At 50.2% G+C, this 283,148-nt stretch overlaps 4 protein-coding genes and 1 long non-coding RNA gene across 6 annotated transcripts; 3 read left to right on the top strand and 2 right to left on the bottom strand.

Annotated features, from left to right (window-relative positions):
* The first annotated feature begins 8,883 nt into the window (after window positions 1–8,883).
* On the top strand, window positions 8,884–93,318 carry MBOAT2 (membrane bound O-acyltransferase domain containing 2). Its single transcript, XM_068155352.1, has 13 exons — window positions 8,884–9,044; window positions 26,461–26,606; window positions 35,289–35,366; window positions 59,944–60,039; window positions 61,296–61,351; window positions 62,901–62,955; window positions 64,907–65,090; window positions 70,301–70,493; window positions 72,341–72,444; window positions 74,006–74,070; window positions 88,109–88,241; window positions 90,783–90,934; window positions 92,522–93,318. The coding sequence occupies exons 1-13, from the start codon at window positions 8,973–8,975 to the stop codon at window positions 92,742–92,744; spliced, it is 1,557 nt and encodes a 518-aa protein (XP_068011453.1). The 5' UTR covers window positions 8,884–8,972; the 3' UTR covers window positions 92,745–93,318.
* Window positions 93,319–103,964: 10,646 nt separating this feature from the next.
* KIDINS220 (kinase D interacting substrate 220) lies at window positions 103,965–179,296 on the top strand. Its single transcript, XM_068155369.1, is given in 16 exon segments — window positions 103,965–104,000; window positions 104,102–104,356; window positions 113,444–113,584; window positions 116,610–116,853; window positions 116,987–116,998; window positions 118,571–118,650; window positions 120,296–120,440; window positions 120,881–121,043; window positions 142,499–142,677; window positions 148,252–148,496; window positions 166,328–166,438; window positions 167,596–167,652; window positions 172,918–173,064; window positions 173,855–173,953; window positions 174,579–174,827; window positions 176,960–179,296. Coding segments are annotated over 16 exon segments (3,435 nt in total). The 3' UTR covers window positions 178,232–179,296.
* Window positions 179,297–198,386: 19,090 nt separating this feature from the next.
* On the bottom strand, window positions 198,387–200,641 carry ID2 (inhibitor of DNA binding 2). 2 transcript variants are annotated; one of them, XM_068155354.1, is made up of 3 exons: window positions 200,163–200,641; window positions 199,843–199,907; window positions 198,387–198,804 (listed from the first exon to the last, which is right to left on the bottom strand). In XM_068155354.1, the coding sequence occupies exons 1-2, from the start codon at window positions 200,508–200,510 to the stop codon at window positions 199,851–199,853; spliced, it is 405 nt and encodes a 134-aa protein (XP_068011455.1). In that variant the 5' UTR covers window positions 200,511–200,641; the 3' UTR covers window positions 198,387–198,804; window positions 199,843–199,850. The 2 variants fall into 2 exon arrangements, with proteins under 2 accessions (XP_068011455.1, XP_068011454.1); XM_068155353.1 differs by having other exon boundaries at window positions 198,387–199,034; window positions 200,163–200,639.
* Window positions 200,642–250,483: 49,842 nt separating this feature from the next.
* On the top strand, window positions 250,484–254,172 carry LOC137449637 (uncharacterized). The gene is made up of 2 exons (XR_010989438.1): window positions 250,484–252,049; window positions 253,901–254,172. It is a non-coding gene; the product is annotated as an uncharacterized lncRNA (long non-coding RNA).
* Window positions 254,173–263,020: 8,848 nt separating this feature from the next.
* On the bottom strand, window positions 263,021–266,408 carry LOC137449655 (E3 ubiquitin-protein ligase RNFT1-like). The gene is made up of 4 exons (XM_068155372.1): window positions 266,247–266,408; window positions 264,944–265,009; window positions 264,046–264,147; window positions 263,021–263,861 (listed from the first exon to the last, which is right to left on the bottom strand). The coding sequence occupies exons 1-4, from the start codon at window positions 266,391–266,393 to the stop codon at window positions 263,727–263,729; spliced, it is 450 nt and encodes a 149-aa protein (XP_068011473.1). The 5' UTR covers window positions 266,394–266,408; the 3' UTR covers window positions 263,021–263,726.
* Window positions 266,409–283,148: the final 16,740 nt, after the last annotated feature.

Genomic DNA, 283,148 nt, shown 5'->3' on the forward strand with positions numbered 1-283,148 from the left:
CACCCTCACATCTGGCATTTCACACAGAGATTGGCCTTGTGCTGAGGTGCTGGAGTCCCCATCCCTGCAGGTATTCAAGCAACACGTGGACATGGCACCTGGGGACATGGTTTGATAGCCATCTTGCAGCTTTCTCCCTGCTAAACTGACAAAGCTGTGTCAAGCCTCAGTGGCTGGACTGATCTCATGGCATTTCCCTCCTTCTGTTGGCCAGTCTTAGAGCCAGAACCAGGCCTGCTGATTTGTTTGTGTGGAACCCTCATGCTGGAGACCCTGCTAGTCCTCTTCCAGAGCACACAGTTTAAGGAAGAGATCCTCAAGGAAGCAGATGGTTGAGAAACACAAGCCCAGCCTTCATCTTCTTCCCCAAACACACAGGCACCCCTCTGTTCCTGGGGAGAACAGGGACAGCCTTTGCACTTGTGCTGGACACACTGCAGGGTGGCCACAAAGAGGCCACTGGAGCCTAGCCTGGAAGGAAGGAGAAGTGGTTGAGTTTCTACTGAGGCCCACACAGCTGATGGTACAGACCCAAGAGAGGTACCCGAGCTCCCGAAGATCAGCTGGAGAGTCTCTCAGCAAGGGAGAAGCTGAAGCTCAAGTGTGGGATGTCTCCAGGGACATGCTTTGCCCCACAAGGAGATGGGTGGGGAAGTAAAGGACACCAAAACAAGATTCCAAGATGTAATGGGTTGGGGCAAACCCCCTCTCCACCACACGCAGAAATAACGACTCAGACAAACAGATTGCAAAAGTGATGGAAAGTTTAAATAGAGAACAGTGAGTGCGTGCAGAGACCTAGAAACACAGTGACAAGAAGAAACCCCAAAACAGACCCAGAGAGATCCCATCCCCACCTGAGGGTGCATCCAAAACCCCCAGGGCTCCTCCTTCCCCCCCCCCCCCCACTGCTAGGCTAGTCTCAGCTGGCCAGATCTGAGACTGCCCATCCCCCCGTGGCCTTGGGCCTAGCCAGGCCCATGGCTGGGAGATCTCTCCCCCAGTTACCAGGTGGCGGAGAGGAAGGAAAGAGGAAGTGCCAGACCCCGCCATGAAACTTATAGTGGTGCAAGGGATCATGGTAGGAAACAACCTAATTTCCTGTGTTCACCCACTGGGCTGGACTTCTGGACACAGGAAACACCCCTGTAGCAGAGGGCACCCAGCCCAAACTACGACACAAGAGGGAAAAGACCCAAATCCAGAGCTGCTATAAAGCACAGCTAGGAATGAACTGCAGGAAAAGGAGTCATTCCCTGAGCCCCATGTCTGGCACTGTCCAAACCATGGGATCAGCCCAGACCACTCTAGAAGTCACAAAGTGCAAGTGAGCTACTAAACAAAGGCTCAGAAGAAGAGTGGGGAGAACTCAGTAAGGGGTCAAGAAAAGGGTGGGGAGAACCTCCTAAAGGTTCAGGAAAAGGGTGGAGAGAATCTGCTGAAGGCTGAGCAGGAGGGTGGGGAGAAGCAGCTTCATGCTGCTTACCCCTTGTCTGGTGGCACTGTGGCACAACCACAAGGTGGAGTCTCTGTGATCTGGCAGTTTAATGCAGCTCTTCAGGCAGACACCAGAACTCCACCTGTGCATGGCTGAACCCCAGGCCTTCCCAGCAGGATCATTGAGTTACCAGGTTTCAGCAGAAGCTGACAAGGCTTCTAATGACCTTTTCAGTCAGAGGTCTCTTTACACCTGGGGATTCCAGTCTGGAGGATGTCTGTTAGCAGCTTGGGATGGAGTGTGGAAAGGAAGTGCTGGAGTCTGCCCTGCAATCATTTCCCTGGGAGATGGATTTCCCTCCTGAGATGCACAGCTCCTGTATCCTTCAGTAACACAATGGGTTGGTTTGGGAGGGACCTCAAAGCTCAGCCAGTGCCACCCCCCTGCCACGGGCAGGGACACCTCCCACCAGCCCAGGCTGCTCAAGGCCTCATCCAGCCTGGCCTGGAACCCTTCCAGTGAGGGGGCATCCACAGCCTCCCTGGGCAGCCTGCTCCAGTGTCTCCCCAGCCTCATGGTGCAGAATTTCTTCCCTCCTTCATTCTGAAGCCATTACCTCTTCTGTCACTGCAGGCCTTGCTAACAAGTTCCTCTCCAGTTTGCCTGTAGGCCCCCTTTAAGAACTGGAAGGCTGCTCTAAGGTCTCCCTGAAGCCTTCAACTCCTGTCCAGCAATGCACTTCCATGCTTCAGCAAGTTCCTGATGATCTCATGCTCCATTTGTAAATCACAGAATGGTTTTGGTAGGCAAAGCCTTTGGAGCTCACCCACTCCAACCATTCTCTAACCCTGCCAAGGCTGGGGCTAAATCATGTTCCTCAGCACCACTTCTCTGCCTCCTTGAAAGACCTCTGGGGATGGGGATTCAGCCACCTCCCTGGGCAGCCTGTACCAGGCTCTGGGAACCCTTCCAGTCATAGAATCACAGAATGGTTTGGGTTGGAAGTGACCTCAAAAGGTCATCCAGCCCAACCCCTTCTACAGGCAGCAGGCACATCCTCCCCTAGATCAGGTTGCCCAGAGCCTTGTCTGGCCTCACTTTGAATATCTCCAGGGATGGGGCTCCAACCACCTCCCTGGGAAACCTGTTCTAGTGTTCCACTACCCTCATGGTAAAGAAATTGTCAGCAAGATTCTTCTCATGTCCAACCTGAACCCCCAGGCACATTCCAGGACATTTCCTCTCTTTCTGTCACCTGAGATTAGAGAGCAGAGCCAAACCCCAGCTCCCTGCAGCCTCCTCCCAGGGAGCTGCAGAGAGCAATGAGGTCTCCCTCAGCCTCCTCTTCTCCACACTCAACACCCCCAGGGTCCTCAGCTGCTCCTCCCCAACCCTCTTCTCAAGACCCTTCCCCAGCTTGGTTGCCCTTCCCTGGATGTGCTCCAGCCCCTCAAGGTCTGTACCTGTGTTGGAAGCAGCAGATGAACACAGGTTATGACTGAGGGCTGCCCCTGGAGCAACCTGCAGCTGAGCAGGATCTGCCTAAAGCTACTGCTCTGAGTGGGGGAACACAGAAAGGTAATAACAGATGAAAAACTGCTGGCAGTGGCTGAGGGCAACTTCCTGCAGAACCAGACTGGGATGTGGGCAACATCAATCCTGCCTAGGGAAAGAGAGAAGGATGACAAACCTGTCACAAAGCTGGGACAATACTGCAGCAGTCACACAAAAGGCAGACTCCTCCTGCTGAAGAGGAGGACAGCATCATTGCTGGGGGTTTGGTTTTCAAACACTCCCCATAACTAGTGGAGATGACTGAAGAATGGAAGCAATCATCTCTGTGCCTACCAGAGCTGAGCTGTGAGGTTTCTGATCAAATTCCTGTGATTGTATTGCTAAGGAAGTGGCCTTGCTCCCTGAGCTGCAGCCATACTGCAGGAGCTTCCTGTTGAAGGCAGCAGGGACTGCAGCCCCAGGAACAGCAATCACAGGGCTGAGGCTGTCAGCTCCACTGGAGCCCTGCAGGGACAGGGCTCCCCTCAGCCCCAGGGGTGCCCTGCAGGATCCTGAAGCTGGGGGTTCTGCAGTGGCACAACTCTCTACCAGAGCTGAGTGTGGTTAGCAGTGTCACAGTGCCAGGGAATTGGAGCAGTGGTCCTGCACCTGGGCCACACAAACCCTGGGAAGGCTGCAGGCTGGGGGCAGAGTGGCTGGAAACTGCCCAGCAGAGAAGGACCTGGGGGTGCTGGTGGACAGCAGCTGGAGATGAGCCAGGGAGTGCTCAGGTGGCCAAGAAGGGCAGCAACAGCAGCCTGGCCTGGAGCAGCAGTGGTGTGGGCAGCAGGAACAGGGCAGGGATTGTGCCCCTGGATTCACAGTATCACAGAATCACAAAGGTTGGAAGAGACCTCGAGGATCATCAAGTCCAACCTGTCACCACAGACCCATGACTAGACCATGGCACCAAGTGCCACGTCCAATCTCCTCTTGAACGCCTCCAGGGACCGTGACTCCACCACCTCCCTGGGCAGCACATTCCAATGACTAATGACTCTCTTGGTGAAGAACTTTCTCCTCACTTCCAGCCTAAACTTCCCCTGGCACAGCTTGAGACTGTGTCAGCACTGGGGAGGCCACAGCTTGAGTCTGGGTTCAGTTTTGGGCTCTCCACTCCAAGAACAACATTGAGGAGCTGGAGCAGGTCCAGGGAAAGACAACAAAGCTGGGGAAGAGTCTGGAGAAGAGGGCTGGGGAGGAGCAGCTGAGGGAGTTGGGGGTGTTCAGTGTGGGGAAGAGGAGGCTGAGGGAGACCTTGCTCTCTGCAGCTCCCTGAGAGGAGCAGTGACCACATGGCCTGAGAAGGCTGTTTAAGGTGAGCCAGTCCTGGGGGACAGAAGCAGAAAATTCCTGAGTCTTTACTTTCTCTCCCTTAACAGTGAACCTGAAGCAACCAAAAGGGAAAGTTATTTGGCAAGCTGGATTTGAAGCTGCTTTTTGGTTATTTACTTGTCAAACCCTCCTGTAGCTCAACCTTTGCTCTTAGAATGACCTCCCTTCACTCTGGGAGCTTATCTTGGCATTCAGAGCAGCTCTCCACCAGCCCTGGAATGAAGGCAGAGTATCCTTATTGCCGGAACCACCCAAACACAGGAGAGTCTGGGTCCTGGCTTGTTGCACTCACCTGGGGCAAGTGGGATGAGCTCTGGGAACAGAGCTGTGCATGGCAAGGGTCACTTTGAGAACCTGCATCATCAGACACCAGGCAAAGTCCCTTCCAAGCCAAAGCATCCTATGAATCACTCACAGCCTTCCTGCTCAGCACCCTTCACCCTGCAGGGCTCACTGCTCTGGGTGCTGCCCGTGGCCAGGCAGGGCCCAGCTGCCCACACAGAGCACAGGCAGGAAGGGCTCTGCAAACACATGGGATGGGATCTCCTCTCAGCCAGGAAAAGGAACAGCAGAAGACCTCATTCTGCTGCAGTGGCTGTGGAAGCCCTTCCCATAGGTTTTACAGCAGGCATCACAGACAAGCTGCTTGAGCCCTGGCAGAAGTTGCTTCTCCTGTCACTTTCCTTCTCAAGCAGCATTTGTACACTGATGAGAGCACAGTGTCAGCTCTGTGGGGCAGGATTCCCTCTCTTCTTTTGTGAGACCAATCAAGGAGTCACTGAGGTTGGAAAATACCTCTGAGATCATCCAGTCCAGAAATCAACTCAACCCCATCATGGCCTCCAAACCATGGCCCCAAGTGCCATGGCCACAGGGTTCTGGAACACCTCCAGGGATGGGGACTCCACCACCTCCCTAGGCAGCCTCTGCCAATCCCTGCAGCAAAGAAATTTTTCCCCATCTCCAACCTAACCCTCCCCTGGTGAAACTTGAGGCCATTTCCTGACACTATAATGGGGCTATTATTATGTAACTGTTTTCAAGATGTGTTTCTTCCTCAGCCCACTTCTTCCTAAAGAGGAGCATAAGCCCTAGTGAGAACCCCATCTGCAGGCACTGTGTCCAGCACTGGTGCCCCCAGCACAAAAAGGATGTGGAACTGCTGGAGCAGGTCCAGAGGAGGTCATAAAGATGATCAGAGGGCTGGAGAACCTCCCATATGAGGACAGGCCAAGAGAGTTGCAGTTGTTCAGCCTGAGGAAGGCAGCAGGAAGACCCTAGAGCAACCTTTCAGTACCTGAAGGGAACTACAGGAGAGCTGGGGAGGGACTTTTGACAAGGGCTGGGAGTGACAGGAAGAGGGACAATGGCTTTGAACTGGGGGAGGGGAGATTGAGACTGGAGATGAGAAAATTCTTGAGAGTGAGGGTGGGGAGACTCTGGCACAGGCTGCCCAGGGAGGCTGTGGATGTTCCTTCCCTGGGGAGGAGTTCAAGGCCAGGCTGGATGAGGCCTTGAGCAGCCTGGGCTGGTGGAAGGTGTCCCTGCCCATGGCAGGGAGTTGGAACTGGATGATCTTGAAGGTCCCTTCCAACCCATTCTGTGAATCTGTGAACATCTCCCCAAGCACACCTAGCTCCAGAGGAATCTCGTGGCAGGTGGAGCTGTGTAGGTTCCTGCTGCAGATGCAAAGGGTTTGCAATGCTCCTGTGACCTCCAGCGCAGACAAACGGCTCTGCCAAGGCTGACCTCCTGGCAGGCGGGCAGCAGTGTTGTGTGTTCTGAACACTCCAAGAACTCCCAGAAAGCCAGAGCTGTGTTTCCAACCCACCTGACAGTGCTGCTGTGGCGTCAGGAGCTGACGGTGTGCGCTCCGCGGCGAGGAGGGAGGTCGGCCGGGGGTCAGCTCTCTGCTGAGCAGAGCTGGGGGAAGTCTCAGCTCCACCACCTCCATGGACTGATATAGATGCAGCAGAAGCATTCCTTATGACTAGGCCATGATTCAGAACCTGCCAACAGCCTTTTCTAGCAGTGCTTCTCTGTGGCTCCACTGGGGAATGCTGAGGCTCAGCTTTCCCAAGCTGTGTGTGTGGGACCAGGGCTACTGGCTGGAAGCAAACAGACAAAACCCAACTCACTCTTTAAACACACACAGACAGCTGCGTGGTGTGCTGCAGGCTGCACTGAGCCTCCTGCACTGCACTGCCAGGCACTTACCCACAGGTGTATCACATGCCCTGTCCTGGTGCCCACGCAAACAAGGACGTGGAACTGCTGGAGAGGGCCCAGAGGAGGCCATGAAGATGGTCAGAGGGCTGGAGAACCTCTCCCATGGGCACAGGCTGGGAGAGTTAGGGCTGTTCAGCCTAGAGAAGAAAAGGCACCAGGGAGACCTCAGAGCAGCCTTCCAGTGCCTGAAGGGCTCCAGGAGAGCTGGGGAGGGACCAGTGACAAGGGCTGGGAGTGCCAGGGACAATGGCTTTGAGATGGGAGAGGGGAGATTGAGAGTGAAGATGAGGAAGAAATCCTTGGCAGTGAGGCTGGGGAGACTCTGGCACAGGTTGCCCAGGGAGGCTGTGGCTGCCTCCTGCCTGGAGGTGTTCAAGGCCAGGCTGGAGGAGGCCTTGAGCAGCCTGGGCTGGTGGGAGGTGTCCCTGGGCATGGCAGGGGGTTGGCACTGGATAATCTTTAAGGTCCTTTCCAGCCTAACCCACTCCATGAATCTATTCCCCTAACCTGCACATTTAGACTTAAGAGCCTGGTTCAGAATTCACTGGGGAAAATGTCTTCCTCTTTTTTTTCCCCCCAGCTCTCTTGGCTTCACTGCAAACCCCTTGCACACCACTGCTTCTGGAGCTGCAGATGCTCCCACTACTGTCACTGCCTGTCACACAGTGAAGAGATCTAAACAACCCCACTGATTTGTAGCTATTAACCAGGCTCTTTAAACACAGACAAAAGCCCGTACCACAAGCTAAACCTTAAGTACAGAGCAGAGGCTGTAGCTCAGGAAGAAAACCAGCAACGTTTTCAGATAATTACCCTCACCTCTGGGTTCCTACTCCTCCCAATTAGCATTAACCATGAACTTCAAAGGCTGTGTAAATCACTGCACCTAGCTCCTGCTCCTGATGTGGCTCAGCCTGCTGGCACAAGATGGGCCAAGGCATTTCATCTCCCACGCTCTCTTGAAGTGGTGGAATTTGTGTGTGGAGGGTGAAGGACTGAGTGCAGCATGGTTTAGAGGTGTAATAAACAACAAACAGGTAATGAAATGCAAGGGACAAGCTGCACTTTCCTCTCAGGAGACCCAGGATGCTTGAGCAGTCTTATAGACCAGAGCCCCACGTTACTTTGGAGCCTCCTCCATCACCTCCTTGAGAAGGGTTAAGGCTACAGTCACACAGAACCACAGAATGTTTGGGGGTGGAAGGCAGTGTGGTGCTGAGGGATGTAGTTAGCACAAGACCTAGCAGAGCTAGATAACCAAAGAAACCTTTTGGAAAAGAAGCCCTGGATTGGAAAAGCCCTTGGAGCTCCTCCAGTCTAACCCTTCTCTAACCCTGCCAAGGCTGGGGCTGAGCCATGGCCCTCAGCACCACAGCTCTGCCTCTGGGAAACCCCTCCAGGGATAGAGATTCAGCCACCTCCCTGGGCAGCCTGTGCCAGGCGTGAGAACCCTTCCAGTCAGGAAGTTTCTTCCAAGGTCCAAACTAAGCCTCCCTTGGTGCAACTTGAAGACATTTCTTCTTCTGTCACCCGAGACTAAGGAAAGGACACAAACCCCCACCAGCTGCAGCCTCCTCCCAGGGAGCTGCAGAGAGCAATGAGGTCTCCCTCAGCCTCCTCTTCTCCACACTCAACACCCCCAGGGCCCTCAGCTGCTCCTCCCCAGCCCTCTTCTCCAGACCCTTCCCCACCTCTGTTGCCCTTCTCTGGCCCCGCTCCAGCCCTCGCTGCCCTCCTCGCCGTGCGGCGATAGTTTGTCTCCATCATACGAAGGTCTTTATGACCCCACACGTTCGGTACCTCCATGCCCCCACACCCCGCGCAGGAAGGTGCCTCAGGCCCCCAGCTCCCGCGCTCGGGGCGAGGCGGTGCACAGCTCGCTGCGGATCCAAGCTCCGCAGGGCGCAGAGCCCAGACGAGGCGCGGCCGGGAGCCCGAGCGACGCCGCGGCGGGCCCAGCGCGGTACCTGCGCGCAGTCTCTGCCCGCCCTAAGCATATAGCGGTGGCTGCGGGGCCGGCTCCATCCCGTTCCATCAGGCCACCCCACGACGGCCCTAAACCTCTCCCGCCTGCCCCGACATCACCCTCACCCTGCCGCCCCCCACCCAGCACCGCAGCCGCTTGGCGGCTACCGGAGGGGAGACGCGCCTCATCCCGCCCTGCCGAGCGCGGGGCTGTGATTGGTCCAGCTGGCCTGTCAGTCCGCGGCAGCTCCGCGTGTGGATTGGCCGCCGGCGCTGTCAGTCAGTAGCGGGGCCTCGCCGGCCCCTTGTTGTCACGGCGCCGTGGGGGGCTGGGGCTTCTTCGCGCCGCTGCCGTTGTTGCCGCCACCGCGGGAGCCCAGGAGGGGAGCGGTTCCCTGGCCTCGTCGCCCGCTCTCCCGGTGCGGGATTGGGAGGAAGAAGCACTCTCACCATGGCCACCAGCACCACGGGCTCCACGCTGCTGCAGCCCCTTAGCAACGCCGTGCGGCTGCCTGTCGACCAGGTGAGGATGGGGATGCGCTTGCCCCGCCGCTGCCTCCCGGGGGCTCGCTGGGGAGGGGCAGCGCCGGGCGAGCTCCCCGGCTCCGCTGCGACCCGCCCGGCCCCATTCCCCCCCACCGCCTTTCCGTTCTCCTCTCCTCCGCCGGTCTGGGGAGAGGGAGAGGGTGGGCAGCGCCCGGTGGAGGGGCCTCGGTTCCCATCGCCCATCCGCGGGTGAGCGGAGCGGGCCTTGGGGTGGGGAGCAGCGGCTGCGTTCCGCACACAGGTGCGCGCCCCGCCCCGGCTGCTCTAGCTGCGGCCGCCCCATCCCGGCCACGGCCCGCGTTCGCTCGGCTCGGCTCGTCCCGCTGAGATGCGGCTGCGGGAGTGCCGAGCCGGGGGTCAGGCCGCGGCAGGTTGTGGTGGCTCCCGGTGATTCCGGGGCCAACTTGTTGGTGTCGCGCTTCGGGTAGAAGCGCGGCCCCACAGCTCGGCCGTGCGGGGCTCGGGGCGGCGCTGCGAGCCCGGAGTCTGGGTGCCGTTGCCAGCCCGTTTAAATGCGGGGCTCGCCGGTGCCACTCGGGGGGCGCAGCCCTTTCGGGGGGGTCCTTTGTCAGAGTGTTGTAGAAATTGCCGAGGGGTGTCAGCCGGCCCTGCTTCTGCACGGAGTATCCTGGGCTAGGACGCCGGGGGGTGGAGGTGTGTTGGCGACTGAAGTCGTAGGGGAACGCGTGGTTATGGGGGAGGTGGGCTAGCCCCCCGAAACGTACGAGGCATTGATGTGTCTGTGAGTGCAGGATGAACCTGAGAAGTGTGCTTGCCGAGCCGAGTGGCTGAGGTGGCACTGGAACGTGTGTTTATAGGGGAAGTGGCCTAGACCCCCGAATGTACACAATATTGATGTTTATGGATGTAAAACCAGATTAGGAAGTGTGTCTGCAGAGTTGAGCCACAGAGGCTGTGGCAGAATGTGTTTATGGGAGGAAGTGGTCCAGACCTCCTAAATCTACCCAGTATTTATGTCTTGATGAATACATAACTGAAGTCACCTCCAGTGATGGCTGCAATTTTCCTAGCACCAGGGAGCTTCATGGGAGGAATTCTTATTAAAACCCCCAAAGTCTCCAGGATGAATGAATGAGGCCAAAGGAAAACAGCCTGTGCTTGTGTAGAGGGAGATTGTGGTGGCTTGGTTGTGCAAAATACACATCATAAGTAAGAAAATGAGCTGGGAGTAAAATCCAGAGGAAGGAGCATAACTGGTAAGAGAGTTTTGGAAGAGACTGAACCATAGTGTGCCTGTCTTTGGTTATTCCCCTGCTCCTCCAGCCATTTGTGTGGATAGAAGCTTAGCTTCAGGATGCACAGGAAAAAATATCTTCCAGCAAAGTGACAGAAGCAAGGGGATTGAAACTTCACAGTGAGGCTGGGGAGACACTGGCACAGGTTGCCCAGGGAGGCTGTGGCTGCCTCCTTCCTGGAGGTGTTCAAGGCCAGGCTGGATGAGGCCTTGAGCAGCCTGGGCTGGTGGGAGGTGTCCCTGCCCATGGCAGGGGGTAGGAAATGGATGGTCTTGGAGGTCCCTTCCCACCCAAATCATTCTGTGATTCTCTGAACTGAGCTTGCTGTGGTGGGACAGATAGTGCCCATGACTTGCAGGGATACCTGTGACCAGGATCACTGGCACTGGGTGGCTCAGTGCCTGGCACCTGCAGGCTGGGAGCTGCTCCTGGCAGGTGCTGTGCATTTAGAGCAGGTAGCTTCTGCAGGGTGGTGTAAACCAAGCTGGCTGAGGTGAGAAGCAGCTCTCTCTGCTGGGCTGGGTGATCTGGAAGGTCTCTTCCAACCCAAACCATTCTGTGATTTGAAATAAGAGATGACCACCTCCTCATGGCATGGTGCTGCTGTGCTATAATTGTCTGTGCATAGTAGTGGTCTAAATGTGATTGCTTTGTGGTGCAGTGCAGCTCCTGCCAGGATTGTTTGAATGTTGTGGCTGTTCCATTTTGATGACACTACAAGGGGTTTTTACCAGAGCCTGGGAAACTTCTCTCTCTCAGCTGTCCTCCAACAGGTGCTCCTGTAGAGCCAAGAGCTTTTCATCTAACAATATTTGAGCTCTGGGGCAGGTTTTGGGGGTGGAGGGTGGCTACAAGATTTGTTAAAAGCAGCTGAAAGTCATCCTTGGGTTTGTGGGCAGCAGGGGACTGGACATAGGTGCAGCTGTGTGTGAAGAGCAGTGGTTATGGCTGGGATATGAGTTGGAGAGTTGGGGGATCATACTGTGCTGAGGGAAATGCATCTGCAGCTGGCTGAGGAGGCAAAGGTAGGGGTTTGGTAAGCGCTCAGTTTAAGAGTCTAGCTCAATGGGAAGCTTGTAGTACAGCAAGAATGTGACCTGTGTTCAGTGTGATCAAATCAAGGGGAGGGAAGGAGGGCAGAGGAGAAAAAGGAGAGGAAGGGCTGCTCCTCTGGTGTGTGTGCTCAGTGTGACATTGGGTAGGAAAAATGTAGCAGTGCCTTGGAAAAGTGAGAAGAATAAAGCAGGCTGTTGGACTGGGTGGTCTCAGAGGGCTTGTCCAACCTTCAAGATTCTTTGACAAGGACCTAGGATTACCTCTGTAGGCTTGGGAAGGGAAACCTGCCATAGCAGCTTGCTTTTGTGTTTTGTTGGAGGAAAACTTGATGACTGACTGTCAGTGGTACCAGAGTGCTCTTTCTGCCTTGTCAGAGGAGAGAGGGGGTGAGGGGAGTGGTGTCCTGCCCTCCCTTGACAGCTGAAGAGAAGCATGGGAAGGATAACCATAAAAACTTGGCTGCTGGAGAATCAGGAGTTGCATAATCAGAGAATCATAGAATTGCTTCAGTGGGAAGAGACCTCCAAGACTGAGTCCAACCGTTGACCCAGCACCACCATGGCCACTAAACCTTGTCCAAAACTGCCATGGCCACACAATGCTTGGACACCTCCAGGGATGGGGACTCCACCTCCTTGGGCAGCCTGTGCCAGTCCCTGACCCCTCTTGCAGCAAAGAACTATTTGCAAATCTCCAACCTAAGCCTCCCCTGGCACAGTTTCAGGCCAATTCCTCCCCTGTTGCCTGATCCTCTGGAGAAGAGACCAACCCCACCTTGCTGCAGCCTCCTTTTGGGGAGCTGTAGAGAGCAAATGATGCATCAGGGTTGGCACTTTAATTACTTCAGTTTTCTCTCTCACCCAGACTTTTCCTGTCCCTGCTTGTCTGCTCCTTTCCTTCTCTGAGGTGAAGTCCAACCAGCAGCACGTTGAACCTTGCTCCATTTCTCAATTCTGGCTCTATCTTGCTGTTTGTCTGACAGATGACATCTGGGTGACGTGCCTGTTGGTCATGAATGGGAGGTGATTGAACTCGCTAGGTGGTGAGGAGAGGGGGGCTCTAGGAGAGCAAAACTTCCTTCTTGGCTCTAGGGCTCTGTGGAGTTCAGAGACCAATCTTTGTCTTTGCTGCTTCCACCAGAGGGAGCAACGTTTTGAGTGAGGCAGGGCTGGGCAGGGGAGGCTGGAGGGGGAGGGAGGCAGGGCTGGGCAGGGGAGGCTGGAGGGGGAGGGAGGCAGGGCTGGGCAGGGGAGGCTGGAGGGGGAGGGAGGCAGGGCTGGGCAGGGGAGGCTGGAGGGGGAGGGAGGCAGGGCTGGGCAGGGGAGGCTGGAGGGGGCTCCCATAGTGTGAGTAGAGGCTTTTTGCAAGGTTGTTTAAGAGATTGCTCTTGAGATGCTGAATGTGGCCTGGCCAGCTGGATCAAGCTCAGTAATCATCTTGTAGATAAGGAAGGAGAAGTCAGGGCTCCAGCTGCTGTCTGTGGACCTGCTGACATGTCATGCTTGTGGTGAGGCACTGCTCTGAGCATGCAGGCTGGAGAGCTAAGCAGTGCTGTTTGAACAAAAGGGAAAGAGATTCTGTGCTGTTTCCCTACTCTGCTGGTTTGGGGGGGGGGTTTTCTCAGTCTAATTTGGGCTTTTATTAGAATAAATGTGCTCATTTGTGTAGAGTAAACACAATTCTCTACATGAGTGCCAGCAGCCTTCGAAGAATTCAGCCCAGCCCTTTCTTTGTGTTTAATGAAGAACAGACATAAGAAGTCCAAGTCCTCCTAAATGTGAACTGTATAAATCATATCAGTTTCCTTCACTAGGTGACCAGAGGCCAGGCTGCTGCACCTGCAGCTCTGCAGGGCTTCCTGCATATGCTTCCCTGGGCTTGCCACATGCCCTCAACATCCCCGCTTCTACAGAGCACAGTTGTCTTTACCCAGTGTGGAGCCTCCTTGGTTGAGAGACTCCTAGGATCATGGAGGTGACAATGGATCCACACTGGAGAGTAGGAAGAAATTGTGTACAGGGAGGGTGGGGAGACTCTGGCACAGGCTGCCCAGGGAGGCTGTGGCTGCCTCCTGCCTGGAGGTGTTGAAGGCCAGGCTGGATGAGGCCTTGAGCAGCCTGGGCTGGTGGGAGGTTGAAGATCACTGTTCCATGGCAGGGGGCTTGGAGCTCGATGATCTTCAAGATCCCTTCCAACCCATTCTGTGGATCTCTGAACCACCAAGCCTAGCTGTCAACTGTTTCACCTCCTTGCCACCAAGGATCTGTTTTTCCCCTGGGGCATAGGCATGAAACGGTCATTTCTTACACACTGGATCAGCAAGATGTGTCTGCAAATAGTTCTGCTTTAACATGAGCCAGCAGTGTGTCTGGGGCCTGCATCAGGAACAGTGTGGCCAGCAGGAGCAGGGAGGTCATTCTGCCCTGTGCTCAGCACTGGTTAGGCCACACCTTGAGTCCTGTGTCTAGTTCTGGGCTCCTCAGGTTAGGAAAGATGTTGAGATGCTGGAAGGTGTCCAGAGAAGGGCAACAAAGCTGGGGAGGGGTCTGGGGCACAGCCCTGTGAGGAGAGGCTGAGGGAGCTGGGGTTACTTAGCCTGGAGAAGAGGGGGCTCAGGGGAGACCTTCTTGCTCTCTCCAACTCCCTGAAGGGAGGTTGTAGCCAGGTGGGGGTTGGTCTCTTCTCCCAGGCAACCAGCCCCAGAACAAGAGGACACAGTCTCAGGCTGTGCCAGGGGAGGTTTGGGCTGGATGTTAGGAAGAAATTCTTCACACAGAGAGATTGGTCATTGGAATGTGCTGCCCAGGGAGGTGGTGGAGTTACCATCACTGGAGGTGTTCAGGAGGAGACTTGATAGGGTGCTTGGTGCCATGGTTTAGTTGATTAGGTGGTGTTGGATGATAGGTTGGACTCGATGATCTTGAAGGTCTCTTCCAACCTGGTTTATTCTATCACAGAGCCATAGAATTGTTTGGCTTGGAAAAGCCCTTCAAGATGATCCAGTCCAACACCAACCTGACACCACCCTGGCCCCAGCTGCCATGGCCACAGGGCTCTGGAACCCCTCCAGGGATGGGGATTCCACCACCTCCCTGGGCAGCCTCTGCCAGTCCCTGACCACACCTGCACCAAAGACATTTTTCCTCCTCTCCAACCCAGCCCTCCCCTGGCACTGGTGCACCTCCCTTGCAGCCTTGGTTGGGACTTGTCGTCTTCACATTTGTTGTTTTGGCTGACTCACGTTTTTTCCTGAGTAACATTTGCCCAGCTTTTCTCCTTATTTTTTTCCCCCAGTCCTTTGAAGAAGGGACTCTAGGCTGTGTTGTTTTTTTTTTCCCTCCTGGAAGGTGAGAACAGCTTCCCACAGGCAGGTGAAAGCCTGCTGGCAGAGCGTGTGGATCTTGTGCAGCCTGCCTTTCACAGAGGCCGGGGATGAAACCCCTCAACGTGGAGGGGAAATGTCCCTCCCTCCCTCCCTCCCCTTTGGGAAGCACTTTCAAGCCAGCATTGGTTATTAGTGCTTTAGCACTCCTTCAGTGAGCAGAGATGTTTGGCAGTCTCAGCTTGGCTGCAAATGGAGAGAGCTGCCTGTTTTAAGTGGTGCTTCCAGCACCTTTTGCGGGGGAGCAAAAGCTCTGCCTTTTATCCTGGAATAAAATAGCCAAAGGCTGGTTTGGCTTGGCTGGAATCATGGGGACCCCTGGGGCTCCAGAGCAGGACACAGCCCTGCAGGTGAGGTCTGAGCAGAGCAGAGGGGCAGGATCCCCTCTCTCCATCTCTGGCAATGGGCACTGGCAGCCCAGAAGGCTGCCAGTGCCCATTGCTGGCTCCTGCCCAGCTTCTCCCTCAGCAGCACCCCAGGGCTGCTCTGTGGTGCTCCCTGACATTGTGGGGGGTTGGTTTCATGCTGGGTGGAACAGAGGCTCATTGAGGGGAAAGTGTGGTCAAGGCCTTTCTCTGTCCTGTTTTTCCCCTTGAGAGCAGTGAGCAGCTGATTGTTTGCTGGATGGGGAAGCTTTGCTTTACTTGCAAGTTGTGGTGGGTTGGAAGGGTAAGGCCAAGAAGCCTCTTCCCTCCCCCCTGTAAAGTAAGGGGGAAAGAAAAATTGAAGGGAAAGGGGAAAAAAAACTCACAAGCTGAATTAGCAAAGCAGTGGAGCTTTATATTTACAAAGCAATGTAGGGTATGCAGGGGAATATATACAAATTTACAATATTTACAATATATACAAAGATATACAATAAAGTAACACAGAAATGAGAGTAACCCCCCTTGCCGAGGGGTTCCCCACCTCCGCTCTCCCCTCTCTCCCCCCCTTTCCCCAGAGTAGGTCAGAAAAGGGAGAAAGAAGAAAGAAAGAAGTTAAAAGCAGTTTTGTGTTAATTGGAAGCAGTTAATACAGGCCTGGTATCTTATCGGCTTCAAGGCCGAAGCCTTTGCAGAAAGCCCAGCACAGAGAGAGCTGCTGCCCAAAGAAGAGGCGGAAGCAAGACTGATAGAAAAGTGCTGGAATGCCCAGTTCACTCCCAGTTCAGAATGTGCTTCCTCCCACTTCACCAATGAAATTAGTTTAGATTATTCTTTCCATTTACCAACATCCGTCCACCATATTCCCTTTCTTAAAGGCACAGCCCCAACCGGTGACACAAGTGCAAAGGGCTTCAGCTTTCTCCTGGCTCTTTGGACAAGAAAGTGTTAGTCTGGGGGGGGTTGTTGCTGCTTTTGAGGTGGATTTCAGTTTCTCACACCTCAACAGATTCCACTAGTACTGAGGGAGACCTTAGCAGGGGAAGTGCCCTTGAGGAGGAGACCTCAGTAGCAGAGTTGGTTTTGCTTCCTTTTCAAATGCCTGGAAAGGTTTAACTATTTCAGGCACTGTGGTGGCTTTCTGAGCATGAACATGAGAACTGGTGTTTGAAACCCGCATTTGAATCCCCTGTATTGTGCTGAGCCCCCTGAGGCACAGCAGAGATCCTGGGGTTGATCCCAGTGTGAGTGTGCCACATGGAGCCAGGCTTCTGTGAGGGCAGGAGCTGAGCTGGGCTTTGTTTGGGGCTGTGTTGTGCCAACATCATGCCAGGCTCTTGTGTTTTGATGTTGCAAAGCCTTTTTTTGCCTGCTGGTCTGAGCTCTGCGACCCTTAACTGGCCAAACCAGTTTTTGCTTAGCAGCAGCAAAAGGTGTTGAAGTCCTTGCTGCTTTTGAGGAGAGAAGGAAACAAATCCAGCTCCCAAGGCAGCCTTCCTGGTGCAGTTTCACCTTTGAACCATGTTTGCTTATAACCAAATTGGCTTTTCTGTGTGCATAATGCTGGTTTCTTGAAGCCCAGCAGAGAGAACACCCTTCCCTGGCATCTCCCTACCCTTAATGCATGGGGTTTGGCTGTTCTCACTGGAAGATATGTAAATGCCTATTTCATGGCACATCTTTAGTCAGTTTTTCTTGGAGTAATCCTTAGCAGTGACTTAGTGAAGCCCTGTTTGAGGAAGCTGATGGGATTTGATGCTCATTTGTTGCACAATCCAGATTACCACTGCCTGCTTCTTGTCCTTAGACATCCATAGAATCACAGAATTGATTGGGTTGGAAGGGACCTCAAAGCTCATCCAGCTCCAATGATGAGAACGGAGACAGGGACGACAGCACTCAATATGAGTGATAGTAATCATCCACCTTTATTGTTCCACACTTCATTATTTATAGTCTTATCTTATGCATAGTTAATTCTATTCTAATTTAACACATACTATTGGTTTCTCTCTAAAAGGTTGCATCATTGTTTTCACAACTCTGTGGAATTTTTCTACTCGGTCTAATTGCTCTTTTTCCCAGATCTTGCCTCCTCCTTATCTTGCTTGCCTCCCTTCTCACGGGCAGCTGGACTTCAGCATACCAAGCTGGCTGTTTGGGTGGCAAAGGGAAATGGTTTTGACCTAAGTGGCAGGAAGCAGCAGCAAATACTGATGCTTGGGAGACAAGGCACAACTGAGGCTTCCTTAATTGTGACAAAGTTTGGCAGGTTTTTGACAAGTGTGTGTCAACAAATAGGCTGCTTGGAGGGGGCTATGTTCAAATGTTGCTGCTGGAGCATCCCTGTTGAGTTAGAAAACAATCCAAAAGCCTCAGCTCAGAACTTTTTGTGAGCACAATTGTGCCTTGCTCTGTCTTCCTCTCCTAGCCCTTGCCAGAGCTCTTTGCAGAGAGCCTTTGGAGCTCATGTCCTCTAATATGTTTTAAATTGCCTTTGTCTCTAAAAACTGCAGTTAGAAGGAAGGCTAAAGATGGAGGAAGAGGACTGCTGCTCTGTGCACCTTGTCTGGCAAAGCAGGGAGCTTGTTTGAGAGCTCTGTGGTAGAGCAGGGCACACAAGCTGGCTGTGGGCAGGGAGGTAAATAATGCTGGCACCACCTTGCAGCTCAGCAGAGCTGAGGTCCATGGAAGAGCATTCCCTGGTGTGGCAAAACAAGGGAAAGCCCCACATGGATGTGAAATCATCTCCACAAGTTCTTGACTGTTAGCTCTGAAACATCTTGCCTCTCAGAACCATTAGTTTAGGCTCTGTGCATGGCTTTGGTGCTTCTGCTGGGTTTGGCTCATCTTTTTTCCAAGGCCATAAGAACTAAACCACCTTGGAGGAAAAAAAACCCCAAACAAATCAAACCCAACTAACCAAAAGCCAAACAAAAAAAAACCCAAACAAACAACAAACCAACAAAAACCAGTGAAAATCAACACCCCCAAACATAAAGGCAAGAAACAAACCAACCCCCCTAAACCAGGCCTCTCAAGGCTGTTCAATTCTTTTATCAGTGCTACAGGCAGCAGGATCCAGGCACTATCAGCAGTGTGCAGGTGACACCAAGCTGAGTGGTGCTGTTGGTGTGCTAGAGGGACAGGATGGTGGTGTGGGTTTGGGAGGAAGGCTCAGCCTTCTCCCCCCCACAAAGAGAGGGAAAAAAAAAATTGACCACAGCTAACCACAGCCGGAGGAGCAAAGGAATGCTGTATTTACAAGCAGTTTTAGGGAAATGCAGGGTGTATATATACACAATTTACAGTATTTACAATATATACACAGAAATATACAGCAAAGTAATACAGGAAAGAAATTCTCCTCCCCCTGCTGGAGGAGGGTTCCCCCCCATACCCTCTTCTCTCCCCTTTTTCCCCAGAGGGTTAGAAAGAGAGGGAAGGAGCAGTTGTTAATTAAAAGCAGTTATAAATTAGAGCAAAATGTTAGTAGGTTTGCAGGCCTCACGCTTATCAGTCCAAGGTCAGTCTGGCAGAGAGCCTAGAAGCGGACAAGCTGCGAAAAGGGAGGAGGGAAAGTGAACTGAGGAAAGTCTCAGCTGGACTCAAAAATTAAAGCTTCACTCTACCAATCCACCAATGAAATCTGTTTAGACCTGTCCTTTGTTTACAAAACATTCAGCCTTTCTTAAAGGCACAGCCTCAAATGGTCACAGATGGCTTCCAGAGGGACCTGGATAGGCTGCAGAGGTGATGCCCAGGTGAACCTCATGAGGTTCAACAAGAGCAAGTGCAGGTCCTGCACCTGGACTGGAACAATCCTCACTATCAGTGCAGGCTGGGGGAGGAGGGGAGAGAAAGCAGCCCTGAGGAGAAGGACTTGGGGGTGCTGGTGGGGGAGAAGCTGGCCAGGAGCAGGCAGTGTGAGCTTGTACCACAGAAGGCCAAGGGCAGCCTGGGCTGCATCCAAAGCAGCATTGCCAGCAGAGCCAGAGAGGTGATTCTGCCACTTTGCTGTGCTGAGACCTCACCTGCAGTGCTGTGTGCAGCTCTGGAGCCCTCAGTATAGGAAGGACATGGACCTGATGGAGAGGGTCCAGAGGAGGGCTGAGAAAGTGCTCAGGGGGTTGGAGCAGCTCTGCTGTGAGCACAGACTGAGGGAGCTGGGGAAGAGAAGGCTACAGGGGAACCTTAGAGCTGCCTGCCAGGACCTGAAGGGGCTGCTAGAAGCATGGAGAGAGTGTTTGCAGGGGCAGGACCAGGGACAATGGCTTTAAGCTGGAGAAGAGAAGGTTTAGATTGGATGTTAGGAAGAAGTTCTTCACCATGAGGCTGCTGGAACACTGCAGCAGGTTGCCCAGGAAGGTGGCTGAGGCTCCATCCCTGGAGCTATTCCAGATGAGGCTGGACAGGGCTCTGAGCAGCCTGATCCAGCGGAGGATGTCCCTGCTGAGTGCTGGGAGGTCAGAGTGGATGAGCGTTGGAGGTCCCTTCCAACCCAAACCATTCTATAGGGCCTGGCTGGGGCCCCCATCAGGTCATCCCAGGCATGTTACTGAGGCTCCAGGCTGGCCTTGCCCTTCATAGGTTTCAATACTTCTTTTCCTTTCTGATCTGAGAAAATAAGCCCAAAGTGGGGGAAGCTCCCAAAGGGTTTGTGTGGGTGGCTGGTAGAAGAGAGCCCCCAGTGCCACATCCCTGAGCTGTATTTGCTGCTCCAGCTCTGTTCCTCTCTGGAGGTGCTCTGTGGCTGGTGGTCTCTGAGCATGCTCAGTGCATGGCCAGAGCTCAGCAGCAAAGCTTCCTGCCAGCAGCCCCTTCTCAGTGGACTGCAGGTGGTGTGGGCCAGGACTAATTAATTGGTGCCATCCAGTTGGGGATTCTCTGTGTGTGGCAGCTTCAGGCTCTGCCTTTAAACTCTTGTCACAGATCTTGAGCAGAAAGTAGTGAAAGATCAATGAATCACTATTGGGTGTAAAAAGGAAAGTAAAGATGACTCTAACCCACCCCACTGGAAGAGAGAAGGGACTGAAACTGGTTGTATCAAGCCAGTTTTTCTTCTCCTCTTGCTTCTTGGCTCTGGGGGAAGACTGACTTGCTTCTGCTTGACCTTGGCTGCATCGTTTTGGTATTGGCTTCCCTGCTGCTTTCTCTTTTCCCTTTTGCACAGGGGGTGATGGGGAGGCAAGGAGGGAGAGGCTGGTAGCTTGCCCTGCTCTCTGAGCAGGGGGAGTCCTTGTGCTGTTTACTAACTGGAGATAGCTGTGGGTATTGTGAATGGTGGATATTTTGTGTCTCCGTGTTGTGGGTTTGAGAGGAAGGCCCAGCCTTCTCCCCCCCACAAAGAGAAAAAGAAATAAAAACCACAGCTAGCCACAGCTGGAGAAGCAAAGGAATGCTATATTTACAAGCAGTTTTAGGGAATGCAGGGTGTGTATATATATATATATATATATATATATATACACAATTTACAATATTTACAATATATACACAGAAATATACAGCAAAGTCATACAGGAACGAAATTCCCCCCCCCTTTCTGGAGGAGGGTTCCCCCCCTGTACCCCCCTTCTCTCCCCTTTTTCCCCAAAGAGGGTTAGAAAGAGAGAAAAAGAGGAATTGTTAATTAAAGCAGAGTATGTTAGTAGAGGCCTTATCTGTCCAAGGTCAGTCTGGCAGAGAGCCTAGAAGCGGACCAGCTGGAAAGGAGGAGGGCAGAATCGAAACTGAGGAAAGTCTCAGTCGCACTCAAACTTAAAGTTGCACTCTACCAATCCACCAATGAAATCTGTTTAGACCTGTCTTTTGTTTACAAAACATTCAGCCACAGTGTCCCTTTCTTAAAGGCACAGCCTCAAACGGTCACACTCCATTTAGTTCTGCTTGTAAATACAGCTTTCATTTGCTCCCAGCTGAGCTGGGCTGGGGGGGAAATTGCAGCCCACCACACTCTACCAGTTCCCTCCCTGCTTTGGCTGCCTTTCTGCATGAGGCAAATGCCTTCTGTGCTGTGAAGCAGCAGGATTCTGGAGGGCTTGGCTGTGATGAGTGGCTTTTGATATTAAAATATGGCTGATAGGAAGAGGAAGCTGAGCCTGAAAGCTGAACTAGGGGAGAAAAATAGCACATATTAAACCCCACTTTCGCAAAGCAGAAATGATTTATCTTCTCTCCTTTCAGCATGGGCTGAAGTTTCTTTAATGGTTTGTTAAAGATGCTGCCTGTGTCAGAAGGGTGGAGGTCTGTCGTAGGGTTGGAAGGGTAAGGCCAAAAAGCCGCCTCCCTCCCCCCTGTAAAGGGAAGGAAAAATTGAAGGGAAAGGAAAAAAAACTCACAGCTGAATTAGCAAAGCAATGGGTGCTGTATATTTACAAAAGCAATACAAGATATGCAGGGGAATTTACATAATTTACAATATTTACAATATATACAAAGATATACAATAAAGTGGCACAGAAATAAGAGTTCCCCCCTCTGCTGAGGGGGTTCCCCACCTCCGCTCCCCCATCTCTCCCCCTTTCCCCAGAGCGGGTTAGAAAGAGAAAGAGAAAAAAGTTAGAAGCAGTTATGTGTTAATTGGAAAGCAGTTAATACAGGCCTTTCAGTTTATCAGTTTCAAGGTCAAGCCTTGGCCGAAAGCCCAGGAACAGCGAGCTGCTGCTACCGAAGGAGGGGGAAAGCAAGACTGACTAGAGAAGTGCAGGAATGCCCAAGATACCCTGCTGCACTCCCAGTTCAGAAGGTGCTTCCTCCCAATCTACCAATGAAATTAGTTTAGATCCTTCTTTTTGTTTACAAACATCCGACTACAATATTTCCTTTCTTAAGGGGACAGCCTCAAACGGTCACAAGGTCTCTAGCTGTCCAACCCAAAACTGCTTCTTGATGGTGAAAATCCCTCTAGCAGTCAGAGATTCATGGGATGGGTTGGAAGGGACCTCAAAGCTCATCCAGCTCCAACCCCCTGCCATGGGCAGGGACACCTCCCACCAGCACAGGCTGCTCAAGGCCTCATCCAGCCTGGCCTGGAACACCTCCAGGGAGGAGGCAGCCACAGCCTCCCTGGGCAACCTGTGCCAGAGTCTCCCCAGCCTCACTGGGAAGAATTTCTTCCTCCTCTCCAGTCTTAATCTGCTCTCCTCAAGCTTGGGTTGAGATGCTGCCTGTGGCAGTAGGTTGGACATTTTTAGCTGTCCAGGTCAATTGCTTTGCCAAAGCCTCCACTTGCTAGTAGAAATCCTTGTAGCAGTCAGTGACCTTTTCTCCTTTCCTTTTGCTTGATGTGAAGGATTGATCCCTCAAACACCCTGGGTTTTTTTTTCCCTAGGAACAACCCTTTTACACATGACTGGCAGGAATCACATTTGAATTTTTGAGACTAGAATAAATGCCTTTAAGAGCCTCATTACAGAGCTTCCCTTGCCTGCTGCACAGGCCATGCAGATGGAACATGTGTTATGTATGTGTGTTGCAAGAAGGGGCCGCTATACCTCCACCAGAGTTTCCTCTGGCTTCGCCCTGCCCAGGCATAGTTCACCATCTTTCGGGTCCTAGCACGGGCGCTCACGCTCCACCTCCCCGGCCGCCGGGGCGGCAACGGGCGAGACGGGCCGGTGGTGCGCCCGGGGCTTCTTGCGACCACGCGCCCCGGGATCCCACCTCAGCCGGCGCGCGCCGGCCCTCACCTTCATTGCGCCGCGGGCTTTCGGGATGGCCCCTGACTCGCGCACATGCTAGACTCCTTGGTCCGTGTTGCAGTGCAGGGAGCCGACGTAGAGCCGCATGGGGCCCTGTGGTGGGTTTGGAAGGGGTAAGGCCAAGAAGCCTCCTCCCTTCCCCCTTGTAAGGTAAAAGGGAAAAAAAAATTGAAGGGAAAGGAAAAAAAAACTCACAAGCTGAATTAGCAAAAGCAGTGGAGCTATATTTACAAAGCAATGTAGGGAATGCAGGGGAATATTTACAAATTTACAATATCTACAATATATACAAAGATATACAATAGAGTAACACAGAAATGAGAGTGACCCCCCTCAAGGCAGAGGGGGTTCCCCACCTCCGCTCTCCCCTCTCTCCCCCCCCTTTCCCCAGAATGGGATAGAAAGAGAAAGAAAAGAGAGGAAAAAAAAATGTTAGAAGCAGTTTGTGTTAATTGGAAAGGAGTTAATATACAGGCCTGGTATCTTGTTTTCAAGGCCGAGGCCTTGGCAGAAAGCCCAGCACAGAGACAGAGCTGCAGAGCTGCTGCACCGTGGAAAGGCAGAAGCAAGACTGACTGAAAAGTCGTGGAAATGTCCAGTTCACTCCCAGTTCAGAAGGTGCTTCCTCCCACTCTTCCAATGAAATTAGTTTAGCGAGGCGATGACGTCGGATGACTTCGACATCGTCATCGAGGCCATGCTGGAGGCTCCCTACAAGAAGGAGGAGGCCCAGCCAGGACCTTCCAAGGTGCAGCCGGAGCCAGCCCCGAGCCAGCCTGCAGAGGAGTCCAGCAAGGAGGCCAAGAAAGAGCCAGGGAGCAGCAGTGGGAGCAGCCGGAAGAAGAGGAGCCGGAGCCGCGACCACAGACACAGCCGCAGCAGGGAGCGGGAGCGGCGCCGCCGCAGCCGGAGCAGGGAACGCCGCAGCCGACACCGGAGCCGCAGCTGCGAGCGCCGGAGGGGAAGTCGCTCGAGGAGGCGCGACGACCGGGCCCGGCGCCGCTTCGCCCACAGCAAGAGCCCTCTCTACCGGGACAAGAGCCCTGCCAGGGAGCCGCTGGGCAGCCTGAGCCCCGAGGAGCGTGACGCCCGGATAGCGGCCCCTTCTTGCAACATATGTGAGACAATGCATTTGCATTTGGTGTAGCTACTCCAAAGCCTGAAGCTGTGAATTTATGCTCCTGTTTCACTCTTACACAGTGTGCCTGTAAGCTGCACCCTTTCTAGACTGCTTGTGGTGAAGGGATTCTATTCTGTTCTCCAGCACTCCCTGGTCCCCAGGCTGCTGCTCCTGGTGACTTGGGATGCTGCTGTCAGACACAGTTTTCTATGGAAGGCAAAAAACAATCAATCCAGGGATTGGGAACTGATTGGATTGGTTTCAAGCTTGAGCAGGGCAGATTTAAACTGGAGATGGGGAAGAAATTCTTGCCAGTGAGGCTGGGGAGACTCTGGCACAGGCTGCCCAGGGAGGCTGTGGCTGCTTCCTGCCTGGAAGTGTTCCAGGCCAGGCTGGATGAGGCCTTGAGCAGCCTGGGCTGGTGGGAGGTGTCCCTGCCTATGGCTGGGGGTTGGAGCTGGAGACTTGCTGGAACGAGTCCAGAGAAGAGCAACAAAGTTGGTGAGGGGTTTGGAACACAAGCCCTATGAGGAAAGACTGAGGGAGCTGGGGTTGCTCAGCCTGGAGAAGAGGAGACTCAGGGGTGACCTTATCGCTCTCTACAACTACCTGAAGGGAGGTTGTAGACAGGCGGATGATGGTCTCTTCTCCCAGGCAGCCAGCACCAGAACAAGAGGACACAGTCTCAGGCTGCGCCAGGGGAGGTTCAGGTTGGATGTTAGGAAGAAGTTCTATACAGAAAGAGTGATTGCGCTATGGAATGGGCTGCCCGGGGAGGTGGTGGAGTTGCCGTCATTGGAGGTGTTCAGGAGGAGACTTGATGTGGTACTTGGTGCCATGGGTTAGCTGTTTGGGTGGGTTGGATTGGTTGATGGGTTGGACACGATGATCTTGAAGGTCTCTTCCAACCTGGTTTGGTTTATTCTAATAAAGGTCCCTTCCAACCCATTCTGTGTTGAAGGTCAAAGACAAGCTATGGGAGCAAGGAGATTTTCCATGAGCCTCTTTCTTCTTGTGTTCCCTCAGGTCACCTTTCACAGACTGGAGCCCCTGTGGGTAGCAGTTGCTGTGCTGGAGGAAATTCTTTCCTCATCTTGCCCTCACTGCTAAGTTTTTTTTCAGTCAAAATAATTCCTTTTATTGACTGCTTTGGATTCTTTAATTCCACTTCTGCCTTCAGTGCCCTGATGTCTTGAGATATTTCATGTGGGAGAGATTTTCCTGTCTTCAAGAACAAAGGGCCTGAAGGGGCCACAGATTCACAGACTGTGTCAGGTCAGAAGGGACCCTCAAAGGTCACCAAGTTCCAACCTCCCTGCAGGCAGCAGGGACACCTCCACATAGATCGGGCTGCCTGTGCCCAGCTCCAGGGATGTGGCCTCAAGCACATCTCTGGGTAGCCTGCTCCAGCCTCTCCCCAGCCTCACTGCCAAGGATTTATTCCCCCTCTCCAGTCTCAATCTCCTCTCTCCCAGCAACAAGCCCTTGTCCCTCCTCCTGGCCCTCCCAGCCCTTGTCCCAAGTCCCTCCCCAGCTCTCCTGGAGCCCCTGCAGGCACTGTGGAAGGCTGCTCTGAGCAGCTTCTAACCCAACCCAGATCTTCACCCCCCCTATGGGGACAGCAGGGAAGATTCTGTGTTTGAATAGGGTGCTTAGCTATGAGGAGAGCTTACAGGAGAGGAATTGGGGGGCATTGGGGTGGCCTTTTTGGGCTGGCTGTGGGGTTTTTTGGCTGGTTGTGTTGGTGGTGTGTGTTTTGGCTGGTTGTACTGTTGCGGGGGCCTGATTTTGGTCTGCCATGGTGTTGGTGGGGGGGGTGGGGCTCTTTCTGGTCTGTTATGGCTTTGGGGTTGTTTTCTTTGCCTCTCCATGGCTGCTGCCTCTTTTCAGCTCAGCTGCTCAGGGGAACACTGTGCTTTGGGGAGAAGCTCTGACACACTGTGGTGAGGACCACAGCACATCTAAAACTTTGGAAGGTTGCTAATAGCTTGTGGACACTTTAGTTAGTTTTCAGTAGCCAAGGGGATAAGAACCCAGTTCAGGAGGGACAGGGATCTGCTGGGGGGAGTCCAAGGGAGGGCTACCAGGATGCTGAAGGGACTGCAGCACTGCCTGGGAAGGAGAGGCTGAGAGCCCTGGGGCTGTTCAGTCTGGAGAGGAGAAGACTGAGAGGGATCTGATCAATGTCTATCAATAGCTGAGGGCTGGGGGTCCAGAGGGAGGGGACAGGCTCTGTTCAGCTGCGCCCTGGGATAGGACAAGGGGCAATGGATATGAACTGCAGCACAGGAGGTTCCACCTCAGCATGAGGAGGAGCTTCTGCACTGTGAGGCTCACAGAGCCCTGGAGCAGGCTGCCCAGAGAGGTTGTGTCCTCTAGAGACTTTCCCACCCCATCTGGATGTGCTTCTATGTGACCTCTGCTGGATTCTGTGGTCCTGCTCTGGCAGGGGGGATCCTCAGAGATCCCTTCTAACCCCTGACACCCTGTGCTCTCTGCTGTTTTCTGCAGGTCAACTTTGTGGTGTGCCAACTGTTTGCCTTGCTGGCGGCTGCCTGGTTCCGGACGTACCTGCACGCCAGCAAAACCAGCCCCTTCATCAGGCACCTGGTGGCTACCTTCTTGGGTCTTTACCTTGCACTTTTCTGCTTTGGCTGGTAAGTTCCAATTGCATTCCCAGGCAAGTGCAGCTTTTCATCCCTTGTTTGCAGGGAAGCAAGGTTCTGTGATGCAGAACATGATTGCCTCCTTGTGTGGGGCTGAGCTGCTGCAGCTCTCAGAACTGGGCAGAACTGAGTGGTAACTCACTGCCTGCCTCTGGGCTTGAGAAGAAGGAGCAGCTGCAGTTTGTTTCACTTGTCCCAGCTTTTCTGTGTAGAATCATGGAATCATTTGGGTTGGAGAAGCCCTCTGAGATCCTCCAGTCCAGCATCAACCCAGCCCCACTGTGGCCACTCAACCATGGGCCCAAGTGCCATGGCCACAACCTTCTTGCACACCTCCAGGGCTGGGGACTACACCGCCTCCTGTGCCAATCCCTGACCACTCTTGCACCAAAGAAATGTTTCCTCATCTCCAACCTAACCCTCCCAGGCCATTCCCTCTCCTCCTATCACCTGATCCTAAGGAGAGCAGAGGTCTTCCCTTGAGGTACAGCCCAGGTGTGATGACTGAGATCATTTTGCTTAGCCATTCACTGTGCCCCTTCCTGAGTACTGAACAGAATCTGATGTGTAGGAAGAGTGCCTGGAACTGCCCCTGCCTGGAGGTGTTCCAGGCCAGGCTGGATGAGGCCTTGAGCAGCCTGTGCTGGTGGGAGGTGTCCCTGCCCATGGCTGGGGGTTGGAGCTGGATGAGCTTCAAGGTCCCTTCCAACCCAAAGCATTCTAAGCAGCCATGGATCTGAAGAAATTCAGCACCCCCCATTCTCTGCCCAGAAGACTTCATTCCCACAACAAGGAGAGGAAATACTGAGCAAGGCTCAAATCTAGCACCACAGCAATAGCACTGCAGCCAGCACTGTTCTCAGTGAGGATATGAAGTGTGGCCAGTGCAACACTGGCAGCAGTCCTCCATGAAGAGTTACTCCCAAAACCTCCATTAAACCTCCCCACAGCTGAGGTTGTTCACTCATGGAGTCACAGAAGGGCTTGGGGTGGAAGGGACCTCAAAGCTCAGCCAGCTCCAGCCTCCTGCCATGGGCAGGGACACCTCCCACCAGCCCAGGCTGCTCAAGGCCTCATCCAGCCTGGCCCTGAGCAGGACCAGATGTAAAGATGAGGTGGCAAAAGCCCTGCAAGTTGGATTCCATGGGAGATTTTGCTCCTCCTCCATGGTCTTGGGCTCTGCAGAGCTGCACCCACACGCTGGTTCCCATGAGACATGCCCTGAGCAGCACAGCAGGAACAAAGCAGGCAGCAAAGCATGGAGAAAGATGAAGGCTTCTCCCTCAGAGGCATTGCCAGGAGCCTTCATCTGCTGACAGGAGTCTTACTGTCTTCTCCTTTTCAGCAACTAGGAGATGACTGTGGGACAAGGTTTGATGAGGACAGATTGAGGCTGGAGATGAGGAAGAAATTCTTGCCAGTGAGGGTGGGGAGAGCCTGGCACAGGCTGCCCAGGGAGGCTGTGGCTGCCTGCAGGTCCCCTGCATGTCCCTTCCCTACAGCACCTCGAGAGCACAGGGACAGCAGCACTGCAAGAATTCTCACTGCCAAGAACAGGGAAGGAAGGAGAGCCACAGAGGTCTGCTCAGGGACCTGATCAAGTGCCTGGAGGTGTTCTAGGCCAGGCTGGATAAGGCCTTGAGCAGCCTGGGCTGGTGGGAAGTGTCCCTGCCCATGGCAGGGGGCTGGAACTGGATGAGTTTTGAGGTCCCTTCCAATCCAAACCATTCCATGAGCTGCTGAGGCTCCTAGCAGCATAAAACACCTGGAAAGAAGCTGGCCTGGATTTGAGAGTGTTGGGTTGGGACTCTTTTATGTTTAGGTGGGGTGAGGTGGTGGTGGTGTCTGGTTTTGATGGGGGGAAGGGATTTGGTTTTTTGCCTGTTTGTTATTTTTTGGGTGCTGGGGTTTGGGGTTGGCTTTTTTTGGGTGCCTGGGGTATGGTTTGTGTGGGTGCCCTGCCAAATGTGCCATCACTGCTGATGTTCTGTGACATGGGAAGTGGGCAGAGGATCCAGAGCCAGCCAGCCTGCCACAGCCTTCCTGGGTGCCTGCAGGTGCTGAGGGAGGACACAGCAATCACACTGCCTGCTGGTTGCCCCGAGGAAAACAAGGGAAGAAAATCCCAGCTGTGGGGATGCAGCTCAGAAGCAGCAGGCCATGGTCTCATAGCACAGGGAACACTGGGTCTCAGCAGGCCACTGCTGCTCTGGCCACAGCAGTACTCTAAACAGCTGCCCTCCAGCTCTGACCTGACTAGTAACTTCCCAAGGCAGACCCTGAACAACAGAAGTGCCTGCATCTGGTGGAGACCTAATGCAGAACACTCAAGGGAGTAAGCTCTTCATTGGCTCTGCTCAAGCACAAGAGGGTGAGGAAGGGCTGCATGAGCCAACACCTGCCTTACAGACTCACAGATGGGCTGGAAGAGACCATCAAAGGTCATCCTGCACAAAGCCCTTGCAGTGAACAGGGACAGCTCCAGCTGGAGCAGGCTGCCCAGGGCTACATCAAGTCTGAGCTTGGATGACTCCAGGGACAGAGCCTCAACCACCTCCCTGGGCAGCCTGTGCCAGTGTCTCCCCAGCCTCACTGTGCAGAACTTCCTCCTCAAGTCCAACCTAAATCAGCCCTGCTCCAGTTTCAAACCCTTGTCCCTCATCCTGTCACCACAGGCCCTCCCCAGCATTCCTCTAGGTTTCCTCCAGGTATTGAAATGCAGCTCTAAGGTCTCCCTGCAGCTCTCTCCCTTCTCCAGGCTGAACAACCAATTCTTCCAGCCTGTCTTCATAGGGGAGATCCACTCCAGCAGCTCCTATCACAGTCAGAGTTGGTTTGGTTGGAACACAGCTGTAAGATCAGAGCATCCAAGCATCCCTGTCCTTCCCCCCCTGCCCATTTGATCAGTCTGGAAAGCATCCCCTGCCTCCTGACCCAGCTGCTGAAAGATGTGGTGATTACTACTCCCAGCAGAAGGATCTCTCCTACCCTCACAAGTGGACAGGGACTGCACAGAGAGCTCTCTTCTAGAACAGCCTCTTAGTCTCCTCTGCAGTTCTTGGGTGGGGCTAAGTGAAAGAATAAGAAAAGCTTTTGCAGCAAGTCCAAATCAGCTCAGGACACAAAGCTGCAGCATGAAGTCACCTCAGATCAATGTGAAGCTGTAAGAGACAGAAGTGAGACACCAAAAGGAAATGGCTGGCATGCCTGTGACAGCTGGAGCCACCCAGGATCACCCCTGGATTAAGACAGACTTGGGTTTCACCAAGCAAGCTGCTCCAGCTGGATCCTGCTTTGAACAGGGGATGCTGGGTGTGGGAGATGATTCCCTCAGCTATTCTAAGGCCCTGTGATCTCAGCTGTGACTTCCAGTGAAGGCATCTGACCTGCACAACACAAAGGCTACTCCAGACTTGCTCCTGGGTGTAACTGAGACACTGGATTGGAAAGTGCTGACCTGCCAGTGCTTCCCATTTGCAGCCACCTTCCTTTAAGGGAAGGAAAAGCAGCTCCAAACACTAACTTGGAGAAGATGGAGGCACCCTCAGCAAGCCTGCAGGTGACACCAAGCTGAGTGGTGCAGTTGGTAAGGCTGAAGGATGGGAGCAGGGTAGGCTGCAGTGGCTGAGGAGAACCTCAGGAGGTTCAACAAGGCAAACTAACAAGGTCCTGCACCTGGGTCAGGGCAACCCCTGATACCAATCCAGGCTGGGGGGGATGAGATTGAGAGCAGCCCTGCAGAGAAGGCCTTGGGGGTGCTGGTGGGGGAGAAGCTGGACAGGAGCCAGCAATGGGCACTGGCAGCTTCTGGGCTGCCAGTGCACATTGCCAGAGCTGGAGAGAGGGGATCCTGCCCCTCTGCTCAGACCTCAACTGCAGGACTGTGTCCAGATATGGGACTCCCAACACAAGAGAGACATAGAGCTGCTGGAGCAGGTCCAGAGGAGGCCAGAAAGAAGAACCTCTGCTATGGGGAAAGGCTGAGAGAGTTGGGGGTGTTCAGCCTGGAGAAGAGAAGGCTCCAGGGAGACCTGAGAGAACATTTCAGGATCTGAAGGGAACCTCCAGGCAGGATGGGGGGGGGGACTGTTCAAAAGGGGCTGTGGGGACAGGATGAGAGGCGATGGCTTGGGACTGGAGCAGGGCAGGGTTAGGTTGGACACCAGGAGGAAGTTCTGCACAGGGAGGCTGGGGAGAGACTGGCACAGGTTGCCCTGGGAGGTGGTTAAGGCCCTGTCTCTGGGGACATTCAAGATCTGTGACCCACCAGTGGTTCAGTTCAGTCAGTGCCATGCAACCAGGATGTTTAATCAGCTCTTATTAGCAGCAGCCCTTGCCAGCAGCTGAAGACCACCCCAGCTCTCCCTGAACTCTTCTAGGTACAATTCATTCTGCCACTTCATTTTGCAGGGAGACTGATTTATTTGACATCAAGAGTTTGTTGAGGTAATAAAGCATGCAGCAATGATACCATGACTCAGAGCTCTTTTGCTGGCAGCACGACAGGCAGAGTAATGTGCCTTGGAGAAGCATCTCCAGAGATGCTGCACCTCTCAGAGCTCACCAGGGCCCGGAAAACAGGACTCTGGCTATCAATTTGCTCTTGCTTGACTGGGTTCAGCTTCACTGCCAGCACAAAGCTTAAGAAGATCTATGCAAGCCACAGAGCAAGAGCTGCTCAGTCCCCACAGGCTGCTAACACCCCCAGCCCCTCTGGCACTGCTGCTCCCTTCCAGGCATAGGGTGTCCTCCAGATGCTTGGAGAAGCAGGAGCTGCTGGAGAGAGTCCAAAGGAGGCTACAGGGATAATGAGGGGACTGGAACACATCTGCTGTGAAGAAAGGCTGAGAGCCCTGGGGCTGCTCAGAGAAGGCTGAGAGGGGATCTGATTAAGGTCTATAAATATCTGAGGGGTGGGTGGCAAGAAGGTGCCAGGCTCTATTTGGGGTGCTCTGAGATAGGACAAGGAAGCAGGGGTACAGGCTGGGACGCAGGAGGTTCCACCTCAACAGGAGGAGAAGCTTCTTTGGTGTGAGGCTGCTGGAGCCTGGAGCAGGCTGTGGAGTCTCCTGCTCTGGAGCCTTTCCAGCCCCCCCAGATGTGTTCTGTGTGTCCTGCCCTGGGTGCCCTGCTCTGGCAGGGGTTGGACTCAATCTCCAGAGATTCCCTTCCCAACTCTACAACTCTACGACAGCAGGCACACAGTGGGGAAAAACCAACACCACTACAGAGGCCACACCACCTTGGTCAGGCACTGGCACAGGCTGCCCAGGGAGGTGGTGGAGTCCCCATCCCTGGGGGGGTTCAGGACACGTGTGGCCATGGTGGTGTTGGGTTGCTGGTTGGAGTCAATGATCTTGGAGGCCTTTTCCAACCCAAACGGTTCTGTGACTCACAAAGCTGCAAAGTGCATGACACTGGCCTGCCCTTCCCCCCGTTACAGATGCAAGAAGGGGGAGAGGGGACCCCAAAGATCAAATGTGTTTAGCCTTCAGTTCAAACTAAGGCAAAAGTGACAGTCACTGAAGGTAGTGAATTGCAGTTCTCTTTTCACTCCCCTGCTCCAGTCACAGCACACAGCATCACCAGAGGCTGTCCCACCTGAACATTCCCCTTGCAAGAGGGTACTGCACCAAGGCACTTCCCAGCTTCCTCCTTTATTGCTTCAAGGAATGAGTGGAGCTGCACCCAAGCAGAGGCAGCAGAGCTACAGGAAGTTATCAAAGGGGATGAGCTTGGAACAGCTTTTCAAAACAAACACTGTCAAAAGACACTCAGGAGGGGCAGTAGGAAGCTCCTTCACAGCTGGTTACTTCCACAAGTGCTCCCTCCCCAGGTCCCTGCAGCCAGTCCCCCTCTGCAGGGCTGGTTGTGTCATGGTCAAAGCAGCAGCAGAGAGAACCACTGCCTGCTGCTGCCCTGTGGGCCCGAGGGTTACAAAAGAATTGACCTCTACGCGAGCAACAGCAGAAGTCATAACAAGTGAAGATGATGTTTCAGTCAGAGCATCCTCAAGAGGAAACCTCAAAGCCTCCAGCACAAGCTCCACAGAAGTAAACACGGAGGCAGGAGGAGCTGCTCCTGCTTTGGTGTTTACATTTGGTTTCGAAGTGAGAGGCTTTGCTGAGCAATTTGAGGCAGCAGCAATGCAAAGATCATCCAGTTTAGGCTGGAACTTAGCAAGAAGCTCTGCAGAACAAAGGAGGTGAGAGACTGCAGCAGGCTGCCCAAGGAGGCTGGGGATGCCTCCTCTCTGGAAATGCTGAAGGCCAGGCTGGATGAGCAGCCTGCTCTAGTTGAGAGGTGCCCCTGCCCAAGGGGGCTGGACTGGATGACCTTTGGAGGTCCCTTCTATGATCAAGTGGGAGGCTGCTATGAAACTTCAAAGAGGCACAGGATAAGCCCCATCCAAGTCCTGTCCCCTGTCCCTCCACCACCTCCCCGGGCAGCACATTCCAATGGGCAATCACTCTCTCTGTGTAGAACTTCTTCCTAACATCCAACCTGAACCTCCCCTGGTGCAGCCTGAGACTGTGTCCTCTTGTCCTGGTACTGGCTGCCTGGGAAAAGAGACCAACATCTGCCTGGCTACAACCTCCCTTCAGGTAGTTGTAGACAGCAATAAGGTCACCCCTGAGTCTCCTCTTCTCCAGGCTAAGCAATCCCAGCTCCCTCAGCCTCTCCTCACAGGGCTGTGCTCCAGACCCCTCACCAACTTCGTTGCCCTTCTCTGGACACGCTCCAGCAAGTCAACCTCCTTCCTAAACTGAGGGGCCCAGAACTGGACACAGGACTCGAGGTGTGGCCTAACCAGTGCAGCGTACAGGGGCAGAATGACCTCCCTGCTCCTGCTGGCCACACTGTTCCTGATGCAGGCCAGGATACCATTGGCCCTCTTGGCTGCCTGGGCACACTGCAGGCTCATGTTCAGCCTACCATCAACCAGCACCCCCAGGTCCCTCTCTGCCTGGCTGCTCTCCAGCCACTCTGACCCCAGCCTGTAGCTCTGCATGGGGTTGTTGTGGCCAATGTGCAGAACCCGGCCCTTGGATGTGTTCAATCTCATGCCCTTGGACTCTGCCCATCTGTCCAGCCTGTCGAGGTCCCTCTGCAGAGTCTCTCTACCCTCCAGCAGATCAACTCCTGCCCTCAGCAAATTTACTGATGATGGACTCAATGCCCTCATCCAGATCATCAATAAAGATGTTAAAGAGCACAGGGCCCAGCACTGATCCCTGGGGCACACCACTGGTGACTGGCTGCCAGCTGGATGTGGCACTACAGAGGAGAAGCTCTGCAGTTCAGGGCAAAACTAACAGCCATGAGAAATGGTACTGAAAGCAGGAAGCCTATTTCAGCTGTCAAGCTTCTGTTACCTTCTGTTTTAGTTCTAAGAGCTCTGTTTCCATTGCTGCTTTACCTTGTTACTGGCTGTGTACAAGATGAGCTACTACCTTGGACAACAAAAATTGGTGTTCGCCTCTGCAAAGAAACAGGAAATGTCTTTGCTATTATACACAGAAAGCCCCAAAGATGTTTCTGCCTAGGAAACTGCTGGCACAGGTTGCCCAGGGAGGTGGTGGAAGCCTCCTCCTCATGCCTGGAGGTGTTTGCAGCCAGACTGGATGCGGCTGTGAGCAACCTGCTGTAGTGTGAGGTGTCCCTGGCCATGGCAGGGGGGTTGGAGCTGGCTGAGCCTTGAGGTCCCTTCCAGCCCTGACAGTTCTGTGACTCTATAAACTCCCCTGGCAGGCAGACCACAGCTTCAGCTACCATGAAGAAAATTACTTCAAACATGCCCTAAGCAGCTGCACAAGAGAGGGGAAGCATCCTACTGCAAAGAGCCAGAGCAGCACCTCTGAAAGCAGAGTCTGTAGCCACAGGAAAGCAGTAATCCTGCTCTCCGCACCATCACTGCCCTTGGTGCAAGGCTCTGCCTGCTCACACAGCATCTCTGCCCTTGGCTTCAGAGGGAATCTGCACTGCCTGGGAGCTCCTTGAGAAGAACTCCATAAGGATCTTCACAATGCTCAGTGTCAGCTCCCCAAGTCATTGCTGAGGCTCTGAACATGGGAGTCAGCATTTCCAAATGTCTCCTTTATTGCTTCAAGGAATGAGTGGAGCTGCACCCAAGCAGAGGCAGCAGAGCTACAGGAAGTTATCAAAGGGGATGAGCTTGGAACAGCTTTTCAAAACAAACACTGTCAAAAGACACTCAGGAGGGGCAGTAGGAAGCTCCTTCACAGCTGGTTACTTCCACAAGTGCTCCCTCCCCAGGTCCCTGCAGCCAGCCCCCCTCTGCAGGGCTGGTTGTGTCATGGTCAAAGCAGCAGCAGAGAGAACCACTGCCTGCTGCTGCCCTGTGGGCCCGAGGGTTACAAAAGAATTGACCTCTACGCGAGCAACAGCAGAGCTGCCCCTTACCGAGCTGCTGAGGCTCCTAGCAGCATAAAACACCTGGAAAGAAGCTGGCCTGGATTTGAGAGTGTTGGGTTGGGACTCTTTTATGTTTAGGTGGGGTGAGGTGGTGGGTGCCTGGGGTATGGTTTGTGTGGGTGCTGGGGTTTTGTTGGGTGTTGAACCTCTTCAGATGATGGAATCCAGGCAGTTTCTTTTCCTTGATCGTTGTGCTGCGAGGGTTTCCATCTCTGTTCTGTGTTTTTTCTCCTCCAGGTATGCCTTACATTTTGTTATCCAAAGTGGCATTTCCTACTGTCTCATGGTCATCACAGGGGCGGAGAATATGCACAAGTAAGTTTTCCTTCCTGAGCACACTGGGTTCCTTTCAGTGCACTGCTGCTCCTCAGGGCTGCTCTGCAGCTGCACACCCAGAGCATCTTTCTGCTTCTCTCAGAATTTGCTCAGTGCCTCAGCTCTGCTCCCTGTGGGTTGATTTCCAGGAGAGCAAATGGCTTCTTTGGGTGGTTTTGCTGGGCTTTGGATGTAGCTGAAGCTCATTGCAGTTGGCAGTGTCCCACTGAGTCTTTTGTGCTCTCTGCACCCTGCTCTCTGTGGTTGCTGCTTAAATAATTGCAGGTGTCTCCCAAATGAGTCACATGCATAAATCTGTCTGGGATACCAGGCAGTGCTGGGAGAAGGGAGGGGTCTGAAGGGAGCAAGCTGTGGGAGGCTGAGCATTTCTGTAGTTGTTGTATGGTACTCTTGGTTATTGCCTCTCTTGTTTTGGGAGGGTAAGGCAGTGTGAGTGCTGCCTAGATTTACAGCCATCACCCAAGCCTATTCATAGGGCATTCTGCTGGCATTGACTGGATTCATGATTATCAGTGGCTGAATCCACTCTGGAGGGCACTGGTTTCCCTTTTCCAGCCCTTTGTGAAAGCAGCAGAGGCACTGATTCCTGGAGGCATCTGTTGTGTTATCCCATTCGTCTGGAGATCAGCACCAAATGAGGTTCCCACTGTGATTATTTCCTGCATAAATGCTGAGTAAAATAGCAAATAGGTTCTTGAAGTTTGAGAGGCGCTGAGGACAGAACCAGGAAGGAAGATTGGGTTTGCACAGAAGGTGCAGGGCCAGGGTGGCCTTGGTTGGTAACTCTGCTATGGGAACACTGCTGCTGTGGTACTGCCTGCTTCTAGGCTGTCCTTGCAGGTACCTCACATTATTAGGCTCTTATTCATGGCATCAGAGAATGGGTTGGGTTGGAAGGGACCTCCAAAGCTCCTCCAGTCCAACCCCCTGCAGGCAGCAGGGACATCCTCCACTGGATCAGGTTGCTCAGAGCCTTCTCCAGCCTCACCTTGAACAACTCCAGGAGTGGAGCCTCAGCCACCTCCTTGGGCAGCCTGCTGCAGTGTTCCAGCAGCCTCCTGGTGCAGAACTTGTTCCTCACATCCAATCTCAATCTGCTCTGCTCTCATTTCAAACCCTTGCCCCTGGTCCTGTCCCTGCAGGCCTTTGGGAACAGTCCTTCTGCACCCTTCTTGTATCTCCCTTCAGGTACTGGCAGGCTGCTCTAAGGTCCCCCTGAAGCTTTCTCTTCTCCGGGCTGAACACCCCCAGCTCCTTCAGCCTGGCCTCACAACAGAGGTTCTCCATCCCTCTGGTCATCTTTGGCCTCCTCTGGAGCTGCTCCACCAGGTCCATGTCCCTGTGCTGAGGGCTCCAGAGCTGGACACAGTGCTCCATGTGAGGTGAGCAGGGTGAAGTCTTTAGGCATTGAACAAGCAAAGGTTTAACTTCTGTAGCTTAGTGCTTTGAAAGAACTGATGGAGGTGGTTAAAAGCTGCAGCAGGAGGTGTCAGGGAGGAATCCTTTGGGGTCTGGGTCATAGCAGGAAAGGAGTTCCCTGAGACTGAACTAAAACTGCTCAGTTATTTTTGTGCCTGGTGGTACTTCAGCTGGTAGATGGAGTGGGGACAGTGGCTCTCCTCAGTGCTTCAGGAGCTCTTGGCTTTCAGTGTGTGACTAAAGCTGTCCTAATATTGATGCTTTCATGGCTCAGCCCACTGAGAATCTGAAAACTGTGTGTGGCGAAGTTCAAGTGCAGTGAGCCTGCATTTGGGAGCTGCTGTGTTGCTGATGGGAGGAGGCCATGCCATGTTGCTGATGCTCACAGCCGCATCCAGTCTGGCTGCAAACACCTCCAGGCATGAGGAGGAGGCTTCCACCACCTCCCTGGGCAACCTGTGCCAGCAGTTTCCTAGGCAGAAACATCTTTGGGGCTTTCTGTGTATAATAGCAAAGACATTTCCTGTTTCTTTGCAGAGGCGAACACCAATTTTTGTTGTCCAAGGTAGTAGCTCATCTTGTACACAGCCAGTAACAAGGTAAAGCAGCAATGGAAACAGAGCTCTTAGAACTAAAACAGAAGGTAACAGAAGCTTGACAGCTGAAATAGGCTTCCTGCTTTCAGTACCATTTCTCATGGCTGTTAGTTTTGCCCTGAACTGCAGAGCTTCTCCTCTGTAGTGCCACATCCAGCTGGCAGCCAGTCACCAGTGGTGTGCCCCAGGGATCAGTGCTGGGCCCTGTGCTCTTTAACATCTTTATTGATGATCTGGATGAGGGCATTGAGTCCATCATCAGTAAATTTGCTGAGGGCAGGAGTTGATCTGCTGGAGGGTAGAGAGACTCTGCAGAGGGACCTCGACAGGCTGGACAGATGGGCAGAGTCCAAGGGCATGAGATTGAACACATCCAAGGGCCGGGTTCTGCACATTGGCCACAACAACCCCATGCAGAGCTACAGGCTGGGGTCAGAGTGGCTGGAGAGCAGCCAGGCAGAGAGGGACCTGGGGGTGCTGGTTGATGGTAGGCTGAACATGAGCCTGCAGTGTGCCCAGGCAGCCAAGAGGGCCAATGGTATCCTGGCCTGCATCAGGAACAGTGTGGCCAGCAGGAGCAGGGAGGTCATTCTGCCCCTGTACGCTGCACTGGTTAGGCCACACCTCGAGTCCTGTGTCCAGTTCTGGGCCCCTCAGTTTAGGAAGGAGGTTGACTTGCTGGAGCGTGTCCAGAGAAGGGCAACGAAGTTGGTGAGGGGTCTGGAGCACAGCCCTGTGAGGAGAGGCTGAGGGAGCTGGGATTGCTTAGCCTGGAGAAGAGGAGACTCAGGGGTGACCTTATTGCTGTCTACAACTACCTGAAGGGAGGTTGTAGCCAGGCAGATGTTGGTCTCTTTTCCCAGGCAGCCAGTACCAGGACAAGAGGACACAGTCTCAGGCTGCACCAGGGGAGGTTCAGGTTGGATGTTAGGAAGAAGTTCTACACAGAGAGAGTGATTGCCCATTGGAATGTGCTGCCCGGGGAGGTGGTGGAGGGACAGGGGACAGGACTTGGATGGGGCTTATCCTGTGCCTCTTTGAAGTTTCATAGCAGCCTCCCACTTGATCATAGAAGGGACCTCCAAAGGTCATCCAGTCCAGCCCCCTTGGGCAGGGGCACCTCTCAACTAGAGCAGGCTGCTCATCCAGCCTGGCCTTCAGCATTTCCAGAGAGGAGGCATCCCCAGCCTCCTTGGGCAGCCTGCTGCAGTCTCTCACCTCCTTTGTTCTGCAGAGCTTCTTGCTAAGTTCCAGCCTAAACTGGATGATCTTTGCATTGCTGCTGCCTCAAATTGCTCAGCAAAGCCTCTCACTTCGAAACCAAATGTAAACACCAAAGCAGGAGCAGCTCCTCCTGCCTCCGTGTTTACTTCTGTGGAGCTTGTGCTGGAGGCTTTGAGGTTTCCTCTTGAGGATGCTCTGACTGAAACATCATCTTCACTTGTTATGACTTCTGCTGTTGCTCGCGTAGAGGTCAATTCTTTTGTAACCCTCGGGCCCACAGGGCAGCAGCAGGCAGTGGTTCTCTCTGCTGCTGCTTTGACCATGACACAACCAGCCCTGCAGAGGGGGACTGGCTGCAGGGACCTGGGGAGGGAGCACTTGTGGAAGTAACCAGCTGTGAAGGAGCTTCCTACTGCCCCTCCTGAGTGTCTTTTGACAGTGTTTGTTTTGAAAAGCTGTTCCAAGCTCATCCCCTTTGATAACTTCCTGTAGCTCTGCTGCCTCTGCTTGGGTGCAGCTCCACTCATTCCTTGAAGCAATAAAGGAGGAAGCTGGGAAGTGCCTTGGTGCAGTACCCTCTTGCAAGGGGAATGTTCAGGTGGGACAGCCTCTGGTGATGCTGTGTGCTGTGACTGGAGCAGGGGAGTGAAAAGAGAACTGCAATTCACTACCTTCAGTGACTGTCACTTTTGCCTTAGTTTGAACTGAAGGCTAAACACATTTGATCTTTGGGGTCCCCTCTCCCCCTTCTTGCATCTGTAACGGGGGGAAGGGCAGGCCAGTGTCATGCACTTTGCAGCTTTGTGAGTCACAGAACCGTTTGGGTTGGAAAAGGCCTCCAAGATCATTGACTCCAACCAGCAACCCAACACCACCATGGCCACACGTGTCCTGAACCCCCCCAGGGATGGGGACTCCACCACCTCCCTGGGCAGCCTGTGCCAGTGCCTGACCAAGGTGGTGTGGCCTCTGTAGTGGTGTTGGTTTTTCCCCACTGTGTGCCTGCTGTCGTAGAGTTGTAGAGTTGGGAAGGGAATCTCTGGAGATTGAGTCCAACCCCTGCCAGAGCAGGGCACCCAGGGCAGGACACACAGAACACATCTGGGGGGGCTGGAAAGGCTCCAGAGCAGGAGACTCCACAGCCTGCTCCAGGCTCCAGCAGCCTCACACCAAAGAAGCTTCTCCTCCTGTTGAGGTGGAACCTCCTGCGTCCCAGCCTGTACCCCTGCTTCCTTGTCCTATCTCAGAGCACCCCAAATAGAGCCTGGCACCTTCTTGCCACCCACCCCTCAGATATTTATAGACCTTAATCAGATCCCCTCTCAGCCTTCTCTGAGCAGCCCCAGGGCTCTCAGCCTTTCTTCACAGCAGATGTGTTCCAGTCCCCTCATTATCCCTGTAGCCTCCTTTGGACTCTCTCCAGCAGCTCCTGCTTCTCCAAGCATCTGGAGGACACCCTATGCCTGGAAGGGAGCAGCAGTGCCAGAGGGGCTGGGGGTGTTAGCAGCCTGTGGGGACTGAGCAGCTCTTGCTCTGTGGCTTGCATAGATCTTCTTAAGCTTTGTGCTGGCAGTGAAGCTGAACCCAGTCAAGCAAGAGCAAATTGATAGCCAGAGTCCTGTTTTCCGGGCCCTGGTGAGCTCTGAGAGGTGCAGCATCTCTGGAGATGCTTCTCCAAGGCACATTACTCTGCCTGTCGTGCTGCCAGCAAAAGAGCTCTGAGTCATGGTATCATTGCTGCATGCTTTATTACCTCAACAAACTCTTGATGTCAAATAAATCAGTCTCCCTGCAAAATGAAGTGGCAGAATGAATTGTACCTAGAAGAGTTCAGGGAGAGCTGGGGTGGTCTTCAGCTGCTGGCAAGGGCTGCTGCTAATAAGAGCTGATTAAACATCCTGGTTGCATGGCACTGACTGAACTGAACCACTGGTGGGTCACAGATCTTGAATGTCCCCAGAGACAGGGCCTTAACCACCTCCCAGGGCAACCTGTGCCAGTCTCTCCCCAGCCTCCCTGTGCAGAACTTCCTCCTGGTGTCCAACCTAACCCTGCCCTGCTCCAGTCCCAAGCCATCGCCTCTCATCCTGTCCCCACAGCCCCTTTTGAACAGTCCCCCCCCCATCCTGCCTGGAGGTTCCCTTCAGATCCTGAAATGTTCTCTCAGGTCTCCCTGGAGCCTTCTCTTCTCCAGGCTGAACACCCCCAACTCTCTCAGCCTTTCCCCATAGCAGAGGTTCTTCTTTCTGGCCTCCTCTGGACCTGCTCCAGCAGCTCTATGTCTCTCTTGTGTTGGGAGTCCCATATCTGGACACAGTCCTGCAGTTGAGGTCTGAGCAGAGGGGCAGGATCCCCTCTCTCCAGCTCTGGCAATGTGCACTGGCAGCCCAGAAGCTGCCAGTGCCCATTGCTGGCTCCTGTCCAGCTTCTCCCCCACCAGCACCCCCAAGGCCTTCTCTGCAGGGCTGCTCTCAATCTCATCCCCCCCAGCCTGGATTGGTATCAGGGGTTGCCCTGACCCAGGTGCAGGACCTTGTTAGTTTGCCTTGTTGAACCTCCTGAGGTTCTCCTCAGCCACTGCAGCCTACCCTGCTCCCATCCTTCAGCCTTACCAACTGCACCACTCAGCTTGGTGTCACCTGCAGGCTTGCTGAGGGTGCCTCCATCTTCTCCAAGTTAGTGTTTGGAGCTGCTTTTCCTTCCCTTAAAGGAAGGTGGCTGCAAATGGGAAGCACTGGCAGGTCAGCACTTTCCAATCCAGTGTCTCAGTTACACCCAGGAGCAAGTCTGGAGTAGCCTTTGTGTTGTGCAGGTCAGATGCCTTCACTGGAAGTCACAGCTGAGATCACAGGGCCTTAGAATAGCTGAGGGAATCATCTCCCACACCCAGCATCCCCTGTTCAAAGCAGGATCCAGCTGGAGCAGCTTGCTTGGTGAAACCCAAGTCTGTCTTAATCCAGGGGTGATCCTGGGTGGCTCCAGCTGTCACAGGCATGCCAGCCATTTCCTTTTGGTGTCTCACTTCTGTCTCTTACAGCTTCACATTGATCTGAGGTGACTTCATGCTGCAGCTTTGTGTCCTGAGCTGATTTGGACTTGCTGCAAAAGCTTTTCTTATTCTTTCACTTAGCCCCACCCAAGAACTGCAGAGGAGACTAAGAGGCTGTTCTAGAAGAGAGCTCTCTGTGCAGTCCCTGTCCACTTGTGAGGGTAGGAGAGATCCTTCTGCTGGGAGTAGTAATCACCACATCTTTCAGCAGCTGGGTCAGGAGGCAGGGGATGCTTTCCAGACTGATCAAATGGGCAGGGGGGGAAGGACAGGGATGCTTGGATGCTCTGATCTTACAGCTGTGTTCCAACCAAACCAACTCTGACTGTGATAGGAGCTGCTGGAGTGGATCTCCCCTATGAAGACAGGCTGGAAGAATTGGTTGTTCAGCCTGGAGAAGGGAGAGAGCTGCAGGGAGACCTTAGAGCTGCATTTCAATACCTGGAGGAAACCTAGAGGAATGCTGGGGAGGGCCTGTGGTGACAGGATGAGGGACAAGGGTTTGAAACTGGAGCAGGGCTGATTTAGGTTGGACTTGAGGAGGAAGTTCTGCACAGTGAGGCTGGGGAGACACTGGCACAGGCTGCCCAGGGAGGTGGTTGAGGCTCTGTCCCTGGAGTCATCCAAGCTCAGACTTGATGTAGCCCTGGGCAGCCTGCTCCAGCTGGAGCTGTCCCTGTTCACTGCAAGGGCTTTGTGCAGGATGACCTTTGATGGTCTCTTCCAGCCCATCTGTGAGTCTGTAAGGCAGGTGTTGGCTCATGCAGCCCTTCCTCACCCTCTTGTGCTTGAGCAGAGCCAATGAAGAGCTTACTCCCTTGAGTGTTCTGCATTAGGTCTCCACCAGATGCAGGCACTTCTGTTGTTCAGGGTCTGCCTTGGGAAGTTACTAGTCAGGTCAGAGCTGGAGGGCAGCTGTTTAGAGTACTGCTGTGGCCAGAGCAGCAGTGGCCTGCTGAGACCCAGTGTTCCCTGTGCTATGAGACCATGGCCTGCTGCTTCTGAGCTGCATCCCCACAGCTGGGATTTTCTTCCCTTGTTTTCCTCGGGGCAACCAGCAGGCAGTGTGATTGCTGTGTCCTCCCTCAGCACCTGCAGGCACCCAGGAAGGCTGTGGCAGGCTGGCTGGCTCTGGATCCTCTGCCCACTTCCCATGTCACAGAACATCAGCAGTGATGGCACATTTGGCAGGGCACCCACACAAACCATACCCCAGGCACCCAAAAAAAGCCAACCCCAAACCCCAGCACCCAAAAAATAACAAACAGGCAAAAAACCAAATCCCTTCCCCCCATCAAAACCAGACACCACCACCACCTCACCCCACCTAAACATAAAAGAGTCCCAACCCAACACTCTCAAATCCAGGCCAGCTTCTTTCCAGGTGTTTTATGCTGCTAGGAGCCTCAGCAGCTCATGGAATGGTTTGGATTGGAAGGGACCTCAAAACTCATCCAGTTCCAGCCCCCTGCCATGGGCAGGGACACTTCCCACCAGCCCAGGCTGCTCAAGGCCTTATCCAGCCTGGCCTAGAACACCTCCAGGCACTTGATCAGGTCCCTGAGCAGACCTCTGTGGCTCTCCTTCCTTCCCTGTTCTTGGCAGTGAGAATTCTTGCAGTGCTGCTGTCCCTGTGCTCTCGAGGTGCTGTAGGGAAGGGACATGCAGGGGACCTGCAGGCAGCCACAGCCTCCCTGGGCAGCCTGTGCCAGGCTCTCCCCACCCTCACTGGCAAGAATTTCTTCCTCATCTCCAGCCTCAATCTGTCCTCATCAAACCTTGTCCCACAGTCATCTCCTAGTTGCTGAAAAGGAGAAGACAGTAAGACTCCTGTCAGCAGATGAAGGCTCCTGGCAATGCCTCTGAGGGAGAAGCCTTCATCTTTCTCCATGCTTTGCTGCCTGCTTTGTTCCTGCTGTGCTGCTCAGGGCATGTCTCATGGGAACCAGCGTGTGGGTGCAGCTCTGCAGAGCCCAAGACCATGGAGGAGGAGCAAAATCTCCCATGGAATCCAACTTGCAGGGCTTTTGCCACCTCATCTTTACATCTGGTCCTGCTCAGGGCCAGGCTGGATGAGGCCTTGAGCAGCCTGGGCTGGTGGGAGGTGTCCCTGCCCATGGCAGGAGGCTGGAGCTGGCTGAGCTTTGAGGTCCCTTCCACCCCAAGCCCTTCTGTGACTCCATGAGTGAACAACCTCAGCTGTGGGGAGGTTTAATGGAGGTTTTGGGAGTAACTCTTCATGGAGGACTGCTGCCAGTGTTGCACTGGCCACACTTCATATCCTCACTGAGAACAGTGCTGGCTGCAGTGCTATTGCTGTGGTGCTAGATTTGAGCCTTGCTCAGTATTTCCTCTCCTTGTTGTGGGAATGAAGTCTTCTGGGCAGAGAATGGGGGGTGCTGAATTTCTTCAGATCCATGGCTGCTTAGAATGCTTTGGGTTGGAAGGGACCTTGAAGCTCATCCAGCTCCAACCCCCAGCCATGGGCAGGGACACCTCCCACCAGCACAGGCTGCTCAAGGCCTCATCCAGCCTGGCCTGGAACACCTCCAGGCAGGGGCAGTTCCAGGCACTCTTCCTACACATCAGATTCTGTTCAGTACTCAGGAAGGGGCACAGTGAATGGCTAAGCAAAATGATCTCAGTCATCACACCTGGGCTGTACCTCAAGGGAAGACCTCTGCTCTCCTTAGGATCAGGTGATAGGAGGAGAGGGAATGGCCTGGGAGGGTTAGGTTGGAGATGAGGAAACATTTCTTTGGTGCAAGAGTGGTCAGGGATTGGCACAGGAGGCGGTGTAGTCCCCAGCCCTGGAGGTGTGCAAGAAGGTTGTGGCCATGGCACTTGGGCCCATGGTTGAGTGGCCACAGTGGGGCTGGGTTGATGCTGGACTGGAGGATCTCAGAGGGCTTCTCCAACCCAAATGATTCCATGATTCTACACAGAAAAGCTGGGACAAGTGAAACAAACTGCAGCTGCTCCTTCTTCTCAAGCCCAGAGGCAGGCAGTGAGTTACCACTCAGTTCTGCCCAGTTCTGAGAGCTGCAGCAGCTCAGCCCCACACAAGGAGGCAATCATGTTCTGCATCACAGAACCTTGCTTCCCTGCAAACAAGGGATGAAAAGCTGCACTTGCCTGGGAATGCAATTGGAACTTACCAGCCAAAGCAGAAAAGTGCAAGGTAAAGACCCAAGAAGGTAGCCACCAGGTGCCTGATGAAGGGGCTGGTTTTGCTGGCGTGCAGGTACGTCCGGAACCAGGCAGCCGCCAGCAAGGCAAACAGTTGGCACACCACAAAGTTGACCTGCAGAAAACAGCAGAGAGCACAGGGTGTCAGGGGTTAGAAGGGATCTCTGAGGATCCCCCCTGCCAGAGCAGGACCACAGAATCCAGCAGAGGTCACATAGAAGCACATCCAGATGGGGTGGGAAAGTCTCTAGAGGACACAACCTCTCTGGGCAGCCTGCTCCAGGGCTCTGTGAGCCTCACAGTGCAGAAGCTCCTCCTCATGCTGAGGTGGAACCTCCTGTGCTGCAGTTCATATCCATTGCCCCTTGTCCTATCCCAGGGCGCAGCTGAACAGAGCCTGTCCCCTCCCTCTGGACCCCCAGCCCTCAGCTATTGATAGACATTGATCAGATCCCTCTCAGTCTTCTCCTCTCCAGACTGAACAGCCCCAGGGCTCTCAGCCTCTCCTTCCCAGGCAGTGCTGCAGTCCCTTCAGCATCCTGGTAGCCCTCCCTTGGACTCCCCCCAGCAGATCCCTGTCCCTCCTGAACTGGGTTCTTATCCCCTTGGCTACTGAAAACTAACTAAAGTGTCCACAAGCTATTAGCAACCTTCCAAAGTTTTAGATGTGCTGTGGTCCTCACCACAGTGTGTCAGAGCTTCTCCCCAAAGCACAGTGTTCCCCTGAGCAGCTGAGCTGAAAAGAGGCAGCAGCCATGGAGAGGCAAAGAAAACAACCCCAAAGCCATAACAGACCAGAAAGAGCCCCACCCCCCCCACCAACACCATGGCAGACCAAAATCAGGCCCCCGCAACAGTACAACCAGCCAAAACACACACCACCAACACAACCAGCCAAAAAACCCCACAGCCAGCCCAAAAAGGCCACCCCAATGCCCCCCAATTCCTCTCCTGTAAGCTCTCCTCATAGCTAAGCACCCTATTCAAACACAGAATCTTCCCTGCTGTCCCCATAGGGGGGGTGAAGATCTGGGTTGGGTTAGAAGCTGCTCAGAGCAGCCTTCCACAGTGCCTGCAGGGGCTCCAGGAGAGCTGGGGAGGGACTTGGGACAAGGGCTGGGAGGGCCAGGAGGAGGGACAAGGGCTTGTTGCTGGGAGAGAGGAGATTGAGACTGGAGAGGGGGAATAAATCCTTGGCAGTGAGGCTGGGGAGAGGCTGGAGCAGGCTACCCAGAGATGTGCTTGAGGCCACATCCCTGGAGCTGGGCACAGGCAGCCCGATCTATGTGGAGGTGTCCCTGCTGCCTGCAGGGAGGTTGGAACTTGGTGACCTTTGAGGGTCCCTTCTGACCTGACACAGTCTGTGAATCTGTGGCCCCTTCAGGCCCTTTGTTCTTGAAGACAGGAAAATCTCTCCCACATGAAATATCTCAAGACATCAGGGCACTGAAGGCAGAAGTGGAATTAAAGAATCCAAAGCAGTCAATAAAAGGAATTATTTTGACTGAAAAAAAACTTAGCAGTGAGGGCAAGATGAGGAAAGAATTTCCTCCAGCACAGCAACTGCTACCCACAGGGGCTCCAGTCTGTGAAAGGTGACCTGAGGGAACACAAGAAGAAAGAGGCTCATGGAAAATCTCCTTGCTCCCATAGCTTGTCTTTGACCTTCAACACAGAATGGGTTGGAAGGGACCTTTATTAGAATAAACCAAACCAGGTTGGAAGAGACCTTCAAGATCATCGTGTCCAACCCATCAACCAATCCAACCCACCCAAACAGCTAACCCATGGCACCAAGTACCACATCAAGTCTCCTCCTGAACACCTCCAATGACGGCAACTCCACCACCTCCCCGGGCAGCCCATTCCATAGCGCAATCACTCTTTCTGTATAGAACTTCTTCCTAACATCCAACCTGAACCTCCCCTGGCGCAGCCTGAGACTGTGTCCTCTTGTTCTGGTGCTGGCTGCCTGGGAGAAGAGACCATCATCCGCCTGTCTACAACCTCCCTTCAGGTAGTTGTAGAGAGCGATAAGGTCACCCCTGAGTCTCCTCTTCTCCAGGCTGAGCAACCCCAGCTCCCTCAGTCTTTCCTCATAGGGCTTGTGTTCCAAACCCCTCACCAACTTTGTTGCTCTTCTCTGGACTCGTTCCAGCAAGTCTCCAGCTCCAACCCCCAGCCATAGGCAGGGACACCTCCCACCAGCCCAGGCTGCTCAAGGCCTCATCCAGCCTGGCCTGGAACACTTCCAGGCAGGAAGCAGCCACAGCCTCCCTGGGCAGCCTGTGCCAGAGTCTCCCCAGCCTCACTGGCAAGAATTTCTTCCCCATCTCCAGTTTAAATCTGCCCTGCTCAAGCTTGAAACCAATCCAATCAGTTCCCAATCCCTGGATTGCTGAGTTCCTTAATCTCCATAGAAAGAGGAGAAAACACTGAGCAAGGCTTCAGGCTGAAGGAGTGTTCCACCTGGGTTTTGTAGGGGGGCAAGATGTAGAGTGCCAGAGACATCCATGTAGGAGGCTAAAATCCTGTGGGAGAGCTTCACCTCCCTCCAGCTTCCTCCCCTGCCTGTATTTCACTTTTGCATTCCCTACTGTGGCTTTGCGGCAAAGCCATTTGATACACAAAGTATTTGAACAATGTGTCAATGAGAAGAGAGGGGGAAAAAGGTTGTGGGCCACTTCCTCCTCCCCAAACAAATACCTCTGCAGTTGCTGCTGCTGCTGCTGGAGCCTCCTTCTCCCTGGAAACTATTTGTTTGTGTGGATCAGGAGATAGGAGAGGAGCAGGCTGCCAGCCCTCGCCTCGGGGCCGGGCTCCTTCCTCACCCATTGCTTGGTGTGTGTGCAATACCTGTTCCAAACCAGCTGCCTGGCTGGGGAGTGCCAAACGTGGAAGCTCTGCTGCAGCCCTAACCTGGTTTGGCAGAGCTGGAAGTGTTTCAGAGGGTTCTGAGCAGTGCTGAATGTTGTGACAGAAAACAACTCCTGTGGGTGTGCTTCTGCCATTCCTCTCCTGGAGGCTGGCTGGCCAGATCAGCAGCATCTTGACTGGCTCTACAGCTGCTTTGCCTCTCTGCTGCACCCCAGCTCCTGGCAGGCTTGAAATTGTCCAGACTTTAACTACGGATGTCTTCAAAAGTGTTCATTTGGGAAACGAAGCCTGATAAGAGTGCTGGGAAGCGGAGGGTGGAAGCCCTGGGAGAGTTGGTCAGGACCTCTAAGCAAAGACAGCTTCAGATCCTTTACAACAACTTGAAAAACAGAACCCCAGGCAGCAGAACCCCCAAAGCTCCACTCTGGTCAGGTTCTCCTGGAAATCAGCCTCACTTGAGCCTAAGTCTTCTGGGGGTTTGTGCTCCTCCTCCTGTGCAGGGAGCTGCATCCTGGTAGACTCCTTTCAGTCCACTAAAACTTAGAATCACAGAGCCCTGCAATGGCTCAGGGTGGAAGGGACCTCTGAGCTCCTCTGCTCCAAGCTCCCCACCATGCCCAGGGACACCTCTCAACTGTTCTCATCCAGCCTGGCCTGCACCACCCCCAGCAAGGAGGCAGCCACAGCCTCCCTGGGCAGCCTGTGCCAGAGGCTCAGCTCCCTGGGACTGAAGAACTTCTTCCTCAGCTCCAGTCTGACCCTGCTCTGCCTCAGCTCCAAACCATTGCCCCTTGGCCTGGCTCCAGACCCCCTCAGGAGAAGTCTCTCTGCAGCTTTCCTGCAGGATCCCTTCAGGTCCTGGCAGGCAGCTCTGAGGTGCCCCTGGAGCCTTCTCCTCTGCAGGCTGCACAGCCCCAGCTCCCTCAGCCTGTGCTCCCAGCAGAGCTGCTCCAGTCCTTGGAGCATCTTTGTGGCCTCCTCTGGCCTCTCTCCAGCAGCTCTGTGTCCTTCTCCTGCTGGGGACCCCAGACCTGGGGGCAGGATTGGAGGTGAGGTTTGGGCAGAGCCCAGGGTCAGAATCCCCTCTGCTGCCCTCTGCCCACCCTGCTCTGGCTGCAGCCCAGCACACAGCTGCCTGGGGGCTGCAGGAGGCACTGCTGGCTCCTGGGGAGCTGCTCAGCACCCAGCACCCCCAGGTTGACGAGAATGGAGACAGGGACGACAGCACTCAATATTATTGAGTGATAGAAATCATCCGACTTTATTGTTCCATGCTTCATTATTTATAGTCTTATGCATAGTTAATTCTATTCTAATTTAACACATACTATCTCTCTAAAAGGTTACATCATTGTTTTCACTACTCTCTGGATTTTTTTCTACTCAGTCTAATTGCTCTTTTTCCCAGATCTCGCCTCCTCCTTATCTTGTTTGCCTTTTCTCAGGGGCAGCTTGACCTCAGCATACCAAAGCAATCAGCACTTTTCCACAACTCCTACTCCATTGCTATATTAATAACAGAAAATCCTTCAAGGCCTGAATTGCACAGGTGTTCCTGGGACCCATGTCCCCTCTTGCTTAAACCAATCCCCAACACCAGGTGTCTGTCTTCAGAGCTGCTCTCAACAGGTCTGTTTCAATCCTGCCTCAGGTGGTGAGTTCAAGACCACTCTCCATGTTTGTGTCAATGCTTTTAAGTCTCCCTTCAGCTGCTCTGTCACTTGCAGATGTGCTTTCCAGAGCAGCTTGAGCTCATGTTGAGAGCTCATTCTGTTGGCTTTGCAGGGCTGTGACTTTCCACAGCTCCTTGTCCTGCTCCAGTGCTGCCTGATAGCTGGTTTGCACTGTAGCTTGCAGTGGTTGGTTGTTTACAGTCACACTCATGCTTTGCACACCTCTGCATGCAGCTTCACCTGGGGCTTTTAAGCCTTCTTCCCTCTCTCTCTTTTTTGTGTCTTCCTTCTGTTCCACTCTCCTTCCTTTTTCTCCCTCTGCCTTCTTAAGCAGCAACTTGGGCTAGTGGGAGGTGTCCCTGCCCGTGGCAGTGGACTAGAATAGGATAATCTTTAAGGTCCCTCCACCCCAACCCCCGCTGGGCTTCCCTGATGGTTTGCTAGAGGCAGAGGGCTGCTCTCCAGGCATCACTTAGTAACAGGAATTTAGTAGCAGTCCCAGTGTCAGCAAGCCACAACTCAATCTGATAGGCATGGAAAGGTTGGAAGGTGCCTCTGGAGGTCATCTGGTCCAACCCTCCTCACTCAAGCAGAGCTGCTGAGGGCCTGGGGGGAGCAGAATCTACCCTGGCCAGAAACAGTGGAGCTGGCTGGCGCAGCACCCCTCCTGCCCAGGACACACTGAGCAGGGGGCTGGAACTGCCTCCTGCTCCCTTTGCCCTCTTGCTCTCAGAGCCTTCTCTTGGCAACTCCAGTTTTCCATTCTTGTCCAGGTGGTGTGTGTGGGTGCTGCTTTGGTTCTGCTGGCTCTTGTGCCCCTCTCCCCAGGGAGAAGCCTTTGTAATGCTTCTGGAAGGCTCTCTGTGAGGGGTGGGGGAATCCACACACTCAAACTCAGGCTGCCCTCCTTTGGCCACCTGCACCTGTGGAGACCTGTTAAATGGAACTTGCCCACAGCAAACCCTAGTAACTGCTGGAGCACATGGTGGAAGCAAACCGTCCTATGGACTCCTTTGCTCTCCTTCCCCTTCTCCTTAACCAGGTCTTTTCCAACCTGGTTAATTCTATTCTATTCCTCTCCTCTCCTTCTCTCCCTCCCCAGCCCCTTCCTCTCCTCCCCAGCCCCTCTGCACCTCCTGGGCGTGTGTAAGAGCAATGTGCATTTGTTCCCTCCTGGCCCCCTCTCCCCGGGGTGGAGCTGATGTGTTCATTAGTGCTGATAGTTCCAGGCTTATGCAACTTGAAAACCTGTGCTTGGGAGTAAAGAGCTTTGTAGCTGGAGCAGAAAATGTGTTTGTGAGTAAACAGATTTGGAGGCAGAGCACCAGGAGCAGCCTGAGCTGTCCCTGTGGCTCCTGCAGCAGGAGGGAATCTCCTCATGAAATCCCCACTGTGGGGATGTCCCAGCTGGTGTGGGAGGAGCAGCTCTGTCTTGCTGCTGCCACATGCTGGCGCTGCTGAACCTTGGTGCCTCAAGGACAGTTCCATGGAAGCACAGATTCATAGAAGGGGTTGGGTTGGAAGGGACTTCAAAGCTCATCCAGCCATGGGCAGGGACACCTCCCACCAGCCCAGGCTGCTCAAGGCCTCATCCAGCCTGGCCTTCAACACCCCCAGGCAGGAGGCAGCCACAGCCTCCCTGGGCAGCCTGTGCCAGAGTCTCCCCAGCCTCACTGTTAAGAATTTCTTCCTCATCTCCAGTCTCTATCTCCCCTCTCCCAGCTCAAAGCCATTGTTCCTCGTCCTGGCACTCCCAGCCCTTGTCCAGAATCCCTCCCCAGCTCTCCTGCAGGCACTGGAGGGCAGCTGTGAGGTCTCCCTGGAGTCTTCTTTTCTCCAGGCTGAGCACTCCAGCATTCCATGTCCCTCTTATGCTCAGGAGCCCCAGCACTGGGCAGAGTACTGCAGGTGGGGTCTCAGCAGAGCAGAGGGGCAGAATCCTCTCAGCTGCTCACCCTCTTTTGCAAAGATTCTCTGCAGGGCTCCCTGCTTGCTAGAGAAGATGGGAGTGGTGTTAATTTGAGCAGCAATACCAAGGTGGAGCACTCCCACCTCAGGCTCTTGGTCTCAGCCCTGTGCTTGGCCTCATGCAGCAGTTTGTGGTGGCTTGTGTCAGTTCTCCTCCTTGCTTGTGCTTGGTGCTGAGCAGGGTTATGGTGAAGTACCTGATGTGCAGCAAGACCTTTGCCTCCCCAATAACATCATCTCTGTGTATCCCAAGTGTAGTTTTTCCTCTGAACAAAGCTATTTTGTGGGGATTACTTGGCTGTGACTGCTGGCTAAGCTTAGCAAACTTCTGCATAACAATCTTTGGCTTTGGAAAGTCTGACTGGAGAGATTTTCTCTGCATAATGGCTGAAGTTATGATTAAAAAGAAATGTTAACATATTTATCATCTCAGACTAGTACCAGTGTAGTGGTTTGAGCCTTAACTGAGAGTTAAAAGCTCAAATGGGGAAAAGGCTGAGAATCTCTTCCCCACTCCCCCCCCCCACCTCCTCCCTCCAAACAGGGAGAGGAGGGAAAAAAAAGGGTAAGGAGCAAATCCACTAAGCAACAATCTGGAGTCAGCTTGGAAGTAGAGAGGCAAATAATTTTTTTTCTTCAAATTATATATATAACAATAACAGGGAAAAAAAAAAAAAAAAGGTTCACAAGGGCAAGGAACAAGAAGGAGGGGGACAGAAAAAAAAATAATACAAAACCAGTCTTTCTCTGACGAGGTGCAGATGCAGCAGGGAAAAGGATCAGGTCCAGCCACGTGGCTGAGGAGCAGGAGGGCAGCTGCAGTAGCTCTCATCCAGCAGAGGCAGGAGCCAAAAAGGAGCTCCAACAGCTATGATGTCCTGCTTTTTTATACCCTAGCTGGGCAGGGAGGGGGGAGTGGAACAGACTCAGCTTTCCCAGGGGGGAAACGCCCTTCAGGGAGTATAAAGTACCCGCAAGCCCTCCACTCTGCTTTCTTCTTTTGTTTTCAGAAAAAGGCGTTAACCCACCACAATCCACCCCTCTGTTCCACTTCTTCTCTCCTGCCACAGCCCCTTCATGCGATTTTGACACATGGTATTTGAATCCTTGGTGCAAGTCTCTTGCTATCCCGGCTTGCTCTCTCCCAGGGCAGTCTCCCTCTCTCTCTGGTGATGGTCAGTGTAGGTGGTGCTTGAACTGGGCAGGCATGTGGAGAAGAATCAGGAATCAGTCTGTCTTTGAAAGGGAAAGGAAAAAAAATAATGAACAGTCCGTTGCTGTAGGGACATCGGGAACAGTCCGTTGCTGTAGGGACATCAGGAGCGGGTACAGGTGAGATGATGCTCTTTGGGTTGGTGTGCAGTGGGTACGTTGGGTCCTGGATGCTGGGCTGGTATTAAGCTAGGATGGAGAAACTTAGAACAACTTTTAACTATTCACATAATTACATTGATGAGGGTTGCCTCCTCTGAGTTCATCCTCTCTCAGCCAGAGTCACATTCTGCTGTGGGATACACTGAATGTCCCCACTTTCTAACATAACCCAGTACGTGTGACCAGGCCCCTCAGCCGAGACCACCCCTCGGGTTGGTTTGCCCCCACCAGCAGCAGGGAAAACCCACACTGACTTCCCCAGCAGGTTCTTCTCAGCAATCACAGGAACTCCATCTCCATCCACTGTTTGCAGCAGGTCGGACTGGGCAGGACCAGCTCGGTTCACAGATCCTCTGCTGTTCACTAACCAAGTGGCTTGAGCTAGGTGCTTTTCCCAGTTCCTGAAGGTTCCACCCCCCATGGCTTTTAGGGTGGTCTTTAGCAAGCCATTGTAGCGCTCGACCTTCCCTGCAGCTGGTGCATGGTATGGGATGTGGTAAATCCACTCAATCCCATGTTCCTTTGCCCAGTCCCTTATGAGATGGTTCCTGAAGTGGGTTCCATTGTCTGATTCAATCCTCCCAGGGGTGCCGTGTCTCCACAGGATATGTCTCTCTAGGCCCAGGATGCTGTTGCGAGCAGTGGCATGAGGAACTGGATAGGTCTCCAGCCACCCTGTACTTGCCTCCACCATGGTCAGTACATACTGCTTGCCACTGTGAGACCGAGGAAGGGTGATGTAGTCTATCTGCCAGGCCTCTCCATATTTATATTTCGACCATCTCCCCCCATACCACAGAGGCTTCATGCGCTTGGCCTGCTTGATGGCAGCACAGATGTCACACTCATGGATGACCTGTGAGATGGCCTCCATAGAGATGTCCACGGATCTGTCCCGAGCCCACCGGTATGTGGCATCTCTCCCTTGGTGGCCAGAAGTGTCATGGGCCCAGCGAGCTAAGAACAGCTCGCCCTTGTGTTCCCAGTCCAAGTCTATTTGGGAGATCTTAGCAGCCAGGTCTGCTTGGTGGTTGTGCTTGTGCTCCTCTGTGGCTCTGCTCTTGGGGATGTGTGCATCGATGTGCCGTACCTTGGTTGGCAGCCTGTCCAGGCGGGCGGCGATGTCTTGCCACAGGTCAGCGGCCCAAACAGGCTTCCCTTTTCTCTGCCACCCGTTCCTCCTCCATTCCTTCAGCCACCCCCACAAGGCGTTGGCTACCATCCAGGAGTCAGTGTAGAGGTACAGCACTGGCCAGTTCTCTCGTTCTGCTATATCCAGGGCCAGCTGGACAGCTTTTACCTCTGCGTACTGACTGGATTCGCCTTCTCCATCCCTTGCTTCTGCCACTTGCCTTGTTGGGCTCCAGACAGCTGCCTTCCATCTCCGCTTGCTTCCTACAAGCCGGCAGGACCCATCTGTAAATAGAGCATAGCCCTTCTCGTTGTCAGGGAGATCGTTATATGGGGGAGCCTCCTCAGCACGGGTCACTGTCTGCTCTGGTGGCATTCCAAAGTCAGCACCCTCTGGCCAGTTGGTGATCACTTCCACTATGCCAGGGTGTTCGAAGTTCCCCATCCGAGCTCGCTGAGTTATCAGGGCCATCCACTTACTCCAGGTAGCATCTGTGGCATGATGTGGGGTTGAGCCTCTCCCTTTGAACATCCAGGTCAGGACTGGAAGTCTCGGAGCTAGAAATAGAGGTGACTCAGTCCCAATTACCTCAGAGGCAGCCCAGACGCCCTCATAGGCAGCTAGGATTTCCTTCTCTGTCGCCGTGTAGTTGGCCTCAGAGCCTTTGTACCCCTTACTCCAGAAACCTAGGGGCCTGCCCCTGGTTTCACCAGGAGCCTTCTGCCACAAGCTCCATGTAGGACCATTCTCACCAGCCGCAGTGTACAGCACATTCTTGATCTCTGGCCCAGTTCGAACAGGTCCCAGAGCCATAGCATGGACCACCTCTCGTTTGATCTGGTCAAACGCCACCTGCTGCTCAGGTCCCCACACAAAATCATTTTTCTTCCTTGTTACATGGAAGAGAGGCTTCACAATTTGACTGTACCCAGGAATGTGCATTTTCCAGAAGCCCACAAGCCCCAAAAACGACTGTGTCTCTTTCTTGTTTGTGGGCTGCACCATAGTGGCTACCCTGTTCACCACCTCCTGAGGGATGTGGCGACGGCCATCCTGCCATTGAACACCCAGGAACTGGATCTCCCTGGCAGGCCCTTTCACCTTGCTTCTCTTGATGGCAAAGCCAGCCTCCAGCAGGATGTCCATTATCCTCTTACCCTTCTGGTAAACTTCCTCTGCTGTCTCACCCCATACAATGATGTCATCGATGAACTGCAGATGCTCAGGAGCTCCACCTTTCTCCAAGGCAGTCTGGATCACCTCATGGCAGATGGTTGAGCTATGGACCCAGCCCTGAGGCAACCGATTCCATTGATACTGTACTCCCCTCCAGGTGAAAGCAAACTGTGGCCGGCATTCTTCTGCAATGGGAATGGAGAAAAAGGCATTAGCAATGTCAATTGTGGCATACCACTTGGCCGCCTTCGATTCCAGCTCGTACTGGAGCTCCAGCATGTCCGGCACGGCAGCGCTGATCGGAGGAGTCATTTCATTCAGGCCACGGTAGTCCGCAGTCAGTCTCCATTCCCCATTTGCCTTCCGCACTGGCCATATCGGGCTGTTGAAGGGGGAGTGAGCCTTGCTGATCACGCTCTGGCTCTCCAGTCGTCGAATCAGTTGGTGTATGGGGTGCAGAGAGTCTCTGTTGGTCCTGTATTGCCTGCGATGTACTATGCGAGAGGCAATAGGTAACTTCAAATCCTGCACCTTATGGCTGCCCACTACGGAGGGGTCATCCGAAAGCTCGGGCATGGTGGACAGCTGTTCTTTGCCTGCAGTCTCCACGGCTGCCACCCCAAACGCCCACTTGTGCCCCCTAGGGTCCTTGAAGCATCCCTCCCACAGAAAGTCAATGCCAAGAATGCAAGGTGCATCTGGACCAGTCACTATGTCGTGCTTTCCCCATTCATTCCTGGTCAAGTTTATCTCAGCTTGCAGTACAGTCAAGTCTTGTGAGCCTCCTGTGACTCCTTGAATGCTTATGGACACAGCCCCTTTGTACCCCGATGGTATCAGGGTGCATTGGGCCCCTGAGGAGCGCCTGGGTGAGTTTCTTTACGAAGGGCCGTCTCATGGGCACCTCATCTGGGTCCAAAGGGAGCTGGCCATCCCCATAAATTATTTCCATCACGGCCATCTGCCTCAGATACCGAATGCCCTGTTCCATAGTTGTCCATCTAACTGGGGCCCAGGGCAGGTCATCTCTTGAGTGGTACCGGCTCTTGATGGCGTTCAGAATCCGGGCCCAGAGAGTGTGTATTCCATCAAGTTTGGCTAACTCTTTGTCCAGACCAGCATCACGAGTCAGGGAGACTTAAAAGCTTCGCCTCCCTCTTATCCAGGTCCACTGTGTCCACCCCCTCGTCCCAGCATCTCAGGGCCCAGCTTAGTATTGGCTCACCCTCTTTCCTTGCGTAGTCCAGATGAGTTTGCCTTAGTTCCTTTCTGGGCAGCGATGTAACAGTTATTTCCTGGTCTGAATCATCTTCATCCACTGTTGGGTTCTGTGAGGTGCTGGGGCCTGCTGAGGTTCCTTCCTCACCATCTGTGCTTGGCGATGATTTTTGATTTCTTTTCCTGCGTGTGGTGACCGGTGCTAGAGAGACTGCATTGGCAGGAGCATCAGGGGTCAACTGTGGGACTGCTGGTGGTGGGGCAAACCCTTGTGCCTGGGGCTCAGGCTGAGAGCTGGCACAGTCATTACAACCCGACCCCTCCCTCTTTGTGTCTACAGAGTGCTTACAATGCCCACAGCAGACACGCCCCCAGTCATTAAAGAGCACAAAGGAGTGTGTTATCACCCTCCAAACAGCTCTTAATGGGTTAGCTAGTCCTCCACCCAACACGGTCCCAGCAAATGCCACTATAAGGATTACATTTAGGCATATGGAGCATATTGCAACGTAGAGCAATTTTCCATCACAGGCACTTTTATCTACACCATTGGTTTCATAACTTGCTTCAGGAAAGTTTCCTATGTTAGAAAAGTTACCACTGACAGTGAAATTCAATGAATTCAAGAGATACCATGCCTAACTTAATTAGTAAAGTTTTTATCCACTTGATCAGCATCTCTATCATTAACCACACCACATGGGAAGTTATTAATTTGTAGATGTGGGTCCAAAAGATCCAGCCAAAAGCCCATGCAAAGGCTTGGACCATCAGGTTCTTTAAAATTGCCATTTCTACTTCTAGCTCCTTTTTCAGAAAAAAAGTATTGCTTTCCCAATACAAGATTAATTTCCAAGCCCCACATTGGAGGCGCCAAAATTTGTAGTGGTTTGAGCCTTAACTGAGAGTTAAAAGCTCAAATGGGGAAAAGGCTGAGAATCTCTTCCCCACTCCCCCCCCACCTCCTCCCTCCAAACAGGGAGAGGAGGGAAAAAAAAGGGTAAGGAGCAAATCCACTAAGCAACAATCTGGAGTCAGCTTGGAAGTAGAGAGGCAAATAATTTTTTTTTCTTCAAATTATATATATAACAATAACAGGGAAAAAAAAAAGGTTCACAAGGGCAAGGAACAAGAAGGAGGGGGACAGAAAAAAAAAATAATACAAAACCAGTCTTTCTCTGAGGAGGTGCAGAGGCAGCAGGGAAAAGGATCAGGTGCAGCCACGTGGCTGAGGAGCAGGAGGGCAGCTGCAGTAGCTCTCATCCAGCAGAGGCAGGAGCCAAAAAGGAGCTCCAACAGCTATGATGTCCTGCTTTTTATACCCTAGCTGGGCAGGGAGGGGGGAGTGGAACAGACTCAGCTTTCCCAGGGGGGAAACGCCCTTCAGGGAGTGTAAAGTACCCGCAAGCCCTCCACCCTGCTTTCTTCTTTTGTTTTCAGAAAAAGGCGTTAACCCACCACAACCAGTCACAGAACTGGGAATCAAGGCAGTCCCCTCAGTTCCATCTCCTTTCTATGTAGCTCAGGCTGCACATTTCTCAATGCCTCTTCAGAAGTCTCCTGTGGCTTTTGTGCTACCTGCAGATAAAGGCACTGCAGTCATGAAAAGGGCCAGAGAGGAAGCTTTCTGCTGGCAGAATGATTGCAGACACCTCCTTTGTGCACAACCTGCAGCCCTGCCAGTAGCAGATGATGTTGCTCATGGGTTGCAACAGAGCTGGGAGTGAGAAGTTAATTTGCCTAGGCACCCTGTGTGTGAGGAGCAAAGCAGCCCCCAGAATGAATGGCTGCTGGTTCTGAGCAGGTCCAAGCCTGTCCAACACAGCAAGCCAGCAGGGTGAGGACACTGCCAGCTCCTCAGCCAGTGTGGGAAGTGTTTGAATGCTGCGAGAAGGAAATGATGGAAGAGTCACCATGAGCTGGCAATGGCTGCTGGCAGCCCAGGAGGCAGCCAGGGGCTGGGCTGACTCTCTGGTGAGGCCCCAGCTGCAGCACTGCTTCCAGCTCTGCTGCCCCCAGCACAAGAAGGACCTGGAGCTGTTAGAGCAGGTCCAGAGGAGGCCATGAAGATGCTCAGAGGCCTGGAGAACCTCCCCTGTGGGGACAGGCTAAGAGAGTTGGGGCTGTTGAGCCTGGAGAAGAGAAGGCTCCAGGAAGACCTGAGCTGCCTGCCAGCAGCTGGAGGGGCTGAGGGGAGCTGCTGTCCTCTGGACCTTTTCCCTTGGTGGCTATCTCCCCCCTGGTGCTCTGCAGGCAAACAGTTGTAGCTTCTTGGTACTCAGGTCAGCATTTCTGTGCCAGCAGGGAAAGCTTCATGCTGTTCATTAGAATGAAACCATCAATGTAGCTGTGCTCTGAGAACAAGCTGATTTTTTGACTGGCTTTGTGTTGCCACAGGCAGTAGGGAAAACAACCAAACAAAAGCCAGTCAGCAGCTGGCGGTGCAGGGCTGGCAGGTCTCAGAGGCTGCTCTGTCACCTTGCCTGCAGATCAAAGCTGGAGCCCAGGGAATAATCAGACATTCACTTCCTGACACAGGGGAAGGAGAGAATCCTGCCTGCACATCAACCTTTTGCTCCCAGGCGGGACCCCATCCCTTGCCCAACAGCTGGTGGCAGTGCCCTGTGCTGCTTGGTGTGTTGAACCCTTTTGCATCACAGCAGCTCCTGGGGCTGGTGGCCTTCCAATGCACAGGGAGAGCCTCAAGTAGCAGAAGCTGTGATGGCAGCTGCAGAGTGTCCCTTTGCCAAGGTCACCATTCTGGTTGTGCTGTGGTTTCATAGAGCCACAGAATGGCTCAGGCTGGAAGGGACCTCAGAGCTCCTCTGCTCCAAGCTCCCCACCATGCCCAGGGACACCTCTCAGCTACACTCAGCTGCTCAAGGCCTCATCCAGCCTGGCCTGCAGCAACCCCAGCAAGGAGGCAGCCACAGCCTCCCTGGGCAGCCTGTGCCAGAGGCTCAGCAGCCTGGGACTGAAGAACTTCTTCCTCAGCTCCAGTCTGACTCTGCTCTGCCTCAGCTCCAAACCATTGCCCCTTGGCCTGGCTCCAGACCCCCTCAGGAGAAGTCTCTGCAGCCTTCCTGCAGGATCCCTTCAGGTCCTGGCAGGCAGCTCTGAGGTGCCCCTGGAGCCTTCTCCTCTGCAGGCTGCACAGCCCCAGCTCCCTCAGCCTGTGCTCCCAGCAGAGCTGCTCCAGCCCTTGCAGCATCTTTGTGGCCTCCTCTGGCCTCTCTCCAGCAGCTCTGTGTCCTTCTCCTGCTGGGGACCCCAGACCTGGGGGCAGGATTGGAGGTGAGGTTTGGGCAGAGCCCAGGGTCAGAATCCCCTCTGCTGCCCTCTGCCCACCCTGCTCTGGCTGCAGCCCAGCACACAGCTGCCTGGGGGCTGCAGGAGGCACTGCTGGCTCCTGGGGAGTGGTGTTTGGGATTCTGAGTCCTGGGCTTCAAATATTTCTGTTTGAATAAAGACTGAATGGCAACAGAATTTGTAAGTAGGCTTAGGATGTTCTTGAAATAAACCCTTTGTGCTTGCCTAACATTTGACCCAGCTGGCCAGCAGGCAGGTGTAGTTAGTGATGGATGTTAATTACAAATGATTGGTGAAACAGTGGGAGAAAGGGTGATGGGTTTCACTGTGGTTGTTGCCTTTTCCCTTGCAGGTATTGCTTTGTTTTTGCTCTGGGATACCTCACAGTGTGCCAAATTACCAGAGTCTACATCTTTGACTATGGACAGTACTCTGCTGACTTCTCAGGGTAAGAGCCAAGCAGCTCCCACAGGGGGCTGCTACTGCTGGGGGGCTTCCAAGTCAACCTGTCAGACTTTGGGGGGAGGCTGAGTCTGTGCATGGGGAGGGGCCCACACAAATCCATCACTCCCTCTGTTTCCTCCATGCACACTGAGAGCCTGGGGGCTCTTGTGTCTGGTGGAACCACAGCAGCACAGTTTACTGCCTCCTGTTCCTGGCTGGGGCACACAAAAGGTTTGGGGTCTGGGATTTGTTTCTCTTCAGCTGTTCCTTTCTTCTAGTGTCCTTGCCTGCTGGCACAGCCTGGTAGCACCTTGTAAGCAGAACAGGAACATGGGATGGAATTTCCCTTTCAGCTTCTTCCTTTTGATTTGATGTTAGATGTTCCAGAGGGAGAAAGCTAAGGGGAGAGGCACCTAGATGGTGGAGTGGTCTCAGAGCCCTTGGAGATAGGAAGTTGTGCCTTAAAGTGTTTTGTGTAATGGACTGAAGCCTGTATCTGACTGGAGCTGGAGAGGAGCAAGGTCTCTTCTGGCCTCACCAGTTCTGTGACTCTGAAAGAGAATTAAAAGGGCAAGGTCTAAAGAAACCCTGCTGGTGATTCTTCTTGGTGCTGCAGACCCAGCAGCCAGAGCTCAGTTTGCTCCTGTGTTTCTTGAGGCATCACAGAGTGCATTGGGTTGGAAGGGACCCTCCAAGGGCATCTTGTCCAACCCTCTGCAGGCAGCAGGGACACCTCCAACTAGATCAGGTTGCTCTGAGCTCCTCAAGTTTGCTTGAGGAGGGAAAGAATGCCAGGGTCTGTTGGGGTGGCAGTGAGAGGTCTGTCAGCCAGGGACTGGCTGAGCTCCTCCTGGTCTCCAGCCTGTGCCCAGGCACCATTGGTGCTGCTTGGGGTTCACCTCCAGCAGGCAAACCCCTGATGTTCAGAGTCAGCTGGGGATCTCTGCCAGCACCAGGCAGGTCTGCAGCTCAGATGCTGGAGGGAGGTACCAGGGATTTCCCAGCCTGTTCCTCCTTGCTGACCCTTGGAAGCCACTCAGGGCTTGAGCCCAGGGGTTTGGGCATTGAGGGTGTGGTAGAAAACAACCAAGTGATTGCATTTGGAGGTCTGCAACTGTTGTGAGATAAATGTAGCCTGAGTTGTGTTGATCCAGAATGACTCTGAACTTCCTCTGCTCTTCACATGGGACAGAAATTCCTGGGCTGGCTTCTGAATGATTCCTCCTTCTTATTTCTTCTTTTCCTTTTCTTTTGTCCCAGCCCAATGATGATCATTACCCAGAAGATCACCAGTCTGGCATTTGAGATTCATGATGGTAAGATTTGCTCTCCACTGTCTTCAGTGTTCCCTGTGGAAGCAGCTTAAGGAAAGGGAGGCAAGAGTCAGTGAGGCTGCTCCAGCCCAGCTGGTGTGTGGGGGCAAAATGTGGGCTGGGGCTCAGCTGATGCTCCTGAGGCTTGCTGATGGAAGTACCAAGAAATCATAGAGTCACAGAATGGGTTAGGTTGGAAGGGACCTCAAAGCTCATCCAGCTCCAACCCTCTGCCATGGGCAGGGACACCTCCCACCAGCCCAGGCTGCTCAAGGCCTCATCCAGCCTGGCCTGGAACACCTCCAGGCAGGAGGCAGCCACAGCCTCCCTGGGCAACCTGTGCCAGAGTCTCCTCACCCTCACTGCCAAGAATTTCTTCCTCCTCTGCAGTCTCAGTCTCTTCTCTCTCAGCTCAAAGCCCTTGCCTCTCCTCCTGTCACCCCAGCCCCTGTCACAAGTCCCTCCCCAGCTCTCCTGTAGCTCCCTTCAGGTACTGGAAGGCTGCTCTGAGGTCTCCCTGGAGCCTTCTCTTTTCCAGGCTGAACAGCCCCAGCTCTCCCAGCCTGTCCCCATAAGGGAGGTTCTTCAGCCCTCTGCTCATCTTCAGATGTTGCTCAGATGTTAAGGGGAGCTCAGAAAGTGCCTGCTTAGTGCAGCAGGACAGGGCCTCTTCTGCAGCCACTCCCCAAGACCACTCACAGCTGTTGCTTTTTGCTGGGCTGTTGATCCTGAATCAGCTTTGTAATGCCCAGCCTCAGAGCAGTGCTGCTGAGAGATTGGTAGCAAAGGCAGCTTCAGCTGCTCAGCACCCCTGGTTGTGAGGTGCTGGCCCTCTTGGCCTCCTTTGTGCCACACAAACTGATCCTTATGAAACCTTTGTCTGGGCTTCACTTTATTGTCATGGCTACCCCCAGTGCTGCTGCCCCCTCAGTGTGGCCAGGGAGATCATGCAGTTAGGTTTCTGCCTTTCCCTCACCAGAGAAGGGGGCCCTGGCTGTGGCAATGAGGAGTCCTGGTGCTGGCCTCTGGTGGGCAGGGTAGCTACATTGCTAGGCCCTTTCACAGTGAAAGGAGGAGGTTTGAAGTGTAAGGTTTGAAAGTGGATCTCAGAAGGGTTTGGGTTGGAATGCCCTTGAAGCTCATCCAGGCCAAGCACTAACTCTACCAAGGCTGGGGCTAGCCCACGGCCCTCAGCACCACATCTCTGTGTGGAACTGAGGATAGAAAAGTTTGTCTTTGTCAGCAGCAAGATCTGTTTGATCCAACTGCAGCAGAAATCATGGAGTCACAGAATGGGTTGGGTTGGAAGGGTCCTTAAAAGCCATCTAGTTCCACCCCCTGCCTGGGGCAGGCTCACCTTCCCCCAGCCCAGATTGCTCAAAGCCTCATCCAAAACAGAATGTGATGACAGAATACCTCTGAAGTGACTTGGGGACATCAGAAATGGCCTTGCAGCATGAGGCCTGCTCTGCTGAGTAAGGAAGTCACTACCTAGTGTGGGAGGGTTTCGCTTCTCTTGATTTTTTTTCCTTTTTCCTGTCCCCTCCCCTAGGAATGTGTCGGAAAAATGAAGATTTGACTCCTTCCCAGAGGTGCTTGGCTGTAAGGTAGGCTTTGGGATGTCTCTGAGGCTAAGTTTTGGGGGTGCAGAGAGGTTTTTGTTCCTCATTAGTGCTCTGTGGAGTTGGTAGAGTTGTCATTGAAGACAGGAAATTCAACTCCTGTAAAGCAGATCCATGCTTTTCCTAGCTGTAGCTGACTTCAGAACTCTCTTCTCCCACACAGCATCCCTAGAAGCAGGGTTTATGCTTATTAAGGAGAGCATTCCAAGTTCTAAGCAGCCCAGGCTAATGAATCAGGCAGGCTTGGGACCATTGAGTGCACACAGGAAGGTGCCAGGTGAATTCACCTGCCCTTTGCTGCTGCCTTTACTCAGGAGACAGGAGAACAGCAGCTTGTGCTGCCCAATCCAGTCCTGACCCACAGGAATAATCCCCATGTCCTTCATGGGAGTGTGGTGGGTTTGAGAGAGAAGGCTTAGCCTCCTCTCCCCCACAAAGAGGAAGAAATAAACCACAGCTAGCCAGCCGGAGGAGCAAAAGGGAAATGCTACATTTACAAGCAATTTTAGGGAATGCAGGATATATACACAATTTACAGTATTTACAATATATATACACAGAAATATACAGCAAGGTAAAAAAAAGAAACAATAATACAGGAACGAAATTCCCCCCCTCTGGAGGAGGGTTCCCCCCCTCTGGAGGAGGGTTCCCCCCCCGTACCACCTTCTCTCCCCTTTTTCCCCAAAGAGGATTAGAAAGAGAGAAAAAGAGCAGTTGTTAATTAAAGCAGAATATGTTAGTAGGCCTTATCTGTCCAAGGTCAGTCTGGCAGGGAGCCCAGAGGCAGACGAGCTGGAAAGGGAGAAGGGAAGAAGCGAAATGAGGAAAGTCCCAGCTGCCCCTAAGCTTAAAACTGCCTTTTTTACCAATCCACCAATGAAATTAGTTTAGAACATCTGGTTGTTTTTCGTTAACATTCCAAAACATTCAGCCATAGTGTCCCAGTACTGTCCTTTTCTTAAAGGCACAGCCTCAAACGGTCACAGGGAGTCATTGCCACTTAGCACAAACCTTTGGGGCCTGCTTCACTTTTTGAGGGGGGAAAAGAAAACACAAATGGCTGAACAAGCACTCAGGGCAACACTCTTCTTCCCCTTCCCCAGCTTGACCTCAGTCAAAAACCAGGACTGGGAAGGAAAGAGTCCCCAAGAAGAGGCCAGGCTCTGCTCGGTGCTGTCCTGTGACAGGACAAGGAGCAATGGACACAAACTGGGACCCAGGAGGTTCCACCTCAGCATGAGGAGAAGCTTCTCTGGTGTGAGGCTGCTGCAGGCCTGGAGCAGGCTGCCCAGAGAGGTTGTGGAGTCTCCTGCTCTGGAGGCTTTCAGGCCCCATCTGGATGTGTTCCTGGGTGCCCTGCCCTGGCTGCCCATGTTCTGGCAGGGGCATTGGGCTCAATCTTCAGAAGTCCTTTCCAGCCCCTACCATTCTGTGACCAGAGTTCAGGAGATCTGTCTGAAAATCCTAGAATCAAAGAATGGGTTGGGTTGGAAGGGACCTCAGAGCTCATCCAGTTCCACCCCCCTGCCATGGGCAGGGACACCTTTCACCAGCCCAGGCTGCTCAAGGCCTCACCCAGCCTGGCTTTGAGCACCTCCAGGCAGGGGGCAACCATAACTTCTCTGGGCAGCCTGTGCCACCCTCACTGTCAGGAATTTCTTCCTCCTCTCCTGTCTCAGTCTCCCCTCTTCCAGCTAAAAGCCGTTGCTCCTGGTGCTGCCACTCCCAACCCTTGTCAGAAGTCCCTCCCCAGCTCTCCTGGAGCCCCTCAGGTGCTATCAGGCTCAGCAGGGGTCAGAGGGAGCTGCCTGTTGTGGGGTGCGGTGATCCGGGGCTGCCCTGCTGGCGGTCAGCAGCGCGAGCGGGGAGCTGGAGGTGGAGCGTGGCTGCTGCGGGGGTTCTGTCTCACTGGTTACTTGTGTTTGACTTGCAGACGCATGCCAAGCCCTCTGGAGCATTTAAGTTACACCTGTAATTTCATGGGTATCCTGGCAGGCCCGTTATGCTCTTACAAAGACTATATTACTTTCATTGAAGGCAGATCATACCAACTGCTACAGCCGACTGCCAACGGGAAGGAGGACACAAAGCACCACCAAACAGAGCCCTCCCCCCACGTAAGCTGCACCCCCTGCCCCTGCTCCTCCTGCACCCCCTGCCCCTCTTCCCCCTCGCTCTGCCGCATGGACAGCTTGCTCTGCACCCTTCACTTGCAGGCCCAGCTGCAGAGCTCTGGCTGGAGGCTGTGCCCGGGGCCTGGCGGCTCCGTCACAGGCTGAACCTGCCCTGCCCAGGGCTGAGGCAGGCCTGGGTGGGCAGAATCCAACAGGACAAGGTTTGACAAGTCTGAGTGCTGGGTTCTACACCTCAGCCACAACAACCCCAGGAAGCACTACGGGCCTGGAGAGCAGGCAGAGACAGACCTGGGGGTACTGGTTGACAGAAGCTGAACATGAGCCTGCAGTGTGCCCAGGCAGCCAAGAAGGCCAATGGCATCCTGGCCTGCATCAGGACCAGTGTGGCCAGCAGGAGCAGGGAGGTCATTTTGCCCTGTGCTCAGCACTGGTTAGGCCACACCTTGAGTCCTGTGTCCAGTTCTGGGCCCCTCAGTTTAGGAAAGATGTTGAGTTGCTGGAGTGTGTCCAGAGAAGGGCAACAAAGCTGGGGAGGGGTCTGGAGCACAGCCCTGTGAGGAGAGGCTGAGGGAGCTGGGGTTGCTTAGCCTGGAGAAGAGGAGGCTCAGGGGAGACCTTCTTGCTGTCTCCAACTCCCTGAAGGGAGGTTGTAGCCAGGTGGGGGTTGGTCTCTTCTCCCAGGCACCCAGCACCAGAACAAGAGGACACAGTCTCAAGCTGTGCCAGGGGAGGTTTAGGCTGGGTGTTAGGAAGAAATTCTTCATAGAAAGAGAGATTGGCCATTGGGATGTGCTGCCCAGGGAAGTGGTGGGGTCAATGTCTCTGGAGGTGTTTCAGAAGAGCCTGGATGAGGCACTTAGTGCCATGGTCTAGTTGGGGTTGGGTGACCAGTTGGACTTGATGATCTTGGAGGTCTCTTCCAGCCTGGTTCATTCTGTGACATGCAGAGGATGCTCTGTGGGGGAGTGGTGATGGGACAAGGAGCAGCAGCTTTAAACTGAACCAGGGGAGACTTACATTAGGTATTAGGGAGAAATTCTTCACTGTGAGGGTGGTGAGACACTGGCACAGGTTGTCCAGAGGAGCTGTGGATGCCCCCTCCCTGGAAGTCTTTGGTGCTAGGTTGTGTGGGGCTCTGATCTTAGCAGACCAGACCCATTTCATAGAGCGGTCAGCTGCCTCCCTGGTGCCCAAGTAAAAGACATTGTAGATAGAATTCCCAGCCTCGTGAGTCCTTCAGACTACTATCCACTTCTGGTCTTTCAGGTGGGTAGTGACAATGTAACAATGAGAGGCTCACAATCTATTAAAAAAGACTTCAGAACCTTAGGGCAAATGCTAAAGGGATCAGGGGCTCAAGTTGTGTTCTCTACTATCCCTCTAACGGCAGCAATGGATGAGGAAACACTGAGGAAGGGCCGACAGGTCAATTCATGGCTCAGGGGCTGGTGCCATTGACAGGGCTTTGGGTTCCACAATCATGGATTGGTTTTCAAGGCACCTGAGCTGAAAAGAACTTATGGGACACACTTGTCCCAGAGGGGGATAAGAATCCTGGGGCAGGAATTGGCAGGGCTCATTGATAGGGCTTTAAACTAGATTTGAAGGGGGAAGGGGTTAATAGTCTCCTGCTGGCCGGTGACAAACAGAGGGGCAGCTCACCAGCAGTAGAGAGAAGGAGAGCTGGTAAGGGCTCTCAACTTGCTGCCCTGAGTCAAGCCACGAATGATCCACCAGGACATTCTGTGGAAACCGAGGGGAATTGGCACAAGAGGAGGACAGGGCCAGCCCAGCTGAAGTGCTTCTATGCGAATGCGTGCAGCTTGGGCAACAAACAGGATGAGTTAAGGGCCACTGTGCTGCTGGGATGCCACGACATAGTGGCTGTTACTGAAACTTGGTGGGATGAATCCCATGACTGGAATGTAGGGATAGATGGGTATAAGCTCTTTAGGAAGGATAGGCAGGAAAGGAGAGGAGGAGGTGTTGCCCTCTATGTCAATAACCAACTGGAATCAGTGGAGCTCCACCTGGGGAGGGATGATGAGCTGGTTGAGAGTGTATGGGTTAAAATTAAAGGCAGGACAGGGGAAGGAGATATTACTGTGGGGGTCTCCTACAGGCCACCTGACCAGCAGATCCAAGCAGATGAGGCCCTCCACAGGCAAATAGAAGCGGCTTCCAGGTCACAAGCCCTGGTCCTCATGGGTGATTTCAACCACCCGGACATCTGCTGCAGGGACAACACAGCAAGGCACCAGCAATCCAGGATGTTCCTGGACTGCATAGAAGACAACTTCCTCCTCCAAATGGTAGAGGAACCAACAAGAAATGGTGCTATGCTGGACCTTGTTCTCACCAACAGGGAAGGGCTGGTAAGCAATGTGAGGCTCAGAGACGGCCTTGGCTGCAGTGACCATGAAGCAGTTGAATTTAATATCCTCAGGGCAATCAGGAGGAAGTATTCCAAGCTCACGACCCTAGACTTTAGGCGTGCAGATTTTGATCGCTTCAGGGATCTGCTAGCCAAAGTGTCGTGGGACAAAGCCCTGGAGGGAAGAGGGACCCAGGACAGCTGGTCAGTATTCAAGGACCACCTCCTCTGTGTCCAGGAGCTCTGTGTACCAACAAAGAGAAAAGCAGGTAAGAATGCTAGGAGGCCTGCCTGGATGGGCAAGGAGCTACTGGACACACTATTACTTAAAAGGAAACTCTACAGGAAGTGGAGAGAAGGACAGGTAGAACAGGGGGAATATAAGGAAGCTGCCCGAGCAGCAAGAGTCCTGGTTAGGGAAGCCAAAGCAGAGTTTGAATTGAATCTAGCCAGGGAGATTAAAGGGAACACTAAGAACTTCTACAGGTATATTAATGGGAAGAAGACGACTAGGGAAGGTGTGGGCCCCCTCAGAAAGGAAACTGGTGACATGGTCACAAGTGATGAGGAAAAGGCTGAGGTACTTAATAACTTCTTTACCTCAGTCTTCACTGCAAGGGCCTCTAGCCACACTCCTGATGTTATGGAAGACAATGCCAGGGACGGGGAGGAAGAACTGCCCATTGTAAGTGCAGATCAGGTTCGTGATCACCTGAAGAACCTGAAAGTGTTCAAGTCCATGGGACCCGACAGGATACACCCACGGGTACTGAGAGAACTGGCAGATGAGGTTGCTAAACCCCTCTCTATTATATTTCAAAAGTCATGGCAGTCTGGGGAAGTCCCCACAGACTGGAAAAGGGGAAACATTGCCCCCGTCTTCAAAAAGGGTAAGAAGGAGGAACCAGGGAACTACAGGCCAGTCAGTCTCACCTCTGTGCCTGGAAAGATCATGGAGCAGATCCTCCTGGAGGCACTACTGGCTCAGAAGAATAGTGAAGAGGTGATTGGGAACAGTCAGCATGGCTTTGCCAAGGGCAAATTCTGCCTGACCAACCTGGTTGCCTTCTATGAGCAGGTGACAAAATTAATAGATGAGGGGCGAGCAACTGATGTCGTTTACCTGGACCTGAGCAAAGCCTTCGACACTGTCCCGCACCACATCCTGGTCTCCAAACTGGTGACACATGGGTTTGATGGGTGGACCACTAGATGGATAAGGAACTGGCTTGATGGCCGCACCCAAAGAGTGGCTGTCAATGGCTCCATGTCCCAGTGGAGGCCAGTGACAAGTGGAGTCCCTCAGGGATCAGTCCTGGGACCTGTCTTGTTCAACATCTTTGTGGGTGACATGGACAGTGGCATTGAGTGCACCCTCAGCAAGTTTGCTGATGACACCAAGCTGTGTGGTGCAGCAGACATGCTGGAGGGAAGGGAGGCCATCCAGAGGGACCTTGACAGGCTGGAGAGGTGGGCACAAGCCAACCTCATGAGGTTCAACAAGAGCAAGTGCAGGGTCCTGCATCTGGGTCGAGGCAATCCCAGGCACAAATACAGGCTGGGCAGTGACTGGCTGGAAAGCAGCCCTGAGGAGAGAGACTTGGGGGTGCTGGTGGACAAGAAGCTCAACATGAGCTCTCAGTGTGCACTTGCAGTCTGGAAAGCCAATCAGATCCTGGGCTGCATCAGGAGAAGTGTGGCCAGCAGGTCGAGGGAGGTGATCCTCCCCCTCTACTCAGCCCTGGTGAGACCCCACCTGGAGTACTGTGTCCAGTTCTGGAGCCCCTATTACAAGAGGGATGTGGAGGTGCTGGAACGTGTCCAGAGAAGGGCCACAAGGATGATCAGAGGGCTGGAGCACCTCTCCTATGAGGACAGACTGAAGGAGTTGGGGCTGTTCAGTCTGCAGAAGAGAAGGCTCCGAGGTGACCTAATTGTGGCCTTCCAGTATCTGAAGGGGGCCTACAGGAAGGCTGGGGAGGGACTTCTCAGGATATCAGGTAGTGATAGGACTAGGGGGAATGGAATGAAGCTGGAGGTGGGGAGATTCCGGCTGGATGTGAGGAGGAGGTTCTTCACCATGAGAGTGGTGAAGCCCTGGAATGGGTTGTCCAGGGAGGTGGTTGAGGCCCCATCCCTGGAGGTGTTTAAGCCCATGCTGGACGAGGCTCTGTCCAGCCTGATCTAGTGTGGGGTGTCCCTGCCCATGGCAGGGGGGTTGGAACTAGATGATCCTTGTGGTCCCTTCCAACCCTGACAATTCTATGGTTCTGTGATCAACCTGCTCTTGTTGAAGGTGTCCCTGCTCACTGCAGGGGTGTTGGACAAGATGGCCTCCAAGGGAGCACCTGCAGCATGCCACAGATCACCAAAAATGAGCTCAAGCTTTGCCCCTGCTTGAATGTCTGCAGTCATTGTGCTGCCCTTCTCCTAGGTGATCCTCTGTGTTACAGTGGCTTAGCAACTCAGCTGCCTTCACCAGCTTGACTCTGAAATGAGAGGGAAAAGGAGTTGCAGAACTTGATGGTCTGGCAGGCCTCTTCCAACCAAAAGGGTTCTGTGGTTCCAGCAGGTGCTCCTATTACTGAAGGGATTTTAGAGGCTCTCTGTATAGTTTGGGGTTGCTGTGTCTGCCACAACTTCAAGCCCAGGCTGTTCCCTGAGCCCCCATGCCCTGTTAGTAGCTGGTTTAGTGGAGCAGTGTGTGCTCCTGCCTCACATTTACACCTGTCCAGGGAAGGAAGGCTCTGACTTGCTTTGTTTTGAGCTGGCTGACACAACCTGAAGCTGACCAAGTCTCCCATCTGCAACTTTTCAGATAGCTGTGGCACAGAAGCTCTTAATCTGTGGCCTGTCCTTGCTCTTCCACATGACCGTTACCCAAGCTCTGCCCGTGGAGTACAATATTGATGAGCACTTCAGAGCTACAGCTTCATGGCCTGTGAGGTTTTTCTACCTGTACCTGTCTCTCATGGCTGCCAGACCCAAGTATTACTTTGCATGGACTTTAGGTAAGTGCCTCCATCAAAGCCAGGCTGGTGGGGGCTGCAGTCCAGAGGGACAGTGCCCTCTGGAAGCCTCCAAGTCAGTGCTGCTCTAAGGTGTGCTGAGGTGTTTGCAAAGCATGAGTGGTGTCTCTCTTCTTGAGAAACCAAACCTGCCAGCAAGCTCAGCACAGTGCTGTCAACAAGAGCCACAGAATGGGCTGGGTTGGAAGGGACCTTAGAGACCATCCAGTTCTAACCCCCTGCCATGGGCAGGGACACCTCCCACCAGCCCAGGCTGCTCAAGGCCTCATCCAGCCTGGTCTGGAACACCTCCAGGGAGGGGGCAGCCACAGCCTCCCTGGGCAGCCTGTGCCAGAGTCTCCCTGGATTTGCAGCAGCAGTTTCAGAATTTGATGCACTTCAGTTTGAGTCTTCATTTCCCAAAAGAGTGCTGAGGCACTGGCACAGGCTGCCCAGGGAGGTGGTTGAGGCTCCAGCCCTGGAAACATTGAAGATCAGACTGGATGTGGCCCTGGGCAGCCTGCTGCAGTTGGAGGGATCCCTTCCAGCCCAGTGCAATCTGTGGAGGTTCTGATGCCCAGCAGGTATCAGCCATGGTCTCTGATTTCAGCCATGGGATGCATGGTGCAGCTTAAGGAACATTTTGGATGTTGTTTGCTGCTCCATGTGGATTTTTTTTCCCTGAAGTGCTGGATTTATGGAAGCTGCCCTCTTGGAAGTGGCTCCCAAAGCAGAGGTCATCAGCTTCCTCCTCCTCTCCAGGTCTATTTGTTTGTCACAACTCATGGGGGAACAAAGGCCTGCAGAGGGCTGGAGTGTGGCAGGGCAGTGACTCACTCCCAGCTGCTGGCTCCCTTCCTGTCACATTCACTGAGGCCTTTCAGCTGGGCTGGGGAATGGCAACTCTGGGGCTTGTTGGGGAGAGAAAGGATGTGGAATATTGTGCTCTTGTGCACCAGCAGCAGCATCTGTGGAGAGCAGGAGACAGCTGGCAAAGGAATAATCTTCATGGGATGCTTTTTCCCTGGAGTGCTTCAGATGAGGCTCTCCTTGCAGACTTGCAGGGCAGAGCCAGCATCCCTTTGGTGAAGCACTGAAGGAGATAAATGACAGCAACTCTGCTTTTAGTTTGCTGAAAGCTTTATTTGTCTTCTGTCCTTCTCCTTTGCCTCATCTAAAGCTCAGATGGTATGAGTGGAACATGAGATCCCTCAGCAGCTTGTGTGGGTATGGTGCTTCTGTGCTGTGCATTGCTGCTCTTTCCACCCAAGGGAAGAGAGAGTTGTTCATGAATTCCTTCAGCTTAATGGTCACCAAAATGCTGATGAACAGAATGAGAACTTGCTCTGCTTGCTGGGACTGCAGATTAGGAAGAAATTCTTGCCAGTGAGGGTGGGGAGACACTGGAACAGGCTGCCCAGGGAGGCTGCCTCCTCCCTGAAGGTGTTCAGGGCCAGGCTGGATGAGGCCTTGAGCAGCCTGGACTGGTGGGAGGTGTCCCTGCCCATGGCAGGAGGTTGGAGCTGGAGGATCTTGAAGGTCCCTTCCAACCCAAGCCATTCTATGAACCTGTGAGCTGTTTTCTGTCAGATTGCTCCAGGGAGGTCTGAGTAGGTGTCAGGGAAGGAAGGACCTCTCTGGTGTGAGGTGGGTGCTGCTGCTTTTGCCCAGCTGTTTGGACTGAGCGCCGCCGTGCCCCGTGGGTGACTGGCTGTTGCTCCAGGTCCCATCCTCATCCTCAATGATTAAAGCAGATCAGTGTGCAGCCTTCAAAACCTGACACAAACCGTGAGGAGGCTGCAGTGTGCAGTGCAGCTGCCAGCTCCTGCCTGTGCTTTGTTTCCCTGCAGCAGATGCAATTAACAACGCCGCAGGGTTTGGCTTCAGAGGCTACGAGCCAAGTGGGGCCGCGCGCTGGGACCTGGTCTCCAACCTGCGGATCCAGCAGATCGAGGTTGGTTTGGCACTCCTGCTCAGCTTGCTGCTTCTCACTGCAAGGCTTGCTGCACATTCTGCCTGGTGGATGTGGTCTACCTGGACCTTAGCAAGGCCTTTGACACCATCCCCCACAGCAAACTCCTGGCCAAGCTGTCAGCCCGTGGATTGGACGGGAGCACACTGTGATGGGTTAGGAACTGGCTGGAGGGCCGAGCCCAGAGAGTGGTGGTGAATGGTGCCACATCCAGCTGGCGGCCAGTCAGTAGTGGAGTCCCCCAGGGATCAGTGCTGGGCCCTGTGCTCTTTAACATCTTTATTGATGATCTGGATGAGGGCATTGAGTCCATCATCAGTAAATTTGCTGATGACACCAAGCTGGGGGCAGGAGTTGATCTGCTGGAGAGTAGAGAGGCTCTGCAGAGGGACCTCGACAGGCTGGACAGATGGGCAGAGTCCAAGGGCATGAGATTGAACACATCCAAGTGCCGGGTTCTGCACATTGGCCACAACAACCCCATGCAGTGCTACAGGCTGGGGTCAGAGTGGCTGGAGAGCAGCCAGGCAGGGAGGGACCTGGGGGTGCTGGTTGATGGTAGGCTGAACATGAGCCTGCAGTGTGCCCAGGCAGCCAAGAGGGCCAATGGTATCCTGGCCTGCATTAAGAACAGTGTAGCCAGCAGGAGCAGGGAGGTCATTCTGCCCCTGTACACTGCACTGGTTAGGCCACACCTCGAGTACTGTGTCCAGTTCTGGGCCCCTCAGTTTAGGAAGGAGGTTGACTTGCTGGAGCGTGTCCAGAGAAGGGCAACAAAGTTGGTGGGGGGTCTGGAGCACAGCCCTGTGAGGAGAGGCTGAGGGAGCTGGGATTGCTTAGCCTGGAGAAGAGGAGACTCAGGGGTGACCTTATTGCTGTCTACAACTACCTGAAGGGAGGTTGTAGCCAGGTGGGGGTTGGTCTCTTCTCCCAGGCAACCAGCACCAGAACAAGTGGACACAGTCTCAGGCTGTGCCAGGGGAGGTTTAGGCTGGGGGTTAGGAAGAAGTTCTACACAGAGAGAGTGATTGCCCATTGGAATGGGCTGCCTGAGGAGGTGGTGGAGTCACCATCACTGGAGGTGTTCAGGAGGAGACTTGATAGGGTGCTTGGTGCCATGGTTTAGTTGTTTAGGTGGTGTTGGATGATAGGTTGGACATGATGATCTCAAAGGTCTCTTCCAACCTGGTTATTCTATTCTATTCCATTCTGCTCCTCAAGACTCCCTTCCAAATCAGAGAATGCTCACACCCTTGGAAAAGGAGAGGGGAAATAGATCCCTGGTTGAGCATCTTCTGCTTGCCAGCTGACATCCAGAGTGCTCTGTGGCTCAGAGCAGCTGAGCAATGCTTTGTGGTTAGGAGGAGCTGAGTATTTACCAATAACTACCTGGACTTAAATACCTTCCTGAAGTCATCTCTCAAAAGCTGTGGGGGTTCAGTAATTTCCATGTCTGAATGTTGAGCTCTTCTGTAACAGTTTGTAATTACAGAACTAATTAGTTTGTGGTGGATTTTTTGTGTTGTTTTTGTTTCCTTCACAGCTTTCCACAAGCTTCAAGATGTTCCTTGACAACTGGAATATCCAAACAGCTCTTTGGCTTAAAAGGTATGGATGTCCCCAAGGAGAGCTGCTCTTGCACTGTAGGTTTCTTAGATCACTGTTTCTTTGAAGAGAGTTTAACATTGAAAGCTCAACCCCACTGACCATCAGTTGTTAGCAGCTGCATGGGACATGCTCCTTCTGATACTTGAGTTAAAGCCTCTGGATTTTCATGCTGGTGACACCACAGGGGCAGTGGTTTCAACTGGAGCAGAGCAGAATTAGGTTGGACATCAGGAGGAAGCTCTGCACAATGAGGGTGATGGAACACTGGAGCAGGCTGTTCAGAGATGTGGTGGAGGCTCCATCCCTGGAGCCGTTCAAGGTCAGGCTTGATGGGGCTCTGAGCTACCTGATATAGTTGGGGATGTCCCTGCTGACTGCAGAGGGGTTGGACAAGACCTTGGAGAGTCCCTTCCAACCTGATGCATTCTGTGATTCTGTGAACTTAAGGCTTCACAGAGTCACCAAGGTTGGAAGAGACCTCAAAGATCATAAAGTCCAACCTGTCACCACAGACCTCATGACTAGACCATGGCTCCAAGTGCCACATCCAATCCCCTCTTGAACACCTCCAGGGATGGTGACTACACCACCTCCCTGGGCAGCACATTCCAATGGCCAATGACTCTCTCAGTGAAGAACTTTCTCCTCACCTCCAGCCTAAACCTGCCCTGGCACAGCTTGAGACTGTGTCCCCTTGTTCTGGTGCTGGTTGCCTGGGAGAAGAGACCAACCCCTTCCTGGCTACAACCACCCTTCAGGTAATTGTAGAGAGCAATAAGGTCTCCCCTGAGCCTCCTGAGCTTCTCTCTTAGTGGGCTTAATCCCCATCCCTGGGGATTAACTTATCCCTGATTCTGCCTCCAAAGAGGCAGAGGTGTGGTGCTGAGGCCCCAGCCTTGGCAGACTTAGAGGATGGTTGGAATCGATTCTAAAGGTCTTCTCCAACCCATTCTCTGTTTTATTGTAGTTGTATTGCAAGTTAAAGGTGGTTCAGTGGTTAGGTGCATGGCCCATGCCTGCTGCTACAGAAACTCTGTTCTCAGCCTTTGGCCAGCTGCAGCAGAGGATGAGCTGCTGCATCCCTTTGAAGATCCACCTGCCATACCTCACTTGCTTCCCTTCTGTACAAGTCCCTCAAATCTTGGACACTTGCCTCACCAGACATCAGCATTTCTTCTCTTCTGTACTCTAAACTGGACCCTCAGATCTAGAGGACCCTGAGAACCACCACCTTGTGGGACCACAGTGAGGGCATCTCTAGACCACAGAGAAGTTCAGTAAACATTTGGTGTGGATCACAAAGTGCAGCAGTACCCAGGAGCTGTTGATCCAAGCATGCAGCTTGGAGCAGACACTTAGCCAGTGGTGGATCTCAGCAGCATCCTGCCTGGGGAAGCTGTTGTGATTTTCCTCCCCCTGCTCATCTTTTTTTTCCCCACAGAAGACACAAACCAGCTCATTGCATTGTCTTTGGTGGTGTTTGCAGCACCTCTGTGGTTCTGCTGGCACCTCTCCAACCTTCCAGGCTCCTTGCAGTAGGTGTGGGACTCAGACCTCCAAGGCTTTTCCCTGGCTTGTTAGAAGCAGAGCTGAGTGACTTGAGTGGGTTCCTGACCTTGGTTCCCCTCAGGTGTCACTTTCTGCCTAGTTTTCCCTCCCCCACTAAGAAGGAAGAAAAAAAAACCACAGCTAACTCAGCCAGAGAAGCAAAGGGATGTAGCTATATTCACAAGCAATGGGAAAATGCAAGATATGTACACAATATATACAGTATTTACAATATATATACAGAAATATACAGGAACAAGACCCCCACCGCTGGACAGAGGAGGGTTCCCCCCTGGACCCCCTTCTCTCCCCCTACCTCCCTTTTTTCCCAAAGAGGGTTAGAGAGAGAAAAAGGCAGTTATTAAAAAAGAAGAATTTTAGTAGGCCTATTAGTACAGGATTAGTGCTTATCTTTATCCAAGGTCGCTCTGGCTAGGAGCCCAAGAGCAGGCAAGCTGGAAGGGAGAGGGAAAGGAGCAAACTGAGAAAAAAATTCCAGCTGCACTAAAACTTAAAACTGCATTCTACCAATCTACCAATGAACTTCAGCAAGGCCTTTGACACCGTCCCCCACAGTAAACTCCTGACCAAGCTGTCAGCCCATGGCTTGGACGGGAGCACACTGCGATGGGTTAGGAACTGGCTGGAGGGCCGAGCCCAGAGAGTGGTGGTGAATGGTGCCACATCCAGCTGGCGGCCAGTCAGTAGTGGAGTCCCCCAGGGATCAGTGCTGGGCCCTGTGCTCTTTAACATCTTTATTGATGATCTGGATGAGGGCATTGAGTCCATCATCGGTAAATTTGCTGATGACACCAAGCTGGGGGCAGGAGTTGATCTGCTGGAGAGTAGAGAGGCTCTGCAGAGGGACCTCGTGTCGAGGGTTGAGGAAGGAAGGCCAGGCCTTCTCCCCCCCCCTGTAGAGTGAAGGGAAAGAAAAATGAAAGAGGGAAAAAAAAACACAGCCGGATTAGCAAAGGGATTGTGTGCTGTATTTACAAAGCGGTTTAGGGAATGCACGTTTATACACAGAATTTACAATATTTACAATATATACACAGAAATATACAACAAAGTAACACAGAATGAGATTCCCTTCCTCCGTCTGGAGAAAGGGTCTCCCCCTGTACCCCTTTCTCTCCCCCTTTTCCCCAGAGAGGGTTAGAAAGAGAGAGAAAGAGCAGTTGTTAATTAGAAGCAGTTATATGTGTTAGTAGAGGCCTCATCTGTTCCAAGGTCAGTCTGGCCGAAAGCCCAGAAGCTGTGAGCTGCAGAAGGAGAAAGTGCAAGACTGAGACTAGTCTCACTGGGAATCAAAGTTGCTTTCTACCAATCCACCAATGAAATTAGTTTAGACCTGTCTTGTTTATAAAACATTCAGCCATGGTGTCCCTTTGTTAAAGGCACCACCTCAAACGGTCACACCTCGACAGGCTGGACAGAATCCAAGAGCATGAGATTGAACACATCTGTCGTAGGGTTGGAAGGGAAAGGCCGTGCCTTCTCCTTCCCCCAGAAAGGAAGAAAAAAAAACTCACAGCTGAATTAGCAAAGCAATGGGTGCTGTATATTTACAAAGCAATATAGGATATGCAGGGGAATATACAGAATTTACAATATATACAGAAATATACAACAAAGCACAGAAATGAGAGTTCCCCCCTCTACTGAGGGGGTTCCCCACCTCTGCTACCCCTTTCTCTCCCCCTTTCCCCAGAGAGGGTTAGAAAGAGAGAAAAGAGAAAAAGATTAGAAGCAGTTATGTGTTAATTAGAAAGCAGTTAATACAGGCCTTGCAGCTTATCAGTTTCAAGGTCAAGCATTGGCCGAAAGCCCAGAATGCTGTGAGCTGCAAAGGGGGAAAAGTAAGACTGACTAGAAAAGTGCAGGAATGCCCAGGATACTCTGCTGTACTCCCAGTTCTAAAGGTGCTTCCCCCCAATATACCAATGAAATTAGTTTAGATCCGTCTTTCGTTTACAAACATCTGACTACAATATTCCTTTTCTTAAGGGGACAGCCTCAAATGGTCACAACATCCAAGTGCCAGGTTCTGCACATCAGCCACAACAACCCTATGCAGTGCTACAGGCTGGGGTCAGAGTGGCTGGAGAGCGGCCAGGCAGAGAGGGACCTGGGGGTGCTGGTTGATGGTAGGCTGAACATGAGCCTGCAGTGTGCCCAGGCAGCCAGGAGGGCCAATGGCATCCTGGCCTGCATCAGGAACAGTGTGGCCAGCAGGAGCAGGGAGGTCATTCTGCCCCCTGTAGACTGCACTGGTTAGGCCACACCTCGAGTCCTGTGTCCAGTTCTGGGCGCCTCAGTTTAGGAAGGAGGTTGACTTGCTGGAGTGTGTCCAGAGAAGGGCAACAAAGTTGGTGAGGGGCTTGGAAAACAAGCCCTATGAGGAGAGGCTGAGGGAGTTGGGGTTGCTTAGCCTGGAGAAGAGGAGACTCAGGGGTGACCTTATTGCTGTCTACAACTACCTGAAGGGGGGGTGTAGACAGGCAGAGGTTGGTCTCTTCTCCCAGGCAGCCAGTACCAGAACAAGAGGACACAGTCTCAGGCTGCGCCAGGGGAGGTTCAGGCTGGAGGTCAGGGGACATTTTACACAGAGAGAGTGATTGCCCACTGGAATGGGCTGCCTGGGGAGGTGGTGGAGTCGCCATCACTGGAGGTGTTCAGGAGGAGACTTGATAAGGTGCTTGGTGCCATGGTTTAGTTGTTTAGGTGGTGTTGGATGATAGGTTGGACATGATGATCTCAAAGGTCTCTTCCAACCTGGTTTATTCTCTTCTATTCTACTCTCTTCTATGAAATTCATTTAGAATATCTGACTGTTTTTGTTCCAAAACATTCAGCCAGTGTCCCAGCACTGTCCATTTCTTAAAGGCACAGCCTCAAACGGTCACAGTCCACCCCTTCTAAACAATTTCATTGGCTGTTCATACTGTCCATCCAAACCAAGACAATATTTACAGTTCGTAAGTAAAGTCCATAGTCCATTCCGGCTATACTCAGATGTAGATGATTCAGAAGTCCAAGAAAATCAGGAAATGAGAAAAATGGAAAACAGTTTGTCTCTTCGCAGACAAAGCAAAGAAAAGGGAAACAGGGATTCTCAGGGTCTCTTAGTTGTCTCAGGGCTCTCAGGGTTCCCAGGGATCGTGCACCGTAGATACCTCGCAGATTCTTCCTTTGGACGCGATGTAGCTGTACAACAGTTTGAAATTAAACTCTTCCACAATTTCTTTGTGGAATACACTGAATTTCCCCATTCTCTTGCATTACCCAATAAGTGTGACCCGGACGTTCAGCTGAAACCACCCCTCGGACAGGTTTAACCTCTCCTGAGGGAGAAAATACCCAAACAGTTTTACCTAACAGATTCTTTTCTCTAACAACAGGAACTCTATTACTGCAAGAAGGGGGCCGCTTATTTGACCAATTTGATCAGCGGATTCCAACTTTATTGAGCATCAGACACATCTTATATACAGTTTGCTATAATTATGCCCACTTGGCAACATACTATTGGTTGCTCTCTAAAAGGTTACATCATTGTTTTCACAACTCTGTGGAATTCTTCTATCCGGCCTAATTGCTCTCTTTCCCAGATCTCGCCTCCTCCTTATCTTGCTTGCCTCCCATCTCAGGGGCAGCTGGACTTCAGCATACCAAGCAATCAGCACTTTCTCACATCTCCTACTCCGCCACTATATTGTCAACAGAGAATTCTTCAAGGCCTGAATTGCACAGGTGTTCCTGGGACCCATGTCCCCTCTTGCTCAAAACAAACCCCAACAACAATTCCCCCGTTTTTCTTTTGTGCAAGTAAGGCCTTGGGAGTTATTCTTTGAACACTTTGCATAATACAATTATAAACAAGTTTAACAATAATCAAAATGAGTACAATGATACCTAAGAACCTTAAAACTTACTACTATAATTAACAAACATATTTACATTAAGTCTGGGTGTCCCTATCAGACACATCTGAAAAAGTTCAATCAATTCATTATTACCTGTTATGTTGCACCTTTATTTTCTCTAGGATGGTCAAAAATCATAATTTGTTTAATGGTAGCAAGATTTCTTTAATCTGTAAAGGTAGATCTGGCCAGGCTCTAGCTTCACAGACAGAAAACTTGCAGGCAATCAGCAAGAGCAAAAGAGCTTCATTGCTTTGCCCAATATAAAATTACCCATAATAATGTGTTTTTGCTCATCCTAGTAATACTGATCTCTTATTGGTACCATTTGTTGATGTTTTCAATCGGAAATGAAAATGCATGTTGTGTTGTTATGAATTTTGATTTTCCCTCTAGGTGTGTAAGATTATAGCGAACTGGTGAGATAACATATAAATCCCTTCTCCCTACATTCAGTGTGGTAAGGGTCAAAGCATCCACTTTCACACATGCTCAATTGTGCAGGCTTCTTATCTGAAGAAAACAAATTCCCAGTTCTGAATGTTTATCTTTAAGACAGCTCCTTCTCAGCCGTGATGTCTCCAATTAACCAGACAGTGTCCTTGCAAGTCTGCAAGATAGGTTTCTTTCCCTTTACCCTCTAAACAGGCCTCACAAGATCCTGACCCTTAATCCCAGTGCACTCTAAGTCTTACAATTTTGACACAAATCACCAGTATATTCATCACAATTCCCCCCTTTTTTTTTTTTTTTGTCACCATTGATTTGTGTTAAAATTTCCAGATATTTCAGAACCTTCTTAATTAGATCATAATTAAGTTCATCTGTTCTGATCACATTCTGATCATAATTCTCTACTTGTAACTCGTTGACATGAGCAATCTTACTTAAAGGTCTTAGTATTTTGTAACAACAATTGCAGAGTATTATGCATAGTAATATTACAATTATTCCAACAATATTACAAACAAATGTTTAAGCCAATTTAGATTTGGTAACCAGAAAGTTAATTTATCCCATATTTCTTTAAATCCACAAGAAGTATCATCTAAAGAAATCTGATGTAATATCTGATTGTGGTTTACAATCGCCTGTAAATCTGTTTCCACTCGTTTATCTAGATTAACATAATTACAACAACTTACATTTATGACTACACATACACCCCCTTCCTTAACATATAAAAAATCCAAAGCTAATCTATTCTGAGTAGATATTTTCGAGAGACTATTGATTTCAATTTGCTGCACTTTTATTGCATCTATGCTTGCATTTACTATGATTTCAACTGTAGCAGAAAAATTCACCATTGCTTTTTCAAGTTCAAGTCTTTTCTCTCCGGTCTGATCAAGATTCCACACATGGGAACGTGGTTTTTGATTTCGATTGGACTCCTTATGTGCAAATAGGGTTAGGATCAAAATTAGGCTCCACCAGTATATGTGAACTCTGCCTCCTCGGCCTGCTGGGGTGCAACCAGCAGCCGGGTGCATTTTCTTCTCAGCAGCAGTTACATTCTTCAGGAGCCCTACAGATTTTTTAACTCCTTAACCCACTTCAAAATTCCATTTGGAGTCTCTTCTCTACTTCCTTGATTAGTTTGTTTACCATTTCCGATTGTGCTTTTGTTATTTCAATTCCTCTTCCTTCAAAATCTTATGTCTCTTACTTTTCCTTTTACTAATCCTTTTAATTATTCCTGATATTTCCCAACTAAAATTTCTCTAGTCTTTATTTCCCACTTATGCCAATCCCTTTCAATAATTTTCCATGGGGATTTAAATCCTTTTTCTCACCACAAAATAGGTTTTCTGTATTTACCAGCCCAAACTGCCTATTTTCAAATTCAGCATTCAGGACAAAATATTTTTTTGATTGATGCTTTTGACCCCAGATTATCATAACAGTTATTGTGATCGATGTTCGACTTCATGGGAAATGCTGTTTCCTCTCAGTCTTGGTTCTTCTGCACATTAGTGAAGGAATAGTTGTTAAAATTAATACCTATTTACTACAAACCTTAACTTATGCTAATACCAAAAAATCCTTAAGACCTTAAAAAACTATGTTAAAATTAATCCATCAAATCAGTGTCTAAAAAGAAATAAAATTGTTACATTAACTAAAAAACACTTTCCAAAATTAAAACCTGTTTATACATTCCTTAACTATATTACATGGAGCTCCTTTGAAATGCCTAGGCAGACAACTAAGAAGGTTCGAACCAAAAGAAAATCTTACAATTTGAACTCTTAACTAAGTGCATACACCTTACTGCAATTACTATGTACTAAGTACTTATAAATACCAAATGCTTACTTATTCATTATGCTTATTAGAAAAACTTAACAAAACTCTAAATAACAAATCTCTGAAAGACGTTACAACCAGAAATGACAAAATGAGTACTGTTGCTTTAAATCAAAACAGAGTAGTGCGGCTAAAGCCGCTGCGGGGGAAAGGGGTGGGGGCTGCTGCCGTAGCAGCTGCTCCGCTGCTACTGTCGGTGCTGTCGGTGTCGGTGGTGCGTCAGCCGGTACCGCCTTGGTCGGAGCCGTCGGTATCCGCGGGGGCCGGCAGGGCTCGCGGGAGGAGTGCGGTGGCAGGAACGCTGTAACCGCGAGCCTCCAAGCGCTCCATTTTTTCTAAGAGGGGCCGTAAAGCAAAGTCGGCGCTGTTTGAATTCCTCGCTGCCGGTATTGTCTTCCGAGTCCGAGCCGTCGCTGGCGATGTCAGAGGAAGGTTCCCCGCTGTGTGCAAACGGCAGTGGTGACGGCTGGTAAACGCGGTGTGGTCGCCGCAAGATGTATCGAGGGCGGCCCCGGTCGATCGGTCGACAGTTCTCAGACACATCTTTCAGCTGCAACTCAGATACACCTGGCGCTGCATCTCGTCCTGACAAAGTTGCTCTAACTGCAGCAGCCATTCGCTGTTTCAGTTCGTAGGTTTTAACACAGTTCATGCATTCTCACCACGACTTTTGCAGCTTTATAGCAGTTTTATCACCATCTATAACCAAGTCCCACAACTTGTTCCTGTATTCTCTCCAACAAGCTTCATCAAAATAACTATCTCCGCTAGGGAAATGCCCTAAAGCGGATCTATGGGCCAAAAGTCCAGGCATTACTTTAGACGATATCTCCGCCTTACGCTTTTCGATGACACTGTATTTCGTCTGATGACTGCTTATAGGGTCGGCCTTGCCCTTTTGAGTTTGTGCGCAAAGGTACTAAGGCTGCCATAACCTGTTGACTATGCTCAAGCTGTTTTGTCATTGTCATTGACAACACCTCAGCCTGTTTTTGTAATCCCTTATCAATCACCTCCATCAACATGGCCATCGGATTGCTTGGCAAGTCCTGAGCCCTCTGCAACAATTCGGCTACCGTCCATCTAGGATCTGCTGATGTAATAAGCTGCTGCGTCTGCTGGTTCCCATTCTGCATTAAACACTGCCTTAAAATTGCCTCTCGGATACCTTCTCCTACACTTGCTGCTCTAAGTGCGGCAAACAACTTATCTACAAATTCACCAAGAGGTTCCTGTCTACCTTGCTTAATTCCCATATAGTGAGGATTTGTATTTCCATCCTTCTGCTTTTCAAAAGCCCTCCTTACTATCTGGGCTGATGCTTGCAAAACAGGCGGCTGTAAAAGTGCCTGTAACTCTGGTCTCTCATACTGTCCCGTTCCACACAACTGATCTACTGTTACACCAAATAATGGATCGTTTTGCTGTCTTTGTACTCCAGCTGATTGTCTAGCTAGGTGTTCCCACTCATTCAAAAATGTCATAAATTGAGATGCTGTTAGGATCAGCTTCATAACATTATAAGAATCTCTAGGTAACATATTATAGTTCATGTAAATAAAATCAATCATCTGTCTAGCTGGTTCAGATTGAATCCCAAACTGACTCGCAGTCTGTCGTAATTGAGATAACAATTTCCATGGCAATTGGGTTACATCAGCCTGGACAACATTTTGCTCCCCAGGGACCTGTGTATACATCACTGGAAAAGCTTGATGTGAAGCAGCCAGTCGGCTAAGCCCTTCCTGATCTCCTTCGGCGTTTAAGTGCTCTGCAACCTTTTTCCAATACTCTGCGTGCTTTCTTGCATGATCTTTAACCCCACCTCCAGGATCTACCGCCCTGTTTGTCTCCTCTCCCTCACCTACTTTCTTCTCCTGTACAATTTGCTCAGCTAAAAGAGACGGGGAAGGCTCCTCAGCAGATTCCTGTGTTACAGATTGTAATTCAACTCTGCCACCTAGTCCTTTTACACACGCAGCCTTCTCCTTTCTTAAATAATCCTGAACCTCTTCTGACAAAGGCAACCCAGCATGTGTAACACTTGCTCCATTTGGGTCCGTATAATCTAATCGTACCCTGGCTTGATAAGCTGCCATTTGCTCAGCACGATGCTGATCCAATGCTGTCATAACCATCTTCCACCATTTTCCACACTCCTTTGCTCGTTTTTCATCATCTAAGCTATGCAGCCACAAGTCTTGTCCAGACTTTTTCCACTGCAATCTTTCAAACACCTCATTTGGGTCCTTAAAATATCCTAACTCTTCTGCATAGCTTAACAGCGGCACCAACTCCTTTTTAAAATTTAACTTACACTGTCGCTTTTCTAAAAAGCATATAAATAAATCATACGCTGCCTGCCTATCCATATCCGTATTTAAACGTTAATACCTGTGCGCACAGTCCTCGTTTAAGCAGTTCCCGGCTCTACAGCGTCTTCGGCTTCAAGGCTGTCTTCCCTTTTCTTGCAGCCTCCGGTACTGCTATCCCGGGCCGGCCTTCTTCTTGCCTCCCGGCTTACTGCGAATCTCCCACGTCCCGAAGAACTTCTTAAACCCTAACGTTTGTCTTCATTAGGGTCCCGTGTTCGAGCGCCACTTACTGCAAGAAGGGGGCCGCTTATTCGACCAATTTGATCAGCGGATTCCAACTTTATTGAGCATCAGACACATCTTATATACAGTTTGCTATAATTATGCCCACTTGGCAACATACTATTGGTTGCTCTCTAAAAGGTTACATCATTGTTTTCACAACTCTGTGGAATTCTTCTATCCGGCCTAATTGCTCTCTTTCCCAGATCTCGCCTCCTCCTTATCTTGCTTGCCTCCCATCTCAGGGGCAGCTGGACTTCAGCATACCACGCAATCAGCACTTTCTCACATCTCCTACTCCGCCACTATATTATCAACAGAGAATTCTTCAAGGCCTGAATTGCACAGGTGTTCCTGGGACCCATGTCCCCTCTTGCTCAAAACAAACCCCAACAACACTCTATCACCTTCTACTTTCCGTAGCAGATCTGAATGTGCAGGTCCAGCTCGGTTCACTGAACCTCTACTATTTACCAGCCAGGTTGCTTGTGCTAAATGTTTTTCCCAGTTTTTCAAAGATCCACCCCCCATGGCTTTAAGAGTGGTCTTCAACAAACCGTTGTAGCATTCAATCTTTCCTGCAACTGGTGCATAGTAAGGAATATGGAATATCCACTCAATGCCATGCTCTTTTGCCCAGTTCTTCACAAGGTTGTTCTTGAAATGAGTTCCGTTGTCTGACTCAATCCTCTCTGGAGTTCCGTGTCTCCACAGGATCTGTCTCTCCAGACCGAGAATGGTGTTGCATGCAGTTGCATGTGGAACTGGATAAGTTTCCAACCATCCAGTGTTTGCCTCTACCATAGTAACAACGTACTGCTTACCAGAACGAGAACGTGGTAGAGTTAAAACTGCGTTCTACCAGTCTACCAATGAAATTCGTTTAGAATATCTGATTGTTTTTGTTATTATTCCAAAACATTCAGCCAGAGTGTCCCAGCACTGTCCCTTTCTTAAAGGCACAGCCTCAAACGGTCACATGCAGCAGCCATCCCCTGTTGATTCATGCTCAGCTGATGCTCAGTGTTTCATGCTGTTGATTCATAGTCATGCTCAGCCTCAGGCTTTCAGCAGGGCTGCAGGAATGGTTTGCATCTTCCACTTCCCTTAGATGTTTTGTGTGTTGGACTTCATAGAACTGTTGAGGTTGGAAGAGGACTTTGAGATCATCACCTCCAACCACTGGCCCAGAGCTCTCAATCATGTCCTTAGTGGAGTCACTTTTAACATCTTTATTGATGATCTGGATGAGGGCATTGAGTCCATCATCAGTAAATTTGCTGACGACACCAAGCTGGGGGCAAGAGTTGATCTGCTGGAGGGTAGAGAGGCTCTGCAGAGGGACCTCGACAGGCTGGACAGATGGGCAGAGTCCAACGGCATGAGATTTAACACATCCAAATGCCGGGTTCTGCACATTGGCCACAACAACCCCATGCAGTGCTACAGGCTGGGGTCAGAGTGGCTAGAGAGCAGCCAGGCAGAGAGGGACCTGGGGGTGCTGGTTGATGGTAGGACACAGTCTCAGGCTGCGCCAGGGGAGGTTCAGGTTGGATGTTAGGAAGAAGTTCTATACAGAAAGAGTGATTGCGCTATGGAATGGGTTGCCCGGGGAGGTGGTGGAGTCGCCGTCATTGAAGGTGTTCAGAAGGAGACTTGATGGGGTGCTTGGTGCCATGGGTTAGCTGTTTGGGTGGGTTGGATTGGTTGATGGGTTGGACACGATGATCTTGAAGGTCTCTTCCAACCTGGTTTGGTTTATTCTAATAAAAAAGTTTATTCTAATAAAAAAAAAAAAGTCACCATCCCTGGAGGTGTTCAGGATATGTGTAGATGTGGCACTTTGGGACATGATTGAATGTTCATGGTGGTGTTAGGTCAGTGATTTGACTCAGTGATCTTAGAATCACAAAATGGCTCAGGCTGGAAGGGACCTCAGAGCTCCTCTGCTCCAAGCTCCCCACCATGCCCAGGGACACCTCTCAGCTACACTCAGCTGCTCAAGGCCTCATCCAGCCTGGCCTGCAGCACCCCCAGGCAGGAGGCAGCCACAGCCTCCCTGGGCAGCCTGTGCCAGAGGCTCAGCTCCCTCTTGCTTGCAGCTGAGCAGCTGTGTGACTGGAATTCAGTGAACTACTGATTGCACTTCCCTTGCTCAGATCCTTTCCACCTGCTGCTCCTCAGCACTGACTGTAGCCCTTGGCCCTGGCAGCCTTGCCTGGAGGCTGTGGTAAAGCAGTGGAGTGAGCAATGAGCGCTGCTGCCTTCTGTCCTCAGCTTGGTGTTGAGCTGCCCCCTCCCCTGGTCCTTGCTGTGTGTGTGCAGACCCTTCTCTCACACTGCTGCCAAGGGCCTGTTCCAGTCTCAGCTCATCCCTGTGTGCTGCCCTGAGCTCTGTTCACAGGTGCTCTTGCTGGGGGGTTTGGTTCATGGCAGTGTGGATCTGTTTCCATATTTCCTATTGCTTTTTGGTTTTCAGATCATTAAAGAGCCCTTGATGAAGCCCTGTCAGGACCTTCCCATGTTTCCTATCATTCTTCCACATCGTGATGGTTTGTCATTGTGCCATTTCATGTTGCCTTCTAGAAACTCCCTGGCCTGAATGCCTTTTTCCCTTCTTCCTTCTAGGCTCCCTTGCTGTAGGACCTTGTCTCCATTTCCAGACAGCAGAGTTCAGCATTCTGCTGTGTTTGACACCCTCACCTCCCTGCAGTCATTACTTCCCAGCTCCTTGTCCTGCTCACCTGATGGCCCCACACAGCCACAGGCAAAGCTGCAGGGAGTTGTTTGCTTTTTCCTCTCTCCTAGAAGCTGCTTTCTCTTTATGATCAATCTCTGAGCCACAGCAGGGGGCTCTGGGCTGCTCTGTGCCTTCCACTGTAGCTGCTCAAACACATTCATGGGTGGCTTGAGAAGCCTTTGTGTAGTCTGTGGAGTGGTAGAGGTTCCTGGACTGCTGGTCTCCCTGCAATAACTTCGTGGTTATGTTCATACTCATGAGGCTGTTGCTGCACTGAGGATTTAGTCCTGGAGACTGAACTAGAACTGAAGAACTGAGCCAGTTCAGGGTGTTTAGGTTTCTGCCATCAGAGGAGAATCAACCTGGAGCAGGAGGTCGAGGGTGGAAATTGGACAAACTTCAAGCATGCACAGAATGTTGCAGGAGAGCTGGAGAGGGCCTTTGGACAAAGGCATGGGGGGACAGGATGAGAGGTGATGGCTTCAGACTGGAAGAAGCCCAACTGAGATTAGACATTAGGAAGAAATTCTTCCCCAGGAGGGTGGTGTGAGGCACTGGAACAGGTTGCCCAGAGAAGTTGTGGAGTCACCAAGCCTGGAAGAGTTCAAAGCCAGGTTGCATAGGGCCTTGAGCAACCTGGTCTAGGAGGAGATGTCCCTGCCCATGGCAGGGGGTTGGAACTGGATGAGTTTTCAGGTCTCTTCCAACCCATTCTGTGTTCTGAGTGCCATGTGTGATGACACTGAGCCTGGGTTAGCACCGAGGGGTTGCTGTGGGAGCTGTGAGCAGCTGAAGTGTTCTGTCAGTCAGCAGGCTGGGGCAGCACTGCAGTGATGCACAGGGGGTGCTGGGGGTGAGACTGCCAGCAGTGGGGATGCTAACTGGGGCTGCTCTGCTGTTCTTTGTCTTGCTAGAGTGTGCTATGAGAGAGCCACCTTCAGCCCCACGATCCAGACCTTCATCCTCTCTGCCATCTGGCACGGGGTGTACCCAGGCTACTATTTAACCTTCCTCACAGGAGTGCTGATGACACTGGCAGCACGAGCTGTAAGTACCAACCACCTCTCTTCTTTCATCAGAATCATCAGCCTTGTCCAGGGCAATGGACCTGTTCTCTTGTCCAGAGCTGCAGCCGCTGCAGCCTGGCAGCAGGGTCTGCTTCCTGAGCGAGGAGAGCCAAGGGGTGACTGCTTGCAAGGAGGAGCTGCTGGGTGGGATCAAGCCAGGGTGCACCCAGCCTGGAGCATCTCTGCAGCATATCTGCTCTGGAAGCTCTCCCTCTGCTTCAGCTGCTGGTGTCTCTCTGTGCCACGCTGAGCAGGATGCTGTTATCTCAGATCATTTGGAAACAGCTTGCTGCTGCTGAGAGCATCACTGCTGATGAATAGCTTCAAACCTGCTAGGTATTTATAGAGCCTGCCCCCTCCCTCATCTCTGCCCAGTACTCTGGTGAAGATGGTGACTGAAGAATGTTCCTCCTCAACCAGCAGATAAAAAGCTCTCCTGCAGTTGCTGTTCCAAACTGGCCAGCCAGTGCAGCCACATGAGCAAGCTGCTGCTGCCGGTTCTTCAGAACCGGGTGGAACCAGTAAATCAGAGGTGGAACCAGCAAACCTGCTGAGAACCCTCTCGCAGCCCTGCTTGAGCAGGCTGCAGAAGAGCAGAGGCAGCTTTCTCAGTTACTCAATGGGAAGGAGGAACAATCAAATGAAATGTCAGCTCAGAGCAACTCTTCTCTCCTGGAAGAAGCAGAAGGAGAAGAGAAGCCAACAGCTCTTTGTTGGTATGATAGTTAGGGAAAGGTGGCACTCCAGCTTTGGAGTGCTGCTGCCAGCAATAAAGCAGATACTTCTCTTCCTTCACAAAACTGTGGGGACAGCCCTTGCCTGCCTCCTTTCTTTACAGCAGGGACACCTCCCTTCTTCCCAGGCTCTATCACAGTGAGCTGATCAGCCAGGGGCTGGTGCAAAAGCCAAGCTCAGGGGCAGTTTCCAGGCAGAAATTGTGGTGTTCCCTGAGCAGGGTGAGCCCAGACAGCTGTACTTCATCCTGGCTTTGCCCCACGAGCTGTGTTCACGTTTGTGTCAGTCCACAGGCTGCTAAATCCAAACACCCTGAGTGTCTGCATTAAGAGGTACCTCACAGCAGCTGATAAGGTACCTCAGAGGTACCTCACTCAGCATGGTGTAGAACTTAACTCTGCTAGACCTGAACTGCAAAGCTTGGCAGCTCTGATCCATGCTTTCCTTCTCCTGGCATGCCTGAGCTTGCATTCAACTCATTTTGCTCCCTTTGATCATGACACATTTCACACTCAGCTAATGACTAGGGGCCATTACAGATTGAAGTTGCCCTTCAAGTCCTAAACCAGGAGATTCTTCTATCAGAAATTCTGTGAATCTTCTAGGAGAGACCATTAGGAGCACAGGAGCAAACCCCAGGGGAGGTGGCCAGGTGAAGGCTATGTGGCTGGAATTGGTTTACTTAACTAAACAAGGCCAAGGGGAATGCAGGATCTGCAAAATGTAAGGACAGGAAGGGTAACAAAAGGATTTTAAAGAGAAGAATGAAGAATAAAGTCAGCAGGAGCTAGCCCTGGATGTGTTATCAAACACAGACAATTGGCTCCCTGGGGAGGTGGCTGAATGCCCAGCCCTGAAGGTGTTTCAGTGAGGCAGAGAGGTGGTACTGAAGGCCACGTTTAGTCCCAGCTTTGGCAGAGTTAGAGGAGAGTTGGGCTGGGTGATCTGGAAGGGCTTTCCCAACCCAAACCATTCTGTGAGTCTGTGTCCTTCAGAGCCAAGAGCTCCCACGAGACTGGAGGTAGAAGAAGCCAAACTGCTTTGGTGTGCAGCTTCCCCAGGGCTGCCTCCCTGCAGGTGTCTGGGGGGTGGCAATTGTGATACCAAACCACACAGAAGAATGGACTGAAGATTGAGGAGAGCAGATTTAAACTGGAGACAAGGAAGGAATGCTTTCTGATTACAGACATCCACAAAACTGAAGCCCAGCCTGGGCAGGTGTTGGATGTTTTCAGAGCCCTTTGGTGTTGCCTGGTTTGAGCAGAGCTGCCTGAGGAGATGAAGGCTCAGTGTAGAAAAGAGCCATTTTATAACAGTCCCACTTGAGAGAAGGTTTTGTTAAGGCTCCTGAAACAGGTCATTAAAGTTGCTGTATTCTAACTGATCCCCTGCTTGTTTAAACTGGGTTTTATTAGCAAGGATACCAAAATGGTTTGCCAGGGAGAAGCTTTCAGCAGAAGCATCCTGGCCTTCATGTACTCCAACACTCAGTCTCCAGAATGCCTGCCTCATGCAGACAAGCATGGAGCTGGAGCTGAGCTGCCTGTGGGGCAGATTCATTTATTGCAATTCTGCTTCAATTCCTGAATGCTTCCATTTCTGTGCACTGTTCTCAGAGGCAGGAACCTGAGCTGCCTCCCACGGGAGCTGCTGGGCGTTTCGAGAGGCTCTGAACCCAGCTACAGTGTTTCCACTCACCCTGGGAGCTTAGGGGAAGTGCAGCAAACTCTGTCCAGTGAGACAGCCCCCAGGGTTTAGTCCTGAGCTAACTTCTCTGCTTTTTCAGATCAGAAACAACATCAGGCACTACTTTGTGGAGTCTCCTGCAGTCAAGGCCTGTTATGATGTCGTCACGTGGGCCACAACTCAAGTAGCAATCAGCTACACAGTGGTGCCCTTTGTGCTGCTCTCTGTCAGGCCCTCTCTCACCTTTTACAGGTAAGCACAGCCCAGCACTTGGCTCGCCTCAGAAGTCTTGGCTGTGGCCTGAGATTGCTGCCATGATCTTAGTGCTCAACATGAGGCTGAGAAAGCTGCTTCTGTGCTTGTGTGGAGTTGAGGCTGTGCTGGGCATGGGAAACCAGGGAGGGCTTTTCTTGCTGTGGAATCACAGAGTGGCTTAGGGTGGAAAGGACCTCAGGGATCATCTACTCCAACCTAAGTCATAGAATTATGTATGCTGGGGCAACCAACCCAGAGGGTACCTCTGAGGGTACTGTACCTTCAGCTACTCTGTAGCAGGACTAGGCAGTGACTTCCCACAAGTAAGCTGTGACATAAGTTGAAAGCAGACAACACTTTGCATCCAGTGCTGAGGGAAGTCTTCACTTCTGGTTGTCCCAAGGATCAGTGCAGGCTGGGGGCTGAGCTGCTGGAGAGCAGCTCTGGATAAAAAGACCTGGCAGTCCCCATGGGCAACAGGATGCCCAGGAGCCAGCAATGTGTCCTCAAGGTCAAGGAAGCCAAGGGGCATCCTGGGGTGCAGCAAGCAGAGTGTGGCCAGCAGGGCAAGGGAGATTCTCCTTCCCCTTTACTCTGCCCTGCTGAGGCCACACCTGGAGTATTGTGTCCAGCTCTGGGCTCCCCAGTTCAAGAGGGACAGGGAACTGCTGGAGAGGGGACAGCAAAGGGCTGCAGCAGTGCTGAGGGGCCTGGAGCAGCTCTGTGAGGAGGAGAGGCTGAGAGCCCTGGGGCTGAGAGCCTGCAGAAGAGCAGCCCCGGGGGGCTCTGATCAATGCTGATCAATCCTCCAAGGGTGGGGGTCAGGAGGCTGGGACCAGGCTGTGTTCAGTGGTGGCCAGGGACAGCACAAGGGGTAAGGGGCACAGAGTGGAACAGCAGTTCTTCTGAACATGAGGAGGAACTTCTGTGACTGAAGGCTGGCAGAGCCCTGGAGCAGGCTGCCCAGAGAAGTGGTGGAGTCTCCATAGTATCACAGTATAAGTCAGGGTTGGAAGGGACCACAAGGATCATCTAGTTCCAACCCCCCTGCCATGGGCAGGGACACCCCACACTAGATCAGGCTGGCCAGAGCCTCATCCAGCCTGGGCTTAAACACCTCCAGGGATGGGGCCTCAACCACCTCCCTGGACAGCCCATTCCAGGGCTTCACCACTCTCATGGTGAAGAACCTCCTCCTCACATCCAGCCTGAATCTCCCCACCTCCAGCTTCATTCCATTTCTGGAGTCATTCCAGACCCTCCTGGATGTGTTCTGTGTGCCCTGCCCTGGATGCCCCTGCCTTGGAAGGCGGCTTGGATTGGCTGATCTCCAGAGGTCCCTTCCAGCCCCTCCCATTCTGTGTGATGCTGTGGTTATCACTTTCCTTGAAGCACACTTTGATGCCTTCCTGTCTTACCTGCCAAGCAGAATCAGAACTGTTGAGGTTGGAGGAGACCTTTGAGATCAAGTCCTAGAGCTCACAATGCTACCACTACTGCTAAGTACAATATGCAGGGAGGCTTAAACCTCCTGGCAGGGTGGTCAGAGTTTGAGTGAATTTGTGTTTGCTGTTTGTGTTTTAGCTCCTGCTATTTCTGCCTCCACGTTGGCAGCATCCTGGTCCTGTTGGTTTTTCCATTGAAAAGAACTCAGAAAAGCAGTAAAAAGCATGAAAGCCTCCAGGCAGTGTGGTCCAGGAAACTGGAAGAAGAAAGCCTCTTGCAAAAGAACAGTTATTCCACAACAAACAACAGCTGCAAGCAGAGCCAAGAGATCAGCTGCAGACAACAGGCCCTGAAGCAATGATGGGGGCAGGCTGCAGCCCCATCGATTTTGTATGTTTTCAGAACAAAACCCATTTTTAGCACCTTTTCAAGGGGTTTGTATTTGTTTGCAAAGATGTTTAGTAAGACAGGAATGCATTACCTAGGAAAATCACCTCCACTAGCAAGACTGGCAACAGAAGCAGATTAACCCCTCCCCTGCCATGCCTCTGTGGGTCACGCCTTACCTGAAGATGTTACTGCGAGCTCCACGGGCACTCGCAGTGGACCCCCGTGGGGCCAGCAGCCCCAGGGGATGCCTGTGGGTCACCTGTGTGCCCTCTGCTGAATGTACCTTGTGTCATCCCAAGGCACTGATGGGCTGGAGTCAAACGGTGTCCACCTAGGAGCAACCGATGGAAAGGGAACGACTTGCCTTAAACCCTCGAGCTACTGACACAGTGTTTCTTAGTGGGGTGTTGCCAAGTCTGGCTTCAAATAACAACACCGTGAGGAAGAAGATGGAAAGCAGGGAGAGCAAAGTCCTGAGGAGGCTGTGGAGTCTTGGAAAGGGAATTGCAATAAAGCACCTCAGTATTTGGAGGGTTTTCTTGAAAGGATCTCAGACTGTTGCAGAACTGCAAATGTTCCTGATGCCAAATTTATAGGTAGGGTTCTTTGAAGAGGTAATTGCAGCCCTCCTGAGTGGATTAAAGACCAAACACCTGAAGGTTCACCTTGTCCAGAGCTTCCTAGCTCCAGTCTAGGTTTGTTTCCTTTTTCAATGTCACGTACCTAAACCCAAAGCACTGCCAAGTGGGCTCTGCAGCTAGAGGAGGAAAGGCAGCCATGGGACACAGAAGTCAACGTGCAAGCAGCAGGACTTCAATCAGTGCCTGGTTTTAACCTTGAGTACCAGGAATGCTTGGTCTAGAATAGAACTGGTTTACAAACAAATAATTTTTTATTACCTGTTTGGAGTTTCCAGGCACCCAGTAGTTAGCTGCTGAAGCTTTCAGTACAAACCAGCAAAGCTGCCCTGTGCTGTGGCAGGCAGACCTTGCCCTGTGCCTGCTGATTGGTGGCCCTGTAGCCAAAGAAGTCACCGAGTTTGAGGAGAGACTTTTGTCTCTGTCAGAGATGTAGAGTTCACACAATAGCTGTGGGTAAGAGCATGTAAGCAAGCAATCCTGCAGAGTGTCTGACTTCTGCTGGGCTCTGGGAGTGTGTGCCAGGAGTGCTGCAGTGGCTCTGTCTGCTCCAGAGCAGCGGTGGTGCTGCTGGGCCCTGCCAGAGTGCTGCTGCTGAAGGGCTCATTGGGATGGTTTCAGATTCTGGGCTTTTGTACCTTTTTTTTTCAAAGTAAACACAAACTCTTGATCCACTTTAGGGTTTTTTTAGCTTTAAAGCTGACACAAAATACTTCTAGAGAAAAATCCTTCAGCTTGTTGATTGGTAACCTACAAATGAAGGAGGAAAATGCTGTCATGGTTTGGAACTTGGATTTTAATTCATATCCCTGGCACTGGTTGGGACCAGAAGTGCAAGGATGGGCCTCAGGTTTGGGGGTGCTACATAGTGGGGTCTAGAGACAGGCCAAGGGGGAATGGTTTGAAGCAGGGTCAGACTGGAGCTGAGGAAGAAGTTCTTCAGCAGGAGGGAGCTGAGCCTCTGGCACAGGCTGCCCAGGGAGGCTGTGGCTGCCTCCTGCCTGGGGGTGCTGCAGGCCAGGCTGGATGAGGCCTTGAGCAGCTGAGTGTAGCTGAGAGGTGTCCCTGGGCATGGTGGGGAGCTTGGAGCAGAGGAGCTCTGAGGTCTCTTCCAACCTGAGCCATTCTGTGGCTCTCTGAAGAACCAGATCCCAATCTAGGTCAGAGTTGTTTCCTTGCTGTGATAGTTCTGTCTGGCCTTTGTCTCCCTGCCCAAAGCTCCAGGAGATAAGAGATCTTTCCCAGGTTAGCACTGATGAACCTGCACAGGTAGAAAGGGGGGAGGGGAAGGCTTAATTGTTCATTGTTTCCCTGACAGCTCTATCAGCTTTAACATCATCTAACTTCTAAACCCTTCCTTTGGTCACCCAAGTGGACCTCTCCTTAGATGGGCTTGTGGTTGTCTCGTGGAGATGGCAGAGGCTTTCTGTTGTTCAGAAGTAAGGGCACAGTGGTTGCTTAGTCTTTGATTATTGCTGTGGAACACAGCAGCAGCAAAGACATTTCCACACTCTGTGTTGTGCAAGGGGCATTGACAGCAAGCACCAGATGAGAACTGCACTTTTCTGGGTGGAGGAGTTGAACCAGGGGGGACTCTTTCAGCAGTTTGTTGCTCTTGAGCTTAAATTCTTCTTGGTGCAGTCTACATATCTACCCAGACAGGCACTCTTGGGTGCCAGGCCAACATCTCATTAGTGCTGCTCAGCTTCTTGGCACTGCGGGCTTGCTTTGGCACAGGTGCCCGTGCTGTGGAGGTCTGATCATCCCCAGTGTGAAAGGTGAAAGCAGGAATCCAGCAGGTTTATGGTGGTGAAGACTCAGCTCAGTGGGAGTGAGCTGACAGGGACAGCTTTGCTCAGAACTTTCCTATGTGGGGGAGTTTAAAATGTATTCAGGTATCTCCATGATGTGGTTGGGCACAAGTGGCAGGAGATGGGAGTCAGAACTGGAGGTGGCTGCTGTCTGCCTGCAGCGCAGTTGTTTTGTCTTTCAGTATTTGAAGCTCTTCATTGCCACCCAAGGAAGTGAGGGCAGTCAGTTAGTTGTGTAGCATCCTGGAACTTCCCTTCTCAGTGTCACTGCTGAATAGGAGTACCCTGCAACAAAATCTGCTCTTCATGCAAACACATTTTGGGGGGGACTCTGCAAAGAGGGTTTTGTTCTCATGGCAGCACCCTGCTTTGAGTCCAGCTGGGGGTTTGTTGTTGCTTTACTGGTTGCATGGTCCTTGTCCTTCCTTCCAAGGCAAGAGCAGCCAGCCCTAATGGTTTAGGTGGGTTTTAGGTTTTCCACCCCTCACTTCTGATCCTGGCTTGGAAAGGAGGGCAGTGACTCACTGTTGCTCTGGCTGAGAAAGATGATGGTAGCTGAACTGCCTAGAAATGGTTTGGGCATGAAGGAAAGGTGGTTCTCAGTATTTTCCACTCATTAATTAATGTCTCTCCCCAAGGCAAAAGTGTTTTCTGTGCTGCTGCTGAGCACACCCCCAAGTGCACACAACTTACCATCCATGCTGTTATGCTGCTTTGCAGGCACTGCCTCTGGTGAACAATTCCTTCAGGCACTTCATGAATTAATGGCAGTAACTGTGGTCACCCCCAGAGCAACTCTTTGCTTGCTTCACCTCTTTTAACCTTCATGACTCTGTATTAATGAAAAGATCAATGTGAAATATTTACTGAATGCTTTCAGAGCTGCCTACTTCTGTTGTAATGGCCTGAAATGGTGCCAGGGGAGGGCTAGGTTGGAGAGGAGGAACAATTTCTTTGCTGCAGGAGTGGTCAGGGACTGGCACAGGCTGCCCAGGGAGGTGGTGGAGTCCCCATCCCTGGAGGCATTCCAGAACCCTGTGGCCATGGCACTTGGGGCCAGAGTTTAGTGGCCATGGTGGGGTTGGGTTGCTGGCTGGATGATCTTGGAGGCCTTATCCAACCCAAACCATTCTGTGATTCTAATTGGGAAGGCTTTGTTAATTTTGCAGTTACAGATCTGCCCTTCTTAGTCAGGAAACATTTTGTTCCTTGGCCTTTCCTTCAGTTGGGAAGTTCTGGGTGCCTGTAGTGGGTTGAGAGAGAAGGCCTAGCTTTCTCTCCCCCACAAAGAGGAAAAAAAAACACAGATAACTCAGCCAGAGAAGCAAAGGAAATGCTATATTTTACAAGCAATGTGGAAAGGCAGGTTAGATATACACAACATATACAGTATTTACAATATATGTACAGAAATATACAGCAAAGTAAAAAAAACAAGAATACAGGAATGAAATTCCCTCCTCCAGACAGAGGAGGGTTCCCCCCCTGTACCCCCCTCTCTCCCCCTACCTCCCTTTTTTCCCAAAGAGGGTTAGAGAGAGAGAAAAAAGGTAGTTATTAAGAAAGAAGAATTTTAGTATGCCTATTAGTAGGATTAGTGCTTATCTTTATCCAAGGTCAGAACTCCGGCTGCTCAGAAGCAGACAGGCTGGAAAAGCAGGACAGAGAGAAACTGAGAAAAATTCCAACTGAACTCAAAAGTTGCATTCTACCAATGAAATTAATTTAGAATATCTGATTGTTTTCATTACTATTCCAACACATTCAGCCAGAGTGTCCCAGCACTGTCCCTTTCTTAAAGGCACAGCCTCAAACGGTCACAGTGCCTCATCCCTGGCTGTGTTTAAGGCCAGGCTGGATGAGGCCTTGAGCAACCTGGGCTGGTGGGAGAGGTGTCCCTGCCCATAGCAGGGGAGGTGGAAGTGGCTATCTTTTCAGGTCAGAGGAGACCTTGATGATGACCTCCTGTCAAATTAACATCAGCAGTAATTGGAGCAGCCTGGGGTTTTCTCTCAGGAACTTTGCAGACAGATCCTTGGCAGTCTGTTTAAAGCCATGGTTGGAGGTGTCCTCACCTTCACCTGCAGATGTGTCTCTGTTGCTTACAAGTCACAGTTCCCATGCTCAGCTTTGGCAGTTGGCCTGCAGCAGTGAGGACATTGAGAGGCACAGGTTAGAAGAATTCAGGCTTTCATTTCCCTTGTCCTGAAGCAATTCCCTTCCCATATCCATTCTGTAATTCTCACTGAACTCTGAAGGCACTGCCCCCTCTCTGGAGGTGTTCAGGGCCACGCTGGATGGGGCCCTGGGCTGGTGGGAGGTGTCCCTGCCTATGGCAGGGGGTTGGAGCTGGATGGTCTTGAAGGTCCCTTCCAAGCCAACCCATTCCATTAAGTCATTTTTCAAAGCAGATGTGGAAGTGTTTCCATTTCTGCAGCAAAGTGACCAGCCTTGGGAAACCAGAAATGAAAGTGCCAACTGCAATCCAGTGTGAGCTCCACTTACCCAAACCCCCCAGCAGCCCTGTGCTGCCTCACCACAGCACTGCACTCTGATCAGCTCCGTGCAGCTCTGTAGGGCAGCACTTGGGAGTGTTGTTAAATTCCCTGCTGGATTTGGGATGTTTTCTGTCTTCATTTAGACTTTTTGCAGGCACCACCAAGTCCAGGCTGTCCACAAAGGGTACAGCTGCAAATACTGCAGCAGTTGCTGCTGAGCTAGGGGCAAAAAGCTAATTAATTCCCTTCAAAAGCTGTTTTGAGAGGAGCTTTTTGTATGTTTTTTACTAAACCTAACCATCAGCTGTGTCCATTTTCACCCTGTTAAGTGTTTAAAACATCCTTTTGCTTCCAACTTTCATCCTGTTCAGTGTTTAAAAGATCATTTTCCTGACTTTAGGTATACAAAGCCACACTCCTGATGTTATGGAAGTGAAGATCAGGTTCGTGATCACCTGAAGAACCTGAAAGTGTTCAAGTCCATGGGACCCGACGGGATACACCCACGGGTGCTGAGAGAACTGGCAGATGAGGTTGCTAAACCCCTCTCTATTATATTTCAAAAGTCATGGCAATCTGGTGAAGTCCCCACAGACTGGAAAAGGGGAAACATTGCCCCCATCTTCAAAAAGGGCAAGAAGGAGGAACCAGGGAACTACAGGCCAGTCAGTCTCACCTCTGTGCCTGGAAAGATCATGGAGCAGATCCTCCTGGAGTCACTACTCGCTCAAAAGAATAGTGAAGAGGTGATTGGGAACAGTCAGCATGGCTTTGCCAAGGGCAAATCCTGCCTGACCAACCTGGTGGCCTTCTATGAGCAGGTGACAACATTAATAGATGAGGGGCGAGCAACTGATGTTGTTTACCTGGACCTGAGCAAAGCCTTCGACACTGTCCCGCACCACATCCTGGTCTCCAAACTGGTGACACATGGGTTTGATGGGTGGACCACTAGATGGATAAGGAACTGGCTTGATGGCCGCACCCAAAGAGTGGCTGTCAATGGCTCCATGTCCCAGTGGAGGCCAGTGACAAGCGGAGTCCCTCAGGGATCAGTCCTGGGACCTGTCTTATTCAACATCTTTGTGGGGGACATGGACAGTGGCATTGAGTGCACCCTCAGCAAGTTTGCTGATGACACCAAGCTGTGTGGTGCAGCAGATACACTGGAGGGAAGGGAGGCCATCCAGAGGGACCTTGACAGGCTGGAGAGGTGGGCACAAGCCAACCTCATGAGGTTCAACAAGAGCAAGTGCAGGGTCCTGCATCTGGGTCGAGGCAATCCCAGGCACAAATCCAGGCTGGGCAGTGACTGGCTGGAAAGTAGCCCTGAAGAGAGAGACTTGGGGGTGCTGGTGGACAAAAAGCTCAACATGAGCTCTCAGTGTGCACTTGCAGCCCGCAAAGCCAATCAGATCCTGGGCTGCATCAGGAGAAGTGTGGCTAGCAGGTCGAGGGAGGTGATCCTCCCCCTCTACTCAGCCCTGGTGAGACCCCACCTGGAGTACTGTGTCCAGTTCTGGAGCCCCTATTACAAGAGGGATGTGGAGGTGCTGGAACGTGTCCAGAGAAGGGCCACGAGGATGATCAGAGGGCTGGAGCACCTCTCCTATGAGGACAGACTGAAGGAGTTGGGGCTGTTCAGTCTGCAGAAGAGAAGGCTCCGAGGAGACCTAATTGTGGCCTTCCAGTATCTGAAGGGGGCCTACAGGAAGGCTGGGGAAGGACTTCTCAGGATCTCAGGTAGTGATAGGACTAGGGGGAATGGAATGAAGCTGGAGGTGGGGAGATTCAGGCTAGATGTGAGGAGGAGGTTCTTCACCATGAGAGTGGTGAAACCCTGGAATGGGTTGTCCAGGGAGGTGGTCGAGGCCCCGTCCCTGGGGGTGTTTAAGAGCAGGCTGGATGAGGCTCTGTCCAGCCTGATCTAGTGTGGGGTGTCCCTGCCCATGGCAGGGGGGTTGGAACTAGATGATCCTTGTGGTCCCTTCCAACCCTGAATGAAACTATGAAACTATGAAACTATCCTGGGCTGCATCAGGAGAAGTGTGGCCAGCAGGTCGAGGGAGGTGATCCTCCCCCTCTACTCAGCCCTGGTGAGACCCCACCTGGAGTACTGTGTCCAGTTCTGGAGCCCCTATTACAAGAGGGGTGTGGAGGTGCTGGAACGTGTCCAGAGAAGGGCCACAAGGATGATCAGAGGGCTGGAGCACCTCTCCTATGAGGGCAGACTGAAGGAGTTGGGGCTGTTCAGTCTGCAGAAGAGAAGGCTCCGAGGTGACCTAATTGTGGCCTTCCAGTATCTGAAGGGGGCCTACAGGAAGGCTGGGGAAGGACTTCTCAGGATATCAGGTAGTGATAGGACTAGGGGGAATGGAATGAAGCTGGAGGTGGGGAGATTCAGGCTAGATGTGAGGAGGAGGTTCTTCACCATGAGTGGTGAAACCCTGGAATGTGTTGTCCAGGGAGGTGGTCGAGGCCCCGTCCCTGGGGGTGTTTAAGACCAGGCTGGATGAGGCTCTGTCCAGCCTGATCTAGTGTAGGGTGTCCCTGCCCATGGCAGGGGGGTTGGAACTAGATGATCCTTGTGGTCCCTTCCAACCCTGAATGAAACTATGAAACTATGAAACTATGAAAAAGCCATTAGTTCATTAGTTGTGTGTCCTGTGACTTAGGCCTGGTCTTAGTTTTAGGTGTGTTGGAGTTTTCTCAATCTGGGTTCATTCCCATCTGCAGCTTGTGGAACCTGCATGAGCTGACAGACTGCAGTTACACAGGGTGAACAGAAGTCTGCTTTGAAAAGGCCATACCAGTACTTGGGTGAGGCTGCTGCTGAGCTCTCCAGGTGTGCCCCACGTCTGCTGAAGGTGGTTGGGCTCTGTGCTGACAGTGCTGAGCTTTCTGCTTCTTGCAGGGAAATGGAGTCTGCTGCTTTCCCTGGCAGTGGAAAGGGAAGGGCTGCTTCCACTCTGCTCCAAACCCAGCCCTCAGAGGATGTGCTGCTGCAGGCTCTGAATACAAAATCTGGCTTCAGATTTATGCTGGGACCCTGGCACAGGCTGCCCAGTGAGGTGGTAGAGTCCCCAGCCCTGGAGGTGTTCCAGAAGTGTGTGGCTATGGCACTTGGGGCCATGGTGGTGTTGGGTTGCTGGTCAGACTGGATGCTCTCAGAGGCCTTCAGCTCTGTGATTCCTGTGGTTCCCTGGGGCAGAAGTGCCCCATCCATGGGTTAGTTGTTTAGGTGGGTTGGATTGGTTGATGGGTTGGACGCGATGATCTTGAAGGTCTCTTCCAACCTGGTCTATGCTATTCTATTCTAATAAGAGGACACAGTTTCAAGCTGTACCAGGGGAAGTTTGGGCTCGAAGTGAGGAGAAAGTTCTTCACTGAGAGAGTCATTAGCCATTGGAATGTGCTGCCCAGGGAGGTGGTGGAGTCACCATCCCTGGAGGTGTTGAAGAGGGGATTGAATGTGGCACTTGGTGCCATGGATTATTCATGAGGTCTGTGGTGACAGGTTGGACTTGATGATCTTTGAGGTCTCTTCCAACCTTGGTGATTCTGTGATTCTGTGTAGGTTCCACTATGAAATGTCCTGTGAGCAGGTGCCTGTGGTCTGTGCTGCAGGGGAGTTAGGCTTCCAGAGCAGAGTGGTGATACAAAGCCTGGAGAGGCAGGGTGCCTGGAGAGCAGTGACAGGGAGAGTGCAGCAGGACCTAGGCACAACAAGGTGCAACAGTCTCTTGTCCCTAAGTGAGGGAGGGTTTGCCTATGCATATTTTGCCTTTCTCTGTCTTTATCAGTTCCCTTCCCATCCTTTCTTTGTACCTTCTTTTCTCCAGTGGTGTTGACTATTGCTCTGAAGAACCTTCTGTGACTGAGGTAGGTGTTAGGCAGTTGTTCTGAGATCCCAGCCCTCAGCTGCCTCCTAGGCCAGCTAGAAGAGAACACTGCAGATGGCTTGGGCGCAGAGCAGTGCAGGATGGGCGCACGGAGCGTTGCTCAGAGGTGGTGTGAGGAGTTCTTCCATTCCAGCATTTAGCATATGGGATTTTGTTCTTTCCTGCCTTGGTTACCCCTTCAAGGGCCTGGTTTTACCTCACTGCAGAAGTAGTTAACCCCTCCAGCTCCCCACACTGAAGTGAGGAACCCCCCTGCTCCGAGTGGGTATCTTCAGCAGCCCTCAGTCTGCCTTTCCTGGCTGGGACTCTGAGGCATCCTGGGTGGATTTAGTTTTTATTATTCTGGAGATCTCTATTTTTTAAGAAGTGTTATTTTTCAACAGCTCCATAAAGTGTTGGTGTGAGCTACAACCACGATACCACTGTCAGTTACACTGTGATTGTGCTCTTTTAATAACGACTCCTTTCTAATTTGTCTGGGCAGGGCTGCAGAGGCAGTCTGGCCCTCGTGTTTTAAAGGTGTTTTTAACTTGCCTATCACTGTTTTGGGGGTTTGCTTTGGGTTGGGCTTGGGTTTTTTTTTTTTCTAATTTGTGTCTTTAAATCTGATTAAACTGTAGTTAAAAAAAAAAAAAAAAGAAAAAAGAATTGTTTTCTTCTGAATTCTCTGCTGTCTGTCTCTGATGAGTGCTGGTGGAGGAGAAGCTCAGCATGAGCTCTCAGTGTGCACTTGCAGCCCGCAAAGCCAATCAGATCCTGGGCTGCATCAGCAGAAGTGTGGCCAGCAGGTCAAGGGAGGTGATTCTCCCCCTCTACTCAGCCCTGGTGAGACCCCACCTGGAGTACTGCCTCCAGTTCTGGAGCCCCTATTACAAGAGGGATGTGGAGGTGCTGGAAGGTGTCCAGAGAAGGGCCACAAGGATGATCAGAGGGCTGGAGCACCTCTCCTATGAGGACAGACTGAAGGAGTTGGGGCTGTTCAGTCTGGAGAAGAGAAGGCTCCGAGGTGACCTAATTGTGGCCTTCCAGTATCTGAAGGGGGCCTACAGGAAGGCTGGGGAGGGACTTCTCAGGATCTCAGGTAGTGCTAGGACTAGGGGGAATGGAATGAAGCTGGAGGTGGGGAGATTCAGGCTAGATGTGAGGAGGAAGTTCTTCACCATGAGAGTGGTGAAGCCCTGGAATGGGTTGTCCAGGGAGGTGGTTGAGGCCCCATCCCTGGAGGTGTTTAAGCCCATGCTGGATGAGGCTCTGGCCAGCCTGACCTAGTGTGGGGTGTCCCTGCCCGTGGCAGGGGGGTTGGAATTAGATGATCCTTGTGGTCCCTTCCAACCCTGACTTATACTGTGATAAAGAATGGATATGAACTGCAGCACAGGAGGCTCCACCTCAGCATGAGGAGGAACTTCTGCACTGTGAAGCTCACAGAGCCCTGGAGCAGGCTGCCCAGAGAGGTTGTGGAGTCTCCTCCTCTGGATCCTTTCCAGCCCCATCTGGATGTGCTTCTGTGTGACCTGTGCTGGATTCCATGGCCCTGCTCTGGCAGGGGGCTTGGACTGGAAGATCCCCGGAGGTCCCTTCCAACCCCTGACATCCTGTGAGCGAAGTTTCATAGTTTCATAGTTTCATTCAGGGTTGGAAGGGTCCACAAGGATCATCTAGTTCCAACCCCCCTGCCACGGGCAGGGACACCCCCACTAGATCAGCCTGGCCAGAGCCTCATCCAGCCTGGGCTTAAACACCTCCAGGGATGGGGCCTCAACCACCTCCCTGGACAACCCATTCCAGGGCTTCACCACTCTCATGGTGAAGAACTTTAATGCCCTATTTCCTTGTGGGTTGCTCAGCTTTCCAGTGCATGCATTTACACTGGAGTGCTGCAAAGCTGGCTCTTTAATCTGTTTTCCAGAGCTTTATATAAAAGCTGAACCTCAAATCCTGGGTTCAGTTTTGGGGCCATCACTCCCACAGGGACATTGAAGAGCTGGAGCAGGGCCAGAGAAGGGCAACCAAGCCTGGGGAAGGGTCTGGAGAAGAGGGCTGGGGAGGAGCAGCTGAGGACCCTGGGGGTACTGAATGTGGAGAAGAGGAGGCTGAGGGAGACCTCATTGCTCTCTGCAGCTCCCTGAGACGAGGCTGGAGCCAGGTGGGGTTGGGCTCTTCCCCTCAGTAACAACTGACAGAAGAGGAAATGGCCTCAGGTTGCCCCAGGGGAGGTTCAGGCTGGACATGAGTAAAAACTTCTCCAAGTTCTCCAAGCCTGGCACAGGCTGCCCAGGGCGGTGGCTGAATGCCCTTCCCTGGAGGCGTTTCCAGAGGGCAGAGCTGTGGTGCTGAGGGCCATGGCTGGGCTGGGGCCTGGAGCAGGGCTGTGGCAGGTGAGGTTCGCTGCTGTTCGCCAGAGGCAGCGCTCGCCTGCAGCCTGAGCACCACGCTCCTGTTTGCTAACAAACCCTTCCCTTTCCCCGCCTGCTGTCAGCAAGCAGCCTGGGGCCGAACCCTGAGGCTGCTGCCGGCCGTCTCTGGGGGTGCCAGCTTGCGCCTCCCCCGCTCCGGGCAGGGCTTTTCGGTTCCCCGCTGGCAGCCGGGCATTAGCCGCCCGCCCTCAGGGCGGTGCCGCCGCCGCGGGAGGAGGGCGGTGTGGGGAGGAGGGCAGAGGGAGGTAACATGGCTGCGGCGAGCCGCTGAGCGCCCCCGCCAGCTGTCGCAGTGGCCCTGTCCCTCCGGCTGTGCGGTGAGTGGCGAGGGGAAGCAAGGAGCGGGGCCGGCCGCCGAAGGGCATGGGGGGGGGGGGAACGGAGCGGCGCTCTCGCTGCCAAACAAAGGGCGCTGGAGGGCCTGGCCCCACCGCCCGCTGCCGGCACCGCCAGGCGCTCGCTGGGGAGCAGAGTAACGGCGGCTGGGTGGCTGCTTCCCTCCCGCCACGGGGCCAGCCCCGGGGCTCAGGCGGCGCTCTGCGGCTGGGGCTCCGTGCTGCGGGTGGCAGGAAGATGGTACCGGGCACAGAAGCAGTCACGGAGAGCCGCGGGCACGGCCGGGCACCGCTGCCAGCTCCGCCTGCGGGCGTGGGGGAGCTGCTTGTGCCTTTCTGTTTGCTCGGAAAGGTTGAGGCAGGCTCGGCCCATAGGGGAGCTTTGGCGTCTGAGTGGCTGAGGGTGGGAGGAACCCCTGGAGGTCATCGGTCCAACCCCCCCTGTTTAAGCATGACCACCTAGAGCTGGTTGTCCAGGGTGGAGTTTTGGTGGCTTTTGAGTATCTCCGAGCACTGCGACTCCACAGCTTCCTGGGGAACCTGTGCCAGGGCAGGGCCACCCTCACTGGAGCAGTTTCCTGATGTGCAGACAGCACCTGCTGGGGGTTGGTGCCTTGTGCCTGGGCACTGGGCACCACTGAAGAAGCTGAGTGTCAGCAGCAGCATCCTTTGAGGTCAGGGCTTTGCTGCTTTCTTATGTAGGCTTCAAAATCCCCTGGGGAAAGCACTGTCCCAACTCTAATTATCACCAGGGATTGCTGCTGGAGAAATACAGGAGTGAGGTTTGTGAGTCTTTGCTGGGAGAGTGTTTGAATGCTGAGATTAATCTTCTCACCAAGCTGTGTGGTGCAGCAGACACGCTGGAGGGAAGGGAGGCCATCCAGAGGGACCTTGACAGGCTGGAGAGGTGGGCACAGGCCAACCTCATGAAGTTCAACAAGAGCAAGTGCAGGGTCCTGCATCTGGGTCGAGGCAATCCCAGGCACAAATACAGGCTGGGCAGTGACTGGCTGGAGGGTAGCCCTGAAGAGAGAGACTTGGGGGTGCTGGTGGACAAAAAGCTCAACATGAGCTCTCAGTGTGCACTTGCAGCCCGCAAAGCCAATCAGATCCTGGGCTGCATCAGGAGAAGTGTGGCCAGCAGGTCGAGGGAGGTGATCCTCCTTCTCTACTCAGCCCTGGTGAGACCCCACCTGGAGTACTGTGTCCAGTTCTGGAGCCCCTATTACAAGAGGGATGTGGAGGTGCTGGAACGTGTCCAGAGAAGGGCCACAAGGATGATCAGAGGGCTGGAGCACCTCTCCTATGAGGGCAGACTGAAGGAGTTGGGGCTGTTCAGTCTGCAGAAGAGAAGGCTCCGAGGTGACCTAATTGTGGCCTTCCAGTATCTGAAAGGGGCCTACAGGAAGGCTGGGGAAGGACTTCTCAGGATCTCAGGTAGTGATAGGACTAGGGGGAATGGAATGAAGCTGGAGGTGGGGAGATTCAGGCTAGATGTGAGGAGGAGGTTCTTCACCATGAGAGTGGTGAAACCCTGGAATGTGTTGTCCAGGGAGGTGGTCGAGGCCCCGTCCCTGGGGGTGTTTAAGAGCAGGCTGGATGAGGCTCTGTCCAGCCTGATCTAGTGTGGGGTGTCCCTGCCCATGGCAGGGGGGTTGGAACTAGATGATCCTTGTGGTCCCTTCCAACCCTGAATGAAACTATGAAACTATGAGACATGGTTTAGCACTGACCCTTCAGAGGCTCAGCTCCCTCCTGCTGAAGAACTTCTTCCTCAGCTCCAGTCTGACCCTGCTCTGCCTCAGATCCAAACCATTGCCCCTTGGCCTGGCTCCAGACCCCCTCAGGAGAAGTCTCTGCAGCCTTCCTGCAGGATCCCTTCAGGTCCTGGCAGGCAGCTCTGAGGTGCCCCTGGAGCCTTCTCCTCTGCAGGCTGCACAGCCCCAGCTCCCTCAGCCTGTGCTCCCAGCAGAGCTGCTCCAGCCCTTGCAGCATCTTTGTGGCCTCCTCTGGCCTCTCTCCATCAGCTCTGTGTCCTTCTCCTGCTGGGGACAGCAGAGCCTGGAGGTAGGAGTGGAGGTGAGGTCTGGGCAGAGCAGAGCCCAGGGTCAGAATCCCTTCTCCTGCCCTGCTGCCCACACTGCTCTGGCTGCAGTCCAGCACACAGCTGCCTGAGGGATGCAGGAAGCACTGCTGGCTCCTGGGGAGCTGCTCAGCAAACAACACTCCCAAGGCTCTTTCTCCAGAATGTGGCCGGTTGACGTTGCCCCCTTAAGAAAGGGAATATGGTGGACGGAAGTTGGTAAACGGAAGGAATAGTCTAAACTAATTTCATTGGTGAAGTGGGAGGAAGCACCTTCTGAGCTGGGACTATACTGGGTTTTTCCAGCACCTTATCTTCAGTCTTGCTTCCGCCTTTTCTTCGTGCAGCAGTTCTGTCTCTGTGCTGGGCTTTCTGCCAAGGCCTCGGCCTTGAAAACAAGATACCAGGCCTGTATATTAACTCCTTTCCAATTAACACAAACTGCTTCTAACATTTTTTTTTCCTCTCTTTTCTCTCTCTTTCTATCCCACTCTGGGAAAACGGGGGGGAGAGAGGGGAGAGCGGAGGTGGGGAACCCCCTCTCTGTCTGAGGGGGGTTACTCTCATTTCTGTGTTACTCTGTTATATATCTTTGTATATATTGTAGATATTGTAAATTTGTAAATATTCCCCTGCAAATCCTACATTGCTTTGTAAATATAGCTCCACTGCTTTGCTAATTCAGCTTGTGAGTTTTTTTTTTTTTTCTTTCCCTTCAAGTTTCTTTCCCTTTACCCTACAAGGGGGAAGGGAGGAGGCTTCTTGGCCTTACCCCTTCCAAACCCACCACATTTTTTTTTATTGGCGCCCAACATGGGGCAGATAATTAGTTTAATTTATTATTTGATTGATTTAGTGTTTTCTAGCTGAATTAGCAAACATGAAGGTATTGTGGTTTGTGGAGCGATTGTTCTTTTCAATTTTTGGGGCTCTGATTTACAGATATTGTTTGGGTTTGATTTTGGATTACCTGGGTAAATATTTGGTGCGGACAATTTATATGTGGGTTATGTATAGAGTTAAACTATGGTATGGAAAATGTATTAATATCTTATGGCCAGTGAGATACAGGAATGTTACCTCCACCACTCTCCCAATTGAGATAAAGGGTTTTAAGATTCCGCCTGAGGAGACAGTAACTTTAGGTGATGCCTGGGATCCAAAGGTGATTTATGTGATGTGTATAATTCTGCTGCTGGTGATAACTAATGTGTTTTCTCTGTATTCCTTGTGGCGAGAGAAAAAGGTGTCCAGGGCGTGTTTTATTATTAAAACTAGATCAAAAAGAAAACGCCGTGGCTCTAGATCAGTCCCAGAGTCATCTAGTGACGAGGACTGTGGAGAACCCATGTCAGTCAAAAAGAAGGCTAAAAAGTTAATTGGTAAAGCAGCTCTAAATGACTTTGCTGATTCTAGCAAGCAGCCAAGGGCATCGGCTGGTATCAACATGGCGCCTACTCCTTCTCCTACTCCTTCTCCTCCTTCTTCTTCTCCGTCGGCCATTAACAGAGCAACGTCACTTCCGCCCACTCCTTCGGTGGGACCGGGAGTCACTGCCCCAGCAGCTGATTTATCTCAGGACCTGTCAGCTTCTATTAAGGTGGCTGTAAATTCAAACACAGCTCCAGTTAAGGTGGCTCCTTTAAAGACTAGAGCTGGAAAGGGCAAAGATGGAGAAGAAGAGGTGGAGACTGATCCTGGTGAGGGGCCCTCTACTCTAAAAGATCCTGCTCAGGAGGAAGAGAAGGTTTGTTTTAAAGATCTAGCTAACCTGGTGAGATCAAAGCAGGATAGAGATGAAGTTAGGAAAGCAGCTGGCAAAGGTGGTTCTCAGCTTAAAGAGATCCTTAGGAGAATGACAGCAGGATTATATGGGCAAAGAATTCAGGGAGATGAGGAACAAGATGATATTTTGGAGTGTTCTTCACCACGGGAGGAATTGCGAAATGTCCGTAAAGATTTCACCAGGGCAGATAAGGAGCCAGTTCTAGCTTGGCTTAGTAGATGTTATGATACAGGTGCTTCAGCTCTAACAGTTGGAGACAAGTCAGCAGCTCAGTTAGGAACTCTCTCGAGGGACAATGGAATAGATAGACATCTAGGCGAAGCTCTTGGTAAGGTTAATCTGTGGATACGCCTTTTAATGGCGGTTGCCCTGAGATACCCTTCCCGAGATGACCTTCCATGGAATCCTAAACCCTGGACTACCATAGATGAGGGAATTAAGCGCTTGAGAGAATTTGCTGTTAGAGAGCTACTCTATGGTGAACATGAAACTCTGAATCCTGATGACATTCCTGTGGGTATTGGTCTTGCTAAAAAGATCATCAAACTTGCTCCTTCTAATTATGCAAACATTCTGGCAAGCAGAATTGTATCAAGAAGTTATGGTGGAGCTTCTCCTACGGTTGGCCAATTCAGTGATCAAATGAGACAATTGGAGGATAGCATGACACATGGTTCTTTGGTTTCGGCCATTAAAACTATGTCTGGTGATATACAAAATTGCATAAGAGAGTTAAAGGATGAATTTAGAAATTCCATATCCCAATTGGCACAGAAGGATAATTTCAATTCTTCCTCCAGGTGGATACAAGTTTCATCTGTGAGGAATACACGTCCTCCAAGGAGGTCATTCCAAAACAGGTCATTCCAAAACAGGTCATTCCAAAACAGACCACCAAGGCAATCACGTAGAACTATTTGGATAACTCTGCGTGATCAGTTTGGTGAGAACATGAACCGCTGGGATGGCCAACCAACTTCTAATCTTTTCAGGAGACTGAGGGAATTGCAAAGTGGCAGAACCCGAGGTAGCAATACCAGAAGGGTAGCTGTTACTTCCACAGTTCCCCAGAACGACTCTTATGGCTCCTACAGTGGCTCCAGTTATAACATGCAAAGTTTTAACCCTGCAAACTATGTGCAATGCACATGTGCGCATGTTCCCCATAACTAGGGGTGCCCTGCCTCCCGCCAGGGGGAGGAGAGGGATAACAGAGATAATAGAATCTATTGGGATGTGTACATCCAGTGGCCTGGCACTTCGCAATTTCGGAAGTACAGGGCCTTGGTTGACACAGGAGCTCAGTGCACCATAATACCATCAAATTATCAGGGATCAGAGTCTATAACTATTCTGGGAGTCACTGGTGGATCTCAAGAGTTAAGTAAGATAGAGGTTAACACAAGTTTAACAGGTAAACAATGGAGGAAGCATACAGTTGTGACCGGACCTGATGCACCTTGTATTTTGGGAATTGATTTTCTGAGAGAAGGGCGTTTCAAAGACCCTAGAGGTTACAAATGGGCTTTTGGAGTAGCTTCTATAGAAATTGATGGACAAAAATTGAAGCTATCTGCCAGACCTGAGCTTTCTGATGAATCTGCAGTTGTGGGACAACATAAGATACAGGACATTAAATTGCCGGTTGCTTCTCAGACTGTGCATCACAGACAATACAGAACCAACCGTGACTCTTTGTTGCCCATTCAGAATCTGATTCGTCAGTTGGAAAGTCAGAAAGTCGTCAGCAAAACTCATTCACCTTTCAACAGTCCAGTGTGGCCTGTGCGGAAGCAGAGTGGAGACTGGCGTGTGACGGTAGACTACCGAGCCCTGAATGAAGTGACACCACCTATGAGTGCAGCAGTACCAGACATGATGGAGCTACAGTATGAGCTGGAATCCAAAGAGGCCAAATGGTATGCTACCATAGACATTGCTAATGCATTTTTCTCTATTCCCCTAGCAGAGGAATGCAGGCCTCAGTTTGCTTTCACCTGGAGAGGAATCCAGTACACTTTCAACAGACTGCCAATGGGCTGGATCCACAGCTCAAGCATCTGTCATGCAGTGATCCACGATGCTCTGGAGAAAGGCGGTGCTCCAGAACACATCCAGTTCATCGATGATTTCATCGTCTGGGGTAAAACTGCTGAGGAAGTCTTCGAGAAAGGTAACAAAATCATTGACATTCTTCTGGATGCAGGTTTTGCCATCAAGCGAGACAAGGTGAAAGGACCTACCACAGAGATTCAATTTCTGGGAGTGCGGTGGCAGGATGGACGCCGACACATTCCAGTGGATGTGGTAAATAGAGTCTCTACCATGGCAAGTCCCACAAACAAGCAAGAGACCCTACGTTTCTTAGGGATAGTGGGATTTTGGAGACTGCACATTCCTGGATACAGTCAGATTGTGAAACCTCTGTATGATGTGACTCGAAAGAGAAACCATTTCCACTGGGGACCTGAACAACAAGCAGCCTTTGACCAGATAAAGCAAGAGGTAATTCAAGCAATGGGTCTGGGACCTGTCCGAGATGGTCCAGACATTAAGAACATCTTGTATACAGCTGCAAGTGACAATGGTCCAACCTGGTGCTTGTGGCAAAAAGCTCCAGGTGAGACACGTGGACGACCTCTTGGTTTCTGGAGTAGAGGTTACAGAGGTTCAGAGGCTAATTATACTCCAACAGAGAAAGAAATTTTAGCTGCCTATGAAGGAGTGAAAGCATCTTCTGAAGTGATTGGAACTGAATCACAACTTCTCTTAGCTCCCAGATTACCAGTTTTGAATTGGATGTTCAAAGGTAAAGGATCCACACCACATCATGCCACAGACTCAACCTGGTCTAAGTGGATGGCTCTGATAACACAGAGAGCTCAAATGGGAAATCTTGAAAGACCTGGTCTAGTGGAGGTGATCTCAAATTGGCCTGAAGGTATCAACTGTGCTAAACCTCCAGAGGAGAAAGTGACTCGTGCTGAGGAAGCTCCTCCTTACAATGACCTTTCTGATGATGAAAAGAAATATGCTTTGTTCACAGACGGTTCCTGTCGTCTTGTTGGAAACAAGCGAAGGTGGAAGTCTGCAGTGTGGAGTCCAACGCGCCGAGTTGCAGAGGCGAAAGATGGAGAAGGAGAATCCAGTCTGTTCGCAGAGGTAAAAGCTGTCCAGCTAGCTCTCGACGTGGCTGAACGTGAGAGATGGCCAAAGCTTTATCTCTACACCAACTCATGGATGGTAGCCAATGCTCTATGGGGTTGGCTAAAGAACTGGAAGAAGAGTGGTTGGCAGAGAAAAGGAAAACCCATTTGGGCAGCCAACCTATGGCAGGACATTGCTGATCGAATCGAGAGAATTCCAGTGAAAGTGAGACACATCGATGCTCACATTCCTAAAAGCAAAGCTACTGAGGAACAGCAACACAACCATCAGGCAGATCTAGCTGCAAGAGTTTCTCAAGTAGACATGGACTCTAATCTTGATCTCGACTGGAAACACCGAGGTGAGATATTCTTAGCTCGGTGGGCTCACGATTCGTCAGGACATCAAGGCAGAGATGCAACATACCAATGGGCTTGTGACAGATCCATAGACATTTCCATGGATGCTATCACACAAGTCATCCATGACTGTGACATTTGTGCTGCTATTAAGCAGGCAAAACGACTTAAGCCCTTGTGGTATGGTGACAGATGGTCCAAGTACAAGTATGGTGAAGCTTGGCAGATTGACTACATCACTCTACCACGTTCTCGTTCTGGTAAGCAATAGGTGCTTACTATGGTAGAGGCAAACACTGGATGGTTGGAAACTTATCCAGTTCCACATGCAACTGCACGCAACACCATTCTTGGTCTGGAGAGACAGATCCTGTGGAGACACGGAACTCCAGAGAGGATTGAGTCAGACAACGGAACTCATTTCAAGAACAACCTTGTAAAGAACTGGGCAAAAGAGCACGGTACTGAGTGGATATTCCACATTCCCTACTATGCACCAGCTTCAGGGAAGATTGAACGCTACGACGGTTTGTTGAAGACCACTCTCAAAGCCATGGGGGGTGGATCTTTGAAAAACTGGTAAAAACATTTAGCACAAGCAACCTGGCTGGTAAATAGTAGAGGTTCAGTGAACCGAGCTGGACCTGCACATTCAGATTTGCTACGGAAAGTAGAAGGTGTTAGAGTTCCTGTTGTTAGAGAAAAGAATCTGTTAGGTAAAACTGTTTGAGTATTTTCACCCTCAGGAGAGGCTAAACCTGTCCGAGGGGTGGTTTCAGCTGAAGGTCCAGGTCACACTTATTGAGTAATGCAAGAGAATGGTGAAATTCAGTGTATTCCACAAAGAAATTTAACTTTAGCTGAAAGAGGTTAACTTTGAACTGTTGTACAGCTACATCGCGTCCAAAGGAAGAGTCAACGAAGAATCTACGGTGCACGAACCCTGAGATCCCTGAGAGCCCTGAGTCAACTAAGAGACCCTGAGATTCCCTGTTTCCCTTTTCTTCGCTTCGTCGGCGAAGAAATGAACTGTTTTCCATTTTTCTCATTTTCTAATTTTCTTGGACTTTTGAATCATCTACATCTGAGCATAGCCGGAATGGACTATGAACTTTGCTCACGAACTGTAAATATCGTTTTGGATTGGATGGACAGTATGAACAGCCAACCCCCTCTGCACCCAGCCTGGATTTGTGCCTGGGATTAGCCCAACCCAGATGCAGGACCTTACACTTTGACTTACAGGACCTCATGTGGGCCTTCATGTTTAAAAGGCATCTTTGTGTTGAGACATCTTCAGGCTGCATCACCTGAGATGGAATTCTGTAGGAAGAAGAGCAGCATCTGCTTAGCTGGGAGGCAGAGAGGAGGTTTTGGTGACTATTTTATCCAAAGCAGCTCCTGGGGGGTAGCTGAAGGTTCAAATCTGCTTTTGTTTACTCTTGAAATGCTGATTTCTGGTGCAGAAATTCTTTGTAATGGAATTTAAGCACTTCTCTTGTGTGCAGTGTATAGTCCTGCTCTCCTCTCTCTGTGGGAGCAGGAGCTGAACCCCTTGCCAGTGACGTTGTAGCACTTCAGCTTTGGATGTTTCTAAATGGTTTTGCAGTCTTCCTGGGGCAGGCAGCCATCTGCAAGAGGAGTTCTGTGCCTTCCTGGTGAGGTTTAAGTACAGAGATGTCTTTTTCTTCTAGGTTCTGAAATGTGAAGTGGAGCTGATGGCCAAGATGGCAAAAACCATTGACAGCTTCACTCAGAACCAGACCAGGCTGGTGGTCATCATTGATGGACTGGATGCTTGTGAGCAGGACAAAGTTCTACAGATGCTTGACACAGTGAGTTGCGTCCCTTTGTGCAGCTGATCTCTGCCACACCTGCATGAGTTCTGCCAGCTCAGGCTCTCAGATTGTGTGTGCGTTGGAGTCCCTCAGGGTTTGTGTGCATCAGCATAGAGTCACGGAATGGTTTGGGTTGGGAGGGACCTCCAAAGCTCATCCAGCCCAACCCCGCTGCAGGCAGCAGGGACATCCTCCACTAGATCAGGTTGCTGGAGCCTTCTTCAGCCTCACCTTGAAGATCTTCAGGGCTCTGGCCTCAGCTACCTCCCTGGGTAACCTACTGCAGTGTTCCAGCAGCCTCCAAGCTGTAATGCTAAGGGCTGTGGTTTATAAAGTTGAGACTTAAATCCCAGCAGGACTGGACATGTCCCTGGGGAAAGGTCTGAAACAAACAGGGGCAAGTTCTGGAACAGTAATCATCCTTTAGAAACAAACTTCCAATGGCTGCAGAGGCTTCTGTGGACTTCTGGAGTACTTTAGTTGCAGAGTAATTAAAGACTAAATATTTGAGGGGCTAGGACATGACTGCATGACAGCTTCCTGGTGCTGCTGCTGTGCCACTTGTGCTTCCTCCTGAGTATGGGTGAGTTGCTAACCTCAGACTTGCAGAATGGTAGGGGTTGGGAGAGACCTCTGGAGATCATCCAGTCCAACCCCCTGGCCAGAGCTGGGTCACTCAGGGCAGGTCACACAGGAACACATCCAGATGGGGCTTGGAAGTCTCTGGAGGAGACTTCACAACCTCTCTGGGAAGCCTGCTGCAGGGCTCCAGCAGCCTCACACCAAGGAATTTTCTCCTTGTGTTGGGGTGGAACTTCCTGGGTTCCAGTTTGTGTCCACTGCTCCTTGTCCTGTCACAAAACACTGTAGAGCCTCCTTGTCCCCTACCCTTTAGATATTGATAGACATTGATCTATAGAATCTGGTGAATCATGGCAATCTGGTGAAGTCCCCACAGACTGGAAAAGGGGAAACATTGCCCCCATCTTCAAAAAGGGTAATAAGGAGGAACCAGGGAACTACAGGCCAGTCAGTCTCACCTCTGTGCCTGGAAAGATCATGGAGCAGATCCTCCTGGAGTCACTACTCGCTCAAAAGAATAGTGAAGAGGTGATTTGGAACAGTCAGCATGGCTTTGCCAAGGGCAAATCCTGCCTGACCAACCTGGTGGCCTTCTATGAGCAGGTGACAACATTAATAGATGAGGGGCGAGCAACTGATGTTGTTTACCTGGACCTGAGCAAAGCCTTCGACACTGTCCCGCACCACATCCTGGTCTCCAAACTGGTGACACATGGGTTTGATGGGTGGACCACTAGATGGATAAGGAACTGGCTTGATGGCCGCACCCAAAGAGTGGCTGTCAATGGCTCCATGTCCCAGTGGAGGCCAGTGACAAGCGGAGTCCCTCAGGGATCAGTCCTGGGACCTGTCTTATTCAACATCTTTGTGGGTGACATGGACAGTGGCATTGAGTGCACCCTCAGCAAGTTTGCTGATGACACCAAGCTGTGTGGTGCAGCAGACACGCTGGAGGGAAGGGAGGCCATCCAGAGGGACCTTGACAGGCTGGAGAGGTGGGCACAGGCCAACCTCATGAAGTTCAATAAGAGCAAGTGCAGGGTCCTGCATCTGGGTCGAGGCAATCCCAGGCACAAATACAGGCTGGGCAGTGACTGGCTGGAGGGTAGCCCTGAAGAGAGAGACTTGGGGGTGCTGGTGGACAAAAAGCTCAACATGAGCTCTCAGTGTGCACTTGCAGCCCGCAAAGCCAATCAGATCCTGGGCTGCATCAGGAGAAGTGTGGCCAGCAGGTCGAGGGAGGTGATCCTCCCCCTCTACTCAGCCCTGGTGAGACCCCACCTGGAGTACTGTGTCCAGTTCTGGAGCCCCTATTACAAGAGGGATGTGGAGGTGCTGGAACGTGTCCAGAGAAGGGCCACAAGGATGATCAGAGGGCTGGAGCACCTCTCCTATGAGGGCAGACTGAAGGAGTTGGGGCTGTTCAGTCTGCAGAAGAGAAGGCTCCGAGGTGACCTAATTGTGGCCTTCCAGTATCTGAAAGGGGCCTACAGGAAGGCTGGGGAAGGACTTCTCAGGATCTCAGGTAGTGATAGGACTAGGGGGAATGGAATGAAGCTGGAGGTGGGGAGATTCAGGCTAGATGTGAGGAGGAGGTTCTTCACCATGAGAGTGGTGAAACCCTGGAATGTGTTGTCCAGGGAGGTGGTCGAGGCCCCGTCCCTGGGGGTGTTTAAGAGCAGGCTGGATGAGGCTCTGTCCAGCCTGATCTAGTGTGGGGTGTCCCTGCCCATGGCAGGGGGGTTGGAACTAGATGATCCTTGTGGTCCCTTCCAACCCTGAATGAAACTATGAAACTAAGAATGTCTATTGATAGACATTGATCCCCTCTCAGCCTCTTCTCCAGGCTCAGCAGCCCCAGGGCTCTGCTACTGACCCCAGTGTGTATGAAGAGAAAATCCTTGCCCTGTGTTAGCAACCCCTGGTGAGGAGGCTGATGTCTCTGCCCACCTCTGGGCCTCTCAGGTTTAGAACTTGAACAGAGTGAGCACAATATGTTGAGTCAGACATTCAAGTGATCCACAGCCTTCCAGGCTGGAGGGCACCCCAGGGACCATCTGCTCCACCCTCTGTAGGTGCTGGTGGAGTTGAACTGAGCTGGCCCAGCACCCTGGCAGCCTGAGTCTGAAGGGTGTCCAATGGGGGGGACTCCACTGCTGCCTTTGGGAGATGATTCTGGGGTCCAGTTGTGCTCCTGGGAGTCATTTTCCTCTGGAGCCCCTCTGGAATCTCCCCAGCAGTGCCTTGTCCCCATCATTCCTTGCCTTGACCACAGGACTCCTGTATCAAGGGAGTCTCCATCCTCCTGGGGGCCACCCTTTAGGTTCTGCTCCATGGTGATGAGGCCTTCCCTGAGCCTTCACCTCTCATGCTGCCTCAGCCCTCCCCACCCTGGCAGGCCGTGTGCTGCTGACTGAGGGTGCTCTCTGCCTGCCCCCAGGTGCGGGTCCTGTTCTCCAAGGGCCCTTTCATCGCCATCTTCGTGAGTGACCCTCACATCATCATCAAGGCCATCAACCAGAACCTGAACAGTGTGCTGCATGACTCCAACATCAACGGGCATGACTACATGCGCAACATCGTGCACCTGCCTGTCTTCCTCAACAGCAGGGGCCTCAGTGGTGCCCGCAGGCTGGTGCTGGCCTCCGCCGCCAACGGCGACCTGCCGTACGCCGACGGCGCGGGTGAGGCGGCACAGGTGGGACAGCGCGGGAGGGACCGGAGCTTCTGGCTGCCAGTGAATGCTTGGGTCACTGGCAGGGTGTCGGGGGTAGGCTGTGAGCACTCAGGTATAGAGGGAGTCACAGGTGTGCCCAGGTGGCCAAGAAGGCCAATGGCATCCTGGCCTGCATTAGGAATAGTGTGGCCAGCAGGAGCAGGGAAGTCATTGTGCCCCTGTACTCTGCTTTGGTTAGGCCACACCTTGAGTCCTGTGTCCAGTTCTGGGCCCCTCAGTTTAAGAAGGACATTGAGACACTTGAACATGTCCTGAGAAGGGCAACAAGGCTGGGGAGAGGCCTTGAACACAAGCCCTATGAGGAGAGGCTGAGGGAGCTGGGATTGTTTAGCCTGGAGAAGAGGAGGCTCAGGGGTGACCTCATTGCCCTCTACAACTACCTGAAAGGTGGTTGTAGCCAGGAAGGGGGTTGGTCTCTTCTCCCAGGCAACCAGCACCAGAACAAGGGGACACAGTCTCAAGTTTAGGCTGGAGGTGAGGAGAAAGTTCTTCACCGAGCGAGTCATTCGTCATTGGAATGTGCTGCCCAGGGAGGTGGTGGAGTGACCATCCCTGGAGGTGTTCAAGAAGGGATTGGATGTGGCAGTTGGTGCCATGGTCTAGTCATGAGGTCTGTGGTGACAGGTTGGACTCAATGATCTTTGAGGTCTCTTCCAACCTTAGTGATACTGTGATACTGTGTGATAGAATGCACTGGCTTGGAAGGGGTTTCTACATGGTGTTTTGTCCAACCCACCTGCAGTCAGCAGGGACATTGCCAGCTAGGCCAGGTTGCTCAGAACCCCATCAAGACTGAGCTTGAACAGCTGCAGGGGTGGGACCTCCACAGCCTCCCTGGGCAGCCTGTTCCAGTGTCTCACCACACTCTCTGTGCAGAACTTCCTCCTGATGTCCAACCTAAATCTGCCCTGCTCCAGTTTCAAGCCCTTGTCCTATCACCATAGGCCTTTCTGAACAGTCCCTCCCCAGCTGTGGGCTTGCTTCAGCTACTGGGAGGTTTCTAAGGTCCCCTTGAAGACTTTAAGGTCTCCCTGGAGCCTTCTCTTCTCCAGGCTGAAGAACCCTACTGTAAATGAATGGAGAAAAACCCTGCCTCTTGTTCTCCTTTCCACAGGACTGCATGAAGATTGTTATAGATGACTCCAGGTAAAAGTTTTTGGTAACAGATTTATTGGCACTAAAAGATCGTAAAAAGGCAATAAAAGCAAGCAAAGCAACCGGTTGGGCATGTGAGGGTACAAAACTTCACCCAAAAAGCAACCTTACAATAGTTTTCTTCATCTTATATCGTTACATCATCTACATAGGCAATCTTATGCTAAATAGAAGGCAGGCATATGATAATTAGTCTTAGAATAGATGGTCAAATCCCTTCTCCCTACATTCAGTGTGGTAAGGGTCAAAGCATCCACTTTCACGCATGCCCAATTGTGCAGGCTTCTCATCTGAAGAAAACAAATTCCTAGTTCTGAATGTTTATCTTTAAGACAGCTCCTTCTCAGCCGTGATGTCTCCAATTAACCAGACAGTATCCTTGCAAGTCTGCAAGATAAGTTTCTTTCCCTTTACCCTCTAAACAGGCCTCACGAGATCCTGACCCTTAATCCCAGTGCACTCTAAGTCTTATAATTTTAACACAAATCACCAGTATATTCATAACAAAGATGTTGACAGGAGAGTGTCTCAGAACAGCCTGGGGGACATGGCCAAGCTTGGCAGCAGAACTGCCCTCAACAGGCCTTGGGCTGAATGCAGCTGCTGGGAATGGGTTCTTTGTTATCTTCTGTTTCTTTTTGAACTCTTAATGATGTCAGCTTGGAAGAATGATCAGAGCACTCTTAGGAAATGGATATCAGTGATCCAGGTAGGAAGAGTGCAGTCCTGAGTCAGCATGTGCTGATCCTCTGTCAAAGAGGAAGAAGTTGGCTTTCTCCAGAGTGTTCTTTTCCACCAGTACTCAAATTCCTCTCTCAGTGAACACTGACATGGCAGAGCACAGGGGTGGTAGCGATGATTTACCAATCCTGGAGGTCTTTTCCAGCCTTAATGATTCCAGGTCTGTGTAGTTTGGATTTTTGTCAGTCAGCCCAGCATCATAGAAGCATAGAATGGGTTGGGTTGGAAAAGGCCTGAAGAGTATCTAGTCCAACATCAACCCAACACCATCCTGGCCACTAAACCCTGGCCACACCTTTCTGGAACATCTCCAGGGATGGGGACTTCACCTTGATCACAGGGCACTGCAGCAAGGGGCAGTAATTGGGCAAATCAAAGAATTTAGAATAGAGTCACAGAATGGTTTGGGTTGGGAGGAGCCTCCAAAGCTCCTCCAGTCCAACCCCCTGCACTCAGCAGGGACATCCTCCACTGGATCAGGTTGCTCAGAGCCTTCTCCAGCCTCGCAGATCTCCAGGCATGGAGCCTCAACCACCTCCCAGAGCAACCTGCTGCAGTGTTCCAGCAGCCTCCTGGTGCAGAACTTGTTCCTCACATCCAATCTCAATCTGCTCTGCTCTCATTTCAAACCCTGGCCTCTGGTCCTGTCCCTGCAGGCCTTTGGGAACAGTCCCTCTGCAGCCTTCTTGTAGCTCCCTTCAGGTGCTGGAAGGCTGCTCTAAGGTGTCCCTGGAGCCTTCTCCAGGCTGAACAACCCTAGCTCCCTCAGCCTGGCCTCCTAGCAGAGGTAGTAGGATATCATAGCAGTAAGCCTTCTGTTGCAACATGTCCACTTTCTTTCCTGCTTTCTGCTCTTTTCCCACCTTGCTGTAGAATCAGCAGAAGGCTGAATAGGAGCTCTCTGGGGTGCAGTGAAAAGCAGGGCAGGGGCTGAGGCTTCTGAGGTGGCTGAGCTGCCATGTGTAGAGGTGTGAGGAGTTGTGGCAGAGGAACCTGATGTTCATTTTAGTTTCAAATGTCATTAGCAAATGGATGGCATTGATGTCACAGGCAGCAGGAAACAGATTCATAGAATGGGTTGGGTTGGAAGGGACCTCGAAGCTCATCCAGTTCCAAGATCCTGCCATGGGCAGGGACACCTCCCACCAGCCCAGGCTGCTCAAGGCCTGACCTTGAACACCTCAAGGCAGGGGGCATCCACAGCCTCCCTGAGAAACCTGACTGATGGCAGTGCTGAGATGAGAAAGCTTTTCAGCTGGCATCCCACTGTGTGTCTCTGTTTTGCCCTCTCCAGCATGGGCAAGGAAGGGAAACATGGAGCTCTTGCCAGTCCTTAGGTTAGGTGCAAATCATCTTCAGCTGCCACACAGCTAGAGCAGAGCTAAATACTGGTAAATACTTCAACTGACTCATATAACCAAGTGAAGCTGAGAGTGTTTCACACAGACCAAAGGGTTTTGTGCTAGTTCCTTGCTCTGCTGTGCCCCTCCCAGGACACTTACCGCCGGCGGTAGATGCAGCGCACCATCACCCGCCAGATGTCCTTTGACTTGACCAAGCTGCTGGTGACAGAGGATTGGTTCAATGATATCAGTCCCCAGACCATGAGAAGGCTGCTGAATATTGTTTCTGTGACAGGTGAGTGTGGGGTGTTTGGTTGTAGTTAGCCCACAAGCTGCTGAAGTCAGACTTCCTGGTGGGTGATTTCTGTGTAGCAAGTTAGCCCTGAGTTGAATTCCACAGCATCACAGAGTGGGGCAGGTGGGAAGGGACCTTAGAGATCATCTGCTTCAACCTCCCTGCCACGGGCAGGGATGCCTCTCAGCTAGAGGAACCCAGGAGGTTTCACTTGGAACTTAAGGAGAAACTTGTTTGGTGTGAGGGTGCTGGAGCCCTGGAGCAGGCTGCCCAGAGAGGTTGTGGGGTCTCCTGCTCTGCAGACCTGCAAACCCACCTGGACATTGTGGTGCTGTGCAGCCTGGTGACCCTGCTTCAGCAGGTGGATTGGCCTGGATGGTTTCCAGAGGTCTCTTCCAACCCTCACCTGCTGTGCTTTCTTTTCCCCCTTGCTCTGTTAGGTCGCTTGCTGAGAGCTAATCAGATCTCCTTCAACTGGGACAGACTGGCCAGCTGGATCAACCTGACAGAGCAGTGGCCCTACAGAACATCCTGGCTCATCCTGCACCTGGAGGAAACTGAAGGGGTCCCAGATCAGCTGACTTTAAAAGCCATCTATGAGAGGTGGGTGTGCACTTCACAGTGAGCAGTAGTGGTGGTGACAGGAACAGGATCACACAGAGTACTTTCACAGACAATTAGCTCTACTTCTGTCTGCTGATGGAATCAACCTTTACCTTGGCCAAACAAGAAGTTGGGTTACTACCCAGATTAGGAATCTGAACTTCACTGGTAAAGATCTCTGAAGGTTTGGTGCTCAGCAGGTGTGCTGCAGGCTCTGGCAATGCCTTTTGCTGCAGGTAAGGAACATGAAAGTGTAGCCTGAGTTCCCTCCTTGCTGGTACGAGCTGCTGTCCAGCAGAGCTGCCAAGGTGTTGCATCTGAGAGCAAATGGTCCCTGTGGTGACAGTGGCCAAGGCCTCTCCAGAACCCCTCTGGGACTCTTTGGACTCTTTTGGAGAGGAGAAGGCTCTGAGGAGACCTCATTGTGGCCTTCCAGTATCTGCAGGGGTCTCCAAGAAAGCTGGGGAGGGACTTTTGAGGGTGTCAGGGAGGGATAGGACTGGGGGGGATGGAGCAAAACTAGAAGTGGGGAGATTGAGATTGGATGTTAGGAAGAAGTTGTTGCCCATGAGGGTGGTGAGAGCCTGGCACAGGTTGCCCAGGGAGGTGGTGGAAGCCTCCTGCCTGGAGGTGTTTGCAGCCAGGCTGGATGTGGCTGTGAGCAACCTGCTGTAGTGTGAGGTGTCCCTGGCCATGGCAGGGGGGCTGGAGCTGCCTGAGCTTTGAGGTCCCTTCCAAGCCTGACAGCTCTGTGCTGCCATGATTCTCTGGGATTGTCTAATGCTCTCCCAAAGAATCCTCTCTCTGTCGTTATTCTGTTTTATCTGCAGCTGTCTGCAGTCATTTGGCTGCAGTATCAGTTTGTGGATCAGTTCACAGAGGATAATTTACTGCAGTTCCTCTTGTACAACTTCACCTTCTGTTTCCCAAGCTCTTCTTGCTTACAGACCAGCTCTTACCTTTGCAATCTCATGAACAGGTAACATGGTGCTTTCACAGAATGGTCTGGGTTGGAAGGGACCTCCAAAGCTCCTCCAGTCCAACCCCCTGCAGGCAGCAGGGACATCTTCCACTAGATCAGGTTGCTCAGAGCCTTCTCCAGCCTCACCTTGAACAACTCCAGGAGTGGAGCCTCAGCCACCTCCTTGGGCAGCCTGCTGCAGTGTTCCAGCAGCCTCCTGGTGCAGAACTTGTTCCTCACATCCAATATCAATCTCTGGTTCTCTCATTTCAAACCCTTGCCCCTGGGCCTGTCCCTGCAGGCCTTTGGGAACAGTCCCTCTGCAGCCTTCTTGTAGCTCCCTTCAGGTACTGGCAGGCTGCTCTGAGGTCTCCCTGGAGAGAGCTTCTGTTCCTGTATGGAGTTGCTGTTATTTCTTCCCTACCTTTTATTCTGCCAGGAGATTGAATTCATTGGTTTGTAGTAACTTATATTCAATGCAGAACAGGAGCAGGAATACAATTTTCCCACCCTTGACTAGTTTGTGCCCAGCTGCTTTTTGTTGTCAGAGCACAAATTCTTCCCTGCTTCTTGCTGTATCTCTGATCTCTGTTTGGGGAGAGCAGCCTGATTTAGACATCTTACTTGGGTGGAAGGAATCTTGTGGGTTCTGTGTGAAGTGTAGGAGTTCTGCAGTCCATGGTGTACTCCACAGAAGGAAGAACACTTTGATACTGTAGTTACTTTTCCAACTTTTGAAGTATCATGTTGAAAAGCTGTGAATCAGCAGGGTCTGTTCCAGAGAACTCTCTGGTGCCTTCCTCTCAGCTGCTGACTGCAGGCCACAGGGATGCTGCAGTGGGTTCACAGACTCGCAGAATGGGTTGGGTAGGAAGGGACCTTAAAGATCATCCAGCTCCAACCCCCACCTGTGGGCAGGGACACCTCCCACCAGCACAGGGTGTTCAAGGCCTCATCCAGCCTGGTCTGGAACACCTCCAGGCAGGAGGCAGCCACAGCCTCCCTGGGCAGCCTGTGCCAGAGTCTCCCCAGCCTCACTGCCAAGAATTTCTTCCTCATCTCCAGTCTCAGTCTGCCCTCTCCTAGCTCAAAGCCATTGTCCCTCATCCTGGCACTCCCAGCCCTTGTCCACAGTCCCTGCCCAGCTCTCCTGGAGCCCTTCAGGTACTGGAAGGCTGCTCTGAGGTCTCCCTGGAGCCTTCTCTTCTCCAGGCTGAACAGTCCCAGCTCTCCCAGCCTGTCCCCACAGGGGAGGTGTTAGAGGTTCCTTCACCTCTAGAGTTCCCCTCAGGTGCAGATGCAATGCCCTGCATGACAAGTGGCAGTAAAAGCTGTGCTGCTCTGCTGTGATTATGGTTCAGCCTGTGCCCAGCTCTGCCGTGGGTGCCAGCGGCAGTAGGCACCAGTAGATGGCAGCAGCAGAACGACTCTGTCAGTCCAGCAGGGTCCTGGCAGCTCTTTGCTGGCTGCCTCGGCAAGGTCCATGGCCCTGTCTCCCATCACTCATCCATTTCACTCCAAACTTCGGGGTTTGGGGTTTCAAAGAACAAAAGAGGCTCAGAGAATGGTTTCAGTTGGAACAGACCTCGAAGATCATTGAGTCCAACTGCTCCCTGACTCTGCCAAGTAATGCTCTCACCACATGCAGAAAGTGTAGTAAAACTGAGCAGAATCAAGGGGCTGAGCATGGAGGGATGAAAGAGTAAACCCAGGCTGTAGTGAATGTCCCTCTGGGTGTGCATCATTTGTGGCATCTCCATGGCTTCCCTCCAGAACACCACTGCCAGCAGCTGTACAGACAGGCTCTGCAGTGAGGATGCAACAGGTCTGGGGAGGAGCAGCTGAGGGAGATGGGGTTGTTCAGGCTGGAGAAGAGGAGGCTGAGAGGAGACCTCCTGGCTCTTTACAACTCCCTGAGCTGTGGCTGGGGCCAGGTGTGCCATCAGGGTACATCTCTAATACATGAATGGAGTCTACAAGAAATCTGGGGAGGGACTTTTGACAAGGCCTTGTAGTGACAGGATGAGCAGCAATGGCTTTCAAGAGGCTGGAAGCTGCTTTACCCTTCTCTGGACCTGCTCCAAGCCCCTCTCAATGCCCTTCTTGGAGTGAGAGGCTCAAAACTGATCCCAGGACTCAAGGTTTAGCCTTACCAGTGCTGAGTCCAGGGGGACCATCCCTGCCCTGGCCCTGCTGCCCACACCATTGCAGATCCAGGCCAGGCTGCTGAGCTGACTGCTGGCTCAGGCTGATCCCCACCAGCTCTGTTGCAGATACAACTCATAGTGGCTGTAGGTACCACAACATCCAGGTGGAAATGACCTGCTCCTGAATCCTGCTAGCATGGTAACAGGCTGGAAATCTGCACTCAGGAAAGAGATTCACTAAGCAGGGATGGTTTCTCTGGGAAAAAAACCCTCCTCACCAGTCAGAGAAGCCCAGGATGATTCTGTAGGAGTCTTGCAGAGTTGTTAGCACAGGCATGGGAGGGAGGGAGGGCCTGTGTTCCACAGATGGGTGAGGTAGCTACATTCTGAACACTGAGCTCTGCTCAGCACAGTGCACCAAGCTTGTAACAAAGTACAAAAGATACTGAGGAGGATGAGGAGAGCCCTGCTGTCCCTCCAGCCTTTGCTCTGAGTAGCACCACTGCCCAGTTTCCCATGCTCAGGAGTCTCAGTTCTGCTTCAGTACTTCCCCCTCTCTCTTTTTTGATTCTCAGGCCCTCCTGAGTCTAAGGCAGTGGAGAGTGTCAGTGTTTGCTCACTTCTAGATGGTGTCAGTTCCCTTCCAGCCCTGCTCTGTGCTGGTGTTTGCTGTTTATCACAGTCTTTTTGTGCTGTTACGCCTTTCTGGAAGCAGCCACAGAAACAGTTACTTGTCAAATGGGTACCAGGGAAATACTTAATCTGAGGTGATGGAATGGAATGGAATGGAATGGAATGGAATAGAATAGAATTAACCAGGTTGGAAAAGACCTCAGAGATCATCAAGTCCAACCTCTCACCCACCACCATCTGATCAACTCAACCATGGCACCAAGTGCCTCATCCAGGCTCTTCTTAAACATCTCCAGTGATGGTGACTCGAACCATTCTCTACCTCTGCCAAGGCTGGGGTGTGGTGGGTGGAAGGGTAAGGCCGAGAAGCCTCCTCCCTTCCCCCTTGTAAAGTAAAAGGGAAAAAAAAATTGAAGGGAAAGGAAAAAAAAACTCGCAAGCTGAATTAGCAAAGCAGTGGAGCTATATTTACAAAGCGATGTAGGGTTTGCAGGGGATTATTTACAAATTTACAATATCTACAATATATACAAAGATATACAACAGAGTAACACAGAAATGAGAGTAATCCCTCTCGGCAGAGAGGGGTCCCCCACCTCCGCTCTCCCCTCTCTCCCCCCCTTTCCCCAGAATGGGATAGAAAGAGAAAGAGAGGAAAAAAAAAGTTAGAAGCAGTTTGTGTTAATTGGAAGGGAGTTAGTATACAGGCCTGTTATCTGGTTTTCAAGGCCGAGGCCTTGGCAGAAAGCCCAGCACAGAAAGCTGCTGCACGGAGAAGAGGCGGAAGCAAGACTGACGGAGAAGTGCTGGAAATGTCCACTTCACTCCCACTCGTCCAATGAAATTAGTTTAGACTATTCCTTCCGTTTACCAACTTCCGTCCACCATATCCCCTTTCTTAAGGGGGCAACGTCAACCGGCCACAGTCCACCCCTTCTAAACAATTTCATTGGCTGTTCATACTGTCCATCCTATCCAAGACGATATTCACAGTTCGTGAGTAAAGTTCATAGTCCATTCCGGCTATGCTCAGATGTAGATGATTCAAAAGTCCAAGAAAATCAGAAAATGAGAAAAATGGAAAACAGTTCATTTCTTCACTGATGAAGCGAAGAAAAGGGAAACAGGGATTCTCAGGGTCTCTTAGTTGACTCAGGGCTCTCAGGGATCTCAGGGTTCGTGCACCGTAGATTCCTCATTGATTCTTCCTTTGGGCGCGATGTAGCTGTACAGCAGTTCAAAATTAACCTCTTTCAGCTAAAGTTAAATTTCTTTGTGGAATACACTGAATTTCACCATTCTCTTGCATTACCCAATAAGTGTGACCCGGACCTTCAGCTGAAACCACCCCTCGGACAGGTTTAGCCTCTCCTGAGGGTGAAAATACCCAAACAGTTTTACCTAACAGATTCTTTTCTCTAACAACAGGAACTCTATCACCTTCCACTTTCCGTAGCAAATCTGAATGTGCAGGTCCAGCTCGGTTCACTGAACCTCTACTATTTACCAGCCAGGTTGCTTGTGCTAAATGTTTTTCCCAGTTTTTCAAAGATCCACCTCCCATGGCTTTGAGAGTGGTCTTCAACAAACCGTTGTAGCGTTCAATCTTCCCTGAAGCTGGTGCATAGTAGGGAATGTGGAATATCCACTCAATACCGTGCTCTTTTGCCCAGTTCTTTACAAGGTTGTTCTTGAAATGAGTTCCGTTGTCTGACTCAATCCTCTCTGGAGTTCCGTGTCTCCACAGGATCTGTCTCTCCAGACCGAGAATGGTGTTGCGTGCAGTTGCATGTGGAACTGGATAAGTTTCCAACCATCCAGTGTTTGCCTCTACCATAGTAAGCACGTATTGCTTACCAGAACGAGAACGTGGTAGAGTGATGTAGTCAATTTGCCAAGCTTCACCATACTTGTACTTGGACCATCTGTCACCATACCACAAGGGCTTAAGTCGTTTTGCCTGCTTAATAGCAGCACAAATGTCACAGTCATGGATGACTTGTGTGATAGCATCCATGGAAATGTCTATGGATCTGTCACGAGCCCATTGGTATGTTGCATCTCTGCCTTGATGTCCTGACGAATCATGAGCCCACCGAGCTAAGAATATCTCACCTCGGTGTTTCCAGTCAAGATCAAGATTAGAGTCCATGTCTACTTGAGAAACTCTTGCAGCTAGATCTGCCTGATGGTTGTGTTGCTGTTCCTCAGTAGCTTTGCTCTTAGGAATGTGAGCATCGATGTGTCTCACTTTCACTGGAATTCTCTCGATTCGGTCAGCAATGTCCTGCCACAGGTTGGCTGCCCAAATGGGTTTTCCTTTTCTCTGCCAACCACTCTTCTTCCAGTTCTTTAGCCAACCCCATAGAGCATTGGCTACCATCCATGAGTCGGTGTAGAGATAAAGCTTTGGCCATCTCTCACGTTCAGCCACGTCGAGAGCTAGCTGGACAGCTTTTACCTCTGCGAACTGACTGGATTCTTCTTCTCCATCTTTCGCCTCTGCGACTCGGCGTGTTGGACTCCACACTGCAGACTTCCACCTTCGCTTGTTTCCAACAAGACAACAGGAACCGTCTGTGAACAAAGCATATTTCTTTTCATCATCAGAAAGGTCATTGTAAGGAGGAGCTTCCTCAGCACGAGTTACTTTCTCCTCTGGAGGTTTAGCACAGTTGATACCTTCAGGCCAACTTGAGATCACCTCCACTAGACCAGGTCTTTCAAGATTTCCCATTCGAGCTCTCTGTGTTATCAGAGCCATCCACTTAGACCAGGTTGAGTCTGTGGCATGATGTGGTGTGGATCCTTTGCCTTTGAACATCCAATTCAAAACTGGTAATCTGGGAGCTAGAAGAAGTTGTGATTCAGTTCCAATCACTTCAGAAGATGCTTTTACTCCTTCATAGGCAGCTAAAATTTCTTTCTCTGTTGGAGTATAATTAGCCTCTGAACCTCTGTAACCTCGACTCCAGAAACCAAGAGGTCGTCCACGTGTCTCACCTGGAGCTTTTTGCCACAAGCACCAGGTTGGACCATTGTCACTTGCAGCCGTGTACAAAATGTTCTTAATGTCTGGACCATCTCGGACAGGTCCCAGACCCATTGCTTGAACTACCTCTTGCTTTATCTGGTCAAAGGCTGCTTGTTGTTCAGGTCCCCAGTGGAAATGGTTTCTCTTTCGAGTCACATCATACAGAGGTTTCACAATCTGACTGTATCCAGGAATGTGCAGTCTCCAAAATCCCACTGTCCCCAAGAAACGTAGGGTCTCTTGCTTGTTTGTGGGACTTGCCATGGTAGAGACTCTATTTACCACATCCACTGGAATGTGTCGGTGTCCATCCTGCCATCGCACTCCCAGAAACTGAATCTCTGTGGTAGGTCCTTTCACCTTGTCTCGCTTGATGGCAAAACCTGCATTCAGAAGAATGTCAATGATTTTGTTACCTTTCTCAAAGACTTCCTCAGCAGTTTTACCCCAGACGATGATATCATCGATGAACTGGATGTGTTCTGGAGCACCTCCTTTCTCCAGAGCATCGTGGATCACTGCATGACAGATGCTTGAGCTGTGGATCCAGCCCATTGGCAGCCTGTTGAAAGTGTACTGGATTCCTCTCCAGGTGAAAGCAAACTGAGGCCTGCATTCCTCTGCTATGGGAATAGAGAAAAATGCATTAGCAATGTCTATGGTAGCATACCATTTGGCCTCTTTGGATTCCAGCTCATACTGTAGTTCCATCATGTCTGGTACTGCTGCACTCATAGGTGGTGTCACTTCATTTAGGGCTCGGTAGTCTACTGTCAGACGCCAGTCTCCATTCTGCTTCCGCACAGGCCACACTGGACTGTTGAAAGGTGAATGAGTTTTGCTGATGACTTTCTGACTTTCCAACTGACGAATCAGATTCTGAATGGGCAACAAAGAGTCACGGTTGGTTCTGTATTGTCTGTGATGCACAGTCTGAGAAGCAACCGGCAATTTAATGTCCTGTATCTTATGTTGTCCCACGACTGCAGATTCATCAGAAAGTTCGGGTCTGGCAGACAGCTTCAATTTTTGTCCATCAATTTCTATTGAAGCTACTCCAAAAGCCCATTTGTAACCTCTAGGGTCTTTGAAACGCCCTTCTCTCAGAAAATCAATTCCCAAAATACAAGGTGCGTCAGGTCCGGTCACAACTGTATGCTTCCTCCATTGTTTACCAGTTAAACTTATATTAACCTCTACCTTACTTAACTCTTGAGATCCACCAGTGACTCCCAGAATAGTTATAGACTCTGATCCCTGATAATTTGATGGTATTATGGTGCACTGAGCTCCTGTGTCAACCAAGGCCCTGTACTTCCGAAATTGTGAAGTGCCAGGCCACTGGATGTACACATCCCAATAGATTCTATTATCTCTGTTATCCCTCTCCTCCCCCTGGCGGGAGGCAGGGCACCCCTAGTTATGGGGAACATGCGCACATGTGCATTGCACATATTGTGCAGGGTTATAACTTTGCGTGTTATAACTGGAGCCACTGTTGGAGCCATAAGAGTCGTTCTGGGGAACTGTGGAAGTAACAGCTACCCTTCTGGTATTGCTACCTTGGGTTCTGCCACTTTGCAATTCCCTCAGTCTCCTGAAAAGATTAGAAGTTGGTTGGCCATCCCAGCGGTTCATGTTCTCACCAAACTGATCACGCAGAGTTATCCAAATAGTTCTACGTGATTGCCTTGGTGGTCTGTTTTGGAATGACCTGTTTTGGAATGTCCTGTTTTGGAATGACCTCCTTGGAGGACGTGTATTCCTCACAGATGAGACTTGTACCCACCTGGAGGAAGAATTGAAATTATCCTTCTGTGCCAATTGGTATATGGAATCTTTTAACTCTCTTATGCAATTCTGAATATCACCAGACATCGTTTTAATGGCCGAAACCAAAGAACCACGTGTCATGCTATCCTCCAATTGTCTCATTTGATCACTGAATTGGCCAACCGTAGGAGAAGCTCCACCATAACTTCTTGACACAATTCTGCTTGCCAGAATGTTTGCATAATTAGAAGGAGCAAGTTTGATGATCTTTTTAGCAAGACCAATACCCACAGGAACGTCATCAGGATTCAGAGTTTCATGTTCACCATAGAGTAGCTCTCTAACAGCAAATTCTCTCAAGCGCTTAATTCCCTCATCTATGGTAGTCCAGGGTTTAGGATTCCATGGAAGATCATCTCGGGAAGGGTATCTCAGGGCAACCGCTATTAAGAGGCGTATCCACAGATTAACCTTACCGAGAGCTTCGCCTAGATGTCTGTCTATTCCATTGTCCCTTGAGAGAGTTCCTAACTGAGCTGCTGACTTGTCTCCAACTGTTAGAGCTGGAGCACCTGTATCATAACACCTACTAAGCCAAGCTAGAACTGGCTCCTTATCTGCCCTGGTGAAATCTTTACGGACATTACGCAATTCCTCCCGTGGTGACGAACAGTCCGTAATATCATCTTCATCTTCATCTCCCTGAATTCTTTGCCCGTAAAATCCTGCTGTCATCCTCCTAAGGATCTCTTTAAGCTGAGAACCACCTTTGCCAGCTGCTTTCCTAGCTTCATCTCTATCCTGCTTTGATCTCACTAGGTTAGCTAGATCTTTAAAACAAACCTTCTCTTCCTCCTGAGCAGGATCTTTTAGAGTAGAGGGCCCCTCACCAGGATCAGTCTCCACCTCTTCTTCTCCATCTTGGGCCTTTCCACTTCTAGTCTTTAAAGGAGCCATCTTAACTGGAGCTGTGTTTGCATTTACAGCCACCTTAATGGAAGCTGATAGGTCCTGAGATAAATCAGCTGCTGGGGCAGTGACTTCCGGTCCCACTGAGGGAGTGGGTGGAAGTGACGTTGCTCCATTAATGGCCGACGGAGAAGAAGAAGAAGGAGAAGGAGTGGGAGAAGGAGTAGGTGCCATGTTGATACCAGCCGATGCCCTTGGCTGCTTGCTAGAATCAGCAAAGTCATTTAGAGCTGCTTTACCAATTAACTTTTTAGCCTTCTTTTTAACTGACATGGGTTCTCCACAGTCCTCGTCACTAGATGACTCTGGGATTGATCGAGAGCCACGGCGTTTTCTTTTTGATCTAGTTTTAATAACAAAACACGCCCTGGACACCTTTCTCTCTCGCCGCAAAGAAATCAGGAGATACACGATAATTATCACCAGCAGCAGAATTATAGACATGAGATAAATCACCTTTGGATCCCAGGCATCACCTAAAGTTACTGTCTCCTCAGGTGGAATCTTAAAACTCTTTATCTCAATTGGGAGAGTGGTGGAGGTAACATTCCTGTATCTCACTGGCCATAATAAATTAATACATTTTCCATACCATAATTTAACTCTATACATAACCCACATATAAATTGTCCGCACCAAATATTTACCCAGGTAATCCAAAATCAAACCCAAACAATACCTGTAAACCAGAGCCCCAAAAATTGAAAAGAATAATCGCTCCACAAACCAAAATACCTTCATGTTTGCTAATTCAGCTGGAAAACACTAAATCAATCAAATAATAAATTAAACTAATTATCTGCCCCACGTTGGGCGCCAATAAAAAAAAATGTGGTGGGTGGAAGGGTAAGGCCGAGAAGCCTCCTCCCTTCCCCCTTGTAAAGTAAAAGGGAAAAAAAAATTGAAGGGAAAGGAAAAAAAAACTCGCAAGCTGAATTAGCAAAGCAGTGGAGCTATATTTACAAAGCGATGTAGGGTTTGCAGGGGATTATTTACAAATTTACAATATCTACAGTATATACAAAGATATACAACAGAGTAACACAGAAATGAGAGTAATCCCTCTCGGCAGAGAGGGGTCCCCCACCTCCGCTCTCCCCTCTCTCCCCCCCTTTCCCCAGAATGGGATAGAAAGAGAAAGAGAGGAAAAAAAAAGTTAGAAGCAGTTTGTGTTAATTGGAAGGGAGTTAGTATACAGGCCTGTTATCTGGTTTTCAAGGCCGAGGCCTTGGCAGAAAGCCCAGCACAGAAAGCTGCTGCACGGAGAAGAGGCGGAAGCAAGACTGACTGAGAAGTGCTGGAAATGTCCACTTCACTCCCACTCGTCCAATGAAATTAGTTTAGACTATTCCTTCCGTTTACCAACTTCCGTCCACCATATCCCCTTTCTTAAGGGGGCAACGTCAACCGGCCACATGGGGCTAAGCCATGGCCCTCTCACCACATCTCTGCCTCTCTGAAACACCTCCAGAGATGGGGAGTCAGCCACCCCCCTGGGCAGCCTGTGCCAGGCTTGGAGAACCCTTTCAATGAGGGAGTTTCCTCTAATGAAAAAGAAACCTAAACCTACTCTGGTGCAAATTGAGGTCATTTCCCCTCCTATCACTTTTGGCTAGGGAGCAGAGCCCAAGCCACACCTGGCTCAATGCAGCCTCTTCTCAGGGAGCTGGACTTGATCTTTGAGGTCTCTTCCAACCTTGGTGATTCTGTGAGAGCAATGAGGTCTCCCTCAGCCTCCTCTTCTCCACACTCAACACCCCCAGCTCCCTCAGCTGCTCCTCCCCAGCCCTCTTCTCCAGACCCTTCCCCAGACCCTTCCCCAGCTTGGTTGCCCTTCTCTGACCCTGCTCCAGACCCTCAATGTCCTTGCAGTGAGGAGCCCAAACTGAACCCAGCACTCAAGCTGTGCCCTTGAGTGAGAGAAACTCCTCTCCTGTTTCTCTGTTCTGATTCCTCAGGCTAAGGTGGTAGCAAGGGATGCAGTTGGAAGTGAAGCAGCAGCTGGTTACTGTGGGCTGGGATTTTAGTGAGGGCTCCTTGGTGCTGCTGACCTCAGCTCTGGTGTGTGATGCAGGCAGGGAACCACTGAGGCAGCTTCAAGCCTTTTGCTGTTTCACAGCCACTTGCCTGTTTCTCCTTCACTGTTTACTACCTCATTTTAAGGAAGTGTATTTACAGCATCCCAGAGATGCCAGCCAAGCTCCACATGCTGGGAGAAGATTTTTTTATTAAACTGATTTCATATTAAGAAAAGAAGAACAAAAATTATATAAAATCAGCAAATAGTTTTGCTGTGGCACTGGCACTAAAATTGATTCTTTTCCTCTCCCCCTCCATCTAAAGGCTCATTTATTTTTATAGCAGTTTGATGACACATCTGCTTGCTTGCTTCAGCTGCAAGGAGGGGCAGGGAAGTGGTTGGTTCTTGGTGGCTTTGTCAGATTGCTTCGTTAAATTATTTTGCAAATGGCTCAACTTTTACCAGCTGACATTTGATACCAGCACTGGGAAGCAATTGCAGCTAATTAAGTAGCTCCTTCCCCAAACCACTGCAACATTAAGATGACAAACTGTTCATTCAGGATTATTTTAATTGGGACAATTATTGTCATTTTGTGGCAATTATGTGTTGCGTTAAAAGCTTTTGTCTCAGTCATGGCAGAGGGGTTTCCTCCCCTGTTGTTTTTTTTTTTTTTGTTAATATACATAAGTAAGGGGGAAAAAAAAGGAAGTAAAATAAAACCTGAAGATCAGCTTCACCTGGCTCCTCTCCCATGGCAGGGCCTCATACCAGCAGCTCCTCAATCATTTCTCTCTAAAAGCATCTTCCATGTCTTCAGCAAATCTCCAGCACTGTACAAAATACCCCAGGCACACATCCAGGCTGGGTGCAGAGGGGGTTGAGAGCAGCCCTGGGGAAAGAGCCATGGGGGTGCTGGGTGCTGAGCAGCTCCCCAGGAGCCAGCAGTGCCTCCTGCAGCCCTCAGGTAGCTGTGTGCTGGGCTGCAGCCAGAGCAGGGTGGGCAGAGGGCAGGAGAGGGGATTCTGACCCTGGGCTCTGCTCTGCCCAGACCATCCACACTGCAAACTTCCACCTTTGCTTGTTTCCAACAAGACGACAGGAACCATCTGTGAACAAAGCATATTTCTTTTCATCATCAGAAAGGTCATTGTAAGGAGGAGCTTCCTCAGCACGAGTTACTTTCTCCTCTGGAGGTTTAGCACAGTTGGTACCTTCAGGCCAACTTGAGATCACCTCCACTAGACCAGGTCTCTCAAGATTTCCCATTCGAGCCCTCTGTGTTATCAGAGCCGTCCACTTGGACCAGGTTGAGTCTGTGGCATGATGTGGTGTGGATCCTTTGCCTTTGAACATCCAATTCAAAACTGGTAATCTGGGAGCTAAGAGAAGTTGTAATTCAGTTCCAATTACTTCAGAAGATGCTTTTACTCCTTCATAGGCAGATAAAATTTCTTTCTCTGTTGGAGTATAATTAGCCTCTGAACCTCTGTAACCTCGACTCCAGAAACCAAGAGGTCGTCCACGTGTCTCACCTGGAGCTTTTTGCCACAAGCACCAGGTTGGACCATTGTCACTTGCAGCCGTGTACAAAATATTCTTAATGTCTGGACCATCTCGGACAGGTCCCAGACCCATTGCTTGAACTACCTCTTGCTTTATCTGGTCAAAGGCTGCTTGTTGTTCAGGTCCCCAGTGGAAATGGTTTCTCTTTCGAGTCACATCATACAGAGGTTTTACAATCTGACTGTATCCAGGAATGTGCAGTCTCCAAAATCCCACTATCCCCGAGAAACTTAGGGTTTCTTGCTTGTTTGTGGGATTTGCCATGGTAGAGACTCTATTTACCACATCCACTGGAATGTGTCGGCGTCCATCCTGCCACCGCACTCCCAGAAACTGAATCTCTGTGGTAGGTCCTTTCACCTTGTCTCACTTGATGGCAAAACCTGCATCCAGAAGAATGTCAATGATTTTGTTACCTTTCTCGAAGACTTCCTCAGCAGTTTTACCCCAGACGATGATATCATCGATGAACTGGATGTGTTCTGGAGCACCGCCTTTCTCCAGAGCATCGTGGATCACTGCATGACAGATGCTTGAGCTGTGGATCCAGCCCACTGGCAGTCTGTTGAAAGTGTACTGGATTCCTCTCCAGGTGAAAGCAAACTGAGGCCTGCATTCCTCTGCTATGGGAATAGAGAAAAATGCATTAGCAATGTCTATGGTAGCATACCATTTGGCCTCTTTGGATTCCAGCTCATACTGGAGTTCCATCATGTCTGGTACTGCTGCACTCATATGTGGAGTTACTTCATTCAGGGCTCGGTAGTCGACCGTCAGATGCCAGTCTCCATTATGCTTTTGCACAGGCCACACTGGATTGTTGAAAGGTGAATGAGTTTTGCTGATGACTTTCTGACTCTCCAACTGACGAATCAGATTCTGAATGGGCAACAAAGAGTCAGGGTTGGATCTGTATTGTCTGTGATGCACAGTCTGAGAAGCAACCGGCAATTTAATGTCCTGTATCTTATGTTGTCCTACAACTGCAGATTCATCAGAAAGCTCAGGTCTGACAGACAGCTTCAATTTTTGTCCATCAATTTCTACAGAATCTACTCCAAAAGCCCATTTGTAACCTCTAGGGTCTTTGAAACGCCCTTCTCTCAGGATGTGGTCTACCTGGACTTCAGCAAGGCCTTTGACACCGTCCCCCACAGCAAACTGCTGGCTAAGCTGTCAGCTCGTGGCTTGGACCACTACACTTTTTGCTGGGTTAGGAACTGGCTGGAGGGCCGAGCCCAGAGAGTGGTAGTGAATGGTGCCACATCCAGCTGGAGGCCAGTCACCAGTGGAGTCCCCCAGGGATCAGTGCTGGGCCCTGTGCTCTTTAACATCTTCATTGATGATCTGGATGAGGGGGTCGAGTCAGTCATCAGCAAGTTTGCAGATGACACCAAGTTAGGAGCAGATGTTAGTCAGAGGGTAGAAGGGCTCTGCAGAGGGACCTCGACCGACTGGACAGATGGGCAGAGTCCAATGGGATGGCATTTAACAAGTCCAAGTGCCGAGTGCTGCACTTTGGCTACGGCAATCCCATGCAGAGCTACAGGCTGGGGTCAGAGTGGCTGGAGAGCTCCCAAACAGAGAGGGACCTGGGGGTGCTGATCGACAGCCACCTGAATATGAGCCAGCAGTGTGCCCAGGTGGCCAGGAGGGCCAATGGCATCCTGGCCTGCATTAGGAATAGTGTAGCCAGCAGGAGCAGGGAGGTCATTGTGCCCCTGTACTCTGCTTTGGTTAGGCCGCACCTTGAGTACTGTGTCCAGTTCTGGGCCCCTCAGTTTAAGAAGGACATCGAGACACTTGAAGGTGTCCAGAGAAGGGCAACAAGGCTGGTGAGAGGCCTTGAACACAAGCGCTATGAGGAGAGGCTGAGGGAGCTGGGATTGTTTAGCCTGGAGAAGAGGAGGCTCAGGGGTGACCTCATTGCCCTCTACAACTACCTGAAAGGTGGTTGTGGCCGGGAAGGGGTTGGTCTCTTCTCCCAGGCAACCAGCACCAGAACAAGGGGACACAGTCTCAAGCTGCGCCAGGGGAGGTTTAGACTCGAGGTGAGGAGGAAGTTCTTCACCGAGTGAGTCATTCATCATTGGAATGGGCTGCTCAGGGAGGTGGTTGAGTCGTCGTCCCTGGAGGCGTTCAAGAGGAGATTGGACGTGGCACTTGGTGCCATGGTCTAGGCATGGAGTCTGTGTTGATAGGTTGGACTCGATGATCCTCGAGGTCCTTTCCAACCTAAGTTATACTGTGATACTGTGACACTGTGATGCCTCCCACCAGCCCAGGCTGCTCAGGGCCTCATCCAGCCTGGCCTGGAACACCTCCGGGGGGGAACATCCGCAGCTCCCCTGGGCAGCCTGTGCCAGTGTCTCCCCACCCTCACTATCAAGTATTTCTTCATTCTCTCCAGTCTCAATCTTCCCTGTTCCATCTCAAAGCCATTGTCCCTCATCCTGGCACTCCCAGCCCTTGTCAATAGTCCCTTCCTCCCCAGCTCTCCTGGAGCTCCTTTCATGTACTGGAAGGCTGCTCTAAGGTCTCCCCTCAACCTTCTCTTCTCCACACTGAACACCCCCAGCTCCCTCATCTGCTCCTCCCCAGCCCTCTTCTCCAGAACCTTCCCCGGCTTTGTTGCTCTTCTCTGGCCCTCCTGCAGCCCCTCGATGTTTTTCTTGTAGTGAGGAGCCCCAAACTGAACCCAGGACTCAAGGAATGACCTTTCTCTCATGACTGTGGTTTCTTGCCTCTGTATGAATTGCTGAGCAAGCAAGCTGTGGTTTGTTCTGCTTTTTCCCATGGAATCCTGCACAGTTGGGTTTTGGTCAAGGTCTAAGGTGCCTGAGTGTCCCTGTTCCGAGAAATGTTAGTTCAAGGCCAGGTTGGAGGAGGTCTTGAGCAACCTGGGCTGATGGGAAGTGTCCCTGCCCATGTGTAATGGGTTGGGGCAAGCCCCCTCCCCACCACGCGCAGAAATAACGACTCAGACGAACAGATTGCAAAAGTGATGGAAAGTTTAAATAGAACAGTGAGTGCGTGCAGAGAACTAGAAATACAGTGACAAGAGAAAAGAACCCAAAACAGACCCAGAGAAATCCCATCCCTACCTGAGAGTACACCCGAGACCCCCAGGGCTCCTTCTTCCCCCTCCCATTGCTAGGCTAGTCTCAGCTGGCCAGATCTGAGACTGCCCATCCCCCCGTGGCCTTGGGCCTAGCCAGGCCCAAAGCCAGGAGATCTCTCCCCCATGTTACCGACTGACGGAGGAGGAAGAAAAGAGAAAGTGCCAGACCCCGCCACGAAACTTATAGTGGTGCAAGGGATCATGGTAGGAAATAACCTAATTTCCTGTGTCCACCCACTGGGCTGGACTTCTGGACACAGGAAACACCCCTGTAGCAGAGGGCACCCAGCCCAAACTACGACACCATGGCAGGGGGTTGGAACTGGCTGATGTTGAAGGTCCCTTCCAACCCAACCCATTCTGTGAGTCTATGAAAAATGAGGGGTTTTGAGATGGAATTTCTGTTGGGTACCAGACTTTGGCTGCTTGAACTGCACCTTGGCAAACTTGGATTGGCCTCTGCTTTGGATTTGGTGTCCCTGATTTGTCAGTTCCTGCTCTGATCTTAGTCTTCCAGTATCTGAAGGGAGCCACAAGAGAGCTGGGGAAGGATTTTTGAGAGTGTCAGGGAGTGATAGGACTGGGGGGGATGGAGCAAAAGTAGAAGTGGGGAGATTGAGATTGGATGTTAGGAAGAAGTTGTTGCCCATGAGGGTGGTGAGAGGCTGGCACAGGTTGCCCAGGGAGGTGGTGGAAACCTGTGGTGGGTTTGAGAGAGAAGGGCCTAGCCTTCTCTCCCCTACAAAGAGGGAGGAAAAAAACCCACAGCTAGCCAGCCGGAGAAGCAAAGGAAAAAAATGCTATATTTTACAAGCAATTTTGGAAAATGCAGGATATGTACACAATTTACAGTATTTACAACATGTATACAGAAATATACAGCAAAGTAAAAAAAAAAAACAATAATACAGGAACGAAATTCCCTCCTCTGGAGGAGGGTTCCCCCCCTATACCACCTTCTCTCCCCTTTTTCCCCAAAGAGGGTTAGAAAGAGAGAGAAAAAGAGCAGTTATTATTTAAAGCAGAGTGTTAGTAGGCCACATGCTTATCTATCCAAGGTCAATCTGGCAGGGAGCTGTTGTGGTCTATAAAAGGATAAATTAATGATCAATAAACGGGGCGATTGATTAATTGTAAAAAATTAATAATTTTATTAACTTAAAAAAAGTCCCACCAAAAAAAAAAAAATCAAAACCTATTTACAGATTCGAGGGGTTGGGTCGTGGAACAGATACCTCACCAGCAGGAACAAGTAACAATTTAAACAATATGTACAAAAATCCAGAAACAACAAACAGCACTTTAAACTGTAAAAATTAGAGGACAGCCTAACAAATCTGACATCCTGATTGGAATCTGTTACAGACCACCCAACCAGGATGAGGAGGCTGATGAAGTCTTCTACAAGCAACTGGAGGCCGTCTCAAGATCATCAGATCTTGTCCTTGTTGGCGACTTCAACCTCCCAGATATCTGCTGGGAACTTAATTCAGCAGGGAGGAGGCAGTCCAGAAGATTCCTGGAGAGAATGGAGGACTGCTTCCTGACACAGCTGTTAAGCGAGCCTACCAGGGGACAGGCTCTGCTTGACCTGCTGTTCTCCAATAGGGAAGGGCTGGTGGGAGACGTGATCGTGGGAGGCAGCCTAGGGTGCAGTGACCACGAGATAGTGAAGTTTTCAATATGCAGGGAGATAGGGAGGAGCACCAACAGAACCTTCACCTTGGACTTCCGAAGGGCAAACTTCAGCCTATTTAAGAAACTTGTTTGCAAAGTCCCCTGGGTACCAGCCCTCATGAACCAAGGGGTTCAGGAGGGTTGGACCTACTTCAAACAGGAGCTCTTGAAGGCACAGGAACTGGCAGTTCCCACGTGCCGAAAGGCAAGCCGGCGGGGAAGGCGACGGGCCTGGATGAGCAAGCAGCTCCTGGAGGATTTAAGGGGGAAGAAGAGGCTGTATCACCTTTGGAAGGAGGGGAAGGCTTCTCGAGGTATGTTCAAGGAAGCTGTTAGATTATGTAGGAATAAAATTAGGGAGGCAAAGGCCCAGTTGGAACTGAAGCTGGCCACCTCTGTCAAAGACATTAAAAAGCATTTTTATAAATATATTAACAATAAGAAGAAGGGCAGGAAGAACTTGCACTGCTTATTGGACCTGGAGGGGAGCACGGTGACTGGAGACGAGGAAAAGGCTGAGGTCCTGAACACCTTCTTTGCCTCAATTTTTAACAGCAAGGCAGGAGGAGTTCAGGACGAGTGGCCTCCTGAGCTGGGCGATGGGGTCGGGGAGCAGTGTAATGCCCCGGAAATCCATGAGGAATTAGTTCGGGACCTGCTGAGCCACTTGGATATTCACAAGTCCATGGGACCGGATGGGATCCATCCTAGGGTGCTGAGAGAGCTGGCTGATGTGCTAGCTAGGCCACTCTCCATCATTTTCCTCCAGTCCTGGCTCACAGGTGAGGTCCCAGATGACTGGAAACTGGCCAATGTGGTCCCCATCCTCAAGAAGGGTCGGATGGAGGAACCTGGAAACTCCAGGCCAGTCAGCCTGACCTCGGTGCCAGGGAAGGTGATAGAGCAGATTATCCTGGCGGCAATAACTGTGCACCTGAAGGATGGCCAAGGGCTCAGGTCCAGCCAGCATGGATTTAGGAAGGGCAGGTCCTGCCTCTCCAACCTGATCTCCTTCTATGATCAGGTGACCCGCCTGGTAGATGTGGGGAGGCCTGTTGATGTAGTCTACCTGGACTTCAGCAAGGCCTTTGACACCGTCCCCCACAGCAAACTGATGGCTAAGCTGTCAGCCCGTGGATTGGACCATTACACTCTGTGCTGGGTTAGGAATTGGCTGGAGGGCCGGGCCCAGAGAGTGGTAGTGAATGGTGCCACAGCCAGCTGGCGGCCAGTCACCAGTGGTGTCCCCCAGGGATCAGTGCTGGGCCCTGTGCTCTTTAACATCTTCATTGATGATCTGGATGAGTGGATTGAGTCAGTCATCAGCAAGTTTGCAGATGACACCAAGTTAGGGGCAGATGTTAGAGGGTGGAAAGGCTCTGCAGAGGGACCTTGACTGACTGGACAGATGGGCAGAGTCCAAAGGGATGTCATTCAACAAGTCCAAGTGCCGTGTGCTGCACTTTGGCTACGGCAATCCCATGCAGAGCTACAGGCTGGGGTCGGAGTGGCTGGAGAGCTCCCAAACAGAGAGGGACCTGGGGGTGCTGATCGACAGCCACCTGAATATGAGCCAGCAGTGTGCCCAGGTGGCCAGGAGGGCCAATGGCATCCTGGCCTGCATTAGGAATAGTGTGGCCAGCAGGAGCAGGGAGATCATTGTGCCCCTGTACTCTGCTTTGGTTAGGCCGCACCTTGAGTACTGTGTCCAGTTCTGGGCCCCTCAGTTTAAGAAGGACATCGAAACACTTGAAGGTGTCCAGAGAAGGGCAACAAGGCTGGTGAGAGGCCTTGAACACAAGTGCTATGAGGAGAGGCTGAGGGAGCTGGGATTGTTTAGCCTGGAGAAGAGGAGGCTCAGGGGTGACCTCATTGCCCTCTACAACTACCTGAAAGGTGGTTGTAGCTAGGAAGGGGTTGGTCTCTTCTCCCAGGCAACCAGCACCAGAACAAGGGGACACAGTCTCAAGCTGCGCCAGGGGAGGTTTAGACTCGAGGTGAGGAGGAAGTTCTTCACCGAGCGAGTCATTCGTCATTGGAACGGGTTGCCCAGGGAGGTGGTTGAGTCGCCGTCCCTGGAGGCGTTCAAGAGGAGATTGGACGTGGCACTTGGTGCCATGGTCTAGGCATGGGGTCTGTGTTGATAGGTTGGACTTGATGATCCTCGAGGTCCTTTCCAACCTAAGTGATACTGTGATACTGTGACACTGTAAAGAAAAGCAACCTCGGCAATGAAGCCAGCGATTGCCCACAATGGGGTGGGGGAACTCTAGAATTCCCTAAGGCAACAGACCTCCAATAGATGCTTATAAAAATCAGATATTGTAATTACTCACTGATCCTGATACCTCGTGGCACACATTGAGATCTAGACAAACCAAAATGGCGCCGACCACGTGGAAGCTGCAGGAGCACCGTTTCACTTTCTGTTGTTGTCTGTAGCTTATTACTGAGGCAGGATTTGTTCCCAAAGGATTTGTATCTGAAAGCTTTGTAGAGAGGAGGTTTCTCAGCTGTAATCCATTTGTAGCAGCGCTCGCTCCTTTCTCCAGTCAAATGAAACTGTCCCGGGAACTCAGCTCCTCTGGGGTTTCGCCTCTCGGCCCAGCAAGACGTGTGTCTGTCCTCTGGGCTTTACAACGCTGAAAATAGCGAGGGGTCCTTGCTGTCTTGTCTGGGTAAACTCAAACACAGTTCAGCTTCCAAGCGAAACTTGTGGTTCCTTCCAGAGCATTGACAATTGCAAGACCAGGCTCTGGCTCTTTGGGCTGATACTTATAGATTTCCCGAGGCAATAATGGCCAGTAGCAACACAGATCTAGGGATAAATCCCTGGTATTGTAACCTATAGAAAGCCTTCTTTCCAAATGTTGCCAAAAGCATGCCAATCTGGCTCATTCTGGCTCTGAGACATGTTCAAGCAAGCCTAAAGAACCAGATCTACTAACTTCTGTCTCATTGTCTCATTCAGAGTAATTTTGAGGCTTTTTTGTCCATCCAGGACAGGAGCCCAGAAGCAGATGACCTGGAAAGGGACAAGGAAAGGAGCGAACTGAGGAAAGTTCCAGCTGCACCTAAACTTAGAACTGCATTCTACCAATCCACCAATGAAATTAGCTTAGAATATCTGATTGTTTTCGTTAATATTCCACAACATTCAGCCATAGTGTCCCAGCACTGTCTCTTTCTTAAAGGCACAGCCTCAAACGGTCACAAAACCTCATGCCTGGAGGTGTTTGCAGCCAGGCTGGATGTGGCTGTGAGCAACCTGCTGTAGTGTGAGGTGTCCCTGGCCATGGCAGGGGGGCTGGAGCTGCCTGAGCCTTGGGGTCCCTTCCAGCCCTGACAGCTCTGTGATCCTGCATGGCTTTGAGATTTTCCAGAGGCACATCAGGGCTGCTCCCTGGGGCCTCCTGGACAGGGCAGCTCTGCATGGACTCCCTGCTTTCCCTGCAGAACCAGGGGGATGGCTGCCAAGGCTTCACCCTAGAACACCACCCATGGAAGTCTGTACTGGCTGTGCTTTCTGAACTAACTCTTCTGCTCCTCCCCAGGATTTCCAAGCACATTCCCACCACGAAGGATGTGGAGCCCCTGCTGGAAATCGATGGGGATATCTGGAACTTCGAGGTGTTCCTGTCCTCACGCACCCCTGTGCTGGTGGCAAGGGATGTGAGGACCTTCCTGCTCTGCACTGTCAACCAGGACCCCAAGCTGCGGGAAATCATTGCAGGTAAGAGTGCTCTGCAGCTGGGCAACTCTGCACTTCAGCTGCATCTGCCTCACAGTATCACAGTTGAGAGAGGCCCCCAGAGATTATCCAGTCCAACCCTGCCAAATCAGCATCACCCAGGGTGCTCCACACAGGAATGCATCCAAGTGGGGTTGGAAATTCCCCAGGGCAGGAGACTCCACAACCTCTCTGGGCAGCCTGCTCCAGGCCTCCAGCAGCCTCACTGTAAAGAAGTTTCTCCTCATGTTGAGCTGAAATGTTCTATGCTCAAGCTTCTACCTCTTGTTCCTTGTCTTATTACTGTGCACCACCAAAAGGATCCTGGCCCCCTCTGCTTGCCTCCCAGCCCTCAGATATTGATAAACATTGATCAGATCCCCTCTCAGTCTTCTTTTCTCCAGACTAAACAGCCCCAGGGCTCTCGGCCTCCCTTCATAGTGGAGATGTTCAGGTCCCCTAAGCATCCTCATGGTTCCCATGTTCCACAGAATCAGGAGTGGGTCCTCGAGTCAGACCTTCAGAGTCATGGAATCCTGGAATGGCTCAGGTTGGAAGGGACCTCAGGGATCATCAGCCTGGGAATGTGAAGACTCCAGGGAGACCTAACAATGACCTTCCAGTAGCTGGAGGGGATCTGCACAAAGGATGGAGAGGGACTGTTACAAAGGCCTGCAGTGATAGGATGAGGAGCAATGGCTTCAAACTAGAGAAGAGGAGATGTAGATCAGGAACCAGCTCTTTACCATGAGGGTAGTGGAGCACTGCAGCAGGTTGCCCAGGGAGGTGGTTGAGGCCCCATCCCTGGCTATATTCAAGGTGAGGCTGGAGAAGGCACTAAGCAACCTGATCCAGTGGAGGATGTCCCTGCTGCCTGCTGGGGGGGTGGACTGGATGAGCTTTGGAGGTCCCTCCCAACCCAAACCATTCTGTGATTCTGTGATCTACTCCAAGCTCCCCACCATGGGCAGGGACAGCTCTCAACTAGACTCAGCTGCTCAGTGCCTCATCCACTCAGCCTGGCCTTGAGCTCCCCCAGGAAGGAGGCAGCCACAGAATCATAGTATCATAGTATCATTCAGGGTTGGAAGGGACCACAAGGATCATCTAGTTCCAACCCCCTGCCATGGGCAGGGACACCCCACACTAGATCAGGCTGGCCAGAGCCTCATCCAGCCTGGTCCTAAACATCTCCAGGGACGGGGCCTCGACCACCTCCCTGGACAATCCATTCCAGGGTTTCACCACTCTCATGGTGAAGAACCTCCTCCTCACATCCAGCCTGAATCTCCCCACCTCCAGCTTCATTCCATTCCCCCTAGTCCTAGCACTACCTGAGATCCTGAGAAGTCCTTCCCCAGCCTTCCTGTAGGCCCCCTTCAGATACTGGAAGGCTACAATTAGGTCACCTCGGAGCCTTCTCTTCTGCAGACTGAACAGCCCCAACTCCTTCAGTCTGTCCTCATAGGAGAGGTGCTCCAGCCCTCTGATCATCCTTGTGGCCCTTCTCTGGACACGTTCCAGCACCTCCACATCCCTCTTGTAATAGGGGCTCCAGAACTGGACACAGTACTCCAGGTGGGGTCTCACCAGGGCTGAGTAGAGGGGGAGGATCACCTCCCTCGACCTGCTAGCCACACTTCTCCTGATGCAGCCCAGGATCTGATTGGCTTTGCGGGCTGCAAGTGCACACTGAGAGCTCATGTTGAGCTTTTTGTCCACCAGAACCCCCAAGTCTCTCTCCTCAGGGCTGCTTTCCAGCCAGTCACTGCCCAGCCTGTATTTGTGCCTGGGATTGCCTCGACCCAGATGCAGGACCCTGCATTTGCTCTTGTTGAACTTCATGAGGTTGGCTTGTGCCCACCTCTCCAGCCTGTCCAGGTCCCTCTGGATGGCCTCCCTTCCCTCCAGCGTGTCTGCTGCACCACACAGCTTGGTGTCATCAGCAAACTTGCTGAGGGTGCACTCAATGCCACTGTCCATGTCACCCACAAAGATGTTGAACAAGACAGGTCCCAGGACTGATCCCTGAGGGACTCCACTTGTCACTGGCCTCCACTGGGACATGGACCCATTGACAGCCACTCTTTGGGTGCGGCCATCAAGCCAGTTCCTTATCCATCTAGTGGTCCACCCATCAAACCCATGTGTCACCAGTTTGGAGACCAGGATGTGGTGCGGGACAGTGTCGAAGGCTTTGCTCAGGTCCAGGTAAACAACATCAGTTGCTCGCCCCTCATCTATTAATTTTGTCATCTGCTCATAGAAGGCCACCAGGTTGGTCAGGCAGGATTTGCCCTTGGCAAAGCCATGCTGACTGTTCCCAATCACCTCTTCACTATTCTTTTGAGCGAGTAGTGACTCCAGGAGGATCTGCTCCATGATCTTTCCAGGCACAGAGGTGAGACTGACTGGCCTGTAGTTCCCTGGTTCCTCCTTCTTACCCTTTTTGAAGATGGGGGCAATGTTTCTCCTTTTCCAGTCTGTGGGGACTTCACCAGATTGCCATGGCTTTTGAAATATAATAGAGAGGGGTTTAGCAACCTCATCTGCCAGTTCTCTCAGTACCCGTGGGTGTATCCCGTCGGGTCCCATGGACTTGAACACTTTCAGGTTCTTCAGGTGATCACGAACCTGATCTTCACTTACAATGGGCAGTTCTTCCTCCCCATCCCTGGCATTGTCTTCCGTAACATCAGGAGTGTGGCTAGAGGCCCTTGCAGTGAAGACTGAGGTAAAGAAGTTATTAAGTACTTCAGCCTTTTCCTCATCACTTGTGACCATGTCACCAGTTTCCTTTCTGAGGGGGCCCACACCTTCCCTAGTCGTCTTCTTCCCATTAATATACCTGTAGAAGTTCTTAGTGTTCCCTTTAATCTCCCTGGCTAGATTCAATTCAAACTCTGCTTTGGCTTTCCTAACCAGGACTCTTGCTGCTCGGGCAGCTTCCTTATATACCCCCTGTTCTACCTGTCCTTCTCTCCACTTCCTGTAGAGTTTCCTTTTAAGTAATAGTGTGTCCAGTAGCTCCTTGCTCATCCAGGCAGGCCTCCTAGCATTCTTACCTGCTTTTCTCTTTGTTGGTATACAGAGCTCCTGGACACAGAGGAGGTGGTCCTTGAATACTGACCAGCTGTCCTGGGTCCCTCTTCCCTCCAGGGCTTTGTCCCACGACACTTTGGCTAGCAGATCCCTGAAGCGATCAAAATCTGCACGCCTAAAGTCTAGGGTCGTAAGCTTGGAATACTTCCTCCTGATTGCCCTGAGGATATTAAATTCAACTGCTTCATGGTCACTGCAGCCAAGGCCGTCTCTGAGCCTCACATTGCTTACCAGCCCTTCCCTGTTGGTGAGAACAAGGTCCAGCATAGCACCATTTCTTGTTGGTTCCTCTACCATTTGGAGGAGGAAGTTGTCTTCTATGCAGTCCAGGAACATCCTGGATTGCTGGTGCCTTGCTGTGTTGTCCCTGCAGCAGATGTCCAGGTGGTTGAAATCACCCATGAGGACCAGGGCTTGTGACCTGGAAGCCGCTTCTATTTGCCTGTGAAGGGCCTCATCTGCTTGGATCTGCTGGTCAGGTGGCCTGTAGGAGACCCCCACAGTAATATCTCCTTCCCCTGTCCTGCCTTTAATTTTAACCCATACACTCTCAACCAGCTCATCATCCCTCCCCAGGTGGAGCTCCACTGATTCCAACTGGCTATTGACATAGAGGGCAACACCTCCTCCTCTCCTTCCCTGCCTATCCTTCCTAAAGAGTTTATACCCATCTATCCCTACATTCCAGTCATGGGATTCATCCCACCAAGTTTCAGTAACAGCCACTATGTCGTGGCATCCCAGCAGCACAGTGGCCCTTAACTCATCCTGTTTGTTGCCCAAACTGCGCGCATTCGCATAGAAGCACTTCAGCTGGACTGGTCCTGTCCTCCTCTTGTGCCAAATCTCCTCGGTTTCCACAGAATGTCCTGGTGGATCATTCGTGGCTTGCCTCAGGGCAGCAAGTTGAGAGCCCTTACCAGCTCTCCTCTCTACTGCTGGTGAGCTGCCCCTCTGTTTGTCACCTGCCAGCAGGAGACTATTAACCCCTTCCCCCTTCAAATCTAGTTTAAAGCCCTATCAATGAGCCCTGCCAATTCCTGCCCCAGGATTCTTATCCCCCTCTGGGACAAGTGTGTCCCATAAGTTCTTTTCAGCTCTGGTGCCTTGAAAACCAATCCATGATTGTGGAACCCAAAGCCCTGTCGATGGCACCAGCCCCTGAGCCATGAATTGACCTGTCGGCCCTTCCTCAGTGTTTCCTCATCCATTGCTGACGTTAGAGGGATAGCAGAGAACACGACTTGAGCCCCTGATCCCTTTAGCATTTGCCCTAAGGTTCTGAAGTCTTTTTTAATAGATTGTGAGCCTCTCATTGTTACATTGTCACTGCCCACCTGAAAGACCAGAAGTGGGTAGTAGTCTGAAGGACTCGCGAGTTTGGGAATTCTATCTACAATGTCTTTTACTTGGGCACCAGGGAGGCAGCAGACCTCTCTATGAAATGCGTCTGGTCTGCATATTGGGCCCTCTGTTCCCCTCAGTAGGGAGTCTCTTATGACGATGACCCTACGAGGTTTCTTTACTGGGTAAGTTTTGATGGCTGGCCTGAGTCAACCTGTCATTGGTGCAGCTTCTGACCTTCTTGAGTCCTCGACCTTACCAATGACCTGTTCCTCCTGCAGAGCCTCATACCTGTTCTGTAACTGCACTGGAGGCAGCGTGCTGCTCAAAGTAGCAGACTTCCTTCGTTTGCATTTCTTTCGTCGGGCAGAGACCTGTTCCCATTGGCCCTGCTCATGTGGGTTACTACAGGGAGGTTGAGAATCTTGCTGCTGGGAAGGTATCAAACTCCCTGTTCCACTAAGTGTTACTCCCTGTTCTGGTTTAGAAGAGATTACATTATGGGAATAGTCAATTTTCCGTTCACCATCTCTTCTAGCTCTTAGCCTTTCCACCTCTTCTTTTAGTTTGACCACCATGCTCATCAGATCACTGACCTGCTCACACCTGACACAGGAGCTGCTCCCTCCATCCTCCATATCGAGTGCCAGGCTCCAGCACTCACTGCAGCCACCTACCTGAACATCTGCATGCTCCTCAAGCTGCCTCCTCTGTCTCCAGCCATGCGCTGGGTTCTGTTTGGTTTGCACGCGGTCTCCGCGGCAACCCCTCCCCCAGCTACGTCACTGCCCTCCGGCACATAGGCAATCCGAGCCCCCTGCCCCTCTTCCTCTCTTCGGGAAGTCCTGAGCCACCAGCCCCTTACCGCCTGAAAAGCAAGGGAAGCAAAGCCAAAAGCCAAACTCCCAGAGCTGCGCTCCTCAAGCTCCCTCCTCTCTCTTCAGCCACGCGCTGGGTTCCAGAATAACACTGGGTACTTGACTGGGCAGTAGCATGCAGAGTCTCAATGGTTGGTCTCCCTCTGATGGTTTCTGTGGTGCTGTGAATGAGCTGTGGTTGGAGTTGAGCAACAGGAGTGGACTGTAAGGAGCTGGCCAGAGAGGTCAGTTTCTGTCAGGTGTTTGAAGCCAGACCCTGTTGATCTTTCGGACGTTCGTGCTGTAAGAGACCAAATGAACATCGGAGGTCTTTCTTACCCCACCCTGCCTTTACATGAGGCACCTGCTAGAGCAACATCCCTGTTCAGCCAGCCTTCCTCAGCCTGCTCTTCTACAACCTCTTTCAATGGACCTTTCAACGATGGAGTGCTGTCCCCGCAGCCTCACAGCAGTTACTACAGTGGTATGACAGGACCCCAGCATCCCTTCTACAATCGGGTAAATAACCCAGAGCCAAGTCACAGCCTCCTGCCTTAGCCTGGGGGTGTTGCTCCTGTCACCTGCACAGGGCTGGAAGAGTCATGCAGGTTTTGTTTAGGGGTGGAGAAAAATCTGAAAGTGTCATTTAGAGATGGGGAGGAGGCCTTAAAGTTTTACTGAGAGATGGAGGAGAGGTCTGAAAGTTTTATTTAGTGGTGGAGCAAAATCTTCCTGTGTTTAGGGATGGAGAAAAGGGCTGAAAGCTGTCGAGGGTTGGAAGGGTAAGGCCCAAAAGCCTCCTCCCTCCCCCCTGTAAAGTAAAGGGAAAGAAAATTGAAGGGAAAGGGAAAAAAAACCTCACAGCTGAATTAGCAAAGCAGTGGAGCTGTATATTTACAAAGCAATGTAGGATATGCAGGGGAATATATACAAATTTACAATATATACAAAGATATACAACAGAGTAGCACAGAAATGAGAGTTCCCCCCCCTGCTGAGGGGGTTCCCCACCTCCGCTCTCCCCCTCTCTCCCCCTTTTCCCCAGAGTGGGTTAGAAAGAGAGAGAAAGAGAAAAAAGGTTAGAAGCAGTGTTAATTGGAAAGCAGTTAATACAGGCCTTATCAGGTTTGTCAGTTTGAAGGCCAAAGCCTTGGCCGAAAGCCCAGCACAGAAAGCTGCTGCCCTGCGGAGGAGCGGAAGCAAGACTGAAGATAAAGTGCTGGAATGCCCAGGATACCCTCCTGCACTCCCAGTTCAGAAGGTGCTTCCTCCCACTTTACCAATGAAATTAGTTTAGATTGTTCTTTTCATTTACCAACTTCCGTCCACCATATTCCCTTTCTTAAGGGGACAGCCCCAACCGGTGACAAAAGCTGATTTAGGGATGGAGAAAGGTCTCAAAGTTCTGTTTAGAGGTGCAAAAAAGGCTAAAAAAAAATTCAGTTAGGGATGCAAAAAAGGCTAAAAGTTTTGTTTAGGAATGGGAAAAAAGGCTAAAATTTCCTTTAGGGATAGAGAAAGGTCTCAAAGTTTCACTGAAGGATGCAAAAAAGGCTAACACTTTTATTTAGGGATGCAAAAAAGGCTGAAGGTTTTATCTGGGGATGGGGAAAGGTCTCAGAGTTTTACTTAGGGATGGGAAAAGGTCCAGAAGTTTTATTTAGGGATGGAAAAAAGGCTGAAAGGTGCTGAGTGTCCCAGCAGTGCTCAGTCACTGTGCCCTGGGGGAGAAATGTGTTGAGTTGCATCACAAAAACAAATTACACTGGGGGGAAAAGGGGGTAAATATTCTGAGCCCCTGCTCAGTGTTTAGGCTATTGCAGGGGTTTAATTTTTGTGCTGGAAGTGTGCCTGCTGGTTCCCCAAGCTGCTGCCAGGCAGCAGGAGGGATCCTGGCTTTCCCTGGGTGACTTCGGTTAAAAGCCACAGAAGCAACAGTGCTGAGCTTCCTCCCTAGAACACATCTGCCTGCCCTTTTATCTGTGGGCAGAATGATTCTGGGACCTCTTCCCTTAACCTGTGTGGCACTGGTTGAAAGAAATTCAGAGCAGCTGCAGTTCAAACACATTGGTTGTCCCCAAAACCCATCTGTCGAGGGTCGAGGGGAAGGCCAGGCCTTCTCCCCCCCCTGTGAAGTGAAGGGAAGAAAAATTGAAAGGAAAAAAAAAAAAAAAAAACCCCACAGCCGGATTAGCAAAGGATTGTGTGCTGTATTTACAAAGCAGTTTAGGGAAATGCAGGTTTATATACAGAATTTACAGTATTTACAATATATACACAGAAATATACAGCAAAGTAACACAGAATGAGATTCCCTTCCCCCGTCTGGAGGAAGGGTTTCCCCCTGTACCCCCTTCTCTCCCCTTTTTCCCCAAAGAGGGTTAGAAAGAGAGAAAAAAAGAGCAAATGTTAATTAAAAGCAGTTATGTGTTAGAAGAGGCCTTATCTGCTCCAAGGTCAGTCTGGCCGAAAGCCCAGAAGCTGTGAGCTGCGGGACGGAGGGGGGAAGAGTGCAAGACTGAGACTAGTCTCACTGAACTCAAAACTTAAGGCAGTGCTTCTGCTTCTCCACCAATGAAATTAGTTTAGACCTGTCTTGTCTGTCCACCCCTTCTAAACAATTTCATTGGCTGTTCATACTGTCCATCCAATCCAAGATGATATTTACAGTTTATGAGTAAAGTTCATAGTCCATTCTGGCTATACTCAGATGCAGATGATTCAAAAGTCCAAGAAAATTAGAAAATGAGAAAAATGGAAAACAGTTTATTTCTTCGCAGACAAAGCGAAGAAAAGGGAAACAGGGATTCTCAGGGTCTCTTAGTTGACTCAGGACTCTCAGGGTTCTCAGGGTTCGTGCACTGTAGGTTCCTCGTTGATTCTTCCTTTGGACATGATGTAGCTGTACAACAGTCTGAAATTAAACTCTTTCAGCTAAAGTCAAATTTCTTTGTGGAATACACTGAATTTCCCCATTCTCTTGCATTACCCAATAAGTGAGACCTGGTCCTTCAGCTGAAACCACCCCTCGGACAGGTTTAGCCTCTCCTGAGGGAGGAAATACCCAGTTTTACCTAACAGATTCTTTTCTCTAACAACAGGAACTCTATCACCTTCTACTTTCCGTAGCAGATCTGAATGTGCAGGTCCAGCTCGGTTCACTGAACCTCTACTATTTACCAGCCAGGTTGCTTGTGCTAAATGTTTTTCCCAGTTTTTCAAAGATCCACCCCCCATGGCTTTAAGAGTGGTCTTCAACAAACCGTTGTAGCGTTCAATCTTCCCTGCAGCTGGTGCGTAGTAGGGAATGTGGAATATCCACTCAATACCGTGCTCTTTTGCCCAGTTCTTTACAAGGTTGTTCTTGAAATGAGTTCCGTTGTCTGACTCAATCCTCTCTGGAGTTCCGTGTCTCCACAGGATCTGTCTCTCCAGATCAAGAATGGTGTTGCGTGCAGTTGCATGTGGAACTGGATAAGTTTCCAACCATCCAGTGTTTGCCTCTACCATAGTAAGCACGTATTGCTTACCAGAACGAGAACGCGGTAGTGATGTAGTCAATCTGCCAAGCTTCACCATACTTGTACTCGGACCATCTGTCACCATACCACAAGGGCTTAAGTCGTTTTGCCTGCTTAATAGCAGCACAAATGTCACAGTCATGGATGACTTGTGTGATAGCATCCATGGAAATGTCTATGGATCTGTCTCGAGCCCATTGGTATGTTGCATCTCTGCCTTGATGTCCTGACGAATCATGAGCCCACCGAGCTAAGAATATCTCACCTCGGTGTTTCCAGTAGAGATCAAAATTAGACTCCATGTCTACTTGAGAAACTCTTGCAGCTAGATCTGCCTGATGGTTGTGCTGCTGTTCCTCAGTAGCTTTGCTCTTAGGAATGTGAGCATCGATGTGTCTCACTTTCACTGGAATTCTCTCAATTCGATCAGCAATGTCCTGCCACAGGTTGGCTGCCCAAATGGGTTTTCCTTTCCTCTGCCAACCACTCTTCTTCCAGTTCTTTAGCCAACCCCATAGAGCATTGGCTACCATCCATGAGTCGGTGTAGAGATAAAGCTTTGGCCACCTCTCACGTTCAGCTACGTCAAGAGCTAGCTGGACAGCTTTTACCTCTGCAAACTGACTGCATTCTCCTTCTCCATCCTTTGCCTCTGCAACTCGGCGTGTTGGACTCCACACTGCAGACTTCAACCTTTGCAACAAGACGACAGGAACCGTCTGTGAACAAAGCACATTTCTTTTCATCATCAGAAAGGTCATTGTAAGGAGGAGCTTCCTCAGCACGAGTTACTTTCTCCTCTGGAGGTTTAGCACAGTTGGTACCTTCGGGCCAACTTGAGATCACCGCCATGAGTCCAGGCCTTTCAAGATTTCCCATTCGAGCTCTCTGTGTTATCAGAGCCATCCACTTAGACCAGGTTGAGTATGTGGCATGATGTGGTGTGGAGCCTTTGCCTTTGAACATCCAATTCAAAACTGGTAATCTGGGAGCTAAGAGAAGTTGTGATTCAGTTCCAATTACTTCAGAAGATGCTTTTACTCCTTCATAGGCAGATAAAATTTCTTTCTCTGTTGGAGTATAATTAGCCTCTGAACCTCTGTAACCTCGACTCCAGAAACCAAGAGGTCGTCCACATGTCTCACCTGGAGCTTTTTGCCACAAGCACCAGGCTGGACCATTGTCGCTTGCAGCCGTGTACAAAATGTTCTTAATGTCTGGACCATCTCGGACAGGTCCCAGACCCATTGCTTGAACTACCTCTTGCTTTATCTGGTCAAAGGCTGCTTGTTGTTCAGGTCCCCAGTGGAAATGGTTTCTCTTTCGAGTCCCATCATACAGAGGTTTCACAATCTGACTGTATCCAGGAATGTGCAGTCTCCAAAATCCCACTATCCCCAAGAAACTTAGGGTTTCTTGCTTGTTTGTGGGATTTGCCATGGTAGAGACTCTATTTACCACATCCACTGGAATGCGTCGGCGTCCATCCTGCCACCGCACTCCCAGAAACTGAATCTCTGTGGTAGGTCCTTTCACCTTGTCTTGCTTGATGGCAAAACCTGCATCCAGAAGAATGTCAATGATTTTGTTACCTTTCTCGAAGACTTCCTCAGCAGTTTTTCCCCAGACGATGATATCATCGATGAACTGGATGTGTTCTGGAGCACCGCCTTTCTCCAGAGCATCGTGGATCACTGCATGACAGATGCTTGAGCTGTGGATCCAGCCCACTGGCAGTCTGTTGAAAGTGTACTGGATTCCTCTCCAGGTGAAAGCAAACTGAGGCCTGCATTCCTCTGCTATGGGAATAGAGAAAAATGCATTAGCAATGTCTATGGTAGCATACCATTTGGCCTCTTTGGATTCCAGCTCATACTGGAGTTCCATCATGTCTGGTACTGCTGCACTCATATGTGGAGTTACTTCATTCAGGGCTCGGTAGTCGACCGTCAGACGCCAGTCTCCATTATGCTTTTGCACAGGCCACACTGGATTGTTGAAAGGTGAATGAGTTTTGCTGATGACTTTCTGACTCTCCAACTGACGAATCAGATTCTGAATGGGCAACAAAGAGTCACGGTTGGTTCTGAATTGTCTGCGATGCACAGTCTGAGAAGCAACTGGCAATTTAGTGTCCTGTATCTTGTGTTGTCCCACAACTGCAGTTTCATCAAAAAGCTCAGGTCTAACAGACAGCTTCAATTTTTGTCCATCAATTTCTACAGAAGCTACTCCAAAAGCCCATTTGTAACCTCTAGAGCCTTTGAGACGCTCTTCTCTCAGAAAATCAATTCCCAAAATAGAAGGTGCATCAGGTCCGGTCACAACTCTATGCTTCCTCCATTGTTTACCAGTTAAACTTATATTAACCTCCACCTTACTTAACTCTTGAGATCCACCAGTGACTCCCAGAATAGTTATAGACTCTGATCCCTGATAATTTGATGGTATTATGGTGCACTGAGCTCCTGTGTCAACCAAGGCCCTGTACTTCCAAAATTGTGAAGTGCCAGGCCACTGGATGTAAACATCCCAATAGATTCTGTTATCTCGGTTATCCCTCTCCTCCCCCTGGCGGGAGGCAGGGCACCCCTAGTTATGGGGAACATGCGCACATGTGCATTGTGCACAGTGTGCAGTGTTATAACTGGAGCCACTGTTGGAGCTACTAGAGTTTTTCTGGGGAACTGTGGAAGTAACAGCTACCCTTCTGGTATTGCTACCTCAGGTTCTGCCGCCTTGCAGTTCCCTTAGTCTCCTGAAAAGATTGGAAGTTGGTTGGCCATCCCACCGGTTCATGTTCTCACCAAACTCATCACGCAGAGTTATCCAAATAGTTCTATGTGACTGCCTTGGTGGTCTGTTTTGGTTTGATCTGTTTTGGAATGACCTCCTTGGAGTACGTGTATTCCTCACAGATTAAACTTGTATCCAGCTGGAGGAAGAATTGGAATTATCTCTTTGTGCCAATTGGTATATGGAATCTTTCAGCTCTCTCATGCAATTCTCAGTTTTTCCAGACAGAGTTTCAATGGCTGAAACCAAAGAAACACGTGTCATGCTATCCTCCAATTGTCTCATTTGATCACTGAATTGGCCAACCGTAGGAGAAGCTCCACCATAATTTCTTGACACAATTCTGCTTGCCAGAATGTTTGCATAATTAGAAGGAGCAAGTTTGATGATCTTTTTAGCAAGACCAGTTCCTACAGGAATGTCATCAGGATTGAGAGTTTCATGTTCACCATAGAGTAGCTCTCTAACAGCAAATTCTCTCAAGCGCTTAATTCCCTCATCTATGGTAGTCCAGGGTTTAGGATTCCAGGGAAGATCATCTCGGGAAGGGTATCTCAGGGCAACCGCCATTAAAAGGCGTATCCACAGATTAACCTTGCCGAGGACCCTGCCTGGATGTCTATCTATTCCATTATCCCTTGAGAGAGTTCCTAACTGAGCTGCTGACTTGTCTCCAACTGTTAGAGCTGGAGCACCTGTATCATAACACCTACTGAGCCAAGCTAGAACGGGCTCCTTATCTGCCCTGGTATAATCTTTACGGACATTTCTCAATTCCTCACGTGGTGAAGAACATTTGGAAATATCATCCTCCTCTTCCCCCACTTTTTGTCCTAATAATCCTGCCGCCATTTTCTCAAGGACCTCTTTAAGCTGAGAACCACCTCTGCCAGCTCCTGTCTTAGCTGCATCTCTATCCTGTTTTGCTCTCACTAAGGCAGCTAGATCTTTAAAACAAACCTTCTCTTCCTCCTTAGCAGGATCTTTTCTAGTAGCGGGCTCCTCACCGGGATCAATCTCCTGCTCCTCTCCTCCATTAGCTCCTGGATTATCTTTGGTCTTTCCACTTCTAGTCTTTAAAACAGCCACCTTTACTGGAGCTGTGTTTGAATTTACAGCCACCTTAACAGAATCTGACAGGTCCTGAGATAAATCAGCTGCTGGGGCAGTGGCTTCCGGTCCCACCGTGCAAGAAGACGGAAATGACCTCGCCCCATTAATGGCCGAAGGAGAAACAGGAGGAGGAGAAGGAGGAGACGCCATATTGATATCTGCCGCCACCCCTGGCAGCTTGCCAAAATCAGTGGGAAAGCCATTCAGGGTGGCTTTTCCAATTAACTTTTTTGCCTTCTTTTTGACTGACACAGATTCTCCACACTCCTCATCACTAGACGTCTCTGGGACTGACCCAGAGCCATGGCGTTTTCTCTTGGATCTATTTTTAATAATAAAACACCCTCTGGATATCTTCCTCTCCCAACGCAGAGAAAACAGTAAATATGCATTCACCATCACCAGCAGCAGATCTACACACATCACATAAATCACCTTTGGATCCCAGTCATCACTTAAAGTTACTCTCTCCTCCGCTGGGATCTTAAAGCCTTTTATCTCAATCGGGAGAGCGCTAGAGGTGATATTCCTGTATCTCGCTGGCCGCAAGAAATCAACACATTTTCCATACCATAGTCTAACTCTATACATAAACCACAAATACATTGTCCACACCAAATATTTACCCAAGTAATCCAGAATCAAACCCAACCAATATCTGTAAACCAGAGCCCCAAAAATTGAAAAAAATAAACGCTCTAATATCCACAACACCTTCATGTTTGCTAATCCGGCTATAAAACAATAAACCAATAAAACAATAAAGAAATAAATCAAGCTACATATCTGCCCCACGTTGGGCGCCAAGAAAAAAAAGGTCAAGGGTCGAGGGGAAGGCCAGGCCTTCTCCCCCCCCTGTGAAGTGAAGGGAAGAAAAATTGAAAGGAAAAAAAAAAACCAAACCCACAGCCGGATTAGCAAAGGATTGTGTGCTGTATTTACAAAGCAGTTTAGGGAAATGCAGGTTTATTTACAGTATTTACAATATATGCACAGAAATATACAGCAAAGTAACACAGAATGAGATTCCCTTCCCCCATCTGGAGGAAGGGTTTCCCCCTGTACCCCCTTCTCTCCCCTTTTTCCCCAAAGAGGGTTAGAAAGAGAGAAAAAAAGAGCAAATGTTAATTAAAAGCAGTTATGTGTTAGAAGAGGCCTTATCTGCTCCAAGGTCAGTCTGGCCGAAAGCCCAGAAGCTGTGAGCTGCGGGAAGGAGGGGGGAAGAGTGCAAGACTGAGACTAGTCTCACTGAACTCAAAACTTAAGGCAGTGCTTCTGCTTCTCCACCAATGAAATTAGTTTAGACCTGTCTTGTTTATAAAACATTCGGCCATGTTGTCCCTTTGTTAAAGGCACCGCCTCAAACGGTCACACCATCAGCCTTGAAAACTGAATGAAGTGCTGTAGGGTCAGACTGAGCCTCAATTGTTTTTGTGGGGTGGGTTTTCCAACTTGCTTTCCCCCTTGTTGTCCTGCAGTAGTAAGAGGAAAGCAAGTAGAAAGCTGTCAGTAGCCACAACTGACTTCTGTTTCTGCTTTGAAGTACATTTGGCCATAGGTAGATGTTTAACCTAATAAGCTGCAAAGAAAATTGAGTTCCTCCTAACCCAGTGTTTGTTAGCCAGAAAAAAAGCAGATGTGGCACAGAACTTTGTCAGTGGTCTGGTGCAAAATTATTCTGCTCTGTCCTCATCACAGTGCCAGTGAATTCTCTTAGCTAAAGCAGCTTCAAATCAGAGCCACTGTGAAGTGGTCCAGCACTGCTGCCTGCATTTTCACCCTGCTGCTAGCTCAGCTTTGGCAGAGCAGATGTTGAGCTGCAGCTCTGCTGCTGTGGCTGTGTTGCTGCACATGACAAGGTTTAAAGGCTGGGCTGCTACAGTTTACATTTGGCTGGGCTTTGGCTCTTGTAAGCCTTACCAAAGCAGTTTTGGATGAGTCAGGAGCTGTTCTTATTTCATTTGTCTCAAGTGCATTCCCAGGCTGTGCTTCTGGGGAAGTCTGAGCATTGCCTCTTCTGCTTGCTCACAGCAGCACAAACCTCACTCCCACATTTGGACAGTGGTTACACTGCACATTGTGGTGCCTGGGGAGGTGAAGCAGCAGAACTTCTGGGGCTGGTTGTGTGAAAGAGGCTACCAGAGCTGCCTCCAGCAGCTGAGGATGTGGAACCATTTCTGTTTTCCAGGAATTACTCAAAATTGGATCTTTTGCCATCAAAGCAGTTGAGGTATACAGGAATTCATAGATGCATAGAGCAGTTTGGGTTGGAAGGGACCTTGAAGGTCCTCTAGTTCCAACCCCTGCCTTGTGTAGGGCCTTCAGGACCTCAGGAGTGAAGCTTTTGCTTTCCAAGTCAATTTGCAGCAGCTTCTGAATGAGGTTTCTTCAGTCTTAGACAAATCCCAAGTGGAATGCTCCAGGGAATGTTGCTCCTCCATCCCATTAGCCATCAAGCCATAAAGTGATGCACTCTGTGCCCAGGTTGGTGCAGCAGCTACTCAGATTCTTGTCATGTGCAGAAACACAAAGCAAATAGGATGTTCTGTGCAGCTGGAGTAAGGCAGTGTTTCAGGTGAAGAAACATCAGAACTCTGGGCCCCAGCCATTGTTTGGCTGTTGTAAGAGCTGGGTAATGAACTGCAGGCAGCAAGAGCTTTAATTCTGCTCTCCTGAAGCCTCAAAGCTCTGCTGCTTTCTGTTCCAATGCCTTAAGAGAGAGCTGACAAGGAGAGGAAAAAACCTTTGTTTCAAAACCTAACTCAAATCCACAGCTAGGTCAGGACAAAGTGTGGGCAAGGCAGGCTGGGAGCTCTGAACTGCACCCTTGGGCACACACACACGGAGGTTTGGTTCATGCCAGTGGGCAGCAGGTGAAGTTCTGTGTGTTTCTGCAGCTCCTTCTGGCTTTGGAGCTCTGCTGGAGGTGTCCTTGGAATTATGAGTTCTCTCTGTCTTCTAGAAAGGACTTAATTAAAAGCCTGAGCTCTCATTTATTCCTAGCCTCATTTGTTGATAGGATCCATGAATACATTTGCACACCTTGACATTGAGAACCTTTGGAGACTTGCACAGTGCCTTTTTGGGGTTTAATTTGTTAGTCAAAAAGGTTAAAAAGGAGCCTGGGATTTGGCGCTCAGCTCTGCAGCCCTCACTCCAGAGCTTTGGGCTCAATTTTGATCCATGCAAAGAATGAAGAGAGCTTAGAGTCACGTTTCACTTGCTTAAACCCAGTCCAGAGAATGTGTTTTGTTGCAGTAAGTTTTCCTTTATGAAACAGGAACCTGGTTATCAAAAGTGTGCTTGGAGTTAACTGGGAGGGGTGGGGGGCAGAAAATCCAAAGGGTTTCTGTTTTTCAAAGCTGCTTCTGTTGTCCTCTGTGTGGTGGGTTTGGAAGGGTAAGGCCGAGAAGCCTCCTCCCTTCCCCCTTGTAAAGTAAAAGGGAAAAAAAAAATTGAAGGGAAAGGAAAAAAAACTCGCAAGCTGAATTAGCAAAGCAGTGGAGCTATATTTACAAAGCAATGTAGGGAATGCAGGGGGAATATTTACAAATTTACAATATCTACAATATATACAAAGATATACAACAGAGCAACACAGAAATGAGAGTAAGCCCCCTCGGCAGAGAGGTCCCCCACCTCCGCTCTCCCCTCTCTCCCCCCCTTTCCCCAGAATGGGATAGAAAGAGAAAGAAAAGAGAGGAAAAAAAAATGTTAGAAGCAGTTTGTGTTAATTGGAAAGGAGTTAATACCGGCTGTTATCTGGTCTTCAAGGCCGAGGCCTTGGCAGAAAGCCCAGCACAGAAAGCTGCTGCACGGAGAAGAGGCGGAAGCAAGACTGAAGATAAAGAGCTGGAAAAACCCAGTATAGTCCCAGCTCAGAAGGTGCTTCCTCCCACTTTACCAATGAAATAGTTCAGACTATTCCTTCCGTTTACCAACTTCCGTCCACCATATTCCCTTTCTTAAGGGGGCAACGTCAACCGGCCACAGTCCACCCCTTCTAAACAATTTCATTGGCTGTTCATACTGTCCATCTAATCCAAAACGATATTTACAGTTCGTGAGTAAAGTTCATAGTCCATTCCGGCTATGCTCAGATGTAGATGATTCAAAAGTCCAAGAAAATCAGAAAATGAGAAAAATGGAAAACAGTTCATTTCTTCACCGACGAAGCGAAGAAAAGGGAAACAGGGATTCTCAGGGTCTCTTAGTTGACTCAGGGCTCTCAGGGATCTCAGGGTTCATGCACCGTAGATTCCTCGTTGATTCTTCCTTTGGACGCGATGTAGCTGTACAACATTTTGAAATTAACCTCTTTCAGCTAAAGTTAAATTTCTTTGTGGAATACACTGAATTTCACCATTCTCTTGCATTACCCAATAAGTGTGACCCGGACCTTCAGCTGAAACCACCCCTCGGACAGGTTTAGCCTCTCCTGAGGGAGAAAATACCCAAACAGTTTTACCTAACAGATTCTTTTCTCTAACAACAGGAACTCTGTCACCTTCTACTTTCCGTAGCAAATCTGAATGTGCAGGTCCAGCTCTGTTCACTGAACCTCTACTATTTACCAGCCAGGTTGCTTGTGCTAAATGTTTTTCCCAGTTTTTCAAAGATCCACCTCCCATGGCTTTGAGAGTGGTCTTCAACAAACCGTTGTAGCGTTCAATCTTCCCTGAAGCTGGTGCATAGTAGGGAATGTAGAATATCCACTCAATACCGTGCTCTTTTGCCCAGTTCTTTACAAGGTTGTTCTTGAAATGAGTTCCGTTGTCTGACTCAATCCTCTCTGGAGTTCCGTGTCTCCACAAGATCTGTCTCTCCAGACTGAGAATGGTGTTGCGTGCAGTTGCATGTGGAACTGGATAAGTTTCCAACCATCCAGTGTTTGCCTCTACCATAGTAAGCACCTATTGCTTACCAGAACGAGAACGTGGTAGAGTGATGTAGTCAATCTGCCAAGCTTCACCATACTTGTACTTGGACCATCTGTCACCATACCACAAGGGCTTAAGTCGTTTTGCCTGCTTAATAGCAGCACAAATGTCACAGTCATGGATGACTTGTGTGATAGCATCCATGGAAATGTCTATGGATCTGTCACAAGCCCATTGGTAGGTTGCATCTCTGCCTTGATGTCCTGACGAATCGTGAGCCCACCGAGCTAAGAATATCTCACCTCGGTGTTTCCAGTCGAGATCAAGATTAGAGTCCATGTCTACTTGAGAAACTCTTGCAGCTAGATCTGCCTGATGGTTGTGTTGCTGTTCCTCAGTAGCTTTGCTCTTAGGAATGTGAGCATCGATGTGTCTCACTTTCACTGGAATTCTCTCGATTCGATCAGCAATGTCCTGCCACAGGTTGGCTGCCCAAATGGGTTTTCCTTTTCTCTGCCAACCACTCTTCTTCCAGTTCTTTAGCCAACCCCATAGAGCATTGGCTACCATCCATGAGTCGGTGTAGAGATAAAGCTTTGGCCATCTCTCACGTTCAGCCACGTCGAGAGCTAGCTGGAGAGCTTTTACCTCTGCGAACTGACTGGATTCTCCTTCTCCATCTCTCGCCTCTGCAACTCGGCGTGTTGGACTCCACACTGCAGACTTCCACCTTCGCTTGTTTCCAACAAGACGACAGGAACCGTCTGTGAACAAAGCATATTTCTTTTCATCATCAGAAAGGTCATTGTAAGGAGGAGCTTCCTCAGCACGAGTTACCTTCTCCTCTGGAGGTTTGGCACAGTTGATACCTTCAGGCCAACTTGAGATCACCTCCACTAGACCAGGTCTTTCAAGATTTCCCATTCGAGCTCTCTGTGTTATCAGAGCCATCCACTTAGACCAGGTTGAGTCTGTGGCATGATGTGGTGTGGAGCCTTTGCCTTTGAACATCCAATTCAAAACTGGTAATCTGGGAGCTAGGAAAAGTTGTGATTTAGTTCCAACCACTTCAGAAGATGCTTTTACTCCTTCATAGGCAGCTAAAATTTCTTTCTCTGTTGGAGTGTAATTAGCCTCTGAACCTCTGTAACCTCGACTCCAGAAACCAAGAGGTCGTCCACGTGTCTCACCTGGAGCTTTTTGCCACAAGCACCAGGTTGGACCATTGTCACTTGCAGCCGTGTACAAAATGTTCTTAATGTCTGGACCATCTCGGACAGGTCCCAGACCCATTGCTTGAATCACCTCTTGTTTTATTTGGTCAAAGGCTGCTTGTTGTTCAGGTCCCCAGTGGAAATGGTTTCTCTTTCGAGTCACATCATACAGAGGTTTCACAATCTGACTGTATCCAGGAATGTGCAGTCTCCAAAATCCCACTATCCCCAAGAAACGTAGGGTCTCTTGCTTGTTTGTGGGACTTGCCATGGTAGAGACTCTATTTACCACATCCACTGGAATGTGTCGGCGTCCATCCTGCCACCGCACTCCCAGAAACTGAATCTCTGTGGTAGGTCCTTTCACCTTGTCTCGCTTGATGGCAAAACCTGCATTCAGAAGAATGTCAATGATTTTGTTACCTTTCTCGAAGACTTCCTCAGCAGTTTTACCCCAGACGATGATATCATCGATGAACTGGATGTGTTCTGGAGCACCTCCTTTCTCCAGAGCATCATGGATCACTGCATGACAGATGCTTGAGCTGTGGATCCAGCCCATTGGCAGCCTGTTGAAAGTGTACTGGATTCCTCTCCAGGTGAAAGCAAACTGAGGCCTGCATTCCTCTGCTATGGGAATAGAGAAAAATGCATTAGCAATGTCTATGGTAGCATACCATTTGGCCTCTTTGGATTCCAGCTCATACTGTAGCTCCATCATGTCTGGTACTGCTGCACTCATAGGTGGTGTTACTTCGTTTAGGGCTCGGTAGTCTACCGTCAGACGCCAGTCTCCATTCTGCTTCCGCACAGGCCACACTGGACTGTTGAAAGGTGAATGAGTTTTGCTGACGACTTTCTGACTCTCCAACTGACGAATCAGATTCTGAATGGGCAACAAAGAGTCAGGGTTGGATCTGTATGGTCTGTGATGCACAGTGTGAGAAGCAACCGGCAATTTAATGTCCTGTATCTTATGTTGTCCCACAACTGCAGATTCATCAGAAAGTTCAGGTCTGGCAGACAGCTTCAATTTTTGTCCATCAATTTCTATTGAAGCTACTCCAAAAGCCCATTTGTAACCTCTAGGGTCTTTGAAACGCCCTTCTCTCAGAAAATCAATTCCCAAAATACAAGGTGCGTCAGGTCCGGTCACAACTGTATGCTTCCTCCATTGTTTACCAGTTAGACTTATATTAACCTCGACCTTACTTAACTCTTGAGATCCACCAGTGACTCCCAGAATAGTTATAGACTCTGATCCCTGATAATTTGATGGTATTATGGTGCACTGAGCTCCTGTGTCAACCAAGGCCCTGTACTTCCGAAATTGTGAAGTGCCAGGCCACTGGATGTACACATCCCAATAGATTCTATTATCTCTGTTATCCCTCTCCTCCCCCTGGCGGGAGGCAGGGCACCCCTAGTTATGGGGAACATGCGCACATGTGCATTGCACATAGTTTGCAGGGTTATAACTTTGCATGTTATAACTGGAGCCACTGTTGGAGCCATAAGAGTCGTTCTGGGGAACTGTGGAAGTAACAGCTACCCTTCTGGTATTGCTACCTCGGGTTCTGCCACTTTGCAATTCCCTCAGTCTCCTGAAAAGATTAGAAGTTGGTTGGCCATCCCACCGGTTCATGTTCTCACCAAACTGATCACGCAGAGTTATCCAAATAGTTCTACGTGATTGCCTTGGTGGTCTGTTTTGGAACGACCTGTTTTGGAATGTCCTGTTTTGGAATGACCTCCTTGGAGGACGTGTATTCCTCACAGATGAGACTTGTACCCACCTGGAGGAAGAATTGAAATTATCCTTCTGTGCCAATTGGTATATGGAATCTTTCAGATCCTTCATGCAATTCTCAATTTTTCCAGACAAAGTTTCAATGGCTGAAACCAAAGAACCACGTGTCATGCTATCCTCCAATTGTCTCATTTGATCACTGAATTGGCCAACCGTAGGAGAAGCTCCACCATAACTTCTTGACACAATTCTGCTTGCCAGAATGTTTGCATAATTAGAAGGAGCAAGTTTGATGATCTTTTTAGCAAGACCAATACCCACAGGAATGTCATCAGGATTCAGAGTTTCATGTTCACCATAGAGTAGCTCTCTAACAGCAAATTCTCTCAAGCGCTTAATTCCCTCATCTATGGTAGTCCAGGGTTTAGGATTCCAGGGAAGATCATCTCGGGAAGGGTATCTCAGGGCAACCGCTATTAAGAGGCGTATCCACAGATTAACCTTACCGAGAGCTTCGCCTAGATGTCTATCTATTCCATTGTCCCTTGAGAGAGTTCCCAACTGAGCTGCTGACTTGTCTCCAACTGTTAGAGCTGAAGCACCTGTATCATAACACCTACTAAGCCAAGCTAGAACTGGCTCCTTATCTGCCCTGGTGAAATCTTTACGGACATTTCGCAATTCCTCCCGTGGTGACGAACAGTCTGTAATATCATCTTCATCTTCATCTCCCTGAATTCTTTGCCCATATAATCCTGCTGTCATTCTCCTAAGGATCTCTTTAAGCTGAGAACCACCTTTGCCAGCTGCTTTCCTAGCTTCATCTCTATCCTGCTTTGATCTCACTAGGTTAGCTAGATCTTTAAAACAAACCTTCTCTTCCTCCTGAGCAGGATCTTTTAGAGCAGAGGGCCCCTCACCAGGATCAGTCTCCTCCTCTTCTTCTCCATCTTTGCCCTTTCCAGCTCTAGTCTTTAAAGGAGCAACCTTAACTGGAGCTGTGTTTGAATTTACAGCCACCTTAATGGAAGCTGACAGGTCCTGAGATAAATCAGCTGCTGGGGCAGTGACTTCTGGTCCCAACGAGTGATTGGGTGGAAGTGACGTTGCTCCGTTAATGGCCGACAGAGAAGAAGAAGGAGGAGAAGGAGTAGGAGAAGGAGTAGGCGCCATGTTGATACCAGCCGATGCCCTTGGCTGCTTGCTAGAATCAGCAAAGTCATTTAGAGCTGCCTTACCAATTAACTTTTTAGCCTTCTTTTTAACTGACACGGGTTCTCCACAGTCCTCGTCACTAGATGTCTCTGGGACTGATCGAGAGCCACGGCGTTTTCTTTTTGATCTAGTTTTAATAACAAAACAAGCTCTGGATATCTTTCTCTCTCGCCGCAGAGAGAACAGTAAATATGCAATTACCATCACCAGCAACAGATTTATACACATCAAATAAATCACTTTTGGATCCCAGGCATCACCTAAAGTTACTCTCTCCTCAGGCGGAATCTTAAAACCCTTTATCTCAATTGGGAGAGTGGTGGAGGTAACATTCCTGTATCTCACTGGCCATAATAAATTAATACATTTTCCATACCATAATTTAACTCTATACATAACCCACATATAAATTGTCCGCACCAAATATTTACCCAGGTAATCCAAAATCAAACCCAAACAATATCTGTAAATCAGAGCCCCAAAAATTGAAAAGAATAATCGCTCCACAAACCACAATACCTTCATGTTTGCTAATTCAGCTAGAAAACACTAAATCAATCAAATAATAATTTAAGCTAATTATCTGCCGCACGTTGGGTACGCCAATAAAAAAAAATGTGGTGGGTTTGGAAGGGTAAGGCCGAGAAGCCTCCTCCCTTCCCCCTTGTAAAGTAAAAGGGAAAAAAAAAATTGAAGGGAAAGGAAAAAAAACTCGCAAGCTGAATTAGCAAAGCAGTGGAGCTATATTTACAAAGCAATGTAGGGAATGCAGGGGGAATATTTACAAATTTACAATATCTACAATATATACAAAGATATACAACAGAGCAACACAGAAATGAGAGTAAGCCCCCTCGGCAGAGAGGTCCCCCACCTCCGCTCTCCCCTCTCTCCCCCCCTTTCCCCAGAATGGGATAGAAAGAGAAAGAAAAGAGAGGAAAAAAAAATGTTAGAAGCAGTTTGTGTTAATTGGAAAGGAGTTAATACCGGCTGTTATCTGGTCTTCAAGGCCGAGGCCTTGGCAGAAAGCCCAGCACAGAAAGCTGCTGCACGGAGAAGAGGCGGAAGCAAGACTGAAGATAAAGAGCTGGAAAAACCCAGTATAGTCCCAGCTCAGAAGGTGCTTCCTCCCACTTTACCAATGAAATAGTTCAGACTATTCCTTCCGTTTACCAACTTCCGTCCACCATATTCCCTTTCTTAAGGGGGCAACGTCAACCGGCCACACTCTGGTCATGAACATTGGCCTTGGCCATGGTGTTTGTATTGAGCAACCTGCAGCAACATCCTTCCCTCAAAACAGAGCTCAGCCATTGGCTGCTCTCAAAATCCCTCTTCTGGCTGATGGAAGCTGCTCTCTGTGGAAGCCTTCAGGTTGGTTTCCACAAGTGTGGGGAGTTGTGGTGGTGCCATCATGCATCATCTGGTGCCTTCTGCTGCAGCTGTCTTCACTCCCATGAAGCACTGTGAGTTTCACCAGCTCATTTGGGGGGTTAGCAGGTCTGAGAGACCAAAATCCTCAGAATTACCCTTAAAGAATCCTTTTGTAGTGCTCTGAACAGATGTTGGAGTGCAGCTACCACACCCACTCCATCTCTGTTCCTGCAGCATGCCCTGCCAGAGCACCCCCTGGCACTGCAGGACTGGGAAGGCCTCACTCTAGAGCTGTGGCCTGAACTCTGCTCAATGCAAAAGAGTGAAGAGAGCTCCCAGGAGCTGCTGGGTTTCACTGGATTGAACTCAATGCAGAGGATGTGTTGTGTTGCTCTGAGTTTTGTTTGGTTCTTACATTTTGATTTGTGTAATTGTTTGTCCCTTTTTTGTTGTTGTTGTTGTTACTTTTGTTTGTTTTTTCCCATAGCCATTCTTTGCCCCATACCTTTACATGCCAAGGTACTACCCTGGCACTTCTCATCTCATCTTACATCCACCACTAAAAGTGAGTTTGTCCAGAGAGCAGAGCAATGGCCTAGTAAGTATGGGGAGGGGTAATTCAAATGCTAACCCAGACAATAAGCAGAGTGAGTGATGGACATGGAGGTTGTGGATGCTGCTCTGCTCCTAGAGACAAGTGCAAACTCTGCAGCACAAAGGTCTTGCTGGCATGCCACAGAAATGTATTTTGTTTTCACTTTAGCAGTTGTTGAGAGAGGAAAACCAACTCTCAAGATGAGAGGAGCAACCTGGCCTGCTGGAGTGGCATCATTCAGGCTTCCCAGGGAGGCTGTGGCTGCCTCCCCCCTGGAGGTGTTCAAGGCCAGGCTGGATGAGGCCTTGAGCAGCCTGGGCTGGTGGGAGGTGTCCCTGCCCATGGCAGGGGGTTGGCACTGGATGAGCTTTAAGGCCCCTTCCAACCCAACCCATTCCATGGATCTATGACCTGCAATGCTGACAGGAAAATACTGTCAGGAAAATTCCTCACAGATTGCACTGGGTTGGAAGGGACCCTCCAAGGTCATTGTGTCCAACCCCCCTGCTGCAAGCAGGGTCAGTGAAGAGCTGGCTGCAGTGGAATCCTCCTCAATTTCTCTTCCCATTTGAGAAGCTAAGATCCTTTCCTCTTGTAGAGAGCAGTAGACACTGGCAAGCCAAAGCTCACACTCAGGAGGTGTGTGTCAAATGTTGAAAACAAAATACATTTCCTCTGCAGCATGCCTGAGTTGCAGCCTGGTTCTGTGCTGTGTCAGAATCTGTAATCATTCCATTTGAACTGAAATAATTCAACTTCTTATTTACCCATTGGAAAGGGAAATGGAGTAGAGCGCTCTGGCTTCCTGCAGAGTGAGAAGACTCCTGTTTGACAGGATGTGTTTGACTGACAGCTGGCTGCTCAAACAGAGCTCAGGAACTCAGGCAGGCCACAGGAGTCAAAGCCTGGCTTGTCAATCAGCCCATTTCAAGGTTATTGATCCAAGGAGGAGCACAGCTATTGAAAGCTGCTGGAGTCTTAAATCACTTTCTTTAATTGCTTCAGGAGAAGAGCTGTGATGCTGTGGAACGCTGTATTAATTACCTTAATTAACTGCTATTAATTACCACTTCCTTCTCATTCACTGTTTGCTTCATTTTATTTAACTTCTTTTTTTTTCCTATCATTTTACCCAAACCATAATATTTCGTTGTTGTTAGGATGTTATCAAGGAGGATGCTGCTGAGGGGCTCCCTTCACCCACAGAGCCCTCGATGGTAAACCAGTAGCCATGTGGTGTGGAAATGTTAGCATCTCATTGCTTCTCCAGCAGTCCTGAGGCTGCATTAATCATAACTGCAGTTCACTAACTCTGCATCAGTGGCTTTGGTGGGCAAATAGAGTAGCTGAACACTAATGTAGTTCCTGAATGAACTGGAAAGCTAATATTTCACTTCTAAGATGTATTTTACTCCTCCCCCCCGCTGCCTCCCCTGTAGTTTCCTGTAGGACGACGGAGATTGGGAATCAATACGGCTGACCAATGTGATCGAGTATTGTTCCTTTATTGTTCCAGTGTTGCAGGCCTATGGTGCAGGCCTGAGGTGCAGGCCTATGGAGTAGGCCTGTAGTGCAAGTATAGCACTGTAAAGTGTAGAAGAAACAGGAGACAGGAAAGGCAGAAGTGCGTAGCAAGGCAACTGCTACAACTTATATAAGCTCGGAGTGCCCTGTTGGCATAGCTCCATTGGTTCCCTCTGAGTGACCACACATTGCACTATTACAGATTATTGGTCCAACTACTAATGACACAACGAGGTTGTTGATGCAGGTGCATGTCCTGTTGTCCCAAGATAACTGTCCATGTTTATAGCTACCAGTGTCTTGTTTTAGTTACATGCTGCAGGCACAGCACTGTTTTGCTCCACTGCTAGCTGATTCTGCATTTATGCTGAGCATGGCCTGCCACCATGTCAGGCTCTAGGCCTGCACTGCCAGATTGCTCACACTGCTCGTCGCTGGCATTGCCACAGTTTCCCCCTCGTAGCTGTGGTGAGCTTGCAGTACAAAGAGTGTTTGTGGTAGCTCAGCCAAGTGAAGAATGACAGCTGATCATTCAGCACTCAGGTTTAGGCTGAAGTAACTCTGCTTCTGCTGCTTTAGTCAGCTCTTACCTGGGCCAGGCTCCTTCAGTGGGTGATGTGAAGCTGTTGCAGGTAGCACAGCAGAGAGCAACTGCTGGTAGAAATGAGAGAGATGTATAATTGTGTTTGAAATTGCTGCTCCTGAGCTTGGTGCTGAGTCACAATGCTGACATCTGCCTTCTCCGTGACTTTTGGTGTCTTCTCCTCTGGATTAACACAAAGATAGATGTCTTCTCTCTGGGTGTCTGTTTTAGCTGACTCTGGAAATTCAGAGAGTCACAGGATGAGTTGGATTGGAAGGGACCTTAAAGCTCATCCAGTCCCAACCCCCTGCCATGGGCAGGACACCTCCCACCAGCCCAGGCTGCTCAAGGCCTCATCCAGCCTGGCCTGGAACACCTCCAGGCAGGGGGCATCCAGAGCCTCCCTGGGCAGCCTGTGCCAGTGTGTCCTCCCCCACTGATGTGCTGGACACCCGTGGCTTATTCCCAGGCTAACCAGGCTGTCGTCATTCTCTTGCTGCAGTTGCAATTGGATCTCAGGTTTTTTTTTCTCCTAGTCAACCATTGCAAAAATGTCTTCCCTCTGTTGTGCCATGGAAGGAAAACTCCCTCAGGTTCCAGAACTGTAGCTAACTGCACATAACCCTCCCTGAGCACCCACCTGTGGGCACCCCCATGGAAAATGTTCCCTCAAGTTCTCTCTTCCAGCTCTGCCCTTAGGGAGGGGATGGCTTTGGGGTAAGTTGTTCTGCTAGGAGAGGTTTGGAGCTGCCTTTTCCCTATGATTGCTTCCTGATCTCATCATCCCCTTCTCTTCCCAGTCCTTTGCAGCTTGTCAGTGCAAGGAGGAAATGTGGGGACTTTAAAGAGTGCTGGCTGAAGGATGTGTGGATCTGTGAGTGTGGGGAAGGGACTTGGGAGTGGAGAAGAGAGATTCAGCCTCAGGGCGGAGTAGTAATTACTTGGATCTGGCTGCTCTCCTGCTTCTGCTCCCAGTGTGTATCTTGAGCACACACAGGGCACAGTTTCACAGAGCCACAGAATGGGAGGGGTTGGAAGGGACCTCTGGAGATCATTGAGTCCAACCCCCCTGCCAGAGCAGGGTGAGCTGGGGCAGGTCACACAGGAACACAGCCAGGCAGGTTTCAAGCAGCAGTTTAAGACTCATGTGAGTTGTCTGTTGGCTGCAGATAAGGAAATAGAGGAGATGGGAATTGAAAGAGAAGCTGTTTGAAATAACTGCAGTGGAGGAGTGCCTTAGGATTCTGAATGCCCAGCCCAGGAGGTGCTTCCAGGAGGCAGAGGTGGTGCCTGTTCCAGTGCCTCACCACCCTCACTGTAAAGAACTTCTTCCTAATCTGCAGTCTCAATCTGCTCCCTTCCAGCTGTCTCAGGCTGCAGCTTACTGTTCTTTCCTGAATGAAGCAGAAACAGATGCCAGGCTGGTGAGTTAACCAGCACCACCTTGCAGTTGCATCACCATGGAAGTGCCTTGCAGGTTCTGGGTTATCAACTTCAATCCCAAATGCAAACAGGCTTGGCTTAAGGTGTCACCCTTTGCACATCTGGGAGGGAGGCAAACATCCATTCCTGATGAATCTTTACTCCACAGGTGGTTATTTCTGACAGGAGCTGCAAAGTGCTCTCCTGAAGAGCTCAGCACTGGGTTGTAGCATTACCAGGAGCTGTCCCTCTGTGTCAGAAATCAACCCAGCAGCAGTAGGGGTTAGCTGCCAGAGACTTCATGGTGTGCTACACTTTGCACTGTTAATTTGCATTGATTCACAGAATGGGCTGGGTTGGGAGGGACCTTAAAGACCATCCAGTTCCACCCCCCTGCCGTGGGCAGGGACACCTCCCACCAGCCCAGGCTGCTCAAGGCCTCATCCAGCCTGGCCTTCAACACCTCAGGGAGGAGGCAGCCACAGCCTCCCTGGGCAGCCTGCAGAGGGTCCCTTTTTACAAACACAAGATGGAGTTGTCTGCTCCCAGCAGTTGTGTACTGAATATGTGATCTCACAAGGTTCCTGGTGTGATGGAAGTGTCCCTTCTGTGCCCTACCCCGGCTGTCCTCAGAGCTTGTCATCTGTGTGTTCCACCTCTCTGATGTCGCTCACAGCTGTTGTTTCTTCTCACTCTCTCTGGTCCTGCTCTCCCAGCCATGTAAGCCTGGCTTAAGCAGACAGGTACAGCCACTCTCTGTCAATTCTCATCCACCTCCTCCAGCCTCACCCCAGCTCTCCCACCCTGCTGCTTCCTGCCGAGCTGGCTGCAAGCTAATGCTGATGACTGGCCCCGAGGTTTGTTTTGACAAAGCTGCTTTTAGCTCTTGCATGGAAAAGGCTTCTCCCCCCTGCCCTTTCTTTCCAGGCTAATGTTCTCCAAAGCATCTCTAACCACCTCACTGAGGCTGAGAACAGTTTGAGCTGAGTTTGACAATAGCCTTGCAGCTCTCTGCCATTCCTCCTCTCTTTGTAAAGCGGATTTGGATGGATGTGCCTCTCCTGTTTCAAACACTTCACACTTGAACAGAGATAGTCTAAATATTTGAGTGCTTCTCCTCTTTCCTTTTGCTTTTTTTCCCTTGTGCAGAAAGGAGAGTTTTTAAACTCTCTCTCTTAATGCATGCAGAAAGAATTACTTGCTCTGGATTGTGACCAAAATATTTTGATCTGCAGGAGAGCTGTTAAATAAGAAGTGTTTCAAACTTGGGGGTTTAGCTGTGTGAGAGATGATGTTCAAGCCTCAGGGAACAAAGGCAGCTGCCTGCACCCATTGCTTGGGGGTCATTTACCTCAGCTGCCCTGGACTGGGACCCTTTCTTTTCTTTCCATTGATGAGCTTTCTAGCCACAAAAGTTGATGAAGCTCTTGATTGTCTTTGTTGATTTTCTTTGATGGAGCAGTGCTGTGCTGCTGGGGAAATAATAGACAAAAGCTCTTCTGGAGAAGAGCTCTGGGATGGTTAAAGAGGACCTCCAGAGCTATACAGAAGGCTGTGTGATAAAGAGTTCATGGGGAAGCTTCTGCCTGCCATCTTCAGCAGTTTGGTCATAGAACCACAAAATGGCTCAGGCTGGAAGGGACCTCAGAGCTCCTCTGCTCCAAGCTCCCCACCATGCCCAGGGACACCTCTCAGCTAGACTCAGCTGCTCAAGGCCTCATCCAGCCTGGCCTGCAGCACCCCCAGCAAGGAGGCAGCCACAGCCTCCCTGGGCAGCCTGTGCCAGAGGCTCAGCTCCCTGGGACTGAAGAACTTCTTCCTCAGCTCCAGTCTGACCCTGCTCTGCCTCAGCTCCAAACCATTGCCCCTTGGCCTGGCTCCAGACCCCCTCAGGAGAAGTCTCTCTGCAGCCTTCCTGCAGGATCCCTTCAGGTCCTGGCAGGCAGCTCTGAGGTGCCCCTGGAGCCTTCTCCTCTGCAGGCTGCACAGCCCCAGCTCCCTCAGCCTGTGCTCCCAGCAGAGCTGCTCCAGCCCTTGCAGCATCTTTGTGGCCTCCTCTGGCCTCTCTCCAGCAGCTCTGTGTCCTTCTCCTGCTGGGGACCCCAGAGCTGGAGGCAGGATTGCAGATGAGGTCTGAGCAGAGCCAAGGGGCAGAATCCCCTCTCTTGCCTTCCCTTGATGGTGACTTAAATCCTTACCACAATAAAGATCTTCACTGTGCTAAAAATCCTACCAGATGAAGACCTGAATTTCCTCCTTCAGCTGGCTAATTTGATAACTAATCAGGCATTGTGGGCACCTAATTAGGGAAACACTGAAGAATTGGCAAAGTATCTCATCTAGGAAGAATCCTTCTGGTATGTGGGAAGGCAGTGGCAGAGCTGCTCTGGGTTTGTGTGCCACAGCACCCAGCCCCTGGGCTGACCTGGCAGAAATGGAGCTGAAGGAACCTCTGGAACATGGACAGATGTTGCTAAAATCTACCCAACAAAGCCAAGTAATTGAGGAGTTACCTTTTAGGTCATCTCAGATCCTAACCCAGCAGGTTTTGGGCCAGGGAAGCCTAGCTGATGTCTGCATGATTTTATAAGCAACCCCCAAACCCAGCTGATCAAATCAGAGGGAAGCCCTGAGCAGAGGCATTGGAAAGGGATTGTCCCTTACTTACAAGTCCTGGTTTTGATGGTTGGTCTTGTGCTTGTGGTTATCTAATAACCTTCTTGAAGAGGCTGATTCTCTCCCAGAGGCAGGACTCAAGATACTGTGGAGTGTTTTCCTACCTGTAATAAATGCTTCCCACTACATAGATACTCTGATAGTAAACATTGCCTGTGCCTTCCTGTCCTTAGCTCTTGATGTGGCTGCCCACAGTTTGGTTTGTCTTAGTCTGTGCTGTGGAACTCTGGCTGTGCTGAGAGGTTCAACAAAGCTCAGGTTTGCATTTTCTCAACAGGGAGCAGGAGCAGGCATAGGATCCACTGCAGGAGCCTCCCAGGTGCCTCTCAGCAGCATGAGTGTGGAAGCTGTGTGTGAGAAGCTGAAGCAGATCAATGGGCTGGAGCAGAGCATGCTGCCTCAGTACTCTGCCACCATAAGAAAGGTACCAGCCCAGTTCCAGTCATGGCTTTGCTGCCTGAACACTCACAGATTGCCTTGGGTTGGAAAGGACCCTCCAAGGGCAGCTTGTCCAACCCCCTGCAGGCAGCAGGGACACCTCCAACCATATCAGGCTACCCAGGGACACAGCAAGGCTAATCTTGAATGTCTCCAGGGATGGAGCCCCAACTACATCCCTGGACAGCCTGTGCCAGTGTCTCCCCAGCCTCACTGTGCAGAACTCCCTCCTGATGTCCAACCTAAATCTCCCCTGCTCCAGTTCCAAGCCATTGCCTCTGGTCCTATCCCCACAGCCCCTTCTGAACAGTCCCTCCCCAGCCTGCCTGCAGATACTGAAATGCAGCTCTGAAGTCTCCCTGGAGCTTTCTCCAGGCTCAACAGTCCCAACTCTCCTAGCCTGTCCCCATAGCAGAGGTTCTGCAGCCCTCTGAGCATCTTTGTGGCCTCCTCTGCACCTGCTCCAACAGGTCCATGTCTCTTTTGTGTTGAGGACCCCAGATCTGGACACAGCCCTGCAGGTGAGGTCTCCCCAGAGCAGAGGGGCAGGATCTCCTTTCTCCATCTCTGGCAATGGCCTTCTGGGCTGCCAGTGCCCATTGCTGGCTCCTGTGTCAGGTGTTTGTTACACAGGATTGGACTGAAGAGGGCTGTTGGAGAGTGTCCTCATCAATATATTCAAATGTCTCCAGTTCTCCATCCCTTTTTTCAGCCAGTTACTGCCAGGCCAGGAGTCTGGCATCTGCCACTTACCTGGTTTGGTTCTGCTGTTTCAGGCCAACATCAACGGTCGTGTCCTGTCTCAGTGCAACATTGATGAGCTGAAGAAAGAGATTAACATGAATTTTGGTGACTGGCACCTCTTCAGGAGCATGGTAAGAGGTTAGGGTTCAAGGCAGCATGAATCAAGGGGCTTTTTGTGATGATGAACCTTGTCTTCTTTCCTTTCCTCTTGCCCTCTTGTTATCAGCATCTTTAAGATTCACAGAACGGTTTGGGTTGGAAGGGACCTTAATGATCATCCAGTTCCAACCCCCTGCCATGGGCAGGGACATCTCCCACTAGCCCAGGTTGCTCAAGGCCTCACCCAGCCTGGCCTTGAACACCCTCAGGCAACAGGCAGCCACAGCTTCCCTGGGCAGCCTGTGCCAGAGTCTCACCACCCTGGCACTGAAGAACTTCTCCCTCAGCTCCAGTCTGACCCTACCCTGCCTCAGCTTCAAACCATTCCCCCCTGTCCTCAGCAAAAGTCTCTGCAGTCTTCCTGCAGGATGCCTTCAGGTCCTGGCAGGCAGCTCTGAGGTGCCCCTGGAGCCTTCTCCTCTGCAGGCTGCACAGCCCCAGCTCCCTCAGCCTGTGCTTACAGCAGAGCTGCTCAACCCCTGGTTCATCTTTGTGGGCCCCTCCCAATCCAAACCATGCTTTGAGTCTCTGAGCTGCTGTTGTCAGAGTTACAGATATGTGATCATTCTATAATATCTTCTCTTTCTGTGTCTCCAGGTGCTTGAAATGAGAAGCTCAGAGAGCCAGGCTGCCCAGGAGGATCCTCGTGGAGCAGCTGAGCATGGCCCCAGCACCATCCCTCACGGCAAGCTGGCTCAGCGCCCCGGCCCCGGTGCGGAGCTGCCTCACACGGAGCTCACAGGGCTTGCTGGCCAAGCTCCATACACTCTCAACTTCAGCTTTGAAGAACTCAACACAATTGGTCTTGATGAAGCTTCTCCATGCCACAGCAACTTAAGCTGGCAGGTGTGTAGCAGAGAAATGTTCTCTGCCTGCTCAGCTCTGTGCTGAAGGGCTGCTTCCCCTCTTGGATACAGAGAGGTCGAGAGAGAGGTCTACTGGGACAAAGTACTTCAAGCATTGTCTCGGTCCGGAGAGGGAAAGAGACTCAGTTCTTATGAATATTCCCGTGTTGTGAAATTAGAGGCACAAACGAGGCCAAAATATCAACAGCTAGACTATTTATTACATAAATAAAGTGGACATAAGAAGGGGAGAGGGAGAAAATAGAGAGGGAGAGAGAGAAGTGAGAGAGAAGAGGAAAGGAATTTACCACACCCCTCACCCCCCCCAAGACAGTTTGAGTCTGTGGAGGAAAGGTGCTGCAGGAGATGTTGGGTCTGTAGAGAAAGGGTGCTGAGGCTTTGGCTGGAGAAGAGATGTGGTCCTCTGGGCAGCTTGGGTCTGTAGAGAAAGGGTTCAGTCTGCTTCTTCCAGGCTCCACGGGCTCTTTTCTCCGGAGCAGCATTGTCCCAGGCTTCTCCTTCTAAGCGTCATGGTCTGTCTCCTGTGTTTTACTTCATCTCCTGCACTTTTCTTCTACTTTTAATCATCCAGTCCAGGGGACACAGGCCCCCACATTTTTCTTCTGCGTTCTTCCAAGTAGCCAGTAGTGGCTCCAGTCTTTTATACAGTTTTTAGTCCTTAGGTATGTATCCAAGTATTGTCCCTCAGGAATTCCAGAGCCAGGAAAACATCCTTAGGTAAATGTCCAGGTATCGTTCCCCCGGAAATCTCTCTGTGCATTTCTGTGTGTTTGGGCAAGGTTCTGGATGGGGGGGGGGGGGGGGGGGGGGCTCTGCTTCTTCCATCCTCATCCAGACAAGCCCCCACACTCATTACACATCAGGAAAACAGGTGGTGAATCCATTGTGTCACCCTTCCCAGGGTACTTGATGGGTGGAGATTATCTTGTCTCATGCATATTCCCAAAGGTGGCCTAGGTCCATTGTTGTCAGGCCAGCTGTGGCCCAGTGAGCAATGTTATCTTTGCACCTTCCAAGAGTCGTTCCAGTGGCTCTGCCCAACACATATCAGCTATTGTCTGGGCAAGCAGCAAGTGATTTTATCTTTGTTGAGTCACACCAAGAGAGACAAACTTTTAGTCTCTCACAAGCATAGAATGGGTTGGGTTGGAAGGGACCTCCAAAGCTCCTCCAGTCCAACCCCCTGCAGGCAGCAGGGACATCCTCCACTAGAGCAGGTTGCTCAGAGCCCTCTCCAGCCTCACCTTGAACATCTCCAGGGATAGGACCTCAACCACCTCCCTGGGCAACCTGCTGCAGTGTTCCAGCAGCCTCCTGGTGCAGAACTTGTTCCTCACATCCAATCTCAATCTGCTCTGCTCTCATTTCAAACCCTTGCCCCTGGTCCTGTCCCTGCAGGCCTTTGGGAACAGTCCCTCTGCAGCTCCCAGTGGCCTGGGCAGCCTGTTCCACTCCTGCAGCGAAGAAGCTTTTCCTTATCTCCAGCCTAACCCTCCCCTGGCACATTTCAGGACATTTCCTCTTGTTCCATCCCCTGATAGGAGTGAGAAGAGACTTGCCATGCTTGAGGATGCTTGACAGGGAGCTGCTTTTCCTGACAGCAGCTGAAATTTTGCCAGGATGTGTTGGACTGGATGACCTTTGGAGGTCCCTTCCAACTCAGACCATTCTATGTAGCAAGCAGGCTGGCAGCCCTCAAGCAAGGCCTGTGAGAGATGCTCAGCACTCAGATGGAATCTTGCTGCCTTGCCAGGAGAAGCTGCACAGAAGTTTCTTACCAAAGCCCATCCTGACACAAATCCAATGGTTGGCATCACACCCTCAGAAGCTTTAGCCTCAAGTGCCCTGCATCAAATGCTTCTGGTGTGGACACCTTCCATTGTGAGGCCCAGCAATAAGAATCTGGTGCAAGTTTAGTGAGTGTTTGATTGCCTCTGTGGTTGTAGCCAAGGATGTTTTAATGGCAGCTTTGACAGCTTCACTTCCACCACACAGAAGCCGCTGAAGCTCAGGCTTGCTGCTTTGAGTTACTGAATTTGAAAGTTAAATATAAAGAGTTCCTTTAACTGCTCTCTTTCTCTTTGCTTTCTCTTTGCTTTCTCTTTTTCCCAGTCCCAGACTCGTAGAACTCCAAGCCTCTCAAGCCTGAACTCCCAAGATTCCAGCATTGAGATCTCCAAGCTGACTGACAAGGTGCAGGCAGAGTAGAGAGATGCATACAGGGAGTACGTTGCTCAGATGTCCCAGCTGGAAGGCGGTGCAAATTCTACTACAGTCAGTGGTAGGTCCTCCCCTCATAGCTCCAGCGCTTTCTACATGGGGCAGAGTACCTCAGGGGGCTCCTTGCATTCCAGTGCAGAGCAGGAGAAAGGGAAGGAGTGTGAGCAGAAGCAGGAGGATGGAAGGAAGCCCTTCCTGCTGAAGAGGAACGACGTTGCTGACTACAGCACCTCCGGGGTTTCTACTAGCGATGCCTTTCCTTTGGATCCCATCACTGAAGAGGATGAGAAATCTGATCAGTCTGGTTCCAAGCTTCTGCCAGGAAAGAAGTCCTCAGAGAGAGCCAGCATCTTCCAGGCTGCAGACCTGAAGCTGAAGGGAGTCACTCTGCGCTACCAGAAGCTGCCAAGCGACAAAGATGAGTCGGGAACGGAGGAATCCGACAACACTCCGCTTCTGAAGGAAGGGAAGGAGAAGAAAACAGAGAGCAAAGCAGAGAAGCAACCCAAGTCTCCAGAGCATGGATCTGAACCCATCAGAACCTTCATCAAGGCCAAGGAGTATCTGACAGATGCCCTCCTGGACAAAAAGGATTCCTCTGAGTCCGGAGTGAGATCCAACGAGAGTTCTCCCAACCACTCCCTGCACAACGAAGAAGCAGACGAGGTGCAGCTAGAGAAGGCCAATCTCATAGAGCTGGAGGATGACAGCCACAGTGCCAAGAGAGGGATCCCCCACAGCCTCAGCGGCCTGCAGGACCCGGCCGTGCTGCGCATGTCTATCTGCTCCGAGGACAAGAAGAGCCCCTCAGAGAGCAGCCTGCTGGCCAGCAGCCCCGAGGAGAGCTGGCCGGCCTGCCAGAAGGGCTACAACCTCAACAGGGCCCCCAGCACTGTGACCTTGAACAACAACAGCGCTCCAGCCACATGGGACAACCAGCCCTTTGAGGAGCTGCAGGCTACAAGAGAGCCCCCCCAGATCCTCCTGCACCCCGGCTCGGGCTCCAGCCCCTTGGTGGTTCAGAACAAGAACCTGAAGAGCGCGACGCAGAGGCGTGGGCAGCGCGCCACCTATGGCAGGCTGCCCAAGGATGCGGCTGAGCTCCACACGGTTGCGGCTTCGGAGGGGGCTGGCTTTGGGGAGGAGAGGGAGAGCATCCTCTGAGGGGCAGCCAGGTGGAAGCAGGGCATGCCCAGGAGTCCTAGCTTGCTTGCGGGTCTTTGTCAGTGTGTGGTTGAGCTGAGCTCTGTAGTTGAAGCTTGCGGTGTGGTCCTAGGAGCATAGAGAATTTCCAGCCCTTGTCTTAGAAGCAAATCATTTGTCCACTTCAGACCTGCCCCCCAGGCAGCAGCAGTACTCCCAGCGTGGAGAGGGAGGCCTTTGCTAAGGCACTGCAGTGGTGTGGTGAGGGGCAGACGGTAGAGAAGTGCAGCATGGTTGAACTACTGCAATGATGTGATTGCCCTTTGCTCTTGGGATGGCTGTGACTTAGCCCTTCCAAACATCCCAGCCAAGGCCTCCTGTCCTTGCCAGGAAAGGTGAGACCTTGCATCTTTGACATGTGGTGGGAGAGATGCCAGAAGGTGAAATACCACAACCTGTGGCCCCTTAATCTTTGCATTAAGGAGTGGCTCTGGTGTGCAGCATACATGCCACGTGTTGAGATCCCAGTGTTCAGGTCCCTGCTTGGCTCTAGCTGTGCTTTTAAACTCTCTGCATGTGCAGTACTTGCTGGTGGCTTTTGTGAGCTTCAAGTGGTGCTAGGGTTTGTAAGGAGCATTGTCTTACTGTGTTGTTGGGGTTGTCAGTCAGTGAGGAGGCAGTGCCTGAGCCATTAGCTGTGAGAGGTCTCTGCTTTGCCACTCGCTGCTCTCAGTAGATGCAACCCCTGAGCTACATTGAGATATTGTAAGGGATGGAGTAGGACCCTTGGGGAGTGCCTGTTGCTGTGTGTCTGTGATCTTGCCTTGGTCCAGTGTTTATCCCTTGGCTCTGGAAGGAGAAATGAGCTGTTTGTGGTTCTACAGATGACACTTGCTGGGGTCTCAGCAGGGCTGTGTGCCAGCTGCTTTATTTCTCAAGTGCAGTGTTGGAAGGGGTTTCTGTCACCCAGGTACCTGAATGTTGTAGCAAATTCCTGTGCTGTCCAGTGAAATCTGCATGGTTTGGGGGAGGGATTGATCAAACTAGACTCTGGTAGTGCAAAGAGAATAAAAAATAAATCAACAAGTTGGGTTTGTGTCCAAATTTCTGTTTCTTGTGGTGGGTTTATTTTTCTTCTCTTGGTAGCAGTGTCCCCTCCAGGCTGTTTTGGTTCAAGTGCTTCACTGAGCTGAGGAGCAAGAGAGCATCAAACCAGGCTGGCTGTTGCCACAACACCAGAGCAGCACCAAGCAGGAAGAGAGGCACTCAGTGGAAGTGCCAAGCAGATGTTCCTACAGCAAGCGCCACCTCCTGCCAGCCCCAGGCAGTGATCCTGCTGCTTGTGGCAGCTCTTGTGTGCTGCTGGCTCTGGGCAGCACCTTCCTAGTGCATCTCCAACCAGATGTCTCCAGCAGGACCTTGTGGCCATGGCCTTTATCAACCAAATCAAAGGGCTGCTTTTCCCTGCCAGGTTCAGCAGGAAAACTGCCTTCATCCAGACTTGGTTTGCACTCCCTGTCTGCTTCCTCCTCGGAGCACTGGGAGCGTGCTGGGTGGCTCTGTGGATGCTGCTGTGTTGGTCATTAGTTGACTGAACTCAAACTTGCCTCCTCAGGGTGTTGCAGGAGTGCTGGGAGCTGTGTGTGCATACTTCCAGCTGTGAGAAAGGTTGATCAGGTTTGAGCTGGTAATCAAACCAAAGAACCTCCAAAACAACCCCAAGGAAGCTCCAAAGCCCTGTGCAGCTCCATGAGATTTGGCTGGATCTTGGGGAACAATTTTTCTGGTTCAGGTTCTTCTTCCTATTAAAACAAACAAACAAACAAACATCATCACCAAAACCCCAGGCAAAACAAACAACCCAACCCCAAGATATTTGTGTACATTGTCTGCTGAGAGGACAAGAAGTGAATCCTCCTTCATTTAGTGTTGGTGAAGGACACCAATTCCTGCAGCTCCTTTCTCTGTTCAGATCCTCACTTCAGACCACTCAGTTTTGAACTTTCTAAATGGTTTTAACTTCTCACATGGTTTTAAGATCTTTTTCTTCCTCAGATCTTTGTCCCTCAAGCCTTCCTAAAGTACCAGTTGGGATGAAATAGGGAGCTGAGTGGAAAGCTTGGCAGTGTTTGTGTCTTGTGTCCACTAATGGCAGCAGTGAGGAAGAGAGTTACAAGCAGAGGGTCTGTGCAAGACTGTACAGGGCTCCCTGGGTGAGTAGATCTCTTTGGGTGAGTGATCTGTGTCCCATATTGGATGTGGGGGTCTGAAATAATTTCAGTTAGCAGTGAGGTCCTGTTGCTGGCAGTGGTTGTGGGGTGTGCTGACAGACCTTGAGGAGCAGGCAGCAACTTCTGCCCTGATTTTCAGCAGTGGTTTTGAGATGGATACCAAAATAAAAACAGCTTCACAGATTGCATCAGGTTGGGAGGCAGCCTCCAAGGGCAACTTGTCCAACCCCCCTGCAGGCAGCAGGGACAGCTCCAGCTGGAGCAGGCTGCCCAGGGACACATTGAGTCTGAGCTTGAATGTCTCCAGGGACGGAGCCTCAACCACCCCCCAGGGCAGCCTGTGCCAGTGTTTCCCCAGCCTCCCTGTGCAGAACTTCCTCCTGGTGTCCAACCTAACTCTGCCCTGCTCCAGTCCCAAACCATTGCCTATTGTCCTATCCCCACAGCCCCTCCTGAGCAGTCCCAGAGCTGCTGCAGGCAGTGGAACATCTCCCTGTGAGGCCAGGCTGAGGGAGCTGGGGCTTGGAGCTGGGAGCAGAGGAGCCTGAGGGATGCCCTCATTGCTGGGGATAGAGATGTGCAGGGCTGGAGCCAGGCTCTGCTCAAGGATGACCAAGGACAGCATCAGGGACACTGGGGGCAAGCTGGAGCAGAGGAGGTGCCACAGGAGGGAACAGAAGGGAAAATTTTGTCCCTGTGAGCCCTGGAGCAGGCTGCCCAGAGAGGTTGTGGAGTCTCCTGCTCTGGAGCCTTTCCAACCCCCACCTGGATGTGTTCTGTGTGCCCTGCCCTGGGTGATCCTGCTCTGGCAGGGGGTTGGACTGGATGATCTCTGGAGGTCCCTTCCAACTCCTAACACTCTGTGACTGTGTGTAGACAGAAGGGGTCCTAATACTGAGCCCTGGGAACACCTCCTCTGGCCACCAGCTGGCTTTAACTCAGCTCCATTGAGCACCACTCTTTGGGCCCTGCCATCTAGCAGTGTTGGTCCAGCAGAGTGTGTGCTCATGCCACCCATCTCCAGCTCCCCATGCAAAGAATGAAAGCCCAGCAAGAATTCCAAATGCATTGCAGATTCCTAGTTAGAACTTGGGTTTTCCCTTCCCTCTCCCACAGTTGCCATGGTTACAAGCTTGCTTAGTTTGTTGCCCAGCTCTTGGAGTTAAGAAGCCATAAACCATTTCCAGTGCTGAAATATGGAATGTTAGCTCTGTGATTTGTGGGAAGGATGGAACCCAAGAGCTCCATGGAGAGTGGAAAAGAAGAGGACAGAACAATGAGACAACTGCAAACTTCTTCCTGCTGCTGCTCACCACTTCCACAGTTCTGGTAATGAGGATTTATGGGTCCAGGCTAATTTGGGATGGCAGAAAGCTAAGGGACTTGAAACCAGAGCAGTGTGGGCTGCAGGGCAGGAGAGAGGATTCTGACCCTGGGCTCTGCTCAGACCTCATCTCCAATCCTGCCTCCAGCTCTGGGGTCCCCAGCAGGAGAAGGACACAGAGCTGCTGGAGAGAGGCCAGAGGAGGCCACAAAGATGCTGCAAGGGCTGGAGCAGCTCTGCTGGGAGCACAGGCTGAGGGAGCTGGGGCTGTGCAGCCTGCAGAGGAGAAGGCTCCAGGGGCACCTCAGAGCTGCCTGCCAGGACCTGAGGGGATCCTGCAGGAAGGCTGCAGAGAGACTTCTCCTGAGGGGGTCTGGAGCCAGGCCAAGGGGCAATGGTTTGGAGCTGAGGCAGAGCAGGGTCAGACTGGAGCTGAGGAAGAAGTTCTTCAGTCCCAGGGAGCTGAGCCTCTGGCACAGGCTGCCCAGGGAGGCTGTGGCTGCCTCCTTGCTGGGGGTGCTGCAGGCCAGGCTGGATGAGGCCTTGAGCAGCTGAGCCTAGCTGAGAATGTAGGACAGAATAGAATTAACCAGGTTGGAAAAGACCTTTGAGATCATCCAGTCCAACCTATCACCCAACACCATCTAATCAACTACACCATGGCACCAAGTGCCTCATCCAGGCTCTTCTTAAACACTTCCAGTGATGGTGACTCCACCACCTCCCTGGGCAGCACATCCCAATGGCCAATCTCTCTTGCTGGGAAGAACTTCTCCCTGAGCATGGTAGGGGCTTGGAACTGCTTGAGCTTGAAGGTTCCTTCTGTGAGTTCTGTCCTGGAGCTGTGTGCTCAAGGCAGCTTAGCTCAGCTCCTGGCACTGCCGTGGTTCATCTCTTCTGTGGTGAAACAGAAGACTCCAGGCAGAGGAGGCTTTCTTCTTCCATTGAGCCCTGCTGTTTTCCTGTGCTGCTCTGCCTCCTCTGATGCATTTAGAATGTAAGTGGTTTGGTTTTAAAAATACATTTGTCCTGTCTTCCCGAAGGCCTCCAGCTCCAGGGTTTCAGCAGTGTTTGCTCAGTCAGAAGTGATTGCAGATCCTCCACAAGGCTGCTGATAGTCACAACACCAAATATTTGGCCCTTCAGAAGCCCTCAGAAGTGGGGCTGTTATTTTGTTTTTAACCCTGAGCATGTTTTGCTAAGATTGTGGCACAGGATCAGTGCTGCTGGCCAGTTGCCGCCTTCTCCTTTATCATATCTTAGGGTTTCCTTCTTCTGCAGTGGGAGGAAGACAAAAAACCAAACCTTGGAGGAAATAAAAAAACAACCCTTGGGATATTTTGGAGAGCCCTGGGCTTTGGGAAGAACAAACCCAAGCAAGCAGGTGAGCAGCTGTGTGAAGCTTTGTGGTTGAGATCTGCTGCTTTCAGAGGTGGGATCCTGGCTCCTTGGTGTGCAGAGTCTTCGTGTGGCCACCACACAGCAGGGTGGAGAGGAGGTTCTGGTGTTCTAAGACCTCTTTCTGAGTACTCATGTGTAATGGGTTGGGGCAAACCCCCTCCCCACCACGGGCAGAAATAACAACTCAGACAAACAGATTGCAAAAGTGATGGAAAGTTTAAATAGAAAAAATCAATTTAAAAGCAAACACCAATGAAAGCTTTACAGAGAACCACAAGCACCGTGACAAAGAGAGAGATCCCAGAACATGCCCAAGAACATCCCATCCCCACCTGGGGGTACACCCAAACCCCCCAGGGCTCCTTCCTCCCCCCCGCAACCCAGCCTTGGGCCTGGGCAGGCCCAAGGGAGGCGGCTCATGCCATTTTACTTAGGCAGCAGCAGGTGACAAAAGAGGAAGTGAAGACCCCGCATGGGCATTTTATAGGGAAGCAGGGCACTATGGGAATGGAATACCTGGTCTCCTGTGACCACCCCCTGGGCTGGGCCCACCCCTTGGGACCTCCCAGGTGTGGTCTGTGCAGTGGCATCCGGGCCAGCACCCAGCCTAAACCATCACATCATGCCACAGAAGCAACCTGCACTGCTCAATTGGTGCCTGAGAGGGGCTACAGGAAAGCCAGGAAGGGACTTGTGAAAAGGGCTGGGAGTGACAGGATGAGAGGCAATGGCTTGGAGCTGGGAGAGGGCAGATTGAGACTGGAGAGGAGAAAGAAATTCTTGGCAGTGAGGGTAGGGAGACTCTGGCACAGGCTGCCCAGGGAGGCTGTGGCTGCCTCCTGCCTGGAGGTGTTCCAGGCCAGGCTGGATGAGGCCCTGAGCAGCCTGGGCTGGTGGGAGGTGTCCCTGCTTGAAAGTTCCCTGCCCAACTTGTGCCACTGCAGCTTGAGCAGAGTAGGGACCATTCCAAGCAAGTTTGTTTGGTAGGGCATAGGTGGTGGTGAACAGGGAGGGAAGGCTTTGCTGCAGCTGGCTAGACCCAAAATACTCTGCTGAGACATTGCTCCTGATGGAGCCACAGCTGGAATACTGTGTCCAGCTCTGGGCTCCCCAGTTCAAGAGGGACAGGGAACTGCTGGAGGGAGTCCAGTGGAGGCTGTGAGGATGATAAAGATCCTGGAACATCTGTGTGATGAGGGAAGGCTGAGAGCCCTGGGGGTGGGTAGCCTGGAGAAGAGAAAGCTGAGAGGAGATCTGATCAATGTCTATAAATACCTGAGGGGTGGGGGGCAAGAGGAAGGGGCCAGGCTCTGTTTGACAGACTCAGGGACAGGACAAGGAACAAGGGACACAAACTGGGACCCAGGAGGTTCCACCTCAGCATGAGGAGAAACTTCTTTGGTGTGAGGCTGCTGGAGGCCTGGAGCAGGCTGCCCAGAGAGGTTGTGGAATCTCCTGCTCTGGAGACTTTCAAGCCCCACCTGGATGTGTTCTGTGTGCCCTGCCCTGGGTGCCCTGCTCTGGCAGGGGGTTGGAGTGGATGATCTCTGGAGGTCCCTTCCAAGCCCTGCTACCATCCTGTGATTCTGTGACACACATATGGGGCCTGAGGAGGGCTCAGGCTTTTCTTCCAGCAGGGGTCTGGGGGTTGGTCTCTTCTCCCTAGTCACAAGTGACAGAAGGAGAGGAGGTGCCCTCAGGTTGCACCAGGGGAGGTTTAAGTTGGAGATGAATCTCTGAGCGACCTCTGCAAGTGAAGCAGAGCCTGTGCTGGTGTTGAGGCCAAGGTGTTTGGGGAGGGGAAGGGAGCAGAGGGCTGACACTGGTCCTTTCTGGCAGTTTGCTTTGTGTCCGGGATTTCTCCTAACAGAAAACTAAAGCAACAAAGTCTGAATGGTTTTGTGTGTCCCTGGAACCCAGAACACAGGCATAAAATGCTGGCTGTGGGGAACAGTAAAGGGGAAATGGAATTTCTGTGATGCTTTGCTGCCTTTCCTCACTAATTAAGCTGCAGGGAAGCAATCAGCAGAGATTTAACTTTTTGGTGGGTTTAATATTTCTTTCTTCTGACAAAAATAAAACCCCAAAAGTGATGGTTGGTGTTTGGCTGGAGGCAGGAGAGCTTCTGGACTCTCTCTCACCCAGCACACCACCTTCACATCCTCCTGCATCCCTCAGTACTTCTGAGTGGCCTTGTCTTGGACACCAGAAAATCCCTCACTGCATCAGGTTGGAAGGGACCCTCCAAGGCCATCTTGCCCAATCCCCCTGCACTCCACCTCCAGCTGGATCAGGCTGCCCAGGGCCTCAGCAAGTTTGGTCTTCAGTGTGTAGTGAGGGGCCCAAACCTAAGCAGAGTATTTGAGGAGTGACCTCAGCAGTGCTGAGCCACAGGGGCACAATCCCTGCCCTGTTCCTGCTGCCCACACCACTGCTGCTCCAGGCCAGGCTGTGGTGCCCCTCTTGGCCACCTGGGCCCTCCCTGGCTCATCTCCAGCTGGCTGTTGACCACCACCCCCAGATCCTTTTTGACCAGGTGTCTTTCCAGCCACTCTGCCTGAAGCCTGGAGCCTTCATGGGGTTGTTGTGACCCAGGGGCAGGACCCAGCCCTTGGCCTTGTTGAACCTCATCCCACTGATCCAGCCTGGCCAGGGCCCTCTGCAGAGCCTTCCTGCCCTCCAGCAAATCACCACTGCCACCAGCTCAGTGCCATCTGCAAACTCACTGAAGGAGCCTGGCTCCCTTCACCCAGGCTATTGATAAAGACATTAAAGAGAACTGACCCAGCACTGAGCCCTGGGGGAGCACCACTGGTGACCAGCACCCACCTAACTCCACTGCCCCCCACTCTCTGGGCCTGGCCAGCAGGCAGGGAAGGACACAGCAGTGAAGCTCTGGGGAGCAGGCAGCTCCTCCAGGAGGATGCTGGGCTCCATTGATTTGCAGACTCCAGCCTTTGGTGTTCAGGTACTTTTCCCTCTGGAAGATAAAAAAGCAGTCTTGATGTTCTCATTTCCTGGAGCAGCCAGCTCCTCAGGCCAGCAGCCTGTTTAACCTCAGGACATATTTACACCTTTGGAATATAAAGGAGAGTTTAGAGGTTTTGTTGTTCCTGGATGCCTTCTGGTCTTAATTTTCAACATCATCTTTTTCAGTAGCTCCTTTCAAGGTGTGATGAGGAACCATGAATAATTTCCTCTGTTTTCACCATCTGTGCTACCTTCTGCCTCTCTTCCATCTGATGACAGACTAGCTCAGCTTCATCAGGTCTTTTTATATGCTAATATCAACCAGAGGCTTTAATTTTGTAGTCCATGGCTACATTGTTTAATAATTATCTCTTCTTTTTGGTACCACAGTCCTCAGATCAACTCTCAGGCCTCTCTGCACAGTCATTTCTTGAAGCACCTGGTAGGTTCCTGGCAATGCTGGGACCCACAGCACTCATTTCTCTGCATCTACAGTGGCAGAAAGGAGAGTGGTGATTCATAGCAGGTTTGCAGGAGAAGACATTTATGCTTCACATGGAGGGGAGTCAGGCCCCCTTCTGCTGTTTCCCAGCACAGGAAGGGGGCTGTTGTTGTGTTCTTGCCCTTGAAAAGGGTTGGATTTGCAGGGTAGGGGGGAAAGAAACAAATTCTCTTTGTGTTGGACTCCTTGTTTTCAGCCAGGAGCCCCCAGGGATGGCAGCTCAGCTGAAGGGGACCAGGACTCCTCCACAGCTGGATTCTAAACCTGTGTCAGACCAGTTTGCTCATTTCTGATGGTTCTTCAGCTTCTCTCTTTGGATTTAAGGGCCAACACACCAGGAAAATGAAAGGTCACCTGTGTTTAAATAGTCCCTGGAGTTCATGAGGGGGCAGGGAAGGCAAGAAACTGCTCTGGGTTTTTCCTCCTGAGGATTCACAGTATCACCAAGGTTGGAAGAGACCTCAAAGATCATCGAGTCCAACCTGTCACCACAGACCCTATGACTAGACCATGGCACCAAGTACCACATCCAATCCCCTCTTGAACACCTCCAGGGATGGTGACTCCACCAGAGAAACGACATTGCTGCCCAGAGAACACTCCTGCCCACTGCAGGCTTGAACTCATTCATTTCAGGCTGGGAAGAGCTGGATAGGGCAATTGGACACTCATCCTCCTACAGTGATCTCCTTCCTGTTGTGGCCCTGGGCAGCCTGACCTAGCTGGAGGTCTCCCTGCTGACTGCAGGGGGGGTGGGCACAAGATGACCTTTGAAGGTCCCTTCCAACCTGGTGCAGCCTGACTCTGTGGTTCTGTAACACCTGGAAAAAGAACCTCAGGGCTTTCCTTTGTTGATTTTTGTTGCTTGGCTTGTGGTTTTGTTTTGTTGGGTTTATATCTCTACCAGCACCTATTTGGAGCTCTGGCTGTGAGCTGTCTAATCCCAAGGCGTACTTCTAGATGCTGAAAAATCCCTGCCTGGTAGGCAGACTCCATCAGCTCATGCAAAAAGATCTCTCTCTCTCTCTGCCTCTTTCCATGACAAGGCCACACCAAAGCACTTCCCAGAGAGATGCCCTTTGGCTTCTTTGAGGACAGCCCCAGGGGCTTACCTAGGAAGAGATTTTCCTTCTCTCCCATTAGCGTACAAAAGTGAGCTCTGGTGAGGAGGCACTGAGAAATGAGTGATGAGTACAGAAAGGGAGCTTTGGAGATCAGGAGCAGGAGGTCCTAGCACTCACTCCTGTCCAGCACACCAACCACTTTTTGTCCAGGTAGTATTTTTTAACACATTTTTTCATCTGTCAGTGCCTGGCCCCAGCCAGCCTGGCCTGGCTCTGCTAACTGAAGCTAAGGGTCCAGGCAAAATGATCACAGGATGGGTTGTGTTGGAAGGGACCTCAAAGCTCATCCAGCTCCAACCCCCTGCCATGGGCAGGGACACCTCCCACCAGCCCAGGCTGCTCAAGGCCTCATCCAGCCTGGCCTGGAACACCTCCAGGGAGGAGGCAGCCACAGCCTCCCTGGGCAGCCTGTGCCAGAGTCTCCCCATTCTTACTTAAAGGTCTTCTCCAACCAAACCTATTCTGTGATTCTATGAATTTCAGAACCTGTGAGGCTGAAAATTGCATCTCAGAGGAACCTGTTGCTGCTGGTTCTGATAAACTACTTTCATTGGCAGCTGCTATTGACAATTAGATTGACAGAGATTAGAATTCATTAGGCTGATAGAGGAACTGAGATGCCAGAACTCTTGGGGGGTGGTGTCAGTCCTTTCCTCTCTGTCATTTATTGAACTCTGTTATTTTTCATATAACAATAGTCATGGAATCACAGAAAACCTTGAGTGGCTCAGGGGGGAAGGGACCTCAGAAGAGTGTGGTCAGCAGGGCAAGGGAGGTTCTCCTGCCCCTCTACTCTGCCCAGGTGAGGCCACACCTGGAGTGTTGTGCCCAGTTCTGAGCTCCCCAGTTCAAGAGGGACAGGGAACTGCTGGAGAGAGTCCAGTGGAGGCTACAAAGCTGCTGAGGGGCCTGGAGCAGCTCAGTGAGGAGGGAAGGTTGTTTAGTCTGGAGAAGAGTAGCCCCAGTGGGGATCTGGTCAATGCTGATCAATAGCTAAAGGGTGAGGGGCAAGAAGAAGGGGCCAGACTCTGTTCAGTGGTGTCCTGTGAGAGGACAAGGAGCAATGGACACAAACTGGAACCCAGGAGGTTCCACCTCAGCATGAGGAGAAACTTCTTTGGTGTGAGGCTGCTGGAGTCCTGGAGCAGGCTGCCCAGAGAGTTTGTGGAGTCTCCTGCTCTGGAGAGCTTCCAACCCTCCCGGCTGTGTTCTGGGTGCCCTGCCCTGGGTGCCCTGCTCTGGCAGGGGGTTGGACTGGATGACCTCCAGAGGTCCCTTCCAAGCTCTATCATTCTCTGATTCTATGCTATGGAATGGGAGGACGTGTCCAGATCTGAAAGCCTTGCACTGACTGCAGGGGCTGCCCTGCCATTAAATACCCCAGGTGACAGCATGTCCTTGGTCCTTAGCAGGTGGCACTGCAGTGCAGGCACCAAGAGCAAAGCTGCTGGGGGGCTGCTGTAATCCCTTCCTGTGTGGGGTGCAGTGCCCAGGGGGGATCCCAGCCACCAGTGGCTAGAAGGGCACCAAGGCTGGGGAGGGGTCTGGAGCACAGCCCTGTGAGGAGAGGCTGAGGGAGCTGGGGTTGCTTAGCCTGGAGAAGAGGAGGCTCAGGGGAGATCTTCTTGCTCTCTCCAACTCCCTGAAGGGAGGTTGTAGCCGGGTGGGGGTTGGTCTCTTCTCCCAGGCAAGCAGCACCAGAACAAGAGGACAGAGTCTCAAGCTGTGCCAGGGGAGGTTTAGGCTGGATGTTAGGAAGAAGTTCTTCACAGAGATCTGTGACTGTTTGAGGCTGTCCCCTTAAAAAAGGGAATATGGTAGTCGAATATTTGTAAACAAAAAAACGGATCTAAACTAATTTCATTGGTAGAGTGGGAGGAAGCACCTTCTGAACTGGGAGTGCAGCAGGGTATCTTGGGCATTCCTGCACTTTTCTGTGCAGTCTGTCTTCCCCTCCTTTGGCAGCAGCAGCTCGCTGTTTCTGGGCTTTCGGCCAAGGCTTGACCTTGAAACTGATAAACTGCAAGACCTGTATTAACTGCTTTCCAATTAACACATAACTGCTTCTAACTTTTTTCGCTTTTCTCTCTTTCTAACCCTCTCTGGGGAAAGGGGGAGAGAAGGGGGAGCAGAGGTGGGTGAACTCTCATTTCTGTGCTGCTTTGTTGTATATTTTTGTATATATTGTAAATATTGTAAATTCTGTAAATTCCCCTGCATATCCTGTATTACTTTGTAAATATACAGCACCCATTGCTTTGCTAATTCAGCTGTGAGTTTTTTTTCCCTTTCACTTTCCGGGGGGAGGAGAAGGCACCGGCATTTCCCTTCTCACCCTACGACCTGGGATGGGCTACCCAGGGAGGTGGTGGGATCTATGTCCCTGGAGGTGTTTAAGAAGAACCTAGATGAGGCACTTGGTGCTATGGTCTGGCTGATCAGATGGTGCTGGGTGAGAGGTTGGATTTGATGATCTTGGAGGTCTCTTCCAGCCTGGCTGATTCTGTGCTTCTGTTCTCAAGCTGTGCAGGGGGAAGTTTAGGTTTGCTCTGAGAAAGACAGAGAGATTGGCCTTGGCGTGGGCTGCCCAGGGAGGTGGTGGGATCAGGTCAGCGTCCCTGGAGGTATCAAAGTATCACAGTATAACTTAGGTTGGAAAGGACCTCGAGGATCATCGAGTCCAACCTATCAACACAGACTCCATGACTAGACCATGGCACCAAGTGCCACGTCCAATCTCCTCTTGAACGCCTCCAGGGACGATGACTCAACCACCTCCCCGGGCAACCCGTTCCAATGACGAATGACTCACCCGGTGAAGAATTTCTGCCTCACCTTGAGTCTAAACCTCCCCTGGTGCAGCTTGAGACTGTGTCCCCTTGTTCTGGTGCTGGCTGCCTGGGAGAAGAGGCCAACCCCTTCCTGGCTACAACCACCTTTCAGGTAGTTGTAGAGGACAATCAGGTCACCCCTGAGCCTCCTCTTCTCCAGGCTAAACAATCCCAGCTCCCTCAGCCTCTCCTCATAGCGCTTGTGTTCAAGGCCTCTCACCAGCCTTGTTGCCCTTCTCTGGACACCTTCAAGTGTTTCAATGTCCTTCTTAAACTGAGGGGCCCAGAACTGGACACAGTACTCAAGGTGCGGCCTAACCAAAGCAGAATACAGGGGCACAATGACCTCCCTGCTCCTGCTGGCCACACTATTCCTAATGCAGGCCAGGATGCCATTGGCCCTCCTGGCCACCTGGGCACACTGCTGGCTCATATTCAGGTGGCTGTCGATCAGCACCCCCAGGTCCCTCTCTGTTTGGGAGCTCTCCAGCCACTCCAACCCCAGCCTGTAGCTCTGCATGGGATTGCCGTAGCCAAAGTGCAGCACTCGGCATTTGGACTTGTTGAATGACATCCCATTGGACTCTGCCCATGTGTCCTGTCTGTCGAGGTCCCTCTGCAGAGCCTTTCCACCCTCTAACTGACTAACATCTGCCCCTAACTTGGTGTCATCTGCAAACTTGCTGACGACTGACTCGACCCCCTCATCCAGATCATCAATGAAGATGTTAAAGAGCACAGGGCCCAGCACTGATCCCTGGGGGACACCACTGGTGACTGGCCGCCAGCTGGATGTGGCACCATTCACCACCACTCTCTGGGCTTGGCCCTCCAGCCAGTTCCTAACCCAGCACAGAGTGTAATGGTCCAATCCACGGGCTGACAGCTTAGCCATCAGTTTGCTGTGGGGGACGGTGTCAAAGGCCTTGCTGAAGTCCAGGTAGACCACATCCACAGGCCTCCCCACATCCACCAGGCGGGTCACCTGATCATAGAAGGAGATCAGGTTGGAGAGGCAAGATCTGCCCCTCCTAAATCCATGCTGGCTGGACCTGAGCCCTTGGCCATCCTTCAGCTGCGCAGTTATTGCCGCCAGGATAATCTGCTCCATCACCTTCCCTGGCACTGAGGTCAGGCTGACTGGCCTGTAGTTTCCAGGTTCCTCCATCCGACCCTTCTTGAGGATGGGGACCACGTTGGCCAGTTTCCAGTCATCTGGGACCTCACCTGTGAGCCAGGACTGGAGGAAAATGATGGAGAGCGGCTTGGCCAGCTCATCAGCCAGCTCTCTCAGCACCCTAGGATGGATTCCATCCGGTCCCATGGACTTGTGAGTATCCAAGTGGCTCAGCAGGTCCCAAGCTAATTCCTCATGGATTTCCAGGGCGTTACACTGCTCCCCGACCCCATCGCCCAGCTCAGGAGGACACTCCTCCTGAACTCTTGCCTTGTTGTTAAAACTTGAGGCAAAGAAGGTGTTCAGGACCTCAGCCTTTTCCTCATCTTCGGTCACCATGTTCCCCTCCAGGTCCAATAGGGAGTACAGGTTCTTCCTGCCCTTCTTCTTATTGTTAATATATTTATAAAAATGCTTTTTATTATCTTTGAGTGAGGTGGCCAGCTTCAGTTCCAGCTGGGCCTTTGCCTCCCTAATTTTATTCCTACATAATCTAACAGCTTCCTTGAACATACATCGAGAAGCCTTCCTTTATTATTAGAATACCTTTATTAGAATAAACCAAACCAGGTTGGAAGAGACCTTCAAGATCATCGTGTCCAACCCATCAACCAATCCAACCCACCCAAACAGCTAACCCATGGCACCAAGCACCCCGTCAAGTCTCCTTCTGAACACCTTCAATGACGGCGACTCCACCACCTCCCTGGGCAACCCATTCCATAGCGCAATCCCTCCTTCCAAAGGTGATACAGCCTCTTCTTCCCCCTTAAATCCTCCAGGAGCTGCTTGCTCATCCAGGCCGGTCGCCTTCCCCGCCGGCTTGCCTCTCGGCACATGGGAACTGCCAGTTCCTGTGCCTTCAAGAGCTCCTGTTTGAAGTAGGTCCAACCCTCCTGAACCCCTTGGTTCATGAGGGCTGGTACCCAGGGGACTTTACAAACAAGTTTCTTAAATAGGCTGAAGTTTGCCCTTCGGAAGTCCAAGGTGAAGGTTCTGTTGGTGCTCCTCCCTATCTCCCTGCATATTGAAAACTTCACTATCTCGTGGTCACTGCACCCTAGGCTGCCTCCCACGATCACGTCTCCCACCAGCCCTTCCCTATTGGAGAACAGCAGGTCAAGCAGAGCCTGTCCCCTGGTAGGCTCGCTTAACAGCTGTGTCAGGAAGCAGTCCTCCATTCTCTCCAGGAATCTTCTGGACTGCCTCCTCCCTGCTGAATTAAGTTCCCAGCAGATATCTGGGAGGTTGAAGTCACCAACAAGGACAAGATCTGATGATCTTGAGACAGCCTCCAGTTGCTTGTAGAAGACTTCATCAGCCTCCTCATCCTGGTTGGGTGGTCTGTAACAGATTCCAATCAGGATGTCAGATTTGTTGGGCTGTCCTCTGATTTTAACCCACAGGCTCTCAACTCCCTCATCTTCCACCTCAAGTTGTGTGGCAGAGAGTGACTCCCTAATATACAGAGCCACCCCTCCTCCTCTTCTCCCTCGCCTGTCCCTCCTAAAGAGCCTGTAACCCCCCAGTGTAGCACTCCAATCGTGGGTGCTGTCCCACCAAATTTCTGAGATGGCGACTACATCATAGTCGCCCTGATGGATTAGGACCTCCAACTCCTCTTGCTTATTGCCCAGGCTGCGTGCATTGGTGTACATGCATCGAAGCTGGGTTCCTGACTTCTCAACTGACCCTACCTTGTGACCTACTCTTTCCTCTGCAGAGGGACCGATTGCCTCACCCATCCCCTTCAGACCTAGTGTCGTAGTTTGGGCTGGGTGTCCTCTGCTACAGGGGTGTTTCCTGTGTCCAGTAGTCCAGCCCAGTGGGTGGACACAGGAAATTAGGTTATTTCCTACCATGATCCCTTGCACCACTATAAGTTTCACGGCGGGGTCTGGCACTTCCTCTTTCCTTCCTCTCCGCCACCTGGTAACTGGGGGAGAGATCTCCCGGCCATGGGCCTGGCTAGGCCCAAGGCCACGGGGGGATGGGCAGTCTCAGATCTGGCCAGCTGAGACTAGCCTAGCAGTGGGGGGGGGAAGGAGCAGCCCTGGGGGTTTGGGGTGCACCCCCAGGTGGGGATGGGATCTCTCTGGGTCTGTTTTGGGGTTTCTTCTTGTCACTGTGTTTCTAATTCTCTGCACGCACTCACTGTTCTGTATTTAAACTTTCCATCACTTTTACAATCCGTTTGTCTGAGTCGTCATTTCTGCGCGTGGTGGGGAGGGGGTTTGCCCCAACCCATTACAAGAGGAGAAGGCTGAGAGGGATCTGATCAATGTCTATCTGAGGGCTGGGGGTCAGGAGGGAGGGGAATGGCTCTGCTCAGTTGCATCCTGGGATAGGACAAGGAGCAATGGATATAAACTCCAGCACAGGAGGCTCCACCTTAGCATGTGTAATGGGTTGGGGCAAACCCCCTCCAATAGGGAAGGGCTGGTGGGAGACGTGATCGTGGGAGGCAGCCTAGGGTGCAGTGACCACGAGATAGTGAAGTTTTCACTACCTAGTTTAAAGCCCTCCTAATGAGCCCTGCCAACTCCAGTGCCAGGACTCTCTTACCCCTTCTAGATAGATGCACCCCATCGGGACCCAGCAGGTCAGGTGCGGTGAAAGTAGTCCCATGGTCAAAGAACCCAAAGTTCTGCCTTTGGCACCATCCCCTGAGCCAATTGTTGATGGTGTGGGTTCTCCCATTCCTCTCAGTGTACACCCCTGCCACTGAGGGAACTGAGCAGAACACCACTTGAACTCCTGCCCCATCAATCAATTGTCCAAGGGCCCTGAATTCCTTCTTAATTGCCCTGGTGCCCTTCTTGTCAATCTCATCACTTCCAGCCTGTATTACCAGCAGAGGGTAATAGTCAGTGGGCTGGATTAATTTAGGGAGTCTCTTTGCAATGTCCCTAATCCGTGCCCCTGGTAGGGAGCAGACCTCCCTGTGGGATGGGTCGGGACAACATATGGGTCCCTCAGTACCCCCCAGGAGAGAGTCCCCAACAACTATAACCCTTCTCCTTTTCTTTGTGGAGCTGGTCGTTATAGCTGGTGGGGACCGCTTGGGCTTAGGCTCCTTCCTGGAGCTGGTCGTTACAGCTGGTGGGGACTGCTTGGCCTTAGGCACCCCTCTGGATGGCTGCTCCTCAGCCTCAGCCCTCTCATCCTTACTGCCCTCAGCCTGCAGGGCCTCATACTTATTATGCAAGGGCAGTGGAGGAGGAGGAGAGGGTCGTGGTGGATTTCTCTTGCCACCCTTGGCAGGGACCTGTACCCATCCCTCTCCGTTTCCAGGTGTTCAAGCAAAGCCTGGATGAGGCTCTTAGTGCCACGGTCTGGTTGATCAGATGGGATCGGGGGATCAGTTGGACTTGGTGGTCTTGGAGGTCTCTTCCAGCCCGGCTGATCCTGTGCTTCCTGCAGGCTGGCGCTGGGATCGGTGGCCTGGCTGCGGGTAATCAGCCTGGCGCCTGCCTTCTGCCAGAGGGTGGCAGTGGCCCTCCATGCACCCGCTGCAGAGCAGCCAGCCGGGGGGACCTGGCCTTCAGCTTCCCGCCCCTGCTTTTGCCCCAAGAATGGCACTTCAGGTGGCTTGGGAATATTTTGGGTGCAGAGGGCATGAGGCTGTGCCTCCAGGGGAGAGCAAACAATGTCCAGCCCTCTGCTCTCTGCCTTTCCCTCTCTGGGGGACTGGAAGGACTCTACCACCTACAGCCCATTTCTGTCTGGGGATAACTGTCACCAGCAGTACTTCAGCACACAGAGATGTCCCCTTAGAGACTCTCAGTGCACATCCATGTGGTGCTCAGGGCACTATGCAAGCAAAGCCAGGTTGGGAAACCTCTCTTCTGAGTCCTCTTCACGGGCTGCATTGGGTTGGAAGGGACCCTCAAAGGACATCTTGTCCAACACCCCTGCTGCAGGGACACCCCCAACTAGAGCAAGCTGCCCAGGGCCACATCAAAGGCTGACCTTGAATGAATTATCTTCATTCTCTTGTTGGATGCCTTCGGGGGGGGGATTTTAGTGTTTTAATGTGATTGCTGCCCAAAGTGTTTTGCTGTCACCTAGCTGAGGGTGACTCTGGAGCTGCTGTGTCTAGCTGGTCAGTTAACAGTGGTGTGATCAGCATCCCTGAAGGTGTTTAAGAAGAGCCTGGATGAGGCTCTTGGAGCCATGGTCTGGTTGATTAGATAGGGTCAGGGGATCAGTTGGACTTGGTGATCTTGGAGGTCTCTTCCAGCCTGGCTGATTCTGTGCTCCTGTAACAGGGCTGTGGGCAATTGCCCTGGCCAGAACCAGAGCCAAGGGGCCAGGGACGGTGGTGACAATCTCCCAGGCTTTGCTGGTATGTTCTGAGACTCTGCAGTAATACACAACTCTAAGGGAACTCCAAGAACCAGGGCATGGTGTAATGGCCATGGTGGTCTTAGGCTGAAGGTTGCACTCAAATGGTCTCAGAGATTTTCCAGCTGAAACAAGTCCAGGAACTGACATTGAGGCTTTGGACACTCAGCTTTGACCTTGCTGTTTGTCTTTGCACCACACGAGCCTTAGGAGCTAAGGCAGAAAGTGGCTGCAAGCAGAGCACCTCTGCAAGCCCTCCCAAGCAGAGGAGTGAATTAGTTACTGCTGCCGGGGGAGAAGATTGTTGCCTGTCTTCATTTCCATTTTTAAAAGTCTGTTTGTTTGTTTTCCTGCTCAGCTCCTCCATGCCTTGTAAATTGTGAATTTCTCTCTTGGCTCCAGCACGATAAGGAAATGGGGCTGGTTCCACAAGTGTCTTAATCATCCTGAAGCTTAAAAATACCACAGAGCAAACCCGCGGCGCCTAACGGGGGTGAGCTTCGAATAATTACCATGACCTGAGAGCTGCGGCTCTGTGGCTCCCACGGCTGCAACTGATGCCGACCGTGGGCTAACCTGACAGCGAGCGAGGGGCTGAAAGATCAGGGTCGGGGGCAGGGCTTGGGCGGCGATTCGATTGTTGCTGGGTTTGGAAGCAGGGAGATCTCAATCCTGCCATCGAAACCTGAAGCCGCTCTTGGGGATTAGGTTAAAACGCGCAGGGAAAGGAGGATGTGGAGGGACTGGTTTGTGGCGAGGGAAGGCTTCCCTGCTGGGCTGCCAGGGTTAAACGTTCCGTGCAGGAATCCCCGGGTGCGGGGACAGTGGCTGGGTCTGGCCACGGGAGGCACCGCCGCCGTGTGCGGCACCCGGAGCTCGCCTTAATCTCTGCCGGGCAGAGGGAGTGGCAGCGGATCAGCTCTGCCCCGGGTGCCTCTCCTCCCCCTTCCCTTCCCTGCCCGGCCCAGCTTTTGCTAACCCTTGTCTCCTGCTGGCACCGATCCTCCGAGAGAGCGCTCCTGCATTAAGAGATCAAGGCTGGCTTTCTCCCAGCCTACGTGGATGGCTTTTGTGTCAAGGGCAAGGCAAGACAGCTGCTGCCGTACCCCTGCCCCGTGCAGGTGAAAGTGTGCTGGCCCAGGTGAGGCTGCTCCTGCCTTTCGCTGCGGTCCCAGAGCAGGGGAACCGGGACAAGCCGCGACCACGCTGCTCCCCGGGGCTGCTGCCAGCGCAGCCAGCACTACGCTTCCCTTCCCTTCCCTTCCCTCCTGCAGCTCTTGGGTCTCTCCAATTCAGATCTGGGGCTCGAAACTTCCCATTTCAGGCCAGCTTGTGAGCGAGCTTTAATTAGAACATCATCTGATGAGGCACAGTTCCCCTAGCCGCTGTCTTATGGCAGCGATGGAGGAAAGTGTAGGGGACGGCAGCAGCCCTGGGCTGAAGGACATTGTTGCATCGCTCCTGAGGGCAAGAGCAAGAAGAAATCAACTGGTGCTGGCTTTCAGGACTTGAGGGTCTGACTCCAAACTTAATTTAATGCTGATGGAGGCAAGAGCCCCCCCAGGAGCAGCCAAAGTTTAATCAGGAACACAACAGCACTTACAGGCTCAGTGTCTTAGACGGAGGAGCTGCTGCAACCAATTAGAAACCCAATTTCATTGAAAATACTGCAAGGGAGCATGAGAATTCCAGTGTGGAAAGGCAACAGTCACTCCATCATCCCAGCTCCCTCGTTAACGCATCAGCAGCTCCAACATTCACAGCCCGCTCTAGAGAAAGCGGGGAGGGGACACGGGGGGCAAAACTAATAACCACCCACAACCCTTAATTCTAAACACAAATTAACAGATCCGGGCTGTTACTCCAGAGAACTGAATCAGCCTGAGGGGAGGGAGGAGGAGAAGGGAAGAGGCACAACAGAAAAGCAGAACTCCATGGGCAAGGCTCAGGATTAACTGCTTTTTATGCTCCCCAAACACTGGGTCAATAACAGTCCCTCAAACAAATTCCTGGCCTGCTTCCTTTCCCAGGCAGAGAGCTTGGGGAAGCTCAGGGACAGTTTAGCAGACAACTAACCATTTTCCAAGTTACAAGGGGTGGTTATTCACTCCAGCTTTGTTTTATTCTTGGTCTCCTCTACAGCTTGAGGTTGGAGGGGTTTGGGGTGTTGGTTAAAGCACAGCAGAAAGGTGAGAAAAAAAAGCCCCCCACGAGACAAGATCAAGCAGAGCCAGCCCCCCCGGGGAATGAGCAAAAAAGAGGCAAGCAATCAGTTCAATAAACACACTTGGATTTATTATCATCATCATTTTTTGTATAAAAAGGGGTTAAAGTTTAACAACTAAACTTTTATAAAAAGTTTAGCAACGATTTAAAGTACATTATACTCTGTGTGTCTGGGTGTGTGTGTGCAGAAGCCTGCCGCTTCTGCCGCTGTACAAGGGAGAAAGAAAAAAAAAAAGAGAAAACTCTTCCCTCAAGAGTTCATCACCAGGGTTTGTTTCACTCATATATAGATTTATATATAAATATATACACACAGCCTGCAGTTCTCAGGGTTTGGGGGGGTGTGTGTCAAAAGAAAAACCAAACCCAAACCACAAAACAACGAAGGTTAACATTTCTGACCACCGGTTTCTTCCAGGAGAACTGGAGGCTGGATTCCTTCTTGGTACTTCACGCTCCACCTTTGGAAGAAAAAGGCAAAGTCTGCTTGGAAAAAGAGAAAGGGCAGCTCCTTGTTGAGGCTTCTGTTGTGCCGTTGTGTCTCTTCATAAATAACTAAGGTTCAGTCCAAGTCGAAGAATGAGGGATGGGGAGGATAAGGATCTCTAGTTTAGTTTTTTTTTTTTCCTTTATTTTAAAAAAGTCCTTTTAGTTAACGTGGATTTATTTTCTTCTCCTCCTCCAGATACAGCTGAAAAATAAGTTCAGCACCTCAGAAACGAAACAAACAAACAAAAAAAAAAAGGAAGAAATCCTGGAGACGTTTTCTTGTGCAAAAAAAAAGGAAAAAAAAACCCAACCACCCTCTTCTCAGTGGAACACTTGCAAGAGATTGAAAAGAGGCGGATTCAGGAGAATGCTAACAGGGCAGAGATCCGGGACAGACTGGCGCCAGGGAGGAAGCCACAGTTTGAACATTTAACCACTCAGAGATTGGGCAAACCCTGGCGTCCAGATGCAACACATGCAAGCCGCTCTCCCTCCCTCCTCTTCAAGAGCACAAATTAAAGATTTGAATAACACACTCAAGGTGGGGGGGGAAATAATAATAGTAATAAAGGGGCAGGAGGAAAAGCCTCTCTCAAGCCCAAATCTCGGCTGAGATCTCGGGAACTGCACTGCTGCGAGGCGCCAGACTGCCTCTCCCGCTGCAATTATTTGATTAAAAGCAGTCCCTTCCCTGAGCTGATAGCGCAGACAATCCCACATCACACTAGCGCAGCCACTGTGCCAAGATTCCCAACTTAGTCACTTTGGCCCAGGAAGTGAAGACTTGAAGAGGAGATAAGGATGGGGCTTGCATTAAGCAGCGAGTAGTGTCAGGGCAGCTTAATGAGCAGATAGCGACAGAACACAGCCTGGCTACAAGACAGGCTAATTCCTCACCGATTACAAAGCCAGCTCCTACCCAGGACGGATTCTCAGCACATCTCCCGTTCCCCCACTCGGGATTTTTTCTTTTCAGCGTTTAGTCTAAAAACGAAGAGCATCGCACTCACCGTTCGGCTCAGCCACAAAGTGCTTTGCTGTTGCTTGACATGAGCTCTGAGGGGAACTCGGACGCCTGCGAGGAGAAGGAAAACACCACAAAGGTAAGGGGGAGGTGGCCGGGCGCTGGGGGAAGCAGGAGAAACCCCTCCCGGCTCGCCCCGGGCTTCAGCCAGGGCTCGCCCGCCCACGGCTCCCAGCGGCGGTGCCGCCTCCAGCCATCCCCTAGGTGACCACCTCCGCGCTCGGCACCGCAGCCGTTGCTAACGCCGACCGGCATAGCCCGAGCCAGGCCAGCGGGGAGCCGGGGGCGCCCGGCGGAGGAGCTTACCTGTAGCGAGAGGATGCTGATGTCTGTGTTGAGGATGGTCAGAGGAGTTCTGGAGGAAGGGTTCTGCCCGGGTCTCTGGTGGTGTAGGCTGACGATGTTTGGGTGCGAGTCCAGGGCGATCTGCAGGTCCAAGATGTAGTCGATAACGTGCTGCAAGATTTCCATCTTGCTGACTTTCTTGTTCTGCGGGATGCTGGGCACCAGCTCCTTCAGCTTGGAGTAGCAATCGTTCATGTTGTACAGCAGGCTCATGGGGTCGTCCACGGGCGTTTTGCTCCGGGAGATGCCCAGGTTATGCTCCGAGAGACCGTTTTTCCTGACGGACCGCACTGGGCTGAAGGCTTTCATGCTAGAAGGTGGGCGGGAGAAAACCGGATTCCAAGGAGCAAGTAGAAGGACAGGGCTAAAGGGGAAGCCTGCCGAGCGCTGCTGCCGCTGCTGCTGCCGACCTCCCGCTCTGAGCGCTGCTGCAGCCCCCACTAAGGTGCGCGGCCGCGCCGCCTCCCTTTATGGCACCGCCGCTGAGCCCAGCCCGCGCTCGCTGCCATTGGCTGCCGCCCGCACGTCAATCACCCCGCGGCGCCCTCACTGGTGGGGCGGCGGGCGCGGGGGCTGAGCGGGTCTTCCGCCCGCCGAGCCAATCCCGGCAGGGGGGCGGGGCCGTGCCGCACAGCTGAAGGCAGTAAATAGTGCGTGGCCCACTAGCGCCCAGCCTGCCACAAAGGCGCGGGCAGGTGGCACCACCGGCAGCTTGCCTTCCCCCTTGCCTTCCCCCTTGCCTTCCCCCTTGCCTTCCCCCTTGCCTTCCCCCTTGCCTTCCCCCTTGCCTTCCCCCTTGCCTTCCCCCTTGCCTTCCCCCTTGCCTTCCCCCTTGCCTTCCCCCTTGCCTTCCCCCTTGCCTTCCCCCTTGCCTTCCCCCTTGCCTTCCCCCTTGCCTTCCCCCTTGCCTTCCCCCTTGCCTTCCCCCTTGCCTTCCCCCTTGCCTTCCCCCTTGCCTTCCCCCTTGCCTTCCCCCTTGCCTTCCCCCTTGCCTTCCTTCTTCTTAGTGGAGCTGTTTTCTACCCTATTCCCCTCAATAAGCCTAGGCAGTGGCTGAGTGAGGGGTGCAGAGTGTGGGATAAGCAGCTGAGGGGCTGGTAGGGGCTGAGGCACCCCCAAAGTCCCTGCGAGTTACAGCATGGAGGGGCTTGCCGTGTACCTGCGTGGGGTCAGCAGCAAGAATACAGAAAGATACAGAAACCTTTATGTCTGGCGTCGCGCCCCGCTGGGGACACCCGGAGCCCTGGCAGAGCTATGGAGGGCAGGGCTACCGCAGATGCTGCTGCCGTTAATCAGCGATCACTAAGCCAAGGTACATGTTGGAAGTGCATTCACATGGATTGCCCTTGAGCGGCTGCTCATCTGCACCCCGGCAGCCACGTGGGGCTGTCATTAATTAGGCAGAGATTGTTCCTGGTGACAAACGCAAATGCTCCATACGCGCTGCACTTGGAGACTTGATGGGGTACTTGGTGCCATGGGTTAGCTCTTTGGGTGGGTTGGATTGGTTGATGGGTTGGATGCGATGATCTTGAAGGTCTCTTCCAACCTGGTTTGGTTCATTCTAAATAAAGCATCTTCCAAAAACATTCCCGAGGGGAGGAAAAAAAAAGAAAACAACAAGCAACAAAAAAAGTTTGGGTTCGGCGTTTGTTGTGTTTTTTTTTTTTTGTTGTTGTCGTTTAGCTGGAGAAGTGGCTTTTAATTTTTTTTGTAGCTTAGCTCCATCGTATTTTTATCTATGTGTTAACGGCTGTGTGCAGCCAGGTAGCTGCCAGCCCCTCTTCGCAGCTGCCATCTGAGGAAAGGTAAAGTTAGTTCCGGGTGGACCTCGGTTAGGACAATTAACACAGGTGGGATTTTACACGAGCCGCAGCAATTTCGTGCAGCGCAGCGGGATGCTGAAAGCAGGTTGGTGTTCCCTGCAAGCGCAACCCAGCACTCACCCCATCAACCCAGGAGGGTCGTGCCGTTAATCATCACTATTAAAAGCAGGCAAAGGCTGGGTTGATCTGCGCTGCGGTCGCGCAGCTACAGGAGAGGAGCTGGAGGGGGGGGGAGCATCACGGACACCGGGAGACAAAGCTGCGGAGAGCTGCATCTAGATTTTCTTTTTTTCTCTTTTGTTTGTTGGGTTTTTTTTTTTTCCCTTTCCCCAGTTCAGGAGGGATTCCTGAGCTGGTGGTTGGCAGTTCCGTGGCCAGGACGTTGCGGTGACTGTCACAGCGGGGTGCTTGCCCCGGGGCTTTTCCCTGGGGGTGGATTTGTAGGCGGTGCTGAGGCTGACAGCAACACAATTCAAGGAGATGCGGAGGGTGAAAGTGAATCTCGACGTTCCATCTGATAGGGAGGCAAATAACATCGTTCAAGTGCAGCTAAAGACAATAAATAATAATAGTAATACATAAATACCCACCTCGTCATTTAAGGACTCGATTGAAATCACTACTCAGAGCGTCTTCAATCCCTTACATCACTCAAATCTTAATTCCAAGTGTATCTGGTACTTGATCTGCGGCCACAGCCTTCTCTACTCCTTCCAACGTGTTTGTGTTTCTGTCTCACGAACGCGGCAATGGAAGAAATTTTGACACTATTTTTGGTATAATTGTAGCCAACGTAAACAAATCCGTTCGTGCTTCCCCCAGCGTTATTTGTCATTCTTGGACAGCGCAGCCGTGCTACAGCCGCGGCCGTCCGGGCTCTGCGGGGACCCCTTCGCTTTTCCACGCTAAGGGGGCTTAAACCGGCGAGAAGTTGCGCGGAGAGAGGACTAACCTGGGTTATTGTCTCTGTCCTCAAACGGCTGTGCTGTGCGCTTCCAGCACGGGAAAGCGAAGCCTGTGAGCAGCCGAAGCTCCGCTTCCTCCCGGCGGAGCGCCCGAGCCCTCTATCCGTAACGCTTCGTGCCCTCAGCTGTGCTCCTTTCACCCCAAAAGCTTTGGCAGCGGCTGGGCAGCGGGCAGAGCCCAGCGCTCCCTGCTCGCGCACACATACCCCTGACTGGCGCGGAAACGGCTGCGCTCCGCGGGGCGTGTGGGGAACGCTCCGGGGCTGCAAAGCTGCTCCGGGGCTGCAAAGCCGCTCCTCGGCAGCTCTTTCCCGGGAACTTCGGGACACGTCCCAGGCGGGGACAGCCTCCCTTCCCAGCCTCCCTTCCCCTCCTCCCTTCCGTGTGCCACCGGGTGCGTCGGAGAGCCGCGTCCGCTCCTCGGTTTGCAACCGGGGTTCGTGCACAGCCGCTTCCCAACCCCGAATCGCTGCTGCAAACATCTGGTAGGAAAACCCTCGCCGCTCGCCGCGCACGAAGCGCCGCTTTCTGCTCCGCGTTCCCCCCTCAGCCCCCACATCCAGTCCCGCTGCCGCCGGGAGTCGTCAACCCTGGGCTCGGCTCCGGCGTTGCGGGGGAGGGACGTGCGGGCTGCCCCGCCGTGGGAGGCCTGCACCGCCCGGCGCCAGCTCTTGGCGGAGCTGGGGGTGCGCGGCCGCCCCCGGGGGCACCCTCCCTCCTCCCGGGCACCGCGCCCCGCTCCGCCCCGCCGCTCCGCGCCCGAGGCCGGCCCGGACTGCGCGGCGCCAGCCCCGTGACATCAGCCCCTCGCCGCCGCCCCCCCTCGCCGCCCGACCCCGGCGGCGCCGCTGAGGCGGCTGCCATGGCGACCGGGGCTGCGGCCGCGGCGGCAGGCGGCGGCCGGCAGCGGCCCGGCCCCGCTTCCCCCTCCCGGGCGCACCTGCAGCGGGGGCCGCTGCCGGACGCCTCGCCGTACCACGGCGCGGGGGGGGTGGACGGGACACGGCGCGGGGTGTGTGTGGGGAATGTGAGGGGAGGGGGCGCCCGCAGAATGGGGCGAGAAAAGAACAGCAAAATCACGGGAAAGGGAGCGCAGGTTCGCCGCGACCTGGGTGGGAAGGAGCTCGCCAGGCTGCCCTGAGCTGGGTGTGCAGGGGGAGCGTTTGTCCTGTGCTTGGGACCCCCACCGCCCAAAATAATGATATAAAAAAATGTTTTCTGTGAGGAACAACCAAAACCCACACTTTTAAACCGAGGTTTGCTCAAGTCTAATCTGAGCAGCCCTGAGGGGCTGGGGTCCTGCGGGGGAGAGAGGAGGGAATATGTGTCCTGTGTGTCGGGACCCCCTCAAAAGAAAGAAAAAAAAAATCCTCATAAAATCTACGTTTTCTATAATGAAAACAAACAAAAAATCCCCACAAAAATCACACTTTTGAGGAGGGGTGCCTTGCATCTGAACATCCTCTCAGACCTGCAGGAACCCCTGGGGCCAGGGATCCCCGGCGTGAAGGAGAAAGAGTTGGGAGTGGTCGTCCTGTGTGTTGGGAACCCCCTCAAAAGAGAAAGAGAAGCAAGAAAAAAGGAGGAAAATTTACTTTTATATGACGAGAAAACCACACTTTTAAAGAAGGTTTCCTGTTCTCTTGCATCTAAGTCTTCTCAGACCAACCTCTGGGCACAGGGAATCCCTGGTGTGTGAGGCAGAGTAGGGGGTCCTGGGTTTTGGGACCCCCACAAAAAAAAAATGAAGGAAATATGGGGGGGGGGGGGGTGGTTATGAGGAAAAGTCACACTTTTAAAGAAGGTTAATTCAGACTGTTAAAGAAGGTTGCCTGTCCTCTCCCAGGCTTCCCGGACCTGCAGTGACCCCTGGGGCTGGGGTCTCTGGTGTGTGAGGGGGTAAGAGGGGGATGTCTTGGCTGTGTGTCAGGACCCCCAGCTAATAAAAAAACAGAAGAATTTTATTTTCCTTTTTTCCCCTGAGTTAAAACCCCCTCTCAAAGGTTTCCTGTCCTGCAGCATCTTACATAGCTCCGAGCCCAGCCGCTGGGTCCTGCGCAGCCGCTGGTCCCGGGGATCCCCTGGTGTCTGCTCCCAGCAGAACCACCTCCACCACCCCTCCCCCCCCGGCGGGGCCCGGCAAGTTCCTTCCCATTCCAAGGCTCTAATGACATTTATCTCAAATATCTAGTAATAATGTAAATGGTTTTAATTGCCGGGGTATTTAAGCCATCAAACCAGACTCAAAAAATCTGTTAAAACTGGCCCCTTTCCAAGCCATTGACACCATCCGAGCAGGGTGTCTGGAACTGCTGGGCTGTCAGGAGTTCGCAGGGCACCCAGGTGAAATACCTCGCCCGAGCCGGCTCCTTTTAACCGCTCTGGCCTCTTGTTTTGTTTTGTTTGCCTCACGTTTTCCAGTTCAAGATACAAGGGTTTAGAAGCTTTGAGGTTTGGCTTTCTGGGAGGGGAGAGAAAGAGAGAGAGAGAGAGAATGGGGGAAGCAGCGCATGCAAAAATGTTTAGTTACAACTTCTGCGAGACACCGGTCTGTAACAGCGTTTTTTTGGGTGTTTTTACTTTCATAAAGGATTTTCCTGTTGCTTTTGTGCCTGTCAGAAAATGGGTTTAAAAAAAAATAATAAGGGGGAGGGGGAGGAGGGGGAAGAGAGAAAAAGACCAAAAAAAAGGGGGGAAAACAAACAAAAAAGGGAAAAAGGGGAAGAAAGAGGGGAAAAGAAAAGAAAGGAAAAATAAAGGGGGGGGGGGGGGAATAAAGAAGGAAAAGAAAGGAAGAAAGAAAAAGAGAATAAATAAAGGAAAGAAAGAAAATGAAAGATAGGAAAGGAAGAAAAAAGGAAAGAAAGGAAACAAAGAAAAAAAGAAAGAAAATGAAAGAAAATAAGAAAGAAAAAGGAAGGGGAAAAAAAGAGAAAGAAAAAAAAAAAGAAAGAAAATAAAAAAACTTGGGGGAGAGATAAGGTCTGGAAAACAATCTGGAATTGCCAGGCTGTTGGTGGGAGCTCTGCGGGGCTGGCGTCAGGAAGTCTGCGCCGCCTTCTATTACTGTTGATCCAGCTTTGTGCAGCTGCACTCAGTACAATTAGCTTGTAGAAACAATCCTGCTGTAGGCAGCTTCTTCCCTTCAAAGTGCTTTTCTATACTGATCCCCTCACATCATGATGCTGGAAATCAAGTCACAAGCCGACCACTGTTTGGCCAACATCATCTGTGGGAATTCATTAACCTCCATCCCAGAGATGCAACAAGAGATTGTTTGTCCAGAACTAAACTTACAGCTTAATATGATGGAGCCCATACAGGAAAAAAACTGTGTCCCCATTTCTTTTTTTTTTTCATTCCCTTTTTTCCCCCCCTCGTGTGTGTGTCTGTAACAAGAAACACATTGTGCAGCTCCCCCTGCCCCCCTTTTTTTTTTCTTTAGGGGGTGTGGAATGTAGCTGAAACCAGGCATGAGCCAGCTCCTGCTTCAAACTTTGCCATCAGACTGGTTTTTTGCTTCATCGGGCTGCAGTTTCCGTAGAAGCAACTTATCCCCGTGATCATCTCGTTGGGTGCACTTTGCAAGCTCATTTCCCGTCTGAGTTTGCTCTGCTGCTCTCAGATGCTGCAGCTGACACATTTCCTCCCCGTGCACTTTGCACCCACCTCATCCTTGCCCAGATGCTCGGGGCTGATTGTGCCTGGGGGGGCGGGGGGTGTTTCATCTCCCTCTGCAGCTGTCTTGGGGGAAGGAACTTTTTTTTTTTAACTTCTTTTTAATTTTTCTTTCTATTTTTCCCCTGCTTCAGTGCTCAGCTCGGTGCCTTGCATGCCTGAAGGCCCTCCTTGTCCCCCTCCTTGCCCCCCACTTTGTCCCCCACCTTGTCCCCAGCACTGCGGTCCTGGCTCACCAGGATGTGGCCAGAAGCCCTTGGCCTGCACGCCTGCTGTGTGCTGCTGTGTGTGAGTGCTGCTGGTGGCTCACCCACTGCCAGTCCCACTGCCAGTCCCAGTGCCAGGGGAGTGTGGCTGCCTGAGACCAGTGGCTGGGCAGCAGGGCCCCGGCACGCCCCACAGCTGCGTGGGCAGCCCTGAAGCAGCAGCAGGGGGACACCTCCCTGCTCCTGGGGCTGTTTGTGAACAACTTTGTCTGCTGGGAGCGTGATTGCAGTTTCCTGGCACCCTGTTGCTGTCTGAGGCAGGGCAGTAGGGCTGGCATCACCTCTCACATTCACCTACCTCCCTTGCACCCACCCCACTGTGATCCCCTCTGCAGGGTTCTCCAGGCACCTTCCCTGGGTCCCATTGCCAAACTCCAGACTCCCATTGCCAAACTCCACTCAGCCAGCGCCACGGAGTTGCCAGCCCTGGGCTCTCCCCTCCTCTCCCTGTGCTGTGCTTTGGGCTGCTGTTGGCTTTGCACACCACCGTTCCCTGCAGCCCTGCTTTCTGAGCACCCCTCCTCTGCTCTGTTACATTCCCAAGCTGAGTGTCGTTGGAGCTTGGGAGTGCTGTGATGAAACGCTCTCCTCTGTGTTGGGCTTCTCCTCCTTGGCCAGAAGTGCCTGGCCTTCAGGGTGGACAGGGCCTTTGTTCTGCAGCTCTGATGTGCAGATCCTTTCATGAGCCCACACTCCCAAGCTGCTGCTCTGCAGGAAGGCCTCTTGCCCAAACTGGCTTCCCCAGCAGCACCCTGCAGGGAGAGGCTTTTCCACATGGGCTGTGTGGCTTTACCAGGACATTTCTGTCAGATCCAAATTCAGACCCCTCAGTTCTGGGGTCTGCTCTTGCAAAGATGCTGAGGGGACTGGGACCTCTGGGTGGTGAGGAAAGGCTGAGAGAATTGGAGCTGTTTAGGCTGGAAAGGAGAAGGTGAGGGGGGGATCTGATCAATGCTGATCAATCCTCCAAGGGTGGGGGTCAGGAGGCTGGGACCAGGCTGTGTTCAGGGGTGGCCAGGGACAGCACAAGGGGTAAGGGGCACAGAGTGGAACAGCAGAAGTTCCTCTGAACTTGAGGAGGAACTTCTGTGACTGAAGGCTGGCAGAGCCCTGGAGCAGGCTGCCCAGAGAGGTGGTGGAGTCTCTATCTCTGGAGTCATTCCAGACCCTCCTGGATGTGTTCTGTGCACCCTGCCCTGGGTGACTCTGCCTTGGCAGGGGGTTGGACTGGCTGATCTCCAGAAGTCCTTTCCAGCCCTACCACGCTGTGGTTCCATTTTGTGAGAAACGAACTCACTGCTGAAAATTTATAACCAGTTTATTATAAAATAAAGGCAACACAGCGCTGGGCACATAGCAAGTTTGCTAGAGGCGCACCCTAACAACATGAGGTTAACTTAAATAGACAGCAAACATACATATTAATATATTAAAATATACATATTCATATATTCCCCAGCACGCTCCCACCCCTCTCCATCAGGACAGACAAAACCTGCACTTTTGACCTGGCCAGTCTTTAGACCTGTTGGCACCTCCCCTTTCTCTCCCAATACCCCACACAATACAGACCATCAGCCCAACGATCCAGGCCCAACGATCGGGCCCGCCCGGTCCCCAGTAATTCCCCTTGTGAAAGCCAAATACTATAACCAGTTTCTCACAATCCCTCCCCTTCTTTTTACTACATTTGGCTTGAGCCATAATAACCTAATTTAGCAACAATTCTACAACAAGCAAAAGGATTCCCAATTTCAACTTCCTGGTAAAGGGAATGGGATAACAACTGATGTTCCTTGCCTGAAAATATTTCCTCTTTTACTTTAATAGGTACCATACACAGTGAGTGGGTATGCTATGTCTACTGTGAGCACAGCACACTGTGGGCACAGCTTCTTTAATTCCTTGTCCCATGTTCTGTCTCCCCTGAAGCTGTTGATGGTCCCACTGAGGATCTTGATTAGGCCACTTCTGATTTCTTGGTGGCCCCCCCCACTCTGATTTTACCTCTCCCATATTCTCACACCAGCCTGTCTGCCTTTTCCTTGTCTTTGTCCTTAAATACGGGAACAGCAGCATATTCAGCTTAAACCCTTTTTTCTTTGATTTTCCTTTTCTCAACTCATCATTCCAATAATATAATATGATCCCTAAGGCGCTCTCTGAGATGGGAATGGGAGGGAGTTCTGATGACTTGCTTTTGTCCCATTCTCCTGATCACTAATTACTGCCCGGAGGTCAAAACCGAGCGGCGACAGTTGAAACGCCAGCTCCAAGCCACTAGCCCGCTCCCTGCAAACGACCGACCCCCCCTCACTGTGCCGATCAAACGGCAAAAATAACCTCACCCGCCGCAGCCCAGGTCCCTGCCCTCCTGCGGAAACCTGAAACCACGGAAAAAAAACCTTCCCAAAGCAGGTCCCTCAAACCGAGGTCCCCCCCTAAAAACCGGGACGTCAGACCCGCGAGCGTGACCGCGACGCAGGCCTCCACGGCCCAGGCCCCTCCAGAAACCGGACCGCAGGATACCAAAACCCCGAGACCGGGCCCCTCACCACTGGGACGCCAGACACCGGGACGCAGCGCCGGTCGCCCAATCCCTACGGACGACCAGTCTCCACAGCCCCCAGACCGTAGAAACAACGCTGCCCCTTCACAGCCCAAAACCAGGACTGTGAAGTCCACCTGACTACCATCCAGAATCCTGGAATCCCCACCCACAGTGAAATTCCGGGACCCCGTAGCCAGGACCCCTCCTTAGCTACCGGGACTTTAAACCTTTCCCCTTTTGTCCCTAAAACTCGCTCTCCACACCCCCTCTAGGAACCTTGGTTCTCCAACCTGAGCCTGGCCACCTCCTGGGCCTGATCCTTTACCAGTCCCTGGTGGGCACGGCTCAGCCACTACAGCTCTCCCTGCAACAGCTCCTGCTCCACCCGCCGCACTACCGCAGGTGCTGGTGCAAACGCTGACTTGCAGCTCCGGCTGCTCTACGTGCAGCCCCTACCCTAATGGCCCCGGCTCCAGGCCCGCCCGGAGCCGATCCAACTAAGCTTAAAAAAAATACCCTTAAAATCTCTCTTCCCACAATCTACTTTTCTCTCTAGGCCCTTCCTCCATTATCTTTTTGCCTTATCCTTATCCTGCGTATTGTGCCTCCAACATGCAACCCCAGAGGACTGTCCGGGGGTATATCCCTGGGTACCCTTGTTGCTCCCATGTTTCCCGGGGCTGGTCTACACCTGACCCTTGCCCCATTTCCCGAGGTCCACGCTTTCCATCACCAACCGCTTCGTCCCTTCACTGGCCAAGTCCCTCGCGGGTGCTTGGAAACGCAGTTATAAGAACTCCACAATCACTTCGTGAATCCGGACTGTCCAGTCCACGTCTCACGCATACACGCACACTCACTGACCTCAATACCCGCCCAACCGGACAATACTTACAGTCCTTTTCTTGCCCAGGTCTTTGTGCACTAGAATTACAGGCTAGTTCTGGGAGCTCCTTCCCTTGCCTTTATCTTATAATGTTCGCTGGATCATCTACCCGTGTTCTGAGAGGCTTCCAGGGTCCTCCGTCTGGGCCGCCGAAATCGGCGGGGGCGCCCCCCCTTCTGAAGGGCCCCGAAAGCCGTTGCAAACAGGGTAATCACGTCAGGGTCACCAAATTGTGAGAAACGAACTCACTGCTGAAAATTTATAACCAGTTTATTATAAAATAAAGGCAACACAGCGCTGGGCGCATAGCGAGTTTGCTAGAGGCACACCCCAACAACATGAGGTTAACTTAAATAGACAGCAAACATACATATTAATATATTAAAATATACATATTCATATATTCCCCAGCACACTCCCACCCCTCTCCATCAGGACAGACAAAACCTGCACTTTTGACCTGGCCAGTCTTTAGACCTGTTGGCACCTCCCCTTTCTCTCCCAATACCCCACACAATACAGACCATCAGCCCAACAATCCAGCCCAATGATCCAGGCCAACGATCGAGCCCCATGGTCCTCAGTAATTCCCCTTGCGAAAGCCAAATATTATAACCAGTTTCTCACAATTTTGTAGGATTTCTCATTCCTGGGAGTAGCAACAGTGCCCTGAGGGCATTTCTACCTAAGCTTGCACTTGCAGAAGGCTGTTGCTTACCTGGTGCTACCTGGAGAATAGGATCATGGAATCCTAGCATGGCTCAGGTTGGAAGGGACCTCAGAGCTCATCAGGATTGTTTAGCCTGGAGAAGAGGAGGCTCAGGGGTGACCTCATTGCTCTCTACAACTACCTGAAAGGTGGTTGTAGCCGGGAAGGGGTTGGTCTCTTCTCTCTAGAAACCAGCACCAGAACAAGTGGGGACAGGCTCAAGCATCATGGAGCAGGTGACACTGGGAGAGCAAGCGAGGAGGAAGACCATGAAGGGTTGGTTGGCTTGAGCGTGAGGGAGACGGAGGAGCAGGGGAAGTAGCAGCTACAGCTGGATGAGGTCTTGGAGGCAGAACAAGGATAGCTAAGGATTAAAGGGGAACAAGGGAGAGGAAGTGTTCAAGCTCCAGCCCTGTCTTCATTGCTTTGGGTTTCTTTCACTTGAAATGGTAACTGACAGTGAGGAGCACTGCAGCAAGCGCAGGCTTCCTAGAGGCTGCTGCTTTCTGTCTCCTGTCGGGACTGCTCATGAAGCAGGCCATGGGATTTCAACCCCAGCTAGGTAAATTTCTCCTCACAGGGAACAGAAGTTCCAGACTGACCCACTGAGGTCCTTAGAGCCCTCACACAAGAGACCCTGGAAGCTGGAACCCTGGAGGTTCCACCTCAGCATGAGGAGAAACTTCTTTGGTGTGAGGCTGCTGGAGGCTTGGAGCAGGCTGCCCAGAGAGGTGGTGGAGTCTCCTGCTCTGGAGACTTCCAAGACCCACCTGGATGCATTCCTGACAGTCCAGAGCTTTGGATGCAGCTTCAGCTGTGGAGTATTTGAGGGACATAGCTGGTGCCTGGCTCGTGGAGCAGCTGCCCCTGAGAGCAGAGAAGGAATTTGTTTCACTGCTCTGCCTTGGCAGATGAATTTTATCTAAAGCTTCCTGCTTGCCTGTAGCCTGCTCAGGTTCTAAACAGCTTCTGCCCTCAGACTGCTAAGAACAAGATAATTACTTTATATTATGTACTTGAGAGCTAAATTATTTTGAAAGTCTGAAATTAGCAGATGAGAAGGAATTTATTTGCCAAATAATTCAGAAGCAGCTTGGGAAACCCATCAGAACCCAGCTTTAACTGAACTGCCTGTTCAACTGAATAGCTCTCAAGCCTGCTTGCAGGATGAGAGAGACCAAAACTAAAGCCCAGGATACAGCAGATTTTTCTTCCAGACAACAAAAACATGCCATCAGCTCACAAACCAGGGAGTGATAGAGGAAAGCTGACAGCCACTCACTCTCCATTGTGTTCTCTGTGCTTCAGGAGCCTTGCTCTTCCCTGGGACCCTCTTCAGCCATTCTGGAGGTACCTCCAGAGAGCTGGGTAGGCAGAAATCGCCTGACATTCACTCAGGGCAGTGTAGGGTCCTGCATTTGGGGAGGAACAACCCCAGGGGTCAGTGCAGGCTGGGGGCTGAGCTGTTGGAGAGCAGCTCTGGGGGAAAGGACCTGGCAGTCCTGGTGGGCAGCAGGATGCCCAGGAGCCAGCAATGTGCCCTTGGGGCCAAGGAGGCCAAGGGCATCCTGGGGTGCATCAAGCAGAGTGTGGCCAGCAGGGCAAGGGAGGTTCTCATCTCCCTCTACTCTGCACTGGTGAGGCCACATCTGGATTATAGTTTCATAGTTTCATTCAGGGTTGGAAGGGACCACAAGGATCATCTAGTTCCAACCCCCCTGCCACAGGCAGGGACACCCCACTCTAGATCAGGCTGCCCAGAGCCTCATCCAGCCTGCTCTTAAACACCCCCAGGGACGGGGCCTCGACCACCTCCCTGGACAACACATTCCAGGGTTTTACCACTCTCATGGTGAAGAACCTCCTCCTCACATCTAGCCTGAATCTCCCCACCTCCAGCTTCATTCCATTCCCCCTAGTCCTATCACTACCTGAGATCCTGAGAAATCCTTCCCCAGCCTTCCTGTAGGCCCCCTTCAGATACTGGAAGGCCACAATTAGGTCACCTTGGAGCCTTCTCTTCTGCAGACTGAACAGCCCCAACTCCCTCAGTCTGTCCTCATAGGAGAGGTGCTCCAGCCCTCTGATCATCCTTGTGGCCCTTCTCTGGACACGCTCCAGCACCTCCACATCCCTCTTGTAATAGGGGCTCCAGAACTGGACACAGTACTCCAGGTGGGGTCTCACCAGGGCTGAGTAGAGGGGGAGGATCACCTCCCTCGACCTGCTAGCCACACTTCTCCTGATGCAGCCCAGGATCTGATTGGCTTTGCGGGCTGCAAGTGCACATTGAGAGCTCATGTTGAGCTTTTTGTCCACCAGCACCCCCAAGTCTCTCTCCTCAGGGCTACTTTCCAGCCAGTCACTGCCCAGCCTGTATTTGTGCCTGGGATTGCCTCGACCCAGATGCAGGACCCTGCACTTGCTCTTATTGAACTTCATGAGGTTGGCTTGTGCCCACCTCTCCAGCCTGTCCAGGTCCCTCTGGATGGCCTCCCTTCCCTCCAGCGTGTCTGCTGCACCACACAGCTTGGTGTCATCAGCAAACTTGCTGAGGGTGCACTCAATGCCACTGTCCATGTCACCCACAAAGATGTTGAATAAGAGGTCCCAGGACTGATCCGTGAGGGACTCCGCTTGTCACTGGCCTCCACTGGGACATGGACCCATTGACAGCCACTCTTTGTTCTGGTACAGGCACCCAGTACCAGAACAAGAGGACACAGCCTCAGGCTGCACCAGGGGAGGTTCAGGTTGGATGTTAGGAAGAAGTTCTATACAGAAAGAGTGATTGCGCTATGGAATGGGTTGCCCGGGGAGGTGGTGGAGTCGCCGTCATTGAAGGTGTTCAGAAGGAGACTTGACGGGGTGCTTGGTGCCATGGGTTAGCTGTTTGGGTGGGTTGGATTGGTTGATGGGTTGGACACGATGATCTTGAAGGTCTCTTCCAACCTGGTTTGGTTTATTCTAATTACTCTAATTTTATTCTAATTATTCTTTGGGTGCGGCCATCATGCCAGTTCCTTATCCATCTAGTGGTCCACCCATCAAACCCATGTGTCACCAGTTTGGAGACCAGGATGTGGTGCGGGACAGTGTCGAAGGCTTTGCTCAGGTCCAGGTAAACGACATCAGTTGCTCGCCCCTCATCTATTAATTTTGTCACCTGCTCATAGAAGGCAACCAGGTTGGTCAGGCAGGATTTGCCCTTGGCAAAGTCATGCTGACTGTTCCCAATCACCTCTTCACTATTCTTTTGAGCGAGTAGTGCCTCCAGGAGGATCTGCTCCATGATCTTTCCAGGCACAGAGGCGAGACTGACTGGCCTGTAGTTCCCTGGTTCCTCCTTCTTACCCTTTTTGAAGATGGGGGCAATGTTTCCCCTTTTCCAGTCTGTGGGGACTTCACCAGATTGCCATGACTTTTGAAATATAATAGAGAGGGGTTTAGCAACCTCATCTGCCAGTTCTCTCAGTACCTGTGGGCGTATCCTGTCGGGTCCCATGGACTTGAACACTTTCAGGTTCTTCAGATGATCACGAACCTGATCTGCACTTACAATGGGCAGTTCTTCCTCCCCGTCCCTGGCTTTGACTTCCATAACATCAGGAGTGTGGCTAGAGGCCCTTGCAGTGAAGACTGAGGTAAAGAACTTATTAAGTACCTCAGCCTTTTCCTCATCACTTGTGACCATGTCACCATTTTCCTTTCTGAGGGGGCCCACACCTTCCCTAGTCTTCTTCTTCCCATTAATATACCTGTAGAAGTTCTTAGTGTTCCCTTTAATCTCCCTGGCTAGGTTCAATTCAAACTCTGCTTTGGCTTTCCTAACCAGGACTCTTGCTGCTCGGGCAGCTTCCTTATATTCCCCCTGTTCTACCTGTCCTTCTCTCCACTTTCTGTAGAGTTTCCTTTTAAGTAATAGTGTGTCCAGTAGCTCCTTGCCCATCCAGGCAGGCCTCCTAGCATTCTTACCTGCTTTTCTCTTTGTTGGTATACAGAGCTCCTGGACACAGAGGAGGTGGTCCTTGAATACTGACCAGCTGTCCTGGGTCCCTCTTCCCTCCAGGGCTTTGTCCCACGACACTTTGGCTAGCAGATCCCTGAAGCGATCAAAATCTGCACGCCTAAAGTCTAGGGTCGTGAGCTTGGAATACTTCCTCCTGATTGCCCTGAGGATATTAAATTCAACTGCTTCATGGTCACTGCAGCCAAGGCCGTCTCTGAGCCTCACATTGCTTACCAGCCCTTCCCTGTTGGTGAGAACAAGGTCCAGCATAGCACCATTTCTTGTTGGTTCCTCTACCATTTGGAGGAGGAAGTTGTCTTCTATGCAGTCCAGGAATATCCTGGATTGCTGGTGCCTTGCTGTGTTGTCCCTGCAGCAGATGTCCAGGTGGTTGAAATCACCCATGAGGACCAGGGCTTGTGACCTGGAAGCCGCTTCTATTTGCCTGTGGAGGGCCTCATCTGCTTGGATCTGCTGGTCAGGTGGCCTGTAGGAGACCCCCACAGTAATATCTCCTTCCCCTGTCCTGCCTTTAATTTTAACCCATACGCTCTCAACTAGCTCATCATCCCTCCCCAGGTGGAGTTCCACTGATTCCAACTGGCTATTGACATAGAGGGCAACACCTCCTCCTCTCCTTCCCTGCCTATCCTTCCTAAAGAGTTTATACCCATCTATCCCTACATTCCAGTCATGGGATTCATCCCACCAAGTTTCAAGTTTCAAAACTGTGTCCAGTTCTGGGCTCTCCTGTTCAAGAGGGACAGGGAACTGCTGGAGTGGGACAGCAAAGGGCTGAAAAGCTGCTGAGGGGCCTGGAACCCCCATGGCAGGGGGTTGGCACTGGATGGTCTTTGAGGTCCCCTCCAACCCAACCTGTTCTGTGAATACTTGCCTTGCTGCACATGGAAGGGGCAAGCCTCCTGGCTGATCAGAGCCTCAGACAGGCAACTCCTCAGATCGATTTGGGGTTTGTAATTAAAGCTGTAGGCTCCAGCATCAGGTGGCAGGGAGCCAGCCTCACTCCCCTGACAATGGCCTTGGCATCTCCCAACAATGAGGGAATTCCTCGGCTCCCTCAGGGCCCTAAGCGCTGTGAGGTTGCTGTTTGCAGTGCACCCTGCAGCACTTCAGCCCTGCTGGGTTTTTAACTGCTGTCAGCAAAGCCCTGCACGCTCCACGGAGGGAGCCCAGAGCTGATGCCTCCCGATTCGAATGGCCAGGTCGCCGGTGCTGAGCCTGGGTGCAGCAGCAAAGCCTTTGTGTGGTGGCTGCCGCTCCCTGTGCTGCTTTCTGCTAGCCAGACCCCTCCGTTACAGTATCACAGTATCACTTAGGTTGGAAAGGACCTCGGGGATCATCGAGTCCAACCTATCAACACAGACCCCATGACTAGACCATGGCACCAAGTGCCACGTCCAATCTCCCCTTGAACGCCTCCAGGGTCGATGACTCAACCACCTCCCTGGGCAACCGGTTCCAATGCCGAATGACTCGCTCGGTGAAGAACTTCCTCCTCACCTCGAGTCTGAACCTCCCCTGGCTCAGCTTGAGACTGTCCCCCCTCGTTCTGGTGCGTTCTCCCTGCCTTGCACCATGTCTACCCATTCTCACCCCTGCCAAGTGAGGCTCAGACACAAGCACAACAGAATGGCTCCATCTTGCACGTTTCCTGCTCAGTTGGTACAGGCGTAAAGAGCTGCAGAAAGAAGGGGGCAGAGCAGAACCTGACCTGCAGTCTGTCTGTGGGGGTGTCAGGGGTCCTGAAGCAGGGTGCTGGCAGAGCAAACACAAGCTGTTACCTTGCCACTTTGGGTAGTGTTTGACAATCAGGCAGCCTGTGAGGATGACAGATGCAGAAGTCAGGCAGGAACTCAGCTCCTGGAGTCCTCACGTGATGCCTTGGAATCACAGAATGGTTTCAGTTGGAGAAGCCCTCTGAGATCGCCCAGCCCAGCTCCAGCTCTGCCAAGGCTAGGGCTGAGCCATGTCCCTCAGCACCACAGCTCTGCCTCTTCTAGACACCTTCAGGGATGGGGACTCCACCACCTCCCTGGGCAGCCTGTGCCATGCTTGGAGAACCCTTCCAGTCAACAAGTTTCTTCTCAGATCCAACCTAAATCTCCCCTGGTGCAGCTTGAGGCCATTTCCTCTCCTCCTGTCACTAGTGAGAAGAGCCCAACCCCACCTGGCTCAAATCTCCTCTCAGGGAGCTGCAGAGAGCAATGAGGTCTCCCTCAGCCTCCTCTTCTCCACACTCAACACCCCCAGCTCCCTCAGCTGCTCCTCCCCAGCCCTCTTCTCCAGACTCTTCCCCAGCTTGGTTGCCCTTCTCTGGACCTGCTCCAGACCCTCAATGTCCTTCTTGGAGTGAGAAGCCCAAAGCTGAATCTAGGATTCAAGGTGTAGCAATCAAAATTCCACCCTCCCTTCAAATTTGCCAGTGAGGCTAGGGGAGACTGGCACAGGCTGCCTCCTTCCTGGAGGTGTTCCAGGCCAGGCTGGATGAGGCCTTGAGCAGCTTGGGCTGGTGGGAGGTGTCCCTGCCCATGGCAGGAGGATGGAGCCAGTGGATCTTGAAGGTCCCTTCCAAACCAACCCACTCTGTGATTCCATGAACCTTCTTGCAGGCACACCTGGGACTCTCTGCTGCATGGTGGTCACTTGGAGAGCAGCTAAGAGGCCACCAAGTGAAGCAAGCTGTGAAGGGTGAGAACAAAATGTAAAGGAGAGAAAAGATGGTGGTGGGCTTGGCAGCTGCTCCAGCTGAGAGCTGCAGCCCAACACATCAATTGCCGGCACAAAGCTCAGCACAGGATCAGGTCTGCTGAAGCCAACAGTCCCCCTTCCCTTAATGACAGCATCATTAGTAGTGCAGGTGCTGCAGAGCTCCTAAATTAGTGGTGCAACAGCTTGCTCCTGCTGCACTTCACAAGCAGTTCAATGAAGCAACCCCCAGCTCAGAGAGCTGCAGGTTTGTCAACTTTAAAGCCAGCTTTGCTGCTTTCCAAAGACTCTGACAAACGACCCAGGAGTATTTGTTGCCACCTCCTCTTTAAAGAATTTATAAAAGAGGATCTACAGCAGGCCTGAAGTTCCTGCCAGTCCTTCATCTCCATTTTCTTGGCATGCTGGTAAGGAATCTGGGTGCTGAAATGTGCTGTTAATGAGTACCTGGGCTTGTGGTGCTGTGCTCTGATTGCATCTGAACTGACTGTGCTCTTATTGAGGGCCAAAACAGACACCTTGAAGATAAATGCTGGAGGAACCTCTGAAATGATTCACTGCTTGTGAGTTTGTTAAGTTTGGGAAGTATGAGTGGTGGTGACACTAAATAGGTGGGAGTGGTGATCTGCTGGAGGTAGGAAAGCTCTGCAGAGGGATCTTAGCAGGCTGGAGCCATGGGATGAGGTTCAACAAGGTCAAGTACTGGGTGCTGCACCATGATGGCTCCAGGCTTGGGGCAGAGTGGCTGGAAAGTGCCCAGCAGAGAAAGCCCTGGGGGTGTTATGGACAGCAGCTGTAGATGAGCCAGCAGTGCCCAGGTGGCCAAGAAGGGTACCAGCAGCCTGGCCTGGAACAGCAGTGGTGTGGGCAGCAGGAGCAGGGCAGGCATTGTGCCCCTGGGGGCTCAGCACTGCTGAGGCTACAGCTTAAGTGCTGGGTTCAGTTTTGGTTCCCTCACTCCAAGAAGGACATTGAGGGCTAGAGCAGGTCCAGAGAAAAGCAAACAAACTGGGGAAGGGTCTGGAGAAGAGGGCTGGGGAGGAGGAGCTGGGGGTGTTGAGTGTGGAGAAGAGGAGGCTGAGGGAGACCTCATTGCTCTCTGCAGCTCCCTGAGAGGAGGCTGCAGGGAGCTGGGGTTGGGCTCTGCTCCCCAGGCTCAGGTGACAGAAGGAGAGGAACTGGTGTGAAACGCGCCAGGGGAGGGCTGGGTTGGGGATGAGGAGAAATTTCTGTGCTGCGGGAGTGGTCAGGGACTGGCACAGGTTGCCCAGGGAGGTGGTGGAGTCCCCATGCCTGGAGGTGTTCCAGAACCCTGTGGCCATGGCACTTGGGGCCATGGTTTGGTGGCCATGGCGGGGCTGGGTTGGACTGGGTGATCTCAGAGGCCTTTTCCAACCCAACCCATTCTGTGGTTGTGCATTTGTTCACAGTTTACAACTGTGAGGAAGGGCTCCCTCCTGTTGGCATAGCAAGGCAGTGTCTGCCTGCTCACTGCAGATGGCTTACTATAGAAATAAACTTTCTCATATTTCTTCTGCATGATGGAACTATTGCTGTTGGAAGTTGAGATGCACACATCTGATGAGCTGAAGGAAGCTGTTAGAGCAGAGCTGCCATTAACAGAGTCTCTCTCTTTAGTAGTTTGGGGCTTTTGTTGTTGATTTAGCATTCTGTGCTTCAAAAACTTCATCCTACTGGGATATTTCTAACACCACTTTCTGAGAGAAATCAGAATCATTGAAGTTCTTGTAGATCACAGCATGGGAGGGTTTGGAAGGGAGCTCTGGAGATTGTTGATTTCAACCCTTCTGCCAGGGCAGAGCACACAGGAACACATCCAGGAGGGTCTGGAATGACTCCAGAGATGGAGACTCCACCACCTCTCTGGGCAGCCTGCTCCAGGGCTCTGCCAGCCTTCAGTCACAGAAGTTCCTCCTCATGTTCAGAGGAACTTCTGCTGTTCCACTCTGTGCCCCTTACCCCTTGTGCTGTCCCTGGCCACCCCTGAACACAGCCTGGTCCCAACCTCCTGACCCCCACCCTTGGAGGATCACAGTATCACAGTATAACTTAGGTTGGAAAGGACCTCGAGGATCATCGAGTCCGACCTATCAACACAGACCCCATGACTAGACCATGGCACCAAGTGCCACGTCCAATCTCCTCTTGAACGCCTCCAGGGACGATGACTCAACCACCTCCCTGGGCAACCCGTTCCAATGACGAATGACTCGCTCGGTGAAGAACTTCCTCCTCACCTCGAGTCTAAACCTCCCCTGGCTCAGCTTGAGACTGTGTCCCCTTGTTCTGGTGCTGGTTGCCTGGGAGAAGAGACCAACCCCTTCCCGGCTACAACCACCTTTCAGGTAGTTGTAGAGGGCAATCAGGTCACCCCTGAGCCTCCTCTTCTCCAGGCTAAACAATCCCAGCTCCCTCAGCCTCTCCTCACAGGGCTTGTGTTCAAGGCCTCTCCCCAGCCTTGTTGCCCTTCTCTGGACACGTTCAAGTGTTTCGATGTCCTTCTTAAACTGAGGGGCCCAGAACTGGACACAGTACTCAAGGTGTGGCCTAACCAAAGCAGAGTACAGGGGCACAATGACCTCCCTGCTCCTGCTGGCCACACTATTCCTAATGCAGGCCAGGATGCCATTGGCCCTCCTGGCCACCTGGGCACATTGCTGGCTCATATTCAGCACCCCCAGGTCCCTCTCTGTTTGGGAGCTCTCCAGCCACTCCAACCCCAGCCTGTAGCTCTGCATGGGATTGCCGTAGCCAAAGTGCAGCACTCGGCACTTGGACTTGTTGAATGCCATCCCATTGGACTCTGCCCATCTGTCCAGTCGGTCGAGGTCCCTCTGCAGAGCCTTTCCACCCTCTAACTGACTAACATCTGCCCCTAACTTTGTGTCATCTGCAAACTTGCTGACGACTGACTCGACCCCCTCATCCAGATCATCAATGAAGATGTTGAAGAGGACGGGGCCCAGCACTGATCCCTGGGGGACACCACTGGTGACTGGCCTCCAGCTGGATGTGGCACCATTCACCACCACTCTCTGGGCCCGGCCCTCCAGCCAGTTCCTAACCCAGCACAGAGTGTAGTGGTCCAAGCCACGGGCTGACAGCTTAGCCATCAGTTTGCTGTGGGGGACGGTGTCAAAGGCCTTGCTGAAGTCCAGGTAGACCACATCCACAGGCCTCCCCACGTCCACCAGACGGGTCACCTGATCATAGAAGGAGATCAGGTTGGAGAGGCAGGACCTGCCCTTCCTAAATCCATGCTGGCTGGACCCGAGCCCTTGGCTGTCCTTCAGGTGCGCAGTTATTGCTGCCAGGATAATCTGCTCCATCACCTTCCCTGGCACTGAGGTCAGGCTGACTGGCCTGTAGTTTCCAGCTACCTCCATCCGATCTTTCTTATGGATGGGGACCACATTGGCCAGTTTCCAGTCATCTGGGACCTCACCTGTTAGCCAGGACTGGAGGAAAATGATGGAGAGTGGCCTAGCTAGCGCATCTGCCAGCTCTCTCAGCACCCTAGGATGGATCCCATCCGGTCCCATGGACTTGTGAGTATCCAAGTGGCTCAGCAGGTCCCGAACTAATTCCTCATGGATTTCCGGGGCATTACACTGCTCCCCGACCCCATCGCCCAGCTCAGGAGGCCACTCGTCCTGAACTCCTGCCTTGCTGTTAAAAATTGAGGCAAAGAAGGTGTTCAGGACCTCAGCCTTTTCCTCATCTTCGGTCACCATGTTCCCCTCCAGGTCCAATAGGGAGTGCAGGTTCTTCCTGCCCTTCTTCTTATTGTTAATATATTTATAAAAATGCTTTTTATTGTCTTTGACAGAGGTGGCCAGCTTCAGTTCCAGCTGGGCCTTTGCCTCCCTAATTTTATTCCTACATTGATCAGCATTGATCAGAGCCCCCTGGGGCTGCTCTTCTGCAGGTTCTCAGCCCCAGGGCTCTCAGCCTCTCCTCCTCACAGAGCTGCTTCTGGCCCCTCAGCACTGCTGCAGCCCTTTGCTGTCCCCTCTCCAGCAGTTCCCTGTCACAGAATCCTAGAATCTCTGAGCTCATGGAGTCAGTCCAACCATCAGCCCAACACCTCTGTGGCCATTAACTTGAATTAACTGAATTAAATTGAATGTAAAATGTTGAGAGAAGAATGGCAAAGGAAGAATGGCAACGAATATCCACAGAAACAAAAGAAACCTCCCCTGCCAAGTTCCAGATTCCTTGCCCTCCTGAGCAGGGAGCTGCATGGCAGTGCTGCCCTTTGGCAGCTAAGGTTCTGAGGTGCTTCTGGAATAACCCCCATGGTATGTCAGAATCGGTTGGGTTGGAAAAGACCTCTTGCATCATTGAATCCACCCAGGTCCTGGGAACACTTTGTGGAGCGGGAAGATGAATGGAGGCAGTGTGAAGAAAGGTGAGGTGGAAGGGGAAGAGCAGAGGTGGTTCTCCTGCCTGGCTGAGCTGTGTATGGGGCGCAGGCAGGGCGAGAACCGCGGCAGGCAGCCGTGAAAAGGCACAACTCTAGCTCCCAGATGTTGTAACCTTATGAGATAATTTTGGGGAGTGAATGGGGTGAAAAGGCTGGATTTGTTCAGAGAAAAATACCTATGGAGGCCTTTTCTGTGAGCAATACCATGACTTCATTACCATGTCAATTCTGGGAAAGGGCTCTGATTTAACACAGCAGTTGGCTGGATCCATATGGAGCTGATGAACCTCTGAATGAATAGTGAATGGAAAAACTGCTGGAATCTGCCTTCAGCTTTGTTCCCAGGATGACCAGTGTAAAAGGCCTAAGAGCAGTGCTGCACAGATGGTGCAGAGAGGTAAGAAATCTGCAGCAGGCTTTGGGGAAGGGGAAGGTTTTCTCATGCTGTGCTGCTTCGCGGCGGGGGGGGTGGGGTAGGAAGGGTTTGTTTTTTTTAACCATATTTCGGTTTCTGCAGCTTTATTTACTGAGATGTCTGCAGTCATAAAACAAAAAAAAACAAAAACATGTAAATAAAGGCAACCCCCCCCCAAAAAAAAGAGGGAAATAATTTTTAAAAGTAAATTTTAAAAAAGTAAATAATAAAAAAAGTGTAAAGAAAAAAGGGAAATTAATTAAAAATAGTAAGAAAAAAAAAGTGTAAATAATAAAAATAAATAAAAGTGTACATTAAAATAAATAAATAAATAATCCAGAAAGTAAAGGGGGGAAAAAAAAGGCCTAAATTATACAAAAGTGTAAACAAAAAAAAGGAGGGGAATAAATAATTTTAAAAGTGAAGCAAAAGGTGCAACATAATCTAAAAGTGTAAATAAGAAAAGGGAAATAAATTACTTAAAAAGGAAAGAAAAAGGTGTAAAGAAAAAGTAAGAAAGAGGTAAAAACTGTAAATAATAATGGCAAATAAAAGGTGTTAAACAAAAAAAAGTAATACAGAATGCAAATAAAAAAGTAAAAAAGTAAATTATAATAATAAAAGCAAATAAAGTGGAAATAATCGAAAAAGTGCAACTAAAGATTGCACATAACAGTAATAAAGGCAAATAAAGTGGAAATAATAGGAAAAGGGGATGCAAATATTGTAAATAGTAAGAAAAGCAAATAAAAAGTAGACAAACAGTAAACAATAAAGTAAACAAAAGTGTAGATAGAAAAGCTGTGAGGTGTAAACAACCAGGGAGTGTAATCAATAAGTGTAAGTAAAAGTCAGTTAAACTTTAAACAAAAACTGTAAATCAAGAAGTAAATCAAAACTGTAAATCAAAATGTAACTCAAAAAGAGTAAATAAGAATGTAAGTTATAAGTGAATAAAAAGAATAGGTAAAAAAGGCGATAATAAACCCGTGTAAATAAAACCAAAGTGGCAATTAAGAAAAAGTGTAAATAATAATAGTAATAATAATAAAGCAGCTTTTGGGAAGCAAGCTGCAGCTTGCCCCTGCCCTGTTTCCCAGGCAGCCTTCATCTGCGGAGCCACGCCGCCGCCGCCGCCGCCGCCGCCGCCGCCGCCGGGCGCAGGCAGGCAGCGCTGCGGCCATCTCTGCTCCACAACAATGTCACAAACCCTCCGGCCCTCCCCGGCCGCTCCGCCGCGGGGCTGCGCTGGGGCTTGCGGCCGCCTCCTCCTGCCCCTTGGCACTGCAGCCTGCCTCTGCACAGGGCAGGCACCACACCGGTGCCCTAGGGTTTCCCTCCTCCTATTCACAGAAGGATTACACCCGTTCTGATTTGGTTGGTTCTATTTAAAGGATGGCACCAATTCTCTAAAGGTTTGGTTGGTTTGGGGTTGGGTTTTTTGCTATTTCTAGGATTACACCAATTCTTTTTTTGTTGTTGCTACCTATTTACAGGGGAGAGATTAGACCCATTCTCTATTTTTTAAAGTCTCCTATTTACAGGATTCCACCAATTCTCTATTTTTCTGTTCACCTATTTACAGGATTCCATCAGTTCTCTCTTCCCCCCCTATTTATAGGGAAAGACTTCACCATATTTCTATTTTCCTGTTCACCTATTTGCAGGATTCCACAAATTCTTATTTTTCCCCCTCTAATTTACAGGGGAAAGATGACCCAGTTTTCTATTTTTTATTCACCTATTTACAAGATTCCACCAATTATCTGTTTTTTTTCTGTATTTACAGGGGAAAGATGACACCAATTTCCCCCCCAGCCCCCTATTGACAAGATTACACCAATTCTTTCCTTTCCCCCCTCCCCCCTGTTATTTACAGGGGAGAGATGACACAGAATCATCACAGAATTAACCAGGTTGGAAAAGACCTTTGAGATCATCAAGTCTCCTATCACTCAGTTCTCTATCAACCTATCAGCCAATTCTCTCTCTTTCTTCCCCCACCCCCTTTATCACCACTCTTTCAAAACCTCATTTCCCAGCACAGCAAATCTTAAAAGCAAACTTGGGTCAAGAAAAAAAAATGGGGGAGGGAACAAAGCAAAAAACAAAAGAGGAGCTTTGAGTCTTGCAAAGATCTCTCCCAGAACCTGAGTTCTGATGTTAATATCATGGAAGATCTTTTGGGGTGGTTTGGTGGGTTTCTTTTGGCTGGGTTAGAATATAGGACTAGGAGATCTCGTGAGCCCCTTTTTTGCTGGGCACTTTTAGGACTGGTGTGACCGGTTGACACTGTCCCCTTAAGAAAGGGAATATGGTGGACGGAAGTTGGTAAACGGAAAGAAGGATCTAAACTAATTTCATTGGTAGAGTGGGAGGAAGCACCTTCTGAACTGGGAGTGCAGGAGGGTATCCTGGGCACTCCAGCACTTTTATCTTTAGTCTTTCTTCCGCTCCTCCGCAGGGCAGCAGCCCTCTGTGCTGGGCTTTCGGCCAAGGCTTTGGCCTTCAAACTGACAAACCTGATAAGGCCTGTATTAACTGCTTTCCAATTAACACACAACTGCTTATAATTTTTTCTTCTTTTCTCTTTCTCTCTCTTTCTAACCCGCTCTGGGGAAAAGGGGGAGAGAGGGGGAGAGCGGAGGTGGGGAACCCCCTCAGCAGAGGGGGGAATTCTCATTTCTGTGCTACTTTATTGTATATCTTTGTATATATTGTAAATATTGTAAATTTGTATATATTTCCCTGCATATCCTGTATTGCTTTGTAAATATACAGCTCCACTGCTTTGCTAATTCAGCTGTGAGTTTTTTTTCCTTTCCCTTCAATTTTCTTTCACTTTACTTTACAGGGGGGAGGGAGGAGGCTTCTTGGCCTTACCCTTCCAACCCTCGACAACTGGTGGAAATGTGACTTCGATTTTTGGTAGCCTTCAAGGAAAGAAGTTCAGGCCCTGAGGGGACCTCTTCTGTAATTCAGGCACAGGATGCTGTTGGTTATCCCTTCAGAATCACTAAGTGCTGCTCTCAGGCTTGATTGCCAAATACTTAGTGGAGGAGAGGCTTCTGCTGAGGCATCCCTCAGGGTTAGGCATCCCTCAGCAGAAGCCTTCCCTCCCCCAAAGTATTTGGAGTATGAATTAAAAAACATAAAAAATTCCAGGAAAGCCCAAATTGAAATGCAATGACCGAGGTAGAACAGAAGCAGGTAGCTGTCCAGGTATCTGGCTGTAGAGAATGCTGGAGCCTGGCACTTGAGACGCAGGGTAGTGGGGGCAACTCTTGTATAAGGTGTGAGCAGGTTGACTGTTTAATATGATGGCCAGACTGAGGGATAAGTTTGCTAGCCTTAGAAATGTAAGGAAATGTAGGAAAGAGATGAACCAGAGGAGGAAGGAGATGGACCAAAGGAGGAAAGAGGTAAACCAGAAGAGGAAAGAGTTGAATGGGAGTAAGCAGGCTCTGCAGGCTCCCCCAGCAGAGGCTGGTTATTCAAAAAGCAGAGGGGAATGGACGCAGGTTCCTCTCAAAAGACGCAAAGTTAAACCTCCTTGCCTCCCCTCACCTTCCCCGCTGCTCTTGGAAAACAAATATGGAGCACTGGAAATTGAGGGTGAGGTGGTCCTGATGCCGGAGGACACACCATCTGGGGTTCTCCCTAAGGCTAAGCAGCCTAAGGTTAAACAGCCTAAGGCAAAGCAGCCTAAGGTCAAACAGTCTTCCGCTGGCATCAGGACCTGTTCCCTCAAAAAAAAGAGGAGGGTAATTGTTATTGGTGATTCCCTTCTGAGGGGAATGGAGGGCCCTATATGTCGGCCTGACCCATCTCATAGGGAACTCTGTTGTCTGCCAGGAGCCCAAGTTAATGATGTTACCAGTAGGCTGCCTAGACTGGTGCAGCCCTCTGACTACTACCCTTTACTAGTTATGCAGTTAGGGAATGATGATGTTGCAACCAGAACTCCCAGGGCTATCAAAGATGACTTCAGGGCCCTGGGAGACCTGGTTGAGGGGTCAGGGGCACAAATAATTTTTTCATCAATACCCTTAACTGCAGGAGGGAATACCGTAAGGAACAGGTCAGCAGCTATAGTTAACAAGTGGCTTAGAGGCTGGTGCAGTCAAAAGAATTTTGTTTTTTTTGATATTGGGAAACTTTCTACTGCACCAGGCCAGCTGGCAACAGATAGAGTACATCTGTCCCAGAGAAGGGGAAAGATCACTATATATGAAAATGGACTGTCCCCCAAAGATAAAAAGGTCCTGGGTAGGGAATTGGCGGGTCTCATCGACAGGGCTTTAGACTAGTTTCGAAGGGGGAAGGGGCTGAAAATAGTCCTCTCAGACAAGAGTCTGGGGGCGACAAGCTAGAGTCGGAGGTGAAACCAGCAGCCCAGCTGAAGTGCATGTACACTAATGCACGAAGCATGGGTAACAAACAAGAGGAGCTGGAAGCCTTGATGCAGCAGGAAAATTATGATGTAGTTGCCATCACAGAGACGTGGTGGGACAACTCACAAGGCGGGACCGCTGCAATTGACGGTTACAAGCTCTTCAGGAGAGACAGGCAAGGAAGAAGGGGTGGAGGGGTGGCCATTTACATCAGGGAGGCACTAGATGCCATTGAGACGGAGATTAGGGACAATCGGGTTGAATGCTTGTGGATAAGAATTAGAGGGAAGACCGGCAGGGCAGACACCCTGGTTGGAGTCTGTTATAGACCACCCAACCAGGAGGAAGATGTTGGCGAAGCATTCTATAGGCATCTTAGGGCTGTCTCAAGATCTCCAGACCTTGTTCTCATGGGCGACTTCAACCTGCCTGACATCTGCTGGGAACTCAACACGGCAGAGAGGAGACAGTCTAGAAGGTTCTTAGAATGCATGGAGGACAGCTTCTTATCCCAGGTGCTGCGAGAGCCTACCAGGGGAAAGGCTATGCTTGACCTCCTCTTCACCAACAGGGAAGGACTGGTGTGTGATGTGGTGGTTGGAGGGTGTTTGGGGTCCAGTGACCACGAGATAATTGAATTCTCGGTTTTTGGTCAAGCCAAGAGGGGCAGCAAGAAAACCTCCACTCTGGACTTCCGGAGGGCAGACTTCGGGTTACTCAAGGAACTAATTCAGAGGGTTCCTTGGGATAAAGCCCTTAAAAACAAAGGGGTCCAGGAGAGCTGGACCTACTTCAATGAAGAATTGTTGAAGGCGCAGGGACAGGCTGTGCCAATGTGCCGGAAGATGAGCCGCCGGGGCAGACGGCCAGCCTGGATGGTAAAAGAACTTTTAATGGAACTAAGGGAAAAAAAGAGGGTGTATCACCTTTGGAAGAGAGGGGAGGCAACCCACAGAATGTTTAAGGATGTTGCTAGGTCTTGTAGGAAGAGAATTAGGGAGGCAAAAGCACACTTGGAGCTTAAACTGGCCTCTACTGTGAAGGACAACAAAAAGTCCTTCTATAAATACACTAATAGTAAGAGGAAGGGAAAGGACAACCTCCACTCCTTGGTGGACATGGAGGGGAACATTGTAACAAAGGATGAGGAAAAGGCAGAGATACTTAACACCTTCTTTGCCTCAATTTTTACTAGGAGGGCAGAACGTCTTCCAGACAGCTGGCCTGCAGAGCTGGCAGAAGGAGCCAGGGAGCTGCACAGTTTCCCTATGTTCCATGAGGAGGTGGTTGGAACTCTCCTTAGCAGCTTGGATCCCCACAAGTCCATGGGACTAGATGGGATTCATCCTAGGGTGCTGAGAGAGCTGGCAGATGAGCTGGCCAAGCCACTATCCATCATTTGCCAGCAGTCCTAGCTCACTGGTGAGGTCCCAGAGGACTGGAAGCTGGCCAACGTGGTGCCTATCCATAAGAAGGGCCGGTTGGATGAGCCAGGGAATTACAGGCCTGTCAGCCTGACCTCAGTGCCAGGCAAGATCATGGAACAGGTCATCCTGAGTGCAATAACACAGCACTTAGAGGATGGCCAAGGGATCAGGCCCAGCCAGCATGGATTTAGGAAGGGCAGGTCCTGCCTGACCAACCTGATCTCCTTCTAGGATCAGGTGACCCGCCTGGTGGATGTGGGGAGGCCTGTTGATGTAGTCTACCTGGACCTCAGCAAGGCCTTTGACACCGTCCCCCATAGCAAACTGCTGGCCAAGCTGTCAGCCCATGGCTTGGACAGGAGCACACTGCGATGGGTTAGGAACTGGCTGGATGGCCGAGCCCAGAGAGTGGTGGTGAACGGTGCCACATCCAGCTGGTGGCCAGTCACTAGTGGTGTGCCCCAAGGATCAGTGCTGGGCCCTGTGCTCTTTAACATCTTTATTGATGATCTGGATGAGGGCATTGAGTCCATCATCAGTAAATTTGCTGATGACACCAAGCTGGGAGCAAGAGTTGATCTGCTGGAGGGTGGAGAGGCTCTGCAGAGGGACCTCGACAGGCTGGACAGATGGGCAGAATCCAACAGCATGAGATTGAACACATCCAAGTGCCGGGTTCTGCACCTTGGCCACAACAACCCCATGCAGTGCTACAGGCTGGGGTCAGAGTGGCTGGAGAGCAGCCAGGCAGAGAGGGACCTGGGGGTACTGGTCAATGGTAGGCTGAACATGAGCCTGCAGTGTGCCCAGGCAGCCATGAGGGCCAATGGCATCCTGGCCTGCATCAGGAACAGTGTGGCCAGCAGGAGCAGGGAGGTCATTCTGCCCCTGTATACTGCACTGGTTAGGCCGCACCTCGAGTACTGTGTCCAGTTCTGGGCCCCTCAGTTTAGGAAGGAGGTTGACTTGCTGGAACGAGTCCAGAGAAGAGCAACAAAGTTGGTGAGGGGTTTGGAACACAAGCCCTATGAGGAGAGGCTGAGGGAGCTGGGGTTGCTCAGCCTGGAGAAGAGGAGACTCAGGGGTGACCTTATCACTCTCCACAACTATCTGAAGGGAGGTTGTAGCCAGGCGGATGATGGTCTCTTCTCCCAGGCACCCAGTACCTGAACAAGAGGACACAGTCTCAGGCTGCGCCAGGGGAGGTTCAGGTTGGATGTTAGGAAGAAGTTCTATACAGAAAGAGTGATTGCGCTATGGAATGGGTTGCCCGGGGACGTGGTGGAGTCGCCGTCATTGAAGGTGTTCAGAAGGAGACTTGATGGGGTACTTGGTGCCATGGGTTAGCTGTTTGGGTGGGTTGGATTGGTTGATGGGTTGGACACGATGATCTTGAAGGTCTCTTCCAACCTGGTTTGGTTTATTCTAATTCTAATAAATTCCTGGCCTGCCCTTGCTCATCACTGCGATCTCTGGCCAGGGTCTCTGATTAGAGTGACATTAAATTCCTCATCACTTTTATTGTCCACCAGTTCTACAGGACAGGAAGGTGGCCTTTCAGGGATTCATTGTGCTGAGGCTTCAAGAGAATGAATTAGGGATGAAGCATTAGCTCAGAGTTTAAGCCTCTTTTAATTTCCTTGCCTCTGTGGAGCTAAAGCAGATACTTAAAAACGTTTTGTGTTGCTGTTAGATTATTTGCTCTTTAATTTCTGTCGTGGGTTTTGGGGTTTGTTTAATGATGGTAATAAGCAGATGGGGGGGGAGTTAAAATAAGCTGTTCTGATTCATGCCAGGGTTTTGAGATGCCCACTGCACAATTTACATTTTAAAAGGGGAATGATTGTTTGTTGATAGCTTGGGCTGATACAGATTTAGTTCAAGCAGCAGGAACGAATGGAATGGGGTAAGAGTGATAAAAAACTCCAAACCACCTCCAATTCCATCACTGAGCAGCTGCTTGGGTAGCAGACAGGGGGAAACAAAAGCTGTAAGGACAACTTTGAAGTTAGAAGTGCCTTTGGTATCGTGAGAGATCTGGAGGTGAAGTGACCGCAGCTGTCTGAAAGGAGCTGGGACTGTTCAGCCTGGAGAAGGCTCCAGGGAGACTTTAGAGCAGCCTCCCAGTACCTGAAGGGGCTCCAGGAGAGCTGGGCAGAGACTTGGGAGTGCCAGGATGAGGGACAATGGCTTTGAGATGGAAGAGAGGAGACTGAGACTGGAGATGAGGAAGAATTTATTGACAGTGAGGGTGGGGAGGCTCTGGCACAGGTTGCCCAGGGAGGCTGTGGTTGCCTCCTCCCTGGAGATGTTCAAGGCCAGGCTGGATGAGGCCTTGAGCAGCCTGGGCTGGTGGGAGGTGTCCCTGCCCAGGGCAGGGGGTTGGAGCTGGAGGATCTTGAAGGTCCCTTCCAACCCATTCTATGATCCTCTGACTCTTGTCCCCCCCTGCTGCAGTCATCAGGGACACCTCCAGCTAGATCAGGCTGCCCAGGGTCACACTGAGTCTGATCATGAATGTCTCCAGGGATGGGGCCTCAACCACCTTCCTATTTTACCACTCTTATTGTAAAGAATTTCTTCAAGGTCCCTTCCAACCCAACTCATTCTGTGACTCTGAGGCTACCCTACACACCCCTTGGGTTAACAGCACTGACAAAGTAAAGCCATCGAGCAGAGACAGACGCAGGACATGATGTCCTACATCAGACATTTATCTACCTGCGCAGCCTCAGTGGTTTAACAAAAGGAGGTGCTTTGGATTGGCTTTTTTTTTCCTCCCCTCCAGGAATGCTGTGCTTAAAATATCCTCAAAACGTTGCAGCAGCTCCAATGTATAGATTTCAAGCAGGCTGCAAATCTCCAGTTCAGCTCAGGTTACCAACCTCTGAGCTCAGCTGATATATGGCAGCCTGAAATCTATCCATGAAAGGGCTTTCAGAGAAACTGCCTTTGAAAGCTGTGGAAGCTCTTTGTGTGGATGCTGAACCTGAAGATTTTCATCAAGGATTAAATGTTAGCTGCCTGCTTCCCTGGGTAGTCCTTGCCAGATCTTGTTCTCGCTTCCTCTGGTCCTCAGGAACTTCACTGCATTTGAAGTGGTTGTTCTAAATCTGTCCTGCTGTAGGAGACCAACATGTAGCTTGAGGAGTCCCCTGGGGGTGTGTTGTCTTCTGCCAGGGTGTTTCTAGGTTTGTGGCTGAGTTTCTGAGCTAGGAGAGCAGTCCAGGTGGGTACCCTTTCACAGAATGGGTTGGGTGGGAAGGGACCTTCAAGATCATCCACTTCCAACCCCCTGCCGTGGGTGGGAACATATTCCACTGGGCCAGGTTGCTCAAAGCTTTGTCCAGCCTGGCTTTGAACACCCCTAGGGTGGGGGTGTGACCTCCAGCCCAGGTGTGAAGCCCTTCCCAACAGGCATTCTTCTTAGTTTGGTTTGTCTACAGCTGAAATATGGATGTGAGTCGGTACCAGAACAGATCTCTCCACTTGTTCCTTTGGTAGCCCTGTTTGGGCCAGCTGAAAAAGGCAAGGGGCAAGAGATTTGCATATTAGGAAGAATTTCTTTGCTGTTAGAGTGGTCAGGGACTGGTACAGGCTGCCCAGGGAGGTGGTGGAGTCCTCATCCCTGGAGGGGTTCATGAAATGTGTGGCCATGGCACCTGGGGCCATGGTGGGGTTGGGTTGACATCAGGGTGGACCTGGTGATCTTTGAGGGCTTTTCCAGCCAGAATAGAATAGAATAGACCAGGTTGGAAGAGACTTTTGAGATCATTGAGTCCAACCTATCACCGAACACCATCTAATCAACTAAACCATGGCACCAAGCACCCCGTCCAGTCTCCTCCTAAACACCTCCAGTGATGGTGACTCCACCACCTCCCTGGGCAGCCCATTCCAATGGGTAATCACTCTCTCTATGAATGGTTCTATACAATCAAGCCCTATGAAGGGACTGGAAGATTTCTCTTATGAGGAAAAGCTGAGAGCCCTGGGGCTGGTTAGCTTTGATAAGAGCAGCCCCAGAGGGCATCTTATTGAGGTTTATAACTATCTGAAGGGTGGGGGGCAAGAAGCAGGGGCCAGGCTCTGTTCAGTGCTGTCCTGAGACAGGACAAGGAGCAATGGGCACAAACTGGAACCCAGGAGGTTCCACCTCAGCATGAGGAGAAATTTCTTTGGTGTGAGGCTGCTGGAGGCCTGGAGCAGGGTGCCCAGAGAGGTGGTGGAGTCTCCTGCTCTGGAGGCTTTCCAGCCCCATCTGGATGTGTCCCTGTGTGCCCTGCTCTGGCAGGGGGTTGGAGTGGGTGATCTCTAGAGGTCCCTTCCAATGCCTCTGATTCTGTGATTCCTGCATAGACACTGCTATTCCTCACACTAAGTGTTTATAAGATCAGATTCCACTTTTTTGGGGTGGAATTAAAATAATGCTTTTGCCAGCCAGGCTGTTGTGTAAATTATTTAGGGGGAAAGCTTGGGTGAGCTCTGTCAGATGAACCAAGAATTTATGGTCTGAGGCCCTCCAGGGCTCCAGAGAGCCCTATATGGGCAAGCAGCACACACAAAATAAGCTCAATCTTATTTTATATATATTTAAATCAGACTGGAAATTTACTTTCTGGCTCTTGCAGAATTTCTGCCTCCCTCCCTCCCTTCCTCCCTCCCTTTTTCCTCCGCAGCTTCCCCAAGCCAGGTAGCACCAAGCAAGCTGCTTGGAACCCAACACCTGTGGTAGCCTCCTAAACCCTGCGGACATTGCACACTGCTGGGAGACAGATTTGCTTGGTAAAAATAAGTGTGCCTGTTCTCACAGAACCTGAGAAAATCACACCTTCACTTTGTTAAAGGGGAAAAAAAGGGGGGGGGGGGAGATTAAAAAAAAGGGAAAAAAACCCTGAAATGTGTTTGTGGCACTGCAGTAAGCACTTTGGAACTGGTGGGAGAGCAGAACATATGTCTCAGAAATGGGGGAATGGAGAAGCTTCTCTACCTCTGATCCTGCTCTGCTTGAAGAGAGGAAAAAAAAAGAAGGCTACAATCCATCCCCCCAGCCAAAATTTTCAGTTTCAATTTGTGCCAAGGTGTTGCTTGTGGGTTTTTTTGTTGTTGTTCCTGCTCAAAAATCACAAATGGGAGGGAAATTGCTCCTGAAAGTAAAATGAAACAGAGAGGTTTGATTTGAGCTGGTGTTTGGTTATTGGGTTTTTTAGTGGGGTGTGTAAAGCAGTAGGAACCTGCACTGAAATGCTTGCTTGAAGCAGGGACAGAGGATGTAAGGAGGAACCCACCCCTGGCATCCTCCACTCAGGCAAGCTCTCAGGTCTGGAAAACTTGGGCTTGTTGCGATAGTGTTGTGGGGTTGGAAGGGTAAGGCCAAGAAGCCTCCTCCCTTCCCCCTTGTAAAGTAAAGGGAAAGAAAATTGAAGGGAAAGGAAAAAAAACCTGACAGCTGAATTAGCAAAGCAGTGGAGCTGTATATTTACAAAGCAATGTAGGATATGCAGGGGACTATATACAAATTTACAATATTTACAATATATACAAAGATATACAATAAAGTAACACAGAAATGAGAGGTTCCCCCCCCCCCCTGCTGAGGGGGTTCCCCACCTCTGCTCTCCCCCTCTCTCCCCCTATTCCCCAGAGTGGGTTAGAAAAGAGAGAGAAAGAGAAAAAAAAGGTAGAAGCAGTTTGTGTTATTTGGAAAGGAGTTAATACAGGCCTTTATCAGTTTCAAGGCCAAAGCCTTGGCCGAAAGCCCAGGAGCTGCAACCTGCTGCCCGAAGGAAAAGTGGAAGCAAGACTAAAGATAAAAGTGCCGGAGTGCCCAGGATACCCTCCTGCACACCCAGTTCAGAAGGTGCTTCCTCCCACTTTACCAATGAAATTAGTTTAGATTGTTCTTTTCATTTACCAACTTCCGTCCACCGTATTCCCTTTCTTAAGGGGACAACGTCAACCGGTCACAGTCCACCCCTTCTAAACAATTTCATTGGCCGTTCATACTGTCCATCCAATCCAAAACGATATTTACAGTTCGTGAGTAAAGTTCATAGTCCATTCCAGCTATGCTCAGATGTAGATGATTCAAAAGTCCAAGAAAATCAGAAAATGAGAAAAATGGAAAACAGTTCATTTCTTCGCCGACGAAGCGAAGAAAAGGGAAACAGGGATTCTCAGGGTCTCTTAGTTGACTCAAGGCTCTCAGGGATCTCAGGGTTCGTGCACCATAGATTTCCTCATCGACTCTTCCTTTGGATGTGATGTAGCTGTACAGCAGTTCGAAGTTAACCTCTTTCAGCTAAAGTCAAATTTCTTTGTGGAATACACTGAATTTCCCCATTCTCTTGCATTACCCAATAAGTGTGACCCGGACCTTCAGCTGAAACCACCCCTCGGACAGGTTTAGCCTCTCCTGAGGGTGAAAATACTCAAACAGTTTTACCTAACAGATTCTTTTCTCTAACAACAGGAACTCTATCACCTTCTACTTTCCGTAGCAAGTCTGAATGTGCAGGTCCAGCTCGGTTCACTGAACCTCTACTATTTACCAGCCAGGTTGCTTGTGCTAAATGTTTTTCCCAGTTTTTCAAAGATCCACCCCCCATGGCTTTAAGAGTGGTCTTCAACAAACCGTTGTAGCGTTCAATCTTCCCTGAAGCTGGTGCATAGTAGGGAATATGGAATATCCACTCAATACCGTGCTCTTTTGCCCAGTTCTTTACAAGGTTGTTCTTGAAATGAGTTCCGTTGTCTGACTCAATTCTCTCTGGAGTTCCGTGTCTCCACAGGATTTGTCTCTCCAGACCGAGAATGGTGTTGCGTGCAGTTGCATGTGGAACTGGATAAGTTTCCAACCATCCAGTGTTTGCCTCTACCATAGTAAGCACATACTGCTTACCAGAACGAGAACGTGGTAGAGTGATGTAGTCAATCTGCCAAGCTTCACCATACTTGTACTTGGACCATCTGTCACCATACCACAAGGGCTTAAGTCGTTTTGCCTGCTTAATAGCAGCACAATTGTCACAGTCATGGATGACTTGTGTGATAGCATCCATGGAAATGTCTATGGATCTGTCACGAGCCCATTGGTATGTTGCATCTCTGCCTTGATGTCCTGACGAATCATGAGCCCACCGAGCTAAGAATATCTCACCTCGGTGTTTCCAGTCGAGATCAAGATTAGAGTCCATGTCTACTTGAGAAACTCTTGCAGCTAGATCTGCCTGATGGTTGTGTTGCTGTTCCTCAGTAGCTTTGCTCTTAGGAATGTGAGCATCAATGTGTCTCACTTTCACTGGAATTCTCTCGATTCGATCAGCAATGTCCTGCCACAGGTTGGCTGCCCAAATGGGTTTTCCTTTTCTCTGCCAACCACTCTTTTTCCAGTTCTTTAGCCAACCCCATAGAGCATTGGCTACCATCCATGAGTCGGTGTAGAGATAAAGCTTTGGCCACCTCTAACGTTCAGCTACATCGAGAGCTAGCTGGACAGCTTTTACCTTTGCAAACTGACTGGATTCTCCTTCTCCATCTTTCGCCTCTGCAACTTGGCGTGTTGGACTCCACACTGCAGACTTCCACCTTCGCTTGTTTCCAACAAGACGACAGGAACTGTCTGTGAACAAAGCATATTTCTTTTCATCAGAAAGGTCATTGTAAGGAGGAGCTTCCTCAGCACGAGTTACTTTCTCCTCTGGAGGTTTAGCACAGTTGGTACCTTCAGGCCAACTTGAGATCACCTCCACTAGACCAGGTCTTTCAAGATTTCCCATTCGAGCTCTCTGTGTTATCAGAGCCATCCACTTAGACCAGGTTGAGTCTGTGGCATGATGTGGTGTGGAGCCTTTGCCTTTGAACATCCAATTCAAAACTGGTAATCTGGGAGCTAAGAGAAGTTGTGATTCAGTTTCAATCACTTGAGAAGATGCTTTTACTCCTTCATAGGCAGCTAGAATTTCTTTCTCTGTTGGAGTATAATTAGCCTCTGAACCTCTGTAACCTCGACTCCAGAAACCAAGAGGTCGTCCACGTGTCTCACCTGGAGCTTTTTGCCACAAGCACCAGGTTGGACCATTGTCACTTGCAGCCGTGTACAAAATGTTCTTAATGTCTGGACCATCTCGGACAGGTCCCAAACCCATTGCTTGAATTACTTCTTGCTTTATCTAATCAAAGGCTGCCTGTTATTCAGGTCCCCAGTGGAAATGGTTTCTTTTTCGAGTCACATCATACAGAGGTTTCACAATCTGACTGTATCCAGGAATGTGCAGTCTCCAAAATCCCACTATCCCCAAGAAACGTAGGGTTTCTTGCTTGTTTGTGGGATTTGCCATGGTAGAGACTCTATTTACCACATCCACTGGAATGCGTCGGCGTCCATCCTGCCACCGCACTCCCAGAAACTGAATCTCCGTGGTAGGTCCTTTCACCTTGTCTCGCTTGATGGCAAAACCTGCATCCAGAAGAATGTCAATGATTTTGTTACCTTTCTCGAAGACTTCCTCAGCAGTTTTTCCCCAGACAATGATATCATCGATGAACTGGATGTGTTCTGGAGCACCGCCTTTCTCCAGAGCATCGTGGATCACTGCATGACAGATGCTTGAGCTGTGGATCCAGCCCATTGGCAATCTGTTGAAAGTGTACTGGATTCCTCTCCAGGTGAAAGCAAACTGAGACCTGCGTTCCTCTGCTATGGGAATAGAGAAAAATGCATTAGCAATGTCTACGGTAGCATACCATTTGGCCTCTTTGGATTCCAGCTCATACTGTAGCTCCATCATGTCTGGCACTGCTGCACTTATAGGTGGTGTCACTTCATTTAGGGCTCGGTAGTCTACCGTCAGACGCCAGTCTCCATTCTGCTTCCGCACAGGCCACACTGGACTGTTGAAAGGTGAATGAGTTTTGCTGACGACTTTCTGACTCTCCAACTGACGAATCAGATTCTGAATGGACAACAAAGAGTCACGGTTGGTTCTGTATTGCCTGTGATGCACAGTCTGAGAAGCAACCGGCAATTTAATGTCCTGTATCTTATGTTGTCCTGTGGCAATGCCAGCGACGAGCAGTGTGAGCAATCTGGCAGTGCAGGCCTAGAGCCTGACATGGTGGTAGGCCATAAATGCAGAATCAGCTAGCAGTGTAGCAAAACAGTGCTGTGCCTGCAGCATGTAACTAAAACAAGACACTGGTAGCTATAAACATGGACAGTTATCTTGGGACAACAGGACATGCACCTGCATCAACAACCTTGTTGTGTCATTAGTAGTTGGACCAATAATCTGTAATAGTGCAATGTGTGGTCACTCATAGGGAACCAATGGAGCTATGCCAACGAGGCTCTCCGAGTCTATATAAATTGTAGCAGTTGCCTTGCTACGCACTTCTTCTTCTGCCTTTCCTGTCTCCTGTTTCTTCTACACTTTACAGTGCTATACTTGCACTACAGGCCTACTCCATAGGCCTGCACCTCAGGCCTGCACCATAGGCCTGCAACACTGGAACAATAAAGGAACAATACTCAATCACATTGGTCAGCCGTATTGATTCCCAATCTCCGTCGTCCTACATCTGGCGCCCGAATAAACCTGAACTCATGGACAAGGGATCCTCGGACTATAATACTGATCGACTCAGCACAGAGGTACGTCCGAGCAATACGGAAAGCCGGTCGGACAGCACTGCCCCAGTGCTGGAAAAATTAGCAGCGTGCGCGCTCACAAAGGAAGTGAATCTCACCCTGGCCCGGTGAGCGACCGGAGGAGGGGCAAGGGGAAGCACGCCACCACAGAAGAGGCTGTGCTAAACGCCTTCCACCTATCCTCTCTGTGAGAGGTATTACTCGCAATTCTGGGATCGTAAAAGGGCTATTAGCCTGTGCCCAGAGTCATCCCCATGGCAATTAAGCTTTTACTTGCGAAGCGTGGGACGAAATTGCAGCCCAGCTGTGGGATGAGGTGCTAAATGCTTAAAAAAGCAGCTTTTCGCTATAGCACCGTGTGACGGATCGTCACGGACATTGCAATCGAAAAAAGCAGAGCAGGCTAGCTCCCGGTTCAGCTGCTGTGGCGTTTGGTTCTAACCGAGACGAAAAAGAGAGACTCGGAAGGCACTCCCCGCCCTCCGACCCCCCCCCCCCCGTCTCTCCTTGCACATCGTCTGCCGCTCCGTCAGCATCCTCCTCAATTTCAATTGCCCGCTACTCCTTCTACACGAATCGCGGCTCTCTATTACCGTCCTTTTGCGCGGAAAAATCTGCTCCTGCCGCGTCAATAGCGGCAGGAGCGAATCCTGATCGAACTGATAAGGCGCGCGAAATCAAAATGGAGGTTGCTACGCATTAAGAATTAGACAAAGGAGACGCCACCTCTGCCATCTTGGCCAGCACACCGTGTTTATTAGCACACTGCCACAGCCGCCCGCGCCCAGCGGAGAAACCCACTTTAAAAAAAAAAAAAAAAAAAAAAGCGGCGAAACCTGCGGCTCGGCGTTTTCGATCCCCTTCATGAATATCTTCCTGATACCGCCAGCGATGGCTTGGCCTTGGAAGCCGGGCAGTGTGAACTCTGCCCTAGAACTCCTGGAGCGCTTGCAGGCTCGCGATCACGGCATTTTTGCACCCCCACCCCGCCGCGAGCCCCGGCCGCCCCGATGGTGGCCCCCACCACCCCGGCAGCGCTCAGCCCGGCAGCGCCCACCTCAACGGCGCCCCACACTCTGGCAGTTCTCCTGGCGACGCCTCCCGCGACCCCCCAGGTCCCCGCGAGTACCGGCGGCTCCGATCAAGCGGCATCGACCGACGCACCGCCGACAACAGCGGCCCCGGCAACAGCCACCCCCACGGTAGCGGCAGGAACGGCCCCAGCGGCCCCTTCCTCCCGGCAGTTTCACCGGCTACGCCCCCTCTGCCCCCTACATTCCAGTCATTATCAGCAGAGTATAGCCTCGGACGGAGATTTCAATTGAGTCCCGATGGGGCGATCGGGAGGTGGGAGGGACACGGAACTGTCCCGCTGAGCTGGTGGAAAGGTATTGTGGGAAATGTAGTCACAGATGGAGAAGGTTAACAATGACTATGGTAATCTGAACTGACTAATGTTCTTTAACAGGAGCTAGACAAGCCATAGCTACCTTTGGGCTACAGTCAGGATATGCAACTGCTGTAATCAATTAGTTGTTTTCAACACATTTGTTAATCCCTTTTGACACAGGTATGTCAGCAAATGGTGTTTATTGCGAGGTCTGAGAGTGATCATGGAGGAGATGGGTGCCTTACAACCTGGCCTCCCAACTCCCAGTCCCCACAAATTGGGACGTGATTATTATTAATTTGAAGGATCGTTTTCTTTACAATTTGCTCACACTCGGAGGACTTAACAAAGTCTGCATCTACTGAGTAATCGATTAAGGCAGACTCCACCCACCGATATCAACGGGTAGCCCGAAGGCACTCTCTTCCCACTTAAACAGACTCATTGTGACATAGACTTGTGACATCTATAAGACTATGGATGGTATTCTGATTGCAACAAAAAAGTTACATCGTAAGACAGTGCTGTCTGAGTTTCAGCAGCAAGCAGACTTGAAAGTCACACCGTCTTAGCCCTTGCAACTCCTCAGTTAACTGACAATTCACTTGCAAATGCCTGAGAAGCCATGCCCCGGCAGCCAGCAGACTCTACGAGGTGTCACCATTAGCCATCTCGTTGGGGCGAGATCTTTGCCAGATCTTATCAGCAATTGCAGCTTCCTGAGAAACTTTGCAATTAAATCAGGATTTAGTAATCAAAGTGGTCCACCATGCAGGACAATAACTCTGATCCTGTGTTTCTTATTACTGAGCAGGGTCTAACAGGGACACTTGGTTTCTTTGTCAATACCATCCCTTACATACGGCATTCAATACTAATTCAGACCTGACTCACGATATGAAGGTAGAAATGTGGATATTTTGAAATTTGACAATGCTAATGAAGAAACAAAACAGGTTCTCAGCATTTTATCAACAGGTGCTACTGCCTTATGACTGCAGGACTACAACGAATGAAGGCATCGACAAGCAGCAATGTATCTAGCCACGGCCATAGAAGCAATCCTGAAATCATCGTGCCTCTGAGAAACCTAGGTACCTTAAAGTGTCTGACTGTTGGACAGACTCGAAAGGGTCACAAATCTAATCATTTTACTCGAGATCGTCGCAGAAGCTGCTCCTGCAGCGTGAATATACCCCGCACGACGACACCAAACCAGGGTCCTTGGACCGCGCCCTCCACCTTCCCCTCCCCCTTCCCCCCCGCCCCCAGCCCCCTCTGGCAGCGCACAGCGGACCTGACAACAGCCGCATATGACCTTTTGAATCCACAAAGCGTTGTCGAGTTTAACTGGCATGGTCCTTTGGGTCACAGACCCTGTGCTCTGTTAACTGGCAGATGTCTACCTTTAGACAGGGCCTTCTTATAATTCCTGGTTCAATACATTCTGATTATGACTGGGCTATGAAAATTATGCTCTATACCATTGCCTCTCCTGTTAGCACTCTTGTTGGGACAGAAATTGCTTAATACCATCTGAGTGCCTAAAACTTCTAACAGAATCCAAGGGCAAGAAGGCTCAGGTTCCACCGATATGCCTAATACCTTATTAGCCCTAGAAATCCAAAAGAGAAAACTGGAACAGATTATATCTGTCAGACACCCTTGTGGACAAATTATACAATTTTCAATTATTATGGATACTGGAGACGATGTCATCATTATACCTAGTCATAAACGGAATGGTCACTAGCCATTGCTCATGGCAAATGTTGAAGTCATGTGTTTAAAAGGTATCCAAACAACCTGGGTTAGCAAAGAGTCAGTGCAATTAGCTTTTAACTACAGCAAATCAATCACTGTAAGACCATACATGTTAACCCTTCCAGTTGCTCTATTGGGCTGATATGCCTTAAGTCAACTAGGAGCAAAACTTGTTACCGTTCCTTCTTTATAGTGGCTACTAGTCAGCAACCAACCCACAAATTAAAATGGAAAACACATAATCCAGTATGGGTGGAACAATGGTCATTCAGACACGATAGGCTGCAAGTCGTTAAGACCCTAATACAGAAACAATAGCAACTGGGTCACACCTTGCTAGCCACCCACCCCTACCCCCACCCCCAGAAAAGGGAGGATTTTCTAGTACTACTCTTGCCAACCAAAGCTCTGCTCTGATTTAAAGTTACAGTGCTAATTTCTTAATTTCTGATTGCAATGTCCTTAAGAGATTTGTTATTTAGATATTTGCTAAGTTTTCCTGGTAAGCATAACGAATGGTAAGCATTTGGGTTTTACAGATACCTAGTACATAGTAATTGTAGTAAGGTGTAAGTACTTAGTAATGAGTTCACATTGTAAGATTTCTTTTGGTTCGAACCTTCTTAGTTGTGTGCCATGGCATTTCAAAGGAGCTCCATGTAATATAGTTAAGACTTGTAGTAAATAGGTATTCATTTAAAAAAAAAGTGTTCCTTAGCTAAGGTAATGTCTTTATATTTCCTTCTTAGACATAGACTAGGAAAAAAAAAATGTAAAAAAAAAAAAGGTAAACAAAAAAACCCCCATAGAAATATATAACAAAAGCACAAAAACTCTGGATACAAAACATAGAGTGCTAAATAACAGAATAGTAATAAAAAAAGAAGAGCAACAATAAAAACAAAATATTAAAAACAAATATGACACATTGAAAAATCATAAGGATTACTAACACAGAATAGCTATTAACAAAAAAAGACATAAGAATTGTTAGCAAAAAAATGAAAATAAGGATTATCAAGACTACTAGATTAAAACAAACAAAAATTATACAAAGAAAAAATTGAGAAAATTAAAATGAAAAATTATAATAAAAATTAATAGAAAAGGTTAAAAAATATAATAAAAAATAAAAATTTAAAATTAAAATAGAAAATAGATTAAATAAAACAAACATGCAAAATAAAAAATAATTATAATAAAAAATATAAGATAAAAAATAAAAGATTAAACACTAGATAAAAAGAAAAAAATAGAAATTACAAAAATAAAATAAATTGAAAGAAAAAATTGATTAGAATAACAAATTAAAATACATATTAAAAAATTACAATAAGAAAATAAAAATTATAGTAAAGAAGGTAAAAAAGAAATAAATTAAAAATGACAAAGTAAGTTAAAAATAATAATAATAAAAATTTAAAGAACAATGAAAAATTAAAATACAAAATAACAAAAATTAATTGAATAAAATTATATAAAAATTTGATTAAAATTAACAAACAAAAAAGTTAACAAAAAATAATTAAAAAGTGCAGATAAAAAAAATAATAAAATGCAATGAGGAAAATACCACATTAAAACAGTATAGAAATAAATTTAAAAACAAAAATTGAAATTAATTAAATATTAGACAAAAGAACTAGATTAAAAGTCAAAATATTAAACATCAAAATAATAAATTCACAATAGAAAATAATAACTAAAAATTAAATAAAATAACAAAAAGAAACAAAATAAATAATAAAAGAAATACATTCAACATAAAGCGTGAAACAACTCAAGTTAGAATTAAAAAGAAAAAACTATAAAAATAATTTACAAAATCAAAATTGAAATGAAAATAAATTAAAAAATTAAATAAAAACAATTGCAAACATGTAAAAAATAATAAAAAAACCCATAAATCCATATAATGAAATCAAACAAAAATGAAATAGATTTATTGAAAGTAGATTTCAAAATATTAAAGAAATGAAGCAAAAAATTAATTACAAATTAAAAAATAGCTCACATTAAAAACAAACAAAAAACACTCAAAATTAGTTACAAAATCTGTGGAATCATAGACTCATGGAATGAGTCAAGGTTGGAAAGGACCACAAGGATCATTTAGTTCCAACCACTGCCATGGGCAGGGACATCTCACACTGGATCAGGCAGGCTAGAGCTTCGTCCAGCCTGGTCTTAAACACCTCCAGGCATGGGGCCTCGGCCATCTCCCCGGGCAACCCATTCCAGGGCTTCACCACTTTCACAGTGAAGAATTTCTTCCTCACATCCAGCCTGAATCTTCCCATCCCCAGCCTTGTTCCATTCTCCCTAGTCCTGTAATTTCCTGACATGCTAGGATGTCCCTCCCCAGCATTCTTGTAGGCTCTCTTCAGATACTGGATGGCCACGATCAGGTCACCTCGAGCCTTCTTTTCTGCTAACTGCAATCATCGCAACAAACAACGGCGGAAGAATCAAGACCACGAGGACACAGCATTTCCCATGCAGTCGAACATCGATCACAACAACTGCTATGATCATCTGGGATCAAACAGCATCACTCAGAAGAATGTACCACAGCATCATGTGAATTAGGACTGAATATTGTGGTTGCTTGATAACTTTGTATTCTCTCTTGTTAACTAAGTGTGCCTCTGAATGTAGACATCCTAGAGGATACAGTTTCATCTTTACATTTTGCTTAGTAGAGATTATTAACAAAAAAAAAAAAAAAAAAAGGGGGAAAAGAGAGCATACCCCATAGCAAAAAATTAGCTCATGGCAACCCTAGAAATGCTGTAACCCTAGTAACATCAACCCTAGAAATGCTGTAACCCTAGAAAATGTTGTAACCCTAGAAAATGTTGTAACCCTAGAAACATCAACTTTGCAATGTGCTGTAACCCTCTCACCACAAGACAGCACGAACATGGCACAACTGTCATGAAAATGACAATCAGCAAACCTGCTTAGCACTGACCTCAATGACGGTCACGATAAACCAAGATGTAAACAGAAAGCATCTGACTTATAACTGAGTGTCGTGACTGCTTAACTGTTGTGTGAACATTAAGAGATCAGAATTACTAGGATGAGCAAAAACACATTATTCAGTGTAATTTTATATTGGGCAATGCAATGAAGCTCTTTTTGCTCTTGCTGCTTGCCTGCAAGTTTTCTGTCTGTGAAGCTAGAGCCTGGCCAGATCTACCTTTACAGATTAAAGAAATCTTGCTACCATTAAACAATTCATGATTTTTGAACATCCTAGAAAAAATAAAGATGCAACATAATCCTAAAGCAGATCGCAAAAGACAATGCTAAGGATTGCATTTGTGTCTCAATCTCTGTGTGCAATGCATTCAGGCATAATCAAGTCTTCTCTGTCAATAAGAGGAGTGAAATGTAAAGATCGGAACTGTTAAGATCTAAGTTCTTCTTTACAATGTTTGTTATCTTTGACCATTTATTATGCCATCTCTGTAGAGCATTGTAACTAGTTCAACTTAAGCTTTGTGCCTTGTATGGGTTACACCAGTCTGTTAGACATGCTGCACTACAGAACTCTTGCTTTTGCTACACAGCTTAGCTTTACCTTGCTTGCTTCTGTGTTTGCAGTAGCATCTTGTATGGGATGAGAACAACTCCCATGACCAGATTGCTCACAAAAACAAAAAGGGGGATTTGTGGCAATGCCAGCAACAAGCAGTGTGAGCAATCTGGCAGTGCAGGCCTAGAGCCTGACATGGTGGTAGGCCATAAATGCAGAATCAGCTAGCAGTGTAGCAAAACAGTGCTGTGCCTGCAGCATGTAACTAAAACAAGACACTGGTAGCTATAAACATGGACAGTTATCTTGGGACAACAGGACATGCACCTGCATCAACAACCTTGTTGTGTCATTAGTAGTTGGACCAATAATCTGTAATAGTGCAATGTGTGGTCACTCATAGGGAACCAATGGAGCTATGCCAACGAGGCTCTCCGAGTCTATATAAATTGTAGCAGTTGCCTTGCTACGCACTTCTTCTTCTGCCTTTCCTATCTCCTGTTTCTTCTACACTTTACAGTGCTATACTTGCACTACAGGCCTGCTCCATAGGCCTGCACCTCAGGCCTGCACCATAGGCCTGCAACACTGGAACAATAAAGGAACAATACTCAATCACATTGGTCAGCCGTATTGATTCCCAATCTCCGTCGTCCTACATTGTCCCACAACTGCAGATTCATCAGAAAGCTCAGGTCTAGCAGACAGCTTCAATTTTTGTCTATCAATTTCTATAGAAGCTACTCCAAAAGCCCATTTGTAACCTCTAGGGTCCTTGAAACGCCCTTCTCTTAGAAAATCAATTCCCTGAATAGAAGGTGCGTCAGGTCCAGTCACAACTGTATGCTTCCTCCATTGTTTACCAGTTAAACTTATATTAACCTCTACCTTACTTAACTCTTGAGATCCACCAGTGACTCCCAGAATAGTTATAGACTCCGATCCCTGATAATTTGATGGCATTATGGTGCACTGAGCTCCTGTGTCAACCAAGGCCCTGTACTTCCGAAATTGCGAAGTGCCAGGCCACTGGATGTACACATCCCAATAGATTCTATTATCTCTGTTATCCCTCTCCTCCCCCTGGCGGGAGGCAGGGCACCCCTAGTTATGGGGAACATGCGCACATGTGCATTGCACATAGTTTGCAGGGTTATAACTTTGCATGTTATAACTGGAGCCACTGTTGGAGCCATAAGAGTCGTTCTGGGGAACTGTGGAAGTAACAGCTACCCTTCTGGTATTGCTACCTCTGGTTCTGCCACTTTGCAGTTCCCTCAGTCTCCTGAAAAGATTAGAAGTTGGTTGGCCATCCCAGCGGTTCATGTTCTCACCAAACTGATCACGCAGAGTTATCCAAATAGTTCTACGTGATTGCCTTGGTGGTCTGTTTTGGAATGACCTGTTTTGGAATGACCTCCTTGGAGGACGTGTATTCCTCACAGATGAGACTTGTACCCACCTGGAGGAAGAATTGAAATTATCCTTCTGTGCCAATTGGTATATGGAATCTTGCAGATCCTTCATGCAATTCTCAATCTTTCCTGACAGAGTTTCAATGGCTGAAACCAAAGAACCACGTGTCATGCTATCCTCCAATTGTCTCATTTGATCACTGAATTGGCCAACCGTAGGAGAAGCTCCACCATAATTTCTTGACACAATTCTGCTTGCCAGAATGTTTGCATAATTAGAAGGAGCAAGTTTGATGATCTTTTTAGCAAGACCAATACCCACAGGAATGTCATCAGGATTCAGAGTTTCATGTTCACCATAGAGTAGCTCTCTAACAGCAAATTCTCTCAAGCGCTTAATTCCCTCATCTATGGTAGTCCAGGGTTTAGGATTCCATGGAAGATCATCTCGGGAAGGGTATCTCAGGGCAACCGCCATTAAAAGGCGTATCCACAGATTAACCTTACCGAGAGCTTCGCCTAGATGTCTATCTATTCCATTATCCCTTGAGAGAGTTCCTAACTGAGCTGCTGACTTGTCTCCAACAGTTAGGGCTGGAGAACCTGTATCATAACACCTACTAAGCCAAGCTAGAACTGGGTCCTTATCTGCCCTGGTGAAATCTTTATGGACATTTCGCAATTCCTCACGGGGTGACAAACATTCTAAAATATCATCTTCATCTTCCTCTCCCTGAACTTTTTGTCCATATAATCCTGCTGTCATTTTCTCAAGGATCTCTTTAAGCTGAGAACCGCCTTTGCCAGCTGCTTTCCTAACTTCATCTCTATCCTGCTTTGATCTCACTAGGTTAGCTAGATCTTTAAAACAAACCTTCTCTTCCTCCTCAGCAGGATTTCTTAGAGTGGAGGGCCCCTCACCAGGATCAGTCTCCAGCTCTTCTTTTCCATCTTTGGCCTTTCCACCTCTAGTCTTTAAAACAGCCACCTTAACTGGAGCTGTGTTTGAATTTACAGCCATCTTAATAGAAGCTGACCGGTCCTGAGATAAATCAGCTGCTGGGGCAGTGACTTCCGGTCCCACCGAGGGAGTGGGCGGAAATGACGTTGCTCCGTTAATGGCCGACGGAGAAGAAGAAGGAGGAGAAGGAGTAGGAGAAGGAGTAGGCGCCATGTTGATACCAGCCGCCGCCCTTGGCAGCTTGCTGGAATTAGCAGCAAAATCATTTAGAGCTGCTTTACCAATTAACTTTTTAGCCCTCTTTTTAACTGACAGAGATTCTCTACACTCTTCGTCACTAGATGACTCTGGGACTGATCCAGAGCCACGGCGTTTTCTTTTTGATTTAGTTTTAATAACAAAACAAGCTTTGGATATCTTTCTCTCTCGCCGCAGAGAGAACAGTAAATATGCAATTACCATCACCAGCAACAGATTTATACACATCACACAAATCACTTTTGGATCCCAGGCATCACCTAAAGTTACTCTCTTTTCAGGCGGAATCCTAAAACCCTTTATCTCAATTGGGAGAGTGGTGGAGGTAACATTTCTGTATCTCGCTGGCCATAATAAATCAATACATTTTCCATACCATAGTCTAACTCTGTACATAACCCACATATAAATTGTCCGCACCAAATATTTACCCAGGTAATCCAAAATCAAACCCAAACAATATCTGTAAACCAGAGCCCCAAAAATTGAAAAGAATAGTCGCTCCACAAACCACAACACCTTCATGTTTGCTAATCCAGCTAGAAAACACTAAATCAATCAAGTAATAAATTAAACTAATTATCTGCCCCGCGTTGGGCACCAAGAAAAAAATGTCGTAGGGTTGGAAGGGTAAGGCCAAGAAGCCTCCTCCCTTCCCCCTTGTAAAGTAAAGGGAAAGAAACTTGAAGGGAAAGGAAAAAAAAACTCACAGCTGAATTAGCAAAGCAGTGGAGCTGTATATTTACAAAGCAATGTAGGATATGCAGGGGAATATATACAAATTTACAATATTTACAATATATACAAAGATATACAATAAAGTAACACAGAAATGAGAGTTCCCCCCCCTGCTGAGGGGGTTCCCCACCTCCGCTCTCCCCCTCTCTCCCCTTATTCCCCAGAGTGGGTTAGAAAAGGGAGAGAAAGAGAAAAAAAAAGTTAGAAGCAGTTTGTGTTAATTGGAAGGGAGTTAATACAGGCCTTTATCAGTTTCAAGGCCAAAGCCTTGGCCGAAAGCCCAGGAGCTGCAAGCTGCTGCCCAAAGGAGAAGCGGAAGCAAGACTAAAGATAAAAGTGCCGGAGTGCCCAGGATACCCTCCTGCACTCCCAGTTCAGAAGGTGCTTCCTCCCACTTTACCAATGAAATTAGTTTAGATTGTTCTTTTCATTTACCAACTTCCGTCCACCATATTCCCTTTCTTAAGGGGACAGCGTCAACCGGTCACAGATAGGCTGAGAGGGAATGGAGTTAAACTGGGAGAGGGCAGACTGAGACTGGAGAGGAGGAAGAAATCCTTGGCAGTGAAGGTGGGGAGACACTGGCACAGGCTGCACAGGGAGGCTGTGGATGTCCCCCTCCCTGGAGCTGTTTGAGGTCTTGAGCAGCCTGGGCTGGTGGGAGGTGTCCCTGCCCATGGCAGGGGGTTGGAACTGGATGAGCTTTGAGGTCCCTTCCACCCCAACCCATTCTGTGAATCTATGAACTTGGAACTGGGGCTCATCCCTGGCTACCCCTGACAGGACATCCCACCTCCTGTGAAGCTTCTCCTCTCTTCTAGGGAGGTGCCCTCGTCAGAGCCATTACCCCTTCCTCTGCCTGCCTGGGGAAGCAGTGTAGCTGAGAAAGGTTACCATGGCAGGGTAAACACAAACTATTTTAGCAGAGCTGGGTTTACTCTGCTGCTTGGATGAGGAAAGCTGCAGTGAGGTGGGGGCTGTGCTCTTCCCCCCAATATCGGCTGATAGAAGGAGAGGAAATGGCCTGAAATGTGCCAGGGGAGGGCTAGGTTGGAGAGGAGGAACAATTTCTTTGGTGCAGGAGTGGTCAGAGACTGGCAGAGGCTGCCCAGGGAGGTGGTGGAGTCCCCATGGCTGGGGGTGTGGAAAAATCACAGAATGTTAGGGGTTGGAAGGGACCTCAAGAGACCATCAACTGCAACCCCCTGCCAGAGCAGGGTTGCCCAGGGCAGGCCACACAGGAACACAGCCAGGTTGGCTTTGAATGCCTGCAGAGAAGGGGAATCCACAGCCTCTGTGGGCAGCCTGCTCCAGGCCTCCATCAGCCTCACAGTAAAGAAGTTCTGTGTGGCCATGGCACTTGGGGCCAGGGTTTAGTGGCTGTGGTGGTGTTGGGTTGCTCTCAGGATTCTTTTCCAACCCAAACCACTGCTCTGATTTGTCCCATGAGGACAAATCTGTCCTCTCTCCTTTCTGTCCTCTGACTTTTTCGTCCTTTTTTTTTTTTTTTTTCCAGGCAGATGCTTGGTGTGCTCCAGGCAGCTGGTGATTTGAACAGGAATTTGACTGCCAGGGCAGCCAAAGGAGGGTTATCAATGCTGAGGCATTTCATGGTGATTCCTCTGAAGCTCCTTGGTTAATCCTTTTGTAGTTTTATGAGCAAGCAGAGCCCTGGAGGAGCAGAACAGTCAGCAAGTGTGCTGGGAGTGACTTCTGCAGCCCTGCTGCAGCTGCTGGCTGCTATGTGCCTGCTGTTCCCCCAGCACTCCTTGGTGGGTTGTTTATGAGGCTGAAACTGCTGGCTTTGGACTCTGCTCCAGTGTGGTCAACAGGAGATAAGAGGCTGTTTGCAGAGGGGTCATTTCCATGCAGAGTGGAGGAGACCTGAACATTGCTTTGGCAGGGAGAGAGGCTGCTCGTGTTGCACAGGGGGTTGGGTGGTCAGCATCAGGACTGCTCTGCTGCCCGGCAAAAGCTGCTGCTTGGCATAAAGGCTGAGAAGAAAGCTTACCCTGCTGCTGCAAGCAGAAAGGGGAGATGGTGGTGGTTTGAAATGTGACCAACAGGACAAAGGTGTCCCCAGGTTAAGGCTGCTGCAGTCCAGGTGGTGCCTGACAGGCTTTGGTCCAGCAGGTTCCAAGTTGAAGGTGAAAAGACAAAGCAGCTGCTGAGGTTGGGCATGGGGTAGGGGTGCTCAGCAAGGTTCTTCTTGGCAGGATTCAGTTGCTCTCTCATGGAGTCACAGAATTGTTTGGATTGGAAAAGCCCTCTCAGATCAAACCCAAACCATGGCCCCAAGTGCCATATCCCTAGGACACCAGTCAGCCCTGTAAAGTTTTCCCCTGGGGAGTTCTGGGGAAGAGGTGCTTCTGCCAGCGCATCAAACACTCAGCCACCTGTGGAATATCCAATGGAGACGAGTGGAATAGAACAAATGGATGTGACAGTCTGTGGAGAGGCCTCGGCACCGCTTCCAATCCGGCAACCAAACTCTGGGCCATACAAAAAACAAGCGTTCCCCATGATCTCCAAACGACCAGAGCACTTGCGCATGAATCTATGACAACACCATTTTACTGCTTTCTTCTTTTTTTTTGTTGTTGTTTTTTTTGTTTTTAATCCTTTTTTCTTGGGTTTTTATTTCCTTTTTTTTTTTTTAATTTCCCCTCCATATTTTTAAAGTCTTTGAAGGTGGAAAACAAAGAACGGACCTAAGCCCCCCGCCCCTTGAAGCCGAACGAGGAGGGCTTGCGTGGTTTACTTTGACAAAGTGACAGTATCAAAGAGTCAGTCATTGCACAGAGCGACTTGGAAAGCAAAGAAATAATGGATTTCTAATTATTGGGGTTTTTTTTTTCCCTTCTCCTCCTTTTTTTTTTTTTTCCTCCTGTCAATCAATGGTGCATAAAAAACAAAAACAAACAAAAGACAAAAAAAACTTTTAGGAAATGGTATTGCAGAACTCTAGGCACATCATCTAACTGATTCACGGTGACATCTTCTCACCTTATCAAGGATTTTTCAGCTTGATAGCTCGAAACTGACAGTATTAAGGGTCAGGATGTTGCTTCAGAATCACTGGTCTAGTGGTGAATGTGTCAAGGAGGGTTAGCCCTTTCACTAGGCAGAGTATGAAATGCCTGCACGCTTGTGTCTGAGGGGTGATTAGCATGCAAGCTTGGTTAAGCTGTTTCCTACAATGGGGTGGAATCAAAGATGAAAGAGGAAATGAATTGGTATTTCACGTTCAAAACATAATGAGTTTTTTTTATATATATAAAAATATATATATATATATATTTTTCAAATAGATTTTTTTTGATTCAGCTCATTATGGAAAGCATCCCAAAATTAGGAAAGCAAAATTGGTTGCTGTGAAGAAAGCAAAAGGCTCTAGTTCTGATTCTTCTCCTGGTGAAACAACAGATGAATAATGAATCACTCAATTACCAGCTTGGCAATGTGGGGTGGGAGAGAACTGTTTCCCTTGCTTACCCAGCTGAAATCCCTGTTCCTGCAAAGACAAATGGATCTAATCAAAAGGCAATGCTGCTATGTTCTAGGCTTTACTGGAAGCCATGGGCTCACACACACGTCCTGCTTGTTTCACCCTTGTCCTCAGCAGACATTTCACTGGGAAACATCACTTTTGTATACAGTAGACCTTAGGTGGAGACAGCTGAATGCCTTCAGATTCTTACCCACAGATCAAGAAAATGTGCATCGGATACAAGGTCACTAGAGACACCTAGGACCACGGGGAACGTGCACAAATTCTCCGGTGTAAGGGAAAGGAGACACAAAACCACAACCTTTTTGTAAGCAGTGGGTAAGAATTTGAGGATTTTTTTGTTTGTTTGTTCCTGGGTGCTCCCTGCCATTATACATTTCTAAATTTATCAACATTTTTTTCTATGCTGAGGCAATAAATTTGCTGATTGTATGAGAAAAGCGTTAAATGGCCTTTCAGTGAATGTCTTCCACAGTGGGTCAGAACTTTAGCAACTTAATTTAGGAAACATGGTTTAAGGACACTATTTATGCTTTGAAATTGTCACAATCTGTACAAAAAAGAAGACTTACAGGTACAAAGAATAAAATAAAGGTAACTTTACCTTACTTATATAACTTCCTGCCTTAAAGAAAGCATTTCCATGAACATAGCTGGTGAAAGGGTTAATATCTGCAGAGCTTTACACTAGTTAGAGTGTGTATGGTGTGTGCGTGTGTGTGTAGATGATCATGCAACTGCATACAAGTCCTGTCACTTTTTGCCTGCCACACCTTGCATTATCTTTAGTCAGACTGTGCAAAGTCTACTTCTAGTGTTTCACAACAGTAGGGATTTTTTGATAGATTCTGCTTACTCTGTGTATACTGAATCTTTTTGAGCCATAGGATCCAAGCCATAAAACTCTCTTTAAGGAAAGTTGAATCCAATCAGAGTGCTGTTCTCTCAAATTTGCAAGTTGGAAGGATTCAGCAAAATCTTGATACTGACAAAGAGCCAACAAAAAAAGATGGTTATGATTGAGCAACAATTTAGTTGTGTTTTCCTTTGTGCTGTTTTCTTTCTTTTTCCTCTCTTCCTGATAAGCATTTTGGTGGAATATTTCTTTCTTTTTAGTGTTGTCAGGAAAAATCAAGTTACCTTCGAGTGACATGAATTGTACTGGCTGATGAATTGCCTTTTTACATTTGGCAGTGAGAGAATTTGGTGACAGGTTGTGGATCTCAAGGGTGTTGATGTGTGTTTGTATTATGCATATTTACAAATGCACCTCAAGCAGTGCCTCCCTCTGCCACCGGTTAACATCGCTTTCCTGATGCGTTTACTGAGGATAAAGGAACTTAGTTAAGAATTAATAACAGTTCTTTTTTAGAAGCAGATCTCTCTTGGTCCTAGTTACAGCTAACAGTTGCTTTTTGGTTGGCTGGATAGCAATGTCCAGTAGGTTTGGTTTAATATGGCTGGCAAGAATGGCAAGAGTTGTTTGTCTGAGTTCACCGATGAATTACGGAGACGATTCAGCGGGTTGAAAAGCAAATTCCACGTACTGTCAATGCTTCATCCCATAGATTCTTAAGTTTAATTCCCTACCACAACTGTGAAACTTTGGGGAGTGTGACTCAGACAGCAAGCACACACTATGCAATATGGTTTATCCTGTATTTATTTGTAAAGATATCAGACATAGATCCTCTATATATATATAATAGTGTCAAAATTACTAGGCGTGAACTAAGGGGAGTGGAGTTCTAGCTCCTGTCTGGCTGTTTCAGATAAGTGCAGAGTGCATTGAATCTTGGAGAGCTTAACAAGTGCTTTCTTTTTGTTCATTTACAAAAAATGTCTTAAATTTTTTCATTAGAGTATAGAATCTTATTTTTTTTATTTTGTACAAGCTGCGCTTTTTTAATTATAATCACTGAAAAAGGAAAAAATTCACTATAATTTGATTTTCTAGGAGTTTTGTAGCATTACAAAAATATAGTAAAAAAGAAAAAAACAAAAAAAAAAAAAACCCTGAGGTTAATACCTGTTGTGGCTAACCATCTAAAAGTATTAAATCTTAAACTTGAACAGAAGTCATATTTATTTTATGGATTTGGTTTGTTGGGTTTGGTTGGTTGTTTTTTTTTTACCAGATGTTAAGCAGGGGACTCTTTTGTTCTGCAGGTCATTATCACAAAAGGTTTCGAGGTCAGCTGTGTTACCAGCAGTTTTTCTTTTCCCATTTGATGCAGAAACTATTCTGGTAGAAGATATTCAGAGTTTCATCATTTTTTCTCTGTGGGAGTGATGCATACATTTGATGCCATTCGTGTACTAAATTGTAATTTTGGGAATGCTGGAATAATTCCTACCAAGACTGTCTTAATTGTGCCATCTGACATTTGAATGTCATCCTGGTATTAGCTCATAATAAAAGATAAAAATGAATGAGTCAATTGTTCTTTTGAATATCCCTCTTGGGTTTTTTGGTTGGGTGTTTTGTTGGTTTGGTTTTTTTTTTGGTCTTGCTCTCTAAAAGCTGAACTGCTGGAGAACATTCAATGTTTGAGTCCACTCTAACCAGCCAGTGAATGTTTGCTTTGGGTCTGTTTGCTTTTTAATATTACTCCAAATATCTTCTCACTGTTAACCGGAAAGTGCATCAAACACTGAGGGAGGCTACTGTTGGTTCTTAGGACTTGGGTTTGGCTGGTTTTGGAAGGCTGTCTCTACAGCAGGAGAGTTGCTGTTTCATTTTCTTAGTAAAGGGAAAAGAGGAGAAGTGAAGTACATGGCAAATTAAATATTCTTCCTATAGACCCTTGAGATACTGTGTGCAGTTCCTGTATATGAACTTCTGCAGGTTGTTCTCTTCTAGATTAACTTGGCTTTGTAGCTGTCTTCAAGAAACAAACTTGAGCTGCCTTAGTAGAAACAAAGGTAATCCCTCTTCTGTTTGTCATCTTTCACAGTTTACTGGAACTAAAAATACTCAACTGCTGAATAAGATGGATGTGAATAGCAATTAAATGCAAATTTAAGCATATGTTAATCCAAGTGACCTATTTACTTTTGATTTTTTTTAGGAAGTAGGTAGGCCCTAAGTCTAACTATGGCTCTAAGTCATTGTCTTTCGTGACAGCTTTGAAGGGAAAGGGAGGGAGGAGGAATTCTGCTTAGAACTTCAAGGACCTGACAGGTGCTAGTTGTGTTCATCCTGTCTTATCAAGACCTGGTACTTTCACCTCAGTTCTTGGGCTCTTAGTAAGTGGCTGTTGATTGCCATTTGTCATCCTCTTCTCTGTTCTGTCTCCTGCAGAGTCAGACATGTGCTGGGTGACTGTGTGTCTGTGTGTGTGGCAAGCAGGGCAGCTACCCTGGCCTGAGTGGGCTTGATGAGGAAGAGTTTCATCTTCATAGCATGACACTGACAAGCGGATCAGAGAGGATGCCATTCATGGATGTAAGTGACTCACTTTTTGTTCCTCTCTGTAACTAAGATGAGAATGACTTGTTTCGTTTATCAAGTGTAAATCTAAACTGGTTGATCAAAATATCTTTTTAGTTCTTTGGTTTTTAATAAAAAGTGTTTGATAAAATTACTGGGTTTGGATAATTTTCACTGGCTCTTAAAAGAATAAATGTGTATCAACAGAAAGGGAATACAGGCTGAATTGTTCCCTGGTCCCAATACCCATCGCTACTCTAGGCAGATGTTGCTACTACCCTGTGGTAGACAAAGACCAAAGACTTCAGTAACAATCCAGGGTTGACTTACAGCACTGACACCACATGTTGTTGTACCCCATAATACAGTCTTGGTGAGCTTGAGCTTTACAGGCACTCTCTCATCATGCCCTGTCAGCCCTCCTTACTGATTTATATCTGGTTGTGGCAGCTGCTACTTCATGGTTGCCATTGGATGCTGCATCATTCAAGTAAGTGTTTAACTTTTCAGTTCTGTTTTTTCTCTAATTTAGAAGTTTCCTAAAGGTATTCAGTTAAGACACAAGTTAATGGCAACTCAATTTAACTTTGCTGTAACAGAGTGTGGCCGGTTGACGTTGCCCCCTTAAGAAAGGGAATATGGTGGACGGAAGTTGGTAAACGGAAGGAATAATCTAAACTATTTCATTGGTGAAGTGGGAGGAAGCACCTTCGGAACTGGGAGTGAACTGGACATTTCCAGCACTTCTCTGTCAGTCTTGCTTCCGCCTCTTCTCCGTGCAGCAGCTTTCTGTGCTGGGCTTTCTGCCAAGGCCTCGGCCTTGAAAACAAGATACCAGGCCTGTATATTAACTCCTTTCCAATTAACACAAACTGCTTCTAACATTTTTTTTTCCCCTCTCTTTTCTTTCTCTTTCTATCCCATTCTGGGGAAAGGGGGGGAGAGAGGGGAGAGCGGAGGTGGGGAACCCCCTCTCTGCTGAGGGGGCCACTCTCATTTCTGTGTTACTCTGTTGTATATTTTTGTATATATTGTAGATATTGTAAATTTGTAAATATTCCCCTGCAAAACCCTACATTGCTTTGTAAATATAGCTCCACTGCTTTGCTAATTCAGCTTGCGAGTTTTTTTTTCCTTTCCCTTCAATTTTTTTTCCCTTTTACTTTACAAGGGAGAAGGGAGGAGGCTTCTTGGCCTTACCCCTTCCAAACCCACTACATTTTTTTTTATTGGCGTACCCAACGTGCGGCAGATAATTAGTTTAATTTATTACTTGATTGATTTAGTGTTTTCCAGCTGAATTAGCAAACATGAAGGTATTGTGGTTTGTGGAGCGATTATTCTTTTCAATTTTTGGGGCTCTGGTTTACAGATATTGTTTGGGTTTGATTTTGGATTACCTGGGTAAATACTTGGTGCGGACAATTTATATGTGGGTTATGTATAGAGTTAAATTATGGTATGGGAAATGTATTAATTTCCTATGGCCAGTGAGATACAGGAATGTTACCTCCACCACTCTCCCAATTGAGATAAAGGGTTTTAAGATTCCGCCTGAGGAGACGGTAACTTTAGGTGATGCCTGGGATCCAAAGGTGATTTATGTGATGTGTATAATTCTGCTGCTGGTGATAACTAATGTGTTTTCTCTGTATTCCTTGTGGCGAGAGAAAAAGGTGTCCAGAGCTTGTTTTGTTATTAAAACTAGATCAAAAAGAAAACGCCGTGGCTCTCGATCAGTCCCAGAGTCATCTAGTGACGAGGACTGTGGAGAACCCGTGTCAGTTAAAAAGAAGGCTAAAAAGTTAATTGGTAAAGCAGCTCTAAATGACTTTGCTGATTCTGGCAAGCAGCCAAAGGCGTCGGCTGGTATCAACATGGCGCCTACTCCTTCTCCCACTCCTTCTTGTTCTTCTTCTTCTCCATCGGCCAGTAATGGAGCAACGTCACTTCCACCCACTCCCTCGGTGGGACCAGAAGTCACTGCCCCAGCAGCTGATTTATCTCAGGACCTGTCAGCTTCCATTAAGGTGGCTGTAAATTCAAACACAGCTCCAGTCAAGGTGGCTGTTTTAAAGACTAGAGCTGTAAAGGCCAAAGATGGAGAAGAAGAGGAGCTGGAGACTGATCCTGGTGAGGGGCCCTCTACTCTAAAAGATCCTGCTCAGGAGGAAGAGAAGGTTTGTTTTAAAGATCTAGCTAACCTAGTGAGATCAAAGCAGGATAGAGATGAAGTTAGGAAAGCAGCTGGCAAAGGTGGTTCTCAGCTTAAAGAGATCCTTAGGAGAATGACAGCAGGATTTTATGGGCAAAGAATTCAGGGAGATGAAGAGGAAGATGATATTACGGACTGTTCTTCGCCCCGGGAGGAATTGCGATATGTCCGTAAAGATTACACCAGGGCAGATAAGGAGCCAGTTCTAGCTTGGCTTAGTAGGTGTTATGATACAGGTGCTTCAGCTCTAACAGTTGGAGACAAGTCAGCAGCTCAGTTAGGAACTCTCTCAAGGGACAATGGAATAGATAGACATCTAGGCGAAGCTCTCGGTAAGGTTAATCTGTGGATACGCCTTTTAAAAGCGGTTGCCCTGAGATATCCTTCCCGAGATGATCTTCCATGGAACCCTAAACCCTGGACTACCATAGATGAGGGAATTAAGCGCTTGAGAGAATTTGCTGTTAGAGAGCTACTCTATGGTGAACATGAAACTCTGAATCCTGATGATATTCCTGTGGGTATTGGTCTAGCTAAGAAGATCATCAAACTTGCTCCTTCTAATTATGCAAGCATTCTGGCAAGCAGAATTGTGTCAAGAAATTATGGTGGAGCTTCTCCTACGGTTGGCCAATTCAGTGATCAAATGAGACAATTGGAGGATAGCATGACACGTGGTTCTTTGGTTTCGGCCATCAAAACTATGTCTGGTGATATTCAGAATTGCATAAGGGAGTTAAAAGATGAATTTAGAAATTCCATATCCCAATTGGCACAAAGGGGTAATTTCAATTCTTCCTCCAGGTGGGTACAAGTTTCATCTGTGAGGAATACACGTCCTCCAAGGAGGTAATTCCAAAACAGGACATTCCAAAACAGGTCATTCCAAAACAGAACACCAAGGCAATCACGTAGAACTATTTGGATAACTCTGCGTGATCAGTTTGGTGAGAACATGAACCGCTGGGATGGCCAACCAACTTCTAATCTTTTCAGGAGACTGAGGGAATTGCAAAGTGGCAGAACCCAAGGTAGCAATACCAGAAGGGTAGCTGTTACTTCCACAGTTCCCCAGAAAAACTCTAGTAGCTCCAACAGTGGCTCCAGTTATAACATGCAAAGTTATAACCCTGCAAACTATGTGCAATGCACATGTGCGCATGTTCCCCATAACTAGGGGTGCCCTGCCTCCTGCCAGGGGGAGGAGAGGGATAACAGAGATAACAGAATCTATTGGGATGTGTACATCCAGTGGCCTGGCACTTCACAATTTTGGAAGTACAGGGCCTTGGTTGACACAGGAGCTCAGTGCACCATAATACCATCAAATTATCAGGGATCAGAGTCTATAACTATTCTGGGAGTCACTGGTGGATCTCAAGAGTTAAGTAAGGTAGAGGTTAATATAAGTTTAACTGGTAAACAATGGAGGAAGCATACAGTTGTGACCGGACCTGATGCACCTTGTATTTTGGGAATTGATTTTCTGAGAGAAGGGCGTTTCAAAGACCCTAGAGGTTACAAATGGGCTTTTGGAGTAGCTTCAATAGAAATTGGTGGACAAAAATTGAAGCTGTCTGCCAGACCTGAACTTTCTGATGAATCTGCAGTTGTGGGACAACATAAGATACAGGACATTAAATTGCCGGTTGCTTCTCAGACTGTGCATCACAGACAATACAGAACCAACCGTGACTCTTTGTTGCCCATTCAGAATCTGATTCGTCAGTTGGAAAGTCAGAAAGTCGTCAGCAAAACTCATTCACCTTTCAACAGTCCAGTGTGGCCTGTGCGGAAGCAGAATGGAGACTGGCGTCTGACGGTCGACTACCGAGCCCTGAATGAAGTGACACCACCTATGAGTGCAGCAGTGCCAGACATGATGGAGCTACAGTATGAGCTGGAATCCAAAGAGGCCAAATGGTATGCTACCATAGACATTGCTAATGCATTTTTCTCTATTCCCATAGCAGAAGAATGCAGGCCTCAGTTTGCTTTCACCTGGAGAGGAATCCAGTACACTTTCAACAGGCTGCCAATGGGCTGGATCCACAGCTCAAGCATCTGTCATGCAGTGATCCACGATGCTCTGGAGAAAGGAGGTGCTCCAGAACACATCCAGTTCATCGATGATATCATCGTCTGGGGTAAAACTGCTGAGGAAGTCTTCAAGAAAGGTAACAAAATCATTGACATTCTTCTGGATGCAGGCTTTGCCATCAAGCGAGACATGGTGAAAGGACCTACCACAGAGATTCAGTTTCTGGGAGTGCGCTGGCAGGATGGACGCCGACACATTCCAGTGGATGTGGTAAATAGAGTCTCTACCATGGCAAGTCCCACAAACAAGCAAGAGACCCTACGTTTCTTGGGGATAGTGGGATTTTGGAGACTGCACATTCCTGGATACAGTCAGATTGTGAAACCTCTGTATGATGTGACTCGAAAGAAACCATTTCCACTGGGGACCTGAACAGCAAGCAGCCTTTGACCAGATAAAGCAAGAGGTGATTCAAGCAATGGGTCTGGGACCTGTCCGAGATGGTCCAGACATTAAGAACATTTTGTACACGGCTGCAAGTGACAATGGTCCAACCTGGTGCTTGTGGCAAAAAGCTCCAGGTGAGACACGTGGACGACCTCTTGGTTTCTGGAGTCGAGGTTACAGAGGTTCAGAGGCTAACTATACTCCAACAGAGAAAGAAATTTTAGCTGCCTATGAAGGAGTAAAAGCATCTTCTGAAGTGATTGGAACTGAATCACAACTTCTCCTAGCTCCCAGATTACCAGTTTTGAATTGGATGTTCAAAGGCAAAGGCTCCACACCACATCATGCCACAGACTCAACCTGGTCCAAGTGGATGGCTCTGATAACACAGAGAGCTCGAATGGGAAATCTTGAAAGACCTGGTCTAGTGGAGGTGATCTCAAGTTGGCCTGAAGGTATCAACTGTGCTAAACCTCCAGAGGAGAAAGTAACTCGTGCTGAGGAAGCTCCTCCTTACAATGACCTTTCTGATGATGAAAAGAAATATGCTTTGTTCACAGACGGTTCCTGTCGTCTTGTTGGAAACAAGCGAAGGTGGAAGTCTGCAGTGTGGAGTCCAACACGCCGAGTTGCAGAGGCGAAAGATGGAGAAGGAGAATCCAGTCAGTTCGCAGAGGTAAAAGCTGTCCAGCTAGCTCTCGACGTGGCTGAACGTGAGAGATGGCCAAAGCTTTATCTCTACACCGACTCATGGATGGTAGCCAATGCTCTATGGGGTTGGCTAAAGAACTGGAAAAAGAGTGGTTGGCAGAGGAAAGGAAAACCAATTTGGGCAGCCAACCTGTGGCAGGACATTGCTGATCGAATCGAGAGAATTCCAGTGAAAGTGAGACACATTGATGCTCACATTCCTAAGAGCAAAGCTACTGAGGAACAGCAACACAACCATCAGGCAGATCTAGCTGCAAGAGTTTCTCAAGTAGACATGGACTCTAATCTTGATCTCGACTGGAAACACCGAGGTGAGATATTCTTAGCTCGGTGGGCTCATGATTCGTCAGGACATCAAGGCCGAGATGCAACATACCAATGGGCTCGTGACAGATCCATAGACATTTCCATGGATGCTATCACGCAAGTCATCCATGACTGTGACATTTGTGCTGCTATTAAGCAGGCAAAACGACTTAAGCCCTTGTGGTATGGTGACAGATGGTCCAAGTACAAGTATGGTGAAGCTTGGCAGATTGACTACATCACTCTACCACGTTCTCGTTCTGGTAAGCAGTATGTGCTTACTATGGTAGAGGCAAACACTGGATGGTTGGAAACTTATCCAGTTCCACATGCAACTGCACGCAACACCATTCTTGGTCTGGAGAGACAGATCCTGTGGAGACACGGAACTCCAGAGAGGATTGAGTCAGACAACGGAACTCATTTCAAGAACAACCTTGTAAAGAACTGGGCAAAAGAGCACGGTATTGAGTGGATATTCCACATTCCCTACTATGCACCAGCTTCAGGGAAGATTGAACGCTACAACGGTTTGTTGAAGACCACTCTCAAAGCCATGGGGGGTGGATCTTTGAAAAACTGGGAAAAACATTTAGCACAAGCAACCTGGCTGGTAAATAGTAGAGGTTCAGTGAACCGAGCTGGACCTGCACATTCAGATTTTCTACGGAAAGTAGAAGGTGATAGAGTTCCTGTTGTTAGAGAAAAGAATCTGTTAGGTAAAACTGTTTGGGTATTTTCACCCTCAGGAGAGGCTAAGCCTATCCGAGGGGTGGTCTCAGCTGAAGGTCCGTGTCACACTTATTGGGTAATGCAAGAGAATGGTGAAATTCAGTGTATTCCACAAAGAAATCTAACTTTAGCTGAAAGAGGTTAACTTCAAACTGCTGTACAGCTACATCGTGCCCAAAGGAATAATCAACGAGGAATCTACGGTGCACGAACCCTGAGATCCCTGAGAGCCCTGAGTCAACTAAGAGACCCTGAGAATCCCTGTTTCCCTTTTCTTCGCTTTGTCAGTGAAGAAATGAACTGTTTTCCATTTTTCTCATTTTCTGATTTTCTTGGACTTTTGAATCATCTACATCTGAGCATAGCCGGAGTGGACTATGAACTTTACTCACGAACTGCAAATATCATTTTTGGATTGGATGGACAGTGTGAACAGCCAATGAAATTGTTTAGAAGGGGTGGAGTGTGGCCGGTTGACGTTGCCCCCTTAAGAAAGGGAATATGGTGGACGGAAGTTGGTAAACGGAAGGAATAATCTAAACTATTTCATTGGTGAAGTGGGAGGAAGCACCTTCGGACCTGGGAGTGAACTGGACATTTCCAGCACTTCTCTGTCAGTCTTGCTTCCGCCTCTTCTCCGTGCAGCAGCTTTCTGTGCTGGGCTTTCTGCCAAGGCCTCGGCCTTGAAAACAAGATACCAGGCCTGTATAATAACTCCTTTCCAATTAACACAAACTGCTTCTAACATTTTTTTTTCCCTCTCTTTTCTTTCTCTTTCTATCCCATTCTGGGGAAAGGGGGGGAGAGAGGGGAGAGCGGAGGTGGGGAACCCCCTCTCTGCCGAGGGGGCCACTCTCATTTCTGTGTTACTCTGTTGTATATTTTTGTATATATTGTAGATATTGTAAATTTGTAAATATTGCCCTGCAAAACCCTACATTGCTTTGTAAATATAGCTCCACTGCTTTGCTAATTCAGCTTGCGAGTTTTTTTTTCCTTTCCCTTCAATTTTTTTTTCCCTTTTACTTTACAAGGGGGAAGGGAGGAGGCTTCTTGGCCTTACCCCTTCCAAACCCACTACACAGAATCATTGGAGTGGGCTTTGTTTTGGTTTGGGGTTTTTTTTGTCTAATCTGAAGAGCCTGGTAAATGAAGTAAAAAAAAAAATTGTATGTAAATTAGCTCTGTAATGAGCATCAAGACTAGTCAGGAAAAAGTTGCAACCTGTGGAGTGTTTTTGTTTTGCAAAGACATCAGTTTAACAGGAAATACCCAGAAGTGAGCTTCCATGCAAGTTAATACTGAAACAGCAATGAACTTCGTTGCTTTATTCAACATGCACCAAACAAATAAGATTTAAATCCATTTATTCTCTCTGATTTTTATGCATACTACAAATTGCAAATACAGTATAAAATAGACTCTTCCCTTGTAAGAAAATCTGGTTCTTCATATGACAAAAATAGAGTATTAAAGGTTTGGTTTAAAAATACCAGTGTTACAAAATGCTATGTATAAAACTATCCTCAGTGGTTGGTTTAGGTATTAAGCCAAAATCTATTAGAAGTCTACGAGAACCTGAGGGGGAAACCTCTTCCTCTTGTGACTTACCTCCAGGTACAGTGAGAAATAGTTGCTGTTACAGGTGTATGAATAAGAAGCTGTTTTCTCTCATCTACTGGGCAAGCATTGAATGATCTTTAATGCCAGGTGACAAGCAGCTCTAATTCTCACTGTACTCCAGAGTACCAAATTTGCTCATAATCTTGATAAAATGGGTTGAGTCATGTTAGAAGGCTAAAGACAATTTAGCATAGCCTGTAACTCTACTGAAAGCTTAAAGAAAATGTTAAGAACCTGCTGCAAAAAGTGATGCAGCATTGTTCAAGGACCTGACAAGAAGCAGTGCTGTTTTTCCTGCATTCACCCTGAAAATTTAAAACTTTCCTTAAGGAGGTCAAGTTAACATTTTCTGAGCTGTTTAAAAATATGGAAACGTTTCCTAGAAGCTCTTTATCTAGAATTTGGAAATTCATTCCTTGTGCCACCTCCATCTGCAGTAAACTGCAAAACCTCAACTTGAATAAGCTGTAAACCAAGTTGCTGTGCTTTAGAAAATCTGTAGATGCATAGATGTGGCTCCATCCTTCCACTTGTTAACGTGGTCTGCAATAACAGTCTTGCAGAGTGGACATGTTTTTTCTCTATTAAACCATAAAGAGATGCATTCTTCACAAAATGTGTGCTGTAATGAGAAGAAGGAGAACTTAGAGCTTCTAAGCTCTTCTGTTTATCAGAGGGTATACTATTTGCATTGCTTGATTTCTAATAGTAATCAGAAAACATACTAGACTAACTCTATGCTATGTTTGCCAAATGTTTAAAATGTTCTTAAGTCTGCAGAAAATGGCTCAGATTTTGTGTGTTACCTGGCAGATAAGCAGAATAGGCTTCTGAAATTCAGCTTGGCAGATAGAACAAATATCATCCAACTCAGAACACTGTCTCTTGCTAGCTGTCACCCCATAGTGCTGTAAAACAAGGCATTTAAAGCAGGTATTAGTGACTAGGGGGGTAAAAAAAGACAGTACAAACACAAAAATACCAAGACAGAGAGGAACTGGGAATAAGGACTGCTGTGTCAGGAAAACTCTTCGATCCCTAATCCAATTAAATGTTGCTAAGTTTTTTTTAATAGTCATCATGAGGCCCACAGCTTATCTGCTCCTTCTTACCATGCCCTCTAGTTAGTATCTTTCCCTGATCAAAGACACTGGGAAAATCTGTAGCAGTTATTATTTTAAGTGACCTCTGAGAAACACAGTGTGTTAAGTTCCAATTTGAACAAGACAGCACTCAGAAAATGACAAGTGCTTCGTGATGCTTAGTTCAAGGACAGCACTTCAAAACGTTCTGTATCTTTCACTGCAGGAACAGCAGACTCTGAACAATAGCTCTTCCTACAGAGGAAGATTATCTAGTTACAATTCTAACGAGTTCCTTGTGCGTGAGTTATTTTGGCAAGCTTCAGTTCTCGTTGTAATTCAGCCTAAAGCTATGCCTGCATCCAGCTAGGTGTAATTCCAGTTAAAAAAGAGGGAAAAGGACAGAAACTCCTCGTAGCTTTATCTGAAGAGACATGCAGAATAGATTTTGTTGATGTTCAGCTGACAACATAATGGGAGAACAAGTTCACAAAGTTTGCTTTAAACATGCAGTTGTCTGTTGCTAGAACAATGCAGCGTACTACAGGAATGAGTTCTTTAGACAGGAAGTGTTTTCATGTAAACTGAGTTTATTTTGTCATTAAGAGAATTCAGTACTCACTGGTCGTGTACAGAATATCCGTAAGACCTGTCTGAAGTTTCTCAATTGCCCAAAAAAGCTCAAAATCTGAAATGGGAAAGAAAAACTGAGTTATGTTTAGTATGCTCCTCAGAACTAAAAAGCTTCCAAGCAGACTCCAACACTAGAAATCTAGTTTGATTTTTGGCATAACTTAAGCAGAGTTGCAGTTCAGACTGAACCAATTTTCACTGCTTAATAGATGTGAGACCCCACCTTGAATACTACATCCAGTTCTGGTGTCCCCAGCTGAGGGAGCTGGGGTTATTCAGCCTGGAGAAGCCTAAAGGGGGTGACCTTAGAAGTGCCTTCTAATGCCTAAACATACAGGAAGCCTGGAGAGAGACTTCTCATAAGGGTGCCTAGCAACATGACAAGGGGTAATGGTTTGAAGCTGAGGGAGAGCAGGGTTAGACTGGATCTGAGGAAGAGGTTCTTCAGTATGAGTGGTGAAACTCTGGAATAGGTTGCCCAGGGAGGTTGTGGTTGCCTCGTCTCTGGGAGTGTTGACGGCCAGGTTGGATGAGGCTTTGAGCAGCCGAGTCCAGCTGAGCAGTGTCCCTGCCAATGGTGAGGACTTTGGAGGAGATGATCTCTGAGGCCCTTTCTAGCTTGAGCCATTCTATGATAACCAAACTAAGAATTTAGTCTGAAGGATTTTCCTAGTTAATGTTTGTTCTTTAAAAGCAAAATAGTGTTGAGGTTCTACAATGAAGGACTGAAGTACAAATATCTCAACATTACTATCATATATGTGATAGTCTTTAGACTTGTAGTCAAGATACTATAGCATTAAAAAGTATGTTTCATGTTCAAAGCCAAGCTTGTAGTGAGTTTGGTTCTGTCTAGGGCAGATTAGCTGTTGGTAAAGCATACAGCCACTTATGTTTAACTGGTCTAGCATCATACAGGATATTCTCAGAGTAAATCTGGTTGCCTGGAAGAGGCTGATTCAGCCATGAATTTCACCTGTATTTTTGCAAGCTCTTTTCCTCAGCATCTGCTAACAGTCTGATCAGTGTCTGCTGTGAGGAGAGCTATAGTAACAGTGCTCTTTCCTATGCAACCCAAATCTACTCCCAGAACAGGTGCAGGAAAAAGAAGATCTTGTGTCCTGAGACAGTTTTCCTGTCAGTTTTGGAAGGCTGTCTCAGTGAAACTGAAGCCCTGATTTGCAAGTCAGCTCAAACACAGGAGAACTTCCAGAAAGGTGTTAGTTTGTGTGTCTAACCCTCCAACTATAGTTACTGCAGAATAGTTTGAGAGGAATATAAAGCTTACATACTTTCAGGATGAGGTAGAGAAGGCCCAGCAGTATCCCAAGGGTCCATCCTAGTACACTGTCCATCTCCCCTTTGCCAATAAGATAACGGAACCAAACTGGTATGGGGACAAACATACGGTAATACTGGCAGAGTTCTTCTAACAGCATGTACCAGTAACCCTAAGCAAGACATGCAAAGGAATTGCTCAAGATTTAAAACACACAGGGGTTTTAAAATACAAAGACACATTGTTATTCTTTTGAGGAATTTCCTCTTATCATAGCTTGAAACAGCTAAATATGAACCATGAGAAAGAATGAAGATGAGATGATGAGTCTCACCACAGCTGTACAAACAACAGTAGCACCATTGCTGTACTGCAGAAAGTCAAGTTCATAGGCTACACCAGGATAGCTTTATCAGATGCCTACCTACTTAACACTACTGTCAGACTTCATAAGCATTAAAATATAAAATAAAAGTTATTTGGAAAAGAAAACTAAGACAAATGTGGTCCCAGAGATCAGCTTCCTATTAGCAGAGCTGTGCCCTGCATCCAGGATTAAAAAAATATGAGAGTAAGGCCCATTCTTTGTTAACAACCATAAATTGCTGGATTAACAGGCCAAAAGAGTTCAGTGACACCCTAACCATTACTGAATGACAACTACAAAGCACCAGTACCCTACAGAACACTCTGTGTGTGTGCTTGTATAATCATAGCTATTTAGCTTAACTCTTACTTTATTCCCTTGTCTCTGTAATGGGGAGGAAGTATTCTTTCTATACACTGCACAATTTGCCACTATTGACCAGATTCCTCCTTTAATTTAGCCAGAATGTAGGTCACTTGGTGTAATGGAATTTTCAATAACTATTTTTTGGATGTTATCTGACTAGCTGTAGGGGGAAAAAAAAAAAAGGAGTTCTTGATTATAAATCAGTATTTAGAAATTGGTTTTACCTGAGGAAAAACTTGTTCTGGTACATTTGAAGAGATAAAACCTACCAAAACCTCCTGTTCAAATGCTGACACATCAATGAGCAGCTAAAAATAAACCATAAGCTAGTGTAGGCTACTGTGAAAATTCTTCAGTGGTTTGAGGAGTTTAAGCTATGAATCAAATTCATTGATCTGACATAAATATTGCTTATTAACAAAAAGAAAAAAACCTCTGCATTATTTTCTGAAGAGACAGGGGAAAACCCCAGCTGTTAGCATGCACAGATCTTAAAACCTTCCCATATCAGTTCCTGTCAAGCCTGTAGAAAATTGAGTGTGCTCCAGCTGCTCCATGCTAACCACCTGCATGCACATTCTTACAGAGCAGCAAATAAAAGGTTTCTTCATTTCCCCCCCCCCAACCTAAAGACAGAAATAAACCCATTTATCTGATGACATAATACAAGCAATTGGTTCAGATCAGCCTGTAAACCTTCCTCAGCACCAAGCAGGGAAGAACATGAAATCCACAGGGTGTTCTAACCCACAGTGAAGTGGTGGATTATATACAGACCTTTAATTAAAAAGACTTTTCTCTGGATAGAATTTAATAATTACCTAATTTTGCCATAGAACACTCTCATGTGGAAGCATGTCTTATTCAACATCTTTGTGGGGGACATGGACAGTGGCATTGAGTGCACCCTCAGCAAGTTTGCTGATGACACCAAGCTGTGTGGTGCAGCAGACACGCTGGAGGGAAGGGAGGCCATCCAGAGGGACCTTGACAGGCTGGAGAGGTGGGCACAGGCCAACCTCATGAAGTTCAATAAGAGCAAGTGCAGGGTCCTGCATCTGGGTCGAGGCAATCCCAGGCACAAATACAGGCTGGGCAGTGACTGGCTGGAGGGTAGCCCTGAGGAGAGAGACTTGGGGGTGCTGGTGGACAAAAAGCTCAACATGAGCTCTCAGTGTGCACTTGCAGCCCGCAAAGCCAATCAGATCCTGGGCTGCATCAGGAGAAGTGTGGCCAGCAGGTCGAGGGAGGTGATCCTCCCCCTCTACTCAGCCCTGGTGAGACCCCACCTGGAGTACTGTGTCCAGTTCTGGAGCCCCTATTACAAGAGGGATGTGGAGGTGCTGGAACGTGTCCAGAGAAGGGCCACAAGGATGATCAGAGGGCTGGAGCACCTCTCCTATGAGGACAGACTGAAGGAGTTGGGACTGTTCAGTCTGCAGAAGAGAAGGCTCCGAGGTGACCTAATTGTCGCCTTCCAGTATCTGAAGGGGGCCTACAGGAAGGCTGGGGAAGGACTTCTCAGGATCTCAGGTAGTGATAGGACTAGGGGAAATGGAATGAAGCTGGAGGTGGGGAGATTCAGGCTAGATGTGAGGAGGAGGTTCTTCACCATGAGAGTGGTGAAACCCTGGAATGGGTTGTCCAGGGAGGTGGTCGAGGCCCCGTCCCTGGGGGTGTTTAAGGGCAGGCTGGATGGGGCTCTGGCCAGCCTGATCTAGTGTGGGGTGTCCCTGCCCATGGCAGGGGGGTTGGAACTAGATGATCCTTGTGGTCCCTTCCAACCCTGAATGAAACTATGAAACTATGAAACTAAGGTTCTTCTTGGCAGGATTCAGTTGCTCTCTCATGGAGTCACAGAATTGTTTGGATTGGAAAAGCCCTCTCAGATCAAACCCAAACCATGGCCCCAGGTGCCATATCCACACCTTCCTGGAACACCTCCAGGGATGGGGACTCCACCACCTCCCTGGGCAGCCTGGGCCAATGCCAGACTGTTCTTGCTGATGAGTGAGGTCAGCAGATTGGAGGTCACACCAAACCCCTGCTAAGCCCCAGGGCTGGTGGATGGTCAGCAGGTTCCCCACATTGCCACCTTTTGTTCCCAGCTGTGACCTCATCCTGCTGCTGCTTTCATTGCCCCCACCCTGGAGGTGTTCCAGGCCAGGCTGGATGAGGCCTTGAGCAACCTGGGCTTGTGGGAGGTGTCCCTGCCCAGGGCAGGGGGTTGGAACTGGGTGATCTGTAAGGTCCCTTCCAACCCATTCTGTGATCCTGTGACTCTTGTCCCCTCCTTCTACAGTCAGCAGGGACACCTCCAGCTGGATCAGGCTGCCCAGGGTCACATTGAGACTGATCCTGAAGGGCAGGAGGTTGGAACTGGATGATCCTTGAGGTCTAACCCAACCCATTCTGTGATTGTCATCTCCAGGCTTTTGTGGTGTGACTATTTCCAGAGCTCCAGCACACAAGGAGAGGCCATTCTGGGAGATGGAGGATTTATTTTCCTTTGGGGAAGTGGGGAATTTATTTACCTTTTCCAAGTAGTTCTGGTGGCTGGAATCCACCAGCCTTGATTTGCCCTGGAAGGAGGACTTGAGTCCCTTGCTGCCTCCATTTCTGCATTGTGTAACTTCAGGCAATTAAGGCCTGGCTGGCATGGTGCCATTGGTGGTGGGTGAAGTGATTCCCATGGAAATACTTCCCTTGGTGCTGTTAATTGGTGTGGTAATGGTTGTAACAAGCAGTGTGAGCAATCTGGCAGTGTAGGCCTAGAGCCTGACATGGTGGTAGGCCGTGCCCAGCATGAGTGCGGAAGTGGCTAGCAGTATAGCAGAACAGTGCTGTGCCCGCACTGTGTAACCAAAGCAGGGCACTGGGAGCCATAAACATAGAGAGTTATCTTGGAATAACAGGACGCACATGTATATCAACAATCCCGCGTGTTAACCAATAATCCACAGTAGTACAGTGTGTGGTCACTCGTGAGGGGCCAATGAAGCCATGCCAGCAATGCCCCCCGAGCTTATATAAGTTGTAAAGTTTTTCTTAATATGCACTTCTTCTGCGCACTTCTTACTAGCCTGTCAGCTCTACTGTCCACTTCCGCACTCATGCTGGGCACGGCCTACCACCATGTCAGGCTCTAGGCCTACACTGCCAGATTGCTCACACTGCTTGTTACAACCATTACCACAAATTGGCACATGGGACTGGAGTGCTTTGGGATCCATCTGGAGAGATCTGCCCGTGGGCATTTTTGCTGCCTTAGCTCCTTCCTTCCAGAGACACAACCATGGTGTTGCTTCCTCAGCTTCAGCAGGTTACCTGGAGCTGTACAGGCAGACAAGGAGAAGGTGTCCCAAGGAGAACAAAGCCTCAGGGAGGGACTTGTGACAAGGGCTGGGAGTGCCAGGAGGAGGGACAATGGCTTTGAGCTGGGAGAGGGGAGACTGAGACTGGAGAGGAGGAAGAAACTCTTCCCACTGAGGCTGGGGAGAGCCTGGCACAGGCTGCCCAGGGAGGCTGTGGCTGCCTCCCCCCTGGAGGTGTTGAAGGCCAGGCTGGATGAGGCCTTGAGCAGCTTGGGCTGGTGGGAGGTGTCCCTGCCCATGGCAGGGGGTTGGAACTGGATGAGCTTTGAGGTCTCTTCCAACCCAACCCATTCTATGAATGAATCTCTGAGAAGGTGAGAAGCATGTCAGGAGCTGCCAGGTCATTAACAGACTAATTTATTACAGGATCAGCTCAGGCAGAGCTTTCTCTAGAGCTGGAAGATTCATCCATCAGAACAAGGGGACACAGTCTCAAGCTGCGCCAGGGGAGGTTTAGACTCGAGGTGAGGAGGAAGTTCTTCACCGAGTGAGTCGTTAGTCATTGGAACGGGTTGCCCAGGGAGGTGGTTGAGTCATCGTCCCTGGAGGCATTCAAGAGGAGATTGGACGTGGCACTTGGTGCCATGGTCTAGTCATGGGGTCTGTGTTGATAGGTTGGACTCGATGATCCTCGAGGTCCTTTCCAACCTAAGTTATACTGTGATACTGTGATCCAGGAGTAAAGTAGGGAAAAAATCTCCTACTGGAGAGGTTTTGATGGAAAATATTTTGTATTCCTTTGTTCCTCATAGATGTTGCAAACGTTGGAGGTGCTGATCAGTCAGGCAGGGAGGTCTCTGCAGCTTGGCAGGTGCCTGTGGTCAAGAAGCAAGATGCTCACCAGAGCCTGATAGAACTGAGAGCCAGCCCTGGTTTGCAGAGCCTGGTAGAGCTCAAACCAGCCCTTGTGACCACTGGGGTTTCAGGCAAGTCCTTCTTTCTGTGTCTCATCCCTTCACACTCAACAGACATTAGAGTTTATTGCTGACTTCATCAGAATCACAGAATTACAGAATCATAGAATTGGAAGGGACCTCAAGGCTCAGTCAGTTCCAACCCCCCTGCCATGGCCAGGGACACCTCACACTACAGCAGGTTGCTCACAGCCACATCCAGTCTGGCCTTAATCTCCCACCACCTCCCTGGGCAACCTGTGCCAGTCTCTCATCACCCTCCTGGGGAAGAGCTTCTTCCTGACAGCCAATCTTCCTAACATTCATCTTTTTAGTGTGCTCAAGATATGAGCCTTGGAGGATTGTTGTCTTTTGGAGTGTCTTAGGCCATCAAGAGGCTGGGAGCTCCAGCCTTGATTTAGATCTGAGGTACCTGGAGTGATGTTCTCGAGGTGTCTTTCCATCCTTATTGGCAAGATGTGGATCAAAGTGGTGTAGAGGTCATGGAGGTGCTGGGTAGAAAGTTGGACTTGATGATCTTAAGGTCTTTTCCCATCTGAATGATTCTGTGAAAGGGAGACACCAGTGCAGGGGGATACCTCACAGAGGTGCCTGTGTTGTATAAGGTCACTTCAGATCTTCCTCTCTGTGCAGTGGCCTCAAGTTGCACCAGGGGTTTCGGAAAGCATGCATGGACTCCCATGTTGGTGAGGCAGGAATCGTTTATTGGTACAGAACAAGCAGCTTATATAGGAAAAATCGAGCAGGGTAAGCAATTCCCTGACATTCTTGCACCACTGCTGCTAATTGGGTTTTCTCCTTTGATATGCAGCTGTCCATTGTTATCTTCATCCCATATCAGGTTGGTCTTCTCCAGCATGGAGGCAAGCGTCCTCTTGTCTGGCACGTCAGGTTGTTTACCACGGTCAGCTCTTCTTTATCATCAAGCCATCCTTCCAGTATCAGTGGCCTGTTGTTCTTTCTTCTCCTGAAACCTTCCATAGATACTTTCTGCTTTCCTACACAGGGGAGGTTCAGGTTGGAGAGGAGGAAAAATGTCTTTGGTGCAGGAGTGGTCAGGGACTGGCAGAGGCTGCCCAGGGAGGTGGTGGAGTCCCCATGCCTGGAGGGGTTCCAGAGCCCTGTGGCCATGGCACTTGGGGACAGGGCTTGGTGGCCATGGTGGGGTTGGGTTGATGGTTGCCCTGGAAGAGCTTGGAGGTATTTCCAACCAGGCCAATCCTGTGATGTAATCCTGGTTTCACCAGGCTAAAGCATTGCTTATACTGAGTTGTGTGTCACTAGTTTCAGTGCAGCGGTCCCAGTCCAAATTAAGATGTTCTGCTAGAGAAAGCATCTCTGGGCCTGGCCCATGACTCATTGGATCAATGATTGGGACAATCCTGAAAGGGTTTTTTACTCCTTAAGAGAGAGCAGGACATGGATCTGCTGGAGAGCATCCAGAGAGAGCTGGGAGGATGATCAGAGGCTGGAGAACCTCTGCTATGGGGACAGGCTGGGAGAGTTGGGGCTGCTTAGCATGGAGAAGAGAAGGCTCTAGGGAGACCTCAGAGCTGCATTTCAGTACCTCAGGGGGCTACAGGCAGGCTGGGGAGGGACTGCTCAGAAGGGGCTGTGGGGATAGGACCAGAGGCAATGGTTTGGAACTGGAGCAGGGGAGGGTTAGGTTGGACACAAGGAGGAAGTTCTGCACAGGGAGAATGGTGGAACACTGGCACAGGCTGCCCTGGGAAGTGGTTGAGGCTCCATCCCTGGAGACATTCAAGGTCAGCCTGGATGTGTCCCTGGGCAGCCTGCTCCAGCTGGAGGTGTCCCTGCTGGCTGCAGGGGGTTGGCCAAGCTGACCTTTGATGGTCCCTTCCAAGCCAGTGCGGTCTGTGAGTCAGTGAGTGAAGCACATGGAACTCAAATCTGAGTTAATGATTTCATTCTGTGCTTGAGGAACGTCAAAGCATCTTGCTGGAAAAGCTGTGACTGTGTCAAAAAACGTGGCCAAGAGCTACTGGTGGAAGGAAGGCTTGGAAGTGCTTCCCATGCCTGATGTTCCTCCTGCTGCTGGCTGGTTCTGCTTCCAGTCTAGGCCTTGTTGTGAAGGAGGGACTCAAGTGGCTGACAGAGCCGTGGGCACACAGGAGGTGTCGTTCTGGGCTGGAAATCCATCTCACAGTACTCCATAGTACAGCAGCCCTCTTGCCATATGGATTTGCTTACTAGTGACAGTGAGTAGGTGTTGGAAGTAGGAGGCACTACCTGAATCATCTGAAGGAGAAATAAATTGCTTGGGTAGGCAACCACCCCTGGACTCTGCTCTGCTCAGACCCTTCTCTCCACACTGCCTCCAGCTCTGGGGTCCCCAGCAGGAGAAGGACACAGAGCTGCTGGAGAGAGGCCAGAGGAGGCCACAAAGATGCTCCAAGGGCTGGAGCAGCTCTGCTGGGAGCACAGGCTGAGGGAGCTGGGGCTGCGCAGCCTGCAGAGGAGAAGGCTCCAGGGGCACCTCAGAGCTGCCTGCCAGGACCTGAAGGGATCCTGCAGGAAGGCTGCAGAGAGACTTCTCCTGAGGGGGTCTGGAGCCAGGTCAAGGGGCAATGGTTTGGAGCTGAGGCAGAGCAGGGTCAGACTGGAGCTGAGGAAGAAGTTCTTCAGTCCCAGGGAGCTGAGCCTCTGGCACAGGCTGCCCAGGGAGGCTGTGGCTGCCTCCTGCCTGGGGGTGCTGCAGGCCAGGCTGGATGAGGCCTTGAGCAGCTGAGTGTAGCTGAGAGGTGTCCCTGGGCATGGTGGGGAGCTTGGAGCAGAGGAGCTCTGAGCTCCCTTCCAGCCTGAGTCCTCCCAGGACTCTCTGATGCCCTGATCTGGTCCCCTGCTCTTCCCTGGGTGGCTGTGTGTTGCAGAATCTATTTTTCTGTCTGGCTTGAGTTCCAGTTGCAGACTTCCTTCTCCTAGGTGATTCTTCTTCCAAGAGATCTCTCTGTGAGTCTCAGGCGAGACAGATGCTTTGGCTTGGGCTGGTGCTGTCTGGGGGCTGAGGAGCTGGGTGGATGTGCAGGGTGGTTGTGTACATCCCCTGCAGTCACCAGGGCTGTGTGTTTAACTTCTCAATATGTTCCATCCGTGGTAGCTAACGTGGGGATGGAATTTATGACTGCAAAGACTATAGCAGAGCACAATCCAGGAGTGCCTCTGCAGCTGCCATGATGCTTTTAATCACTGCTTTAAATGTGGTACTTGATTGACAGATGGCTCTTCCCCCCTCCCCCCATTGCTGGAGTGGATCCACTCTTAAATTGTACCAGGGGTGTCACAGAGCCCTAGAATGGCTCAGGATTGGAGGTGAGGTCTGGGCAGAGCAGAGCCCAGGGTCAGAATCCCCTCTCCTGCCCTGCTGCCCACACTGCTCTGGCTGCAGCCCAGCACACAGCTGCCTGCTGGGCTGCAGGAGGGCACTGCTGGCTCCTGGGGAGCTGCTCAGCACCCAGCACCCCCAGGTCTCTGTCTTCAGAGCTGCTTTCAACCCATCTTGCAGAACACTTCTCCCAGCACTTCAAAACCCATGTGCAAGGAACACTTCATGCAGCATGGAACTGCATCCACCTTGGGTACAGTGCAGGGAATTTACGCAGAGGATGCAGTGACCCAGGCTGGAGCTTGGCCAGCAGGCTGAGATGAAAACCTCTAATCTCACAGAGAGTGCCAGGGGACCTCAGATGACCACAAATGGTCAGATGGCAATTCAGTGCCTGTGCCTGGAATGCTTTACCCCAGGAAGGGTGGAGGGCAGTCCTAGTAACTCTGCAGCTGATTTCAATCTCTTGGTGATTGCCAATGATGAAGTTAGAGAAGTGCCACTAAAACTGCAGGAACAAACCAGGTTGAGGTGGGGTTTGGTTAAATGCATTTTGAGGACACCTTCTCCTCTCCTTCCTGTTGGTGTCTCTCCTTGAAGCCAAGGGAATGCCTCCACCTTTGTGCTGGAATATCTGGCAGCAGAGGTTTGGCTTTCCAGAGGGAGGATCTTGTCGTAGGGTTGAGGGAAAGGCCAGCCCCCTCCCCTCCCCCCCCCCCCCCGCCACTGTGAGTAGAGGGAAAGAAAGTTGAAAAGGGGAAAAAAAAAAACTCACAGCCGGATTAGCAAAGGAGTGTGTGCTGTATATTTACAAAGCAGTTTAGGGAAAAATGCAGGTTTATGTATAGAATTTACAATATTTACAATATATACAGAAATATACAACAAAGTAAGACAGAAATGAGGGTTCCCTCCTCTGCTACCACTTCTCTCCTCCTTTCCCCAGAGAGGGTTAGAAAGAGAGAAAAAGAGAAAAAAACAGTTGTTAATTGCAAAGCAGTTAATACAGGCCTTGCAGTTTATCACTTTCAAGGTGTGGCCGGTTGACGTTGCCCCCTTAAGAAAGGGAATATGGTGGACGGAAGTTGGTAAACGGAAGGAATAATCTAAACTAATTTCATTGGAAGAGTGGGAGGAAGCACCTTCGGAACTGGGACAGCAGGAGGGTATACTGGGTTTTTCCAGCACTTTATCTTTAGTCTTGCTTCCGCTCCTCCACAGTGCAGCTCTGTCTCTGTGCTGGGCTTTCTGCCAAGGCCTCGGCCTTGAAGACAGGTAAAGGCCGGTATTAACTCCCTTCCAATTAACACGAACTGCTTCTAACATTTTTTTTTTTTCCTCTCTTTTCTCTCTCTTTCTATCCCACTCTGGGGAAAGGGGGGGGAGAGAGGGGAGAGCGGAGGTGGGGAACCCCCTCTCTGCCGAGGGGGGTTACTCTCATTTCTGTGTTACTCTGTTGTATATCTTTGTATATATTGTAGATATTGTAAATTTGTAAATATTCCCCTGCATACCCTACATTGCTTTGTAAATATAGCTCCACTGCCTTGCTAATTCAGCTTGTGAGTTTTTTTTCCTTTCCCTTCAAGTTTCTTTCCCTTTTACCTTACAAGGGGGAAGGGAGGAGGCTTCTCGGCCTTACCCTTCCACCCCACCACATTTTTTTTTTATTGGCGTACCCAACGTGCGGCAGATAATTAGTTTAATTTATTACTTGATTGATTTAGTGTTTTCTAGCTGAATTAGCAAACATGAAGGTATTGTGGTTTGTGGACCGATTATTCTTTTCAATTTTTGGGGCTCTGATTTACAGATATTGTTTGGGTTTGATTTTGGATTACCTGGGTAAATATTTGGTGCGGACAATTTATATGTGGGTTATGTATAGAGTTAAATTATGGTATGGAAAATGTATTAATATCTTATGGCCAGTGAGATACAGGAATGTTACCTCCACCACTCTCCCAATTGAGATAAAGGGTTTTAAGATTCCGCCTGAGGAGACAGTAACTTTAGGTGATGCCTGGGATCCAAAGGTGATTTATGTGATGTGTATAATTCTGCTGCTGGTGATAACTAATGTGTATTCTCTGTATTCCTTGTGGCGAGAGAAAAAGGTGTCCAGGGCGTGTTTTGTTATTAAAACTAGATCAAAAAGAAAACGCCGTGGCTCTCGATCAGTCCCAGAGTCATCTAGTGACGAGGACTGTGGAGAACCCGTGTCAGTCAAAAAGAAGGCTAAAAAGTTAATTGGTAAAGCAGCTCTAAATGACTTTGCTGATTCTGGCAAGCAGCCAAGGGCATCGGCTGGTATCAACATGGCACCTACTCCTTCTCCCACTCCTTCTCCTTCTTCTTCTTCTCCATCGGCCAGTAATGGAGCAACGTCACTTCCGCCCAATCCCTCAGTGGGACCGGAAGTCACTGCCCCAGCAGCTGATTTATCTCAGGACCTGTCAGCTTCCATTAAGGTGGCTGCAAATTCAAACACAGCTCCAGTTCAGGTGGCTCCTTTAAAGACTAGAGGTGCAAAGGCCAAAGATGGAGAAGAAGAGGAGCTGGAGACTGATCCTGGTGAGGGGCCCTCTACTCTAAAAGATCCTGCTCAGGAGGAAGAGAAGGTTTGTTTTAAAGATCTAGCTAACCTAGTGAGATCAAAGCAGGATAGAGATGAAGATAGGAAAGCAGCTGGCAAAGGTGGTTCTCAGCTTAAAGAGATCCTTAGGAGAATGACAGCAGGATTATATGGGCAAAGAATTCAGGGAGACGAAGATGAAGATGATATTTCAGACTGTTCTTCTCCACGGGAGGAATTACGAAATGTCCGTAAAGATTTCACCAGGGCAGATAAGGAGCCAGTTCTAGCTTGGCTTAGTAGGTGTTATGATACAGGTGCTTCAGCTCTAACAGTTGGAGACAAGTCAGCAGCTCAGTTAGGAACCCTCTCAAGGGACAATGGAATAGATAGGCATCTAGGCGAAGCTCTCGGTAAGGTTAATCTGTGGATACGCCTTTTAATAGCGGTTGCCCTGAGATACCCTTCCCGAGATGATCTTCCCTGGAATCCTAAACCCTGGACTACCATAGACGAGGGAATTAAGCGCTTGAGAGAATTTGCTGTTAGAGAGATACTCTATGGTGAACATGAAACTCTGAATCCTGATGACATTACTGTGGGTATTGGTCTTGCTAAAAAGATCATCAAACTTGCTCCTTTCAATTATGCAAACATTCTGGCAAGCAGAATTGTGTCAAGAAGTTATGGTGGAGCTTCTCCTACAGTTGGCCAATTCAGTGATCAAATGAGACAATTGGAGGATAGCATGACACGTGGTTCTTTGGTTTCAGCCATTGAAACTCTGTCTGGAAAGATTGAGAATTGCATGAAGGATCTGAAAGATTCCATATCCCAATTGGCACAAAGGGATAATTTCAATTCTTCCTCCAGGTGGATACAAGTCTCATCTGTGAGGAATACACGTCCTCCAAGGAGGTCATTCCAAAACAGGTCATTCCAAAACAGACCACCAAGGCAATCACGTAGAACTATTTGGATAACTCTGCGTGATCAGTTTGGTGAGAACATGAACCGCTGGGATGGCCAACCAACTTCTAATCTTTTCAGGAGACTGAGGGAATTGCAAAGTGGCAGAACCCAAGGTAGCGATACCAGAAGGGTAGCTGTTACTTCCACAGTTCCCCAGAACGACTCTTATGGCTCCAACAGTGGCCCCAGTTATAACATGCAAAGTTATAACACTGCAAACTATGTGCAATGCACATGTGCGCATGTTCCCCATAACTAGGGGTGCCCTGCCTCCCGCCAGGGGGAGGAGAGGGATAACAGAGATAAGAGAATCTATTGGGATGTGTACATCCAGTGGCCTGGCACTTCACAATTTCGGAAGTACAGGGCCTTGGTTGACACAGGAGCTCAGTGCACCATAATACCATCAAATTATCAGGGATCACAATCTATAACTATTCTGGGAGTCACTGGTGGATCTCAAGAGTTAAGTAAGGTAGAGGTTAATATAAGTCTAACTGGTAAACAATGGAGGAAGCATACAGTTGTGACCGGACCTGATGCACCTTGTATTTTGGGAATTGATTTTCTGAGAGAAGGGCGTTTCAAAGACCCTAGAGGTTACAAATGGGCTTTTGGATTAGCTTCTATAGAAATTGATAGACAAAAATTGAAGTTGTCTGCCAGACCTGAACTTTCTGATGAATCTGCAGTTGTGGGACAACATAAGATACAGGACATTAAATTGCCGGTTGCTTCTCAGACTGTGCATCACAGACAATACAGAACCAACCGTGACTCTTTGTTGCCCATTCAGAATCTGATTCGTCAGTTGGAAAGTCAGAAAGTCGTCAGCAAAACTCATTCACCTTTCAACAGTCCAGTGTGGCCTGTGCGGAAGCAGAATGGAGACTGGCGTCTGATGGTAGACTACCGAGCCCTAAATGAAGTGACACCACCTATGAGTGCAGCAGTGCCAGACATGATGGAGCTACAGTATGAGCTGGAATCCAAAGAGGCCAAATGGTATGCTACCATAGACATTGCTAATGCATTTTTCTCTATTCCCATAGCAGAGGAATGCAGGCCTCAGTTTGCTTTCACCTGGAGAGGAATCCAGTACACTTTCAACAGACTGCCAATGGGCTGGATCCACAGCTCAAGCATCTGTCATGCGGTGATTCACGATGCTCTGGAGAAAGGCGGTGCTCCAGAACACATCCAGTTCATCGATGATATCATTGTCTGGGGAAAAACTGCTGAGGAAGTCTTCGAGAAAGGTAACAAAATCATTGACATTCTTCTGAATGCAGGTTTTGCCATCAAGCGAGACAAGGTGAAAGGACCTACCACAGAGATTCAATTTCTGGGAGTGCGGTGGCAGGATGGACGCCGACACATTCCAGTGGATGTGGTAAATAGAGTCTCTACCATGGCAAGTCCCACAAACAAGCAAGAGACCCTACGTTTCTTTGGGATAGTGGGATTTTGGAGACTGCACATTCCTGGATACAGTCAGATTGTGAAACCTCTGTATGATGTGACTCGAAAGAGAAACCATTTCCACTGGGGACCTGAACAACAAGCAGCCTTTGACCAGATAAAGCAAGAGGTAGTTCAAGCAATGGGTCTGGGACCTGTCCGAGACGGTCCAGACATTAAGAATATTTTGTACACGGCTGCAAGTGACAATGGTCCAACCTGGTGCTTGTGGCAAAAAGCTCCAGGTGAGACACGTGGACGACCTCTTGGTTTCTGGAGTCGAGGTTACAGAGGTTCAGAGGCTAATTATACTCCAACAGAGAAAGAAATCTTAGCTGCCTATGAAGGCGTAAAAGCATCTTCTGAAGTGATTGGAACTGAATCACAACTTCTTCTAGCTCCCAGATTACCAGTTTTGAATTGGATGTTCAAAGGCAAAGGCTCCACACCACATCATGCCACAGACTCAACCTGGTCTAAGTGGATGGCTCTGATAACACAGAGAGCTCGAATGGGAAATCTTGAAAGACCTGGTCTAGTGGAGGTGATCTCAAGTTGGCCTGAAGTTATCAACTGTGCTAAACCTCCAGAGGAGAAAGTGACTCGTGCTGAGGAAGCTCCTCCTTACAATGACCTTTCTGATGATGAAAAGAAATATGCTTTGTTCACAGACGGTTCCTGTCGTCTTGTTGGAAACAAGTGAAGGTGGAAGTCTGCAGTGTGGAGTCCAACACGCCGAGTTGCAGAAGCAAAAGATGGAGAAGGAGAATCCAGTCAGTTCGCAGAGGTAAAAGCTGTCCAGCTAGCTCTCGACGTGGCTGAACGTGAGAGATGGCCAAAGCTTTATCTCTACACCGACTCATGGATGGTAGCCAATGCTCTATGGGGTTGGCTAAAGAACTGGAAGAAGAGTGGTTGGCAGAGGAAAGGAAAACCCATTTGGGCAGCTGAACTGTGGCAGGACATTGCTGATCGAATCGAGAGAATTCCAGTGAAAGTGAGACACATTGATGCTCACATTCCTAAGAGCAAAGCTACTGAGGAACAGCAACACAACCATCAGGCAGATCTAGCTGCAAGAGTTTCTCAAGTAGACATGGACTCTAATCTTGATCTCGACTGGAAACACCGAGGTGAGATATTCTTAGCTCGGTGGGCTCACGATTCATCAGGACATCAAGGCAGAGATGCGACATACCAATGGGCTCGTGACAGATCCATAGACATTTCCATGGGTGCTATCACACAAGTCATCCATGACTGTGACATTTGTGCTGCTATTAAGCAGGCAAAACGACTTAAGCCCTTGTGGTATGGTGACAGATGGTCCAAGTACAAGTATGGTGAAGCTTGGCAGATTGACTACATCACTCTACCACGTTCTCGTTCTGGTAAGTAGTATGTGCTTACTATGGTAGAGGCAAACACTGGATGGTTGGAAACTTATCCAGTTCCACATGCAACTGCACGCAACACCATTCTCGGTCTGGAGAGACAGATCCTGTGGAGACACGGAACTCCAGAGAGGATTGAGTCAGACAACGGAACTCATTTCAAGAACAACCTTCTAAAGAGCTGGGCAAAAGAGCACGGTATTGAGTGGATATTCCACATTCCCTACTATGCACCAGCTTCAGGGAAGATTGAACGCTACAACGGTTTGTTGAAGACCACTCTCAAAGCCATGGGAGGTGGATCTTTGAAAAACTGGGAAAAACATTTAGCACAAGCAACCTGGCTGGTAAATAGTAGAGGTTCAGTGAACCGAGCTGGACCTGCACATTCAGATTTTCTACGGAAAGTGGAAGGTGATAGAGTTCCTGTTGTTAGAGAAAAGAATCTGTTAGGTAAAACTGTTTGGGTATTTTCACCCGCAGGAGAGGCTAAACCTGTCCGAGGGGTGGTTTCAGCTGAAGGTCCGGGTCACACTTATTGGGTAATGCAAGAGAATGGTGAAATTCAGTGTATTCCACAAAGAAATTTAACTTTATCTGAAAGAGGTTAATTTCGAACTGCTGTACAGCTACATCGCATCCAGAGTAAGAATCAACGAGGAATCTACGGTGCACGAACCCTGAGATCCCTGAGAGCCCTGAGTCAACTAAGAGACCCTGAGAATCCCTGTTTCCCTTTTCTTTGCTTCGTCGGCGAAGAAATGAACTGTTTTCCATTTTTCTCATTTTCTGATTTTCTTGGACTTTTGAATCATCTACATCTGAGCATAGCCGGAATGGACTATGAACTTTACTCACGAACTGTAAATATCGTTTTGGATTGGATGGACAGTATGAACAGCCAATGAAATTGTTTAGAAGGGGTGGACTGTGGCCGGTTGACGTTGCCCCCTTAAGAAAGGGAATATGGTGGACGGAAGTTGGTAAACGGAAGGAATAATCTAAACTAATTTCATTGGAAGAGTGGGAGGAAGCACCTTCGGAACTGGGACAGCAGGAGGGTATACTGGGTTTTTCCAGCACTTTATCTTTAGTCTTGCTTCCGCTCCTCCACAGTGCAGCTCTGTCTCTGTGCTGGGCTTTCTGCCAAGGCCTCGGCCTTGAAGATAGATAAAGGCCGGTATTAACTCCCTTCCAATTAACACGAACTGCTTCTAACATTTTTTTTTTTTCCTCTCTTTTCTCTCTCTTTCTATCCCACTCTGGGGAAAGGGGGGGGAGAGAGGGGAGAGCGGAGGTGGGGAACCCCCTCTCTGCCGAGGGGGGTTACTCTCATTTCTGTGTTACTCTGTTGTATATCTTTGTATATATTGTAGATATTGTAAATTTGTAAATATTCCCCTGCATACCCTACATTGCTTTGTAAATATAGCTCCACTGCCTTGCTAATTCAGCTTATGAGTTTTTTTTTTCCTTTCCCTTCAAGTTTCTTTCCCTTTTACCTTACAAGGGGGAAGGGAGGAGGCTTCTCGGCCTTACCCTTCCACCCCACCACACAAGGTCAAGCCTGGCTGAAAGCCCAGAAAACTGCGAGCTGCAAGCCACCGAAGGAGGGGAAGACAGACTGACCAGAAAACTGCTGTACTCCCAGTTCAAAAGGTGCTTCCCCCCAATCTACCAATGATATTAGTTTAGATCCGTCTTTTGTTTCCAAACATCCGACTACAATATTCCCTTTCTTAAGGGGACAACCTCAAATGGTCAAAGTCCACCCCTTCTAAACAATTTCATTGGCTGTTCATACTGTCCATCCAAACCAAGACAATATTTATAGTTCGTAAGTAAAGTCCATAGTCCATTCCGGCTATACTCAGATGTAGATGATTCAGAAGTCCTTGAAAATCAGGAAATGAGAAAAATGGAAAACAGTTTGTCTCTTCGCAGACAAAGCAAAGAAAAGGGAAACAGGGATTCTCAGGGTCTCTTAGTTGACTCAGGGCTCTCAGGGTTCCCAGGGATCGTGCACCGTAGATACCTCGCAGATTCTTCCTTTGGACGCGATGTAGCTGTACAACAGTTTGAAATTAAACTCTTCCACAATTTCTTTGTGGAATACACTGAATTTCCCCATTCTCTTGCATTACCCAAT

The sequence above is a fragment of the Melanerpes formicivorus genome, unplaced genomic scaffold (assembly GCF_026170545.1).
Source record: "Melanerpes formicivorus ecotype bairdi unplaced genomic scaffold, bMelFor1.0.p_v2 SCAF_31, whole genome shotgun sequence".
Classification (NCBI taxonomy): Eukaryota; Metazoa; Chordata; class Aves; order Piciformes; family Picidae; genus Melanerpes; species Melanerpes formicivorus.

Excerpts from the sequence above, each read along its gene's own strand:
- MBOAT2 (XM_068155352.1), top strand. The coding sequence starts at position 8,973 with ATGGCCACCAGCACCACGGGCTCCACGCTGCTGCAGCCCCTTAGCAAC. Across the intron at positions 62,956-64,906 it reads CAGAGGTGCTTGGCTGTAAG|ACGCATGCCAAGCCCTCTGG; the intron begins GTAGGCTTTGGG and ends TTTGACTTGCAG. Across the intron at positions 65,091-70,300 it reads AAACAGAGCCCTCCCCCCAC|ATAGCTGTGGCACAGAAGCT; the intron begins GTAAGCTGCACC and ends GCAACTTTTCAG.
- ID2 (XM_068155354.1), bottom strand. The coding sequence starts at position 200,510 with ATGAAAGCCTTCAGCCCAGTGCGGTCCGTCAGGAAAAACGGTCTCTCG. Across the intron at positions 199,908-200,162 it reads TCAGCATCCTCTCGCTACAG|GCGTCCGAGTTCCCCTCAGA; the intron begins GTAAGCTCCTCC and ends TTCTCCTCGCAG.
- LOC137449655 (XM_068155372.1), bottom strand. The coding sequence starts at position 266,393 with ATGCTGTTAGAAGAACTCTGCCAGTATTACCGTATGTTTGTCCCCATA. Across the intron at positions 265,010-266,246 it reads TTCTCTACCTCATCCTGAAA|ATTTTGAGCTTTTTTGGGCA; the intron begins GTATGTAAGCTT and ends TTCCCATTTCAG. Across the intron at positions 263,862-264,045 it reads CTATTCTGCTTATCTGCCAG|CACACATTTTGTGAAGAATG; the intron begins GTAACACACAAA and ends TTCTCATTACAG.